General features: G+C 43.4%; 7 protein-coding genes across 18 annotated transcripts in view; 3 read left to right on the top strand and 4 right to left on the bottom strand.

The window, feature by feature from the left end:
- Positions 1 to 23884, bottom strand: part of LOC146358324 (protein mono-ADP-ribosyltransferase PARP14-like) — a 45662-nt gene extending 21778 nt beyond the window's left edge. Inside the window, exons 1-7 of one of the 3 annotated variants that reach the window (XM_084807791.1) lie at positions 23360 to 23884; positions 19733 to 19872; positions 11161 to 11194; positions 8442 to 8639; positions 6045 to 6311; positions 4001 to 4237; positions 1 to 547 (exon numbers count right to left, since the gene is read on the bottom strand). The exon at positions 1 to 547 is cut by the window's left edge and continues 1711 nt beyond it. In XM_084807791.1, coding sequence (XP_084663917.1) covers positions 1 to 547; positions 4001 to 4237; positions 6045 to 6311; positions 8442 to 8639; positions 11161 to 11194; positions 19733 to 19872; positions 23360 to 23867 — 1931 coding nt within the window. In that variant the 5' untranslated portion in view covers positions 23868 to 23884. Of the gene's footprint in view, positions 548 to 4000; positions 4238 to 6044; positions 6312 to 8441; positions 8640 to 10622; positions 10694 to 11160; positions 16394 to 19732; positions 19873 to 23359 lie in introns of those variants that run through there. The other 2 variants (XM_084807795.1, XM_084807803.1) reach the window with 2 other exon arrangements.
- Positions 23885 to 28251: 4367 nt separating this feature from the next.
- On the top strand, positions 28252 to 33233 carry LOC146358323 (uncharacterized). Its single transcript, XM_084807782.1, has 3 exons — positions 28252 to 28771; positions 29538 to 29593; positions 32464 to 33233. The coding sequence occupies exons 1-3, from the start codon at positions 28252 to 28254 to the stop codon at positions 32608 to 32610; spliced, it is 723 nt and encodes a 240-aa protein (XP_084663908.1). The 3' UTR covers positions 32611 to 33233.
- Positions 33234 to 34077: 844 nt separating this feature from the next.
- Positions 34078 to 75138, bottom strand: LOC146358322 (protein mono-ADP-ribosyltransferase PARP14-like). Its single transcript, XM_084807773.1, has 18 exons — positions 74862 to 75138; positions 69825 to 69964; positions 67759 to 67792; positions 65441 to 65629; positions 64097 to 64360; positions 62611 to 62847; positions 54432 to 56689; positions 53000 to 53230; positions 51956 to 52177; positions 51068 to 51164; positions 49583 to 49714; positions 48188 to 48250; positions 46156 to 46323; positions 42463 to 42681; positions 41766 to 42368; positions 40672 to 40799; positions 35481 to 35655; positions 34078 to 34478 (listed from the first exon to the last, which is right to left on the bottom strand). The coding sequence occupies exons 1-18, from the start codon at positions 75052 to 75054 to the stop codon at positions 34189 to 34191; spliced, it is 5643 nt and encodes a 1880-aa protein (XP_084663899.1). The 5' UTR covers positions 75055 to 75138; the 3' UTR covers positions 34078 to 34188.
- Positions 75139 to 78565: 3427 nt separating this feature from the next.
- LMLN (leishmanolysin like peptidase) lies at positions 78566 to 99670 on the top strand. 2 transcript variants are annotated; one of them, XM_084807738.1, is made up of 17 exons: positions 78566 to 78841; positions 80886 to 80983; positions 81275 to 81305; positions 81940 to 82022; positions 82383 to 82500; positions 83914 to 84092; positions 85742 to 85847; positions 86079 to 86173; positions 86468 to 86585; positions 87856 to 87963; positions 88696 to 88772; positions 89686 to 89796; positions 89948 to 90080; positions 91264 to 91423; positions 92926 to 93056; positions 94445 to 94658; positions 95153 to 99670. In XM_084807738.1, the coding sequence occupies exons 1-17, from the start codon at positions 78686 to 78688 to the stop codon at positions 95251 to 95253; spliced, it is 2019 nt and encodes a 672-aa protein (XP_084663864.1). In that variant the 5' UTR covers positions 78566 to 78685; the 3' UTR covers positions 95254 to 99670. The 2 variants fall into 2 exon arrangements, with proteins under 2 accessions (XP_084663864.1, XP_084663871.1); XM_084807745.1 differs by lacking the exons at positions 92926 to 93056; positions 94445 to 94658; positions 95153 to 99670 and adding an exon at positions 91670 to 91810.
- Positions 96570 to 133084, bottom strand: LOC146358320 (glycerol-3-phosphate dehydrogenase 1-like protein). 2 transcript variants are annotated; one of them, XM_084807754.1, is made up of 8 exons: positions 132883 to 133084; positions 114907 to 115084; positions 113560 to 113700; positions 111464 to 111602; positions 108360 to 108472; positions 105703 to 105936; positions 104252 to 104358; positions 96570 to 100686 (listed from the first exon to the last, which is right to left on the bottom strand). In XM_084807754.1, exons 1-8 carry the CDS (start codon positions 132921 to 132923, stop codon positions 100590 to 100592), a joined length of 1050 nt encoding a protein of 349 aa, XP_084663880.1. In that variant the 5' UTR covers positions 132924 to 133084; the 3' UTR covers positions 96570 to 100589. The 2 variants fall into 2 exon arrangements, with proteins under 2 accessions (XP_084663880.1, XP_084663888.1); XM_084807762.1 differs by lacking the exon at positions 132883 to 133084 and adding an exon at positions 116686 to 116831.
- A 21201-nt stretch (positions 133085 to 154285) lies between these two features.
- OSBPL11 (oxysterol binding protein like 11) lies at positions 154286 to 222472 on the top strand. Of its 5 annotated transcripts, none has more exons than XM_084807673.1 (14): positions 154286 to 154564; positions 155137 to 155296; positions 186664 to 186732; positions 189344 to 189519; positions 192150 to 192229; positions 196131 to 196310; positions 200356 to 200557; positions 204080 to 204225; positions 209309 to 209449; positions 213868 to 214366; positions 217099 to 217285; positions 219103 to 219285; positions 220253 to 220406; positions 221745 to 222472. In XM_084807673.1, the coding sequence occupies exons 2-14, from the start codon at positions 155151 to 155153 to the stop codon at positions 221820 to 221822; spliced, it is 2241 nt and encodes a 746-aa protein (XP_084663799.1). In that variant the 5' UTR covers positions 154286 to 154564; positions 155137 to 155150; the 3' UTR covers positions 221823 to 222472. The 5 variants fall into 5 exon arrangements, with proteins under 5 accessions (XP_084663799.1, XP_084663822.1, XP_084663793.1 ...); XM_084807688.1 differs by lacking the exon at positions 154286 to 154564 and adding an exon at positions 168554 to 168619 and having other exon boundaries at positions 155206 to 155296; XM_084807696.1 differs by lacking the exon at positions 155137 to 155296.
- A 1850-nt stretch (positions 222473 to 224322) lies between these two features.
- Positions 224323 to 284210, bottom strand: LOC146358318 (TGF-beta receptor type-2-like). 4 transcript variants are annotated; one of them, XM_084807714.1, is made up of 8 exons: positions 283956 to 284152; positions 282660 to 282814; positions 252786 to 252936; positions 248831 to 249033; positions 242011 to 242822; positions 231341 to 231482; positions 229518 to 229645; positions 224323 to 225146 (listed from the first exon to the last, which is right to left on the bottom strand). In XM_084807714.1, the coding sequence occupies exons 2-8, from the start codon at positions 282664 to 282666 to the stop codon at positions 224934 to 224936; spliced, it is 1656 nt and encodes a 551-aa protein (XP_084663840.1). In that variant the 5' UTR covers positions 282667 to 282814; positions 283956 to 284152; the 3' UTR covers positions 224323 to 224933. The 4 variants fall into 4 exon arrangements, with proteins under 4 accessions (XP_084663840.1, XP_084663832.1, XP_084663846.1 ...); XM_084807706.1 differs by lacking the exon at positions 282660 to 282814 and having other exon boundaries at positions 283956 to 284210; XM_084807720.1 differs by lacking the exons at positions 252786 to 252936; positions 282660 to 282814 and having other exon boundaries at positions 283956 to 284190.
- Between the last annotated feature and the right edge of the window lie 4148 nt (positions 284211 to 288358).

Genomic DNA, 288358 nt, shown 5'->3' with positions numbered 1-288358 from the left:
TTAATAGCATTTTCTATGAGCACCTTCATTTCTTGCTCTGCATGATCTACAGCTTGTGGTTCCCCCGCCAAGACTACTATTCCCTTGGGAATATCCAGTAGGGTGAAAATGTCATCTTTTACCGCTTTGTTTCTTATGGCTTCCCACACCGTGGCATTCACTTCGCACTTGACAACCTTTTGCTTTGATAGGATCTGCATGAGCTGGGTAGAAACATCTTTGTTCCAGGTCTTGGCCAAGGATCTTTTTTGCTTCAACAAAGCACGCAAAGGATGCACCATAATTTCTGAGCATGCTGAGTGTCCAGGGGGCCATTCGATCTCACAGTAGCAGTCTGCCATGCCACGGCTTATTTCCTGAAGGAACGACGGATTCTGCTGTAAAAACTGCCAGTGGTAGGGATCTATGGTTATTCTGCTTGGGTCTGGCAACTGAACTGGTGGTCTGTCTGTCCCGTACAGAGCTGCTCCCAAAGATTCATAGTATGGATAAACAAGAACTGGCACATTGTTAAAAGAATGTTTCCGTTCCAAGATGGTAGTTACTTCTTTAAAGGGAGAGAGAGAGAAAAGGAAAGGACACGGTTAGAAAGGAAAGCATCCTAGAACCCACACTGCAATGTTCACAGTTATGTTAAATAAACAATCTGATAAAAGGTAAGATGTTGCAGCGGGACTTCAGGCTTGGCCATAATTGTCTCAGCTTGGGCTTTCTCTCTTCCCCTCATTTTCATAGATGCATCCAAAGTATTTTACAAGTCTTATCTAACTTAAATACATTATCAGTGTAATCTTGTACCCACTTACCTGGGAATAAGCCCCGTTGAACTCAGTGGGACTTGTGTCGGAGTAGGCATGCATAGGGCTGCACGGTAAGATGAGAAACAATTTATACAAACCCATATGGTGAGCTTTTGGTGGCAAAGGAATTTGAACTACTGTAGTGGGACCCACCGGAAGGCCCTTGTGTGGCACGGAGGTTAGGATTTGATGCATACAATAAGTCTTTTCTATGCCTAAGAACCCAGGACCAGATGCTTTCAGCTAGAAACAATAAGCTACTCTGTGTCAGGTGTGTGTTACCAGCAAGGCCAACTCACCTGATTGATGAATAGGTGATTCACATTGCAGTCAATGGTGGAAGGAATATAAACCCAAATGACTCCCTCCACCATGAACCTCTCCATGGGCTGGGATTGTGATGTGTGCCACAGCATGCTGGCTTAGGAGGTACGTCTGTGCTGAATCAGGGGTTGCTCAGCAACAGAAGGGGTGTGAGTTTGTGTATCTGTTTTCTTTCCTCTTATGGTGTGTGTAATTTCTCTGAATAAACCAGGTTAACAGAGGAACTTTCCAGTGTGTGTTCATTGCCTGATCTGAATCCTTACGAACCTCTGCCTCCCTGCCCAAACAACTACATCTCCCTTCATCCAACCCAGTACTCAGTCCTCTGCAATACGTTGCCCTCTGTTATAACCAAAGATTTGGTCATGATCCGGATGACAGGCAAACCTGCATTCCACACGGCTGAAGATCTCTCTCCCGCCCTTCAGCTGTCAAGATTGCTAGTAGCCACCAGGGGGCGCTAAACCACTGACCCTGAACTTGTGAACAACAACAGAGGACAACCTCCAGCCTCAAGATGAGCAATTATTGTACAATGCTGCAATCCAGCTACCTCTCACTACTATCCAAGCAGTACTACTATAGCTCTGTCTAGCTATCCAAACAGAACTCACTGAACACATCATCATTTCCACTTGCCTTCCCTATTATCAATTCACTTTCTGGATCAGTGCCTGCTTTCTAGAAAGAGAGGCTAACATACCCACACGTCACAATTAAAGCGACCGAGTACGCCCAGACTGAATTCCAGGGATGCGTTGTGTGCTTATTTTATTTATTTCGGATATTTATAAACTTCCCTTTACCAAATTGTATCAGGGCGGCGAACAATAAATATGCGATAAAATACGATCATAAAACAATAAACAGCACAACCAGAAAATAGACCCACTGAAAATGTCCAGGCAAACAAAAAAAATAGTTTTGACCTGGTGCCGAAATGACAGCAACATTGGCACCACTCACACCTGCTTGGAGAGGGTGTTCCACAAAGAGGGCATTGGGATACAGTCAGAAGGCTCTTTCCCTAGTTGTCACATGACGAGTCAAAGGAACCTTCAACAAAGCCTCTCCTCCAAATCTCGAGACATAGGGAGGCTGGTATAGGGAGAGGTGTTCCTTCACGTATTTGGGTCCCAAGCCATTGAGGGCTTTCTAGATAAGCCGTAGCACTTTAAATTGGTCTGGACGTGGATATCCTAGTAACTCAGTGTCACAAGACAATACAATATGGCTGAGGATAAACTGTTACAGTGCAATCCTATCCGTGTTCACTCAGAATCAAGTCGCACCGTGCAGTATCAAATACCGCAGCTGCACTTCTGCTAGTTCCCATGCACTCATGTGACCCACTGCTAGTGCAGTTGGAACTAGTGCTTCCTACGGCAACCCTGGAAATGCTTGTTTGCGGAACAGGACAGGTCAGCAGAGCTCCCTTCTGTGAGATCCACTGATCTGCACCATTCTGCAAACAAGCATTTCCACTCTTTCTGGTAGCTTCTGGAACTGCTAGCTTCCTGTTACACTAGAGCATTTCTACACCAGACTAAAATCCCGCATTTAAAACTGGGCTTTCTGCTTCCATTTTAAATGCAGGATCACGATGGACTCCCTCTACACATACTTCCTTCCCCCCCTTTTCCCCCTCCTATCCCCCCTTATCTGAGTCTTCCATAAGTTTCATTATATGGCCACTAGATGGTGCTGTGGTCTAGCTCCTCCTATTGCGACTTTTCCTTTTTCACAAGGGAACTGAAACGGAATTCAAGCAGGGTAATTTGATAGCTCATTGAGCTTCTTCACATGGAGCTTTTATCCTGCTATTGAGATTGCTCACTCACGGAAGTTTGTAGGCCCTTTAGATGACGTCATTAACTTCCAGGGCATCTCCTGCACTAAATAACCTTTATTCCATTGTTAAAAAGGTCGGAGATGATGAGCTATTAAATTACCCCGCCTGAGTTCCACTCGAATTCCCTCCGTGAAAAAGAAAAAGCCGCTATAAGAGGAGCTAGACCGATGAAATCTACGGAAGACTCAGATAAGGGGGAAAAGGAGGGGGAAAAGCGTGGGGAAGGAAGCATGTGTAAAGGGAATCTGTTGTGATCCTGCATTTAAAACGGAAGCAGAAATCCCGTTTTAAATGCGGAATTTTAGGCTGGTGTAGAGATGCTCATTATCTCTGATCTTTTAAAAATTGGAATAAAGGTGCTTTAGTGTGGGAGACACCCTGGAGATTCATGACGTCATCTAAAAGACCCGCAAACGTCCGTGAGTAACCAATTTCAATAGCAGGATAAAAGCTCTATGTGAATAAGACCCTAGCGCTGGGTCCCGCTAGTGTATGAGCAGCATTGGATACTGCCCACTGTGTTCAATGGGGCATACTCCCAGGGAAGTGGGTTGACAACTGCATCCTTAGTACAGGACAGGACATCTTGCCAAATCTGACTGTACTCAGACACAAAGGCAACTCCTTTGAGTTTTTGTGGAACCACATACATGCACCTATCATGCGACTAACATATTGCTAGCCAGTCAGTGAACTCTCATGGGGAGCTTAAGTGGGATCCCCTTTAGGGGGTGATTTTGGGTTAAAGAGAAGACCCTCCCATCAAGAGAGAACAGTCTGGACACAGAAACAAGATCTGCCTATATTTGCCAACTCCTGTCTTCTTGCCTAACAAGCCTGACAGAGTCTGGAACCCAGACAAACTGATATTTTCTTGTCCTTCCCCCCTGCTCCATTGGTAAACCACCTGAAAAGCACGAAAGACATGGCAATCATTATGAATATATTCCACTTTTTGCAATAATCGGGGTTTTGAGCCAACCCAAGTATAATCCAAAAGGAATGTTTTAACAGCACACATTACCTTTGCCATCCTGGAAGGTAATCACAGCAGAATTCTCTTCAGGACAGTAGTTGGCATCCAATACCGGTCCACCTCCATACTTCTTGCTTTCAAAATAGACTTCAATAAAATCTCTGGAGATGCCAGGTGGAATGTTTTCAACCAGAATGCTCTTAGTCACCTCCAGAGGGCATGCACGAATGTTCAGTTGCTTAACCCTACGGTACTGATTGAATGTCTCAATAAAACGGTCTGTGTCTACAAACAGAATAGTAATAATAATATAAAAGGAGTATAAAGCAAAGCAAGTGACTATGTAGTCTGTGACGTTACACATCTGCATATATATACATATATATTCTGTAAGTATAGTAATGTGTTCCTGTTATAAGTCTATGTTTATGCTGAGTATCTCAAGGGTGAGAGTGGGATGAGTGACAGGAAGAATGGTGGATTTGCATATGTGTGATGACTAGCTAAGTGAATGAAGGGGGAGTGAAGTGTGTGTGCTGTATAAACTGTGGGCTGTGCTGTGTGAGTCAGATAGGGATCAGAGATAGGGAATTCATATGTTAAGATTTTAGAACAGAGAGGGGTCTGTGGAGATTGTGAAGTGTTTGATCTGAGAGTGTGATCTGGTGTATTGTGTATGAGAGAACATACATTAGTAGAACCATGAAGAGTTGCTTATTTACTGTTCAACAACTTATTTGCTGTAATGAATAAAGTTTATTTGTTTACTCAGATCCTGCACCTTCTGCTCTGGGTTACATAAGGGCAAGGTAATAAAGGAAACAATACAGGTGATATTATAAACAAGTGTGTCCTTGCAGATAGAAGACTGAGTGTGGGTTGGATCTGAGCCTTAAAGGTTTTGGTGGCAGCATGATTGTGTGTGGGGAAGGCATTTTCTGCATGGGGTGAAAAAGCTGGAGAGAAGGGGTATTCTCATTGGGAAAGGGGAAGGAATGCCACATGCTCCTATTCAACAAGCTTATCCCAAGGTGCTCCTATCTACTATCTGGGGGGCACTCACATCTTCAATCTTTTCACCTTGTTTACCTTCTGCACAGAATCCCATCTTGCCTCCTGCTCTCTTCTATCCAGTCCCAAAGGCACATTCCCAAAGATCAACTCTGCTGTTTAGTTTCACCATGCCACACCAACTCTGCTGTTTAGTTTCACCATGCCAAGTTGCCACGGTGAAACTTCAATCACCCTTTTGTCCATACAGCTGTGATAGTTTAGACTGAGAAGTGGAAGAAGTGCACCCCTGGCGGGTGCAAGGATAATGATAAGCCCATGGGGATGAGACACATGGCTGCATGTAGGAAGCACGGTATTCTGCCCTGATGCTTCCATCGCCCACATAACGGAATGAAGCAAATCGTTCTTACATCTTTGCTCTTATTTTAGAAGGGATTCTTGAGCTCTACAATCAGAGCCAGGGCTGCCTTAAGGGAAGGGCAAGCTGGCCACTTACCCTGGGCCCTGAGCTAAATGGGGCAATGAGCTGAGCTTGTAATATTTTTTTTTTAGTGTACTGCAACGAGCTAGGTTAACAAAAAGCAGTAAATATCTTTAACCTTTCCTCCCACTCCCATAAGTTCTACAGGTTGTTTGGATACTATCTACAAACATGGACTTCCATCAATTAGCTTTAAAGCATTTTTTTCCTGAATTTCCAGTCTGATGTTGTTCATTCCCAATAAAAATCAACAGAACTTTGAGGCAACATAACCAAGCACTATAAGCACTACAAATACAATAAACACCTTGAGGGAGGGAGGGAGGGAGGGAGGGAGATAAGAAAACTGTAAGTTGATGTAGGGTATTGAATGCACTCCTTGCCCAGGATGCTATTCATCCTAGGGCAGGCCCTGATCTGAGCCTTGCTATTATCAATCACACACAAACGGATAGTGCCATCACGTTACACTAGAAGGCAAGTTGCCACAAGTTCAGAGCCTGGTAACAACACACTTTTCTTTTGTTTTCCAGTTGACTGACTCCTTTAAATGGTGGCAGAGACCCTATTGACTTCCCATAATCAATCCCCCCTTACCAGTTGGTTTGATGCAAGTGATTACAGCAGCATCTTTCTCAGGGACCATTTCCACGCTGAAGTCCTTGTCTTCTTCTGATAAGCCACTGACATTCTCTACCAGCAAAACTAGCATGCACGGCTCTATGGCCTCTTGCACATTCTCAACAAGAACTAGAGAAGCTGACATTTGTGGCTGATCTTGGGTCGTCTCCTGCTCATGCTTTCTGACATCCAGGGCAATTTTCTTCACACTGTGATCCTTTCTTTGCAAAACCTCTTGAGCATCTGGTTGGGGAGAGAGACAGTGCAAATAATGTCACCCAGCCAGCAAAACCTTATTAGCCTGGACAGCTCTGTACGTTTCTGCATACTCCAGAGCTGCACACATTCCCTGCCCCCTCACATCATGCCGCTCCACTCAACATCAAAGGTTAGGCCCAATGTCAAAGTTTCTATAGCCCATATCATTAGGGCAAAGGGCTCCTTAACATGGAGCTTTTATCCTGCTATTGAGATCGCTCAATCATGGAAGTTTGCAGGCTCTTTAGATGATGCTGTGAATCTCCAAGGCGTCTCCTGAACTAAATGCCCTTTGTTCTATTTTTAAATAGATTGCAGATAATGAGCTATCAAATGAGCTATCAAATTACCCCATTGTGTTCCGCTTGTGTTCCTTCTGTGAAAAGAGGAAAAGCAGCAAGAAGAGGAGAGAGAACAATGAAAGATAATGGAAGACTCAGATATGGGGAGAAGGAGGGGGAAAGGGGAGTTCATTATCCTGTGAGTTACAATGGGGGCTGGATTCTGTCTATGTCTTTACTACTCTCTTTCCCACAACAAACCCATTAGTGTATCCTCAGAAGTAACTCCCATTGTGCTGAATGTGGCTTGCCTTTGAATGTCTACATCAGAACTTACAGAGATCCCCCCTCAGTTGAAATGGCACACGTTTAAGCCCAATACCTTAAATGCGATTAAGTGAGATCTTGAGACTTCGGTCCATTGCCTTAGAACGTAACTCCTTCACAGCTTCCAAACAGAGATCCTGTGCATTAAAATGCGGGCTGGTTTTGCTCTCTTTCCCATGACAAACCCATTACTGTCTTGTCAGAAGTAACTCCCATTGTGGTCAATGAGGTCCTCTGGGTTAAAATGGGGGCTAGTTTCCTTCTTTGTGTTCTCCCCCCTCCCTTTCCCAGCACAAGCATATGTCTGTCTACTCAGAAGTAACTCCCATTGTGCTCAATGAGGCTTCCTTCTGAAATGCAGGTGGATCTGGACTTTCAGGGGAAAGAAGAAAGGCAGGGGGGGGGAGAAGGGGAAAGCCTTTTTAAAAACCCCGTACTCCTCCATTAGCTTCTCCTTCTGTTTCCCGGAAACACGGCCGAGGAGGCGGGAACACTGAAGTTGTGTGAAGGAGAGGGGGAGATGATCCTGGATGGAGCAGTCAGGCAGAGATGAAAAGATGCACACATAAGCACCTGTTTTAGGGGCAAGAAAGTTCAAAGGAGTGTGGGATGCTCCAGACACAGGGCTTTGATTTTTTGCTCCTTCTCTAAAGCAAAACAAAAGGGCTGGGAAGGCAAGGAGGAGACTGGCCAGAGCGGGAAACTTCAGGGGGGCACAGGGGGTGAGGGAGGGGAGAATCAGAAACAGGAGGAGGCGGGAAAACAGATGGGGTAAGCAGACCCAACCAACTCCAAAAAGACTTCACCCAGCCATCAAGAGAATAACGCAATTAGGGCTCTGTGGAAACAGTGCAGCCCACCAGGGTACAACGATGATAGACCGGGCCCTTTGGGGCAATGGAAACATGCGCAAGAGAAAATGCGCTTGGGGAAACAGCGCAACAAAGTTGGAAAAGAAGTGAAGGCGATAGTGTGGAAACACACCCCTAGAAAACCATTCACATGGCCGCTTGGTGGTGTTTTAAACTCTGAACACATTGCATGCGATGAGCCATTTGTGTATTGTTGCTTTACCACATAGAATGGATATCCAGATGGCTACCACAGACAGCAGCTCTCACACAACTAAACATAAAGCAGCCATGTGACTGCTCAGGTGTAAGGACCAGCTCTCTCAATGCTCAGGAGGACAGAAAATAGGAAGAAGCATCCTACCCTTTCCAAACAATGGATTAAATCCAGCATCACACTAGCAGAAGAGCCCTAGTGTAACAGGACAATCTCCCTCCCTCTCTGCCCCTACAGCTCTCCACGCCACCTGAAAATCTGCTCTAGGGGGTTTCTCAGCCCTCCAGAGGAGATTTTGAGTGTGCACAGAGAGCTGCAGGAGCGAGAGAGAGCCCCGCTCCCAGTTGTGCTGATGGAACCCCATCGACCAGCAGAATGACAGAGCTGGATACAAACCGCAGAGCCCTCTGCTGATGTGAGAAGCCCTTAAAAAAAATACCTGCTTTATGTTCAAAGGTGATGATAAACCGGTGGCCATCTTCAACACAGGACTTAATGGGGCCCCCACCAGAGCGCTTCTTATTTTCAAAGTACATCTCCAAAATTTCCACCTCAATTTCCTTCCCCGCAGCTGTCTCCACCACCACACTGAAGTCCTCCTGGGTCATCAGCTCCCCTGCCACATTTCCTGGACAGGCTGAAATAAAAAAAGGAAAGGATAACAGGTTTGTCCCATGCTTTTGTATGAGCCCAACCTAAAATTTATTTAAAGCTATTTGCTCTCCAAGCAACAAAATTTGAATCATACATCTGCTATCATATGTCTATCAACCACCATCGCAACAGGGATGGGGATCTAGTTCAGAGAAGAATGTATTGGTCATGGCTTATAATGCCTTTTCCTCACCGACCCTTTATGCTATTTTAAAGGATTTCATAGTTTGCCCTTCAATAAGCTTCTCAGGCAGAGAACTTAGCAAATGTATCATTTGCTAGGAATCTAGACTTACCAGGAAAGGCGTGAAGATACAATCAGACACAGCACCGCCTGGGCGCTTCCCTTCTAATGAACCACAGGCAAGAGAAGGGTTGGGGATCGCAAGGGATGGACGCGCCACCTGTGGTTCACCTTGGATTAGCCTGAAAATAAGCCAGGCCAACTCATGCCAAGGGCAGCTTACCACGAAATGAGGATGTGCATAACGTGGAAGACTGGCCATGCCAGCCTCTCTTCTTCATTCCTGATACATACACGTAAAAGCCAGTCTTCCAAACACGGATTCACGCAATCATCACTATGCTAAGATCATATACAGATCATTTGTTACCTCAACTGAGAATCAAGCCTTGCTTTTGAGCTCCTAGTTTGGCTAAGCATTTTATTAGGTGCTGCAGAGATATTTGTCCAGTTCAGCACAACTGTGCCAAGGCACCTTATGTTGCTCCGTCCCTTTCTGCTGGTGGTTATACAGAGGCGTGCTTGATTTTGGCTCACACTAGATAGTTGTATGCATTTGTTCGATTCAAGCTGTAAGCCTATTCCCACTTACCAGCACATGGGCCCCATTGAACTTAGTGGGACCTATTTCTGAGTAGATATTAGAGGATTATACTGTAAGGGTGCTTCCAGATGGGTGGCTCCTAGCACTACCTAATAAACGCTCTTCTGCTGTAGCTACGAGTGGAACTGTAACTTACTTTTCAACTGTTGGGGTATTTCACTGTTTGCGTGTGTGGATTTAACTGTGTTCCATCCATACAACATAGCCAAGGTAACCTGAGTTACTATTTTTCCCCCCGAAGAATCTTTTTGAAATAGATAATAAGTGCTGATGTGCTAATTGTTTAAGCATGGTTGCCAAATTACTGTACATAAAATGTAACAAGACAACAACATTCATTTTGAATCAAAAGTGTTTAATTTGAAAAACGAACACCCAGACACACACATTGCTGAAATGGTGGTGACAAAGAAGGTGGGGGTCTTTTTAATCCATTACTTAATTAGTACTTGGGGAGAGCAATCCTATGGCCGATAGACAGAGTCTGGAGGCACGATAGGATAGTTCAGATTTCTAGATCAAAGACAGCGCTCTGACTTGGGACCCAGGAGTCTGAGTTCCCTCCCTCCCCCTTGCAGCTGGCATGGAGACAACCGCACTGGCTGCCTCTCTGAGGTTGCAAAAGTGACCTCGGAGATAAGGGGAAGGGGGCATGCTGGTGGGCAGGGAAGGAGGGAACAGCTTATGTTCTATCCCCAGGCCTCCCCAGCCTCTTTCCCTCCTTCTCCCCGACACCAGAACTAGATGGGCAAAAAACACCATCTAGTGAAAATACAGAGCAGGAGGAGTACAGAGGCGAAGACGGCCTCCCACTCTGCTTTGGATGGCCATATGCCTCCGAATGCAGAAGTTAATGGCCATCCCCATAGGACTGTGCCCTAAGACCCTTACATTTAAGTGCTATTGTGCTGATATTTATTTATTTTTAACAGAAAGCATTTTAGTACTACCTAAAAGAGCAATTAAAAATTAATAGGGTGATGAAATAGTACTCGCCGAAAAGTTTATACAGAAAGCATGTCAAGTGGCAGCAAGTGCACCCAGCCAAATACTGGACATGTTAAAACCATGCTTTTTGGCAGGACAGAAAAGTAGCGCTACAAACAACCCACACTTACGGAGATCTCACTTCTGTACTGTTGCTCCCAAAAAGAAGTAGGATTTTCAGCAGTCTAAGATGGAAGAACCACTGCGAGGACAATGATTTGATAACAAGAGTGAGTGGATGCTCCATAAGAAGAGAATGAACCAAGTATAGCAGTTAGTAGTCTAAATGGGAGCACCCTAGGAGTGCAATCTTAAGCATATTTACAAAAGGCAGCTTTGCTGAAATTAGCAGCAGCTACATCCAAGAAAGGTCTTTTGGGACCAGAGCACAAGGCACTTACAGCATGCTCCTAACTACACTAACTCTGAACTAAGCCCCAGAGTTTTCAACATAACTGATTCCTAACTCGCTTAGTTTCATCTATGGCTGCAATTCAAAATTCCATCAAAATTGGCAGGCCCTGCTTCCATATACAATGTGTTTAGGACCAAGTGCAAAGATTTAGCATTTAGAATAATATTCCACATTTCCCAGAAAGAGGCAAACTTGCAACTATTATAAAATACATATTTAATCTTTACTTTTCAGTCTGTTTTAAAGAAACATACCTGGCTGCTGGGGTTCTCTAGCTTCAATGGGCTCCTGAAAGCAAAACAACAGTTAGCCAACATTCTTCCCAGGGGAACAGACTAGCCACATTCAGGCGTCTTGCTAAACCATAGTTTAGCATGATGTTAATGAGCCTAGGTGAGCCTCAGGCTCGCACACTCCTACTTTCCCACTCCTCTGGCCTGAATGTGAAGAGGAGATTGGAAGGTTTTCCTTCCATTTTCCATTAACCACAGTGTAGCATTTTGTCCAAGCCCTAAGCTGCGCTTAATGCTAACTATAACTTTTTTAAACAGCTCAACTTCATAACCTGAAGCTGCATTGTTTCAAACAAATCACAGTTAACAGTTTGTCAGTCCACATGACATGATGAGCTGTGGTTAAGCAAAAATGGAAGCTTCCAATCTTTTCCTCATGGCTGCATCAGAGTGTAGTAAAAATGTAACCTAAAAGCCATTGTATGTGTCTTAAGCAGCACATAGTACTGTAAGAGCTGCGCACGCCTGGAATGAGCAGATAGTAACCCTAAGATAAGGTTGCTAAGCAAACCGCTGGCAACCAATCAAAAGTAACACGCTGGCTAAGGAATGCAAGCTAAGTGATAAAACTGTAGCGCGGAGGTTGCCCAGGGTCGACTCTGCTTTGAGCGTGAGCTCCTTTGTCGAACTGTTTGCAAACAATAAAATCGAGTTGGACCCAGCCTGAAGTTGACTCTCCTCTTTGGGGCAAATTGGACTAGCCTCCAGGGGGCGAAACTAGCATTTTGTGCAACAAACTGGCGAGCCAGCCAGGAGTCCCTTGGACCAACCTGGGGTCAAACGACAGAACCGGCAAAGGTGCCTGTGGGGCGCGCCGGACCGCCTTTGAGGTCTGCCACGGCACCAGAGTACGGGGGTCGGGACACCCAGGAGGTTAAAGGCGTGGACTCCATTGATTGAGTCAACCAGGCTGAACGGGTCTGAAGAGACGGCACTAGGGTGTTGGGCAGAGTAAGTACTTGATTTCCCTTCTGTCTTTCTGTTTGAGTTGCCTTCGGAGCGTCTGAGGTTTGTCAGACTCTGTGTAAACGTCTGAGGTTTGTCAGACTCCGTGTCAGTGTCGGAGGTTTGTCAGGCTCCGTGTATGGTTTCAAATAGAGGTAGGCACAATGGGGGCGGGTAGCTCCCGTTTAGAAAGCTCTGCCACTCCCTTGGGATGCATGCTAAAGAACTTTAGCAAAGTCAAGCGTCTGAGGTTTGTCAGACTCCGTGTACTAAGATGTCGAAAGGCAAGCTGGTTACACTCTGTCAGTTGGAATGGCCAGCATTTGGAATTAGTTGGCCAGACATAGGATCCTTTGGTGTAAATCTTGTAAATGCTGTATATAAAAATGTGGTGAATAATGGGCAATGGGATCAATTCGCTTATATTGATAGTTGGTTAAATTGGTGCGGAAAGAATCCCGCTTAGTTACAGAAGTGTAAATGTGTAAATGTGTTACTGGCAAAGGACCACAGGGGCAAGAGACCCCGGGTGGTGTCTGAATCAAGTAGTAAGAGATAAATTTGCCTCAGGGAAGGTGAGGTTATCAGCATTTGGATGAGTGCCAACCAAAATCCACTGAAGGTGAGAAAAGGTTGAATATAAAGTTCAATATTATAAAGTCATGATGGTATGCTCCGAGGTGAAGCCCAAGGCCCCTGTTCCCCCCGATTCAAGCCCCACGGAAGGAGCTTGAAGACTGGGAGACCCTGCCCAAGGTGCCCTGAGCTCCCCCCCGTCTGATTCGGTCTGTTAGGTTGGGAAGAGAGGTTGTTGGGGGAGGGAGGGGGCCCGCCAGAGACAGTTTGTCTGCCACCGTATCCAAGTTTGTTAGAAGAAGCAAAAGCAGTTGAAAAAGTTGCAACTTCTGAAGAAAGAGATTTGTTTGATGACTTAAAGACTGTGGCAAAATCAAGAAACAAAGACAGAGCAAGTTCTTAAAATATCAGGGTCTGTGTAAGCTTATCTCTGTCAGCCTGCTCAGAGCAGAGCCAAGGGGACTTGCCTAACCCCCCTTCGCCGTGGCTGGTTTAGCCTTAGCAAGCAGAGAGGCTGGAGGTGTCTGTGAGGACCTGACAAAAGAGTGAGATTTGCAAAAAAAAAACAAGAAAAGCATCACAGCTGGAAAGCTGAGCAGCACTGCTCTGTTCTTACCTGTGGAGGAATCTAGAAGAGGTGTAAGGTTACACCTTCCCCATTCGAACTGATGAAGAGACACAGAGCTTTTGTTAAGAACATCCCTTCTTTATGGCCCAAAGCCTTCTTTGTTAGAGGCACTCTGCACATGGACTGGAACTTTGGCCAGTTAAAGACTTGCCATAAAAAGTACTGTGAGGCTTGTCATAGCCTTCAACTCCCGTTGTTGTAGATTGTGTGTTTGTTTGTGATCAGCTCAGTGTACAGTTTGATTTGTGATTTCAACACTCAGATAAAAAGCTGCATTTGACTGAAAGAACTGGGTATATTTAGCCTTGAGAAGAGAAGACTGAGGGGAGATCTGATAGCGCTCTTCAAGGACTTGAAAGGTTGTCCCAGAGAGGAAGGCCAGGATCTCTTCTCAATCATCCCAGAGTGCAGGACACGGAATAATGGGCTCAAGTGACAGGAAGCTGGATTCCAGCTGAACATCAGGAGAAACGTCCTAACTGTTAGAGCAATACGACAATAGAACCAATTACCTGGGGAGGTGGTGGGCTCTCCCACCCTGGAGGCATTCAAGACGAGGCTAGACAGCCATCTGTCAGGGATGCTCTGATTTAGATTCCTGCACTGGACAAGGGGTTGGACTCGATGGCCTTGTAAGCCCCTTCCAACCCTACTATTCTATGATTCTATGATTTCCAAGGCTTTGATTTCATTTACCCTAATGAAGCATACAGATACAAATTGCTAGAGATTCATAGACTACAAAGGAAACAGCCTTCAAAAAGTTCAAAGAGAAACTACGAAAGTTAGTTTCCCTTTAAAAAGGGGGCAGCAAATTCTCTTAACTTAAGAGGTGAGAGAGAGAGAGTCCCCCACTCTCCCGTGATACTTCTAAGCCCAGCTGTGTTTCTGAAGCCTAAGAAAGTTCCTGCCCCATGTGTTCCAGCTCTTTCTCAAAATCTGAACTGTTCTGACGTTCCATTTGCTCAGAGGCAAACCTGACACTCTGCCAAAACTCATGCAGTGTGGAGTTGCCGATGCAAAAATGGTGGCTTGGAACTCTTTCCACATATGAGAACGCCCTTCCCTTAATTTTGATGGGCCCTGACCATGCAGTCAGAGGAGCAGTATAATGGGTAGATCTGCTCCACCATGCCCTACTATACAAAACAAATGTTTTCCAGTCATGGTGTTAGATTTTAATGATATGAAAAAGGTATAAAAGAAGGCAGAAGAAAGTAGCAGACAAAAAGGCTTAAAAAAAAAGAAAAAAAGCTTATCCCAAATGTGTGTCGTTGAAGATCTAAGCAAGCGAGTCTCTGTCGAAGCAATGGCAAACAGCCTAACTTGCAGAGAAAACAAAGAGTTAAAACTGGTGCATGGCACAGAGAATTTGAAACATGATCTGCAGAACAGGCAAGCCAAAAGATAAGTGTGCCTGTTACAAGAGGGAGGCTATAGTAGCCATAAAAAGGGGTGAAGCCCCCGTATGAAGCTTTAACAAAAATATTACCCACTAGAAGTGGACAATTAAAATAAAAAAGGCTTTTCTTAAATTGAAGCAAGCCTTAATATCACCGCCTGCTTTAGCCTTATCAGACCCCAGATCATGAAGTTTTTAGAGCTATGGTGCACATGAGAGCACATAAAAAAGTGCCATTCCTGGAAAAAGGAAAAGGCAATGCTGGCAGCCACCATGGGCGGAGATATAAACAGCAGCTTGAGAGCACAGAAGCGACCAGAGGGGGGGTCAGAAAAGGAAAGGGCCGACCGGGGCTCAATAAATGTGCGTATTGCCGAGAGAAGAGACATTGGAAGAAAGATTGTCCAGAGCTGAAAGAAAAGAGAAAAGAGACTCACCCTGAAGGCTGCCAAATGCTGGCAGGGTCCTCCAGTGGGGGGGAGTCTAGCTGAAGGGCCACCACCCTACGAACAAACGCTCGGGAGAATCCCAAGGTAAAAGTAAAGGTTGGTGGCGAGGACTGTAAAGCCCTAGTAGATACTGGAGCCACATTTTCTATGATCCCTGTGAAGCCCCCCGGCAAGAGAAAGTGGAAAGCATGTAACTATAGAAGAAATTAAAGGGAAAAAAAACAAACTAAATTGCCCATGTGTAAGCCCCTCCTCACGAAGACTGGAAATAACATACTGGAACATGCCTTTGTAGTTTCATCTGCATACCTGGTTGCCCTCTTGGGGCGGGACTTGTTAACAAAACTGCAAGCTAAAATCTTCTTCCGTGATAATCAGATTGTAGTACAGCTGCCAGCAACGCAGGGCTCAAATTATCGAATGGCCCTTCAAGCAATCAAGATTGTGTCAGAGGCCAAAGGGACTGAGATTTTAGAGAATGTTAATCCATGTGTGTGGGCAGACAGAATCCCTGCCCGACCAAATGCATAACACAAATTAAAATCTTCTTTAAAAAGGGAGAGCCCTGTGTGCGTGAGGCAGTATCCTCTGAAAAAAGCCACCTGTGCAGGCTTGAAGCCGCTCATTGAGAAGTTCAAAAATTATGGTTAGCTAATAAAGGGATCATCCCTCTTTAGCACCCCGATTTTGAGTGCGCCCGAGGCAGATAGCACCTCCTTCAGGTTGGACCAAGACCTGAGAACAGTGGCTAACTGCCCTTTGTGCCTCAAAAATGATTCAAAGATGTTTGAGCCCCCAGCTCAAATGAGAAGTCGCCCATGCGCTTACTATCCTTTTCAGAGATTTCAAATTGACTTTTCAGAGTTGCCCCAGCCTCATGGCTATCGGTACCTGCTAGTAATGATAAAAGCAATTGACTGCACCGCTCAGACAGTAGCCAAGATCCTGTTAAAAAGTAATCCCTAAGCTCTTGTTACCTAAAGAGAGTGAATCAAATCAGGGGCCCCATTTTGTTGGACAAGTGACGCAAGTAGTGGCCCAGGCATAACAAACTAACTAGAAGCTACACCCCCCTTAGAAACCTCAATCTACAAGTCAAGTTGAGAAGATGAACCGCACCTTAAAGACAATGCTCATTAAAATTTGTTTAAAGATTAAGTTGAAAGGCCACAGGCCTTGCCAATCACCTTGACTCGAGTATGGTGCACCCCCAAGGGAAGTATTAAATTGACACCTTTTAAACGTTCCATAAGTGCCCACCTCGGATATTACCTATGGCTGATAGCTTAAATGTGAATTTAAAAGTAAAAGTTTTAAGATTCAAGGTTATGTTACTGCTTTGCAGTCTGTTTTGTTTTCACAGGTTTGCGACACCGCACCAATCCTGGCCTTTAGATGCTCCAGTGCATAATCTCAATCCCAGCGATTGGGTGCTAATCCAGTCCTAGAAAGATGAACCACCTACCAAGAAGCAGAAGGGTCTGTTTCAGATCCTACTTACCACTCCCATTGCTATGAAAGTCGCCAAAGAAAAGAAGTGGATTCATCACACTGAATAAAGGCATCACCTGCACCAGAGAGGGTCACACCGGAAGCTGACCCACCTGAAGGTCACCGTTGGAATAATGAACCCCTGAAAGGACTCAAGTAGCTCTACAGAAAGGGGACGCTCTCGTTTCAAGGGTTCCTGATGAACAGAACAAAACTGAGTTCCAAAAGTTCAAAAAAACTGTGTTTTTGTTGTCAACATTCTAGTAGCTAGAACAAGGGCGTCCCAGGCCTCACTTGCTGTTTAGAGAAAACCGTCAATGCCGCAGCGATAATAGTTTGCGCCTTTAAGTGCGTAGTCCACCGCGGGACCAAAGAGAGTATAAATTTGAGAAAAGCCTTTTGAGGGGGGAATTGTAGTAAAAATGTAACCTAAAAGCCATTGTATGTGTCTTAAGCAGCACATAGTACTGTAAGAGCTGCGCACGCCTGGAATGAGCAGATAGTAACCCTAAGATAAGGTTGCTAAGCAAACCGCTGGCAACCAATCAAAAGTAACACGCTGGCTAAGGAATGCAAGCTAAGTGATAAAACTGTAGCGCGGAGGTTGCCCAGGGTCGACTCTGCTTTGAGCGTGAGCTCCTTTGTCGAACTGTTTGCAAACAATAAAATCGAGTTGGACCCAGCCTGAAGTTGACTCTCCTCTTTGGGGCAAATTGGACTAGCCTCCAGGGGGCGAAACTAGCATTTTGTGCAACAAGAGGAGGCGAGCAGAGAGGGAAGTACACAAGCCTGAGGCTTGCTGCCGTTCATTCACATCATCCTAAACTATGGTTTAGCACAACATCCAAATGCGACCTCTATAGCTTAGTTCACACCGTCAAAATCTTCCTCCGTGTTGTCTGTTCCAACTACCCAGGAAACTCATGTGTGCCAAGAACATAGAACTGCAGCCTGAATCACCTGCTATGCTCACTTATCTAGGAGTAAGCCCCAATGAACACAGTGGGATTTACTTCTGGGTAAACATGCATACAATTGTTCTATTAGAACAGTAGTTATCAAACTTCAGGAAGCTCTTTCCCCATCATCTGCTGAGGAATCCTTGACCATCTGCCAGGGATCACCTGAATTCTGCAAAGGGATCACGGGGCATGTTCTAAGGCTCACTGTTCATACAGGACACTATCCAAGTAGCCTGGGTCTCACAGTCACCCCACATCAACTGAGAACACACCCTAGAACAGAGGTCTCCAGCACGGTACCTGTGGGTGCCATGGCACCCATGGGGGCCTCCAACGGCACTCACCCTCTCTACTCCTTGCCCTCTTCAAAAAAGTAAATTTTAACATAAAAACCTTGAAAAAAGGGCACGGGGTTCTCTTTCCTGCTTGTGCACCTGCTTCAGAACAGCTGCTGAGAGGCAAAGAAGGAAAGAGCTGCTTTCTGGCCCTGCCCAATCTTCCCCACACACAGACTTTCTCCTTTGCTTTCTCTCTCTCCCTAGTCCCAGTCTCTATCCTATTTCTGTCCCCACAACCCCTTTCCCTGCTATTTCTCTCTCTTCCCCATCTGCAGCCTTCTTCTTTCTCTCCCTTTCAGGCCTCTAGCCTCACCCTCTCTCCCCACTAGACCCTTTTGCTTTGCTATTTCTCCCGCCCTCCCAGGCTCTAGCCCCGTTTAGACAGGGGCCTTGCTGAATGGCCAAAAGCCCTTGTCCATCAAGGGGTCTGGAGGAGGTGTCTTACAGTCATGCTTTGCCCTTCTAAGCTAACGCAAAGGCGAGGAGCCTTTGCTAGGAACACCTCTGGGCCCCTTGACAGACCACGGCTGCTGGCCCCTGTTTAAACAGGGCGTCACTGCTCAGCCCTTAAGCATTGACACTTCAACCTGGGCGACCCTCCTGCAAACCCCACCCCACCTCTGTCAGGTTCTCACAGACAGCTTCCAGCCCCCCTGCCTGCCAAGGCCAGACCAGCAGGTGGACTCCCCCCGGCTCTGCTCTGAGAACACTGCCAGAGACAAGCTCACACAGATTCTGACATTCCAGAGGCTGAATAGGCCCAGGCCCTTCCAGGCTACTTCTAATCAAACCCTGACTATAGCCGACAAGGCCCACTGCAGTGCTGAAGCTGGGGCCGGACATTCCCTCCCCTCTACCCCTTTGCTTTGCTATTTCCCGCCCCCTCCCAGCCTCTAGCCTCACTATTTCCCTCCCCCCGCCACCACCTAAGCTCACATTTGCCTAGCCAGGCCCCCACGGCAGCCATTATGTGACTACTCATATCCTCCATGGGAGCCATTTTGTAATGGTGCTCACAGCAGTTTCTCAAATTCCCAGATGTGCCCATGGGTTCAAGAAAGGTTGGGGACCCCTGCCTTAGAACATGCCCCTGCACCTGCAAATTGGAGGGGAGGAGCAGTAGTGGGCATGCAAGCAGCTTTCAGGGAAACTTGTCTGCCATTACCAATATTCTCGTTTGGGTAACCCATAATAAGCTTCGAAGGAATCCCAGGGTTCTCGGAAATACAGTTTCAAAACCACATTACCTAGATCGGGGTATTGAATTTGTGGCCCTCCAGATGTGGCTGGACTCAAACTCCTATCATTCTTGACTACTGGCCATGCTGACTGAAGCTGATGGGAGCTGTAGTCCAACAGCATCTGAAGGGCAACAGGTTCCCCATTCCAGCCTTCCCTAACCAGATACCCTCCAGATGTGCTGGACTACAGTGGCTATATTGGCTGGGGATGATGGGAATTACAGTCCAACAAATTTGGAAGGCGCCCAGTTGGGGAAGGTTGACCCGGACCATAGGCAGGTAGAACTGCCTATTCCCAGCAGGGGCATTCTTCACTCACGACAGCACACAATAGCCTCTTTGCTTACAGGAATCGCTTCCGGATACTTGTAGCTATCCACGTGGAAAGCCTGGGAGGACACACCTTCCTCATGCAAATTCATTGTGGTGACAACCCAGATGCCGAGCGCAGACAAAGATTTAGGGTATGCAAATAGGTCCAGACTGGAACGTTTCATTTACCTGACTTGGCTCTGGTTCTCCCAAGGACTCCTTCTCAACAGTTGCTTCTGCCTCTATAGGCAGGGAGACAGTTAGCTTTCGTTTCTTTTTTCCTGGCATATCAAGTTCATGGTTGTTCATGCTAAGAACTCTCTTTCTCGCTAAAATGAAAAACAGGAAAGCCATAATTGAAAAACCAAATCTCATACCTAGATTATCTTAGTACGAACAGAGAAAGCTGCCTTATACCAAGTCAGACCACTGGACCATCTAGCTAACACTGACCAGCAGCGGTTCTCCAAGGTTTGAGACCGGGGCCTTTCTCAGCCCTACATCTATATTAGCAGGTATAATAATAGAGGAGGAATGGAGGGGAGGGTGCAATCCTGGAACAAAGTACATGCTATTCAAGGGCTCCTCACGGAATTCTGGGGATTTTAAATGTGGGTGTGTACATGTATATGTGGGGGGGGGGCAGTTTGAGAACAGGAAAATAAATCCCTCTTTACAGTGTGGTTGGTTTTAAGATTTTCTTTGTAAACTGATCTCAGGATTTTGAGGCACCATACATTTTGAACTGGAATCAGCAACATCAAGATTCTGGGTGAAGAATTATTGGCTGGAAGATTTGGATGGTTAAACTGTTCCAAAGGCCAAGAGTGTTTCCTGCTCCCTTCACTCCAAAGAACGGAAATACACAAACAAGCTACCAAAGAGACTGATGCCTTGCATGGCATCCTAATGTAGCATGCCATTAGCCTTACCCCCAACCCACAAGTTATATGCTTGTGAGGTGAAGTCTGCTGGGGGTGGGCTGTATTACCAGCTAAGATACCTGGTTGAGGCTGTCTCCTTTTGCCCTCCCCTTGCAGGTATTTAAAAGCCGTTCCTGGCCAAGACACAGCCCTTTGGCAGGAGCTGAAGTGCTCTTGGCCTTTGGCTCTAAGCCTGTGGCATCACTGGAGACAGCAGGCTGGGCAGCTGAACACTGCAGGCAGAGAGGCATTCTTCATCTTTTGCCTCCAGAGTCTTGTCTGCCTGCTTGTGGAAAGACACAGATACCAGCAGAGGTGGGCCCCTCACAGCTGTTCAGCTCAATATACCCCAGCAACCGCCAGCACCAGAGGGCAACACCTTGGAGAACAGAGGAGCAATTGCAGACATTCACTGCTCCTTGTTAGGTATTGCATCAAGGGCTTGCTGTTGTTGTTGTTCAGTCATTAAGTCATGTCCGACTCTTCGTGACCCCATGGACCATAGTACGCATCCCACCCCATCCAGTTATGTGTGACTTCTAAATTTGGTTGATTTAGCTTACTTTGAAGTTGGTGTTCCAGACCGTTTTCCAGAATATGGATTATTGCCTGGAACAGCTACCAAAACGTGGTTTCTGTTAAAGTTTTGTGGCTTATTGCAGCCCCCCTCCCCGCCCACTCCATCAAGAGCATCTGGGTTAAAATAAATGGAGCAAAGAATAAAAGGAGCATGATGGTCGGAGTCTACTACCAGCCACCCAATCAAGGAGAAGACGAGGATGAAACTCTTGAAAAGCAAATAGCCAGTGTTTCAAGGAAACATGTTGTTGTTCAGTCGTTAAGTCGTGTCTGACTCTTCCTGACCCTATGGACCATAGCACGCCAGGCCTTCCTGTCCTCCGCTCTCTCCCAGAGCCAGAGTGTGTTCAAGTTCATATTCATTGCATCGGTGATGCTATCTAGCCATCTCATCCTCTGCCGTCCCCTCCTTTTGCGTTCAATCTTTCCCAGCATCAGGGTCTTTTCCAGGGAGTTTTCTCTTCGCATTAGGTGGCCAAAATATTTGAGCTTCAGCTTCAGGATCTGTCCTTCCAATGAGCACTCAGGGTTGATTTCCTTGAGGATTGACTGATGTGACCTCCTTGCAGTCCAGGGGACTCGTAAGAGTCTTCTCCAGCACCACAGTTCGAAAGCATCAATTCTTCGGCGCTCAGCCTTCCTTATAGTCCAGCTCTCACAGCCATACATTACTACTGGGAAAACCATAGCTTTGATTAGACGGACCTTTGTCGGCAAGGTGATGTCTCTGCTTCTTACTATGCTGTCTAGGTTTGCCATAGCTTTCCTCCCAAGGAGCAAGCGTCTTTTAATTTCATGGCTACAGTCACCGTCTGCGGTGATCTTGGAGCCCAAGAAAATAAAACCTGTCACTGCTTCCATTTCTTCCCCTTCTATATGCCAGGAAGTGATGGGGCCAGATGCCATGATCTTAGTTTTTGTAATGTTGAGTTTCAAACCAGCTTTTGCACTCTCCACTTTCACCCTCAACAAGAGGCTCTTTAGATCTTCTTCACTTTCTGCCATTAGGGTGGTATCATCTGCGTATCTGAGGTTGTTGATAATTCTCCTGGCAATCTTAATTCCGACCTGTGATTCATCCAACCCGGCGTTTCTCATGATGTACTCTGCATATAAGTTAAATAAGCAGGGTGACAATATGCAGCCTTGTCGTACTCCTTTCCCAATTTGGAACCACTCGGTTGTTCCATGTCCGGTTCTTACTGTTGCTTCTTGGCCTTCGTACAGCTTTCTCAGGAGACAGGTAAGGTGGTCTGGTACTCCCATCTCCTTAAGAATTTGCCACAGTTTGTTGTGATCCACACAATCAAAGGCTTTAGTGTAGTCAATGAAGCAGAAACAGACGTTTTTATGGAATTCTCTTGCTTTCTCCATGATCCAGCAAATGTTGGCGATTTAATCTCTAGTTCCTCTGCCTCTTCGAAACCCAGCTTGTACTTCCGGTAGTTCTCGGTTCGCATACTGCTCAAGCCTAGCTTGTAGGATTTTGAGCATAACCTTGCTGGCATGTGAAATGAGCGCAATTGTACGGTAGTTTGAACACTCTTTGGCGTTGCCCTTCTTTGGAATTGGAATGTAAGCTGACCTTTTCCAGTCTTGTGGCCACTGTTGAGTATTCCAAATTTGTTGGCATATTGAGTGCAGCACTTTGACAGCATCATCTTTTAGGATTTTAAATAGCTCGGCTGGAATACTGTCATCTCCACTAGCTTTGTTGTTAGTAATGCTTCCTAAGGCCCACTTGACTTCACTCTCTAGGTTGTCCGGCTCAAGTTCAGTGACCGCACTATCATGGCTATCAGGGACATTCAGATCTTTCCTGTATAGTTCTTCTGTGTATTCTTGCCACCTCTTCTTAATCTCATCTGCTTCTGTTAGGTCCCTGCCTTTTTTGACCTTTATCATGCCCGTCTTTGCACAAAACATTCCCTTGAGATCTCCCATTTTCTTGAAGAGATCTCTAGTCTTTCCCATTCTGTTGTTTTTCTCGATTTCTTTGCATTGTTCATTGAAGAAGGCCTTCTTGTCTCTCCTTGCTATTCTCTGGAACTCTGCATTCAGTTGGATATATCATCCCCTTTCTCCCTTGCTTTTCGCTTCCCTTCTTTCCTCAGCTACTTGTAAAGCCTCATCAGACAGCCACTTGGCTTTCTTGCATTTCTTTTTCTTTGGGATGGATTGAGTTGCTGCCTCCTGAACAATGTTACAGACCTCCGTCCATAGTTCCTCAGGCACTCTGTCTATCAGGTCTAATTCCTTAAATCTATTCGTCACCTCCTCTGTATATTCATAAGGGACACGATTTAGGTCATACCTGAATGATTTAGTGGTTTCCCTGTGTTCTTCAATTTAAGCCAAAATTTTGCAAGAAGCAGCTCATGATCTGAGCCACAGTCAGCTCCAGGTCTTGTTTTTACTGACTGTATAGAGCTTCTCCATCTTTGGCTGCAAAGTACATAATCAACCTGATTTCGATATTGACCATCTGGTGATGTCCATGTGTAGAGTCGCCTCTTGTGCTGTTGGAAAAGAGTGTTTGCTATGATCAGCGTGTTCTCTTGGCAAAACTCGATTAGCCTTTGTCCTGCTTCATTTTGTACACTAAGGCCATGCTTGCCTGTTATCCCGGTGATTTCTTGACTTCCTACTTTAGCATTCCAATCCCCTATGATGAAAAGGACATCTTTTTTTGTTAGTTCTAGAAGGTGTTGTACGTCTTCGCAGAACCGATCAACCTCAGCTTCTTTGGCCTCAGTGGTTGGGGCATAGACTTGAATTACTGTAATGTTGAATGGTTTGCCTTGGATTTGTACTGAGATCATTCTGTCGTTTTTGAGACTGTACCCCAGTACTGCTTTTCCCACCCTTTTATTGACTATGAGTGCTACTCCATTTCTTCTAAGGGATTCTTGCCCACAGTAGTAGATATAATGGTCACCTGATTAAATTCGCCCATGCTTGTCCATTTTAGTTCGCTGATTCCCAAGATGTCGATATTCAATCTTGCCATCTCATGTTTGACCACCTCCAGCTTACCTTGATTCATTGATCTTGCATTCCAGGTTCCTAAACAATATTGTTCTTTACAGCATCGGACTTTCTTTTCACCACCAGATACATCCACAGCTGAGTGTCCTTTTGGCTTTGGCCCAGCTGCTTCACTCTTTCTGGCGCTACTTGGAAATTCCCTCTGCTCTTCCCCAGTAGTATATTGGACACCTTCCGACCTGAGGGGCTCATCTTCCGATGTCATCTCTTTTAGCCTTGTGATACGTTCCATGGGGTTTTCTTGGCAAGAATACTGGAGCGGGTTGCCATTTCCTTCTCCAGTGGACCACATTTTGTCAGAACTCTCCACCATGACCTGTCCATCTTGGGTGGCCCTGCATGGCATAGCTTATGGCTTCACTGAGTTACGCAAGCCCCTTCGCCACAACAAGGCAGTCATCCATGAAGGGGGCATCAAGGGCTATGGCTCTCTATTTTATACCGTTAGTTTAACATGTGCCTTGGAAATTCATTGGATAATCTAGGGGGGAAGGGTGTGCCCCTATTAGTGTGGTCATGGGTAGGGGGAAGTACGGCATTGGGGGATTAACAGGCCAGATGGGGAGAAGAGGGGCTCTCCAGTGGACCACATTTTGTCAGAACTGTCCGCCGTGACCTGTCTGTCTTGGGTGGCCCTGCATGGCATAACTTATGGCTTCACTGAGTTATGCAAGCCGCTTCACCACAACAAGGCAGTGATCCATGAAGGGGCAAGGAAGCATGATATAGTAATAATTGGAGACTTCAATTTCCCTGATATTTGTTGGGAGACATATTCTGCAAAACATGGCCCCTCCAGGAAATTCCTGACTTGTGTGGCAGATAACTTCCTCCTGCAGAAAGTAGAGGAAGGAACTGGAGGATTGGCTATTCTTGACTTGATCCTAACCAACAGAGATGACTTAGTGGATAACGTAGCAGTTACAGGAACTCTGGGGGAAAGCAACCATGTTATACTTGAGTTCTTGGTTCTAAAGGAAGCAAAAGCCAAGTGTAGCCAAACACCTACCCTGGATTTTAGGAAAGCTGATTTTAATAAACTCAGAACAATGATCAGTAAGGTCCCATGGCAAGCGACTCTAACAAGAGAAGGAGTCCAAGATGGGTGGGAGTTTTTAAAAAAGGAAATTCTCAAGGAACAATTACAAACAATTCCAACAAGAAAAAAGGTGGAAGACAACAGAAGAAGCCAGTGTGGCTTCACAAAAAGCTTAGAGATGAAAACAAAACAAAAAAGGATACATATAATCGTTTTGTTGAAAACAAAAAAGGATACATATAATCAGTGGAAGGAAGGCCAAGCAACAAAGGAAGAATACAGGCAGGTAGCATAGAATTGCAGGGATGGCGTCAGGAAGGCTAAAGCTGAGAACGAGCTGAAGTTAGAGAGGGATGCTAAAAGCAACAAAAAGGATTTCTTCAGCTACATACATAGTAAAAGGCAGAGGAAAGAAATGGTGGTCCGGAGTCTGCTGGAGCCCCCTCCCCTCTCAGACTCCCATGACATCCCTACTTGCTATGTACTTTCATAATGATGCTATTACAGCAGTGCCATCTAGTGGCTGTAAAATGAAACATACAGAACTCGGCAAGAACTTGCCAAGAAAGGCTAACACCACATGTCAGCCCCTGTAAGGAGCCGCTCTTAATCCCTCAAAGAATCCAGAAGCAGAAGCCCTGGTAAACTGCAGGATAAAAGGCCTGGTGTGGTGAACCACTTTGTGATTCATTCCATTACTCCCATTCAGTATGTGTGGTTAGAGAATCTTGTTGGTTTGGCTTGCTTGGAAGTTGCTGTTCTGGGCCTCCCCCCCCCCCAATATAGACTATTGCCTGGAATGGCTACTGAAACGTGGTTTCTATGGAACATAAGAAGAGCCCTGCTGGATCAGACCAAGGATCCGTCTAGTCCAGCATTCTGCTCACACAGTGGCCAACCAGTTGTTGACCAGCAACCCACAAGCAGGGCATGAGCGCAACAGCACCCTCCCACCCATGTTCCCCAGCAGCTGGTGTACATAGGCTCACTGCCTCTGGTACTGGAGGTAGCATATAGCCATCCAGACTAGTAGCCACTAATAGCCTTTTCCTTCAAGAATTTGTCCAACCCCCTTTTAATGCCATCCAAATTGGTGGCCATCACTACATGCTGTGGTAGCTAATTCCGTAGTTTAACTATGCACTGTGTGAATAAGTACTTCCTTTTATCTGTCCTGAATCTCCCACCAATCAGCTTCATAGGATGACCCCAGGTTCTAGTATTTTGAGAAAGGGAGAAAAATGCCTCCCTATCTGCATTCTCCACACCGTGCATAATTTTGTAGGCCATGTCTCCCTTTACCCTCCTTTTTTCCAAACTAAACAATTCCAGCTGTTGTAGCCTTCTCTCATAGGGGAATTGCTGCAGCCTTTTCTGCACTTTTTCCAGCTGTACAATATCTTTTTTTTAGGTGTAGTGACCGGAATTGCACACAGTATTCTAACTGTGGTTGCACACTGGGTCAACATTTCCATTGAGCTGTCCACCACAATCCCAAGATCTCTTCCTTGGTCAGATACTACTAGCTCAGATCCCATCAGGTTATACTTGAAGTTGGTTTTTTTTGCCCCAATCTTAGGGACATGTTCTTAGGGACATGTTGCATATTCTGATCTTAGGGACATGTTGCATATTTTGGTTAGAAGATCAGCAATTTCATATTTGAGTTTTTGTGAACTGTAGGATGGATACCATCTGGGCCGGTGCTATATATGCTTTCAATTTGTCAATAAGGTTGAGAACTTCAGCTTTTGTCACCACTATTTGCCTCAGTTCCTCAGACTCCCTTCCTGAAAACATCAGTTCAGGCACAAGTATCTGTCCTATACCTTCTGCAGTGAACATAGAGGAAAAGAATTAATTCAGCTTCTCTGCAATTTCATTGTCCTCCTTCAGTATTCCTTTAACTCCATTGTCATCCCTAGCTGGTTTTCTGCTTCTGAGATATTTAAAGAATTCTTTATTGTTGGCCTTCATGTTGTTAGCGATATGCTTTTCAAAACACTTTTTTGCATCTCATATTGTCTGCTTGCATCACCTTTGTGCAAGCTCATGCTCCCTTTTGTTTTCTTCACTTGGGCAAGACTTCAATTTTGTGAAGGAGCTCTCTTTTCTCTAATAGCTCCCTCAACACCGCTCGTTAACCGTGCTGGCAACCTCTTTGTAGCTTATTTTGTTGCGTATTATATCAATCCCATCTGATCATGTGTGACTGGTGAGTTTAGTTGATGCAGCTCAGTTGGAAGTTGGAGTTCTGGGCCATTTTTCAGAATATGGACTATTGCGTAGAATAGGTATCAGAACGTGGCTTCTGTGGAAATTTTATGGCTCATTGCACCACTCCCATGTAGTTATGTGTGACTGATGAATTTGGTTGGCTAGGCTGGCTTGGAAGTTGCAGTTCCAGGCCATTCCATTCTATATGTGTTGTGCATTATGGGGTTAATAATAATGTAATACGGTAAGGGTTTCAGTCCTAAAATATTGTTGTCAAGTGTCTCTAACACATGCCATTGTTTGGGGCATTTTTTTTTGTTTTTGTTTTTAAGGGGCTGGCTGTTCTGGCTTTTACATAGTCCCCAGATTCTCATCATGCTATTCCACTGCTGGATGTTAAGAAGGAAGAAGGAAGCTACAATATTGCTACAGCAAATTACTGGGACATTGCACTCAAGCTGACCTGAGTATAAGAGCATACCACAGCATTTCTCAAGATTAGCTATCCCTCAGTAATTCTGTAGTAATTAACCTGATGATCTCAACCGCAAGATGATTAATCTCCCTTCAGGGCAGACTTGATAGCAAAGCGAAGATTCTGACTCACTTTACCAATGACATATTCAAAAGCACTGTGTGGTCTTTTTTCCAGCTTAAGTACTAAGTAGACTAAGGGAGCAATCCTATGTATGTTTAGAAAGAAAAAATGCCCTACAAGTCCCAGCATGCCTCAGACAGCACGGCTGGCTGGGAAATGCTAGGAGTTGTAGGGCATTTTTTCCGTCTTAACGTGCACAGGATAGCGCGGTAAACGAGCCCCCCCCCGCCCCCGGGGCTCTCCAGTTCAGAGGTTTTGCATTTCAACTCCCATCTGCCCCGGTCAGCAAGGTCAGTGGCCAGGAATGCTGGGACTCGCGGTGCGAAACATCGGGCGAGCCCCTGCCCGGGGAAGGCTGCCAAGTCCTCTTTCGCTCCTGCAGCAACTCCCGCCGCTGCCCGCCCGCCTCCCTGGACCTTCGCCCTACCCACTGCGCGACACCCAATCATGCTCCGCGGCAGGCTCCCCTTCCTCTAAGTGGCTGGCCGAGGGACTCGGCGCGTGGCGTCCCCAGCGCTCCGCCCCGCGGAGGCCGCGCCCCAGCCGGCGCCGGGGGGAGGCGCGCCCAATAGGCGTCTGCCCCCCTCGTTCCGCGCGGCCTCATTGGGTTATAGAAGCGCGGCGCCCGGCAGCCGGGCGGCCGCGGCGGGAGCGGAGGGCCCGGCAAGATGGCGGCGGCGCGGAGGGGCCGGCGGGCTCCCGCTCCTCGCCGGCCGCTCCTTGCTTTCCCCGCCGCCTGCGCCGCGCTGCTTCTGTTGGGTCGCGGCCCAGCCTGCGCCGGCGCTTCCCCTGTCTGCCAGCACCGCGTCCCCAGCGCCAGCGAGGTGAGAGTCCCGGGGAAAGCGGGGGGCAAAGCGGGGGCGCCGAAGCTGCATCCAGCCCTCGGAAGCGGCGGGCTCTTAAGACCTTATTTAATTCTTCTTGTGGGGTTTTCGCTTGCTGGCTCAGATCCTGGCTGCGGAATGCTCGGAGCTGTAGGGCTTTTTTCTGTCTAAACATGCATAGGATTGCACCCTTAGTTATGCAACTGATGCACTTCAAGGAATAAAAGCAGTGATGTTTTTGTAGTGCAAAGTAAACTCTGTTGAGCTCATTGGAAATTGCTGCATGTTGGACTGCGTATGTTCTCTGGCTTAGGACTTAAATGTATTAAACGGAAAATAAGCACCTGTAGCAGTTTGTCAAGTGCACTTATTCTTTATCCAGGTTATCTACAAAGTTTATCTTTAAGGAAAACCATGTTATGAAGAGAAATGTTGATGAACAACTAATTAAGACTGTATATGACAGAAGTGTGAAGGAGTAAATATGACAGCAGCCTTTCAAAATTCTTATTGTGAAAGGGAATTGGCTGACAGCAGGGAAGATCTGCCCCTCTTCTTCTCCTCTCCCTTCTACTTTCCCCTCCAAACAAGTAGCCAAGGAGATGGGGAACAAATAAAGTGTACAGGAGCTGGATATCAGAGATGAATCTGGAGTAACTGGTTTTGTGGGAGGGAAGGGATTGTTTGGAAAATGGACTTGGTGATAGTATTTCATACAAACAGAAGATAAACCATTCCCTTCTCCAGTTGCTTTCTTTTTTCCTAGGTTGCTACCTGAAAAAGCACCTTAGGTATGTCACACTTCCTTCTTGCATGTGTGTGGTGAGTATTGTTCAATGGAATTCTGACTTAATTGTTCCAGTCCAAAGGTCTGAATGATCCATTCTTGCAAGGGGCACTCCTAGCTTTTGTGAATGGCTTGCTCACAAATGAAACTGCTTTTGAAACTTGGTGCTAATTTAACAGTTTGTGGTTAAGAGATTAGGAAGAAGCTACACTCTCTCCTCCTTCCTTCTCTCTGGTGTGAATTCTACTCTTCATTCCATGGCAGCTTTAATGGAAGGTTAAATATGAACATAATAACATTAGAAGAGCCATGCTGGATCAGACTATGGGTCAATCTAGTCTAGTATTCTGTTCACACAGTGGCCAACCAGTTGTTGGCCAGGAACCTACAAGCAAGACATGAGTGCAGTAGCACCATCTCGCCCATGTTCCCTGGCAACTGGTATACACAGGCATACTGCCTCTGATACTGGAGGTAGCACATAGCCATCAGGACTAGTAGCCATTGATAGCTTCTCCTCCTAGAATTTGTCTAACCCCCTTATAAAGCCATCCAAATTGCTGACCTTCACTACATCTGGTGGTAGTGAATTTCATAGTTTAACTATGCGTTGTCTGAAGTACTTCCTTTTATCTGTCCTGAATCTCCCACCAGTCTGTTTTATGGGATGACCATGGGTTCTAGTATTATGAGGAGAAAAATGTCTCCCTGTCTGCATTCTCCACACCATGCATAATTTTGTACAACTCTGTCATGTCTTGTCTTACCCTCCTTTTTCCCCCAAACTAAACAATCCCAGCTGTTGTAACCTTCTCTCATAGTGGAGATGCTATAGCCCCTTGATCATTTTAGTTTGGCTTTACTGCACTTTTTCCAGCTCTACAACATCTTTTTTTAGGTGTAGTGACCAGAACGGTACACAGTATTCCAAGTATGGTCGCACCATAGATTTTGTATAGGGGCTGTATGATATTGGCAGTTTTATTCTCAGTTCCTTTTCTAATTATGCCCAACATGGAATTTGCCTGTTTTACAGCGGCCACACCCTGGCTGGACATCTTAATTGAACTGTCCACCACAACCCCAAGGTCTTTCTTGGTTGGTCACTGCTAGCTCAGATCCCATGAGGTTATACTTGGTTGGGATTTTTTGCCCCAACTTGCATCGCTTTACACTTGCTTACATTGAACTGCATTTGCCATTTGGATGCCCATTCTCCCAGTTTGGAGAGATCCTTTTGGAGCTCTTCACAATCCCTTTTTGTTTTAACCACCCTAAATAATTTGTTGTTATTGGCAAACTTGGCTACTTCACTGCTCACTCCTAATACCAGATCATTTATGAACAGGTTGAAAAGCACTGGTCCCAGTACAGATTCCTGTGGGACCCCACTGTTTACTTCCCTCCATTGGGAATATCATTTATTCCTACTCCCTGCTTTTTGTTCTTTAACAAGTTACTGATGCATAAGAGGACCTGTCCTCTTCTTCCATGACTGCTAAGTCAGTTCAGGAGTCTTTGGTGAGGGACTTCGTTTACTTGGACAAAAGGCTTTTGACAATGTTTGCCGGATCACCCCTGTCTACATGTGCATTGACAAAGAACTCTAAAAGTCTGGTGAGACAGGACTTACCTTTGCGGAAGCCATGTTGATTCTTTTTCAGCAGGCCTTGTCCTTCTATATGCTTACTAATTTTATCTTTAATAATGCTTTCAGTCAATTTACCCAGAACAGATGTTAAGCTAACCAGCCTGTAATCTCCCAGATCCCCCTGGATCCGTTTTTAAAAATTGATGTTACATAGGCCATCTTCCAGTCCTCTGGTACATAGGCTGATCTTAGGGACATGTTGCATATTTTGGTTAGAAGATCAGCAATTTCATATTTGAGTTCTTTAAGAATTCTAGGATGGATATCAACTGGGTCCGGTGATTATTTACTTTCAAGTTGTCAATAAGGTGAGAACTTCATCTTTTGTTACGGCCGTTTGCCTCAGCTCCTCAGACTCCCTTCCTGAAAACATCAGTTCAGGCACAGGTATCTGTTCTACATCTTCTGCAGTGAAGATCAATGAGAAGTCATTCAGCTGCTCTGCAATCTTGTTGTCCTCCTTTAGTATTCCTTTTACTTCATTGTCATCCAATGGTCCAACTGCCTCCCTAGCTGGTTTTCTGCTTCTGAGATATTTAAAGAATTCTTTATTATTGGCCTTTATATTGTTAGCGATATGATCTTCAAAACACTTTTGCATCTCTTGCTGTCTGCTTGTATCGCCTTTGTGCAAGCTTGTGCTCCCTTTTCTTTCCTCAATTTGGCAAGGCTTCCATTTTCTGAAGGAAGCTCTCTTTTTCTAATAGCATCCTTGACACTGCTCGTTAACCATGCCTGTGACCTCTTGGACTTGGTGCTACATTTCCAAACATGTGGTATGCATTTAAGCTGAGCTTCTGTTATTGTGGTTCTGAGTAACCTGTAACCATTTTGAAGGGATTTAACTCTCTTGACTCCCCCTTTCAACTTCCTTTTCATCACTACCCTCATTTTAGAGAAGTTTTCTCTTTTGAACTCAAATGTGACTGTGCTGAGCTTCCTGGGTAATTTTCCACTTAAATATATGAAATCTGATAGCACTGTGGTCAATATTTCCAGTTGGTTCAACAACATTTACATCTCATATTAGGTCCTGGGCGACACCATTTAGGATTAAATCCAGGGTCTCCTCCCCTCCAGTCAGTTCCATGACAAACTATTCTAGGGCACAGTTGTTTAGGGCATCAAGAAATTCAGCATCTTTGTTGTGACTAGAACATGCATTTATCCAGGCAGTGTGAGGAAAATTGAAGTCACCAATTATAACAACACTTCCTCATCTGGAGGTCTCCCTGATTTCATTTTACATTTCAGTTGGTGACAAGATGGAATCTGCAAGACAAAATGGAGGGATGGAGCCAAAATGAGAGTGCGCAGGTAACACCCTCCTGTGCCACCTGTCCACCCGCCAGCACTGGGGGTGGCCAACTGCGACCTTTTCAGCGGTGGTGCCCCCTCTGATGGGACACTCTTCCCAGGCAGGCTGATGTGGCATCCCCATCAATATCCTGTGTGTGTGTCAGCTTGAGGCCTTTTTATTCTCCAGTGCTTTTAACTGACCAGCTTGCAGATTTGTGACTTCTACTGTTGCCATTGAGTTGTGGGTTCTAAGGCACTTTGCATATTTTATTTTTTAATAGAAGGGTGGTATATATGTGTTTAAATACAATTCATCAATATGGTTTTAGAGCTCTTCACAGGTTGCTTGGGTTTTCACCATCCATAATAATTCAGTGTCATCCACAAACTTAGCTACTTCACTGCTTGCCTCAGAGGCCAGCTAATCTTCAAGGGCCACCTCTAATTATTGACCTCCATGATGGTAACTGTCCATTTGTTCCTATCCTCAGCTTCCTGTTCAGTCAGACCCTTCTAGTTATGATCTCTTATCCCATGAGTGCTTAGACGAGGGATTTCTCCAGTGGTGTAGTGGTAAACGTTGAAATGCAGGCACTCATCACGACAGTCCCCATAGCCATGCCCCTAAAGAGAGGGAGGGGATTCCAGCTCAGTGGCAGCACATGCTTTACATGCGGAAAGTCCTATGTTCAATCCCTGGCATCTCCAGGCCAGTTAGGAAAGAATCCTGCCTAAAACCCTAGAGACCCATTGCCAATAAATGTCGCGGATCCTGGGCTAGGTGGCCCATTGCCTGAGTCAGTATTAGGCAGCTTCCTGTGTTCCTGTGGGAGTCCAAAAATGCAGGCAGAAGTGTTGATCAACAAACCAGTTCTAGCAGTTCCCATATTCACCAGGAGCACATCTTTGTAAAGCTAATGGGTCTTAATTGCTCATCCAAGACTAAGCTGCCCCAAAATACTTTGCACTACAACAGAGAACATATTGTTGGGAAAATTCATTCCCACCCCACCCCCAGCTCCTGTAAGCATTGTAGCTAAGCTCAGAAGGAACAGGGAATTTGGGGGTGGGGGGGAGGTGACAGATAACCTCCGGTTAACAAAAAGTGCCAGTGCTGTACTGCTGAGAGCCCTGTCTCCACTATACCATTGGATTTATCAAAAACTTTTTGGGAGGTGAAGTATACAATATTGGCACAAAATTCTGAAAGTCAATAAGATTTAATAATTCTAGGTCTGTGATTTCCAGGAATTTTGCTGGAAGTTAAGCTGATGATGCTGTAATTTCCGGCTTCCCACCCCAGCTCCTTTTTGTTTGCCTATTGTCAACTTAGACTTCTTGTTCCAGCATTTGTGCTCATGTTTAATTTTCTTTATTGGGCAAGCCTTCACTTTGGTTGTTGCTGTTAAATAAAAGAAGCCCCTTGCCTTTTATAGCTTCCTTGCCTCTGCTCATTAGTGACACAGGTATATTTTTGAACTTGTTTTTAAATAGACTCCAAGAAATCCAAAGAGATTTGACCCTCCCAGCTTTCCTTCCAACTTCAAGGAAGAACGTTTATTGCCCAAGTAGTCCAAGCCAACTTTCATTTATTCAATAAGTGTCTGCATGATACAAGATTTCAGAGGAAATGTTTCAGTGGAAGTGGAAGATTTCAGGGGGAAAATACTGAATAAATAATTATTTCTTAAAAGTAATGAGATACTCTGGGTACGCTTGGATATCATTGAAAATGACAAACATGGAGGGCTTTGTCACATTATCAGTCACACTGTCAAACAGAACTGTGGGGTCCGTTGCGTTCTTTGGGGGTGGAACAACTAATCCTGCCAATCCGGCACAATACTCCCCGACGAGTACTCTAGCAAGGTACATGTACTTTGTCCCATTTGCATCCGGTTTTGAATAGGTATCCTGGGCGGAATAGCTGGCACAAACAGCAAAGTAGGTTCCATTTCCAAATGCAGCAGCTATAAAAATATAAACGGTAAATGAAAACTTTAAACAGCTGGCAACTCTGCAGTGCCTTTATCCTTTCACTCTTTAAGGCCACCCCACCCTGCGGTAACGTCTGTATCAGTATCAAGAATTATCATATTGAACTGACAGTTTCACCCACAATTCAGGGTACAGGGAAACCTTCCCAGGTAACAGACAGCACTATCACCTCTAGGGAAGTGCTGTTGCCACCCTGAGGTTCCCAACCTCGTTTCTGCTCCTTTGCCTCCACCTCCTTTCTGTGCCCACTGGCACACAGCTTTACCTTGCTGCCTTTCCTACCAGTTAGGACAAACAAGGAACCTGTGGCCCTCCAGATGATGTTGGATTGCAGCTCCCAGCAGCCCCGCCCGACATGACCAATGGTTGAGGATGGTGGGACTTGGAGTCCAACATCACTGGAAAGCTGCAGGTTGCTCACCCCTGCAGCAATCAGCGAACAGGAACGCTTGCCTATTCTCTCCTCTTTGTAGCACACAAAGCTCAGCAAACACTCCATTATACAAGCTGGAGGTCGAAAAATGGAGTGTTGTAAATGATCCAACTGAAGTAGCAAAGAAGGATCAGAAGTACTCGGGGATGGGCCAAGAGGTGGCCTCACTTTCAGCATTCCTCCAGCTGCCAACGGCATCTTCCAGAGGGAGAGGAGCCTTTAAGACACAGCCTTTCGTACCACATGAACACAGCATGTTGACATATACAGACCTGGCTAGGCCTCTTGCTTCAGCACTCAGGACCCAACCTCAGAAAGGCCTTTTGGTTGTTCTCAGCAAACAAACGTGGCTATTTCACACATTAAGCACTAAATGCCAGGTTTGCCACTGAACATACAGCAAGGCCAGCCAATCCTGGCTCTTCAACGACTACCTGTACAATACATGTGTTTGCAGAACACACACTGTTTTGTTTTTACACACGTGAAAACATCAAAAGGATCTATCCTCTCAAGATATGCGTTTTGATCATCGACTCACCATGCATTCCAGCATAACTCCGATTAAACCCAGAGTCATTTATGAGAGTTAATGATTTACTGGATGTTCCATGAAACAGGAGCCTCTCATTAGTTCTAGTGCCATTTTTGGCATCCATCTCCTGCTTTTTTATTTGGTATGCCTGCCAGTAGTAGGGATTTTGGATCCTCTCAATCTACAAATGAAGAAAAAAGCCAGTAAATTGACAATAACCAATATGCCATATCACCTGCAAAGGAAATTTAAAATAACTTCAACAAAGCAACACATTTGGATCCTTAGGGTGCATCAAACCAAACATGTCTGCTTGTCTCCAATAGCCGCAGTGTTGAACAGGAAGTGGGAACCAACTAATGAAGGGAATTTTGCGCGACCATTTTGCTCTTCGTGCACAACAGTTGCTGCCTCTCATATCTAAACACACATATCTAAACCATTTTAAACAACAATAAGAAGAATCCAGGACCTGATTAAAATCTTATCATATTGTGCCAAATGCCTGCGAGAAGAGGAAGGTCTTAATCTGGCGCTAAAAAGATAACAAAGTTGGTGCCAGGTGGCCCTCATCAAGGATATAGTTCCACAATTTAATTTATTTATTTATTTATTTATTTATTTCTATACCGCCCAATAGCCGAAGCTCTCTGGGCGGTTCACAAAAACTAAAACCAAACAACACACATTAAAACAATTTAAAATAAATAGAACATTAAACCCACAATATAACAATACAACCACAATAAAACCTAGCAGCAGTACAGGAGTTTAAAATACAGATTTAAAACAGCAAAGATAAAAATTTAGAAAGCTAAAATGCCTGGGAAAATAAAAAGGTCTTCACCTGGCGCCAAAAGGAGTACAATGTAGGCGCCAGGCGAACCTCACTAGGGAGCTCATTCCAGAGCCGGGGTGCCACAACAGAAAAAGCCCTCCTCCTAGTAGCCACCCGCCTCACTTCCTTTGGCAGGGGCTCACGGAGAAGGGCCGCTGCTGATGATCTTAAGGTCCGGGCAGGCAAATATGGGAGGAGGTGATCTTTCAGGTAACCTGGCCCCAAGCCGTTAAGGGCTTTGAATGTTAACACCAGCACTTTGAATCGGGCCCGGAAATGGACCGGCAGCCAGTGCAGCTGGAAAAGTACTGGCGTAGTATGAGCTCGCAGGCCAGTCCCTGTTAACAATCTTGCTGCCCTATTTTGGACCAGCTGAAGTTTCCGGACCGTTTTCAAAGGCAGCCCCACGTATAACGCATTGCAGTAATCCAGACGAGAAGTTATCAGAGCATGGATAACTGTAGCTAGGCTATCTCTGTCCAGATAAGGGCGTAGTTGGTATACCAGCCTAAGCTGATAAAAAGTGCTCCGTGCCACTGAGTTCACCTGTGCCTCAAGTGACAGTTCTGGATCCAAGAGCACCCCCAAACTACGAACCTGATCCTTTAGGGGGAGTGCAACCCCCTCCAGAACAGGTTGATTATCACCTAGCCGGGCAGACGAACCACCCACTAACAGTACCTCCGTCTTGTCTGGATTGAGTTTCAGTTTATTGGCCCTCATCCAGGCCATTACCGTGCCCAGGCACTGGTTCAGAACAGCCACTGCCTCACTTGGTTTTGATGAGAAAGAGAGATAGAGCTGGGTGTCATCCGCATATTGATGGCACCTCAGCCCACACCTCCAGATAACCTCCCCCAGCCGTTTCATGTAGATGTTAAACAGCATGGGGGATAGAATAGAGCCCTGCGGAACCCCATGGCACAATTGCCATGGCACAGAGCAATAATCCCCCAGCACCACCTTCTGGAATCGGCCATCCAAGTAGGAGCGGAACCACTGTAGTGCAGTGCCTCCAACTCCCAACCCAGACAACCTATCCAGAAGGATACCATGGTCGATGGTATCGAAAGCCGCTGAGAGGTCCAGGAGAATCAACAGGGTCGCACTCCCCCTGTCCCTCTCCCGACAAAGGTCATCCCACAGGGCGACCAAGGCAGTTTCCGTTCCAAAACCAGGCCTGAAGCCCGATTGAAATGGATCTAGATAATCCGTTTCATTCAACAGTGCCTGGAGCTGTCCTACAACCACCCGCTCAAGCACCTTGCCCAGGAAGGGGATGTTGGCCACTGGCCTATAATTGTTAACATCCTCTGGGTCCAGGTTAGGCTTTTTCAGGAGTGGTCTAATTACTGCCTCTTTTAAAGCGGCAGGCACCACTCCCTCTCTCAAGGAGGAATTTACAACCTCCTGGACCCAGCCGGACAACCCCTCCTTGTTTGATTTAATAAGCCATGAAGGGCAAGGGTCAAGCACACAAGTGGTCGATCGGACTTGGCCAAGCACCTTGTCCGCATCCTCAGGCCTCAGTAACTGAAACTCATCCAATAAAACTGGACCAGACGGTGCTCTGAACGCCTCTACCAATGGAACTGCATTAATCGTGGTGTCCAATTCATGACGAATCTGAGCGACTTTATCCTCAAAGTGCTGCGCAAACCTGTCACAGCGTGCTACCGAGGGTTCCACCGTCTCTCTCCCTGGCCCAGAATGTAACAGGCCGCGAACCACTCGGAAAAGCTCCGCCGGACGACACTGAGAAGATGCAATGCTGGTGGAAAAGAACTGCCTCTTTGCCACCCTCACCGCCACAGAGTAGGCTCGATAGTGGGCTCTTACCTGTGTTCGGTCAGACTCAGCACAAGTTTTCCTCCACCTGCGTTCTAGCCGTCTCCCCTCTTGCTTCATTGCCCTCAGCTCAGGTGTATACCAAGGAGCTGGCCGGGCTCTGCTCAGAATAACTCCTCAAAGATACAAATTCTCAACCAAAAACTCCTGGAGAGCCCCCACTACTCTTGCCGCTAAACCAGCCCAGCCCACCTCTAAACTTGGCCTGTATCTTTATGGGATAGGCAAAAGCCTGGCATAAAGACTGTTATGAGAGCAGATGAAAACAAAATTAACTTGCCACCTTTCAGCCCAAAAAAGCTCCCAAATTTGCTTACATTAATCTGAAAGTCATGGGAGGATTCTCTCTGTTCTGAGCAGTTAACACACATAGACCTGGTTTGCATGGCACAATAGCCCATGCCTTGAACAACCCATGGGCCGTCGTGCACAAATGGGAGAGTACAGGCATGGTGCCTGCTGTGTACTGGTCACTTCCACTTTTAATCAGCAACCCAAAAGCAGCTCCTGTGTACGTTGCTGAGCATGTCACCCGAACCCAGACTGCTGGGTCATTTAGGGACTAAACAACCCAGTGATGCACCATGGTTACTTGCTGGGATTACTGCTGTGTTGTTTAGCCCCTAAACAACCCAGTGCTCCAGGTTCAGATGACATGCTCAGCAACCTACAAAGGAGCTGCTTGTGGGTTGCTGACTAAAAGTGGAACTGGCAGGCACGCAGGAGATGCCCCCTGCCTCCTCCTCGACAGCCCATGGGTTGTTAAACCTATGGGCTGTCGTGCTGTGCGAACTGGTCCACTCAATCAAGGCCCTAGAAAAATGCTCTATCAATCGACTTCTGGATCCCCTCCAAAGGCCCACACATTTTCTACCCTGTCTCCCAGATTTGGGCATGCAACTCCAACAGAAAAGACCTGAGAGTGTGTCCAGTACAGCAACAGCGCACCAGCACTTAGCATTAGAGTTCTTTTTCCACAGAGCTTAAATTCCTTCGTTTCAGTCATTTTAGTACTGTAATAGGGGGCTCCCACTATGGACCTCCAGGCAAAGAGTTCCTGAAAATCACCACAGTGAATGGGGGAGACAGACGTCTCCACAGACCACAGATGTTCCGCAGCATCTGCAGAGGACAGAACTCTGCCAGACTGCCTCTGGTGATGGCTAGTTGTAGGAGCAAGGACTCTCTTAGGCTTAGGGCCCAAGGCTGAAAAGACCCCATACAGCAGCCTTCCCCAACCTGGTGCCCTCCAGATGTGTTGAGATTGCAACTCCCATCATTCCCATTGGCCATACTGTGTGGGAATGATGGGAGTTATAGTCCAACACTTCCAGCAGGCACCAGCTTGGGCAAGGCTGTCAGAGGGTGTAATCATAGAATCATAAAATAGTAGGGTTGAAAGGGGCCTGTAAGGCCATCGAGTACAACCAGCTGAAAGTTCTGCTGAAGGATCTGCATCACTCAAAGCATTGAGCATGTCTCATGCTGGCCAAGTGGGTCCACTTCTGCAGAGTTTTGAGAAGGGACAAAACTTTTGTTACGAAACACAACAAACACCTTCACGTTTTGTTTAACATCCTTCCTATAGCAGCTCTGCCTATGCAGAGGTGTACAAGGGGAGAGAAAGATAGAGGAGTCCTCACACCATGAGTGCTTCCAGACTGAGGGCTCCTCGCCCTCTGAGAGGGCACTGGGGCAGCTATTCTGTCTTTTCCTCAATGGATTTTCTGAGGTGACAGAAAAGATGGAAGAAGCTGTGACAAAACAAAGGAAGGTTACGAGTTGAAGACAATGATGTCTGGAAACCACCACCACCAAAGTAACATTCTGTGAATGACTCAAGGCAATGGCACCATAAAAGCCTCATTTGGGGACACCCCGACTACTGCCTACTTCAATGGTGGGGAACCTCTTTTAGCCCAAGGGCCACATTCAGTTTCAGAGAACCTCTTGGGAGGTGTATTTTGGTGAAGGCAAAAGGGGCAGAGCCCAAGGCAAAAGGGGTGGGGCCAAAAGTACAAAACAATACCAGCATATCGTAGTCTAAGGCTCTTACTGCCAGTAACCAAGCGTTCGGAGAGACGATTCAACCTTTCAGAATGGGGAAAACACCACACAGCAGCTGGGAAGCCACCAATGATTGGTGGTTGGGGGAAGGGGGTGGGGCCAGGGAAAGGCAGCATGGGCCGTTGGCGCCCTAATCTGGGGAACCCCAGAGGGCCAGACTGGGGCCCCAGGAAAGGCTGGATTTGGGGCCCAGGCCTGACGTTCCCCATCCCTGGGTCTACTTCACAGGAACCACCAGCCAGAGCTAGGTGCCTGCCAGTTTCACAGGCTTACATTTGCTACAAGCAACTGCGTGTCCCAAAGTCTGAGAACACACGATGCAGCCACCTCTGGGGGGAGGAGAACCCACACAGAAAAGCAAGCAAAACACGACTCCCTTGTATTGTTGTTTTTACTATTTATCACTGGCCAATCCAGGAAGCCCAGGAAAACCAAAATGGTTACCTTTTCTGCAGTGAATTTGCAACTTTGGGAAAACAACTTCTGGACACGTTGATATTCCCTCATGTCTGGCTTTAGCTCCACCACTTTGATGCGCAGTTGTTCCATGTCTTCCCACTCCTCAGGAAGTGCTGTGAGCAGTTAATGAACATGGCACAATTAAGCTGTGCTAGGAGTAAAACAGGCAAGCCTGTTTCAGGACATCTTCCATCTTGAATATTAACAGCCAAGGTTAAGCCAACGTATGAGGGGCATTTCGGTTTGTTATGAGTGTAACCGGGTGAGCATCCATTTAAAACACTTGTTACCTGCCCCTAAGCCTTTAGGCAAGAGGGAGGTAGAAACAGTAATTTGCATGGGCCTTTACCGAACGAGACAGGACACTGGGTTAATCAAGCACCGGCACAGTTAAAAAAATGCTTCGACTAAAAGCAACCCAGGCTTTCCCTGGGCTGTAACCGCAGTTGGGTTTGGCTCTGCTTTTACATGCTGCTTTTCAACATTTTAGGAACACTTCCAAGTTAAGAGATTCAGCTGCTGCAAGCTATGTGCCAAAACATGTGCCTGTGCAACACATGCTTCCAAATAAGACTCATGCTGTTCCAAGCAATAATAGATACAACTGAACACGGGCATCACTTATGCCCGTCTTGCCCACCCTGGTGCCTCCGGATGTCTTGGGACATCAACTTCATCAGCCTCAGCCAGCATGGCTGATGGTCCAGAATGCTGCTTGGGCGGGGGAAGGCTGTGCCAAGCCATGCCAAATTGTATCTCATGAGAGGGACACATGTCCTTGAATATAACACAGGCAGTGTTACGGAACCACGTAGTGTCTGCCCAGAACAAGAGGAGGGGTAGGGAGGGAAGAGATATCACAACACAGTTGCACAGCTGGCAACGTTGGATGTTCACAAGTGTCCAGTGCATCCAATGGAGAAGAAGTTGGGCTCAGATCAAGGTTCAAGGCGCATATCAGTCATGGCTTTACTTGGGGCGAAACTCTTGATATGCACACATGTTGAAGGGGGCAGACATCCCAGACAAAGGGGCAGACAAGGAGGAATGATGGACAGAGCTGAGTTTTGAAAACGTACCTTCTGCTTTTGAGATACGCCGAAGAGCAATGCTTGCCCCCTGGTCATCCACCGCACAAAGTTTGTCTGGGTCCACTCTGTAGCGTTTGTTTCCTATGGTTACTTCATGCATCCCCTGAGCTTGTGCTGCAGCTTCTATGTGCATACTGGTCAGAGGGTCGAAGGCTTTGTATTCCCCCTTGTCCTCATACCTCCACTCTACTAGGTTGCTGAGAAGCTCTGCCCTGGACTGCTCTTCTCTGCCCTCTCGGACCCTCCTGATCATCCTCTGAATTTCTGCACTGGCATTCAAGACATCTCTGGTTAAACCAAGGACACGGAGTGAAGGAGCAGAGCCTCCAGGCTCAAGTTTAATGACAATATGCAGCTTCGCCTGGAAGTTGCGCAGTTTCTCATACTCGCTTTCTCCGAAGTTTGAGATCCATTCATCTGTGACAGCGATTTCAGTCTGGTCCTTTAAAATCAGATCTTTCATCCAAGATGCTGCATCTTCCACGTTTTTCTGGCTCTCACCGCAAATCTGAAAAATGGCCGGCTCCACAGCTCTCTCCAAAAGGATGGCAGGTTTTAATTCTTCCACAGGCTTCTTGGAGGTAAAGAATTCTGCAACATAACATCAGTTCGGGGACAAGTTACGCTTTTCACTGATGCACCTGCAGTCAAGACGTTACATACAAAAAGGAGCCCGTCTACTCACCTGCTATTTTAGAGAAAATGGTTTTCGATGAGCGTGCACCAGGCTTGCCAGCTGCAGTTTCTTTTCTTTGCATACTTGCATGGAACACACTTAGTAGAGGTGGCTGGAAAATGATGATTTTAATGTCTTTCACCACTGGGGCAGAGGTTTTACTTGCAAAGTCTATGATGGCATCTAGCATGTCATCGGCCACCATAACGGGATCACGCCCTGCCTTACCTGCAATGGTAACAAGACGTCTGTGTTGTAAGTAGCTGAAACAGAGAGGCTCCTTCTGTCTGGCCTGCAACATTACCTGCCACGGAATGAGGAATGTGCCTCATCTCCCAGTACAGAGCCCTACTGCAACATAGACTAGACAGAGCCAGTGAACCTAACTGATAATTTGTTCTTATGATGGTTTTATTTATTAGAAGGTTTATATCCCACCTTTTGATAGAATGATCCCCAAGATGGCTGCAATAGATTATTCTCTCTCTCTCTCTCTCACACACACACACACACACACCCCAGCCCTCTGTCCCCTGGCCAGTGCCTAGGGCCACGGCCTGCTTCCTTTCAGCTCTGCAGCCCCAAGGCAACTGGTGGCTGGAACCAAGTGTTATTTCTGGCGGGAGGGGAGCAAACTCCCTGCAGTGGCTCCTCCTTTGCCTCATGGTTGGGGCCAGGCTGGTCTGCCCCTTGCCACAATGCTCTTCCTGGGGGGACGGGGGCGCAACCTCTCAGTGGCTTCCAGCGGATGGATGGGGGCACTTCCCTTTCACTCTGCAGCCCCAGGGCATTATTTCCATTTGTCTGGTTGATTTATATCACACTTTAATCAATGGGATTAAGAGAGGCTCACAGTCACAAATATCGACACGCAGGGCTGTTGATCCTCTTTCAGACCGAGGGCCAAATTCCATTTCAGAGCAGCTGTCAGGGGCCGGAATCTAGTGGTGGGCAGGGCCAACATACAAAACACATTGGCATATTTTAGCTTGAAGCTCCTGCTGCTGGTAACTATGTCTTGGGAGGAGCATTTCAACCTTTAGAATGGGGAAAACCTGCACAAAAGGCAGGAAACTACCAAATGATTGCTGGGCAGGGCAGGGGAGGGGAGGGGGAGCCACAGGAAGGAGGAGTGGCCACCTGGGGAAACCAGAAGGACCAGACTGGGACCACAGGAGGGCCACATCTGGCCCCCGGGCCTGAGGTTCTTTCTGAACCCCGACGGACAGCCATCAAGAACGCCACAAGACAACTAACACACTGCAACATCAAACACAATTAAAATAAAAAGAAACCCAAAGAAATCCCTTACCTACTTACAGTCTACAATTCATGACATCACCATCAGATTTTAAATATATGAAGCAAGGGAATATAAATGCATAACTATCTTTAAATGATTCCCATCCAAGGAAGAAGTGATGGTCATGACACACAGGCACCATGACCATAAAGCAGGCACCACAGGATACAGGCTGAACCCCAGTGCTTCATTTGCAAAAGGAGAGGCCCTGTGTTTCAAAGCTCTCTTGAAACTATCTACACTGGCTTAGATGGCCTGACTCTAACTAAGAATGCATGGCAGTCCCTAGACTGTGGTAAGGGAAGAATAAGCTGAACCCTGACAAGACTGAGGTACTTCTGGTGGGAGACAACAGTAGGTTGGAGGATGTTGACCTGGTGTTGAATGGGGCATGGCTACCCTTGAAAGACCAGGTCCACAGCCTGGGGGTCATTTTAGACTCCCAGTTGTCCATGGAGGCTCAGGTGTCAGCTGTGAGCTGTACAGCGTTGTACCAACTCCATCTGATACGGCAGCTGCGCCCCTACCTTCCTGACCATCTGCTCCCATCGGTAGTACATGCCCTGGTCTAGACTACTGTAATGCGTTCTACGTGGGGTTACCCTTGAAGACGGTTTGGAAGCTGCAGCTGGTGCAGAACGCAGTGGCTCGCCTGATTAAAGGCAGCCGCCGGCATGATCGCATCACTCTGGTGTTAAAGGAGGTGTTGGTTTTGATCTTTAAAACCATATATGGTTCCGGCCCAGCCTATCTCAAGGAGCACCTCCAGCAACACCAGACAGGCCGTTTAACAAGATCAGTCTCGGATGGCCATTTCTCTGTCCCATCAGCCAGGACAGCTAGGCTGGTGAGGATGAGGGAGAGGGCCTTCTCTGTAGTGGCTCCCACTCTGTGGAACTCCCTCCCTCTGCCATGCCCCCTCTTTAATGAGCTTCCGCCACGCACTGAAAACTTGGTTATTCAGGCAGGCATTTGGGATGGGTTAGGGTATTTTTAAATGTTTTAATGTATAATTTTACTGTTTTAAATTGTACCATTGTACATCGCCGCGAGTGGCTGGGTGACCGGACAGATGGACGATCAAGAAAAAAATAAATAAATGAATGAATGAATGGGAAGTGTGCTCCTTGCCTCCAAGCATCCTGTTTTATTCCGCCAGCCTTCAGGTACAAAGAGAAACATGGCCTGCTAAAGTGTTACAGTTTCCAGCCCCCACCCTCAGATGAGCTTATGAAATGCTAACACTGATAATTTGAACCAGAAGTTGAGCACTGAAGCCCGTTGTCCTTTGTTTAGGAAGCCATAAGCAGCAGCCTGGTGATGTAAAACCAGATGTTGTGGCCTACAAGTTGCCCACCCCTGATCTATGCTGTATCAATGGTGCTATGGACCCACATGGCAAAAGTGAGCAAGTCTTCCTTTTCTGGAAACCTATCACAACCCAGGAAGCAGAAAAAGGACAGATGGTGTCTTATGTAGTCCCATCTAAAAAGCCAAGCAGAGCCAACCCTGGTCAGTATCTAGATGAGAGTGGGCCTAAGAATGCTAGCAATGGTACTCATAGCTTCTTGCAGGAAGGACAAGCAAGATGCGCTGGATTAAAAACGAGTCCATCACAACTCTGAAATTAATCAGGACTTCTGATTTGGGAGTTTATTCTAGTTCTGCTGAATAGCATGAGAAAATTGACATCTACCCCAAATAGGATGTGATAAGCCTATATTGATGGACGTATCCTCTGCTCCCTATTTTTTATATCCTATCAATGGAAGGGTTATCAAGAGGTTGGAAAGGGACCTTTTTTCTACCCAAGACTGGGTAGAAAAGAGGTTCTCTATACGAGGCTGTTAATGGCTGTTAATTCACTGCATCTACTTTCAGTTTCGTCACAGAACTGAAATCCAGTCACTGCACAAGGAGCATTTCCTTTCCTGCTTTTCCACTACGTAACATCTAGATAGCACGGCGCTATAGCGGGACAGCACAAATACAGGATAGGAAATTGCACTTTCACAATTAAATGCTGCATTTCCCCTGCTCTAAAAAACCTCCCCGAAAATGCTGGTTAGACACAAAAGTGAAGCTGGAGGATCAGAACATCATCTAAAGAACCTCTGAACAACTTGTAAACAACCAGAATGACAAGCACACAATAAATGCCTTATGTAGCAAAGCTCTTGCTGGCCAAATATGTCCCCCCTTAACCTCTTCAGAAACCTCAGCAAAGGAGAACCAGCGATGCCAAGATATAATCTTAACCTTCTCCATGCAGTTCATTTTGTATAGCGGTGCAGTACTGGGGCATTCTAGACCACCACCACTAACACCACTGGCAGTTACACTGCGCCCTCTTCTGCTTATTGCTGCACAGTTACTTTCCCCCAAAACTCAATACAGACCTGTCCCAATTGCAGGAAAGGCAACGGAGGTGAATTGTTTTTGTTCGCATTCCATGAGAACTTTGGAGACTTGTGCTTTGGTATCAGGATGGTTCACAAGATGGATGACATTTTTACACCTCAGTTTTCCTCCCTGTGTGCAAATGAGCTTGTTCTGAGCCTGGGGGGCTGAAATGAAAAAGGCAAATGAGATGTGGAACAAACAAGACAGAATCTAACTCAGTAGGAATACAAGCCTTCTATCTTAAGACTTTCCAGACAATGTCTCCCTTTCTTGTGCATGGGATCCACATCTCCTTTCTTAAGGTGACAGCTTTGTTGCAGAGAGAGCCTGTTTTCCCAGCACTGAAACTGCAATATTTTTTCTCTTGGCAAATAATATTTTGCCTTCTACAACATTCTCACTGTGCAGGGGGGTGGGGTGTGTGTGTGTGTGTGTGTGTGTGTGTGTGAGAGAGAGAGAGAGAGAGAGAGAGAGAGAGAGAGAATGAACAACCCGAGTTAACCAACTTGCTGCCCTGGTTTTTGTACCATTGCTACCTTGACAAGCAATACAGTTTTGTTTAGAAGAAAGGCAAATTTGGTTATGTGGTTTTGTAAACGCCACTGTGTGAAACTGTTTAAGGGGACAGTCCTCCTTCGTAATAGCGGCTAACAAGCATTAACAATGCCAATGCTGTCTGGGCATTTCAAAGAGGGAACAGCAAAGAGTTTATAGTACAAGGGCTTAGTTCTGGCAATTAGCCAGAGAAGCCCCTGAATACTCTCCATCATAGCTGTAAGAAGGTTACTGCACTTCATTTTGTTTACACGCTCTCACCAGGGACTGAGGAAAAGGGAGAGTGTGCCCCTTTCAAAAAGGATGCCAATCTGAAGCTTGGTTCATGATACAGGGCCAGTGTCGTAGGCTGGAGGGAAGGAATTGCTAGAAACACACACTCTATACCTGCCACTCCTCCTCAGTAAAATCCCCTTCCCAGGGCACAGGGACAAGAGCGATGTGCTAACTTTGTCAGCGTAAAGCAGGAAGCAGAGTCTCATCGACAACTAGAAATCGTTATCAGCTACCAAGCCCAGCCAAACAGTTAATGACCCTTGAGCATCATGCCCCACAGCGGCACACAAAACAAGGCTCCTGCAAAAGGAGCACAGGAAGCGGCAGTATACCAAGTCAGACCACTGGGCCATCTAGCTCAGTATTGTCGATGCTGATTGGCAGCGGCTCTCCCGGGTTTCAGGCAGGATTCTTTCTCACCCCTACCTGGAAATGCCAGGGATTTTACTTGGGATCTTCTGCATGCAAAGCAGGGGCTCTACCATTGAGCAACAGCCCCTAACTCTAACTTCTGCAGCTTAGATGCCTCTGTACATTCTACAGCTGTGTGCAGATAACCGACAGCGTTAAGCTTTCTCACCAGGTCACGGAGGCCACCTTAGCACTGGCCATGCATATTCAGGATCCAGTAACTGGTCAGATCAGTCAATCCTAAAGGAAATCAACCCTGAGTGCTCATTGGAAGGACAGATGCTGAAGCTCAAATATTTTGGCCACCCAATGTGAAGAGAAAACTCACTGGAAAAGACCCTGATGCTGGGAAAGATTGAAAGCAAAAAGAGAAGGGGATGGCAGAGGATGAGATGGCTAGATAGCATCACCGATGCAATGAATATGAACTTGAGCACGCTCCTGGAGAGAGCGGAGGACAGGAAGGCCTGGCGTGCTATGGTCCATGGGGTCACGAAGAGTCAGACACGACTTAACGACTGAACAACAACAACAACAACAACTCCTTGAGGACGTATGATGGCTATTACCTACCACATCAAGGATTAGATGAGTGAAGAGTGGCAAATGGGCAATAGTCACTCTCATGGTCATCTTTGGACAGGAGTGCTCGTGTCCTCCATTGCTACATGGCCACAGGCTCCCTCCCCCCACGGCCAAGAGGGCTGCTGACATTCACCACCAACCTCCATTTAAATAAGAGCCTCCAGTGCTTCAAGAGATCTGCTCATGAACATTGATTTGTACCTAGCTGAGCACATTCCTTTGCCATTTCTGGTCCGGCTCCATCCAGAATTGCTTTGGAAACACCTTGAAATAAATTTAAAAACACACATTTGTCTGGGAAAACAACATAAAGCGGTCACGTTTAAAACGTCACATAGAGCCGGAACCTCCCTTCCCTCAACACATTAAGGACCATGAGGCAACGTATGAACCACAACTTGCCACATAAAATCAGATCTGTACTTGGGCATCTGACCTCCTTTTAAAGTGGCCAACTCCAGATAGGAGCTACAGATGTCAAGCAGCACAGTCTCACTGCCAGATTTTAAGCAAGAATGGAGATACTTTCCGTGAAGCATGGACATATTCCAAATCCCACAGAAAGTCAGCTGCCATCCATAATACTGAAAGATATTCCCACTCTGGTGCATGATGTAGGAGCACAAGAGCACCTAAGAATGCGGATGTGAACATGCGTGGCTGGAGTCAAGGAGGTGCTCTTATGATGAACACCGATCAGAACTGGGAGAAAATAGAAGTCTCTGCCTTAGAGTCCATCTCCTCCAACTCATATAGAGGAGCAGTTTATCACACATCTGCATCTGGAAGGATGGTAAGATGCTCCTTACTATTTGAGCAGAATGACACAGAGCACCAAACTGCCCACATGCATGGGATCTCTGGGAGGTTATCTGCATGGGGGGCAGTTCCTGAGACTAGAACGTTTGCAGCTTTCCCTTCTCTTCAGAGTAGATGTGCACTTTGCTCTTTTCTCCAATGTTATTTATAGAACTCTTTGCAGAGGTTTAAGAGAAAGACAAAAACAGACTCGAGCTGCTCCATTATGCCCACAGCAAATTCTCCAATATTGCAATCACATGGAGTGGGAAAAGGTGGCAATGCTTATTCAGCAGGTGGCTGTTCTGAATCAGTGCCATGGCACGGTAATGGACTGGATGAGGTAATGAACTGGATGAGGTAATGAACTGGATGAGGTAATGGACTGGATAAACTGAGACTCAATCCAGACAAGATGGAGGTACTGTTGGTGGGTGAGTCATCTGCCCAGCTAGGTGATGTTCAACCTGTTCTTGAGGAGGTTGCACTCCCCCTTAGGGATCAGGTTCATAGCTCTTGGACCCCGAAAGGATGCAGGGGAAGCAGTGGAGGCTGGTGGCTCCAATGTCAGTGAGGCGGTAAATCTGCTCTGGATTTCAGTCTGAACTCTAAAGGAACTATCTAAAGTGCACCTTGGATAGCTCCTTTAGAGTTCTGACTGTTTCTGACAGACCCCAAGCGGATTTACCGCCCCAATGACATTGGAGCCTCCACTGGGGGAAAGTATATACAGGCATACAGTTGCTCCCAGATTATAAACAAATCTTCCAGGGAAACCCTGCAGGTTACAAAACATACCTACGTTAAGGTTAAATGCTTCATTGGATATGTTCACTATAACATCTGTGGTTTCTTGGGTGATATCTCCGCATTGTACCTGCAATGCAATTGGACCAATTTGCATTTTATGGACTCCAGATGTTGTGGAACCTGTAAGGGAAAAAGGAGAGATACAAATCTGTCTATTCTACATCCCTTCTCCCATGTACTTGCAGATATATTACCTTTACATCTTTGCTCTATACTCACACAAACTGGGTTAAATTTGGGTTAAAACCCCAAAATAGGTCATGTTAGTGGCCCATTTTTTACATTACCATAGTCTAGTATTACATGAATGAGCAACAGCAACCCTCAGGTTCATGTGCTTCTCCCTCCCCTCCTCCTCCAGTGTGGAGGAGGAGACTGGAAGCATCAAATTCCAATTTTAAACTAACCAGAGTTTGCTATTATGCCCAGAGTGGGAAAACACTGATCCATTTTAAACTATGGTTTGTTGAAGCAATCCAGGATCAAACTGTGGTTTATGATCGTGGCTTCTTTCAACGAACTATATTTAAAACTAGGGTTTCCCTAGTCTGGGCATAAGAACAAATTCTGGTTACTTTAAACCAGGAAGTGATAGATGCTTCCAGTCTCCCCCCCATAGTAATGCTAGAGCAGAAGACAGAGAACTAGCAAATCCAAGACCCCCGCTTTTTCATAATGCTAAACCACAGTTTAGTGCTATATGTCCAAAATGGGCTACTGTCTCTCAAGCTAAGCTAACCCAGGGTCACTGAGGGGGTTAAAAAAGGGGTTTCAAGAGCTTTGTACATTTGAAGATTACTATCATAATATCCTTTTCCTAATAAGCTTGTCCATACCTTTTTTTTTTTTTTTTTACAATTGCCTAGCAAGACTTGCTTATTCTTTCTAATTCATCACAGATTATTCCCACTTCACACATTACACAAACTGACTTCACTTTATAACCATGCTAACTGGGACTGCCTTAATTGCAGGAGTCCATGGCCAGGATTCCGAAGAGCTGCTTAGGTTCATGCAAGAAGCATGCAGTAGCCCAATGGAATGGCCCACAACAAAAACAATTTTAACCGCTCCCCTTTCAGTTTCAAATGCAGTTTGTCATGTGGCACAGGTGGCTGCTGTCAAGAAAAACAGAAGCATTCAGTTGGGCTCAGAGAACTAGTTCCACTGTTCTTTGGATGTTGGCTTATGTTTTCAGTAATGAACACAGAGTTATACGTGGCAGAGTCAATTTATGCTGATTTAGCTCCTTATTTCCCATAAAAACCTTCATTTTCAAAATGTTCTTCTGTGCAGTGGTTCTCACTATCATCACTCCCCTCCCCACTATTCCACTTTTTATATTTTACACACACACACACACACACACACACCTAACTCTTCCGACTTATCTTCCTCAAAATGAGATTCTAGAATTCCCAAGATTCTGGAAAATATAGCTCCAAACCCTTTCAGGGGAAAAACAGCATTTACCTTGATCTTGCTGCTGGGAACTCTCAGGTACAGTCTTGGACACAGAAGAGGTGTCTTGGTTTAAATTCAGCCTGCTGTTTAATTCATCTGTAAATGCCTGGGAGGAGGGTGAGACAGCCACAGTAAACAGGCTATGCAGGGGCGTATTTTTTGTCTTTTGATCTTTAAGAGTTTCTTCATTATGAACATGCTTTCAGGGGGGAAAGGGGGAGGGTTCTATGCGACATCTCCTTTGGAACATCACTGGCTTTGTGGTCATTATAGTGAAATAATGGGTTGTATCCAATATTGGTCTACTTGAGTAGACCCATTGAAATGACTGGGACATAATTAGACTAACATTGGACACAACGCAACAGCTGTATTTGGATAATAATAAGCCAATATATGAATGAACATTTTGGCCGCACATGGAGCCCCTTTGCGTGAGCCATCAAACAAACCACAAAGTCTCTCATTAACTGTAGTATCCTGTTCCCTAAACTGGGAAACGACAGTTAATGGCTTTGGAACAAGCAAGATAGGAAGCCAACTTCAAATCATAGTTTAGTTGAAAAAAATAGAAGTTGTAGCAGTAGTAGGAGAATGCTGGAGACTAAGATCAAATCTGAAGAAGAAATCTCTTCCAAGCTGTATCCAGAAGTAATTGCACTGAAGCAGTTTCTCCCAGGCCAGCTTTCCTGGCCTGCTATCAAGGTGCCAATGCACAATAGAGAAGCAGGATAATAGCTGACCCTGCAACAGGAAAAAGCTTCATACTTTTAGAGACGTGCTGGATCTGACTTACAGAGAAACAAAGAAAACTGCTTACAGCACACTCCGGATCTTTCAAAGCCACCTTTAATATCAAACACATACCAAAGAAGCTGCTTGCAGAGAAAAAAATACCTTGATTGTGTTTGCGTCACTTGGATGCAGTACAAAGTGAACTTCTTGAAGGGACCTTCGATTTCCTTTCTGACTGAATTTGAATACCTCATCAAACATCAGTTTTGCAACAAGATGCTTGGGATAGCCTAAGTTACCAGTCCCAATTGCTGGGATTGTGATGGAATTCAGAGAGAGTTGTTCAGTGGTTTTCAGACATTCTTCAATAATCTCACCTAAGATCTGGGGACCACAAAATAAAATGGATCTAGAATCAGCAGCTTAAGAATTTGTTAAAAGACATTGCCTTCTATACAGTTAAACCATATAAAACAAGTACAAGTTCTTCCCAAGGCAGCCAGATTTATCTGGATAAAGGACAAGGGAATTGGCTGTGCTGGACTTCCAAAAGCAAAAGTGTGAAGCGCACACCCAAAGCTCGGAAAAGTGAAGTCAGATATCCGAGTGAGATCTGAGCGTAAGCCATCTGCAGCTCTGTGCCTCTCAAGGACAACTGCAGTCGAAATATCATTGCTGATCCAAGGAGTCATGAAACATGAACAGTGGCAGTCTGGGACAGTACACAGAAGGGCTAGGAATGGAGGTGAGAGGCCTACGCTTAAAGCCGCACCCAGTTAGGAAGCTCACCAAGGGGACTTAGGCAAGCCACTGTCTTGTCTAAGCAGCCTCACAGGACTGCTGCACAAAAGCTGTGGACAGCAGCTGGGACACAGAGAAGTGCTACCAAAACCTCTCTCAGTGAGCAGCGATAGCCTCTTCTTGTGGAGGATATAAGGCTGTCAATTGCTGCCAGTCCTGATAGCTGTATATTACCTTCAGTATCCAAAGCAGTACTGCCATCAATATCAGTTGCTGGGGAACACGAACAGGAGGGTGCTATTGCCTCACGTCCTGCTCATGAGCTTCCCATGGGCATCTGGTCGGCCACTATGGGAACAGTATGCTGAACTAGACAGGCCTTTGGTCTGATCCAGCTGGGCTCTTCCTATGTTCGGAAGTCCACCCACTGCGCCTTCAGGATGCATGGGAAAGATCCAACTGTACCTTAGTCCCGGACTGCTGGTTCCAAGCAGGTAAGATGGTGTGCAGCACGTGAGAGCAGCCCAGAGCATGACCGCTGGTTACGAGCACGCAGCCCTCTTCAACGTCTTTCCCTTGGCTTTGTTTGGTTAATTCCACCTGCAGTTCTGCTCCCGCTCTGGCCAGAAGGGCCTTGGAGAGGGGGCCTCTGTCAAGCCGCAGATCTCTGGCAACGCTGTTGACGACGACATCTGTCTACGAAGACAGACAGGAGTAGCTGAGAAACACTCAAACATCTCAGAGGAGCACATACTACACAAGGGCACGTGTGGGCGCGCACACACACACCAGTATGTCTTTCCGAGCACATAACTACAACAAAAATCTAATCAAGATCGCAATATTCCAACTGAGGGCTTTGAAGGTTTAGCAAATATCCCAAAGCACATCTATCACTGAGAACAAAGTGAGCCAGTATCAGCTCGCTCGCTCGCTCTATCTGACATGTATTCAGTGACTCCAAAATCCCTACCCCCACCATGCAGCTCAGGGATCCCGGTGATTCAGTGCTAGTGATCAGCCCCAGCGCCCTCTAATCTCATGCTTTCAGCAGCAGACGCACTTTTGAGCCATTTCGGGGAGTTCACTCCAAATCTCTCATGCACTGAAAAAAATTCCGAGCGGACTGCAAGGTTATGCTGCAGAGCATTTATCTGCATAAATCAGGGGTGAGCAATATGTGGCCCTCGCTGACCCTGCCCAATCGTATTAAAAGGTGTCCAGGAGCAGCCATTTTGACCTCTTTTTGACCCTTTTAGTGCTCCGCAACTACTATGGACCACCCAAAGGGTCAAAGTTGGCCTCTGTTCTGGACACCATTTGGGGGGGGTGACACACGGGGAGGGGGGTATTGGCCTTGGGGAATTCAGGGTGCAAAAATGGCCCCCAGACCTCCCAAAGTTGCCCAGCCCTGGCATAAATGAAGGGTCCTTACATGAAAACAGATGTACATTATGAGGGTTATAGGTTTGTGCTTTACAACTGTACTATTGTATGCAAAGAAAGAATTAAGTCCAATTCATGGTGCAAAGAATTAAGTCCAATTCATTCAATTCCTATTGGGAGGAGATTCATAAAGATTTGCATACTTTTTCTGTTGAGATACCAAAGGTAATTAATGGGTTAAGAGAGCTTGGATTAATTTCATACAAATTGCAGCAGAGAGTTAATGCTACCATGGAAGTCAGTGGGAGCAGAAGAGGTTCAATTCTGCATCTTGTTTCTTTTGGGCCTTTGTGTTTTAAACAACTTTAGCTCTGCACTTCAGGGGTTCAAACCATTAAATCTCAGGTTAAACTCTGACCACTGTTAGTACATTTTGGTGCTAGACAGAGAGGCCAATATAAAAAGCAGCTGCTGACAGTTTTTATGTTTGAAGTTACAGCAGCATACTTACTATCACATCTTCAACTCCCATTTTCTGTACAACTATTTTCAGGCCTTCAGGAGTTGTTAACCCTGGAGGTTCTGATCTACTCTTTGCAGGTTGGTTCATGGTTAAGGAGGCAGAAGTCTGTTTAGATGGTGACGATCCATCTACGAACACTTCATTCAAGGCTTCCGAGAAAGCCTGAACGGTATCGTCTCTAAAGTCCACAAGGCATATCTGCTTCAGGCAGCCATTCTCAGGAGCTTCTTCTAAGGTTTCCTTGATGGCTCTTACAATGGCACGGGCACACTCTTTGAGTGGGAATTCAAAAATACGAGAGCTGATGGCAGGGATGGCTATGGAGCAATGATTATAGGCTTCTGCCAGACATAAACTTTCCCTCACAGCTTTCTTTAAGAGGCGTGTACACTTCTCTTTTTCGGAACTTTTCCACCTCGGCCCAACAGCATGGACCACCTGTTTACACGGCAGCTTCCAAGCACTTGTGATAATCGCACAGCCGGGCTTCAAACGTCCGTGTTTCCTCACTTGCTCATCACACTCTCTTTGCAGCTCTGGGCCGGCTGCTTTTAACAGTGCGTCTGCGAGGCCACCAATGTGCTTCAGTTCTTCATTTGATGCATTCACGACAACGTCAACTGGGAAACGGGTCAGGTCTCCCTTATGAACTGTTACTGCAATGCCATCTCTTAGCTTAACTTCACAGCACAGCTGCCCTTTCTCTTCATAGTCATCCACATTTTCGCCCTCCTCTTCGTCGTCTTCATTCCCTTCTTGAATCCTGATCAAGCAGTTAAACTTTTGTTTTGCCCCTGTGACATACAAGTGTTCTTGTTCTTTGAAGAATGCTTTGGCGCCTGGTCGATCGACTACCAGGTGTGTAGCATGCAGAGAGGACACAATTTTTTGAAAGAGCTCAAGTCCCTTCAGCACTTCTCCTCTGGGTCCTTCAAGGGAAATCAGTTTGCAATTTGTCCATGTGCCAAAATGGATTTTTATGCCTCGCTTGTCCATGTGCAGCCAGCTGTTGCGCTTCTCCTGCTTTACATAAATTGGAACTGCTGCAGACTTAGTCTTGACAGCTTTTTGTATGTATGTGTTGCTATCGACAAAATCGGAGAGCTTCTTATTGGCACTGGCCACCTCTTTGGAACAACCCGCAATGACTATTTCATCCCCCAGTTCAGAAATGATGATGGTTTCGCTGGTACAATTACATGCCTTGTACAAACTGTCAGTCAGCTCCCTCCACTCTCTCTTTCTGATGATCGAATTGTCCTCCAGTGCAATACATTTGTAGGCTAAATCTTTCTTCATTCCTTCCTCAGCTCCTAGAAGATCCGGAAGAACTCCTCCCATCAGCAGAACTGCCTCTCCCTTGAGCTCATAGAAGGCATTAATTTTTCTGGCCCAGAATAAGAGGTGAGACAGATGTTTGTTATCTACGTGTTGAAGGAAAAGAAGAATGTAAGGATGAACGTCAACATTCTTCTGGACCATACTGGATAGCCTTTCAAGGATGTCACTTTTTATTTTAAAAACTTCAGTGGCTACACCACGCAGAGTTATACACTCTTTGGAAGCATCATAGGCAATCTTTAGATCTGGGTACTCCAAGTGGATTCTATCCTGTAGTCCAACGTTACTTAAAAGAGTATACTTCCCAGCAACAACTGACAAGGTTTCCTCTATAGTTTGCCTCTCTCTTTCAAGCTTTTTAATAGCATTTTCTATGAGCACCTTCATTTCTTGCTCTGCATGATCTATAGCTTGTGGTTCCCCCGCCAAGACTACTATTCCCTTGGGAATATCCGGTAGGGTGAAAATGTCATCTTTTACCGCTTTGTTTCTTATGGCTTCCCACACCGTGGCATTCACTTCACACTTGACAACCTTTTGCTTTGATAGGATCTGCATGAGCTGGGTGGAAACATCTTTGTTCCAGGTCTTGGCCAAGGATCTTTTTTGCTTCAACAAAGCACGCAAAGGATGCACCATAATTTCTGGGCATGCTGAGTGTCCAGGGGGCCATTCGATCTCACAGTAGCAGTCTGCCATGCCACGGCTTATTTCCTGAAGGAACGACGGATTCTGCTGTAAAAACTGCCAGTGGTAGGGATCTATGGTTATTCTGCTTGGGTCTGGCAACTGAACTGGTGGTCTGTCCATCCCGTACAGAGCTGCTCCCAAAGATTCATAGTATGGATAAACAAGAACTGGCACATTGTTAAAAGAATGTTTCCGTTCCAAGATGGTAGTTACTTCTTTAACGGGAGAGAAAGAGAAAAGGAAAGGACACCGTTAGAAAGGAAAGCATCCTAGAACCCACATTGCAATGTTCACAGTTATATTAAATAAACAATCTGATAAAAGGTAAGATGTTACAGCAGGACTTCAGGCTTGGCCATAATTGTTTCAGCTTGGGCTTTCTCTCTTCCTCTCATTTTCATAGATGCATCCAAAGTATTTTACAAGTCTTATCTAACTTAAATACATTATCAGTGCAATCCTGTACCCACTTACCTGGGAATAAGCCCCGTTGAACTCAGTGGGACTTGTGTCGGAGTAGGCATGCATGGGGCTGCATGTCTACTCAGGGAGAAACAACTTACCCCAACCTATATGGTGAGCTTTTGATGGAAAGGAATTTGAACTACATCTCCCTTCATCCAACCCAGTCCTCTGTCCTCTGCAATACACTGCCCTCTGTTATAACCAAAGATTTGGTCATGATCCGGATGACAGGCAAACCTGCATTCCACACAGCTGAAGATCTCTCTCCAGCCATTCAGCTGTCAAGATTGCTAGTAGCCACCAGGGGGTGCTAAACCACTGACCCTGAACTTGTGAAACAGAGGACAACCTCCAGCCTCAAGATGAGCAATTATTGTACAATGCTGCAATCCAGCTACCTCTCACTACTATCCAAATTGAACTGGCTGAACACATCATCATTTCCAGTTGCCTTCCCTGTGATCATTTCACTTTCCGGATCAGCACCTGCTTCCTAGAGAGAGAGAGAGAGGCTTACATGTCTGCCAGCTTGCTTCTCTAGCCTCATCTGGCTCTATGTCAATGTACCATCTGGTCATCCCCTCCTTACTCATGCTATCCAGTTTCCCAATTTCCTCCATTTCTCTCTGGATGAAACAATGCAGCTTCCAAAGCAGAGGGCTGGCATTATGTTTGTGCCCACGCATCACAATTAAGGCGACAGAGTATACCCAGACTGAATTCCAGGGATGCATTGTGTGCTTATTTTATTTATTTCGGATATTTATAAACTGCCCTTCACCAAATGGTACCAGGGCAGCAAACAATAAATATACAATAAAATACAATCATCAAACAATCAAATGGCACAACCATAAAACCAGCTGAAAATGCCCAGGCAAACAAAAAAATAGTTTTGACCTGGTGCCGAAATGATAGCAGGGTTGACACTAGTCACACCTGCTGCGGGAGGGTGTTCCACAAAGAGGGCATTGGGGCAGAGAAGGCTCTTTCCCTAGTAGTCACATGACAAGTCAAAGGAACCTTGAGCAGAGCCACTCCTGGAAATCTCAAGACACAGGGAGGCTTTCTAGATGAGCCCTAGCACTTTAAAGTGGGCCTAGAAGTGAATATCCTAGTAATTCAGTTTCAAAAGCTTAGGATAAACTCTTCAGTGCAATCCAATGGGTGTTCACTCAGAATCAAGTTGCACCAGTCAGTATCCAATACTGCAGCTGCACCTTCACTAGTTCCCGTGCACTCATGGGACCCACTGCTAGTGCAATAGGAACTAGTACTTCCTACAGCAACCCCAGAAATGCTTGTTTGCGGAACGGGACAGGTCAGCAGAGCTCCCATCTGTGAGATCCACTGACCTGCGCTGTTCTGCAAACAAGCATTTCCACTCTTTCTGGTAGCTTCTGGAACCGCTAGCTTCCTGTTACATTAGTGGTGGATCCTGCTAGCGGACAGGCAGCACACTGCCCACTGTGTTCAATGGGCTTTACTCAGTTTAAAATGACAGCCTTAGTACAGGACTAGACATCTTGCCAAATCTGACCATATTCATACTGCCTTGGATTTTAGAAAATAGCTGATTTTGCTTTATTGGACTTGCTGGGAAGACAACTGAAAACATGCTAATCCACCTGTCTTAAAACAATATAAGATGTTTTATTATTATGAAATCCAAATGCCAAATGTTTAATGATAAATTAAGAATTTGAAAATGTAAATAAGTAAGAAGTATTGTATTAAATTGTATTAAAGAGAAGACAACACAGAAACACAAGCAAGTTCACAATGAATTCTGGGTAGTTGGCATAAAAATAATGGTCACGTTTACCTGGATGTATCCAAAGAGAAAATACTGATTTAAAGCCCTATCACTTCAGCCAAAACATTATTTGAATAATGAACCGGTGTGAGATAGCATTATTTCAGGTCAAAAGTATACTTAAAGTTTTTGCTCATCCATTAATGAGCGAAAAATATGGTGTAAGGTATACACATGAAATAGTGCTGTGCCAAAATTTTCTATCTATTTTTTTTTACCATTCAAGTGGGGGGGAGGGTTGAAAAGAAATCACATAAGAAAATTGTGGGAAAATGTTAAGAATTTTTGGAGAAATGTTCAGGTGTGGGGCTTTGACGCTTGCATGACTAGTCAGAGCCAGCTGAGGTGCGTGTGTGTTTTTCTTCCTTTTACATTCCACATACGGCATACCCTGTGCTTGTGAAGGCTCTTCTCTCCCCTGTCGGGCAGGGAGGTGACGCTGCCACTTCCCTTCCAAGCAGGAAGAGTACCTTGCAAACACAGGAGGCACTGGCTATTGGCCAGGGCCCCCGTTTGGCAAAGTCTCTTTTCTCCCCCGTCGGGCGGGGAGGTGATTGCTGCTGCTTCCCTCCGAGCAGGAATAGTGCAAAGTGCTTTGGAAGTACAGGGTGCCATCTCTCCCTTCTCAGGCAGGGACATGGCTGCTGCCACCTTCCTCCTGAGTCGGAAGAGTATTTTGCAAGCACAGGGTATGCTGGCTATCAGCCGGTGCCCCTGTGCTTGCAAAGGCTCTTCGCCCCCTGCTTGGGAGGAAAGCGGCTGCAGCCACCTCCCTGCTCCGTTGGGGGGAGCGTTTTGCAAGCTCAAGTCATGTTGGCTATAGGTAGCCAATGCTGCTTGCTTTGCTCTCCCTGCTCTGGCAGGGAAGCAGCTGCTGCCGCCGCTTCCCTCCTGAGCAGGGGGTGTGCTTTGGGTAATTTGTAACTTGAGTTGGGAGGAGGGGGAGTGCAGCGTGCGTGCGTGAAAAGGTCTTCACACAAGGTTCCTGAAATGAGGTATAACACTATTTTATTTTATTTTTTAAACACTCTGTCTTACCCTCTATTAGCAGCCTTGCCTGACAGGCAAAAATAGTGGAAATGGGAACCGGTGGGCTTCTAATGCTGCCAACAAGAGTTCCCAATGTTGCAAGAAGGGAGATTTCTAAAGTTTTAAGAGCTTTCAAATGAGTCCCACCACAAACAAATCCCATTCCTGCTTGTCCCATTCCTTCTTGCAAAGAGCTTTAAAACAAGTCCCATTTCTGCCTGCAGCAACTCGGCGGCGGCAGTTCCTGGAATCGCCGTGTGACATCGACCATTCCAGGAACTGCTGTGAGGTAAAAGTAGATTGTGAAGAGCCGTTATGCTGTGAGTGCAGGGGAGACATTTTAAAAGTAAAAAAGATAGTTAGACGTCTGAACCACCTCGTACACTGAATAAGGTAGATGGAGCCCATGCCTCCCCACTCCCGTTCAAAGATCCTTTGAAATTCTCCCTGCAAAAGAGGCAGAAAAAACAATGCCTCTTCCACACAGAGGGATGAATTTTGCGCAAGTAGGGGGCAGGGTTCAACACAGCACGAACATGAAACAGCTTGATACACAGATGTCTAGAAAAATGTATAGACTTAAGATTAATTGGCAAATTTTGAGTAAAGAGTTTTCTCAAAGGTATAATTCAAAATTGGTTTTATCTAGCCTGAAATGTGGAAATGTAAGCCTTTTTATGTATGTTTAATTTTTTAGGAATGTTTAATAACAATGAAATAATTAAGACTGTGAGCCTTAATTTATGGGACAGTAGCAGTATGCGAACCAAGAACTACCAGAAGTACAAGCTGGGTTTCGAAGAGGCAGAGGAACTAGAGATCAAATCGCCAACATTCGCTGCATCATGGAGAAAGCAAGAGAATTCCAGAAAAAGTCTATTTCTGCTTCATTGACTACGCTAAAGCCTTTGATTGTGTGGATCACAACAAACTGTGGCAAATTCTGAAAGTGATGGGAGTACCAGACCACCTTACCTGTCTCCTGAGAAACCTGTACGAGGGTCAAGAAGCAACAGTAAGAACCGGACCTGGAACAACCGATTGGTTCAAAATTGGGAAAGGAGTACGACAAGGCTGCATATTGTCACCCTGCTTATTTAACTTATATGCAGAGTACATCATGAGAAATGCCGGGTTGAGAGGTCGGAATTAAGATTGCTGGGAGAATTATCAACAACCTCCGATATGCAGACGATACCACCCTAATGGCAGAAAGCGAAGAGGATCTCAAGAGCCTCTTGTTGAGGGTGAAAGAGGAGAGTGCAAAAGCTGGTTTGAAACTCAACATTAAAAAAACGAAGATCATGGCATCTGGCCCCATCACTTCCTTGCATATAGAAGGGGAAGAAATGGAAGCAGTGACAGATTTTACTTTCTTGGGCTCCAAGATCACCGCAGACGGTGACTGTAGCCATGAAATTAAAAGACGCTTGCTCCTTGGGAGGAAAGCTATGGCAAACCTAGACAGCATAGTCAGAAGCAGAGACATCGCCTTGCCGACAAAGGTCCGTCTAATCAAAGCTATGGTTTTCCCAGTAGTAATGTATGGCTGTGAGAGCTGGACTGTAAGGAAGGCTGAGCGCCGAAGAATTGATGCTTTCGAACTGTGGTGCTGGAGAAGACTCTTACGAGTCCCCTGGACTGCAAGGAGGTCAAATCAGTCAATCCTAAAGGAAATCAACCCTGAGTGCTCATTGGAAGGACAGATACTGAAGCTGAAGCTCCAATATTTTGGCCACCTAATGCGAAGAGAAAACGCTCTGGAAAAGACCCTTATGCTGGGAAAGACTGAAGGCAAAAGGAGAAGGGGACGGCAGAGGATGAGATGGCTAGATAGCATCACCGATGCAATGAATATGAACTTGAGCACACTCCGGGAGAGAGCGCAGGACAGGAAGGCCTGGCGTGCTATGGTCCGTGGGGTCATGAAGAGTCGGACATGACTGAACGACTGAACAACAACAACAAGATAATATTAGCCATGAGGTAATTTCTACACAAAAAAATATAAATATGTGCTGATTTTAGAATGCAGGAGCTTCTTATCAGAAACTCACCAGACCTGTCTACCTATTCCGTATTGAATGGAGGAAACATGGTACTTGGAATGAGATCTCTCCTTTTTAAGGTGCTGACTAAAAGCCTAAGAACATGGTTAAGAAATTCTATTTCATGTTAGACTATTAAGATCTAAAGATCTGTAGTAATGCTGTCTTTAACAACAAAAAATGTTTTATATTCAAAGCATTTTGATGTTATCCTATATATTTCTAATAAAAATGATGAATGGATCAAATATATTTTTCTTTACTAGTTCTTGCTAGTACAAAACCTAGATTGCAACCCACCAATCAATCTTAGGTGTACACTTTGTTTAGAAGTATTTTTATCTGCTACGGAGAGTAAACATGTAGCTGAATGCTCCCAAAGTACTGAATTCTAGACGGCTCAAAGTCAAACCGTAGCAATACACAAAGGCAATTCCTTTGGTTTTGTGGAACAACCTCATTCATGCACCTTCCATTCAACCAACATATTGCTATCTAGTCAGTGAACTGATTTTGGCTGCAGGAGAAGACCCTCCCATCAAGGGATGGCAGTCTGGACACAGAAACGAGATCTGCCTATATTTGCCAACTCCTTTCCTCTCACCCAACAAGTCTGAAAGCCTAGGCAATATTTTTTTGTCCTTCCCACCTGCTCCATTGGTAAACCACCTGAAAAGCACCAAAGACATGGTAATCATTATATATCTCACTTTTTGAGATAATCCAGGTTTTAAGCCAACCAAGTATAATTCAGAAGGGATGTTTTAACACGCATTACCTTTGCCATCCTGAAAGGTAATCACGGCAGAATGTTCTTCGGGAACGTAGTTGGCATTCAATACCGGTCCACCTCCGTACTTCTTGCTTTCAAAATAGACATCAATAAAGTCTCTGGAGATGCCAGGTGGAATGTTTTCAACCAGAATGCTTTTAGTCACCTCCAGAGGGCGTGCAGAAATTTTCAGTTGCTTAACCCTATGGTACTGGTTGAATGCTTGGATAAAATGGTTTGTGTCTACAAACAGAATAGTAATAATAATTAAACAAGCGTACATAGCAATGCATTGACTACATAGTCCTTATTCACCAAGCTTATCCCAATGTCCTCCAATCCATGGTCTGACAGGCACACAAACCACAATCTATTCACCTTGTTTACCCCTTCCGCACAGAATCCCATCTTGTCTCCCACATCTTCGCTCCTTCCACCAATCCATCTGGCTACAAAAACAGATTTCCAAAGATCAACTCGTGTTTAGTTTTGCCATCCCATGCTTCAATTGCCCTTTGGTCTATACAGCCATGAAGGTTAAGAATGAGAAATGGTAGAAGTGCATCCCTGGCGGGTGCAAGGATAATAATGAGCCCCTGGGGCCGAAGCTCACTGCAGCATGCAGGAATCACTGTATTCTGCCCTGATGCTTCCATCGCCCACATTATGGAATGAAGCAAAGTGTTACAGGTTCGCTCTTATTTTAGAAGGGATTCAAGAGTTCTGCGATCAGAGCCAGGGCCACCTTTAGGGATTGGACAGCAGGCCACTTGCAAATAGGGCAATGAGCTCAGCTTGGTGATCTTTCTTTTTCATATACAACCTGCAGTGAGTTAACAAAAAGCAGTAGAAGTGCAATCCTATGCATGTTTAGACAGAAAAAAAGTCCTACAACACCCAACATGCTCCAGACAGCAGGGCTGGATGGTGCACATGCGAAAAGCTGTAGGACATTTTTCTGTCCAAACATGCACAGGATTGCACCCTAAATGACTTTAACCGCCCTGCACACCCAGAGTTCTACAAGTTGTTAGGGTACTATCTACAAACGTGGACTTCCATCATTTGGCTTTAAAGTATGTTTTTCCTGAATTTCTGGTCTGAAGTCCATTCTCGATAAAAATCAACAGAACTTTGAGGCAACATAACTAAGCACTATAAGCACTACAAATACAATAAACACCATGAGCACTATATCATTCATACATACATACACACACACACACACACTGTATATGAATAAAAGAAAACTGTAAGTTGATGTGGGGTATTGAATGCACTCCTTGCCCAGGATGCTATTAATCCTAGGGCAGGCCCTGATCTGAGCCTTGCTATTATCACACACAAATGGATAGCACCATCACTTTACACCAGAAGGCAAGTTGCCACAAGTTCAGAGCCTGGTAACAACACACTTTTGTTTTCCAGTTGACTGACTCCTTTAAACGGTGGCAGAGACACCACTGATTTCCCATAACCAGTCCCCTCTTACCAGTAGGTTTGATGAAAGTGATTACAGCAGCATCTTTCTCAGGGACCATTTCCACACTGAATTCCTTGTCCTCTTCTGATAAGCCACTGACATTCTCTGTCAGCAGAATTAGGATGCACAGCTCTATGGCCTCTTGCACATTCTCAACAACTACAGAAGCTGACATTTGTGGCTGATCTTGAGCCGTCTCCTGCTCATGCTTTCTGACATCCAGGGCAATTTTCTTCACACTGTGATTCTTTCTTTGCAAAACCTCTTGAGCATCTGGTTGGGGAGAGAGACAGTGCAAATAACGTCACCCAACCAGCAAAACCTTATTAGCCTGGACCGCTCTGTACGTTTCTGCATACTCCAGAGCTGCACACATTCCCTGCCCCCTCACATCATGCCGCTCCACTCAACATCAAAGGTTAGGCCCAATGTCAAAGTTTCTAGCCCATATCATTAGGGCAAAGTAGTTAAGGTAGCCTTTGTCTTTCTAGCCCTTCCTGTCACAAAAACTCAGGTTAGAAGGCAACGGCTTAAAAAGTAAAGTGCATATTTGGGGGTGGGGGCAGGGATTGGCCTCGCTTGATCCAAAACGATCCACTGCTAAACATGCAAGTGTATGGACTCATTGATTTTGCAGGTCTCATGCTATAGCCTTGTGAGTGCACTTAAGGCACTACCACTACTTGGAACTTTTGATATGGTTCACGTACCAGCCTGACATCCAAAGGCAAGGAAGGATGAAGCATATAGCACATAATTTCCCTGAAATCCTAAGCCTGACTTTGCAGATGAACCCATTCAACAATTTTTGCATTGGGTTCACCTACCGTGTCTAGAAAACCATTCACATGGCCGCTTGGTGGTGTTTTAAACTCTGAACACATTGCATGCGATGAGCCATTTGTGTATTGTTGCTTTACCACGTAGAATGGATATCCAGATGGCTACCACAGACAGCAGCTCTCACACAACTAAACATAAAGCAGCCATGTGACTGCTCAGGTGTAAGGACCAGCTCTCTCAATGCTCAGGAGGACAGAAAATAGGAAGAAGCATCCTACCCTTTCCAAACAATGGATTAAATCCAGCATCACACTAGCAGAAGAGCCCTAGTGTAACAGGACAGTCTCCCTCCCTCTCTGCCCCTACAGCTCTCCACGCCACCTGAAAATCTGCTCTAGGGGGTTTCTCAGCCCTCCAGAGGAGATTTTGAGTGTGCACAGAGAGCTGCGGGAGCGAGAGAGAGCCCCGCTCCCAGTTGTGCTGATGGAACCCCATCGACCAGCAGAATGACAGCGCTGGATACAAACCGCAGAGCCCTCTGCTGATGTGAGAAGCCCTTAAAAAAAATACCTGCTTTATGTTCAAAGGTGATGATAAACTGGTGGCCATCTTCAACACAGGACTTAATGGGGCCCCCACCAGAGCGCTTCTTATTTTCAAAGTACATCTCCAAAATTTCCACCTCAATTTCCTTCCCCACAGCTGTCTCCACCACCACACTGAAGTCCTCCTGGGTCATCAACTCCCCTGCCACATTTCCTGAACAGGTTGAAATAGAAAAAGGAAAGGAAAGGATAAAGGGTTTGTCCCGTGCTTTTGTACGAGCCCAACCTAAAATTTATTTAAAGCTATTTGCTCTCCAAGCAACAAAATTTGAATCATTAGTCTGCTATCGTATGTCCACCAACCACTACCACAACAGGGATGGGGATCTAGTTCAGAGAAGAATGTATTGGTCACAGCTTACGCTGCCTTTCCCTCACCGACCCTTTATGCTATTTTAAAGGACTTCATAGCCTGCCCTTCAATAAGCTTCTCAGGTGGAAAACTTAGCAAATGTATCATTTGCTAGGAATCTAGACTTACCAAGGAAGGCGTGAAGATACAATCAGACACAGCACCGCCTGGGGGCTTCCCTTCTAAAAACCACAGGCGAGAGAAGGGTTGGGGATCACAAGAGATGGACGCGCCACCTGTGGTCCACCTTGGATTAGCCTGAAAATAAGCCAGGCCAACTCGTGCCAAGGGCAGCTTACCACGATATGAGGACGTGCATAACGTGGAAGGCTGGCCATGTCAGCCTCTCTTCTTCATTCCTGATACGTACACGTAAAAGCCAGTCTTCCAAACATGGATTCACGCAATTGTCACTATGCTAAAATCGTATACAGATCATTTGTTACCTCAACTGAGAATCAAGCCTTGCTTTTGAGCTCCTAGTTTGGCTAAACATTTTATTAGCTACTGCAGAGATATTTGTCCAGTTCAACACAACTGTGCCAAGGCACCTTATGTTGCTCTGTCCCTTTCTGCTGGTGGTTATACAGAGGCGTGCTTGATTTTGGCTCACACTAGATAGTTGTATGCATTTGTTCGATTCAAGCTGTAAGCCTATTCCCACTTACCAGCGCATGAGCCCCATTGAACTCAGTGGGACCTATTTCTGAGTAGATATTAGAGGATTATACTGTAAGGGTGCTTCCAGATGGGTGGCTCCTAGCACTACCTAATAAAGGCTCTTCTGCTGTAGCTATGAGTGGAATTGTAACTGACTTTTCAACTGTTGGGGTATTTCACTCTTTGCGTGTGTGGATTTAACTGTGTTCCATCCATACCAGTGGGCACAACACAGCCAAGGTAACCTGAGTGGCTGCTATTCCCCGCCCCCCGAAGAATCTTTTTGAAATAGATTAGTGTTGACGTGCTAATTATTTAACCATGATTGCAAATTACTATACATAAAACTTAACAAAACAACAACCCAGGTGTTCAACATTTATTCTGAATCAGAAGCGTTTAATTTGAAGGGGGGGAAAGCACATTGCGGAAATGGTGGTGACCGAGAAGGTGGGATCTTTTTAATCAGTTACTTAATTAGTACTCTAATGCTCTTACAAATATTTATTTATTTATTTATAATATATAGTTGGAAAAGCATTTTAGCGCTACTGAAAAGAGCAATAAAAAATTAATGGGGTGATAAAATGATGCTTGCCGAAAAGGTTATAGACAATGCGTGCCAAGAGGCGGCAAGTGCACCCAGCCAAATAAGTCACTGGACATGTTGAAACCACGCTTCTTGGCAAGAGAAAAGAGTAGCACTACAAACAGTGCAGCCCTGCAGAGATCACGCTACTGTTCTGTTCCTCCCAAAGAGAAGTAGGATTTTCAGCAGTCTAAGATAGAAGAACCACTGGGAAAACACAGGAGGACAATAAATTGATAACAATAGCGTGTCGATGCTCCATAAAAAGGGAATGAACCAAGTATGGCAATTAGTAGTCTAAACGGGAGCACCCTAGGAGGGCAATTTTAAGCACAGTTATAGAAGGTATCTTTACTGAAATTAGTAGCAGCTACATCCAAGAAATTACTTTCGGGACCAGAGTACAAGGCACTTACAGCATGCTCCTAACTACACTAACTCTGAACTAAGCCCCAGAGTTTTCAACATAACTGATTCCTAACTAGCTTAGTTTCAAGTATGGCTGCGATCCAAAATTCCATCGAAATTGGCAGGCCCTGCTTCCATATACAATGTGTTTAGGACCAAGTGCAAATACTTAGCAATTGGAATAATATTCCAGATTTCCCAGAAAGGGATAAACTTGAAACCCCTTTATTTTTGAAAAAAAAAATACTTCCCAGGGTGTTTTAAAGAAACATACCTGGCTGCTGGGGTTCTCCAGCTTCAACGGGCTCCTGAAAGCAAAACAACAGTTAGCCAGGGGCACAGACTAGCCACATTCAGGCGTCTTGCTAAATCATAGTTTAGCATGATGTTAATGAGCCTACGTGAGCCTCAGGCTCGCTCACTCCTACTTTCCCACTCCTCTGGCCTGAATGTGAAGAGGGGTTTGGAAGGTTTTCCTTCCATTTTCCATTAACCACCGTGTAGTGTTTTGTCCACGCCCTAAGCTGCTGTTAATGCTAACAATGACTGGTTAATTTGAAGCTGCCTTGTTTCAAACAAACCATAGTTAACATTAACCACAGTTTCTCAGTCCACATGACATGACAAGCTGTGGTTACGCAAAAACGGAAGCAAAGCTTCCAATCTTTTCCTCACGGCTGCATCAGAGGAGGAGAGCAGAGAGGGGAGCACACAAGCCTGAGGCTTGCTGCAGGTCGTTCACATCATCCTAAACTATGGTTTAGCACAACATCCAAATGCGACCTCTATAGCTTAGTTCACACTGTCAAAATCTTCCTCCGTGTGGTCTGTTCCAACTACCCAGGAAACTCACGTGTGTCAAGAATACAGGCCTGAAGCCTGAAGCCTGAATCACCTGCTATGCTCACTTATCTAGGAGTAAGCCCCAATGAAATCAACCCTGAGTGCTCATTGGAAGGACAGATACTGAAGCTGAAGCTCAAATATTTTGGCCACCTAATGCGAAGAGAAAACTCTCTGGAAAAGACCCTGATGCTGCGAAAGACTGAAGGCAAAAGGAGAAGGGGACGACAGAGGATGAGATGGCTAGATAGCATCACCGATGCAATGAATGTGAACTTGAGCACACTCCGGGAGAGAGCGCAGGACAGGAAGGCCTGGCGTGCTATGGTCCATGGGGTCACGAAGAGTCGGACACGACTGAACGACTGAACAACAACAACAACAAAACATGCATACAATTGTTCTATTAGAACAGCAGTTATCAAACCTCAGGAAGCTCTTTCCCCAACATCTGCTGAGGAATCCTTGACCATCTGCCAGGGATCACCTGAATTCTGCAAAGGGATCACGGGGCACATTCTAAAGCTCACCGTTCATACAGGGCACTATCCAGGTAGGCTGGGTCTGTCACCCCACATCAACTGAGAACACACCCTAGAATGGGGACCCCAACATGGTGCCCGCGGGTGCCATGGCACCCATGGGGACTTCCAACAGCACTCACCCTCTCCACTCCTTGCCCCCTTCAAAAAAAATGTTTTTAATATAAAAACCTTGAAAAAAGGGTACCAGGTTCTCCCTCCTTTTCCTGCACTTCTGGCAGATCAGCTATTGGCAGGCAGAGAAGGAAAGAGCTGCTTTCTGGCCCTGCCCAATCTTCCCCGCACACAGACCTTTCCCCTTTGCGTGCTCTCTCTCTCTCTCCTGAGAGTCTCAGTCGCTAACCTTACTATTTCTCTCCCCGCAACACCTTTCCCCACTATTTCTCTCTACTCCTTATCTGCAGCCTTCCTCTTTCTCTCACGTTCTAGCCTCTAGCCTTGCTCCTCCCCACCCCTCTACCCCTTTGCTTTGCTATTTCCCGCCCCCTCCCAGCCTCTAGCCTCACTATTTCCCTCCCCCCGCCACCACCTAAGCTCACATTTGCCTAGCCAGGCCCCCACGGCAGCCATTATGTGACTACTCATATCCTCCATGGGAGCCATTTTGTAATGGTGCTCACAGCAGTTTCTCAAATTCCCAGATGTGCCCATGGGTTCAAGGAAGGTTGGGGACCCCTGCCTTAGAACATGCCCCTGCACCCGCAAATTGGAGGGGAGGAGCAGTAGTGGGCATGCAAGCAGCTTTCAGGGAAACATGTCTGCCATTACTAACGTTCTCGTTTGGGTAACCCATAATAAGCTTCCAAGGAATCCCAGGGTTCTCGGAAATACAGTTTGAAAACCACATAACCTAGATAAGGGGTGGCGAATTTGTGGCCCTCCAGATGTGGCTGGACTCAAACTCCTATCATTCCTGACTACTGGCTATAGGTCCAGACTGGAACGTTTCATTTACCTGACTTGGCTCTGGTTCTCCCAAGGACTCCTTCTCAACAGTTGCTTCTGCCTCTATAGGCAGGGAGACAGTTAGCTTTAGTTTCTTTTTTCCTGGCATATCAAGTTCATGGTTGTTCATGCGAAGAACTCTCTGTCTCGCTAAAATGAAAAACAGGAAAGCCATAATTGAAAAACCAAATCTCATACCTAGATTATCTTAGTACGAACAGAGAAAGCTGCCTTATACCAAGTCAGACCACTGGACCATCTAGCTAACACTGACCAGCAGCGGTTCTCCAAGGTTTGAGACCAGGGCCTTTCTCAGCCCTACATCTATATTAGCAGGTATAATAATAGAGGAGGAATGGAGGGGAGGGTGCAATCCTGGAACAAGTACATGCTATTCAAGGGCTCCTCACGGAATTCTGGGGATTTTAAATGTGGGTGTGTACATGTATATGTGGGGGGGGCAGTTTGAGAACAGGAAAATAAATCCCTCTTTACAGTGTGGTTGGTTTTAAGATTTTCTTTGTAAACTGATCTCAGGATTTTGAGGCACCATACATTTTGAACTGGAATCAGCAACATCAAGATTCTGGGTGAAGAATTATTGGCTGGAAGATTTGGATGGTTAAACTGTTCCAAAGGCCAAGAGTGTTTCCTGCTCCCCTCACTCCAAAGAACGGAAATACACAAACAAGCTACCAAAGAGACTGATGCCTTGCATGGCATCCTAATGTAGCATGCCATTAGCCTTACCCCCAAACCACAAGTTATATGCTTGTGAGGTGAAGTCTGCTGAAGGGAGGGCTGTTTTACCAGCTCAGACACCTGACTAAGGCTATCTCTTTCTGCCCTCTCCTTGCAGGTATTTAACACCCACTCCTGGCACAGGCATGACTCTTTGGCAGGAGCTGAAGGGCGGGACCCAAGGGGCTCTTGGCCTTTGGTTCTAAGCCTGTGGCATCACTGGGGAGATCAGGCTAGGCAGCTGGAACATCACAGTCAGAGAGGCATTCTTCATTTTTTGCCCCAGAGCCTTGTCTGCCTGCTTGAGGAAAGACACAGATACCAGCAGAAGTGGGCCCCTCACAGCTGTTCAGCTCAATACACCCCAGCACCAGAGGGAAGCACCTTGGAGAACAGAGGAGCAATTCCGGACATTCACTTGCTCCTTATTAAGTGTTGCACTGAGGGCTAGGGCTCTTTATTTTATATTATTATTATTATTATTTTAGCATGTGCCTGGGAAATGGATTGGATAATCTAGGGGGGCAAGGGGGTGCCCCTATTAATGTGGTCTGGGGTAGGGGGAGGTACGGCATTGGGGGACTAACAGGCCAGTTGGAGAGAAGAGGGGCTAAACATCTTACGCCTATCCCCTCTTCTAGTTCTTCCTCTAACCAGATGGTTCCTAGCTGCCTTACCAGCCTGCTCTCAGGTCTGCTGCTGCTGAATGCCAGGCTGGTCCAAAACAAAATCTTCCTCATCCATGATTTAATTGTGGATGAGAGGGCCAACCTGGTAAGTGTTACTGAGACCTGGGTGGGGGAACTGGGAGGGGTTGGTCTCTCCCAGCTGTGCTCTCCTGGGAACTCGGTGCAGCACCAACACTGACTCAAGGGTCGGAGTGTGTGTGTGTGTGTGTGTGTGTGCTGTGATCTATAGGAATTCTATCTCCCTCTCTGGGCTTCCTGCCCATTCTAGTGCTGATCATGAGTGTCTGTACCTTGTGTTGGGTACCCAGGACAGATTAGGGATTCTGCTGGTGAACCGGCCACCCCACTACCCTTCAGTCTCCCTGCCTGAGCTGATGGAGGTTGGCTCAGACTTGCTGTTGAGGACCCCTAGCATGATGCTTCTGGGGGATCTCAACTTCTGTGCTGAGACTGCTGAATCTGGGTCAGCTCAGGACTTCATGGCTGCCTTGACAACCATGGGGCTGTCTCCACATGTCATCGGCCCAAATATGTAAGAGGACACATGCTTGATTTGGTTTTCTCAACTGGGCAGGAAGATGGTGACCTGAAAGTGAGGGAACTAACATCTATCCCCTTGTCATTGTCAGAGGATGTAGATAAGGTGCCTGGCCTAGTCCGGTCAACCACCTGTGTGGCTGACCCTTGCCCTTCATGGCTTATTACTGTCAAGGGCTCCTTGGAGGGCTCTCTCAGTCTAATCCAGTAGCCAAGTCCAGACGCAGACAAAGGGATTCTTTTCAAAGCTTTATTCTTCTTTTATAACTTACAACTCTACAGGTAGCAACTAGATCTGAGCAGCAGCATCCCTATGCCCTAAGTTGGAACAGTTGGTCCCCGTTGGAAAGGCAATTACTGGCAGACCCCTGAATATAAGGACTAGGGAGAATCCCTCCCCTTTTCCCTTGGATCCTCTGGGCGCAACCATTCTTTGAGCGCCAACCGGGCACTACGCCTCCTTTCCGCGCTCTCCATTTGGCGCCGCTCTCTGCGTCTGCGCCGCGCATCCAACCAGTCTGCTATCGGTGCTGGGTCACTCCCTGGACTGCTTTCTAATCTAGGAATGTGGGTGGGAGGAATCTCTGTCAGCTGCGGGCCCTGGGAAAAAGGGGCGCGCTCCTCTCCCAGGAGCGACTGCTCTTCCTCCGAATCAGAACTACTCTGGGATTTTATGGGCTCAGTGTCCACCCTGACAATTACATCTAATACGGAGGGGATATCAGGCTGGGTCCAGGAGGTTGTAAACTCCTCTTTGAGAGAGGGAGTGGTGCCAGCCTCTTTAAAGGAGGCGGTAATTAGGCCACTCCTGAAAAAGCCAAACCTGGAACCAGATGATGTTGGCTACTGGCCTATAGTTGTTAACATCCCCTTCCTGGACAAAGTGCTTGAGCAGGTGATTGCTAGTCAACTTGAGGCACTCTTGAATGAAACAGACTATCTAGATCCATTTCAGTCAGGCTTCAAGCCTGGTTTGGCACAGAAACTGCCTAGGTTGCCCTGTGGGATGACCTCTGCTGAGAGACGGACAGGGGAGTGCGACCCTATTGATTCTCTTGGATCTCTCAGCTGCTTATGATACCATCAACCATGGTACCCTTCTGGATAGGAGGGAGATGGAGGCACTGCTCTGCAGCTGTTCTGCTCCTAATTGGATGGCCAATTCCAGAAAGTGGTGCTGTGGGATTATTGCTCTGTGCCTTGGCAGCTATGCTATGGGGTTCCACAGAGCTCCATTCTATCCCCCATACTGTTTAACATCTACATGAAGCTGCTGAGGGAAGTTATCTGGAGGTATGGGCTGAGGTGTTATCAATACACAGATGACACCCAGTTCTATCTCTCATTTTCATCAAATCCAGGTGAGGCAGTGGCTATTCTGAATCAGTGCTTGGGCACAGTAATGGACTAGATGAGGGCCAAATAACAGTCAATGCAGACGAGGCAGAGGTACTGATAGTGGGTGGTTTTTCTGCCCAGCTACGTGATGTTCAACCTGTTCTGGATTGCACTCCCCTTAAAGGATCAGGTTTGTTGTTTGGGGATGCTCTTGGATCCAGAACTGTTGAGGCACAAGTGGACTCAGTGGCAGAGAGCACCTTTTATCAGCTTAGGCTGGTATACCAACTACGCCCTTATCTGGACAGAGATAGCCTAGCTACAGTTATCCATGCTCTGGTAACCTCTCATCTGGATTACTGCGACTCATTATATGTAGGGCTGCCTTTGAAAATAGTCTGGAAACTTCAGCTGATCCAAAACAGGGCAGCAAGATTGTTGACGGGGACTGGCCAATATGACCATTATGCCAGTACTTTTCCATCTGCACTGTCTGCCGGTCCACATCTGGGCCTGATTCAAAGTGCTGGTATTAACATTCAAACCCCAAATGGCTTGGGGCTACCAGAAGGATTGACTCCTCCTATATACAGCAGCGTGGGCCCTGAGATTGGCTTCAGTGGTCCTTCTCCTGAAGCCCCTGGCAAAGGAAGTGAGGTGGGTGGCTACTAAGAAGAGGGCCCTTTCTGTTTTGGCACCCCAGCTGTGGAATGTTCTTCCCAGAGAGGCTTGCCTGGGGCCTACACTGTACTCTTTCTGGCGCCAGGTGAAGACCTTATTATTTTCCCAGGCATTTTAGTCTTTCCATTTCTGTTTCAAACCTTTTACTGTATTTTAAATCTTTGTATTGCTCCTAGGTTTTATTTTGGCTTTTACTTCTATTTTATACTGTGGTTTTAAACTTTTATAATGCATCTTATGTTGTATTTTTTGGTTTTAACTGTTGTGGACTGCCCAGAAAGCTTTGGCTAATGGGCGATACAGAATGTAATACAGAAGTATGCATCTCAAATACCAAGGTTAGCCACAGCCCTTAAGAGTGAGACATTATTTCCAGTTTCCAGAGGGTTTGCCATGTTAATCTGTTGCAGCAAAAGCAACCAAGTGTTGTGACATCTTATGCATAACAGCACCAATAGATGCTAGCTGTTATCAAGTTACTAGAAGATAAAGTGACCTCTGAGTAACGTTTGGAAACCTGAAATGAAACTAAAGTTCTATTTCCCAGTTCCTGTAATAGACATTTGGGAAACCCCTGCAGTAAACAAAGTATCCACTAAACGCCTAGATCTTTCTGTATTCCAAACCTACCAATATTTACCTCTCTTACTCCACCATACTCTGGCATTTTTAAAACCTCATTTTTCTTAACCTCACCTATTTTACTGACCAATTGTACTTTAGACTGCAGGCATACTTTCTCTTTCTTGTAAACGGCGCCTACTAAAGTCTGGAGGAGGGGGTGATGTTTTGATTTTTTGGTAACTGATTTGCTACTTACATTTCAAAAAGCAATAAATACTCATAACAAATCCTCAACTTTAAATTAAGCGATCAGATTTTTTTTAGGACTTCCGAGTAGACTTGTATGGGGTTGAACGACACAGCGCCCTCTCTCTCAGATGGATTCTCTACACCTGTAATTCCCACAAGAAGTTCGATTTCCCTAAATACTTTTCCCCATGTATTAAAAGGGGAGAACCAAAGAAGTACGATAAAGACCTCCGCTCGATCGCACCCACCTTCTTCCGTAGCAAAATACACCGTTATCTGCTCCTCTTCGCCGGGTTCCACGTGGATTTTACACTCCCCTCCTCCCGATCTCTTCGGACTCTGGAAGTAGCACAGGAGCTTGTTTTTCAGACTTTTGGAGAAACTGCAGCCCCAGTTCCCCGCTACCACGACTGGGAAACGATAAGCCTCTTCCTCGGCCATCTTGTCCAGGGCAAGAACGGCCGAGCTCAAAAGCCTTTCCCAGCCCAAATGGAAGATGAGAGAGAATTCTTTTACTTTCGATTTCCTTTGCTTGTAGTTGCTCCTCCCTCTAGTTTGTAGTCTTTAAGGCTGCAACAATCCTATATACATGAGACTTCGAATAAGTACCATTGAACTCAACGGCGCTTACACCTGAGTAAACATACTTAAACGCTGTAAACTTTCCTGCTTAAGTTGAGCCAAGAGAGGAAGCAGTTTCCTACGCCAAAAGTGAGCCCTGAAAAAGCAGTGGAAAGGGGGCATCTGAGTATGTGCAGAGTGCCCATAATAAATAATCACATCTAGAACCTACCCGTCGGGGTGAGCTGCTATGGCTGCGGCTTTCATGGGGCCCCGCACCTCTCGTTACAGAAATTAAGCGATATCTAGCTCACTCGCTCAGTTTATTTGCTTTACCCTCCCCCTCTCAAGTACGGAGACACGCTGTTTTCCTTACTTAAATACTCCTATATTTTTCTCTAATCCACAGGAAACAGCAAGATGAATCCGTATCAAGAGAATATCAGAGAATTACAACCTGGGAGAGGTGGAGCTTGATCAAAGTCTAAATTATCCCTTTCAACAGAGCAGCCTTCCCCAGCAAGTGCCCTCCAGATGTATTGGACTATATTTCCCATAACCCACCAGCCACAGCAATCCCCATAATCCCTCATCTGGCTGGGGGATTGTGGGAAATGTAGTCCCATAATACATCTGGATGGCACCAGATTGGGGAATGCTGCTCTGTAAAACTTCTTGGTGGGGGCAGCGAGTACCATAGGATAGAGACAGAAATGGAAGTCTGGGCCAATTCAACACCCACCAGGGTTTCAGGCAAGATTCTTTCCCAGCCCTACCTGGAGATGCCAGGGATGGAACCTGGAATCTTCTCCATACAAAGCAGGGGCTCTACCACTGAGCTACAGCCCCTCCCTAATTATTTAGCAGGGGCCACCCCAGTCCTAACCATTAGCCTTCATGCCTCACCTAGATGAAAGGGGGACATGTTTTGCTACCTTGCAAAAGATTTGACACGTTCTCACATCATAGAATCATAGTAGGGTTGGAAGGGGCCTACAAGGCCATCGAGTCCAACCCCCTGCTCAATGCAGGAACCCAAGTCAGAGCATCCCTGACAGATGGCTGTCCTGCCTCGTCTTGAATGCCTCCAGTGTGGGAGAGCCCACCACCTCCCTAGGGAATTGGTTCCATCATTGTACTGCTCTAACAGTCAGGAAGTTTTTCCTGATGTTCAGCCGGAATCTGGCTTCCTGTAACTTGAGCCCTTTATTCTGTGTCCTGCACTCTGGGATCACTTCACCACTGACACTAATGGAGGGAAGCAGCTAGAAATACACCAGCCTCAAATAGAGGAGAGAATGTCCTTTCCCCACATAGCGCTGGCTTCCAATTTTGGAGGCTCTTGGGCAGGATACGTTCATTGGGTCCCCTCCACTTCCCACAGTGGGCCCATCTCCTCCTTGCCACAACTACTGCTGCCCTCCCAGGGCCGGGCTGCCTACTAGCAGAACAGGGCAGCTATCTCAGGTGGCAGATGCTGGGGCAAGAGGGCAGAAATGTGTGAGGCCTATGCTAGCCTGCTGCCCTTGGGTGCAGTGGCGGATGCTATCCCATCACCAGTGTTGATGTAGATCCAACTGCCCATCTGGCTGGCATGGAATGGGGGAGGGTGCCATCTTGTCCTTCAAATTAGGCAGCAAAATCCTAGGCATGTTTACTCAGAAGTAAATCACACTTTACACAATGAGTTTTACTCTCAGTTAACCAGGGGTAGGTTTGCAGCCTATGCTGTCTGAAAAACACCTCCTCCATTCCATTTTGGGAGAGTTTTACAACAGGAATTTCTGCCACATCCAGAAAAATATTTTGCTCGCCATCCCTGATTTTTTTTTTTCTTAGCAGCCATCCTGAAACAGAGGTCTGGTGCACTTCAATGCTTGCATACCAATTGGTTGGTTCTAATAAAGCATCGCTGTAATCATCAACCCCGACATGCCTTTGGAGATGTGCCAAATGCCTTTCTCTGACAGCAGGAGCAAATACACTTAGGATCTAGTTAGGGAGGCTTAGATGGTGGGTGTCAGGGTTCCCCTGTTGCCTACTGAATACTCTAATAGCCAAAATCAACACTCAGACAAAAGGACTGCTTTCCAAGGCTTTAATTCTATTTATCCTAATGAGGCATACAGATGCTAATTGCTTAAGACTCAGAGGAATTACAAAGGAACAGCCATCTAGGGGTTTCTAAGGGTTAGGACATCAGTTGATCTCTGTTTGGGAAAAACACTGCAATTCTCTGAACTTAAGGAGTGGGAGGGGAAGATCTACCCCTCTCCCATGATGCTTCTGGGCACAGCTGTTGACGTTAAGCCAATCCGGCTAAGCGCCAAAGCTCGGCCCCTCCGATCTCTCGCTTGTGCCTGAGTCTGTGCCTCACATCTAAAAGTTCAGGTTGTCCTTTCCTTTCCACCCCTGGTTCACTGTTGCTCCCAGGGATGTGAGAAGGGGGGGCTCCCCCTCCAGCTGCGCCTCTGAAGTCTGAGAGAGTTCCTCCCCCACGAGTTGTGTCTCCTCCTTAGAATCAGAGCTGCTTTGGGACTCTGTGGGCTCAGATGCAACCTTGACAGCAGGGACTTCCTGCATCTCTCCCCCCTTGTCTTAGAAATAAGAAACTAAAATATCCAGATGGTATAAAATATCTCGGGACGGTGTAAAAGACGGAACTGAATGGGTTACACGGTCACCAGATTCTCATCATGTTATTCCACTGCTGGATGTTGAGGAGGAAGGAGGCTACAATATTGCTACAGCAAACTGAACTACAGGGGCATCGCATTCAAGCTGGTCTGAGTACAAGAGCCACCACAGCATTTCTCAAGATAAGCTGTCCCTCAATAGTTCTGTAATAATTAACCTGATGATCCCAACAGCGAGATGATGAACCTCCCAGCCCCCTTCATCGCAGGCTTGATATTGATAAGCGGAGATTCTAACTCACTTTAGCAATGTCATACTCAAAAGCAGTGGGTGGTCGTTTTTCCAGCCATGCTGGCTGGGAAATGCTAGGAGTTGTAGGGCATTTTTTCCGTCTTAACGTGCACAGGATAGCGCGGTAAACGAGCCCCCCCCCGCCCCCGGGGCTCTCCAGTTCAGAGGTTTTGCATTTCAACTCCCATCTGCCCCGGTCAGCAAGGTCAGTGGCCAGGAATGCTGGGACTCGCGGTGCGAAACATCGGGCGAGCCCCTGCCCGGGGAAGGCTGCCAAGTCCTCTTTCGCTCCTGCAGCAACTCCCGCCGCTGCCCGCCCGCCTCCCTGGACCTTCGCCCTACCCACTGCGCGACACCCAATCATGCTCCGCGGCAGGCTCCCCTTCCTCTAAGTGGCTGGCCGAGGGACTCGGCGCGTGGCGTCCCCAGCGCTCCGCCCCGCGGAGGCCGCGCCCCAGCCGGCGCCGGGGGGAGGCGCGCCCAATAGGCGTCTGCCCCCCTCGTTCCGCGCGGCCTCATTGGGTTATAGAAGCGCGGCGCCCGGCAGCCGGGCGGCCGCGGCGGGAGCGGAGGGCCCGGCAAGATGGCGGCGGCGCGGAGGGGCCGGCGGGCTCCCGCTCCTCGCCGGCCGCTCCTTGCTTTCCCCGCCGCCTGCGCCGCGCTGCTTCTGTTGGGTCGCGGCCCAGCCTGCGCCGGCGCTTCCCCTGTCTGCCAGCACCGCGTCCCCAGCGCCAGCGAGGTGAGAGTCCCGGGGAAAGCGGGGGGCAAAGCGGGGGCGCCGAAGCTGCATCCAGCCCTCGGAAGCGGCGGGCTCTTAAGACCTTATTTAATTCTTCTTGTGGGGTTTTCGCTTGCTGGCTCAGATATAATAATGCTGGTCTCACTGACTTATGTGCAGTACTGCTAGTCTCACTGCCTGTTGGCTTGCATCGCTTTTGTTTTAATAAAGTTCCTCAGCTGACTTACTAATAAATATATATATAAAAAAAATCTGACTGCGTAGTGTGGGCACCACGTTTTAAAGTCTCCTGCACCTTTGTGAGGGCCCCTTTGGAAGTGCTGGTGATGAGTGACCTAGTTTGTGGCCATGATAACCTGTTGGTGTGTTTGATGCTTCCACACATCCTGGCAACTCAGTCTTCACAGAGGACTGTGAAATTGTGACCGATGCCTTTATAAATAGTTTCATGGCCACTTTATAAATAGTGGCCTTTATACATCCTGGCTGGAGAATGCTGGGACTTTTTTTTGGTCTAAACATGCATAGAATTGCACCCTCAGTTATGCAAGTGATGTACTTCAAGAAGTAAAAGCAGTGATTAAGTTATAGTCTGTTTATGTAGTGCAGATTGCCTTGTAATATGTGGTGTTTCAGTTAACTTGAACAACTCAATTTATTCTGCTGCTGGTGCTGGTAGGAAGGCAATATGGTTCAATGGGCAAAATGTTGAGATTAGAGCTAGGCTTGGCCGTGGACCTATTTTTGTTTCTTAGAGAAGGCATCCTCTGTGCTTCATCTGTAAACCACCATTCTACACGGGATTCTCGTAAGAATGCAGGTAGTGTTACGTGCATAAAATACTTCACAGCCCAAATTAAAAATGGTGAGCAGCACATCTCATTCTTATTGATTTATTTAAGAGGCGCTTAGCTTCTAAAATGTTGTATACTTTCAGCGTTCATGGATGTAATAAAGATGTTTGCTCAGAAGTAAATCTTACAGTATTCAGTGGGACTCTTCCCAAATAGGTGCGCATCCTTGGTTGCCTTAGATTACAACTGTAGTTACAATCTTAAGTTACACTGGCCTGGTTTGCATGATCACCGTGGTTTAAACCACAGTGTTTTGTTTAAGCCACGTGGTGTGCCAGGTGGAATTTGAATAATCACTGCCTGGGCACAGCTTGTTATGTCGTTCAAACCTGGGCAGCATGGCTTGTTCGAGGGTTAAACAACCCCCAAATAATGCTACAACAACCCATGGGTTATTTAAGGGTAAACCCTCCAACAAGCCATGCTGCCCAGGTTGGAAGGACATGACAAGCTGTGCCCGGGCAGTGATTATACACTATAAAAATATGAGGAAGTATTATGGGAAGTTTTACAAGGGAAGGTGAAAAAGCGGATCTTATTTACATTAAACAATAATAGGAGAAAAGGATAGCCAGAGGATAGATAGTGCTTCAGAGCACAATCCTATGGGGATAGGCGGCCGCCTCCTGCCCTGTGTTTACGGCTAGACAGCCGATTTCGGCTGTCTCGCCGTGGGAAGGCAGAGCAGGGGAGGAGGCTGTCGGACGACATATAGAATGTGTCATATTGGCATTTCCATCTTCCCCGCCCTGGAACACCCCTTGGAATGCCCTGTTTTAGCCACTCTGCGCTCCTGTTTGGAGCACAGGGCTGTTCTGCACTGCTTGCAAGGCAGCACAGAAGGGGGGAAAGGTCAGTTCTCCAGGAACCAACCTCGGCACCCGGGCTCCAAGGTCGGTTCCTGGAAAACCAGATATCCTATGGCCATCTAGCCGCTGACTAGCGGCCATAGGATTGCTCCCTAAATCAGATAGTATTAAAATTTATTAGTCTTACTTCCAAGTAAGAGTGCAATTCTATAGCACTTACTAAAGAGTAATTTCTATTGAGCTCATTAGGCATTGCTGCGTGTTGGACTACTATGTTCTTTGGGTTAGGATTTAAATGTGTGAAATGGACAGTATGAAATATGCACCTTTTAAACAAATGTTATAAAAGCAGTTTGTCAAGTGCACTTATTCTTTATCCAGGTTATCTACAAAGTTTACCTTAAGGAAAACCATGTTATGAAGAGAAATGTTGATGAACAACTAAGAATTAAGACGGTATATGACAGAAGTGTGGAGGAGTAAGTATAATGGCAGCCTTTCAAAATTCTTATTGTGACTGAGAATTAGCTGACAGCAGGGAAGACCTGTCCCTCTTCTTCTCCTCTCCCTTCTACTTTCCCCTCCAAACAGGTAGCCAAGGAAATGGGGAACAAGTAGCAAAGGGGACAGGGGCTGGATATCAGAGATGAATCTGGAGTAACTGTTTTTGTGGTAGGGAAGAGATTGTTTGGAAAATGGATTTACTGACAGTATTTCATACAAATAGAAAATAAATCATTCCCTTCTCTAATTGCTTTCATTTTTCATAGATTGCTACCTGAAAAAAAGCACCTTATAAAGGTATGTCACACTTCCTTCTTGCATGTGTGTGGTGAGTATTGTTCAATGGAGTTCTGACTTAATTGTTCCAGTCCAAAGGTCTGAATGATCCATGCTTGCAAGGGGCACTCCTAGCTTTTGTAAATCGCTTGCACACAACTAAAACTGATTTGAAACCTGGTGCTGATATACCTTTTTATGTTTTCTTAACCATGGTTAAGAGATTAGGAGCAAGCTGCAGGCTTGCACTCTGTCTTCTCCTTCCTCCTCCCCTCTCTGGTGTGAATTCCACTCTTCATTTTGTGGCAGCTTTAATGAAGATTAAACATTAACATTTGAATATATACTAAATGTGGTTAACACTAAGTAGGGTTCCCATCTGAACCAGGTTTTGAAGTAGGGTTAAAAATATTAATTTGTGTTATACCCTGGTGAAGAATTTGTAAAATTCAAAGAACACACAGGTCCCTATCTATAGTCTGAAAATATAATAAAATCAACATCTATTTAGTAATACACATGCATATCCTTTTCAGTCCAAAGCTGTAAAAAGATGCTTAACAAGTGTCCTGAGCCTTTTAAATTCATTCTTTAGAATTTACTGAGCGGTTTTAATGTAAACGTGGTGTGTGTTTTTATTTTTCTTTACATTTAGAATAAGCTTTTCCCACAAGCTATTTCTTATTTAGAGAAGACATTTCAAGTTCGGAAACCTACTGGTACTGTACTATTAAACAGGTATGTATGCTCTTGAGTATTGTTTAATAATAGAAATCAACAAGAATCAACAAAATCTGTCTTTAGGATTGCAGTCTGCATATAAATCAGTGTTCTTCCCCTGCCTCCCAACTGTAAGGGTAGCTTATGCTACTGACAAGTAAACTGAGAGTGCAGTCCTATTCATGTTTAGACAGAAAAAGTCCCACAATTTCCCGCATGCCCCAGTCAGCAAGGCTGTAGGACATTTTTCTGTCTAAACATGCATAGGATTGAGCTCTAAATTTCTTGCATTGTGATACTTCACATCATTGTTTATTATCCTACCCTGTTTTGTGTACCCATTTTGTTAGTAAATATATAATTATGATTTGCTTAAAGACAGTGTGTAACAAACCAATATTTAAGGAAGAAAGATGACCCTCACAGATATTGCCGAGGAGCCTGTGCAGAATATACAAGATGTGGTCCAGTTATAGTTCCTGAGGAACACCTGCAGGTAATTCAGTCTTCTTCTTAGAGTAGGTAAACAATGTTAGCATTTATAGCTCCTGTCTTACACCATCACATTATTATTCATCCACAATAACCACCCCAGAAAAATATATACCACAACCCTTCCTTATAAGTACCAAGAGTTTGGGGAGAGAAACTCTAAGACAGCTGAACTGATCTTCACTTGCAAGGTATAATTTGAAAGCACACAGCGTACTGTCATAGTGAGGAGGCTTAATTTCACACGAGATTATCCTTCTTTGGCACTTGGCCAGAAAAGGCCAGCCCTGCTGTGACATCAGAAAATCTAAACCAGTGGCAGCTGGAGAAAAGAGCATGACTCGCTATGGTAGATCAGTCAATGGCATCAGGTGACATAGGGTTAGGAAGAGCAAACTGGTAGAAGAAGAGTAAACAGAGATGAGAGGGCCAGGCATTAAAGTGAGCAGATGTGTGAGAGGGCTGGACTTAGCTTGAGTGCAGAGACGTTGGGGGTTTCAGTGATGCTCATAGCATATTATATTGATGGATCATAAGTTCTTACATTGTTTTCAATTTTAATGAATTGTTTTTAAATTGTTTGATATTTTTTGCATTTGTTTTAAATCGTCTTGTGAGGGTTCTTCCTGAAAGGCAGGATGTACAGTTATTAATTAGATAAAATGTCAGATCTATCTGTATTACTCTTCGTGGTGTTTACTGCCCCAGTTTCCTTGAGTTCAGGAATCATATGAAACAGTTGGAAAGACTAGACAAAAGTTTCTTTGTTAAAAACCTTGAACAAAGCACGTGTGTCCAGTGTCAACTTGTCCAATGTCCGTTCTCTGGTACCAGATTTCAGGATCGCAATAGTGCATCTTAAATGTAGTAGACAATCTGTTTGTATACTTCACTATGTACAATAGCCCTGTGATAGCAGAATATAACATGTCAGATCATCTTTAGATGCTCTGCATATATACAGGCCTAATTTTCAAAATCTGGACTTAGGAAGATGGCATTTTCAAGGCTTTTTAAAAGATGATTTAAAATTGGGGTTGGGATTCAAAGTAGTACATATAAGAGCTTTTCAAAAGGAAAACGGGGGCAGGAGGGGGAGTATTGTGCAAGTACTAATGTTTGATTTGATAATCAAACACTCCTTGTTTGATTATCTCTTGCGCCTAATTCCCCAAACTCCTCCCTGAGCTTTGGGTTCTTTGAAAAACACTTTGTGGATTCTGGTGGGAATAGCTCAAGAAAGTTCACAGAAAAATATTCAGGGATGCACATTCCTTTGGTTATTAACCATGATTAGTAGTACCAAGTCTGTATAAATAGAAAATCTTTGCTCAGTCTAAGAATGTAAAACATATCTTCCTACTGTTGCTAAATTACTTCTATTTGAAACTCATTTCTCCTAAATGTAATGTTTTAGCAATGTCGGGTATGTAGTGAAAATGAATGGCTTTGTGGACCTGCTGGTGAAGCAGACCAAGAAGGGGTTCGAGATGCTGACTTTGTGTTGTATGTTAGCGCACTAACTACTGAAAGGTGTGGCCAAGAAAATATTATTGCATATGCAGCATACTGTCAGCTGGAAGCAGATATGGACAGGTAACACTTTCCTCCAAATTAACTTGATAAGTCATCATGAATAATAACCTGAAAAGGCTTGTTTGTGACATTGGGCATTATCCTATTTGGCATGGGCATAAGCTACTTCTAGTGCAATGGCAATCAGGATCACCTTCCCAACTCTTTCTCTCACCGTATACTCATAGTACATAAGAACCACTCACCCCAGTTACTCATCTCCCTCTTACAAATGGCGATCGTGGCCCCGCTGGGCAAAAGTGGTGGGAGTTTCCGCTGCTCTTGCACAGCAGCTTGCTGCTTGATGCCCATGATGGGTTGGCATGTCTGGGTTCAGATGACACACCAACCTATCATGGGTAAAACAACCCCTACTACAGACCCTGGATTCTCAGAGTGGGTTGTTTTGGAAAAACAACCCACCCTGAGAAGAACAGTCCAGGTTCAGACGACACACCAACCGGCGATGGTTTGTTCTGGAAAACAAACCATCATTGGTTGGCATGCCATGCGAACCTATTCCCTCACTCCTCCCATTGCTCCCTGCAGCCCTCCCCACTCTACCCCAGCCTCCTCACTTCCTTCTCTCCCACCCCAGTCTTCTCCCACTCCATTGGGTCACCCCAAGTCCAGACCCAGTCTCCCCACTTATTCCTCCCACTATATTTGGCCTCCCTCGACCCCCTATATTACCAAGCTGTAGTATTGTGGTCCATCCTTTCCTTAATTTTTTCCAAGCAGCTGCGAGCGCTTCAAAGCAAAGTGCTGGCCTTCAACCACCCACTGTCTTCACTTCCTAAGAATGTCCCTGGGAAGAAAGAAAACAGGTGGCTGGAGGCCACCACTTCGTTTTGAGATTCTCCTAGCCGCCCAGAAAAAAATTAAATGTTAAAATAAATCACAGGTATAAGCAATGCACTTTGCAGGCACGGTAGGAGGTGTCTGTGAGTGCAGTGATGCCTGTGGCACCACGTTGACTCCCCACAGCTTATATACTTATAGCTTATGTATAGCTTATATAGCTAACTTATATAGCTTATAACTTATATAGCTTAACTTATTCACCTATATAGCTTATTAGCTTATATACGTACAGCTTATATACTTACAGCTTATATACTCATAGCTTTCCGTCACATGTCCACGTTCTATAATACCACCTTTAATCAAGTTATTAAAGCTTCAAACTGTGGTAAATTAGGATCTGGATAAGGCAATCATAAGCCAAAAAAGGGAAAAATCAAAACAGACTTGACCCACTTCTTGCCACGTGGGTGGGGTGAATTAGCCCTTCCAAAAGCTAAGTAAGGCCTGTGTTCCTGGCTGTTTTTTCCAGAATATTTCAGTGCAGTGGGAAGGAAGTGGATTTATATCTACCTTAACAGCTCAGGAAAAAAGAAATAGTAGATTATTGATTTAAAAATCTATAGATGAGGTCCAACTACCTATATCAACATCTCATGATTTTATAAATAGGGAGGTATGAATTTATCTTTGAATGCTCTCAAGTTCTAATTTCTGAATTAACATTCCAATGGTTTGGTTGTTGAGTGTGAAAAATTACTGTAGTCACTTTGTATTGTTTGCTTGTAGCTTATGACAGTGTGAAGCCTATTCTTAACACTGTGCAATTTTAATTCTACATAAATATTTTTCTCATTGTATCCCAGACCGATTGCAGGGTATGCTAATTTGTGTCCAAATATGATTTCAACACAAGCACAAGAGTTTGTTGGCATGCTGTCTACAGTGAAACATGAAATTATTCATGCATTGGTAAGAGCTGATATTTGATGCATCAGTTTAAAATACTAGTAACGTATTCTTTGTATTGTGCTATGCAAGAATTTTTGTGGCACTCTTTCATTTAAAAAAAAAATTCTATATGTGGTCTTTGTCTAAATGTGCATCTTGCTTTCAGGCGATTTTCTCAGCATGGTGGGTTTTGTTGACTTCTGGGTAAAACATGCTTAAAACATGTAAATTACTTTTTGGATTATGTTTAAGGGTTTCTCTGCTGGGCTATTTGCATTTTATCGTGATGATGATGGAAATCCTTTGACTGCCAGATATGCAAATGGACTGCCGCCATTTAATGAAAGGTATATTCTGAAATCTTTGTAGGATTTACAGAACTGCAGTTCTGTTGAAGTGGTGCCATGGGCATAGTTATAAAATAATTCTTCAGTCAACATGTTAATAACTCTGTGACTCAAATGGTTTGTTTGCTTAGCTAATTTTTTCCCCGTGCCCCTCTTTCATAGAGAGCCAGCTGTCATGAACTGCACAGTTTTACATTAGTAATAATTTTTCAACATTTTCCAGTCAGCCCAGTAGTCAAACTTAGAATTGATCCTGCTTGCCAGTCACGTTAATTCAAAGTGTCTTCCTTTCAGCCTTGGTGTGTATCAGTGGAGCAATAAAGTTGTACGTAATGCAGTACGGTTATGGGATGTACGGGGCAATAGAATACTGCATCACAATATTTTTCTTCTGATAACTCCAAAAGTAATTGTAAGTATTTTCACTTTTTTCACAATAAATATATGTATTTCTCAGATACGTTGTTCCTAGCAACTAGCCATGTCTCCTTAAGGAGGCTTGTCTAATATTTTGAGGACTATAGGAATAGCGCAGTCTGAAGACTTCTGGTAAAGTGCTTATTGGTGAATTAATCCAAGTAAAGTGGGAGAGTTACCTTTAAGGTCATGATCATTTCATCTTATAGGCAACGGGCTAGCCCCTTGCCAACAAGTTGGGCACCAAAATATGGCTACCATAGACATGGGAGTAGAAGGGGTTCTGCATATTCCAGGTGCACAGAAATTATCAGTTCGTGTTTTAAGAGAGAATTAAACGTGAAGGCAAGACCCTTGTGCTGCTAATGGAACTCTGGTAGCATGAGGGCAGAGCACCAACACAAATCCTCAGTATGCTGGGTTGCTGTTAGGCAAGATAGCATGCTGCTCATATCCCTGCAGCCAAGGGCCTAATGCAGCTGCTTAAGGAAAATGGGAGGAAGTCAGCACTTTTTGCTGCTGTTACATGCAAATGAGCCCCTAGGATTAGAAGAGAAGTGCTTCCTTTGATCTTTAAATTTACCCTCCCCCACCAGGTGTTTTAAGCTTTGAAAGGGACTGACCCTTAAGAGATTAAAGGAACCTGGAAAGGACTGGGTTGCATGGATGCATGCCAACATGAGCCCATCTCCCAAGCCCAATGTCTTCAAACTGCCATGGAATACAGGGATAATATTAACTCCTCCCTATGCCATGTGGTGTATCAGAGGGTTCAGGAATGGCTCTCCCAAGCCCAAGGCTGAGTCCTGGGGGGTAGGAGTATATTTCCTTGTTGTTTCTCTTCCCACCCCTACACCACAGTGACCTGTCTCAGATATTTAAGCAAGTTGGATAACTACCTTTTAGCCTATCATTGCTGCTCTGTGTGATTCAAACAGCTTCATAATTCTGAACAAATTAAATTACTGCTTAATGATTCAGGGTAGTGTTTTATGGGGTGAAGGTGTGTGGTATCTGTCGCAGGTAAATTAATTTCAGTTCCTGAATGCTATGAACGTGAAATAATCTCTTGATTTTCCCCCCTTAGTACTGCAAGATATTTTATTCTTTAGACTTATTTGTATTTTAAAGTAAACCTGATATGTAGGATTAAGGATCTTAACTTTTATTTTCAAGTATGAGCTAATCATTTTGAACTAATTATGAGAAAATTAGTATGAGCTATAATTATTTTGACCATTGTCTTCTGTTGTATCTTTCTGAAGGAGGAGGCCCGAAAACATTTTGACTGTCCAATTTTAGAGGGGATGGAACTTGAAAACCAAGGTGGCATGGGCACAGAGCTCAATCATTGGGAAAAGCGTTTGTTGGAGGTTAGTAGAGCTAATTGTGATGTGTTTTTGTACGGGTCATTAGAATCTGAAATGTAGATTGTATGACCTTAGATTAATCTATCTCCAGTATTTAAGGGGGGAGATCTGTAGCGTAATTAATCAAAGCAAGTATTTTACTTTACAGCTCAAGTGCACACCATTAGGATCAAAGTTTGACCAAAGACTAAAAATAGGATATATGACTGGAGAGGTTCCTCTTTCCATCCCTTCTCTCCAGCCCCCTGGTTCCAGACTTCTGTTTAACATATTTTCGCAGCACTTTGATATTGGAGAGCTGCTGCTGTCTAGATAGTACAGAATCTTATAAAGCACTTTTAATAAGAGAAGAGTGATACCGATAACTGTAAGATATCAGGCATTAGAATTTTATATTTTCTGTGTCTTGGATGCTGAAATATGCTTTGCAATGACTACCTTGTCTTCATTTCTTTCAACCTCTCCACTCTACCATTTGCTACTAGAATATTTACAAGAAATACCAGCATGCAATTTAGGGAAGTTCTCCTAGACCACTTGATAATGCCTCAGCATCGCTTGAAACTCTGATCAGTTTACTGATTCTACACACTGAGTGACTTGTTCTAAACATATAAATGGGCTTATGTGCTAAGTGTATATGCCAAAATTGCACATTCATCCCTTCCCAAAAGAGGGCCCCTATTCTATTCAGTCAGTTTTCTGAAGCTAACAGTTGGTGTTGGTTACTTTCAGAATGAAGCAATGACAGGATCACATACACAGAACAGGGTCTTCTCCCGGATCACTTTGGCATTAATGGAAGATACTGGGTAAGAATTTATAGTTAGGTTGGAGAGCCTTCATTTTCTCTTAAATATAAACTGTTTGGGAGAGATCTTAAAAATACATTGAACGTGATAAGGAACCTATGTTGTTTGAAATGTATGCTTTGGTGGTAATAATAATACATGATCTCTATAAACATCATTTTGTCAATATGGCCATACCCCCTTCCTCTTGTAAATATTTGGGGGTTGTGTAAAGTTTTCTCTAAAGAATAATCTTTCCTTCTTCTGTTCACATGGTAGTATATACCTGTCAGTCAGCTATTTTTAATACACATGAAAACCCTATACTTTGGGTTGGATAAATCAAAGTCTAATGTGGATTTGAAAGCAAAACTTCTCAATCTTTGCTCCTTTCCAGCATGTTCTACTTGCAGTTGTGAAAAGTGAAATTATATAGTAAACAAAGTTGAAGATACTTCTTAACTAAGCAGAATTGGCACAGGTTTCCCTGCGCTATTTCAAATATGTAATAGGGGATGGACAAAGCTGGCAGTAGCTAGTCAGGTAGCTAACTGGGTAGACCTTAACTGCCATGGGGTGACCTTAGCGCTAGCTGTTGCAACCCTTCCTCCTCCCCATCCCTGTCAGTGAGTGGCTTACACATTCAGTGAAGGGGCTGAGGGATGATCTTTGTGGGCAGGGGTTTGTCTGTAATAATGTAAATAAATAAGCCAGAATAATTGAGGGGAGAGGAGATTGAGTTTTGGGGACCATAATATAGAGATGTCTATAGAAATATTTTGCATCTCCTTTTAATTGACCTACCTGCAACATTATAAGATACTCAATTCATATTGAGTCATTTCCGTAAGGCATTCCATTCAGGATCTTTGAAATAACTTTTTGTTCAGAAGTGCAAGCTCCATAACATTTCCATTTCAACATATCTTTGCAGCTGGTATAAAGCCAATTACAGCATGGCAGAAAAACTAGACTGGGGCCGAGGTAAAGGCTGTGACTTTGTGATGAAAAGTTGTAAGTTTTGGATTGACCACAGGCGGACAAAGTAAGGATACATTTACCTAGATTACATGCTCTGTCTGGCACCTAAATTGTACTAACATATTAATTCTTGTGTGATTAGTACTGATAAAAGGTCAGTGATGTATATAAGACTTTAACAGCTCTGTGCTGCTGTTTTTTAATCTTACTCAAAGGAAAGAATTGGTAGCCCCATATTGTGACACTCTGCGGAGTAATCCATTGCAACTAACCTGCAGACAGGACCACAGAGCAGTAGCAGTGTGCAATTTACAGAAGTTCCCCCAACAGCTGCCTCAGGAGTATCAGGTATGTTGTGTATGACACATGAAACAAAATGAATTGTTTACACCCTGATCCTATGAGCCACTGACCTCGCCAAACCTTGGACTCATGCGTTCTGCCAATCCTCCACTGTGACCATAAAGAGGACGTCAGTTCTGTTGCTTCCATTCTAGATTAACTGCAGCTTGTCATGTCATCTGAACCCAAACAGACTATGGTTAATCTTAATTATAGCTAGTGGAAACAAGCCAGCCAAATCATGGACTATGAAGTTGGCTTGTTTTCACTAACCATAATTAAAATTAACCACAGTTTACAATTCAGACATGTTAACTGCAGTTCATCTTAAGTGAAAGCAGAAGCTTCCAGTCACAGTTGCACTAGGGGAATGGGAGAGCCTGCAAGCTATAGTTTAGCATTATGTCTGAATGCAGACAGTGTGTCAGATAGATGTACCTTATCTTAAAAAGTTGCTGCTGTATCACCAATCCTGGATGAACTAGTGGCATCATCAGCTTGCCCTGCTCCTCCCAGAACATATATCATTGTTTCAAGCAGCATAGTGCAACCGTTATTTTGCCCTATTCAGAAATGGGCAAAGAGGGGCCATAGTTTAGGCCAGCCTTCCCCAGCCTGGTGCCTTCTAGATGTTTTGGACCACAACTCGTAGATTCCTGACATTGGCCATGCTGGCTGGGGCTGATGGGAGCTGATGTTCAAAATAACTGGTGGACACTAAGTTGAGGAAGGCAGGTGTAGGCAAAATGAAAATGGTCAGTTACGCATCATCATAAAAAAGTATACCACTTGTTGTGGAGTTCCATCTAGAGGTTTAACCCTGAACCTCTGATATTTGTTAGAAACCTTTTTAAATGGAATTGAAAATGAAGTAACAAAAGAGATCTGAGTCACTTGCCAACCACAGTACACTTCATCAGCATAAGGTTGTATGTATAGAGACAGTGCTGGTTAAATTTTTCATACAGCACCTAGCAACATTCTTGGTGTTAAAAAAAAAAAAAGTTAAAATGATACTGGCAATTGTAGCCTAGTGCTCTGGTTGTCCTTAGCTCCAAGATGTTGTATACGAACATGGTTTTCTGCAAATGGTGATAAAGTTTGCTGTTACCACTAGAAGACCATGATGATGATGATATAAATATGCTGTTGCCTTTATAACCACCATTGTAACTTCCTTTTTTTGCAGTACTTTGACAGTCTGTATGGAGTACTGCGAGAAGATTTGCCTTATTATGGTGGGTCGGTTGAAATTGCTGACTACTGTCCTTTCAGTCAGGAATTTAGTTGGCACTTAAGTGGTGAATTTCAGCGCAGTTCAGATTGTAGAATACTGGAAAATCAACCAGGTCAGTTGGGTTTGTATTTGGTTCCTCCTTTAATAGCATACAGAAATTTTGGCTGGATTCAAATGTAACAGAAGACAGTGGCTTGTTAGGTTAAATCAGGGGCTCATATTATGTCTGAATCTGAGCCCGCCCACAATTTGGGTTTGTTTGTGGCTAACAAACTGGGATCTGAAACCACAGTTTGAAACTAGTTCGCAAACCAGGGTTTATGCTAACAGTGGTTTCCCATTACATCTGGATTTACAGAGCCATTGCTCTGCCTCAAGAGCTGCTGCACCATTGATACAGGAGTGAACTTATGAACTTATGAAGCTTAGTGCTGAACAGATGGGAAACAAAAGCAGACAAAGCAGATCCAAACAATAGTTTGCTTGCTTTATGTCTGGAACCGTGGTTTTTGTCTAGACCACACCTGTGTGTGACCCTGACGACGACACCATGTTATCTCTTCTTTCTTTTGAAATCCATGAGCCCCTTCTGCCAGACTTCATAAATGTTTGAATTTATTCTGGAATGCATCAATAAAGGTATGTGGGAAAGGTATATGAACAAGAAAATATGTGATGTTTGACAACATATATTTTTATTATGGCCATACTTTGTTAGTACTAAGTTTTTATAAAATACAGGTGGCATTTAACTGCCACAAGTTTCTTATTTTTTTAATTTTCAAAGGTGTAGCCCTTTTAGTCTGTTGCAGCAAAAGTGACAAGGTCTTGTGGCACCTTAAAGACTAATACGTTTAGGGCACAATCCTATGGCCGCTAGACAGCAGCTAGATGGCCATAGGATTGGTCGGTTCCCAGGAACCGCCTCCCCACTCTCCATGTCGTAGGCAGCGCAGATTGTCCCCATGCTCATAAGAGCAGCATGGAGTGGGGCAAAAGGAGGCGTTCCTGGGGCCCGGGAGTTCATAAGTGCCGGTACAACACTTCCTATGTATTGTCCAGCCTCCCCACCCCGTGCTCTGACGTCCCGCAGCTAGGCAACCGAAAGCAGCCATCTAGCCACGAATGCAGGGCAGCTGGAGCATAGCGGAGATTATCCCCTCTGTGCTTCTCCTGCCATGCATTGGATAGGCGGTCGCCTATCTGCACAGGATTGCTCCCTTATTTTGGCATAAGCTCCGTTTCATGCATCTGATGAAGTAGATAGTATCCATGAAAGCTTATACCAAAATGAATTTGTTAGATCTTAAGGTGCCACAAGACACATTGTTTTTGTTTTTTAAAGTATCCTCTGTCAATATGTGTTGGAAATATGGTGGAGCTGTGGAAAAATTAAATCTTTCTGGCGAGAGGCTATTGTGACAATAAAGGTGGCTACAAGCTATCAACTTCCGTTTCACCCATTGAAGCTACTTTTAGGCTATCTAGAGACAGCAGTCTACCACAGTACCTTTGACATTGATTATGACTTTGAGTTCCAGTAAATTATGATCACTTTGCTGTCTAAGTGACCACACAGTTCTTAGCAGAAAACTATATTTGTTTTTTTTTTAGATCCTTTCAAAAACTATGGTGCAGAGAAATACGGACCAAATTCTGTTTGTCTCATTCAGAAGTCAGCTTTTGTTATGGAACAATGCAGAAAGAAACTCAGTTACCCTGACTGGGGTAGTGGGTGTTATCAGGTAACTGCATGAATTCTTAATTTAACTTTGCTTTTTGTAAGGTTGTGTTGCTTAGAAATTGTTCAGGATTGATTATTTCTCCTCTTGCAGTAGTCATGACATGCTCCTGCATTTGTGGCCAATTATACTTATTACAAAAAAAAATACTAGATTTTTCTCTATATATCCTGGAAGAAAAAGCAATGTAGAACTATAAATCAAACTATTTGCAATGGAACTTGCTACTGCTCAGCCCCCCCACCCCAAAGACTTACCATAACTCATTGGCCCTACAGTCTCCTCTTGAGTCTTCATTTTCCCAAATGCAGCCTGGGAATACCATTTGCTCCGGATCACTGAACTTTACATAAGAACCTAATAGGAATTGGCAGATCTTAGGTAAAAGGATGTACATAGAGCTGTCATTGTTGCTTGGATGTAAACACTTGGAAAACAGTAGGATTAATGTATCCTAGGAGTGATGAATATGCCTTGTTGCCCATGCAAATGTGCTTCCTGGATAGCTTTTTATATATCCGACTTGATTTCCTGGCAGCATTAGGGTAGTGAGGATGCATACATAACCCTTGGCCTTGGAGTTCAAAGTGGCTGCTATCCAACATAACTCTAGTGGGAAAACGTACATGAAGTGGCATTCTGTTAGCAGTTGCATGTTCCACTAATGAATGTGCTACCAGAACTACTAGTGCAATACATAGCATAAGGAAGTAATGAGTTATGAAAGTGCTTGTGCAAGTATTGGATTTGACACTTGCACTAGGATGAAAACGGAGTTTTGGCATGCAGTAGAAGCTTTGTGTTACTGCAGGAGTAGAGAACCTCAGGCCTGGGTTCCCCAGATGACCCCACCATCTTTCCCCCAACCACTAATCGTTTGGTGGTTTTCCTGGCTTGTGTGCAGTTTTCCCTTCATTCTAAAAGGTTAAAATGCCTCTAAGCTACAGGCAGTAAGAGCTTTAAGGTATGATATGCTTGTATTTTGGCTATTATTTGTATTTGGGGCCCCACTCCTTTTCCTTTGGCCGCACCCACTACTTGAATGCAGACCCTGAGCACCTCTCCAACACTGAATTTGGCCCTCAGGCTGAAAGACATCCCCCACCTCTGTGTTAGTGGAATGACCTCATTGGATACAACCCAGCGTCTCCCTTTTCATTGCAGCTGGTCTCCACAGTGAGTAGAGTCCCTCTCCTACCCAGCTTGTCATCTTCCAAATCCACATGCAGACAGCTGAGGTAACGGAGAGATACAGTTGTTCATCTATTCTTTTGCCAGCCAGGTTGCAAAGAAAATTCATCTTAAAAGGCTCTAAAACAGCTCCAATAATTAAATATATATTTTTGTGCAGTCTACTTTGTAAGCATAACAAGTCTTACTTTATTTCAAAGGTTTCTTGTTCTCTCCGTGGGCTGACTGTTTGGGTTAAGGACATGGCATACCTGTGCAGTCACTCAGGTCAAATTGTAACAGTGAATATTCAGATGAATGGATGGGTACATATTGGGAATCTAATTTGCCCAGCATGCTCAGACTTCTGTGATTTCTGTCCGCCTGAGCAGAACCCTCCTCCAGTTGCTAATTTGACAAGAGTTGCATCTATTGGTAAGTGAAACCAAAGTAACACTTCAAAAAATATTGTTAAGTGAAATGGAGAGATCTTGGACTTGTGTTGTAAATAGCTTGAAGTAACTGCAGTTAAATGGACTTTAGTAAATTAGATTAAAAACCTAAACGGGGTTTGTTCTGCTCTAGTCTTTCTAGCATTTTCAAAATCATGTTCTTAGCAATAGGAGAACTAACGTGCTTTTTCTTCACTGCTGTGAAGGTTTTAGAAAAGGAGAACAGAACCAAAAAGCCCAGATTGGCTACATTCACACAAACAGCCTGTTTGTGTACTGAAATGAATGTACCCCAATGAATTTCCCCCACTTCTCTCTAATTTGGTTAAATAGTTAATGAATGTCTCTTGACTCCTTCAGGCCTGTGCTTCTAGTCCTGATTGAGGATTGTTGTGAATATGCTCCTAAATATGTCAACAGTACCTAAAGGAATACCTCAACTATTTTGCCTGTGTTCATGTGATATTTTTTTTTTAGATTTGTGTTCCTGTTCTCCCAGCCTGGTAGTAACCCTATGGCTTTTGATGGCAAACTTGCTTCCACTGCTGGCTGGATTTCTTTTGTGTGCATGGAGTTAAAACATGCTCCCAGGTCTCCTTTACAGCCAAGTCGTATATCTAGAGTGCACTACGTTTGAGTACATCTCAAGGCAGCTATCTGGAAGAGCAATCACATCTCCATCTGCCTTCTGGCAAGTAGCCCAGCTGATCACTTGCTGCACGGTGCTGGACAACAGCTTCTAGACTAAGAGAGGCAAAGTTTACAATGTCATCTCAGTAAGTGCCAGTGTTAAAAGTTTTATTTTCACATTGGTAACAAATTTGTGGAACAAACTTGCCAGTTGTATTATGCTATCCATTGCCACTGGTCTGGAGCATTTTTGTTTTGCACAATTCTGAGACTGGTAACAGGATTTTTGGCATCCTTAGAGATATACCTCAATTTCCTTTAGTCAAAAGCCATGAAAATCGGTTGCCATAGCTGCTAATAACGTAAGTCTGATAAGACTATGGAGTTCAAAAAGGAGTTTTTCTTTTGGTACTGGTTTAGGACGCTACCAGAAGTATTCTATACCATGTACACCCTGATGATTTGAGGTTATTTCTTCTGTGAAGTCTCTGTGCTGCTTAGAATGTGAGGGAATGTTTCAACGGCTGCACATCATGCACTTTTAGTATTTTTAAATAATGAAAATATTTAATTCCCCCTTGTTGTTGAAGAACACTGTTAAACTATTCTGCCATAGCTTTTAATATACTAAAAGTACAATCCTATGCACGTCTATTTAGAAGCAAATCCTACTGAATTCACCTGGGCTTACTCCCAGGTAAGTAGGCACAGGATTGCAGGCTAAGACTAATCCAAAGCATGCTTGCTAGGACACAAGCCCCACTGAATTCAGTTGAACTTATTTCTGAGTAAACATGTTTGTATTGGGCTACAAACGTTTTGTTTCTTACAAGGTAATTTGAAGAAATGGGTAGCCCTCATTCATGAAAGTTTATTTCACTGCACTGGCCTTTTTTAATCCTTCAGTACAACCCATACATTGGTAAGACTCAAGCATCCAGATGATTTTTTTTCACACACTCCTAGGTGAGTAGGCCAAAAGAAGAGTGAAACAAAACAAATCTCATGCTTAGGTTTGAAGAGTGCCTAAGGTTTCGTTAGGCAAAACATTAGTAGTGACAGCAACTGTAAATCTTACTGGTACCATGTTGACTCCTTTGGGGCCAAAATGAAGAATTTCATTACCAAGGAAACTTGTTTGGTTGTTCTTGGATGAAAGTACAGATGACCTCAATTATGCTGGGTATATGAAGATTTAAATATACTTTTTGAAGTACACAGGTTAGTGGCTATGCCACCAAGAAGTTGCTAGACTATATAAAACTTCAGTGGGTAACTTACAGATGAATCAATTCCCTACAAAACCCTCAGGGACCATAGTTGTGATAACTTTCCTTTCTTATAACTGGCACAAATTGGATTTTGTCCTCAGATTGGAGGAGTTGTACCTAATAGTTCTGATTTGTTGAAAGGTGTGGCTGTTGGAGATGCTGAACTAGGCATACTCCTTTTTAAAAAAGCAATTTTTAATCTAAATCTTATAGTTCAGTCCTACCTTTCAAAATGTGTACATTGGAAGTAGCCTACTTGCTGGGACATGCCCTGTATGTGAACTGCCTCCACTTTGCATAAACAACCTATGAATGCCCCGTTTGTAGGTTGCTGTGTGGCATGAGAACCAGGACGCTCTGGGTTGTTTATGGGTTAAGCAACCCAGAGTTAAATGGCTTTGTGCATCCCTGGCTAATCATGGGTTAATAAACCCAAGATATGCCACCATGACATGCAAACTGGGTCAGTGTAGTGAGATCAGAACCTTGAGTAGAATCAGATGAACTCTTCCATTAATTCCAAGCACAGTCCTTTCTGCAATAGTGCCTGCTAGATTATTTTTCTTAAAACTAACTTTATTTTTAGAAAGAGGGTTTCTGCCAAGTGGCCAAAGTCAGTCACCTGCTTCCAATCAGAAGCATGCGAAGGCTGTCTGAAGAATGTGAGGGGATTTGCTCAACTATATGGTATATTATGTATGTATATACTACATAATACACTCTTCATATTGCCCCCTACATTAGCCTTAAATGGGGCAGGGATGGAAGGCATGGAAATAGCAATAAAATGTTAGGATTAAGAAATGTTTTAAGCATGTTCAATTTGAATGCTGAATCGAAATTTTCTAAATAGATGCAGCTCAACAACTAGTGTGACACAGTTCCATGAAATCAAGGAGTAGAAACTGCATTTTTATCTGTGCAATAATAGAACTTCAATAGCATCTTCTAAGGATGCTTTTATATACTTGAACATGTTTTTTTCTTGTTTGTCTTGAAGTAAAACAATTGCACTGTTATCAACTTTTTGGCTAACTTTATATATAAGCATTTATACCAATGTTAATATAACTTTTTGTTGTAAATGTAGAACCTTATCATCCTTGACATTAGTTGGTCCAACTGAGAATTTAGTGAAATGGAGAAATGACTGGAAAGGTCTGTAGTGTAAAAGTCAGTGATCATAGTGCACAGAACTTGAAGAGCATTTGTCTGTTTTACCTTTGTATATAGATGTTAGTTGCTTCAGTGCATCTTGTGAAGTAAAATGCTATTGCTTCAATCTGAGACTCTAGTTATGTCTGAGAATATGCTAGCAGTTGATAATGCAAGCCCTAACCTAAAGAACTGGAATTGACTTCCTGTGTTTTCATAAATCTCCCAAGTTTAAATTTTAAATCATCCACTCTCCTGCATTAGTAAGACAAATTCTGGTAGACCATCCAATAACTCCTTCATACAACACCCTTTTACTGTTGCAGAATTATTCCAGGAGCATGTTGTATGGGACTCAGGACCTACCAATGTTGTTGCTATCTCAGATATCCCAGCTGCTCCTGGGCAATTTTCTGAATAGCTGCCTAGATTCTAGAAGGTTGCCAATCATGGGATCATTTGGGAGCTGATGCTGTGCCTGAGGCATTCATAAAATGCAATAGCTGCTTCTTGTCTTAGGTTACAAAAAGGATTGTTTTGTGTAAATTGAGTGTCTGTCAGTGCATTGGAAGAAATCCTTCCCACAGTGGAACAAACAGTTTAGTAAAACTACATTTCAGGTACACTTTCTTCTTTGGGCTGTTCCAGATGTCAAGATTAACAGTGACACTGAATATTTCATCAAAAACATGTCAGGGGGGGCTCAGAGCAAAATTACCACAGTAGAAAGCTGTAACCCATTTACAAAATGCAGAATATTATTATACATCCCTGACTTTAAATAGAAAAGATCAGGTAGTGGATGTAATTGTGTTATAAACTGTATGTAGAACTCCAGCTCTAGCATACTTAAGTATTCATATTCTTAAATACAAGATAACACTGTCACCAGTTTTCTTCCTTGACATACACATTAATAGAAAAGGTATGGCTATATTTAGCTTGTAGGACTTTTTCCCTGTACCACCCCCTGTGGGAACTCACCAGCAGACCAGTCATTTTAGACATGGGGGAGCCTTTCTTGGTGAAAAATCATGAGACATTACCTATCCCGTTTTACATAATAGTCTCTAGAATGCTTCATATCTGTTATGAGGAAGAAAACCGCCATAGAGCATTTTTTTCCCTATAAAGCTGCTTACGATTAATATATCTTAAAGACTGGGTTGTGTCCCAATGTTATGGTACAGTTTCACTTAGACTAAAATTATTTGGAAGGGATTATTCTTGACTGGACAGTTTCTCCAAGCCTGTGAACTGCTCTCTGTTCCAAATCTGCTGCTTTCTTAACTCCAGGGAGAAATTTGGGCCTAGACTGTCTTGAACATACTTAAGCTTTTACCTTATCCTTATTTCATGTGTTTAAATACTATGTAGATTATCTTTCCGAAGAACAGGGGAAAATCTTACTGTATTTGTTCTCTGCTTATGCGGACCAAAATTAATTTTTGCTCTTTTATATGATGAACACCATGCTTATCTGAATGAAATGTAACATGATGTTCCTATAGTTCTCTAGAGTTTCTGGATATGTTATGCAGATTGTAGCTGGATGATTTAAGATCCAATATCTGTGTGGGTGTCTGATGGGGAAGTGTGTGAATGCACACTTCATAAGAGCTGATCCAAATCATAGTCGGTATATATAAGTTGGTTGCTCTGTAGTACAAATGTCAGCTTTTTAAAAACATGTAAATACTACTTTGTAGATTAATACACTTATTTGAGATTATTGAAACTAGTATGTACAGTATGCTATTGTTACAAAATGTAAATACAGAATTATTTTCCAATTCTCTTTGTGAATGGATTTGAAGGCTGGATTATATATGTGGTGTTTATATATGCAATTAAAATATTTTTTTAAGTATGTGGAAGATTATTCTAGTAAGAACTGTTAGAGCATTTGTTGTGTCATTTAAATTAAACTTTGTTTACAAAAAGTCTTAGTCCTTTACTTTGAAGGAAAGCACACTTTTCTAGATGCAAATGGACTTGTTTATGCATTGTGAAATATGTGGAAAAACACAACACCTGCTTTCAAAATTTGAACTATTCACCTGAGTGATAAACATGCCATTGTTTTAAACGTATTCAATATTACCAAAATAATATATTGTGGAACAATATTTTAAATGACCACATATGTCATAAGTCTTGTTTTCTGTTTGTATTACATAGCTGCATTTTCCTTCATGGGTTTACGTTTTCCCCAGGTTTGAGTAGAGGATTACAGAAAGCATTTGTGTGGGAAACTACCAAGGGCAAGGTGACTGAAAGAAGGAGAATAGGCAATGGATGGAGAGAGAACCTGAGATAAGGTTAGGTGGAAGAGGAAGTTTAAAGAAAAGGACAAAAGAAACAGGGAAGCGATAAGAGTGAAGAACCCTTATAGCATTTTAAATCAGCAAGAATAAAGTATACTGTAGGGGGAAACGGAGACAAGTCCTAGGAGGAGCTGGCCAAAAGACAAAGTGGCTTCCCTTGGCTGCAGGCTTCTAGTGGTATTATACTCCACTTTGATAGACGCCGGTTAAACATTAAGAAATGTTAAGCTTATAAGAGCAGATCAGCAATTAAATATGCTGTCTTGGTAGGTCTGCACCAAAAGGCTAACAGACATCTCTCAGGAGAGCGTTAGATCTATGATGACCTTTCTGTTTTTCCAACTCTGTAATTCTAAGCCTAACTAACTTAATGGAGACAGTTACCCAAAAAGTATATAGTGTTTTCTGTAAAGCCTGCTGTCTGTTAAAATTGGACACATTATCTTGTTTTGCTTGCTTTTTATTCCTTGCGATCAAGTTGACAGAAGCCTTGAGCAGAGGGATGCCTAACTGGTAAGCCACAACACCATCTTAAATATGTTCCGGATGATTCTGCAGGCAAGTGATGAACTCTTTGACAGACTTTCCTTCATAGCAGATCAGGTAGACACTTACAAATAACGGAAACCTAGGATAAATGCAGTTGTTAAAGTAAATAGTCAGTCAAAATACCTATAGCCAGTTGAAATTCTGTAATAACCAATATCCACTGTACAGTGTCAAGGTAACTTTTAACTGACTTTTCAGAACACAGTTGATGTATGGTATTCTGTTAGCCGTAATGTATTTTTTTTCCTGGAGTCACTTTCCTGTATCCTGTCATAAAAAGAATACTGTACTACCTTAAATTAGATTATCTAATTAGATTATCATTGTAGCAAGTCTACCACTTGCGTAACACAAGATTCAATATTGATGAGTTCCTATGGGTAAAAATGCACAGCAGAACTGACCAAAGTAACCAGCAGCAAACACCTAGGTAAATTTTATCCCTAGAACAAGTGCCAGTATTTCCCCTCACGAGCCAGCCTCAGTTTAAATGTAGGTGGATGAGGTAATCTATTGCTAGAATCCAGTACTCAGACCAAACTTAAGACTATTTCAGCCTTCAGAGATTTCTACTAGTAAGTGACTGCCACCAAGCAGCCTGTCTTAAAATTATTTTCATTTGCCAAAAAACTGCTCTTACTGATGTAAAAGGAGTTCCAGAACTGGTTTCATAGTATCTAAAAGCAAGAGGACTAGAGAAGATCGATTTGAGGCAGGGTTGCATGGTTGAACAGCTCATCACTTACATTTGCTGTGCATGTTTTCTACACAACCTTAACTACCTATCCATCACAGCGTGACTAGACCAAATAGAGAACAGGAAGTCTGTTCCTTTAATAGTGGTGCCAAAGAGGGGATTTTGGCCAGTATAGCTTTTTTCTCCTCCCTGCAGTATTCGGACATGGCAGGCTGTACCTGCTGAAATAAATGTTTCCGCCCAGCTATTAAAGGCATGGGAGCCTTGCCATAGATTGCATCTAACCACCTTAACCCATAAACCAATCTGCTCCATCTTGCCTTATTTATTTTGTACACATGAAGTTATTTCATCAAGTAGAGTAGTTATGATGACTTCTATAATTCTTCCCCATAAACATCAGTTTAATTAGAAATGAAAGGTGGAGCAGCTACTTTGCAAGTGGTTTGTTGGCAAACTGATATCAGTGTAAATCATGATTACTGTTCTTCATGATGAATTTGCAAGAATATGGTCTTCTGTTACACTGAAGTGATAGCTGCTTTCTGAGGATGGACTCAGACAATCACTTTCCTTCACTGAAGAGCGACATTTTGTAACTCGTGTGAACTGGAGCTGAGCCAAACCAAACATTTAGAAATGGTACCTCCTTCTGACATAGATTTTTTTTAAAATATGGGGAAGCATTACAACCATGTTTTCACATCACTGGCACTCTGAAGTGCTACAGTCAGGAAAGAGAGCTGGCTATGTCGTTTCACCCTGAGCTACAACGCAATGCGGTGGGGTGGTTTCTGATTACCACTGTTACTCAGGGGTGTCCAAGGGTACTGGGGCGGGGGGGGGGGGGAGGCAAGGCCTTCAGAGCTATGGAATGGAAGAAATCTTTGGTTTGGCTTATAAACAACATGGCTCTCTGTTTCCTGTTGGAAGAGAGGACAGAGATTATCTACGATTGGATTCTGAAATGTGAAAAAAGACGGATAAATGGTTGCTATGGTGATGAGGCCTGGCCAAGCTATGAGATAATGGACAGTATGGAGAAGGTACAAAACTGAATACTTCCAATGGCCCTGTGCCCAAAGTGTACCCTGATAAGTCCCTAGGATCACAACAGTTGCCCTAAGACAAAAGGGAAGCTGTTCCTGTGGAGTGAAGTAGTGTAATTTTTCACCCTGCCATCAACCAATGCAGAACTGATTTTTTAGTAATGAGGGGAGTGATGGGACCCCTCAGAGGACCCCTCTGGGGTGTTAGGGAACAGGGAGAAGATTCAGTTTTACTTCATCCTAGCTTCAGCTCTCTTTCACGTACAACCAGGGTTTGGTTTGTTTTTTGGATGGTTTGTGTGCTGAAACTTCCCTCTTCTCTGGAACACAGAGCACAGGGAACTTTGCTTTTAGGTTAAATTATTTTTGCTTCCAGTAATTTCACAGTGAGTTAGGTTTTTCACTGCTGAGTTTTCCACAGAGTCTAAGCTTTAACTAGGGGCAAATTAGATTAGGGGCAAATGTAGGATTTTATAAAAGGCTAACTGTAGCTAATTTTGCATGTTGTAAGCTTTGTATGCAACAGCCACTTTGCTTTAAGCTTGAATCCAAGTTGTTGCATGTTGTGTATATTCCATGTCAAGCCCCTAGGGGAGGAGAGGGGAACCTCTTCCAGCCAGAGAGCCAAATTAAATTTCAGAGAAGCTCTCTGGGGGGGGGGGGGCACATTCGAGTGGTGGGCAAAAAAGGGTGGTGGTGCAAAAAATAACAGGAGGTATCAGTGCACTGTAGCCTAAGGGAGCAATCCTATGCAGATAGGCGTCTGCCTCCCAACTCAGAGGTGACTGCCTATCCAGTGCACAGTGGGGGGAGCACAGAGGGGATCCTCTCCGTGCCCCAGCCACCTTGCATTCACGGCTAGACAGCTGATTTTGGCTGTCTAGCCGCAGGACATCAGAGTGCAGGATGGGGAGGCCGGACAGTGCATGGGAAGTATCATACCAGCACTTCTGCCCCTCCTGCCCCGCCTCTGGGAATGCCCCCTTTTGCCCTGCTCCATGCTGCTTTTACGAGCATGGGGACGATCCGCACCGCCTACGAGGGGGCAGGGGAGAGGCGGGGAGGTTGTTCTCCAGGAACGGACCTTGGAGCACAGGCTCCGAGGTCAGTTCCCAGAAACCAACCAGTCCTGTGGCGGTCTAGCCGCTGTCCAGTGGCCATACGATTGCGCCCTAAAGGTCCTACTGCCAGTAACTAAGCCTTAGGAGAGGCATTTCAACCTTTTAAATTGGGAAAAAGACTGCACAAAAGCTGTGAAACCACAAAATGATAGGTGGTTGGGGAAAAGGGGGCATGGCTATGTGGGGCCCCAGGAGGGCCAGATTTAGTTCCCAGGCCTGATTTTCCCCAGGCTTCTGCTGTCACTGTGTATAGCAGTGCAGAACAAGGCAAGGAAGCAACACATTTACCTAATACAGGAATTACTGCAGACCTGTGTCCAGGAGTTATCAGTGGGACACACAGACATAACATTGCATGTTGCACTTTTCATTTAATTATTGTACTATGTTCTTTTCTGAAATTCATTTGTTTTCCTCTGATTTCTTGTGTGTTTTTCCTTAATCTCACAAATCTGATTCCCTGTTTACCTGCTATAATTTAAACAAACCTTTCAAATATATTGCACTTGTAAATAGCCTGGAGTATAACATCCCTGGTTATACTCTCTTGCCCACTGGGGCAATAAAAGAACATTTGCAACCACTTTTCCCAACACTCTTTAAAAAAAATCATTGCAAAATCAGTATCAGTTATTAATACAACATTCCATGATGAATGACTATGAAAGCACCCAGAATTTTCCATATCCCGAGAAGCCAGCCAAGCGCAGGCAGAGGGTGTGGGGTCTGACTGCTCAGACTGTGTATTTGTTATCTAAAAAAAATCAAGCTACTTACTTCTCAACCATTTTCTTCTGCTTCAGAATTTTGTAAACTTCAGCTGAGGTTTGAGGTCCTTGTAGCTTTTGTCCATTCAACATTTCTTTTTCTAGCTGTTCAATTGTCTTCAATACACAAAAGAAATAGTGACCATTTGCTTTAGATTAAGAGGTAACTGCATCACTAAACTCTTATTTCAAGCCAACTAACCAATGTGAAAATACTATTCAGAACTCCAGTAATTAAACAGGACCCTTTTCCTGCCTTATGCTCTCACTTGGAAAGGATGGAAGTAAATGACAAGGAATTCTGAACAGACTCCAGTCTTAGCAATTCCCAGTGTACTTATTACAAAACTAATTTTCACAGCTTTTTAAATTATGACATGTATCAGCGGTATACTTTAGAGCCAGACTACATATGTCTTTAGAAAGCCCATCAGTGTTTTGTTTTATTTTTAAATTAACAGCAGATATAGAAAGGGATGGGGCTGATTTTTATTGATAAAAATTGGAGCTTTTTTCTGGGGATAACAGTAGCATGGGCCATGGAAGAGTGATTCTCATCAGACCATGGTGGTGGATCAAAGGGTCATCCTGCCAGCTGTAGTCCTGATGAAAATCAGACTCCGCACCCTATGCCTGCTATTAACTGAAAAACAAACTGACAGGCTTCCTAATGATGCCTTTAGCATCATATCTAGTTTTCCTTTCATCCATTGGTCCTCAGATGGAGTGGCAGGGCTCACTACTGGGTTTCAGACTGACCTAGGATGGGTTGTACCAGCAGCCCTACTTCCATGCATATGGTAAACCATTGAGAAGCAGGGTCCCACATGCCTGCTTGGGCTAACTGTGGATCCCAGGTCTGCCAAGGCTGCTGAAGACTACTGCTTTAGCCCAAGAGCAGATAACATATAGCTCATGGAAGATTTGTATGTGGTCGCTGCAAAATTCTAAGAGCACAATCCTGTACATGTCTGCTCAGAAGTATGCCCCATTAAGTTCAATGCACTGCAACGGCTGCCCCTCTGTCCACTTTCTCCATACCATGAACAATTTTAGAAACCTAGCCTCATGCTGTAGCCACTGCACCACACTGGCTGTTACCAAGGAGTGATAAACACCACCAATTATTTCATTTATGTCACATCACAATTTTATTCCCTAATACACAAATTGGATGTGGTTTTCCATGCGTCATAAGAAGAGCTATGCTGGGTCAGATCAAAAGGCGATCTAGTCCAGTATTCTGTTCCCTCAGTGGCCAATCAGATGTGTGTGGGAAGCTCACAAGTAGAACATGAGTGCAATAGCACTCTTCTGCTTGTGTTCCCAGCAACTGGTTTTCAGAGGCATAAATAAATGCAGAGGGCTTTTGTCACAGAGATCTTAAAATCAACCCTTTTCCAATTACAGGCTGTTTAACCGTTACAAGGACTAGAGTCTCTAAAATAAACATGGTCTTACTTTTCCGCCACGTGCAAAAGCTTCAGCCACCTTCCTGTTACGTCCCCCGTAGCATGTGGTGATCAGATCAGCAACACCACAACTTTCCAGAAATATATTGATGCTTACATTGCCCTTGCAGAAGAGTTTTGCAAAGGCAACCATCTCCATCAGGCCCAGGCGAATCACAGCTGCCTTGGTATTGTCACCAAAGCCCAACCCATCACAAAAGCCAGCTCCAACTGCCACAATGTTCTAAATCCAATTGGAAAATGAAAGGCAGAGAAAAAGAGACAGAGAAGCTGTCAGGCGCATGAGATAAAGGCATCAGATTGTGCTGATCATAAGCACTTAGTGATGTCAGAATGCAGAGATACCCAATAATATGAACATAAGAAGTGCCCTGCTGGATCAGCCCAAGGGTCCATCTAGTCCAGCATTCTGTTCCCAGTGGCCAACCAGCTGTTGACCAGGAACCCACAAGCAGGATGTGAGTGCAACAGCACCCTCCCGCCCATGTTCCCCAGCAACTGGTGTACATAAGCCTACTGCCTCTGATACTGGAGCTAGAATATAGCCATTATGACTAGTAGCCATTGACAGCCTTAGCCGCCATGAATTTGTCTAATCCCCTTTTAAAGCCAACCAAGTTGATGGCCATCCCCACATCTTGCTAATATTCCAATAAGGTCACCTTGGAATATTTCGCAAAAAGTACTGTTCATACATGCATCCTAACAACTACATTTCTCCACTCAATTGATCCTGTATCCCCCCGCCCCCGTTTACAATTGCCTAAAGCAGCCTTCCCCAACCAGCTGCCCTCCAGATATTTTAGACTACATTTCCCAGGATTCCTGAATACTGGCCATGCTGGCTGGGGCTAATGGGAGCTGAAGTCCAAAACATCTGGAGGGCACCAGTTTGGGGAAGGCTGGCATAGAGACATCCCATCTGTTACATGTGATCCAGTTTTATATCAGAGACATGCAGCAAGCAAGGCCTGTAATTGCAGCCATTCCTTGAAGATTTGCTGCAATCACAATGGCTGATCGTATGCTTTGCAGACAGAAGGTCCCAGGTTCAGTTCCCAGCATCTCCGGTTAGAAGCTTCAGATAGCAAGTGATGTAAGGGATTTTCTACATGAGGTATTTATTGTTCGCTTGTCATTCCCTACTCATGGTTGTTTACAGGTTCTTTTGATGGCATTGTGACCCTTCAGTTTTGCTTCTGTGTCTAAAGAACACTTTCAGCTACTTTTTTTTAGAACAGGGAAAGTGTGGTATTTAATTACAGAAGCGAAAGAAGATGCTTTTTCCACCTGTGTTTTCATGCTATTCTACTATACCACAGTGCCACCTAGAGGCTGTGTAGTGGAAAAGCAGAAAAGGAAACACTCCTTGTGGAGTGCTCAGATCTCAATTCTGCAACAAAAGTGAAAGTAGATGCAGCGAATTAACAGACAACTGACAGCCTCCTGTAGAAAAGCTCTAAATGTCCTCTGTCAGTCAGTGTAGAGAATACTGGGCTGATGGACAATAATCTGATCTGGTATAAAACAGCTTCCTGTGTATGACAGAGCTATTTTTGCCCATGGTGTGGACACTTTTCCCCCTTCTCTTTTGCTATCAGAAATATGCAAAATCTGTTTCACACAAAATTATAGGGGGCAAAACGGAAGGCAATGCTGGTCCTATTGTATCATCTTCAATCCTCTTAAAGAAGTATCCTCTGTCTCCAACCTTAGTGACTCTATTACTGAATTGATTGTGTGCTGTGCCCAGAAAATGGAGCGCAATCCTAATTAGATAGGCGGCCACCTCCAAACTTGAAGGCGACCGCTTATCAAAAGCAAGGCAGGAGGTGAAGCATGGGAGGGATCGTTCCCTCCGCGCCTCTCCTGCCTTGGTATTTTTCGCTAGACAGCCGTTTTCGGCTGTCTAGCAGCGGGGGGGCCAACCGGGAGAGGAAGCTGCCGTATGACACATTGGATGTGTTGTATGCGCAGCTCCGCTCTCCCTGCCCCGGAACGCCCCTCTGGAATGCTCCTTTTCAGTCATTCCGCGCTCATCTTCTGAGCACGGAGGACAGGGCTTCTCCGCACTGCCTCAGAGGCAGCGCAAACAAGGGTGGAGATCGGTTTTCTGGGAACTGACCTTGGAGCACAGGCACCAAGCTCGGTTCCCAGAAATGAGCATATCCTATGGCCCTCCAGACAGTGTCTAGTGGCCATAGGATTGCTCCCTAAAGGTGCCCAATGCAACTTAAGCCTAATTTAAGCCTCATATGTGAAAACGTGCCATTTCCTTTCATCATAGGACCTCTTTTGCCACTGCATACACCAAAGCCAGGAAAGGTCATATGAGAATAATATGCCAAAAGGAATACAATGGTGAAAAAGGATCTTTGGAATGGCAACATCATGCAGATTTGATTCCAGGTAGTCTCCATTAACAGAGCTACTGCCCAATTTAAATCACTGGTGCCTCAAAGCCATTTTCTATTTGTCTAACTGTTGGAATGTGAAGAAATACAGTTTGCCCATTTTACAGGTTATAAACTCAAATCAAAGTTAATGAATTCCTAAGCATTCTATGAAACATTTTGGTAGCTATGCTGTCCACATAGACTGCAAAACTGCAATTGGCCTAATGAGATTTGATTTGGAATTACTAACTTTTAAGGCTCCACAGAGCTCCACGGTGTCACAGTCATCCACCACGGTAATTCTGAAATTTGGAGTTTGCAACAATTCTTTAAAGATCTTCCCGTTACTAGCGTTTTTGCAACCTATGAAAAGAAGCACAGTAGATTAGGATTCAGGTGACAATTAAAGAAAGGATTTGGTTTGATGAAGTCACTTCCAAAGACACAGCTATCTGCAGCTATTTGCCAAATGTATACAAACATTACGCAGAAAGGGTCACATGTGCAACCGTTTCACAGTGAAGGTTTGTGTTCAACAAAATTGCCAAAGGTGGTTGGAAGGCAGTGAAACAGAAAGATGTGTAACCCTTCCTATATGACGTTTGCCTGGATCGTTCTGGAGACAAGCGCGCAACAGGCTGGAAACAGTCATTATGGAACGAGAAAGCAAGGATCTAGTGAGGATGGAGGTGTAATGTTGGGTCTGTTTGACTTGGCAATATGAAATTAGGAATTGTTTGTTTTCACCAGTTCCAGTGGGTTATAGTTACAGAAGCCAAAATACTGCCTATGGGCTTTCAAAAGCACCTTAGCAAACGCGCTTACAGCTAAAAAGAAGAGATGTACAGCATGTAGCCCATAGGCCTCCCTTGTCCCCCGAGGCTGCTGCATGTAGAGGGTTGTGCCAGTCCAGCTAGGCTGCGATGCACAATTCCTCAACCTGATCCACTAGGTGTGGCAGCCAGGAGCAGGGGGGCTTCTTTAGTTGCTCCCCACCCCAATTGCCCCTCTTTGCTGAACATCTAATTAGCACTGTTCAAAGCATTTAACTGTCAAGTATTTAGTAGCTTAATGGGAGTATCTTATTTAATGTTTTTTTGAGCAGCATTGAGTGGCAACTTCAGGATTTGGAGGGCCCTTGGGCAGGACACCCTCCATGGGCCCCCTCCCTCAGTGAGCCTGCCTTCCCACCGCCATGGTCACCAGCTGCTCTTGCTCCTCCTCCTCTTTCTCATAACTGCTACCGCTTGCTTGCTTGCTTGATGGGCAGTGAGCAAACAGGCAGTGGCATCTCCTTCTCACCACCACCACCACCACCACCATTGTTTGGGCTGGAGCAAGAGGCAGGTGAGGAAGCAGGTTGCAAAGGTAAAGAGGAGGAGCAACTCCAGAAGGCTCCGATTAGTGGGCCCCTGCTGGGATGCAGGTCCTCAACAGCTGCCCAACCGGGCCGACTCTCGACGCCAGCTCTGCTGTGACGGGTCTCATGCCAGTGGACTGTGGAATCATCAGAAGGCCATCACTGCTAGCTTTTGAGTGATCTGCCAAAACATGGCTGCTCACTGTTTATTTCTTCAGCTGCGTTGGTCTTTACTTTTTATAACCGTTTATAACGTATAACCCACCCTTTTGGTGCTTATGCACCATTCAGGGTGGGTAACTAATCATAAAATACAGTAACATTCCAAAAGGGGGAAATATAATAAAAAACAGATAGATGCAGCAGATAAAACAGACATCAAATCAAACTTGTTGTTTTAATTACAGTATCGTTATTGCCTTTGGAGGACCTTTTAGACAGAGTGAGCAAACCTGGACAAACCTGAGCGACTAAGGTCTAAACTAAACGGGATATGAAGTCATGCATATCCTTCCCCTGATGTTTCCATCTAAAAGCACCCTCGGGGGGCTACAGATCTGAGTGGAAGAATAGTGCGGTGGAGAAGTTACTTAACCCTTTCTCCTTTGGCCATTTTCCCACCCAAAAGCCTCCCCCTGTTTCTTTTCCCATGGAGAAAGATAGGAGTACCACTATGGCAGTGGGGCGGGAGGGGGGAGCTTGAGAAGAAAGGTTTAAATAGTCTCTCCCTCCCTTTGGAAGGAAGATTGCAGTCTTCCTCCCAAGGCCACAAGAAAGGAAGGAAGGAAGGACTGAACTGCATGTCACATGTAATTTGGGCCTGAGCAAAATGGAGTGGGTGAGAGTATTGCTTCTAATCTCAGCTACAATAATGACTCACCCCTGGGAGTGTGCAAGCCCAGCAAGCTTTTTATAGAACAGCCTTCCCCAACCTGGCGCCTTCCAGATGTGTTGGACTGCAACTCCCAGCATGGCTGGTCTTTGGCCAGGCTGGCTGGGGCATGCTCGGAGTTGTAGTCCAACACATCTGGGGGGCACCAGGTTGGGGAAGGCTGGTCTGTAGGGAGGGATTCTCAACAATGATTTGTAAAATATGCTTTAATTATGGTGCCTCTGCTTAAATGCTACAAGAGGACTGGCAATGCAGAAAGTCTGGGTCTGCGATACCCATGACAGCAAGTATGGTTAAGAGTGTCAGACCAGAGTTCAGAAGACCCGGGTTGAAATCTTCACTCAGCCATGAAGCTCACTGGGTGACGTGGGGCCAGTCACTGCCCCTCAGCCTAACCGACCTCACAGGGCTGCTGTGACGATAAACAGAGGGGAGAACTGTGAATGCTGCCTTAGGCGTATTGGAGGAAAAGCAGGGTATAACTGTAATAAATCAATGAAAATGGTGTACAGAATGCTGCAGCAGCATACAAAGAGTGAATAAGGGCACAATCCTATGCATGTTTAGATAGAAAAAAAAATCCTTCAACTCTGGGAGCTGTAGGACTTTTTCCTGTCTAAGCATGCCTAGGATTGCACCCTAAGATTGTGTTTTGAAGTCCCATTGCAGATGGAAATCCATAGATATCATACAAGTTACTACAAGATGGAAAAAGGCTGAGAGCATTTCTACGGCTCCCTTTCATGTGGTTTATCCTTTTTTCTTTCTTTCTGGGCAAGTACTATATGCTTCATTATACAGCCACCAGATGGCGCTGCAATATAGCCCAACTCCAGAATTTCCCCTGAAAGTTAATCATTTTGAAGTCTCTTAGGTGTTTTCCCCATAGATAATTAAGCTGCTGTAATGGCCAGAAGAGCCAGGAGGGGCCCTGGAGGTTGATGACATCATATAAAGGGCCCGCAAAGAAACGTGAGTGACCAATCACGAGTGCACAATAAAAGCCTCATGTAAAAATGCTCTGAATCTATACCAAGTGCATATGGACTGATCTCACCAGTATGAAGAGCTGCTTGTAAAGTTACGGCTATTAGTCAATTACCAATAGTAGTTTCACAGAACATTTCATTTGCCACTTCGTTAGCAATGTTGGCTCCCATGAGCACGCTGACTTCTATATTCAGTTTTTCTCGAATGATGTCCGATATGAGTTTCAGTCCTTCTGGGCCTTCATCTATGCCCTAGTTACCAGAAAGACAGTGATCAAAGCAAAGGTTTTTTAAAAGGTTTTTAAAACAATGTTGCTTGTGCTTCAGTAGATGAACCATAGGTCTAATCCTTCTGTACTATATGAAATCTGAGTCAGCAGAGAAATTTGCACAAGGAGGTATTTGCACAAGAGGCCATTGCAACTGCCAGCAAAGTATCAAACTCATATGAGCCTTGGTTATTTTTATGATGTACCTGTTACATTTCCCTAAAATGTTTTGATATTTCAACTTCGTTATAAATGAGAAGCTAAGGATTAGAAAAGAGGAAAGGAAGATGAGATTAGGATATAATGTGGGGAGATGATTGGAGAATTTTAAACATGGCATCTTTGCTTTCTGGGGCTTGAGGGAGCCATAACTCTTGATATCCAATCCAGAGGCATGTTGCATTAGCGTGCACAGCAAGGGCATGCATAAAAAAGAGAGTCTGCTAACAGAATTATAAACCGGAGATTTGGCAAACTGGGTAACTCTGTCGCTACGTGTGGTATTCTCCAAAATTTGGTTCAGCTGCAACATTTTGATTTTTAAAAAACAAAAATTGTTATTATATTAAATTGGATTGGATCCAGATTTACGCTGGATCAAATGCATTGATTCAAGTGGATTCCCCACCCACACCTTCTCAAAACAGCCCAACCAGCCCCTTGGAAATGCTACACAGAAAGTTTGGAGAACCTGCTGAATGGGATGAGCTGTTGGGGGGAGGGATCCCCAAAAACTGGGCAGTGTGTGGAGCCCTTCCTCTTGTGGAAGGCAGATGCTGGATCCAATCCACTAAATTCATTTTTTCCCCAAAACACAGCCACAACGTAACACTGGACATTAAACACATACACATACGAGATTTTTTTTTTAAAGGTTCTCTCATATAGCAGTGGCTATCCTAAAGATGATCAAGGGTACAATCTTATGCACACTTAGAGAGAGAAAAGTCATACAACTCCCAGCATCCCCCAGCCAACATGCCCTAATCCAAGTGCTAGATCCATCTACAATGGAATATTCCATCTCTATATAACTAATAAATTGGACCCTATATTTCACCCAGTGTTTGCATATCAATATAACATATTTTATATGCTGGTAACCTTTGGGGGATGTTTATGTTTTTGCTGACTAAGGTGAAAGATGCCAAAGGAAAGTAGAAATGTTACATGTGTGCAGAGAATGGGAAAGAACTGTCAACCACCGGAAGAGACATGCCATGCCCTCTGACTTAGAACAGCTCACTCGCTCGAATGTTGTCTGATTTCCAAGTTGTTAAGCCAGGAGTGGGGTCAAGTGTACATCTGGAGGCCAATCTCCCAATTTAATTAAAAAATTCAATATTTGCGCTCTCTCATGTGCACATACACCTAACCGTTGACATTGCACAGGGCAACACAGCCTCAGCCTACAGAGGTAGGTCTGTTGCCTGTGTAAAACTAGAGTGGGGCTAAACTAATGGAAGCCACAGAAGAGTTTCAAGGGGTGACATGGAAAAGAGCAGAAGAAGAGATTTCTCCTATAGGATTCACATTGTGGAATCAGATAACCATTCTGATTTCTCAAAAGATTGTCTCTACAAAGTGGGGGGTGGGGTCAAAACATGATGTGGGGGGGGGGAAGGGGAAGTGAAAATTTCAGGATGTTGCCTATGGCACCAAATCGCATTCTAGACAGTGTGTTATGCAGTTAGGTCAGCGAACTTCTAAAATAGCCTTGCTCCTCTGCCTTTTGCAGCCCAACACACAGAAATATAGCTGGTGATGCTTTTCTTGTCATAGAGATAAACCAATGGAAGAAGCTTCACCTGCTAAATATTTGTTTCTGTTAATGGCACAGGAGCAGGGCTAATAAAAGAGTTGGCAACCCTATATGCAATCATGGCCATGGACATTTGTGATTGTCCCACCTTCACCCTTTAGAAAAGGTAATTAATTACCTTGATTAGTGAAATTCCAATGGCTCCCGCTTTTACATGGCCAGTAAGCTGCTCACAGGTTTTAGGTATGAACTGATGAGGTATAACAAAAATGAGAATATCTGCCCCATCTGCAGCTGCTCCCACATCTGGTACAGCAACCTGAGACAAACATGAAGACAGTTACTACATTCTCCCATTGAATAACAAATGTGGACAATTCTACACTATTGACATCTGCTATGTTTTTAAGGAATTTTATCTTTGTGATATTTTCAGATCTTCTTGTTGTGGTGCCAGTCATTTTAGCCTCTGCTGCATTCTGCATGCCTGATCTAAACTATGGTGATTGGGAATGAACTGTAGTGAGCCTTAGGGGATCTCTATACCTCAAGTTTATTGCACATTCATGGTTGCTCACTCCCTGAATTGTGCGGGTCCATTACATGACGTCGTCGTTGTCCAGTCATTATTCCACTATTTCCTCCCACCTATCCCGTGTTTTCCTCAAACAGAAAAAATTGAGTATTTTTCCAGATATGCGCAAATGGAGCGCCATGTCCTCCCCGTGTATTTCTCCCCTAGCGTGAATAAAGTGCTGAGTGTGGTTGTTGGGGGTGTGGTCATGATGTCATGATGTTGAAGGTGGTGACGAAGGTCTGATGGGTGTTCAGCCTCCCGCTCCTGCATCATTTTGGCTCCTCGCCATTTCAGCCTGCCTATTCGAAACAGAGCGGCGGGGCAGCAGCAAGTGGGGGGGGCGGAGGAGCGGCAGAGGGGCTGAGTGGCAGGGACTGGTCAAAAGCATGGAAGAGGGAGGTGGGGCCCGGGGAGATCGGTGGGGGGACTATCTGCATGTCAGTCCCCATCCACCAGTAATGCGCAAGGGGAGGGAAACGGGCAGAAATCCAGGAGCAAGTATTGCTGAACCTGGAGCGTATGTAATACCTCTTCATGGAAACATAACGCTATGGGAACAGCCATCTACAGAGAAGGAAGCGCGTGTAAAGAGAATCAGTTGTGATCCTGCATTTAAAATGGAAGTAGAAAGCCCCATTTTAAATGCAGGATTTTAGGCTGGTGTAGAAATCCCCTTGGTCTCATGTGCTCCCTCTCCTTCTCCATACACAAGAGGTGGAGAGTGAAAAGCTTCTGCTTTCAGTTTAGAATTTAAAATAAACCCCACTTCGGTGTCATGTACAAACCTGGGGAACTGTAGTTTGTTCTAACCAAAGTTACTTAGGCAATCATTTGAACTGGGCTATTGCCTCAGTTATACAGAATTAAATGCCAACATGGCCCCTGCATGACATGTTTAAAACAGAAACCATACTTAAGAGGTTACTTAAGAGGTTTTATTTCACTTACCACATTTGGAGGTAGCTTATGCCCTGGGAGATACTTCACATTTTCATGGTCTTCGTTAATGATTTCGGTAAGTTTCCGCCCATTGATTAACTCTTCAAATACCCATATCTTTACAGTTGGATCAAATCTGTTGGATTTATGGGTGTTTTGGCCTACGATTTTAGCAATGGCAGATCCCCTTGAAAAAACAAAAGGTGAATAATTGAAGATAAGGCCATTTGCATGACCATTCACCAGAAGGTTTGTGTAAGTATAATATATCTCAAGAGTTGGAACACAAGTTTCTTCAGTTTCACAAACCACAATAGACTTTACCTCCTATTGCAGCCTTCCCCAATCTGGTGTTCTCATGTGTTCGACTACATCTCCCAGAATCCCCCAGCCAGCTATGTTGACTGGGGGATTCTGGGAGATGTATTCCAATGTATCTGGAGGACACTAGGTTGGGGAAGGCTGTCCTATAATTTCATCAAGGGCTGCCTCATCCGACACATTATGTGCTCAGTTACAGCTACTGGAGCACAAATTACATGCATCCTTGCACACTTTTCTCAGTGAAACACACTGAATAGGCAAATAGGAAACAGCTGAGTCTCAACTTCCAGATAGTTTGCTGAGAAATTTGACAATGTAAACATCTGTATACATTTGAAATGGATGAGAGACAATCTTCTGCATTTGAGTTAGGGTGGCCACTTTCGATCACCACAAAAGCGAAAACAAATCACCAAAAAAAAAGAGGATAAAAGATGGCACATATTTGCATAAAATGTGCACATGCCAATGTATAGATGCAAATTCTGAAATATTTACTATCATTTACTTAGAAATACACAGTATAACTTTACTGCAGAAACTCCACCTGGACTAGGGTTTGGCAGTGTGAAACACAATTAGCTTTAAGCAATTTTTTAAAAAAGCTTACGGCCCTATTTGTGCAGATACCTGGATACAAAACACAGCCATACACGTGCCAGATGTAAAGGGTACAAATAGGCAGAAATCACATTTCCCCTTTAAAATGCCAGCAAGCAGTAAATAGGCATGAAATGGGCCATGTAGCCCCCACTTGCATGTCCAACTACCACTGTCCCCTGTATAGGCCTGCTAAATCACTAAGGGTGCACGCCTATGCTTGTTTAGACAGAAAAAGCCCTACAACTCCCAGCATTCCCCAGCCAGTATGGCTGACTGGGGAATGCTGGGAGTTGTAGGATATTTTTCTGTCTAAACAAGCATAGGCGTGCACCCTGACGCCTTTGGAGGCCAGGTTGGTCATGCCGCAAGGTGTAGATGATCATCTAGAGGCAGTGCCGAAATGTGCTTTCTGCACTGGTGGCGCCAACAGTTCAGTGGTTTTGGTGCCTATTAAAAATGTATCTTTTTTCTCATATCCAGTATTTCCCATCCCAATCACTAAATGCTGGACATTGCTGCCTTGGATTTTATGTGGTTGTTGATGTTTAATTTGTATTTATTGTTATATTTTGCTTTTATTTGTTCATAATATTGTTTTTATTTGTTCTTGCTACTATCAAGATCTTGGATAGTCTATAAATAGTACAGTAAATCTTTCTGATTTACACGCCACATACATATTTGTGTATCTGTGCCTGACCACAATTGGTCTAGAAAGAGCCCTCCATGTACTAATATTTCCAATACTCAAAAGGTCAAACAAACTCCACCTCCTTAAATACAGGCGTGCCCCCAAACACATTGTGTCTAGCTAGGCACAATGCCCAGGAAAAGCAAAGTCAACTACACAACACCACTCACTGTCCATCTTGGGTCATGCTAAGAAAGGCAGGAGAATTCTATAAGGAGCTGTTGTTCCAGCAAAGGACCGCAGTCAGTCGACTGAGGCCTGGTCTTTCAGAGGCCCCACCCCTACTAGATGCTGACTGCTGTTCTTAAAGTGTCTCTTTCTGCAGGCTCATGCTTCCTGCATGGCTGAGGGACAGAAGAAACTGCAGGGGAGTCATCCTCAGACTCAGATGATTGGAAAGCTATGTCTGCTGGCCAGAAAGGTATAGAAGGGAGTGTGCAGAGCTTCCCTTGAAGTGAGGTGACCAGTAACCCATCTGATCAGAGTCCTCCTTGAGGTAGTGTGGAGCCTCAGAACAAGGGGGCATGACATATACAATGGAGAATCTAGTTTAAAGACAAAAGGCAGGATCTGGGGTGGTGATGCTGAACTTTCTTCCCACCTATGGCTTACTTGCTGTAGTGGTAAAGTTGGCGTCCAGCCACTCATCATGAGAGTCCCCATAGCCATGCTATCCGCCCCCCCATCCCCGTCCCCCAGGAGAGTCCAAAAATACAGGGAGCTCCAGGGCCAACCCAAAACATTTTGCTACCTGAGCTGAAGGACAGATGGTCCCCGCTCCCATTCCATGTACAAAAGCTGACTGGACTAACAGTTGAATCATACCTCAACACTGACAATGGGACAACAGCCTCTACTGAAGCTGAATGCAACAAGCTACCGTAGGAGGTGCAGAGCAGGCCGTGTGGCACGCAGCTCTCTCCTCCAACATCTGCTGCTGCTTGAAGTGACTGCTTCACTTTGCCTAATAGTAGGGTAGGTCCTAGGCAGCTCTGTTGTTCCATATCAACAAACCAGTTCTAGCAGGTTTCATCTCTGTCATCTTGCATAAAACAAATGAGTTGTAATTGCCTACTCGAGACCAAGCCACCCCAAAATGCTTTGTATGTTGAGGTGTGTGTGTGGTAGATGATACCATCATCGCCACTAATCAACAAATCCCAGTGCTTTGACCCTACAAACCTTAGCTCCTCCACTACACCGCCATTTACCTTCCTACAATCTGTCCCTTGAGGTGATTCATTCCTCCCTCCCACCACTAGCCTCCAATACCTGGGGGGCAGACTGCATGGATATAAATGGGCATGGGGGGCTCAGCACTCCTTTACCCCCTCACAACTTTTGCTCTTTAAATTGGACCTCTGGCACTGCTTAGGCATAGCCTAATTTAAAGAAATATGCCTGATACATCACGTTTAGTTTAGCCTTCAACTGAGGGGCAGCATCCCTAAAGATGAAAGGAAATTAACTGAAAGTGACCCTGGGATTCTGGAGTAATCAGGAAAGACTTTGCAAAGTCAATAAGTGAAAAGAAGACAGCTTATGTACATTTAATTTGTATTTCTGTAAGTATATCTACAGTGTTCATGAATTTGGATGTTAAGGCTTAACAGCGAGGCTGCTAGACCACAGTTTCTTCATCCATTTCTCTCATTGGCCTATTTGTAACTATAACAAAAAGGAATTAATGAAAAAAAATCCTGAAGAAATTATAGAGGAAGCATTACTCCTTAGTATTTTAACTTACATTTCTGGGGCTTATAGCTATAGGTTGGTAAGATTTGGTTGCAGCACTTTTGACCTCAGACTAACTTATCCAACAAAACAGTCACTTATGCCAGGATTTTGAAAACGTTAAAGCACAATTCTTCATTATGTACACTACCCATCTCCAGTTATTGGCTTCTAAGAAGGGCTGTGCTGTCTAAACTGAAACTGGGTTATAGGCTAGCCAAACTACATGGTTTTCCTCACACAAGCTAATTCGTGGTATCATTGGCAAATGTTTTGTATCTATGTATGAAATATATATCCCACCCTCCAAAAAAGATTTTTCCAGGGTGTCTTTACAACACATGAAAATAAACTACAATCAACGGAAATATGTATTTTAATGTGTTCTTGTACTTATCAATATTGTTTGCTTTTTCTTATTTCTTCGTAATTGAGAATGTTGTAATACACAAAACTATCAATAAAAGTACAGCAGTATCAAAACTAACATGATAAAATACATCAAAGCAGCAGGAAATCAACCTCATAATTATTACACATTAAGCAGAGTAAGATCAAGACAACACTGCAGGTGAGTTGGGCACTTGCACAGACCAATGTGAATTGCCAGATCATCCCACCATTTCTGTGAGTGAAAGTATTGTGGCGTGTGTGTGTGCTTGTAACAAATCTCACGTAACAGCTTACATGTAACTTGTGTCATGGTGAACATACTAGTTCTTGAGGTGTACACCTTCTTCTACACTTTATGTAGAAGCTTTCTGGTAGGCTGACAGTGCAATCTGATACATATTTTCTTAAAATGCAAGTCTTGTTAAGTTCTGGGCTTAGTCCCAGAAAACTTGGTGTAGGATTTCTATGATTCCATGATTCCAGCCTAAATATCTGAAAAAGTCCTTAAGAATAAGATCAGTTTCATTAGCTGTTTTTAAATATGTGCATAATAGCCAAGGGAAATTTCTGTTTGCAGCTTGACAATTTCAGGTATGGGAGTTTGATTTGGGTTTAAATTGTTTATTTGTTTAATCACATCTTGGAAAATTAGGAAACCTCCAGTAGTAAAAGATCTCATAATTAACAATCTCTTCAAACATAATTAATGAGCTCTTCAAACAATTTTTGATCTAGTAGCAAGTCAGTAACGTATCACTTGATCAGGAAAGTCCTAACTTTCTGTTCCAAGGTTTTGTAGTCTTAAGAAGCGCAGCACTAATTTCACAGTTGCAGCAAATGTTTCTTTTTCATAATTGACATGAAAAAAGGATTTGCTGCAACTGTGTAAGTAGTGTTGTGCTTCATAGACTACACAACCTTGGAACAGAAAGTTAGGTTATCCAAATACAGGCAAGGCCATTTGCATCTAAACAACACCTTTATCTCATTTGCTTTCCAGAAGCTAACCTCTTAAAGATCCACAGGAAAGTTGTGCATTTCTGGTCTTTTTTTTTAAAAAAAGGGGGACAATGGAACCTGCTCATTTTTTTTTTTAACATAAATGGGAAAAATGTTTTCATATTAATCTTTAATACAATAACATTTAAGATTAGGGCACGTAGCATAGCTCCCCCAGTCTTCACTACAAGGTCAATATGAAACACCAGTTAACACAGATAAAACTACCCATTAAGATTCTTCAAAGTTTTTCACACTTAGCCACACTAATTAAAGCAGGGGTGGGCCACAAGCAGCCCTGGCCCTAATTTCAAAAGCTCTCTGCAGGTGAACAGTTCAGACCTCTGGCAGGAATGATCTGTCCTCCCCTGGGAGCTTGTTGGGTGAAAAGGAAGAAAAAGAGAAGTTGGGTGTTAGAAAGCAAGAGGAAAGGGGGAGACAGGAAGAGAGAGAGAGAAAAGGGAAGCCCAACCCATTTGTGTCTCTGGCTCCACCTACCTTTGGCTTCAGCCTTGCCCACCACTGGCATGGAGCCCTGATAGATTACCCAAGGGAATGTGGCCCTCTACAGAGGAAATACACCCCCTCCTGGATTAAAGAATAATAACCTCTTAGTGTGGGGATTTGGCTCTATGTCAGTGACTGTGAGTGAACAAGGGGATAGTGGTTATTCCTCGCTGGATCATCACTCGCTCGCTGGATCGTCACCTTGTTGTGGTGAGTGGGCTTGTGTGTTCCACTGAACCCTGTGAGCGAAGCCATCGGGAGTCATGTACTCCCAGCAGGGTCACCCATGGCGGTAAGGTCAAGGGGGAGGAACCAGACAAAGAACGATCCAAGAAAGCCCTCAACGGCAGAACAGGTGGAAGATAACAAGGTGTATGTTACAATGGCTGTGAAGGCGGATGAAGGCTGCAGCAGATAAAGGACTACCAATCGTCATGTTGCTCATGCCATTGGGTTAGAGCCTTTTTCTGTGAAGACTGTGTGTTGATCATTGTGCACTGATCTCCACACATAAAACAAATTCACACACAGGTGTCTTCCAATCCAAACAAACTCAAACAACCAAAAGCCCCATGGCGATCGGCGAATGGCAACAGGGGCAGGACTGTGAAATCCGGAAGCCCCTAGTCATGGACTGGCACATGGGTGGTGGATACAGATTCAGTCATCCTGACTCAAGGACCGAGGCAGTTGAGTAGTTCAGCAGCTGTATCCACAACTGAGCAGTCCTATTCAGGATCCACTCTGCTCACCCTGTATGAGGAGGGGGCTAGAAAAGATGCCCTAAACATAATCTGCCTCATCTGCTCCCTGACTGGATTACCGCATCCAGTGGGGTCACCACTTAGCGGTCGCAAAAGACAAATGAACTTTGGAACATGGAATATACGGACACTGCTGGACAATACAGACAGTGAATGCCCTGAATGCAGGACTGCCATCATTGCAAGGGAGCTGAGATGTTTTAACATTGACATAGCAGCACTCCAAGAAACCTGAAGAGCAGGAGAGGGACAACTGAAGGAAGAAAAAGGAGGTTATACCTTCTTCTGGAAAGGACTGCCTGAACAAGAACGATGACTACATGGAGTAGGATTTGCTATTAAAAATGATCTTATGAAGCTCTTGTCAGAAGTTCCTACTGGCATTAACGAACGACTCTCAACCCTTCGAATAAAACTCACCCAAAACCAGCAGGCAACTATTTTAAGTACTTATGCACCAACATTAGATGCTGATGAAGACATCAAAGAAATTTTTTACTCCCAGCTGGACACCATCTTATCAGAGATACCTAAGGAGGACAAAATTATCCTCCTGGGCGATTTTAATGCAAGAGTTGGGCGTGATTTTGATCTGTGACCGGGGACCATTGGGAAAGAAGGAGCCGGCAAGAGCAACCAGAATGGAATTCTACTTCTGACTAAATGTGCAGAGCATAATCTTGTTATTACCAACACACTCTTTCACCAGAAAAATAAATTTAAAACATCATGGAAGCACCCTCGGTTGAAGCACTGGCATCTCCTAGATTATGTAATTGTTTGTGCCAGAGATCACTGCAATGTACTCCTCACCAGAGCCATGACAAATACTGACGACAGCTGGACAGACCACAATTAATTCATTCCACGATGGCCATTAAGATTGTTCCTCACCGTAGGCTCCAAGGAAGAAAACTAAGATGTAAAATCAACACCCAAGCCCTTCAAGATCCTATTAAGCGAGGCTGCTTTCAAACAACTCTCAAGGAACACCTACCTATGGAAACCCCTGAAAATGTTGAGGAACACTGGAATAAACTGAAGACCTCCATTATCGCAGCCTGTGAACAAACTATCAGATACCAAACTAAGAAACATCAGGATTGGTTCGATGAGAATGATAGGGAGATTTAGCATATTATTGATAAGAAAAGGAAAGCCTTCCAAATATGGCAAAAAGACATCAACTGTGCCGCTAAGAAAAAAATCCAAGCCAGTGCAAAGGCTGAGGTCCAAAGAAGAACTAGAGAACTTAAGAACACCTGGTGGATAAAGAAAGCTCAAGAAATCCAGCATTTTGCAGATGCCCATGATGTATGGGGCTTTTTTAATGCCACAACGGCCATCTACGGACCAACAAATCACGGTACAAACCCCCTGCGCTCAATAGATGGTGCCAAACTCCTAATGGTCAAAGAGTCTATTGCACTGCGTTGGAAAAGCATTACCACAATCTCCTTAACCGTAACTCTATTGTGGCTGATGAGGTCTTCTTGCAAATCCCACAAAAACAAACCAGAGATGAGCTTGCAGTATCCCCTAGTTTGGAGGAAGTCAGTAAAGCCATCAACCAAATGAAAAATAACAAAGCTAGTGTACCCGATGGGATCCCTGTTGAAGTCTTTAAAGAAGGTGGGCCTGAAGCTACATGACAGCTTCACAAGCTCATCGGAAAAATCTGGATGAAGGAGGAGATCTCAGCAGACTTCAGGGATGTCATAATTATCACTCTCTTCAAAAAGGGTGATAGAACAGATTGTGGAAACTATCGAGGCATCTCCCTTCTAGCTACGGCAGATAAAATCCTGGCAAGGATCCTCGCAAACTGCCTTCTACCTATCTCAGAAGACATCCTCCCTGAATCCCAAAATGGCTTCCACCCCTCCAGGGAGACAGTGGTTATGATCTTCACCACATGACAGCTCCAAGAAAAACACAGGGAGCAAAACCAACCTCTGTACATGGCGTTTATTGATCTGACTAAGGCCTTCGACATTGTAAACCAAACTGCTCTCTGGGCCATCCTTTTGAAAACCGGATACCCTAATAAATTTGTGAACATCTTGCGGCTCCTCCATGACGACATGATGGCAACAATCTTGGATAACAATGGCTCTCAAAGTGATCCATTCAAAGTGGGATCAGGCATTAAACAGGGATGCGTTATTGCTCCAACTTTATTCGCTATCTTCATCGCTATGATTCTACACCTTGTTGAAGGGAAACTTCCCACTGGTGTAGAAATCATATATCGAACAGATGGAAAACTTTTTAATTTCAGTAGGCTGAAAGTAAAAAGTAAAGTAATTACAACCTCTGTCACAGAACTTCAATATGCTGATAACGTAATCTGCGCACATTCAGAGGAAGCTCTCCAAACTATCCTAAACATCTTTGCAGAAGCATATGAAAACCTCGGCCTCTCGCTTAACATCAAAAAAACCAAAGTGCTTTACCAGCAAGCACAAACCAACCCCTCTGTAGTGCCATCAATCCAGCTTAACGTTGTGATGCTCGAAAATGTTGATCACTTTTCTTATCTTGGCAGCCATCTCTCCACAAAAGCCGACACAATGCTGAAATTCAGCATCGCCTGAGCTCTGCGAGTGTTGCATTCTCCCGAATGAAATGTAGTGTTTGAGGATCGGGACATTCACAGGGAGACCAAAATGCTTGTTTACAAAGCCATTGTACTACCGACCTTACTGTATGCCTGTGAAACATGGACCATCTATAAACGCCACCTCCAACTTCTCGAAAGATTTAATCAACGCTGCCTCCGAAAAATTCTGCGAATTACTTGGGAAGACAGACGGACTAATGTCAGCATACTGGAAGAAGCAAAGACCACCAGCACTGAAACAATGATTCTCCAACATCAACTTCGGTGGACCGGCCATGTTGTTCAAATGCCTGATCGTCGTCTTCCAAAGCATCTATTTTATTCCCAACTTATGAATGGAAAATGGGATATTGGTGGACAGCAAAAGAGATTTAAAGATGTTCTTAAAGCTAATCTACAAAAATATGACATAAGCGTTGAGAACTGGGAAGCTCTAACCCATGAGTGTTCCAACTGGAGGTCAGCTTATATTAAAGGTGCTATGGACTTTGAAGAAGCACGAGTACAGGGCGAAAGGGTGAAACGAGCTCAGCGGAAGGCACGTCAAGCAAATCCTCACTGGAAACCTATGTCCTCACTGTGGGAGGCTGTGTGGATCCAGAACTGGCTTTCACAGCCACCTGCAGACCCGCTGCTAAGACTCTACCCCTGGAAGACAATCTTACTCGGTCACGAGTGATCGCCATGAGTGGTTATTCTTAGCTAACTCATCTGGAATACGGCCTTGAAAACTATTTACCGTGGCCTTCTCTTAATATGATTGCTGTTTTTGCTGTTGTTGTTGAATTTATTGATATTTTATTGTGTTTGTTTTTATCACTTTTAATATTTTAACTGTTTTTATGTATTTTATTGCTGTGAGCTGCCTTGGGAGGGCTTCGGCCCAGAAAGGCGGCCAAGGAAATTTTTAAATTAAAAAATATATAAATAAATAATATGAGGGTGTAGTAAGGTGGGCAAGTATACTACTTCACAGAGGACAGTCCTCTATTTGAAGGCCTCCTCTGTTTGAAGGGCTGTCCAGTCTAAGACTGGTTTAAAGGGTAAAGAACTATCAGAAGGGCGAGCAGGGAGAGGCCTCACAGTTGCGCATCCACAGTTAGCGCCTGGAGAGTAGACTGAGCAGGTGGCACAGGTCACCTGATCACAATCTTTCCCACTATGTAGTGATGCACTGTATTTCCATTTAAATGATAGTAATTATTTCTGAAACTGCATCTATACATATACAGTAGCATATGGACAGTTTATGCAAATCTGTGTCCTCTTTTGTCCCCTTTTTGGTAATGTATTTCCTTTTTTGTGGGGCAGTGTGTAAGTGGTCACCCTGAGGTGTGATCTTGAACTGCCCTAAAATCAGGCCCATACATGAGACATTTAGGGTGCAATCCTATGCATGTTTAGACAGAGAAAAGGCCTACAATTCCCAGCATGCCCCAGCCAGCCATGCTGTAAAATACAGCCATACATCTGTAAAAAGATACATTAAAAAATTGCTAACCGACCAGCTAATAGCTGTACCACAGCTAGTAACAAGAAACAGCAAAACTGTAATCTGAGAGTTAAACCAGACCAGGAGCAAAGTTTCTGAATCTGAAACTAGGAAAAATAAAGGTCACAAGATCTGAATAAGGAAACCCTCCAGCTGAGAAGAGCTATTGAGAAACCGACGTCTCTGTGTGAGAGGTTGTCTTGTTTTGAAAAGATTGCTGAATACTGAACTTTAACATCTGTTTTGGTGGCTTAAAGAATGTGACTCTGACTGCAAGATATGGCAGATACGGCTTGGTGTTTCATGTCAGTACCTCAGCTTCAGAAACATAAACATTCCCTCTCCCTCATTGTACTCTGAGGGACTTGAGCTTGAAGCCATCACGTGAACCATATAGCAGCATTCTCCGGGCAGTGAGGTCAAGCTGCTACTTTTGTGAAGGCTTTCAAAACAATAATTTTGTATGCGTACAATACAATCCACAGTTGTTACCTCTTTCTTGCAGGGGTTGCAGACATCGTTTTCTGAAGGTAGCTCTTCTGTTACAAAGACATCACACACTTTCAGCACCAAAACTATATTTTGTCGCTAAGAAAATGTTTATTCCATGAGATAGCGCCACAGTTGCTACTGTGAGTGCTGTGCGTGTGTGAAGAAAATGGCCATGCAAGTGGCATTAGTGATCAAAATGGTGCAACTCCCTTCTCCCTGCCATTTTGTGACCTTTAAAAAAGTTACATTTTTAAATTACTTCAAAAGGAAGGTGCTTCTCTCTGCTATATCATCTCATGTCACCTATTTATTTGTATACCAGTTTTCCACAAAATTGTGCCCAAAGTGTCTCACAACATAACAGATGAACAGCAGTAAATATAATTTTCAACATAACAACAATAAACATAACCATATAAAAAAATACAATAGTAACAATTACAAACAGCAATAATGTTGGCAGATAAATACAGAACAGACATACCAAGACATACAATATCCAATAAAACAGTGTGAATAAACTAGTCTGATCGAACAGCTGAGCACTAAACGGGAGAGAAGCATAGCACAGAAATATAAGCAAGACTCCCTATGAAGATAAACAGATCTCCATTCCACATGAGCTCTCTACAATTAGCCTACGAACACTGGCTGGCAACCACACCTCCCGCTTGTGGCAGCCCGCCACCCAGCTCTCACCTGGGTCTCCTCTCGCAGTCCCTTCCGCATTTCCCACCTGGAGAGGTAAAGATCGGCAGTCCTCCTTCAAGCCCCACATGCCCACAAAGTTGTATTGATATTACTCAGTCCCTCCCCACTAAATATTACTCCTTCCAACACTAGTCTTCAAGCTGCAAGCTTTATTAGACTCTAAGGTGGGGTGAGGCAGGTGGAAATGCTCAGCCCCACTCCACCAGACACTCCTATCACTGGAATGCATGAACACTCATGTTGCTCTTTAAAGGCAAGAAAGCAAACAGAGTCGTGAACATAAGCAAGGCTTCCCTTTCTTCCCACAGCTGTGCCCTACTTTTAAAAGAGAAGTTGCTTCTTTTGTTTTAAAAGGTTTTTGCAAGTTGTTTACCCTTCTTTAAAGCACACATCTCTTCTGGTTTAAAGCAACCCGCTCCACCTTCCTGATCCAATATCCGTGGGTGAGTGATACCGTTTCTTTACAGCAGGACTGCACAACTTGTGCAGCCCACAAGGCATGTATGGTGGCTTGCCAGGGGCTCTATCGGAGCAGCTGCAGAACAAAAGGCCCAGGCCCCAAATCCAGCATTATGGGGATCCCAATCCAGAGTTCCCCAGAAGACCCCCCGCTGCCCCTCCCCCCCCCAATTGTTTGGTGCTTTCCCGGCTTTTGTGCAGTTTTTTCCCCCATTCTAGAAGATTGAAATGCCTCTCCGAAGGTTTAGTTATTGGCAGCGAGAGCTTTAAGCTACAATATGCTGATATCTTTGGGGTTGGGCCTCATCCCTTTTGCCTTTGGCTGAGCCCACCACTGGAATATAGCCCCTGAGAGCTTCTCCAAAATAGAATGTTGTCCCCAGGCTGAAAGAGGTTCTGCACTGCTGGGCTTGATAAACCTCCTGTCTTTGCCACCTGCCTGGGAATGCAAAAACAAGGAGTTTCCCCAGTGCCTGGCAGGTCACAATGCCTTGTTCCATAGGTGGGTCACGTGTTGTCCAGATCTGCTTTACAGGGGCCTGTGTGGTTATTGCACCAAGGTAGGCATTTGCTTTCTTTATTCATGCAAAAGAAAAAAAAGGGCCAGGTTTGATGGAGTCCTCTACAAGGTGCCTTCTGCCGGCATAGGGTGGCCGCCAGGTGTCTTACTTTACATAGGACAGTCCTCTGTTTTAGAGAGCTGATAGAAAACAGTCCTCTGTTTGAAGATCTGCCCAGGCCAGGTCTGGTTTAAAGGTAAGGATCCATAAGGAGGGAGAGCAGGGGCACTGGCATTGTCCATCAACAGTTAGCATCTGAACAGTAGGCTGAGCAGGCGCAAAGGTCACCTGGTCAGTCTTCTCCACGATGCTGACAAATATTGTATTTCTATTTAAATTATTATTTCTAAATGTGTATCTATGCATATAAATTTGCATATGCAAATATTATGCAAATTGGCACCCTCTTTTGTCCTCTTTTTGGGTGAGGCATTTCCTCTTTTTTGGCGAAGTTGAAGTGGCCACCCTACTCCCTGGTGACCTCCAAAGCTTGCCAGGGAGCAGATGGGCCAGGCAACAGAGGCAACAAGCACAGATGCTCAAAGCAGCACAGTTCAAACTGCAGCTCTATAAACAGATGCACCAAGCCTATCCCCAATGCTCTGGACCCCACTCCAACAGGTACACTGGTGGTAGAGCCCCAAAGCATCGGGGATAAGGAAGATAGCAATAGGTGCACATGTGTGACCCGGTGCTTCTCTTCACAGCACTGGGCCATTAAAAATGTGCTGTGTGAAGAAGTACTTCATTTCGTCTGCGCTGAATCTCCCACCACTCATATTCACTGGGTGATCCCACGTTCTAGTATAATAAAAACATCTCCCTATCCACTTTGTCCACACCGCGCATAATTTTGTACACCTCTATCGTGTCCCCTCTTACTCATCTTTCTTCTAAGCTAAAATTGCCTGTTCTCTGAAGGAACTGTAGCCATGTGCCTGCAACTAGCTGGCAAACCAAGAGAAACAGAAGGTCCATATCGGCTCTTCGGTGTATTGTGGGTTGGAGTCTGCCTGCTTTTCTGATGAGGAGGTCTGTGTGGGTGGGCTTCGTGGGTGCAGCAGACGGACAGATTTTCACGTGAAAATCTGTCCATATGCTCCTTGAATAAGGCGTTGGTGCTGCGCACCCCCGCTGCATCATGTGATCTCCCACCATCTTGCTCCATTTCCTTCTCTCCCTCCTTTTCAGTCATTACAGAGCTACACATTTTGCGCAACTGATCTAAACTGGGGTCTTGTGGTGTCCCTGGCTATCATCCTGCCCCTCATCATCAGCCTTTTCTTCTTTCACTTAAATGTGTTTTAACACTGAACTTGCACCTATGTACCCATTCACCGTGGGTCCATTACAACTCTGCCATGAAAACAGAACAGGAGTTAATAAGGTAAAAACAAAAACACAACACTTCCCAGGTTTCCTTTGCTTAATCCTGACATCAACCCTCAAAATCCAAGCCAGAAAGATTCCCAAACTTCGATTATGGGGCATCTCCAAGGTCAAGTAGTTCTATAAGCTGCATGACAAGTGCACTGAGATGTACAGCCATAATGGAATTTGTGTAGCAGTATAGTATTTTTATTCAAGATTGTTCTTGTCAAAGCAGAACAAAGCACTTTTCACTGATGTAGATCTCTAAGAGAGTGCCCAAACTGGATGTTAAGATAATAGAGATCTCTGTTGGAAGACACTGCTTTTTGAACTTACTTTCGCATTCTTTCAAATCTTTATGTAAACCTGAGCATAGTAAACAGGCAATATGCATGAAAGGAACAGACTAGGGAGGACTGGGAAAAGAATGGTCTGATTAGTATAAACAGTGGGTTGTATCCAATGCTAATCTAACATAAATCCCAATTACTTCAATGGGTCTGCTCTAAGTAGGTGTAACACTGGATACTTTTCCATTGGTTCCAGTAATAGTTTTAGTTGGTCCTAATGACTTTCAGCTGGCCCTATGTAAAGGTCTTATTGTGTGTGTGGGGGGGAGGCTGAGTAATTAATTAATTCTTCCCTTACTGATACCCAGCCACCATCTGATAGACACCTTGACCAACACTTACAGATTTGTACACATTATGAATTAGTTATCAAACCCTCATGCTGGTTTCACTGCAGGACTGATCTCACAGTGTTTAAAAGAACCTAAGAAGAGCCCTGTTGGATCCAACCAAAGGCCTATCTTGTCCACTTTCCTGTTTCTCACAGTGGCCAACCAGATGCCTATGGGCTGTTGTTCCCCAGCAACTGGGTACTGAAAGGCATGCTGCCTCTGATCCTGGAGGTTGTGTGTGTGTGTGTGTGTGTGTGTGTATATATATATATATAATGACTAGTGGCCATTATGACTAATAATTCATGAAGGATAGCCTTATTCTCCATGAATTTGTCTCAACAACTTTTAAAGCCATCCAAGTTCATGGCCATCACTACACCTTCCATAAGTAAATTATGCACTGGGTCAAGAAGTACTTCCTTTTGTCTGCCCTGAATCTCCCACCACTCAGATTCACTGGATGACCCCAAGTTCTAGTATTATGAGAGGCCCATCCACTTTCTCCACACCGTGCATAATTTCATACACCTTTGTCATGCCCCCACTTACTCTCCTTTTTTCTAAACTAAAAAGCCCCAAATATTGTAACGTTTCCTCATAAGGGAGTTGCTCCAGCCCCTCGATCATTTTGGTTGCCCTTTTCTGCACCTTTTCCAGCTGTGCAATATCCTTTCTGAGATGCAGTGACCAGAACGGTACACTATTCAAAGTGTGGTCACACTAGAGTTGCATAAAGGAATTCATCTTTTTCACAGTTGCCGCACACTGGCTCGACTTTTTAATTGAGCAATTCACCACAACCTCAAGATCCCTTTCCTGGTCAGTTGCCCACCAGCTCAGACCCCATCAGCATATATATGAAGTTAGGGTTGTTGTTTTTTTGCCCCAACGTGCATCACTTTACATGTACTAATGATGAATTGCATTTGGTATTTTATTGTCCATTCACCAGTTTGGACAGATCCTTTTGGAGCTGTTTGCCATCCCTTTTTGCTTTTACCACCTTGAATAATTGGCGTCATCCCAAAACTTGGTCACCTCATTGCTCAACCCTGACTCCAGATCATTTGTGAACAAGTTAAAAACACCTGTCCCAATATAAATCCGTGGGGGGACCCCACTTCTTACATGCCTCCATTGCAAGTAGTGTCCCTTTATTCCTGCTCTCTGCTTCCTGATCTTTAACTAATTACTGATCCATATGTACAACAATAACCCCATCCTAAACACAGTTCTGGGAAATTAAGCCCAATTTTATTTCAGAGAAAAAACAATGTGTTCTAATGGATTGCATGTCACAGTACAAGCAGTTCCCCATTTTCCTGAGTACTTTTTTTTCAGGGAGCTCAGTATGTCACTGGATCTATACCTCTTGAGGTCATGCCTCTTGCCAGTTGATGTTCCACTGGGTTTTGGCAGCCTGGTGCCCTCCAGATGTTTTGGACTACAACTCCCATATCCTATACACACACACATACACACACAAAATGAGAAGATCCTCCTCCATAAAGCACTCTGAAGCTGCAGTTCTAAACACTCTGAGCTTTTCTAGCCAAGGCTTTTAATCCACTGTATCTACTTCCAATTTTGTCACAGAATTAAGATCAGTTCTGTAGACAAAGAGCTTTTCCTTTCCTGCCTTTCCACTACATAACCTCTAGGTGTGGTATAGCAGAATAAAACAATTACACTAGTAGGGACTAGTGCACTTTGTTTCAGTATTAAAAAACATACCGCATTTTCCCCATTCCAAAACTGCTGCAAAAGTGCTCTTAAAAAACAGACGTGAAAGCACCAGTAAACAACCATGAGTGATGAACGACAAACAGACAATAAAAGCCTCATATACAAAAGCCCAATATCCCATTGGACACAGTAGGATTTACAGTGAACATATATAGGTTTGCTAGAATCCTTGGGGATTTAAAGCGTTACTCCTCAGATTAAACGTTTATTTTATAGAGAAGCCTTAACCAAATATAAAAAAAGGTAAAGGTGTCCCCAACCAGTCGTGTCCGACTCTAGGGTGCAGTGCTCATCCCCGTTTCTAAGCCGAAGAGCCAGTGCTGTCCGAAGACGCTTCTGTGGTCATGTGGCCAGCATGACTGAAAACCGAGGTGCACGGAACGCTGTTACCTTTCCCGCAGAGGCGGTACCTATTTATCTACTTGCAATTTCTTGCTTTCGAACTGCTAGGTTGGCAGAAGCTGGGACTGAAGACGGGAGCTCACTCCATCACGCAGCACTCGGGTCTCAAACTGCTGACCTGTCGACCTTCCAGTCTGCAGTTCAGCATCTTAACCACTAAGCCACCGCGGCCCTCCAAACGTTTGGGACTACAGCTCCCATCACCCCTGACAATTGGCCATGCTGGCTGGGGCTGATGGGAGTTGAACTCCAAAACATCTGGAGGGCACCAGGTTGGGGAAGGTTGTTATAGACTAACCACTTATTTCAGAAATCTCAGCCCCATAGAACATAATGGATGTCCCATTGTTCACACCCCTTCAGGTCTATGGTGATACTTCATAAAGCAGATTTCATGGTGTCTTATTACAACCCTTTCATTTTATTTCCCCCTTCCCACCTTTTTTTGAGAAATCCTGTATCACTGTGTTTGAGTTGCCCTCCTTTTTTCCAGCCTGTCTCTGGATTTACTGCACTATTAAATCAGAAGAGAAAGCAATATGTTTCTCCCCATCCCATTCAAACCCTTTGGGTTTAGTTTTCCAGGAAACATTACATAAAAATGCTTCCATCAGATTACAGTTTGGATGCCAGTTCCCTGGGGCATCCGGTGCGAACCCTTTTTGGCAGCCTTCTCCAATCTGGTCCCCTCCAGATGCGTTGGACTACAATACCCCCAAACCCAAGCTAGCTATGGGGATTGTAGTCCATTACATCTGGGGGGCACCAACTTGGGGAAAGCTTCTGCAGGATGCACTTCTGCTGATTTCTCATCAAGCCTACAAAATCAGGACCACGTCTATCTACCACCACTCCTTAAATTGGTGAGCTACCATATGGCTGGCTGGGGCTGATGGAAGGGAAGTCCAACATAATTGGAGGGCACCAGGGTGGGAAAGGCTGTTCTATAAAACGGGGCGGGGGGGAGTCCTTCCTCTTTCTTTCTTTCTTTCTTTCTTTGGCTCAGGTGTGTGATGACGGATAGGAAAGAGAAGACGGGGGCTGCCTGCAAGGGGCCCAGGAAAGGAACGGAGCACGTCGGAAAATTCCCCCCAGCCCGATATCCTCGCCCGAGGGGGCAGGAGGGGCTATACGACGAGCGTTCGCCAAGCTGGTGCCCTCCAGATTTGTTGGACTACAACGCCCATAGCCCCCGCTCATTGGCCATGCTGGCTGGGGCTGACGGGACTTGGAGTCCAACACATCTGGAGTGCCCGCCGCATAGCCCCTCCTGCCGCCTCGCTCTTTCTCCCTCTCGCTTCGGGGGAAGAGACGAGAGGCGGCTCGGCGAGCCCCCCCCCCGAGTTCTCGGGAAGCGGCGCCTTCGGAGGGTCTCAACAGGTCCATGTGCCCCCGCCCGCGGGGTGCTCCGGGCTCCGTCGGTCCTCACCAGTTCCCGGAGCCGATGATGCAGGCTCTCATGGGCGGCATGACGGCGGCTCCCGATCCGCGGCTGCACGGGCGGCGGCAGATGCCCCCTGCGGCGTCGCTGGGCGGCGGCGGCGGCGGCGGCACCCCTCCTCGGCTTGGAGCGTCCCGCAGGCTGGGGAAGCGGGTCGACACTCCCCAGCGGACGAGCGCCGCCTGTCTCCGGCGATCCAGCCCGCGGGTGGGAGGGTGGCAGCCCTGAAGGCCAATGAGAGGAGGAGGAGAGTGAGTTCAGCAGAGAGAGCGCCAAGGGGGGGGCTCCGCTCCCCCCGTGGGTAAAGGGGGGCAAGGAGGCCCGTTGGGGTGGGAGGGCAAGACGCGGGGGAGAGCAGAACGTCAGGCGCAAGCAACTGGAGGCAGCGTCTGTTAAAAATCAACCCCCCCCCCGTTTTTTTAATGAATTAATTTTGTTACTGCGTTTACATCCCGCCTTTTTTTCCTTTACAAGGAGCCCAAGGCGACTTCCATGGTCCTTCTCCTTTCCCTTCTTATCCTCACAACAGCCCTGCGAGGTAGGTTAGGCTGAGAGTCAGTGGCTGGACCAAGGCCACCCAGTGAGTTTCACGGATCATAGAATCGCAGAATAGTAGGGCTGGAAGGGGCCCACCAGGCCATCGAGTCCAACCCCCTGCTCAGTGCAGGAATCCAAGTCAGAGCATCCCTGACAGATGGCTGTCCAGCCTCGTCTTCAATGCCTCCAGTGTGGGACAGCCCGCTGCCTCAGTGGGCTCAGTGGGAACTAGAACCCGGATCTCCCGAATTCCAGACCAACACTCTAACCACTACACCACACTAGCGCTGGCTCACTATTATTTTCACTGGCTGTGTGATTCCCCCCCCCCCCATGTGCGGATTCGATTAACCCCAGCAGCCGGGTGTTCTTGGCTTGCCTGAGGAGAGACAGGGCTGTTGAGGAGGAGGCCGGTGCCCGCAGCAAAAGAACAAGAAAAAACTAGGGCCTTCTCTCCTGGGAGGGCGCTGACACTGCTGGCAGGTCTGTTCCGAAGGACTGAGCTCAACGAACTCCCTCTCCTGTAGAGCAGCACACCACACGCTGGTTGGCTTTTTCCCCTCTTCCAGTCCTGCCCAGGGTAGCAGTAGCAGCAGCAGGCAGGAAACATGATCGTATTTGCAGAGGGTATTGAAAAAGAGGGAGCGCTGCCTTGTGATGAACCCGGTCGGCATCCCACTTCGGGCTCTGGGAAACAGATCGTGCAGGGTTGGGGGGTTGCTGCATTTGTGAGGGCAAGCTATTGTTTCAGAAAACTCCCTTTGACCCACAGCAGCAGTGTGGGATGACAAGAAATATGTGTGTACGCACCAACCTTTCCCAACATGCTGCCCTCTAGAAGTTGTGGGCTACAATTCCCATCAGCCCTAGCCATCATGGCTAACGGCCAGGGATGACAGGAGTGTTAATCTGGAGGGCGCCAGGTTGAGGAAGTCTGATGTACAGGATGGGACAGGATGGGACACGATGTTCCTCTCAGACCAGTTTCTTATCCAAAATATTGTCTGTTCCCAGCTGTGGATTTGGTCTATAGCAGATGCTAAAAGATAAGAAGGTTATCCCTTTGACATGGAGCAACCCCTTGTATGCCTCCTTTTGGAGAAAGAACAGGGTGTAAATATGACAGGTAGACAGAAAGAGAGACAGATCACGCATTAGGGCAGCCATTCCCAACCTGGCACCCTCCAGATGTTTTGGACTACAACTTCCAGCATTCTTGACCATTGGCCTTGCTGGCTGGGGCTGATGGGAGTTGAAGTCCAAAGCATCTGAAGGGCACCAGGCTGGGGAAAGCTATATTAGGGTGTTTCTACACATGTCAAACAACCAAACTTACTGAGAGGATTCCGGGTGACTGTGCTCTAGAAAGTACTGAGGTGTTGCAAGTACCGGTGAGAGAGCAAATAGGCTTCAATTAGCTAAATTAATGCTGACTCCATGCAGCTTTTCCACCAAAGCTCTCTGAGCCAATCTAGTATGGTGCAGGTAACCTAGATACTGGGGAGTGCAAGCTGGTGTAGTGGAGCTCAGCTCACCAAGGTAAACTTTCTGCTTACCTAGAAGCTAGGGCTAAAATACCTTCTGAATTGTAATCTTTACATTTCTTTTATTTTCAGCTGCAAAGATTCTCATTCCAAGGATATTAGCAACTCAAGCATAATCCCAGATCCCATAATCCCAGATTTTTGAACACTGACTTCCAAACTTAAATAGGAGGATAGTATATACATTCGAAATCTGTGTTGCTTAGAACTTGAAAAGATCAATATTTCCAGAATATGTTTTGTAAAGTATGGATTCAACTAAAAACATTCTGAATTTCGACAAACTGTCAGATGTGATTTAAAGGAAATACTAATTTTAAGACCTTAATGTAATCTAGGTTATGTGCCCCAGTCACTATTTGGGCCAAAAAATAAACAGGTCTGTTTTATGGCCAGTCTACTGAACTTTGGTTCTTTGATCACTGAAGAATTTCTGCCTGCGACACAGTGGATGTGATGACAGGCAGATTGCACAATGCCTGTACACATAATCCCTGGGTTCAGGGTCCTTCTGGAGCAGAAGGAGTGAGTCACATGGAAGAAGCTGAAAAAAGAGTTAAGTCTCCCCAGTCATTCTTTCCATTCAGGTGAAAATGGTAGGATTAGTTTGAATTATGGAGGATCTGTCTATCAACAATTATTAGCCACAATAGTTCAACCTGGAACCTCCATCTTCAGACAGTTTACTTCTGATTGCCAGATGTATTTTGGAACAAACAACAGGGAATGGCAATTTCCATCACACCCTGATTGTGAACATCTTGTGCTCGTCTGGCTTGCCACTGCTGGAAACAGAAGGAAGGTCAAAAAATGGACCTTTGATCTGAAGCAGCAAGGCCATTTATTGCATTCTTACATGTTTAAACTTGTGAAAATGTGAAGTAACCCAGTCTTCCCTAACACGGTGTCCTCCAGACATTGTGGACTACAACTCCCATCAACTTCATCTAGCACAACCAATAGTCAGGGCTGATGGCAGTTGTAGTCCAAAACATCTGAAGGGCACCATGTTGGGGAAGGCTGAAGTAAGCGGTGTTTCCATGCAGCAATTTGTTGGCAAAGGTCATATGCTGCTGAAGTGACAGCACATTGCCTAGGCCCTATGGGTTGGATCCAGAGTACCTGTGAGCAGAACTCTGCTCATGGGATACCCTGCTGGAAGAAGGGGGGAGGCAATTTTGCCAATCCCCCCTTCCACCCCCAAAAGCTGTTCCATAGGGTTCGGGGGCCCTCCCAAACAGTGTGGGGGGATGGTTCTGAGGACTACAGGGGAAATGGGGAATTGGTTGAAGTGGTCTCCCTGCTCCCCCTCCCACTTTCTCTAGAGGGCAACCTGCACTGGATCTTCATCTGTTCCACAAATGGAAGGAGGCCTTTCATGCGCAGAATGGCAAGTCTGAATCCATCGCTATGTCTTTGGATACCACCATGCATTTTAACAGAAGCTTCCTTTTTATCATTAAAGCCATGCAGTGTCACCTCACCGTTATATATTAAAACTAAATAAAATAAATAAATACAAAAATAAACTGAAATCCTGAATTAATCTTAGGCTAGCAGAAGCAGTACTAACAGCACAATCCTTGCATGTCTACACAGAAGTAAACCTATTGAGCTCAATGCAGCTTACTCCCAGGAAAGAGGGTGTAGGATTACAGCTTAAAAATAGGCAGCTGTTTTAAATACCAAGCATTAAATGCCTGGACAAATGAAAATGTCTCCACTTGCATCCCCCCCCCCTCCAAAAAGACTTGGCGCCTAATGAATGTCTTGGGGGAGGGAATCCCACAGGTATGTGTGTATTGGGAGAGCATGAGCACTACAATGTGAATGATTTTTTGTGAAAACTTTTTTTAAAGTCTCAGACTAATGTGGGAACAGGATGGACTGAATTTAAGATCGGAGAAGTGGAAAAGTGAGTGAAAGCAACATTGACAGATTTCTCTTTCCCAACTAAAAATACAAACGAAAAGGTTTGTACTTGTGGTCAGAACATTTCTAGACAGAATTCAAAGGACTTGTTTTGACTTTGCTAAAGCTCTGAGGGTGCAATCCTATGCATGTTTAGATAGGAAAAAAAAGTCCTACAATTCCCAGCAAACCTCAGTCAGCATGGCTGCTGGAGGGACCTGGAAACTGGAGGAGGAGGAAAGGGGGTGTTCTGGGGTGCACGGAAGGGAGGAGACCAGAGAGGCCAGGATACAAGATATCCTAATCCTTCCCCAGCTTCCTTCTCTCCCCCACAAAGTGTCTTCATTAGGAGGACTGAAAAGCCCCATCTAGCAAAAATCAAGAAAGATGAATGATGGGGAGGCGAAGATCACCTCTGCTGCTCCTCCCACCCTGCTGGCTTCAGCCCAGCAGGGCATAAGAATCTCAGAAGTTTCTGAGTTCAGAGGCTTCCAAACAGCGAGGGGGCAATCAGTAGGATCACACCCTTAATGGTTTAATACCTGAATATCTGAAAGGCAACATACTCTCATATAAACCTGCCTGTTGTCTGAGGTCATCTTCTGAGGCTCTGCTCTGGGTGCCCCCACCTTTTGAGGAGAGGCAGATGGAAACTGAGAACAGGGCTTTTTCTGTAGCTGCACTCTTTTTGTACACAGTTTTTGCCTAATATATACATTCTTGTAAGCAATTTCCTGTAATATAATCCATTTTGAACATTATTTTCATGAATATACATATTTTGTATGTATTTTTTGAGTGGAGAACTCTGTCACAAAATTCAGAGAAGTTGCAAATTTTGAAGAAGAAATGCATTTCACTTCACTCATACATTTGACAGTATGAAATTTCTTCCCTATCCCTACCTTTTAGCTCTAGCAAGGTATGCTCAAGTCTGGCAAGTACCAGTTAACACCCTGGCTGCCATATTTTGAACTAATATGAGTTTCCAAACAGCCTCAAAGAGCACTGTTGCCTGACTTGGATCACAGCTGTCTCCTAGCCTGTCTCCCAGCAAAGGACAGTTGCCTTCTCTGGCATTTCAGATAATAAGCATGCCTTTGTCACGTTTTCATCAGTCTGTGTTTCTGGTTCTGGGCATACAGTGAAGAGGGTTTGTTTAATGAATCATATGGGGTGGACTGAATGCCAACATTAGACTGGCTTGTGGGTGGTATTTGATGTGCTCATATGTTCAGCTGCCCTTTTGTTAATGGGACTAGAGTAAGACAGCTGCGATAAAGAACCTGTATGTGGTTATAAGGATCAGGACAAGAACACTAAGGATTGTAAAAGGACCCTGAAAACAGAAGCTTCCTTGACATGTGGTGTTATCTCGTGTACCTGGGATGCTGAAACCACCAAATAAAAAGGAAACATGCCTTTGTTATGTATCAAATGTTATTTTACCTTTAACATACCTTAAGGTGGAATCTTATGCTTGCATGGCTGGGGAATGCTGGGAGTTCTAGGACTTTTTTCTGTCTAAACATGCCTAGGATTGCACCCTTATTTACTGTACTAGATTATTTAAAGTCCTCAATAAAGAAATCCAAATTCTGTCTGGCAGTGACCAAAACTTCAGATTTTAGAAGAAAGGCTGGCCTGGACCCTGAGAAACCTTCAAGAGCTGCTTAAAAGACTGGGTTCTTCCAGGGGAAGCTGTCCCCATTACCCCACTGCAGAGAATTCCACCAGGTGGGAAAGAAGCCTCACCTGGATTTTTTTCCCTTCTAGAAAAATGTAGGAATCCTCACAATGTCTGGATATGTCAACTCCTGATGAGCTAGATTTCCCACTTGGAGGAGATTTGAATACTGTGATTCTATGGGTGTATCTAAATAGCCAGAATCTGAGTTATCAGCTTCCCTTCAGCTCAGAACCCCTGCAGTGCAGTTCTGCAGTGTGTTTAAGTCCATGCTGATTCTCCACACCTTCATGGCTGACATTCATGAAAGACCAGTGCAGATAGTGCAGTCTGTGAGCTTTTCTACATGAGGCTTTTAACATGCCACTTTATCGAGGCTTCTACTTCCAGATCCTTTGTGGGATTACGATGAGATCCTCTACACATGTTTTTTTCTGGGCCTTTCCCTTCTTTGCCTTTCTATATGTTCCATTACATAACCTCTAGGTGGTGGTGTGGTATAGTGGAATTGCTCAGCTACACCAGAGTTTCATTCCACCTTTTCCAGATATACCAGCCTTTCACCGTTTTGTTTTTTAAACAAAATCCTGCAAAAATGTTGCAAAGAACGGGAGAGGCCCTGGATGATAATGACATCATGGAAAGCATCCACTAACAACCTTGAGTAGGGAATCATAAGTGCACCATAAAAGCCTCGTGTAGAAAGGCTCTGGGAAGCTGGCTTTTTGAGGGTAATATTTAGTTGCTATTTAACTACCTCACTTAGCTAGCAGCATGGCAAGCTCATCTTGAGGTGTGCCCTGTGTTTCTAGAGTCACTGAAGAGCGCTTAATGCTGGTTAGTTACCCCTTAAGCAGGGTCACTAAAGATTGGTCAAATGTTAGTCAGAGGGTACATTCCCCTCCTCCTTCCCAACATACCTAGTGGCGAATGGGACTTCTAATCTATATTAGTGGTAGCAAGTATAAAAAACAAGAAGCTGGCATAGTTACTGTGGATTAATGAAACTGAAACACTAGGGTACATTCTTTGTGTGGCATATGTTTTCAGGAAGAGAGGTGACTGAAGTATAAGGGCATTTCTACATGAGGCTTTTATCCTGCACTTTTACCAGGGCTTTTGCTTGTGGATTCTTTGTGGGATTAAGCTTGGCTCCTTTACATGTGCTTTTTCCTGGGGTTTTCCCTTCTCTGCCTTTCTATATGTTTCATTATACAGCCACTAGATGGTGCTGTGGTATAGTGGAATTGCACAATTACACGGAGAGTTTACTGGCGTTTAATGGTGCCATTCAGGATATGCCAGACTATCTCCGTTAAGAAAAAAATAGTGATAAAGGTCACAAAGCGCAGGAGGAAGATGACATCATATAAAGGACCCACAAACTACTGTGAGTGAGCAATCACAAGTGCACAATAAAAGCCTCATGAAAAAAGGCTGTAACTGACAGACTAAAATTAAGACTATCACTGACAATCTGACCAGCAAATAAAATCATTACTACATCCAGTCATAACTAACATAAATTAAGGTGTAGAGAGGAGAAAGTATGCACCCAGAAGGCAATTAGAAACCTTCAGAAGAGTAAGAATAGGCACAAGTAGCATTTAGCTTTAACATGCAGTGAACAACTAACTTTGCAAGCTTACTTGGAAGCCCCATTGAACTCAATGGAATTTATATCTGAGTAAATGTGCATACTATCAGATTACATATGCCTTAGGGTTGATGTGTGGTTTGTCTGCACTATTGCTTAGTGTAGTTCAAAATACGATTGCTCAAAAGTGTCTTGGAGCTGAATTATCTTTCTCCCACCACATTGATGAAGGGTGGAAGTGGCTTGCCTACCAGTCCGAATTGTCCTTTGTTTCTTCTTCTTTTTAAGTAAAAAAAATCACATAAAATTGCACAAGAAGTATGCAAAACAAATCTCCAGTATAATGGTACACAATCAATTAGTACATGATTACCTTGAGCGTTAGGAGAAATGGACGAAGGCAACAACCACGGCAAGGCCATGGAAGGGTGCCAGTCCATTTTGCAAACCCTGTGGCAATTCACACTGAACAAACTCTGCCCTGGATTCCAAACCAATCTAGCTGTTAGGACAGGGGTGGGCAACTCGTGGCTAGGGGTGCCAGAAAAATCTGCAATGGAATCAAATGCGTTCAGATTTCTATGAATCCAACCCACGGATTCCCCAGTGGACCAGCTTTTCCCAAGTTGCACAGATTCTGTGGACTTGCAGAACATTTTTTTTTTAATGTTCCAGAATTTTACACAAATTTGGTCGTAGAAAGATACATAAAAAATTTTTAAAACTGGCCAAAAATGTGAATTTCCCCCTAGGCTAAAGCACAAAAACACACATTGGGTTTTTTTTTTACAAATTGGGGGGGGGGGGACTTGAGCATTTTTGCAAATGTAAATTTGTGCAAATTCGGGAAATTGGAAAAAATCCAGTTCCATCAATGAGCAGATGATGGAACGAAAGGCACATGACAATCTGCGAAACACAGATGGAACAGATTTTATGAAATCTGTACATCCCTACTTGTGGCCCTCCAGATGTTTTGGTGTACAGCTCCTATCTGCCCTAGCCGGCATAGCCAATGGTGAGCGATTATGGGAGTTGTAGGCCAAAACATCCGGAGGGCCACAAGTTGCCCATCTCTGTGCTAGGATAAACTTTGCTGACAGGGTGTTTCATGTTGCCTAAAGGGTCCTAGATTTGGCACGAGGGAACATCATACACACTTTTGTCAGAGCTGGAACCCACCACAGCATGGCACATTAGTCCAGCTTTACATTTCCACCACTCCCTCACTCCAAAGCAATGCAGCTCTGCCCTGTTTTCTAAGCATAAGGTTGTGTTTCCTCTGCAGTCCTGAGCTAATCCATCAGACTGGAGTATCAGAAACGCAATTAAGTGCTGGGAAACTGAAATTAAGTTAGCGTGGGCGGCATGTGGCAGATATAGCAATTCCAATGTTGCCATAGGAACCGGTGTGCAAAACCCCCCAAACAGGAGTAATGGAAACACAGCTTTTAGGAAGTAAGGGCTCATGACTGAGGAAATGCAGTGAGCTCAGCACATTTGATGTGGCTGTTAATTTTTATTTGCTATTACAAATAGACCAAAGTGGGATCTATCAAAGCTGAAGAAAGCAACAATGGGCATGGTGAAAGAGATAGATGATATATAGATACAGATATAGACATAGGTGAGTGCATGTGTGTGTGTAATCTTCAAACAGGCTTACAAATCATTTGAAACACACTAGCTAACCCTAGTAAAAGCACAGGGTTGACCTCAAATATCACCGTGGGGAGGCCAGCACTGCTGACATTTTATAAATGTTATTCCAAAGCAAGACCATAGGTGGGTCATTGTGAGGTTTATGGTAAGCTTTAGGTGAGCAGGATGACCTCCTTACTTTATGTTTTACTACAGCAGGGGCTGTAGCTGAGTGGCAGAGCCCCTGCACTGCATGCAGGAGGTCCCAGGTTCAGCATCCGGCATCCCCAGGCAGGGCTAGAGAGAATCTTGCCTGAAACCCCAAAGAACTGCTGCCAGTCAGTGCTGACTATACTGGGCTAGATGGACCACTGATCTTACTCAGTATAAGGCAGCTTCCTGCGTTCCATGTTCCTAGCAGCAAATGCCACTGGTAACAGGTCCCTGGCTTCTGTGTCAGAAATTATTCACAGCCCATACATGGACCATCATCTGTGATTTTGCATACACACGTTTTTTGCGTGTATACTTGGTGGATTTCTCTTTGGTCTCTGCTTGTCATGTTGTAATGGATACGTTTCCATTTGTATAGCCTGAGGATGTGGATAGGATCCTTGGATGAGTGAGACCTGCCCTGTGTGTGCTGGACGCTTGCCCTTCCTGGCTTATAAAAGCAGACAGGGAAGGACTGGCTGAGTGGGTAAGGGTAGTGGTGAACACCTCTTTATGAAAGGTGTGATTCCATCTTGCCTAAAAGAGGCAGTGGTGAGAACTTCATTAAAAAAAAAACCCTCCCTAAATCCCACTGTATTGGACAATTTCCAGCCAGTTTCCAATATCCCGTTCTTGGGCAGGGTGCTGGAGCATGTGGTGGCATTGCAGCTCCAAGGGTTTCTGGATGAGGCAAATTATCAAGATTCATTTAAGTTTGGCTTCAGGCCTGGTTATGGGACAGAGTCTACTTTGGCCGCCTTGGTGAAATGTTAGTTCTGCTGGACCTCTTGACAGCTTGCAATACCCTCAACCACGGTATCCTTCTGAACTGTCTCTCTGCTTGGAAGCACTGTTTGGTGGTGGCTTTGGCCCTTCTTGGTAGGATGATTTCAGAAGGCGATGCTGGGGAACCCTTAACACCCTGGCTGTTGGCCTATGCCATTGGTTTTGCCTGTGGTGTCTCTCAGGGTTCCATCTTGTCTTCCATGCTATTTAACATATACATGAAACCTCTGGAAGAGATAATCCATCTTGAGATTCTGTGCCGTCAATATGCTTATAACACTCAACTTTAGCTGTCCTTTCCATCTAAATCCAAGGAAGCTGTTCTAGTCCTAAATCAGTGTCTGAAGCCAGTAATAGACTGGATGAAGGCAAACAAATTGAAGCTTAATTCAGACAAGACAAAGGTTCTCCTGGTTAGTCAAAAGGCAGATCAGGGAACAAGGATTCAACCTGTGCTAGATAGGGTTACATTCTCCTTGAAAACTCAGGCTCACAGTTTGGGTGTACTTCTGTACTTGGCCCTGAACCTGGATGCCCAGCCTTATGCGGTGGCTGTGTTTGCACAGCTGAGGCTAGCGTGCCAAATGTTTTATCTATTTAAAAAAAACATTTAAGCCGCCTTGAGCGCCATTTTTTGGTAGAAAGGCAGGGTATAAATGAAATAAGCAAACAAACAAACTGTGCTATTCCTTGAGATATATGATCTTGCCACCATCACAGATGCCTTAGTTACATCCCGTTTGGACTACTGTAACATGCTCTGTGTGGGGCTGGCTTCGAAAACTGTTCAGAAACTTCAGCTGGTCCAGAATGCTGCAGCTATACCATTGACTGGGGCCAGTTACAGGGAGCACATGACTCCATTGGTACTAGACTATTTCCAGGCATAATTCAAAGTGCAGGTTATCATCAGTGGAGGCTGGTGGCTCTGATGTCAGTGGGGCAGTAAATCCGCCCCAGATTTCAGACAGAACCAGTCAGAAACACCTTGGATGAGTGAGACCTGCCCTGTGTGTGCTGGACGCTTGCCCTTCCTGGCTTCTAAAAGCAGACAGGGAAGGACTGGCTGAGTGGGTAAGGGTAGTGGTGAACACCTCTTTATGAAAGGTGTAATTCCATCTTTTAGAGTTCTGACTGGGTCTGACTGAAACCTGGAGCAGATTCACCGCCCCATTGCAACTGAAGCCACCAGCCTCCACTGTTTATGACTTATAAAACCCTATATGACTTAGGACCAGGCTACCTGAAATTTTGCAGGAAGGCCCTTCTCTCAGTTCCACCATCAGAGGCACATTTTGTGGGGGTGCGAGAGAGGGCCTTCTCAGTGACTGCTCCCAGGCTTCAGAACCCCTGCTGAGGAGCTAGGTTGGCTCCCTTTCTGTTGTCCATCAGCATTGGGATTGGAGAGCTGTGGTAAAACCATTCACTGTGATTAGAAGACAGAGCTGCCAGTCGCAAAACTATCCCCCTCCTCTTCCTCCCCACACCCTGCTGTCTTCCTTCTATAGAGAGCTCTGGGAGAAATATATCAATTTTGGAGACACAGTGTCTGTGTCTCTGTGCCCCTCTGAATCCCATATATTCAGGAGTGTTCAGATTTGGATTCTGTCCAGATGAGTCCCACTTTGATTGGGACATCTCCCAAATCTGTCTATATCAGCCCAAAGTGGTGCAGGATTCAGGATTCTGCTATTTCAGAATTCTGCTATTTCAGGACTCTGCTACACCCCTATTTCCTTGCATATGTACAGGCTGTGAAACACACGCCTGTGAGCATCATCACAACATGCAGATTTTCTATGATTTCCTATACAAATGGGCTTTCCATGTAGGAAAAGCATAAAATATGAGGTGGCCCTTAGGGGATTTCTACATGAGACTTTTATCCCTCACCTTTTCTGGGGCTTCTGCTTCCAGATTGTTTGTGGGATTAAGATTGGCTCTTTTACACGGGCTTTTTCCGGGGGGGGGGGGTCTTTCTCTGCCATCCTATATGTTTCATTATACAGCCACTAGATGGCACTGTGGTATAGCGGAATTGCGCACCTATGTGGAGCGTTTCATAGCGCCATTCAGGATATTCCAGAGTTTCCTTGATCTAAACCCCCCCACAAAGCATGGCGGAGGCCCTGGAGGATGATGTTGTGTTAAGGACCCGCAAACTACCATAAGTGAGCAATCATGAGCGCACAATAAAAGCCTTGTGTAGAAAAGTTTTTAGTGTGAGCAAATCAGACATAGATCGAATTTAAATACTTCCAAGGTCTGTGATCCTCTTCATTTGCTGGAGGAGCACGATGGCTTTCCTCCTCTCCTTCTTCTTCTACCCATCACACATAACATTTGAGTTGGGTGTATTGGAAATTTCTATAGGCAAAGGCCTGATTTGCGTGCTTTTTCCCTGCCTATGGTTTGTTTGATGGGCAAGAACTGCATGAACCAGACCTTCACACAGAGTGCCTGTCCCACATATTACATGTGTGTGGTAGAGAGGAGGAGTGCATGGCTGTTTCTTTGCTGCATGAAGATCACCAGCCTAGCAAGGGTGTGAAGCAAGCCACAGGTGCCATGAATCCATTGCAGATACATGTTTTAAGATCAGTGGAATTTATCATGATTCTCCAGGGTTTGCCTCAGCCCTAAGTCTGAGAGGTTTACTAATCCAAAGATTGCAACAGCCTAAGGAGAATACTGTAAGTACTGCAGACTCTTTTAGAGGCAGAACAATGGGCGGGGGCAGGAATGAGGGAAGCTGTGCTAATTGGGGAGACAGGGCTGCAGTCTGGTGGGCATCAGCTAGTGGTTTATGGGTCAGAGTTTGGGGAAAAGGTTGTAGATCAGTGGTAGAAGGAAGTTTTGCGTGCAAAAGGTCCCAGGTTCAAATCCTGCCGTCTCCAGGGAGGGCTCCCGTCTGAAACCCTGGAGAGCCGCTGCTAGTCACAGTCAACAGTACTGAGCTAAGTGGACCAAGCAGCTTCCTATGTACTGATGCTCCACCCATCCCCAGTGCTTTAATTTGGCCTTGTTCTGAAGGGTTAGTTAGCTTCCCTCTAGTAACATTAATTCTGTCCCCTCATTTTTGTCTGACAGCGTGCCTCTTGCAGAAGTTTGGCTGTTCCCCTGCCCTACCCCCTCATAGGCAAAAGTCATGCATAATTGAGCTGGTGTATTAATAAATATGTGGCTTCACCACTCTGGTCGCTAGGTGGTTGTCAGGGAAACATATTTTAAGCTTCCCTGTAGCATAATAAAGCACAAACAGGTTTTTTGTTATATGTGTTCATGTTAGGCACCTTAGCTATTGACTTATGTGGGTGTGTTAAGTTTGCTCCTTGCAGTTTCAAAACAGCATGTGATTTATTTGCAAGTTTGGGCCATCCAGCTGTTTGCTGTATTTTTAAAGCTACAACCAACTCATTCAAATAAACCTGCATATACCTGAATTAATGATCCGAACCAAGTTAGCAACATATGTGCTAGATGAAGAAATGGCAGAGATATGGGCTGTACATAATCAGGGCCAGTGTATAATTACTCTTCCCTGAATTCAGACAACCAGGAGCTAGGCAGCAGATGCTAAACTGCTTCCCAGGCAGCACCTGTTGTCATGTGGAGAACTGAGTATAGGTGGCCCTAACCAAGGCCAGTGTTTCCAGTAGACCCTTCTGTTCTCTGGGATTATAAACTGCTGTTAAGGGATAATAAGCCTGGGATTAACCATTTCATTGGGCTGGAGGCTCCAGGGTACTGTCTTCTCACATGATGATAGGACCCAATATATCCTGAGGCTACACAACACATTTCATCCAAATTGGCCTCACTTTTTCATCTTGCACATGGTGGAGGCGGAGAGTGAGGGCTTCACTGTCAGCCAAGCTTCTGTACTGGTTGGAACTGGAAGCTTTTCCCTTGTCCTTCCCCAACCTGGTACCCTCCAGATGTTTTGGATTTGGATTCCCATCAGTCCCAGCCAGTATGTCCAAGAGTGTTGGACTGGGAGCTGGGAGATCCGGGTTCTAGTCCCCACTCAGCCATGGAAGCTCACTGGGTGACTTTGGGCCAGTCACACACTCTTGGCCCAACCTACCTCACAGGGTTGTTGTTGTGAGGATAAAATGGAGAGGAGGATGATAATGTAAGCCGCCTTGGGTTCCTTGCAAGAGGAAAAAAGGTGGGATATAAATGCAATAATAAATAATAAATAGTCCAAAATATCTGAAGGGCATTGGGTTGGAAGTATGCATCATACATATTCTTCGAGACATGCTTCCAGTTCTTTGAAAGCAGTTCCTGGGAATGAATCCTAATTTAACTGAGATAAGTGTAACATAGTGGTTAAGGCAAAAGAGCTGAGAACTTCAAATAGGACCTCCGCCATTAACTTAACAAGTGACCAGGACTTAGACAGGCAACTGTCAATCAACTCCCCATCTGTAATAGGATACTGGTCTATCTTACATTATGGATGTAAGGATTACTGAAATAATGTATGTGGTCATGCATTATTACCATTTTGAGCATTTAGGAAAAAGCATGAGATTATTAATACTGCATATTATGATGATGTTGGGTCTTACAGAGCCTAGTGGTGTTTATTTGTACCCTCCACTTGCTCCAAGGAATTCAGAGCAGTATACCTGGGGCAATCCAGGTACAAGCAGCCAGGCCCAGCCTCTTGACCCAGATCATCAGGAAAGCCCATCTATGGCCTATAACATAAAACAGGCATGAGGTTGCCAGTTTTTTTCTTTTTTCTGGCAGGGATCCTGTGACTTTAACAGCATAGCAGACAGATATTCCAAAAGTGCAGCTTTTCCCAGCATGAAGATGAACTGTTGATTTTTTGCCTGTCTCACAGCTGTTGAAAACACAGGAGCCCTGCCAGAAATAAAAAAGTGGCAAAGATAAGCATGAAAAAATGACCAATGTCTATTTCAGACACTGACATTTGTTAAAGTCTACACACCACAGTGTCGATAAACATGTGCAATCAAACATGTAAATATAAGTGCACTATTTGCCTGATCGCTAATTTCCTTAAACTACATTGGATTTATTATTGTTATTGTTATTAATAATAATAAAAAGAAATTATTATCAATAAAGCAATACAACAGAGCAACATGTTACACAGTCAGAACTGGAAATCACATTACAAAATAAAGATGTGATAGTCATTTTTCTATAATATTGTTCTTAGAGAATTCATTTGCTATTGTCTTGTAGTTCTATCTTTTAACTCACAATGCCCTTCCGTAACATTCCATGAGTTTTTGGTGGTTGTAAGTTATGTACTTTTTCTTTTCCATGTATGTTCCTTCCACCACTTTTGAGAAGTGTCAGAATCAAAGCAAACATGACACAGGAGACCTGTGTAACTGAATGTCCTGACCTCCTTTCTCATCCCTCTTAAAAAAAAAAAGCACTGGGAATTTTTATTGGAGCAGCTGCACTAGGGAGGGGAGGGGGATAATTCTTCCTCCCCTACTATTCCCTGATCTAAATCCCCCCTCCTTGAAGCTGCTACTGAATCCACAATGGGGAAAAGGCAGCTACCTGTATTGTGTATTTCTTATGTGAATAGTAGGTGGGAGCATAACGCTATGTAATCATCAATACTTTGTAACCCACTTGCAGTATTTGCTCGAAACATTTAATCCGTCACATCACAGCGCAGAAGTAAGGTGCTGTGTCAAGCTCTTCTTGTGAGAATTTGTGTGATTTTTGCGTTTCTGGTTTGGTAGCATTTAAGATAAGGAAGACCTGCTAACCTTATTAGCACTTTTTAGAAAAAAGAATAAAAATGTGTTTGACATTGTACGCATGTGTAGTATTTAGATTGGTCACTAGAGGGCAACAGTAGCTAAATAAAGTCAAACTTTACGTTTTTCTTTTTCTTTTAAAGTATTCCACGTGTAAAAACATAATTCACTGTATTTCATTTTGCATTTGCCTCAATATCCATGTGGAAAGAACATTAAAGAACAGATCACACATATCACTGAAAGATGTGAAGTTTGCCTATTAGCTAAGACAGATGCTACACCTATGCATTCCTTGTAATAAAGGATCCCTTAATAAGTGATAACCACACTGAGTCAAGAACAACATCTAAAATATAGATAGCCCTTTCCCTTTTTAATGTAAAAGTTCAAGGCCTAGAAATTCCTGGTCAATTTAAAATCAGTGATCCTATACAGGAAGAGATTGTATTTCTTGACAGAAAAGATCATCATAAAGCCTGAATGAAAGCAAAAAACTGTTCATAACTGTCATAAAGAAAGCAGTTCTCAGGGTCATGACTGAAACTACCCTTAACCAATCAGGAGCCTACAGCTCTCTGTCATTACAAAAGGGCATTTATTTCAAATGACTTCTGATCTTTTAAGCCAGGGTGGGCAAAAGGTGGATCTACTGGTAGGCCTCTGGATGATTTTCAGTAGGTCAGCAAAGATTTTTTACTTGCCTTTGTTTTAATAATAATACAGCAATGATATGTCAGTCCCCACCTTACTGCAGTAATAAAGAAAGCTGGCTGGCTGGCAAGTAACCAGAAGTGTGTTTTTGTGTGAAAGGACTCTGAGCTCCAGGACAGGAAGGCCTGGCGTGCTCTGGTCCATGGGGTCACGAAGAGTCGGACAGGAGTTAACGACTGAACAACATTCTGAGCTCCATTCAGTTCAGTACTCACATTCTTGGCTTGAGCTCAGAATTCTTTAATTTGGAGTGTATGTCTTTAGCACAAGGCTCGATCTTGGGATTGTAGTAAAAAAAAAAAAAGTAGGTCCCGTGAGCCTGAAGTTTCCCACCCCTGTTTTAAGCCCCTGTTTTAATTTCAAAAGAGTATACAGTTTCCTGTACAGCAGAAAGAGGAAGGAAAAGCATGATGGCATCATAGAGACTAACAGTACAATCCTCTGCATGTTTACTCGGAAGCAGTGGCGGAGTGGTAAATTTTGAAATCAGGAGTTCATCATGACAGCCCCCATAATCATGTCCCCAGGATATAGATACATACCTACATACTGCTTTTCTATTATTTATATTCAAAGGAGCCAAAACTCTGGTTAGAAACTCCGCCATAAAACATAAGACATCCAAAACAACCCACAAATAAAATCTTGCAACTAAACTGACTTCAGTCCTATGCATAGTTACCTGGGACTAAGCAACATTGAACTCATTGGTGCTTACTTCTGACTAAATAGGTTCAACTTTTTTTAAAAAAGTCAACCCTGAGTTTAAAGAAAAGATCTTCTGTCAGCTGAACTGCAACATGTAGTTTTTAGTTAGAAATGCAAACAATCTTGCAAAGAAGTCTTCCCATTCAAACTGTTTGGGTGAAGCAGAATGCCATCAAAGAGAAGGAAAGAAGTATCCATCCTCTGCTTCATTATTTACCTCATCTGACTTCCTCTGTGCTAATGTGTTATAAAACAATAGTAAAGCTTGAAAGCCTCATTATCACCTCATTCACTTGCCAGAGCAAGAAAAGTCCATCAGTTATTCGAGTGCTCCAGCACACATAGTTTGAAAAATGTCCTAGAGCTTCAGTTCCTTCTCCTGTACCCCCCACCACTACACCACTGCCTGGAACTACATTCCATTGGGTCCAGTGGGGCTTCATCCCTAGTGAATGTGTTTAGCATTGTGGCCTAGCAATGCAATCCTACAATGCAACTGATCCATATTTACGCTGGATCAACTGCACTGCTGGAAGCAGACTTCCCCAACCTCTCCTTCCCACGGTAGTCCCTGCAGCCCCCTGAAAATGCTACACAGGGAGTCAGGAAACCCTGCTGAATGGGGTGAGTTGTGGTGTCTGGGGGATCCCTAAAAATCAAGTGGAGGGACCTTCCAGGAGCAGAAACCTTCCTCTCACGGAAAGTCCCTTCTTCTTGTGGAAGACAGATCCTGGATCCAACCCATTGAGTTCAATGGGACTTAGTCCCCCATACGTGAGTAAAAGACCACAGCTTAAATGGTTTCTTTTGCGTTTTGTAGCCAACAGCCTATTATTTCATTAAGTGCAGAAACATTGTGAGTGATGAGGGCCCATGGCCAATTATTCATGGAGGCATAATGAATGCTTCCCCAGCTGGGGCAGTAGGAGCTACTAGCAACTTAGCAGCATCGGTGCCATCATTAACAAGGGATCTCTGGACAGCGTGATTCATGGCCAAGACTTCACCCTATAGGGTGGCATTTGGACCACTGAAATACTGGGGCAATTCAATAACACACTATATAAAAGCACACTGGTGCAGTATAAAGGTATGGCTTCCTCTCCTTAATACAAATGCATTTACAAATATGCATTTATCAAATTCACTCTTTACATTTTTGATGTATGTATATATCTATTTACCACATTTATATCTCTTCAGTTTTAATGCAGTGAACAAGCATCAGACAGCAGAATCAACGAAACAAAACAAAGTATCTCAAAAGATAAGGCGGCCAGGCATCCATCTGGATAGCAACATACCCATCTATCTTACTCGGGTACTAGCTCTGTCCCAGTTTTGCTAGTGTGTGCTTTACTAATGGAAATCTGAACATTTTTGTATTTTGAGGGAGTGAGAAGAGGCCTGACAATGCGCATGCAGTTTTATCACATCCTTCTTACATGAGAAAATGGCATTTTTGCGTGATAGGGAAATATATATCTTGAAGGTGATGTTTTAAAAAGTATTTGGCAAAGCATGGGCTTTGATCATTATAAGTGCAATCCTGTTGTTGTTGTTGTTCAGTCATTCAGTCGTGTCCAACTCTTCGTGACCCCATGGACCATAGCACACCAGGCCTTCCTGTCCTGCGCTCTCTCCCGGAGTGTGCTCAAGTTCATACGCATTGCATCAGTGATGCTATCTAGCCATCTCATCCTCTGCCGTCCCCTTCTCCTTTTGCCTTCAGTCTTTCCCAGCATCAGGGTCTTTTCCAGGGAGTTTTCTCTTCGCAATAAGTGCAATCCTAACCCCTGCCAAAGGCTATCTGAATGAGGTTACAATGGGGTGGGAGCACTGCTCTGTCAGCGGGGTGGAACATCTTTCGTGGGGGCTACTGGTACACCTAGAGAAAGCTCTGCGAGCATAGGAGCACTGCCAGTGGTGTTGCTGCTAGGAAGGCATATTTGGGATGTTGAGAGAATGTTGTGGGTGTTCTCACAAACTGGCTGCCACGGGGCTTTGTCCATTCACAAAATGACTGTCGCGATGGGTGCGGCCAGTCACAAAACACCCATTTCCCACAAGGCAAACCGGTGAGGCTAAAAAAAAAGTAACTTGCCCAAGAACCTAAGTACAAAGCAGAGGTGGGGGCCAAGCTCAAAAACACAACACCATTCTGTTGAATGCAGTTCTCTGCTCCAGGACCCATATCTCAGAAGACAAATTGTTAAAGCTCCCACCACAACCCCAATTTTTCTTTTATAAGAATGCCCCTGTGGCCCACATGTCGCCTCGTGACATTTTTGGAAATAAAGATGGTGGAGGAGTCTGGCACTATGTCGCATGCTTTCCCGTTTTCTAAAAAAGAGTAATTAAAAATAAATCTAAAAAATAAAACAAAAAGCAGGAGGGCCAGGGGGCCTGGCAGGCATCAAGAGAAATGTCCATGGCATGTTGGTGCCCATGGGCACCACATTGGAGAACCAAGGACTAGGTGTAGACACTGAAACAGGGCATCCTGGGGTGGGTGGGGCCAGCTTTTGGATCCACTAGATCCAAAGTCCCTTTACTCCAACAAGTCCCTGGATCTGACCTAGAACCTATGCCAGCTTAGACCTGGCAAAGGTATTTTCCCTCCAATTGGTTTCAATGGGAGGGAAAATAACAAAATGCATATCCATCCAGGCTGGGCGGCAGAAACAGGATGGGACACAAAATAGCTGCCCCCTCCTCCTGTCCTTGCTGGAACAAGCTGGCAGCACTTTGGAAGTGGCAGAACGTCCACCACATACTTTCTGTGGGAAGAGAATGCTGGACTAGATAGGCCTTTGGTCTGATCCAGCTAAGCCTCTTCTCATGTTCTTGTATACCGGGTAACTCAGGAAACACACTTCACGTACCTGATGAAGTGGACTGTAGCCGAAAAAAGTGTATACTGTAATAAATGTGCTAAGGTGCCAAGACCTTGTGGTTGATGCTATTGTTCATAACACATAGGTATGTTAACATATTGCCACCCTGATTTGTTTTAAATCTACATTTAAGGCGCATTTCTGTGCATGTTTATGCAGAATAAAGGCCTACAACTTCCCAGCATGACCCAGTCAGCAGGTTGGGAGTTGTAGGCCTTCGTTTCTGTCTAAATATGCATAGGATTGCACCCTTATTTGGTATTCTTGTCTGTGTTAAGAGTATACAGTATACCACGCATATGCATGCTTACAGAATTCTATGAAGTATTGTCTTCTATTGTATATAACATGTAAAAACTCAAAAAGTTTAATAATAGAAATTACATTAAGCATGGTTCAAACTCGGATTTTTCTTTAAACGGGATTACAGGGATTAAGTGAGAACCAGTGTGGTGTAGTGGTGAGAGTGTTGGACTGGGAGCCAGGAGATCCACTCAGCCATGGCAGCTCACTGGGTGACTTTGGGCCCGTCACAGACTCTCGGCCCAACCCACCTCACAGGGTTGTTGTTGTGAGGATAAAATGGAGAGGAGGAGGATAATGTAAGCTGCCTCGGGTGCCTTGAAAGAGGAAAAAAGGCGGGATATAAATGCAATAAATAAATAATAAGCAAATTGATAATGGAAATGAGAAGCACTGATAGAATGGGCTCTGGGCCGCGAAAGGCTAGGTCGTAATAAATGGCTTAGTTTTTGAGATGCTACAAGATTCCTTCGTTTTGCCGCAACAGCCTCGGCGGCGGTTACCGCTCTGCAAAACATAAGCCACCCCGCACACCTTTCTCCCCGCTCGGAGGCTGGGGAGGAAGCTGCGGCGCGCGGCTGGCGGGGACGAAAATAACCTGTGCCCCGGCCTCAGCCAGCGAAAGCGCGAGGCGGGAGAGCGGCTGCGAAAGCCGAGCTCCGCCACGCGCCACAGGGCGGGCGCGGGAAGGGAAGGGAAGGGAAGGGAAGGGAGGGGCGGGCTGCTGGGCCGCCTCCGCCAGCCTGGCGCCCTCCAGAACTCTCATCAGGCCACGCCGCCTGGAGATGATGGGAGCTGCGGTCCAACACCTCTGGAGGACGCCAGATGGGGAAAGGCTCATGTGAAGCACCCACAACGGCAGAATCCAGTTTCCTCCATAGAATTTTTTTTTCAAAATGTCCAAGGGAAGTATTTTATGTACTTAAAAGAAGAGAAAATCCACAGAATTCCTTCCCTGCTCCTCGCTTCCTCGCAGTCAGGATATCGCTGCCCTTAGCAAAGATGGCGGCCCCGGCTCCAACTCTCTTTCTTCGGCGGTGGAGGGAGGAGAAAGGCTGCGGCTGAGCCTGACCCGGAAGGGGTGGCGGCGCTGCCGCCGCCGCCCTCGGTTCGTGCGGGGTGGGCGCTGTTGCTGGCCCTGGAAGACGGAGCTTGGCCGAGCAGGGCGGGCTTTCCTCGCGCTCCAGACCCAAACGGAGGGCGTAAGCGGGGCTGAGGGGGCTGCCGGAGGGGGTGCGTGTTCGTGTTTCATGGTGAGACCAGCCCCAGGCAGCCTCTGGATAGGGAGCAGAAGGGAAGAAAGGACGGGCGAGGAGGAGGAGAAGCAGCCTCCCCCTCTCTGTGCCTCTCCAGCGTGAGCATCCTTTTGGGTACGATTGTGAAATCTTCCCACTTATTGCTGCTGCTTCCCCCTGCCTAATCCTTTACATTTGGGATATTGAGGCGAGGCCATCCTTTAATGTGGAGTTACTCATCCACCCCATCCTGTTGACACACACCCACTGGGCTTGGAAATGCCTGAACCCCACATGCCCAGCACAGCTGCCCTCCTCCCATTCGGTCGCTGGGGTTGAGGAGTCTCTGGTGCGAATTCTCCCCATCCCTCCTTAAAAAAACCTCCCCCATTCAGAGCTCTTCCTATTTGTATCAAGGAGACTGTCCCTCACTGCCCTGCCCCCCGTTTTAAGTTCCAATTTTTACCCTCCTCCAAAGTTTCTAATATATTTTTGGCCCCACCTGGCCTTTTTGCCCCTATACCAAAAGTTCCACTTCAGAATCACCCTCGTTTTGTAGAATTAGTGGCAATTTGATAATAATTTTTTTAAGCTTTCCCCGCACCATTGTGATTTTAGTGTTGCTGCTAACTTGCACCCTCCCGCCCTTGTGGGTGGGGGTGGCTTGACATACGCTGCCATGCAAAGTGGGGAACCTGTATCGGCAGCTACAGCAACAGCTATGAAAGTCTCTGAAAGTGAAGGCAAGCTGGAGAACTTGCTCCCAGCCCAGAATTGCACAAGCAAGAGCAGCAGTAGTAGCGGCATCAGCAGTAGTGGGCTCAGCAGTAGCCGAGGAGGAAGCAGTACCAAAAGCTGGCAATACAGGTAAGTTCCTCTGCTGAAGCCTGGTGGGACTAACTTGCATCCCTCCAATGTGGGCTTGTTGTTGTTTTATTACTACATTTATAGCCTACCTTTTTTCCTCTTGCAAGGAACCCAAGGCAGCCTACGTGGTTCTCCTCTATTTTATCCTCACAACAACCCTGAGGTTAGGTTAGGCTGAGAGTCAGTGATGGCCCAGAGTCACCCAGTGAGCTAAATGGCTGCGTGGGGGCTAGAACCCAGATCTCCCAAGTTTCATTTCAACACTCTAACCACTGCACTGCACTGGCTTTCAGTTATGTCATGTTTTATGTTATGTCTTAAGTTATGTCATGGTGGGAAGCAAGAGATGGTAAATGTGCACCTAAAATGCTCATCTGCCTGGCAAACTTTTGACAAAACCCTGCTTTCATGTGGAATGATAGACCAAAGGCCCAACTCTAAAGTTGCAGGTGCTTTATCTTGTCCTATGGAGGTTTTATTTTGAAGGCTTAACTGTTCAAAACAGTTTCCTCAGACCCCAAGAGTTGTGCACTGCCAAAGTTACCTTGTTCTATGTATGTAGGCTAAAAAATGGCATAATTAAGTGGCCCACAAATGGTGAGGGAACTGGTGTGTGTTTTAAAGCAAAAAAGGTCAGAGGTCTTCTGCTTGCTTCCATATGTGTGTCTTCAGAATACATGTGAACAGGGAGGTGTAATGTCAGAACAGCTAGGTGTAAGTGGGAAAACAACCTCTTGGGGTCACTTCACACGTTATGTGAAAATGGGATTTGCGACATGTTCACTGGTGTTTGCAGCAATAACACTGTGAAGATGAGAATGTGTGTTGGTAAACTAGCTGGAATACTCAGTGGACACATGCCATGGAACTGTTCTCTGCCATGTATATACCAATGCACTTCTCCGCGATATGCTGAAAAGTGCTTAAGGCTGCATAAGCGGTAGACATGTGCATCAGTTGGCCCTTGGTGTTCTTCTCGCAAGAGCCACTTCACATCTTACATGTTTAAATGTATACATAAAAATATGAAGGGTGAATGCAATGAAACATTTGTTTGTAAGCACATATGTTATTCAGGCCTGCTTGTCAAGCTTCTTCTTGAGTGTACATTTGGTGACTAACTCAGGTTTCCCTCTGTATAACATGTGAATTAGCCAAATGTGTCAACTTTTCAGCTGTAGCTTATCTTGGCATCTGGGCCCTGAAGTATTTGCACTTTGGGCTATACTGTCATGGAAGAAAGGTTCTTTATATTTTGAATACCGTAGATTCACCCCCAATTGTACTGTACTATATTGTGAATGCCAAATTCTGTTGTGCATCAGTTAAGCAGGTATTCATAGTACAATCATGCTATCATGTACTGCAAATCACTTGGTGTATCTAAAACTATGGATTCAGTAAACACTTTGCAAATATGTACAGTTATTGGCAGCTTCCTGTTAAGTGGCATTTGCCAGGATTTGCTTGGTAATAGCCCTGAGAGCTGTACTAAACAGTTGTTTTGTATGTTTCTAAATATTGGGGGTAGGCCCCTTCCAACCCTACTATTCTATGATTCTATGATCACTCTGTGGCTTCTTCTTTGATATAAGGTAGCCTTTTCCAACCAGTGGTGCCCTCCAGATGTGTTGTACAGCAACTGCCATTGGCCATACGAGCTGGGAATTATGGGAGTTGCAGTCCAAAACATCTGTAAGGGGCCAGGTTGGGGAAGGCTGATGTAAGGAAACAGGAATGAATAAATATCCCAATATAGGCCTTTCACTGCTTCATGTTTATTCAATTTTAACTAATAAAACTAAATTGTTTTGGCTTTAATTAGGTTGTAGATCTGTCTGGCTTACTATGTCACCTAATGCTGTGTATATTAGTCATAACTTCCTAAATCCCACAGGACTGATTACCTAATCACAAGGGTTCTTTATCTCAAGGGCTGCAATCATTCGCAAACTTATTTTGGATTAAGTCCCATTGAATTCAGTGGGATTTAATTTTGAATAAACATGCACAGATGAGGCTGAAAAAGGATAATATCGACACAATACCTCTAATTTCTTCTCATTCACTTACCTGTTCCCTAAATAACTTGTCATTATGTTTATTTTTTCAAGTAGTGGTGGGAAAGTCTGTGTAGGGGATGTTCAAAAAATTCCAGGAGATTGTTATACCCAAACTGAATCTGTCTGCAGCTTGTCCCTTCAAGTATCACTTCTAATGTTATGTTGCACTTCCTGAAATTTAATTTCAATTCATGGTGATCCCTTTATTTGTATAACGCTTTTCCACAAGATTGTGCCAAAGACAGGTCATGACACATCAAATGAACAACAATATAACAATTAAAAAACATAATAGCAGCAATTACAAATAACTATATTGACTATATATATAATTGACTATAGTGTCAATAAATAAATGTATAATAAAAACATCAATCAATCAATCCATACAACATTGAATAAAACAATACAAATAAACTGACCTAATCCAACAGCTTAAAACTAAATAGGAGAGAGCATAAAGCCTAACACAGAAAGAAAAATATACTGTGTACAAGACCAAAATTTCGGCTTAAATTGAAGAATGCAGGGAAAACCACTAAACCATTCAGGTATGACCTAAATCATATCCCTTATGAATCAGTGGAGGTGAGGAATAGATTTCAGGGATTAGACCTGATAGACAGAGTGCCTGAGGAACTCTGGACGGAGGTCCGTAACATTGTTCAGGAGGCAGCAACGAAATCCATCCCAAAGAAAAAGAAATGCAAGAAAGCAAAGTGGCTGTCCGAGGAGGCTTTACAAGTAGCTGAGGAAAGAAGGGAAGAGAAAAGCAAGGGAGAAAGGGGAAGATATATCCAACTGAACGCAGAGTTCCAGAGAATAGCAAGGAGAGACAAGAAGGCCTTCTTAAATGAACAATGCAAAGAAATTGAGGAAAACAACAGAATGGGAAAGACTAGAGATCTCTTCAAGAAAATCGGAGATCTCAAGGGAACGTTTTGTGCAAAGACGGGCATGATAAAGGACAAAGAAGGCAGGGACCTAACAGAAGCAGATGAGATTAAGAAGAGGTGGCAAGAATACACAGAAGAACTATACAGGAAAGATCTGAATGTCCCTGATAGCCATGATAGTGCGGTCACTGAACTTGAGCCGGACATCCTAGAGAGTGAAGTCAAGTGGGCCTTAGGAAGCGTTACTAACAACAAAGCTAGCGAAGCTGACAGTATTCCAGCTGAGCTATTTAAAATCCTAAAAGATGATGCTGTTAAAAGTGCTGCACTCAATATGCCAACAAATTTGAAATACTCAACAGTGGCCACAAGACTGGAAAAGGTCAGTTTACATTCCAGTTCCAAAGAAGGGCAACGCCAAAGAGTGTTCAAACTACCGTACAATTGCGCTCATTTCACATGCCAGCAAGGTTATGCTCAAAATCCTACAAGCTAAGCTTCAGCAGTATGCGAACCGAGAACTACCGGAAGTGCAAGCTGGGTTTCGAAGAGGCAGAGGAACTAGAGATCAAATCGCCAACATTCGCTGCATCATGGAGAAAGCAAGAGAATTCCAGAAAAACGTCTATTTCTGCTTCATTGACTACTCTAAAGCCTTTGATTGTGTGGATCACAACAACCTGTGGCAAATTCTGAAAGAGATGGGGGTACCAGACCACCTTACCTGTCTCCTGAGAAACCTGTACAAGGGTCAAGAAGCAACAGCAAGAACCAGACATGGAACAACCGATTGGTTCAAAATTGGGAAAGGAGTACGACAAGGCTGCATATTGTCGCCCTGCTTATTTAACTTATATGCAGAGTACATCATGAGAAACGCCGGGTTGGATGAATCATAGGTCGGAAATAAGATTGCCGGGAGAATTATCAACAACCTCAGATACGCAGACGATACCAACGTAATGGCAGAAAGCGAAGAGGATCTCAAGAGCCTCTTGTTGAGGGTGAAAGAGGAGAGTGCAAAAGCTGGTTTGAAACTGAACATTAAAAAAACTAAGATCATGGCATCTGTCCCCATCACTTCCTGGCATATGGAAGGGGAAGAAATGGAAGCAGTGACAGATTTTATTTTCTTGGGCTCCAGGATCACCGCAGACGGTGACTGTAGCCATGAAATTAAAAGACGCTTGCTCCTTGGGAGGAAAGCTATGGCACACCTAGACAGCATAGTAAGAAGCAGAGACATCACCTTGCCGACAAAGGTCTGCATAATCAAAGCTATGGTTTTCCCAGTAGCAACGTGTGGCTGTGAGAGCTGGACTATAAGGAAGGCTGAGTGCTGAAGAATTGATGCTTTTGAACTGTGGTACAGGAGAAGACTCTTACGAGTCCCTTGGACTGCAAGGTGGTCAAATCAGTCAATCCTCAAGGAAATCAACCCTGAGTGCTCATTGGAAGGACAGATACTGAAGCTGAAGCTCAAATATTTTGGCCACCTAATGCGAAGAGAAAACTCTCTGGAAAAGACCCTGATGCTGAGAAAGAATGAAGGCAAAAGGAGAAGGGGACGGCAGAGGATGAGATGGCTAGATAGCATCACTGATGCAATGAATATTTATTTATTTATTTTTATTTTTTTATTTATTTATTGCATTTATACCCCGCCTTTTTTCCTCTTGCAAGGAACCCAAGGCGGCTTACGTTATCCTCCTCCTCTCCATTTTATCCTCACAACAACAACCCTGTGAGGTGGGTTGGGCTGGGAGTGTGTGACTGGCCCAAAGTCACCCAGTGAGCTTCCATGGCCGAGTGGGGACTAGAACCCGGATCTCCCAGCTCCTAGTCCAACACTCTTGCCACTACACCACACTGGACTTGAGCACGCTCCGGGAGAGAGCGCAGGACAGGAAGGCCTGGCGTGCTGTGGTCCACGGGGTCACGAAGAGTCGGACACGACTGAACGACTGAACAACAACACAAGACCAAATAGATCTGTGTTCCAGAAAGGCAATATGGTGCTCTCCACAAGTAATCTACACACATTGGTTTGCAGCCACAGCTCTCACTCGCAGCAGCCTTCTGCCCAGAGAGGAGAGGTGGGTCTTTTCTCTCTCAGTCTCTTCTCCATCTATTGCCTGGGGAGGGAGGCCTCATTCAAGCCCCAAATATGCTCACATGTTTTATATTACTCAGTCTCTCTCTCCACCAAAGAGCCCTTCCTGTACTTCTTCAGGCAGCAGACTTTATCAGGCTCCAAGGTGGTACAGTGGGGTGAGATGGGGAAATCTCAGTTCCTTGATGTTAGTCTTTCACTAAGCATGTTTTTTCTTAGAGCTAGTAGTATCTTGTTTGAATGTGGTAAAGGGCCAAATTAAATGTTCTTGTAATCACACATAGCTGATGTAGTGGAGAGGGTGTTGGACTTAGACAGAGGAGGCCAGGATTTATTTCTCCACTCAGCTATGAAGCTCAGTGGTATTATTACCTTGAGCCAATCACTATGTCTCATCCTAATGTACCTCATAGACTTGCTGTGAGGGCAAAAAGGGGGCTGGGGAGACCGTGGATTGAAGTCAGTGTTAGTACTACTTAGAGTAGGCTCATTGAAATGAATGGCGCTTATGTTAAGACTAACTTTGGATACGATCCATTTTGTGCTGCCCTGAGGTCCCTGTAAGAAGGGTGGGATAAGGAATAAACTAACAAGAACATTCTACATTTTTACAACTAGATAAATTTTGCAGTAGTCAATCAACTAAAGTACAGTGGCAGAATTTAGAAGGAAGGATAAATCTCAAAGAGTTTCTCAAAGAAGATATGTTTTAAGTTTTCACGCATTATAAATGAACCATATTGTTTTCTCTAGAAGAATGGTTCATAGTACGACATTATCTACTCTAAATATGCTAGAAGTCAAAAGCCTGATGTAATTTGTAGTTCTTGGACCTTCTGTAAGAGTCCAAGATTATCTATGTTTTACATGTGTGGTATTTGTAAGAGGCGATTCAAGCTTCTTGTCAAATTCTCAAGTCAGTGACATTCTTTTTTTTAAAAGAGCAACAGGTATTTTCACACTTGAATGTTCTAGACAGGAAGTTAGAAAACCTGACACCAAAAAGTCTGACACACAACTGTTCCAAAAATAATAGTCAAATGCTTGTCTTCGATTTGCATTTTAAACAAGCTAAAAATCCCTACTGTGAAACATAGCTAGAGGGAGGAAATGGCAAAAATCTATGATTTGTTTTTCCCCCCCAGTATGACCTGGTTCTCATGTTATGGCAACCCATAGGTTGTCAGGGCTACACATAAATGAGCATGCTGTCGCCCGCCCCCCCCGCCCCCCTGCATCCAGTTTAACAAATGCCCCAGCACTCTGGCTTGTTGAGGGAGAAACAACAGAGTTTCAACCCATGGTTTGTTGTTGAGTTAAAACTCTGGGTTGTTTCTCCTTCAACAACCCTGAGTGCCGGGTTTATGCAAAATGCCAAACAACACAGGAGCATTGTTGGGTTGTTTACTAAATGGTATGCAGAGTGGAAGTGGCAAGGGGGAAGTTCACTCCATGGTTGATGTTACATGTGAACCTGGTCTATAACTGCAGATGGAAATTATGACTGCAATAGCCGTTCTGTAAACTTTAGCCTTTTGGACATAAATTCTGCAAATAGAACATCAGGTGACGTGAGTAGATTTATATTAAAGAAGAAATACATATATACACTAGGAGCTCTGCATATACTTGGTTACATGCCTTGCCGAAACTTGAGCATATTAGAAAAGGAAGCTTGCCCATACCATAATTGTAAATACACATGCACAAAGATGAGCTCAAAACCAATCTTGCAATAAAAAAATAATAATTGTGGACAGCCTAAGCTTTGCCCAGAACTGCCAAAATTTTCACTTTTTGAGTTCTCAAAGTACAAGCAACCTTCTAATGATTTCCAGCACAGTAAACATAGATCATTAATTAACCATAGACATGCTAATTTAAAAAGACTACTGTACAGACTCAATTATATTCAAAACCAGCCTACTTTAGAGTCAGCTGCTCTTAGATTCAGCCCAGGAAGGCTACTTGCAACTCTTCATTATCTTGAGCCCCACCTCAGTTTGTTCCAGTTTTGGAAATTTATACTGTTTTGGAAGTCCATGTTCTCTGACAGGTAATTTATAAGATGTATACCAACTCTGTTATCGATCTAAACATTGGCCTTTAAGGCAAATATTAGTAATAAGAATGTTTCTTTCACTGTCCACTATTGGCTTGGTGCCCTCCAAATGTGTTGGATTACAATTCTCATCATCCCCAGACAGGATGATGGGAATTGTAGTTCATCACATTTGGAGGGCTCCAGGTTGGGAAAGACTGGCTTGGAGCAGCCTAGAGAGGAAGAAAGAGGACATTAACATTTTACACATACATTCCCACTTTTTCTGATGTTCAGGCTGTGAATGCTGGTGCTTATGTAACCAAAACAGCACCAGCCATGCACATGGGGGAGGTATCTTTAGGAGAAACATCCCTGGAGAGATTATAAAACAGACCAATGAGAACTGACTGTGTTCTGTGGCCACAGAATGCTGACTGTTGAGGGGGGTGGGGAGAATGGAAAAACGTAGGAGAGGGGAAATGGAATGGAGTGGTTGGATTCCTCAAGCAATATACCACACCGCAACAATTTGTTGCAGGTTTTACTTGCTTAAACATAAATATGTTGTGATATAATAACCGTGGGAAAAGCAATTACAAAATAAGAAAATATCCAGACAGTTGAAATCACATGGCAGGTAAGAATTCTTAATCACGACTGTACACTGAATGCTCCAAAGCCTTAGGACAAACTAGACTTGCTAAACTTGACAAATGCCCTTACTTGGTATATTTTCTTAGCTGCAGAAGTTTGGTTTCTTTGTAGACTCCGGGATTCTTTTTGTCAGGGATTATAATAGTGGAAGAGAAGAGGGACATTGCACTCATTGGCTGTGTCTGGCTATAACAATAAGCCAGAATTGCTGAGAATTCAACCCCCTTAAGTCTTCCTGTCAGTGGGAGCAACTAAACTAACCAGTAACTAATGAGGAAGTAAAAGCTTCCTACTACATCCAAAACAAGACTTTGGTCTGTCTCTCTCCTAACAAACCAGAATCTGAAGTTAGGGTTTGAAGTTGGTTTCCCATTCCTGGATTGGTAAGGGAGTGACAAGCTGGGGTCTAGCTTTGGATGTAATGGTGAGAGAAACCAAATGGGGGCAATCAGGCAGCATGTACAAGCACACTTTATCATGAATGATAAAGCCATAATTCTCAGCAATTCTGACTTATAGTTACATCCAAATGCATCCATTGAATTAGGGCTGGGAAGTGGTTAATAGGCTTATTACCATTTGACAATATTTGATTACCATCATATATTATATGAAGCCAAGAATGCCCTTCTGTATTTGGTGATCTTTTAAAAATTGTATCTTGGTGTGATCTGATAGCAAAGGGAAGAATGAGATCTCCTTGCTGTCCAACACATTCTTCATTTAGTAATATATCCCTCTGTCCTGCATTTATAACCACAGCCACATTTAAAAGCTGACTACATGTATGCTTATGCAAATATGTACCTATCCTTTTGCTATTAAAAAAATATATCCAGGTCTTAGAAAATAAATTAAAATGATTCCAAAATTGTTCCAGGCATAGTGGGGGTGGAAGGGTGGTGTTTGTCATGGGCATCTGCAGTCATAGTAAAATGTGTACACACATATTACAGTAGTACTGCTGAGAGTTAGGTATAGCTTTTCCCAGGTATCTGCTTGAAGTGCTACAGAAACCTCCAAAATCAGGTTGGCCCCAGATCATGGATGGATGGACAGAAAATATGAGTGTACCGCAGGCAGTGAAAGCTCTACAATACCATTTCCAACTCTCTGAAAAGCCATTGTCTGAGCATAGCCACAAGGAGGGCTATATATTTGCATTACCAGAAAGAATGGACTATGATATTCTGACATACTGTAATTTAGATTTCGAGCTCCTTCTCCCCAGTGGTACTATAGCTGTGTGGCTTATCCTCTTATTTTAATAATGTCTCTGACAGGCAGAGAAAGTGGTAATTCCCAAATTTTAGATTGTTTTTAAGAATCATCTTATTTTAACGTAATTGATTATATGTTGAAAACTGGTTGTACTAACCTTGAGAAAGAGACCCTGCCGAAGTTCTTAAGAAGATGGTGTACTATGTGACTGAAAAGCAAAGCATAACATATTAATTCCTTCATCTTAAAATGCTCCCCCTGTTTTCTTTAGAAAAATGTTATGGAACACAAATTCTAAAGGGACCAGGCAGCAGAGACTTTGGGGAGTGGCCATGGTTCAGTAATACAGCATGTACTTTGCATGCAGGTTCAATCTCTGGCATCACCAGGTAGGCACTGCCAGTCAGTGTAAACAATACCGAACTAGCTGGACCAAAAGTCTAACTCTGCATAAGGCAGTTTCATAGGTTCATATGTCCTAATTAGGAGGCTCCAAAGCTTTGTGCATTATGATCAGAAACTATGGCTGGATTCGCATGATCAGCAGGAGATCATGTGAATCATACACAGTATGGTTAGTTTCCGTCACCCCCAAGTGTGCTGCTCATGTGCCCGTCATTTCCTTAAGTACCCACAGCTTGCTGTGTCATCTGAATCTGGCGTATGGGGGGTGTGTGTGGCCCCTAACCCACCCCAGAACCCCTACTACAAGCCATGGATTGTAGGGTGGGTTAGAAGGCAAGGCTGCCACGCACTGGGTTTGGATGACATGGCAACCTGCAATGCAGTGCAGGTAATTAAGCAAATGGCATGCATGCATGGGGACAGGGGAAACAACCCATACCGTGTCACTTCCCCTGCTGATTGTGTGAACGCAGCCTATATAAGTCACTGGAAGCCTGTATCAGAAATACTGGTTTCAATCACATCAAAAGTGCTGCATGAGAAGATAGTTCGCGTCAGATATGGATGTTTTTCATTTTCATATTTGGCTGGGTTGAAATTCTTGCTATTGAAATGTCAGAGTTAATCTGGGAGTGTGAAATTTAGCATAATTCCTATCCATGTCATATCCATTGCAGAATTCTTACTGAATTATGGCTATGTGGGATTTATAGCTGATGTGACGTGCTGTATGTCAGCTTTGCAGATAAGTCCACAAAAGCTATTAAATTGCATGCCTACACATACCTTTCTTAGTTCAGCTACACTGATAGCCAGAAAGAAAGGACAGAGATTCTTACAGTGCATAAAAGCTTCTGCCATCTTGGAGAGAACAGAATTATTGAATATTACTGATTTCTATCCCAAATATCCTTTACAACCCCCTGGGCTCTTCCATCTCACAGATCTCCCCCCATAAGCTTTTCATATAACTCCATCTCCAAACATACCACAGCAAACACACACGCACACAAACCATTTTCCCAGTCTACCACTGAAATATGAAAGAGCAAAGTGAGCATCTCATTGTTTGTACAGGTAGGTTCACATTAGGATAGTCATTTTTACATGTCCCCAGGGCAGAAATGAGAATGGTCCATAGACATCATGGAGAAATTCAGTTAATTTGGCACCAGCGTGTCCATCCCAAAACAAAATGTAGCAGCAAAGAGAGTCCCTGCTCCTTTACACACAGGTTTTATTTTGTGTGATTTTTGTTTTTGTTTTTCATCTGGAACACTCAACAGTGGCCACAAGACTGGAAAAGGTCAGTTTACATTCCAATTCCAAAGAAGGGCAACGCCAAAGAGTGTTCAAACTACCGCACCATTGCGCTCATTTCACATGCCAGCAAGGTGATGCTCAAAATCCTACAAGCTAGGCTTCAGCAGTATGCGAACCGAGAACTACCGGAAGTACAAGCTGGGTTTAGAAGAGGCAGAGGAACTAGAGATCAAATCGCCAACATTCGCTGCATCATGGAGAAAGCAAGAGAATTCCAGAAAAACGTCTATTTCTGCTTCATTGACTACGCTAAAGCCTTTGATTGTGTGGATCACAACAAACTGTGGCAAATTCTGAAAGTGATGGGAGTACCAGACCACCTTACCCGTCTCCTGAGAAACCTGTACGAGGGTCAAGAAGCAACAGTAAGAACCAGACATGGAACAACCGATTGGTTCAAAATTGGGAAAGGAGTACGACAAGGCTGCATATTGTCACCCTGCTTATTTAACTTATATGCAGAGTACATCATGAGAAATGCTGGGTTGGATGAATCACAGGTCGGAATTAAGATTGCCGGGAGAATTATCAACAACCTCCGATATGCAGACGATACCACCCTAATGGCAGAAAGCGAAGAGGATTTCAAGAGCCTCTTGTTGAGGGTGAAAGAGGAGAGTGCAAAAGCTGGTTTGAAACTCAACATTAAAAAAACTAAGATCATGTCATCTGGCCCTATCACTTCCTGGCATATAGAAGGGGAAGAAATGGAAGCAATGACAGATTTTACTTTCTTGGGCTCCAAGATCACCGCAGACGGTGACTGTAGCCATGAAATTAAAAGACGCTTGCTCCTTGGGAGGAAAGCTATGGCCAACCTAGACAGCATAGTAAGAAGCAGAGACATCACCTTGCCGACAAAGGTCCGTCTAATCAAAGCTATGGTTTTCCCAGTAGTAATGTATGGCTGTGAGAGCTGGACTATAAGGAAGGCTGAGCGCCGAAGAATTGATGCTTTCGAACTGTGGTGCTGGAGAAGACTCTTACGAGTGCCCTGGACTGCAAGGAGGTCAAATCAGTCCATCCTAAAGGAAATCAACCCTGAGTGCTCATTGGAAGGACAGATACTGAAGCTGAAGCTCCAATATTTTGGCCACCTAATGCGAAGAGAAAACTCCCTGGAAAAGACCCTGATGCTGGGAAAGACTGAAGGCAAAAGGAGAAGGGGACAGCAGAGGATGAGATGGCTAGATAGCATCACGGATGCAATGAATATGAACTTGAGCACGCTCCGGGAGAGAGCGCAGGACAGGAAGGCCTGGCGTGCTATGGTCCATGGGGTCACGAAGAGTCGGACACGACTGAACAACAACAACATTTAAAAAAAAGCCCTGCCACTGCACATTTCAGTGCAAATACAATATCCCCATATTTCTGTTTGAGAAGGGACTCTGCCTGAGAGCAGCTTGCAACAGCCCTGCAATGTAGTCCACTGGTAATATTGCAGGTCAGGGGTGGTGCTGAGGCTAGTATGGATTTCCAGCTAAAAATCCTCTTTACAAAAGACTTCTTCCTCAAATCTTTGAATGCATTTAAAGGGACAAGGAAAAACATACTATAAGGGAGCAAAAACAGTTGTGAACAGCAGAACTTTTCTCAAGAAGGGAAATCAGATAAACTGCTGTATCCTGACAATCATTCAATGTATCTGCCTGAAATCTGGACAGATTATGGCAGGCAACATGTTGATATACTCCATGCCAAGTTTCATACAGTTTGGTCAAATGTCTGGATTTTATTAACATTTAGAACATTCAGGTTTTATCATGGTGGAATGCAGTTTGACAGAAGTAGAGAGATACTCTCATGTCTGTAATTTCAGGCAGGCTCAGCTGGGAGAATATAGTACTTCTATAGTGCCCTGGCCCCAAACTGTTTAGGCCTTTAAGGGCACAATCCTATGCATGTTTAGACAGAAAAAGGTCCTTCAACAAGGGAATGCTGAGAGTTGTAAGACATTTTCCTGACTAAATTTGCATAGGATTGTGCCTTAAATGTTAAAACCAGGAACTTTAGTTGAACTTGGAAACACACTTGAAGCCAGAAGACTTTTTAGACCTGGTATTACATGTTCACAATTATATATCTTCCCTATTTAAATCAAGTGCTTGTGGTTCTGTGGGAGGGAGGGCAGGAGGGAGAGAGGGAGGGAGAGAACATATGTGCAGTGTTTTGTTTTGTTTTATGATGACCATTAGCTGATTTAAGATCAGCAATATAACTCCCAGATTAAATTCATTCGTTCTTCATTCCTGATGGTGAGAAATGGTGTTCACAGTGATGTCATATAGCCACTGATACTATAATTCCTTCTTCACACTGTCATTTAATTTCATTAAAATCTGCCCTGGGTTTGTGGTTCACATTATTAAGGAGTATTTTTCTCAAACTGCTTCTGCTTTCTCCAGTCTTGTTGATGGAAGTGTCTACATGTAATTGGGTTTAGAATGAGAATAAAAAAAGATTTTTAATCCATGATCACCAGGGAAAGTAATGGAGCATTTTAATTCTCTACAAGGTGTTCTTTTTTTATTTTAGCATAAAGTATAGACTGGATAATGTATGGCTTGCTGGCTGAATAAGATCCATGGACTCTCGTTAAGGGTGAGTAAATGGGGGTGGGAGGACAGCACAGAAATGACTTGACCCATGGCCATTAATGGTGGTCCTCTTGATGCCTTTGGGCATCAAGTTGGGGCGGGGGGGGGGGAGAGAAGCACATTATATGCCAGCTTGGCTTCTTTGGTGCTGTTATTAACAGTTTCTTAGATTTCTTTTTCATTTTCCAGTACAATACAAATAGCAAACTCTTCCCTCCTGCCCCCATTCTGTCCCCTTTAGGTTTTCCCTTCCTTTCTTATCGTTCTGTATTTAAAGAGTAAACGTTTCATGTTTATATATAAAATAAGTAATCAAAATTGGATAAATTGATAGTTACATAGAAAAATAAAATAAAAATAAAATGAAGGGTTATGTCAAGCATGCCTCTTTGCTGACCTGCACTGGTTTTGTGGTGGATGACATTACTTTACATTCAAGAAAACTTCTCCATGTTAATTGAAATGTATTTTCTTTTAGTAATTTGGTGTAATATACCTTTTCATGGGCAGCTAAGATCAAAAGATCCTGAATTTAACGTGTAAATTTGGAGTTTTATTTGCTTTCCAGTGCTGTAGAGTAATACACTTAGCTGTTAGTGTGGCCTTACCAAACCATGCATCATGCCCCTCTGCCAAGTCCCATTTGCCCAGAATGTATCTCACTAAGGCATGGGCATTTTTTACATTGAGTGAGGTTTCCATGACCATGTTGATCCTAGTTTGGACCTCAAGCCAGAAAGGTTTCACTATTGGGCAACTCTATAACATATGCACTAGATTAGCCTGCAGACTATTACACCTCCAAAACTTACCCTGTGAGATGCCCAGGCATTCGAATTGTTCTGGAATCCAGTGTGCTGTGTAAGTTGCATGTGTGTGTATAATTTTTTGTTCTGGAAACCAATTTGCTGTATAAACTGCAGTTTGTGGTCTATGTTACATGGTTTAGCAGATTTCAATGCAATCGGAAGGCTTCAGTTTAGTTTCTAACTCTGCATTTCATTTAAAACTGAGGGGGTCCAAGTCCGGAACAAAGCTATCTCAAACAAAGCCATTCAGGAATGTGTTGGTCTTAAATTTGGTAAGGCTTGTGCTACTTAAAGTAGCTCTGTGGCATCTGAGGAAGCCATTGCATCTGGGCCAAATTTGTTAGTGAGACTATGTTTAAGTTGTAGATATTGTCAGGCCATGGTGGGAGGTAAGCCAAATTAATCTTGTAATACTCCAAAGGGTTTGAACACATTTTCTTTGATGAGGAACTGTGACAGGAAATAAACACCTTTGTCAGCCCATGTTTTCCATATTACCAATTTGGCTTCTTTTTATCTGACAGCTTGAAATGGCTGGTTGTAGGGAGCTTATTTGGCAAGTGCAGTAGTGATGCCAACAGAGACCGTACAAGGCCATGATCAATTTCTAAATAGTCAGTTGGCTTTCTACCATGGTAAATATCCAGCCAAAGAATGTGACCTTCAACTTTACGAGGTCAGTGTTGTATGTTGTGTAACAACATTTACATTTAAATTTCTGTTTAAAAAATTGCTTAAATACCCTTTATTGGAGGAACTAATGTTCAAAACACTAGAAATTCAAGTGTTCAGTTACAAAGAACCTATCTTCAGACTTGCATCATACTGCATGCTTTCTGTTCTTTTTGTTCTCTGTGACAAAAATGTATACAGAGTCTGATAACCAACTGCAGATAGAGATTGATTTGTGGGAATGTAACATCCTACACATTGGCTTCTATCATGGAGGATTAGGTTATCAATGGCCACTAGTGATGATGGCTATATATTATCTCCAGTATCTGAGGCAGTATGTCTTTGAATGCCAGTTGCTGGGGAACACAAGCGGGAGGGTGCTGTTGCCCTCGTGTCATGCTTGTGGGTTTCTTCTTGGTATCTGGTTAGCTACTGTGGGAACAGGGTGCTGGACTAGATATGCTTTTGGTCTGAACTAGTAGGGTTGATCTTATGTTTTTATGAGTTTACACCTCCTGTATACTTTTATATGCGAAGTACTTTATAATCTGATTTAAATCTTACAATAGTGCTGCTGATTTTATAAAAATAAAGTTTAAAAACCATCAGTCCTCTGAGAGATGTGATGACTAATCCCATTTAGTTGATGGAGAATTGACACTTAGACTCATTTGTTAACACATGGTCTCATCTTTGATCTGAGGTATGAATTGGGTCTCCATAGGTTACCACCATTTTCCAGACAGTTTTTGTTAACCAGATGTCCCCCTTCGCAGGGCAGCCAGATACTGTATTGAGCGAAATAAGATTAGAAGTACGTAGGCCAGGCTGGAAAATATTTCAAAACTCATTATACTAACATAATAATTGTCTTGTGTAGGGCTGAAAAAAGCGAGAGCCTGTTTTAAGAATGTAAATGCTGTCCTGAATCAGACTGCTAGACCAGCCAGATGCTGCCAGGAAGCTCAGAAGCAGGACATGAAGTCAATAACCCTCCTCTGTTTGTCTCCTAGCAACTGGTATTCAGAGCTACATTGTCTCTGAACCTGGAGGTTCAGTTGAGTTTTAAGTAATAGCTGTTAATAGACATCCCCCATGAATTCATCTAATGTCCTTTGAAAACCATCTAAGGCCATGGCCATTACCACAACTTGAGACAGCTAATTCTCATACATTATACACGTTGTATGAAGAAGTACTTTTCATCTGTCCAGAATCTACTGCCTATCAGTTTCATTGAGTGATCATGAGTTCCAGTATTATAAAACATGGAGAAAAAAATCTATCCATTTTCTCCATATCATTACTGATTTGATACATTTCTAACACAGTGCTCCTTGGGTTTTGTCATCCCCCCTGCGGTGCGGCCGCCACCCTTAACTAAAAAGCATAAGTGTGTTAGCCTTTTTTCACAGGGAAGCCATTTTGGTTATCCTTCTCCAATATGGCAGCACCATAGATTTATTTATATTGGAACATTAAGGTACTGGGTGTTTTATTTTCAGTCTCTCTCCTAATAATCCCTAGCATGGAATTTGCCTTTTCCACTGCCCCACAGCTGATATTTTAATTTACCCATCACAACCCCAAGAGAGTCACAAGTTCAGATCCCATCAGTATAAATCTGGAATTGGGATTGTTTGCCCCAGTGTAAATCATCTTCCATTTTAATATTCCCAGGCTCCAGTTACTGGGATTCTTGCAAGCCCTGACACAAATAGCGAGAACAGCGGAATGGGTGTATTAGCATACTATAAAGTCAAGAAGTCTGGGTGAATGGGAACAGACCTGGGGCCAGAGAGGGTTTTTTTTTAAATGTATTTATAATGGATTCTGGGCAGTGTAGCACTGGACAATGTAGCACTTCACAAGTAGGCTGTATTGTATTCTTTGTGAGGTTGCAAATCATAGAAATTGGGATGTTGGTTGCCTCAGCACAGATGGGGTCTTGATCCCTGTGAGCTTTACGATAAGTTGATTCTTCACAATTTTTAACCCTGAGCTTTCTCACATTAGGGAATTGTACAGTGCATTAGAATTCTATAGGTACTAATAATTGGTCTAATGGAGATTGGATGTTTGAGGCTTTGCCAAAGTTTCCATTAAATTGAGAGAGCTCGGTGTTCTGATGAGTAAGGTGGTTTGTGTGCATAATTTTTTGATTGCTAGTTTTCTCTGATGCTTTTAAGAAAATTCCAGAGTCTTGTCTTGTCTTCCTGTACTATTCTATTTTGTACTGATTCCCTCACGTACAGTGTCATGTTCTGACTTTGATTCAGATAAACTTGTCTTGGATCTTTCTTTTGGAAGTCATGTGATTTCCAACTTCTTCTCAGAATCCATCTTGTAACCACCTCAAGTTCCAAATAATAAAGACTAATATTTTTAAAATATGTTCGAGCTATTAGGTCGGTTGAGGCTGGTATAGTGAGGCATAGAGCCTGTGGCACATTGGTTTTGTATGGACAGAACTGCATCCAGTGTTCTTTGACCTCTACAACCTTCAGATCAGCTTCTCATTTACAACTGGGAGCTGCAAAATAATGCTTATTAACTATATCTGTGACCTGAAATTTGATCATGGTGTTTCTTAAGATTATTGCTTTAAGAATCTGATGAAGTGGGCTCTGGCTGATAAACACTTATCCTACAATATAAGTCCTGGAGGGACCAATCCTATGGCCACTAGACACTGTCTAGAGGGCCATAGGATATGCTCTTTTCTGCCTGTGCTCCAAGGTCGGTTCCCGCAAAACTGACCTCCCCCCCTTGTCCGCGCTGCCTTGGAGGCAGCACGGAGAAGCCCCATCCTCCGTGCTCACAAGAGGAGCGTGGAGCAACTGAAAAGGGGCAGGGCTGGGGGCATTCCAGGGTGGGGAGAGTGGAGCTGCATGTATGACACATCCAATGTGTTGTACGGCAGCTTCCTCTCCCAGTCGGGCCCCCTGCAGCTGTCTAGAGAAAAATAGCAAGACAGGAGAGGTGCGTAGGGAATGATCCCCCCGTGCCTCTCCTGCCTTGCTTTGGATACGTGGTCGCTTCCAAGGTCGGAGGTGGCCACCTATCTAGTTAGGATTGCGCTCTAAGGTTCTCTGTTCTTTCTGCTTTAAGAATTCTTACCTGATGATTCTATGTTGAGGCAGGCATGGTTGTTTCCCCTCTGCTCCCCTACTTCTTTCCAGCTCTTCTATTTATTCATTTTTGTACTGCATCCCTGAAAACAGCTCATAGTTGGGTGGTGGGATGGATTGTGACATCAAGAGGTAAGCTGCCAATCAATGGGATACTCCCTCCCTCCTCCTTGTTAGGTTTCTATCCTGTGAATTTATTGGCTGAAATGCTTCTGTAGTGATTTTTAGGTGCCCTACTTAAGATAGCACTGTCTGAACATTAGGTTTCTGTGACCCAGCCGCCTTAGAGAGTAGCTTTCCTTTGAGATGTTTTACAGTGGTACATCTGTAATCAATATTTGCCTTTTAACTAGCTTTTCCAAAGAAAAACCTGATCTGGATGTTAGGTAAATAAGAATAAACCAGCATTCATTTCAAATAGCTGTAATGTAGTGCTTCAGTGTATTGGGTCCAAGTTTTTTATTTGAGTTTTCCAATCCTTCCCCATGCCGCCTTGTGTGCTTTCACATTCTTTAAAATGTCTTTTGTCTCTGTCTTCCATTAAATCCTCTGTTCCATTTTTATGTGTTCTTTGGTTCAGCCTAGTACTTTCAAAGCAGTAAGTGACCTCTCCTCCTTTTTTGCTTCTGAGAATCTACATCTTTATATCACTCCTAACCTCCAAAGATACACAATTGCTCGTTGTATTGTATAAGCTACTGCAAGAACCTTTTTGGTTTAGTGGGGTATAAACACAATTCAATTGTGTGCTTAATAACATGGATACATTTTCTTCTAAGGCTGCACTTCAGCAGCAATGAAACTGGTGACTTCTTTGCAAAATAACAAGAACAATCTGTAAAGCATAATGTGCATGTAAATAATAAATAATGCACACCCTGCACCCTATATGAGGGTCCCCTGACAGTTGTAAGACTCTGTCTGGGAGTTGCTGTGATGACCTTTGGGGCTTGAGAATCTAAACTGAAAGACGAGATCTGTCACACTGGCATCTAGTCAGACAGCCCTGAGCCATGAGAAGAGATTGCTCAATGCTGTTTATTCTTTTGTTAGGGCTTGCCTGCACGGGGAAAACAGCACTGTATTGACATGCTTACCTGGTGACTCCAAACATCTGTTCCAGAAATAAGTAATCCCTGATGTCCTCTCCTCCACCGTGCACTCAGCAACATGTATGTTGAGCTGCTGCTTCCCTGAAACAAGAGGCTGAGGCTGACTAGGACAATATCTTTCAAATTGCTATGGTCCATAGGGTCACGAAGAGTCGGACACGACTGAACGACTGAACAACAACAACTTATGCATGTAGACTTGAAAATGTTCCATTGAATTCATTGCAACTTACTCTGAGTAAGTGCCTCAGATTGTAATACTAGTCTCAGTAGTGACTAGTGAGGCAGGCTCAGCCCCTCAGTGCTGTGATAATGAGGGAATTTCTTCCAGTTATTAATAAATAACTGGAAGAAAGAAATAACTGAACTACCTACCCAACAGCAGGTGGGTGCAGGGTTGGTGCACGACATCCTGCTGCCTGAGGCAGGAGGATGTGTCCTGCCCGCTCTATCACCTCCCCTGCCGCAGCCATGTGCCACTACTCCTTTTCTGCCTCCTCCCAATGCCTTGCTTTGATGGGTCCTTCCTCAGAACGAGGCATTTTGGTGAAGCATTGTGGCCTCATTGGCAAAGACAGTCTCCAGGGCCACCACACGCACAATGCCTTCCTTGAGGAAGGATCCCGTAGAGCAAGGTATTTGCCGCAGCAGGAAAGCAGCCAGTGGGGCTCCTCTGGGAGCCTGCACACCCAGTGCCTCACTCTGAGGACTCCTCAGAGTGAGGCATCAAACCAGTGCTCTGGAGAGCCACTCTGGCCAACTTCCTGCTATGGAATTTGCCACAGCAGGAGAGTAGCAAGTGGGGCTCTCTGGAGCATCCACATTGCTGTTTTGCTCTGAAGAGTCCTCAGGGTGAGGTATCAGCCTAGGTGTGGCAGCAGAGAGTGGGTAGCCCTCTTGACAGTGGTATGAAAACTGCTACTCTTCCGGTATGTAAAAATCATTACAGAAGCACCCTTCCATATCTGCTAAGAGATCTGCCCTAGTTCATAGGAAGGATAACACTTGGTGGGTCATCAGACATCTTGGAATTCTGGTTGAAAGTTACCCTTCAAGTTAATATAGTACCAAACCAGAGTTCTCTTAAAAATTGTACTTGGTATGTAAAAATTTGGCTTGTGGTTGCAGTTGACTTTCTGGGATACCCTGACCATTTGCCTATATGTACTCCCTGCTCAACCTCACCCCCCGCCAGTCAGTGTTGACAGCATGTAATGTTGTGTTCATATTTTCCCCACTTCTTATTTAATTTTCAACCAACAAAAAATAATTGTGCACATTAGTCTAATTTAACTAATATAAAGTTGCATATTGTCATCCATATAATCAGTGTTTCTGTCTACTCCGTTCAGCTTATTTGGTTCAACATTATTATATATTTTGTTTTTATCCTTCCCTTCTTCCTTAATGCTCAGTGTGGTGTACATGCTTCTGCTTCTATCCCCACACAAATTCTGTGAGGTAGAGGCTAGGCTGAGAGTGAGTGACTTGCCCAAGGTCACCCAATATGTTTTATTTATGAGTGGGGATTCGAACCCAGATCTTCTCAGTCAAGTCCAACCACAGAATCCATGCATCCACAGTAGCTTTGATATATGTTGGTATCCATGTTGAATTTTATTTGACAGAGGAATGTAAGCGCTAGTGGGATAGAGACAGAAGGGTTGACTAGAATTTATTGAAGAATAGGAAATACAAGCCTTAGCCTTTCAGTGGAGCTTCCAGGGTAATTTACAAAAACAAGATAAAATACGCAGATAAAATCTAACAACATCATGTTAAGGAAATAATACATTAAATACATTGAAAAACCTGGGAGAATAAAACTATCTTTGTCTGGTACCAAAACAGAATAACTATGTTGGCACCATGCAGGCCTCTCTGGGGAGGGAATTACGTAAACAGTGCTACAGCAGAGAATGTGCTCTCTCTCTCTCTCTCTCTCTCTCTCTCTCATCGCCACCTGCCTTATCTCAAATGGTGGGAAGAGAGCCTCTGAAGATGACCTCAATGAACAGGCAAGTTGGTATGGGAGCAGGTCTTCCTTTAGGTACCTGGGTCTTAAGTCATACAAGACTTTAAAGGCAAGCACCAGCACTTTAAATTGTGTTTAGAAATGGAGTGCAAACCAGTGAAGTTCTTTCAGTGCCAGCTGAATGTGTTCCTGCTAGTCGGCTCCAATCAACTAACTGAACTTTCAAAGAGTCTTCAGAGGCAGGCCTATGTACAATGCATTACAGTAGCTAATGCTAGATGTTATGAGAACATGGATAAATGTGGCCAGACCATCTCTTTCCAAGAGAAGCCGCAATTGGTGCATCAGCCTAAGTTGATGAAAAGCACTCCTTGCCACTGAAGCTACCTGTGACAAATTAGAATCCAGGACTACTCCCAGTCCCAGACTGTGAACTTGATCATTTAGGGGACATGCAACCACATACAGAACAGGTTGAACACCATATCTGTGAACAGGAAAATCACATAAGCACAAAACCACCTCCTTGTCAGGGTTGAATTTAAGTTTATTGGCCCCCATTCAGCCCATTACTTGTTCCAGGAACTGGTTCATTGCTTTTACTGCTTCACCTAGATCTGACTGGAAAAGAGAGAGTAAGAGAGCTGGATGTCCTCAGCATACTGATGGTACCTCACTCCAAATCCCAGAAGGACCTCTCCCAGCTGCTTCATGTAAATGGTAAAAACTATGAGGGGAAAGATAGAACTCTGCAGGACCCCACTGCATAAATGGGATGGGGCAGTAGTACTTCAGCACCACCTTTTGGAATTGGTGCTCCAGGTAAGAGGGAAATCACTGTCATCATGCCTTCTACTCCCAAACTAGAGAGCCTATCCAGAAGGATGCCATGAATGACAGTATTGAAAGCTGCTGAGAGGTCCAGGAGAATTAGCAGGATTGCCTCTCTAGGGCTGGCTTGGACGGGGGCCAGCAGTAGAGAAAGAGCCAGGAGTGCATGGCGGCAGGGTGAGGGGAGAGGGCAGCAGCACATCCTCCTGCCTCAGATGGCAGGACGCCTCATGCTGGCCCTGTGTACCCCCCTGTCCTTCTAGCATAGACCATCTATCAGGGTGACCAAGGCAGTCTGTACCAAAACCAGCCCTGAAACCAGATTGAAGCCGGCTGAGCAGTCTCATCTAAAAGCACCCTGGAGTTGTGAAGCCATCACCTGCTCATGTATCTTGACCAAGGAGGAGATGTTAGCTACTGGCCAGTGATAGTTACAACCCTCCAGGTCCAGGGAGGGTTTCCTTAGGAGCAGCATTGAGGAATGCCTTTTTAACAGTAGCCGGGGGACTCCCCCCCCCCCCAACACAAGAGATGCTAATCTCCTCCTGGACCCAGTGATTGATCTCCTTCTGTTTGCAGTTAGTAGCCATGAAAGGAAAGAGTTAAATGGTAGGCTGCACCCCTTCAAGCACCTTGTCCATATCCTTAGGCCCAGATACTGCTTGCTGCAAGAATCTAATTCTTCCTAACTCTCTTGCTCCGAGTGGAAAACCAGAGGCCTGTGTGTTAAATGCTTAGGCTGACTTTCTTCAGAATGGCTTCATAGGGGAGTAGTGTGTTGACTCGACATCCATATACCTGGAAAATATTATTGGCAAATTGCAAAGTGTTAGTCTCGGTGAGCAGGCCAGGGCATTATGTCTCTTGAAAAAGGAGAACTTTTAGCACCTGAGGGGCTAACAGCAAGCCTCTTAGAGCATTATCATAAAGACTGAATTAGTAACGACAGTTTAACTTTATCAGTAGCTGACATGCTTTCTGGTGTAGAAGGCTGCAGCCAGAATCTCTGTAAGGGTTGCATCTGAATATGTTTTTTTCTGAATGTGACATTTGTTTTCCTAGTGGAAGTTTTGGGCTTTCAACTTTAAAAAAAATGACCAAGGAATGCAAACAGTTCCAGGTAGGTGAAAGGGTTGCTTCTCACATTAACAATGAAATCCTATCCATATTTACTTAGAACTAGATTCAGTGGGGATTCTCCCTAAGTAAGCATACAAAAGGTTGCAGTGTTTTGTACACACACAAATGTAATATGTGCACCTGAAAGCTAAAACTGACTGTTTATGGCTGCTTGTACACATTGTGACAAACCCACAATACCATGTACATTTGCCACCATATTGTAATATGTGAAGTAGCCATTGGAGTTGCAAGCTCTGGTGGAAGACCTAGCAGGAGCTAAGATGTTTCTTTCGATGAACTGGAGATCAGTACAGATGCATGAATATCTGGCGCCATATATTTCAGAACTCTGTTCTGTATGCGAAACGGATTCTGCCAGGGAACCATAGTTCAGATCAAGTCCTGGAACTGCTGCCTCAGACAAGCATTTGAAGTTGTCCTCTGTTTAGGTGAAACTCATGGTCTTCTGTTACTTAGAATCATAGAATAGTAGGGTTGGAAGGGGCCTACAAGGCCATCGAGTCCAACCCCCCCGCTCAATGCAGGAATCCAAGTCAGAGCATCCCTGACAGATGGCTGTCCAGCCTCATCTTGAATGCCTCCAGTGTGGGAGAGCCCACCACCTCCCTAGGTAATTGGTTCCATTGTCATATTGCTCTAACAGTCAGGAAGTTTTTCCTGATGTGCAGCCGGAATCTGGCTTCCTGTAACTTGAGGCCATTATTCCGTGTCCTGCACTCTGGGATGATCAAGAAGAGATCCTGGCCTTCTTCTCTGTGACAACCTTTCAAGTCCTTGAAGAGCACTATCATATCTTCCCTCAGTCTTCTCTTCTCAAGGCTAAACATGCCCAGTTCTTTCAGTCTCTCTTCATAGGGCTTTGTTTCCAGTCCCCTGATCATCTTTGTTGCCCTCCTCTGAACCCTCTCCAGTTTGTCTGCATCCTTCTTAAAGTGTGGTGCCCAGAACTGGACACAGTACTCCAGATGAGGCCTAACCAGTGCTGAGTAGAGAGGAACTAGTACTTCCCGGGATTTGGAAGCCATGCTTCTATTGATGCAGCCCAAAAGAGCATTTGCCTTTTTTGCAGCCACATCACATTGTTGGCTCATATTCAGCTTGTGATCGACGACAATTCCAAGATCCTTGTCGCTTGTCGTGTTCTTGAGCCACGTATCCCCCATCTTGTGGACTTAGAATATACAATTCATACTACTAAGTCCAACATTAAAAATTGCTCTTAGATATCAAGTCAGGTGTGCCAATTGTTCTGCAGAAACAGATACACAGTGTGTACAAGCACTTACTACCTGTTCTTTTGACCCTTTTCCTTCATCTCTCTACACTATTCTTTGTCCTCTTCTTCTGACTTTTTTTGACTCATCTAGTGAATTGCTCTCTCTGCACGAGTAGCTTCCCTGGTTCTCTTAAGCATGCTGTTTTTCATCCCTTGTTGAATAAACCTTCTTTGGACCCTTCTGTTTGTGCGAGTTATTGTCTTGTCTCACTTCTGTCGTTTCTATCTAAAATCCTGGAAGGAGTAGTTCTTTCTCAGTTGGCACCTTATCTAGTTCTTCATGATTTTGTTGCCCCTTTTCAGTCAGGGTTTCGGGTTGGTCACTCAACAGAAATGGCATTATCTTGTGTTTTGAACAATGTCCTTGTGGCCAAGGCCCAGCGCCGTACATCTGTGCTGGTGCTGCTGGATCTTTCAGCAGCATTTGATACTTTGGACCACAGGATATTTTTGGCCCAATTCACATCTCTGGGCATTGGGGGCATCCTGGTTTATTTATTTCCTGGTTTATTTATTTTCTGTGAAATCATTCTTTTTCAGTTTCTTTTTCTGGTATTGTCTCAGACCCCTTTTTGTTCACAGTTGGGGTGCCTCAAGGGTCCATTCTTGGACCTCTCCTTTTTTCTTTCTATACCCTTCCCTTGGGTTCCCTTATTTCTAATTGTGGTTTTCAGCATCATATGTATGCTGATGATACCCAGGTTTATCAGTCTTTTGACCAGCTTGGGTAGAGAGTGGGCATTGGTGGGAGATTGTTTACTAGAGATTACTTCGTGGATGTCTGCCCACTGCCTCAAGTTTAACATGGACAAAACTGAAATTTTGATCTTCCGCTCTAATCATCCTTTTCCTTCCTTACCCCCCGCCCCCTTGCCTTCAAGGTACTCAGCTTGTCCTGGGCCCTGTTGTCAGGGTCCTGGTGGATGATCGTCCCATGCTCTGCTCCTTTACTGAAAGCACAGCAAGGACTTGTCATTTATACTTAATGAATATCCACTGGATCCACAGGTTCCTGTATCAGGCAACTGTGGACATTCTGGTTCGGGCCTTAGTTGTTTCACATCTAGACTATTGTAATAGTCTTTTAGCAGGCCTCCCTCTTTCCTCTCTCCGTCCATTAATCCTGGTTCAGAACAATGCTGTCAGGATTGTCCTGGACCTTCCCCATTTTGTTCATATCAACTGTTATCATAGGGCCTTGCACTAGCTTCCATTGAAGGCCAAGGCCCTTTACAAGATTTTGGTCCTGGCCTTTAAGGCCCTAAGGTTGCATTATCCAGCCTGTCCTCTCTTTTGTCCTGGTATGTCCCAGGTCGGGCCACTAGAGCCATAGGCCAGGCTCTTCTGACCCGCTCTACTTCGCAGATTGTGGTGTCTCGTTATAATGCATTCCAAGACCTTGTTCCACAGCTGTGGAACTCCCTTCCCCTACCATTATGGTTAACAGAGAGTTTAGAGGTGTTTAAGAAAGGTTTGAAAACTTATCTTTTTGAGTAGGAGGGGGAGTGGTTGCTTGTTTTTGAGGTAAAGTATGCTAATTTTATGTTTATCTGGGTTATTAAGGCTGTTGCATTGTAATTTTGAGTTAAGTTTTGTTAGAATTATTGTAATTCTGTATTTTAAATTGTCAAGTTCTTTTATGTAGAGCACTTTGTGACAAAGCACTATATAAATAAATATTATTATTATACAAGGTTCTTAACCATAACTTATAAATATGACAAGTGCTTCTCATCTACCGCCACTGAGTGAGTTAGTTTACATACATATGGTGCTTGAGCTCCAAGTCTCACACTTTCCATTTGAAAGTATGTCTAGCTTTCGAGCTGAGAAGAAATGAATTTTGACCTTCTATTTGCTGGTTTGTTAGCTCTGCTTTTCTACAATTTTTCTACAAGGAACCTTGAAAGGTAGGCTCAGAGAGACTGATGGTAGAGCTACTTACTAAACAGTGCACATCAGCCAGTCATGTAATTGATTTGTTGCAGAACTGCAAATTGATTGTGGGTTGTTTGTTTGTTCTAGACTTTGCAGTGTAGTTCCTCATTTAGACGCTTTAATTTCAGAGAGAATTCTGCTTTGTCTGTTCTGGTTTTGATGTAGACTAAGCAGCAGAGTTGTAACAATGCAAGCTGTCATAAATCTGTAGTTTCATTGCAAACTCATGGTGTTGTGGGTTCAATATTTCCTAATGGTGCTTTGCAGTGGTTTGATATTGCATTTCCTGGTTGTGATATAAATAAGTTGTACTGTTTTAGAACAGAGCTGTTTTGTAAGGTCCATTGCATTAGATCAATGGGTTTCAAAATGTGAAGTATGGACAGTTGCCAAGGGACTCATGGAAGTCTGTGCCTCTCAGGACGAACGAGTTGTCAGCCCTCCCCCTCTTCTACCCCATTAAGATGCCAGGCTGGAAGAAATGTGCCACAGCCCTTGTGCTGATCTTTGTTTCCTCAGAGCTAGGGTATCAGTGCCGAAAAACAGCTGTTTGTTCCATGAACAGTTTGACACCTGCAGAGACATTAAAGCAGAGGCTGGGCTAGTGTGCCAGGCTCCTTTCCTCTCCTCTCCTTTTTGATCCACTTCCTCTGAGCCTAAAGGAAACCAATTATCTTACATTTTTGTCAGTTACCTTTGGGAATGCTTGAAAGACAGTTTTCCAGCTTTGAGATTTTTCTTGCAACTGGTTTTGAAAGCTTCTGTTTTAGTCTGGTGTAATCCTCTTTACTGTGATTACTGCCTGCTTTGAGCTCCCCGCCCCTGTAACTTTCAGTTGTACTGCCTTTGACAGGTTAAGGGAAAAAGGGCAGGATGAGAATCTACGAGTGCAGGAAGTACCCCTTTATCACTGCATTCTTGTCTCCTTGGCAAATGTATCTTCGGGAATACGCATTTGCTGAAGTAATGTGTGAATTTGTCTTTAGATCTTGTATTTGCAGTACAAGGTACTCTATTACACCTAACCAGAAGTTGTCGTGTGTCCCAGCGTTTCAGTAAGGCAGCAGTGTATTAACTCTTAAACAGCGCTTCAGTTAAATTTTTTCTCCTGTAGTTGCTGAATATAAATGGTTTTCTTTTCCTCAGATACTGGATCATTATCTAAGTCGTGCCCTTGAGCAGTAGCACACAGCATTAGGCTCCACACAGTTTCATTTGTATTGTGATCTTCAAACAGGATGGTGTTTCTTCTTGCTTGTCTTGAAAATTAAAACTTGGAACCAACATTTCTGCAGATGGCTTCCATAATGAATACATTTTCTTCCTGAACATACTGCTCTTGCTTAATTTGCTGATGAGTACTACAGTAAATTAACACAAGCGTTGGCAAAAAGAATGAGTTTGTTAAACCAGAGCAAGCCAAAAAATAATATGGTCTATTTCTTTTGGACTGATTGCTGAGAGAAAGAAACTGTTACGACTTGAGCTGTCTTGTTTATGATGGCTGGGTGGTTAATGTTCTTTATTAAAATGTTTCTTAATGGCTGGAAATCTCCACATCCCCTGATTTTTGGAAAACTACACTCTTTAGCTCAGCCTTCCCCAACCAGCTGCCCTCCCAATGTTTTAGACTACAACACCCATCACCCGACCATTGGCCATTCTGTCTGGGGTGATGGGAGTTGTAGTCTGGAGGACACCAGATTAGGGAAGTCTGCTTTAGTGAGTAAGTAGAGAAACACATTTCATTTTTCATTATACTGTGATACAGGCAAGAATGCAAATGGTGAAGAACACCATAGACAACAAAAGAATGAAGTATTTTTGTAATATACATTGCCCAATGGACAAGAATAAATCTAATATGAAGTCACGAAAAGTTTATATTTAATTGGTCAATTTTATTCCTACCAAATAACAAATCTGACTAGTCCACAAAATTCACTGAAGACGAAAGTCCTGAGATTCAGCTGACAGGTCACTAAAACTGTTTCTTCAAAATCTTCATCAGGAGCGAAATTATAAATGAACCTCAGCAATCTATGAGAGTCCTCCACTGATTGCTATGTGATTAATGAATGCAATAACAAATTCAAAAACAGTTTTCCAGTCCTGATATCAGTATGAGGGGTCTATGCCTGTGAGAAACGTTAACCTTTGAGCCACAGTTTGTGAATTTCAGCCCTAGCAGTTTCCATAACCGCAGAAACTTTAAAACACACCTTTCAGATTGCGTTTTATGCTGCTCACATAATTAGAACATGTAAAGAGGCAATCCTTATTGTGTTGGGATGGCGGAAATTGAAACGGGGAAATTGTCTTTATTGTAACGTTCAGACACACTTTTCTAAATCGTGACAAGGTAGCTCCATGTTGATTCATTGGGGGAAAGTACTAGCACTGGGTTCTGTGATATCCAGCACTTGAGAAATGTCAGTGGGTTTCTCCACTACTAGATGACTTACTCGGTGTTGTACTTAAGATGAATAACGTTTCTGGTTCCTTTATGCCTTTTCAGTAATTCACATACCCTGTGAATGCAGTTCTAAATGACAGCACTTTGGTGTAGGCTTCTAAGTGAAAAATAGGTCATATTTATATTTAGTAAAAAGCTTCAATTAAGATTGCATATGGGGCAGGTTCTGTATTTTGGACACAAAATAAGCAAAGCTCCAGCAACACTGACTTGCTTGGTTAAGGCAGCATTTGTAGAGTGTCGGGGTGCCCTTATCACCGTGGGGTATGTTCACTTTGGGTTTTTATTGGACTTTATAAAGACTTTATAAAGAGTTTACTCCTGGTGTTTAGGTGTAGAGTGATGTTCTTTAAGTGGCCACAGAACAGAATTGCTTGGATGGTAAGTCTTCCAGTTTCACCATTTAATATACTTTAAGTGGAGCTGGAAATATTATTTCAGACTTGCAGGTGCCAACTTTCCTGGGCCAATTGTAGGATCTAATAACATCCCCTTCAGTGGAGGCTCTGCTTGAGGTGCTAGCCCTCTGTGAAGTAACCAGGACCGGGGATAAGGCCTTTTCAGTTATGGTTATGGTCCTTTGGAATTTCCTGTCTATGCAGGTTCATAGATTCTAGCTTTGTAAACCTTACAGAAATCAGACCAAAACAGTTCTCATTAGCCAAGTCTTTGGCCTTGTGTAGAACTATAATTTTCAATTGTTTATTCCATAAATTGATTTTGTAATGTTGGTTTTTATATCTATCCTCTGAATGTCGAAAGCTGGGCTGATATTATTATGAAAGGTGGGACATGATTCTTTTTAGTCTGTTGGGCAAAATTGCATTGTGTGTGTCTAAAATCCTTTCAGGGTTCACATGTGTTGTGTTGCATCACTGAATTGCATCAGCCTAGTTGTATTGCATCACCTCATTGTGCTGTAGCAATGTCATCCATTTTATTAATTGCTGAGGTGTTCTTTCAGGTCAATGGTGGTAACTACTGGCTGGATGTCAAAATCCTTTGACTTATGTGAACTGTAATGCTCATATGCAAGGTGGGTGGTGTGGATTAGCCATATCTGAATGCACAGCTAAAATGGAATTGGCATGTTGTCTGCACGCACTCTCTTCAGTTGTTTTCCTTATGAAGCAGGCACCAAGCCCCATATGTATTGTACATGTGTGGTTCCAATTGTTACTCCTTTTCTTTTCAAACGCCAGATTTATTTGAACACATTTAGCATCCAAGGAATTACAAAACTTAAATTGGGGTCTTCCCGAAACATGCAGACTGTTAGGCTGCAATCCTATGCACACTTACCTGGGAGTGAGTCCCATTGGAATTAGTAAGACTCGCTTCTGAATAAGTTTGCATAGGATTGCACTGCACATTGCAGTTCTGTATGCAGCATAAGTGGTAGTGAGATGATGGAATGAACAATGGAGAGCTGCAGGTATTTCTTCAGGGTCCGTAACCCAAAGGAGTAATGCTGCTGATACAGAAATTCTATTTACATTGCTGGTAATCATGAGCTGGCTTCTTAACCCATCCAAAGTGTTGAGCACACCTTTCAAAATCAGCTGTGCCAAGTAGCAACAAACAAGGTGGATATCATATTAAAGTTCTATTTTTTCCTTAATTTGGTTATTGAGACTGCACGTGGACACAGTGGCCGCATTTGGATGATCAGCTTAATCAGTTAAGATATGACCATTGTGCATGCACACAGGAAAGCCTTCTCCCTTTCTGGTGTGAATAATCAAATCAGGAACCACTAAATAACCATGATTTCCGGTTTGACTGAACTAGGAAACTATGGTTAACAGCTTCAGAACAAGGCAAGCTGTTAAACCATAGTTGGAGGTTGGTTTAATATCTTGGCTTGTTCCAGAGCTGGTCACAATAGTTTTTTGGTTAAGATGAAACAGGAAAGAATGGCTAACGAGAGGCTTCCTGGTTTGATTGCTCGCATCATGAAGGAGGGGTGTATGTGCGCAAAAGCCTTGCTCAAATCGCAGCTTATTAACCCAAGATGTGAAGTGGGCCAGTGATTTGGAGTTTTCTTTCAGACTTTGTGGTTAAGCCAAATATCAGTTTTCAGTATCAATTTTATAAGGTATAAGGTCTACCCACTGGTTCCCAGAACTCTGTTTGGAAATGAAAATATTTTTCCTTAATTATTAGTGTCCAGTGATTGATTTTCATAACTCCATTCTTTTTAAGTCTATTATTTAAACCTTAGTTAAGAAAACTTTTTATAGTGAAAAGTTGTCCAAGAGCCCCAAAGTAAACCTTAGGGGAAACTGGAAATCTTAAGTGTATTGAGTAATTTAATCTTAATATTGAAGCTTTATAAATGAGCCAAGACGTGCCCAGTGATTGTATTGCAGCTTCAAAGTGGTTTCTGCGTCAGTAATGCTGGAAATGGCTCCCCTTAATCTGCAGTCTAGTAGGTGTATTTAAAGCGTCTCTATTCTGAATCAACACTGCAAAGACAAATGGAGAGAGCGAGCACTTGCAGCAATCTTTGTTTAAGAGTCGTTTGACATTTGTGCTGAGTTATAAAGTCAGCTTCTAAAAATAAAATTACTGAAGTACAATTTAGGCTGCAAATATGAAATTGCAGAGCATCTACGTGAAATGTTTGCATTGCCATTATTTGCCTTTCGCTGATGGGCTTTGTTCTTATCTTTGTCACAGTGATCACATGGAAAATATTTCTGGCTATTTAATGAAATACACAAACCTTGTCACAGGCTGGCAGTATCGGTAAGTCTGATTTCTTAAAATTTCACTATTTCCTGATCAAACTTGGATGAAATGAAGTTGCTTCAGGCAGAGACTTGTTTTAAAATGCTAGAAATACAGGAGGGATGAATTGTTTATGTTCAGTTTTAGAAATGGAAAAGTAAGCTACAGGTAAGAGCAGAAGCGTTGCAGCAATAAATCTCTTTAGTACAAGGCCTTGATTTCTTGAGCTGTAAATTTTGTACTTAACCAGCAGGTTTTTATGTATTTTACCTTTCAAGGGATAGAGCAGAGGAAAACACAGCTATGAAACACACTTGAAAAACCAGAACACAGCACAGTTAGTATTGGAAGCAAAGTGCAGATATGAGGCATGTTTTGAATTCAGTCTTAATATTGTGTATTTTATAAATTATTGAGTAGCAGTGTTGTCAGTGGAGCTTACTCCCAGCTAAGTATGTGTAGGATTGCAGCCACAATGTATCACTAGAGAAACTACCTTTTGCAAATGAACATTTGGGAGAATTTGAAAACAAGACTTGAAATTTTTATTTTTCACACATCTAAAGGTGCTTGGAGAAAGTCCAGTTTTGTCACACTTAGACATATCACCATCCCATCTTTCTCCCTACCCCAAAAGCTCAATAATATACAGGTATGATGAGACTTGGGGATGCCCTCTGTCTAGTTTTATAGGTGCTTTGAAGTACACACTTAAACAGAAATGCCTCACGTTTTGTTTCAAGGTAGCCATTTCACCTCCCATTTCTCTCTCAATGCTTTAAGAATATTGGGTTGTGTTTGCTGAGCCTTAGAGAACAGTGTACCACATATTCATAAATATTTGCTAATGATTGCATCTTTATGGTCAATTGCATCTTTATTGTCCAGTAAAGAAGTGCCTCTAAATAGAGTGATAACTGCCTTGGTTTTTAGTGGCACTACTGCTGATAGTGCAGTAACACTATTACCTTTATTTTTTTTTAATGGAAACAATATTTATTTACCACTGATGGTATTTGATTGTGTGTATGAGCCACAATAGTGCCACAGATGTTAGTTTACTTTATAAGCAGCCTTTTATTTGCCCAGCCCTGATGTCTAGGAACATTTGAAATGTTTTTAAAATATTTTATTGTATATTTTCATGGTAGCTATACTTGATAAACACAGGAACAGTACCTAGAAATAAATATCTTTCCTTAGGACCAAACCGCACATGATGTGGGAGATTCATGATTGGATTTCCCAAACTTTAAAAAATATTATTTTAAAACATACATGGGACTCTGAATTTGATCAGATCATCAGTGCTGGTGGAAAGATGTTTAACCCTTCTCTCCACCGCATTTCCCTAGTGTACATTGCCCCAGCCTGAACCTGCTATTAGGCCTGCAGGGGAGAAAATGCAAGTACAGAACTGATCATTGATCACCACATCATGTGGTTTGGCAGTGAATGAAGTAAGGAATGAAATTATGCTAAAATGTAAAATACATCTCAAGCAACAGGCTTAATCTTATCGGCTACTGGAAGCTAGGTCAAAATAGCGGAGTGGGGGGGGAGGAACAGTAATTTTGGAAAGATGCTCAGTTACTCCTGTGTATTAGAGTCTCTGGCTGTTTGGTCTCTTAAAAGCCTGACTTCTTCACATCAGGAACAGAGGCCTCAGTAGTATTCCTGGCGTCTGAGCTCTTGTAAGCTATGTGGGGTTGTCAAGTTTTTGTTTACAATAATTCTGGCACCCTATTTGTGAGTGCCTATGAGCATGTGCAGAGTTCCATTCCAAGGGGAGAAAGGTATTTCAAAAGAGGATAAAGTGCCCTTGAGCATGTGCACAGTTTCTTTGTGGCAGGAAAGCTTCCTTGTCTGTCTGGAGATTTGATCTGGGTTTCCTGTGCATCAGCCTGTGCGCTCGGGGTGTCAGTGCCCCCAGGGACACTCGTTGCCTGAGGGAGAGAACAATAATTGAATGGACAGGAAGGCATTCTGGCTGTACTGTGAGCTGGCTGACTTATCTGTGTGGCAGGCAAGAACTGTTCTTGGCTTGATGGAATATTTGAACCATCAGCTGACAGGCACTGCAATGCTAATTAAAACTCATAAGCTGAAACTGCTCCCATTATTTGCCACAAGCCAGTTCTGTGTATTCCAAACATTTCTGTAAGTGTGTCCATCTTTTAAGAGTAAATAGCTTAACCTATTGTCTAAATTTACTCTTAAGTCAGACCACAGTCCCACCATTTATTTTAAGAATTATAGTCGGAACTTATGCAAAATGTTGTGGACAATGAAAATATCGTATCTTCAGCCTGCTAAACAGAAAGGGCTGGGTCTAGACTTCACTGTCCATGAATGAAAGGGAGGAATCTGGCTGGCAGAAGGGCAGGAAGCAACTTTTGCTGATTTCCACCCCCTAAACCTGCAGGATCTCCCAGCCCTGCGCAGCAGGGTTCCAGAGGGTGTAAGGGGCTGCAGGGGGAGGAAGGCATTGGCAAAAGTTACCTTTCCCCCCATCAGTTTGCGCTGGCAGGAGCAAAGTCCAGATCCAAGCCATATTATTTTGAAATTTTATTTAGCATCTTGCAAAAGCTTGGTGATGTTTGAAATTACATTTTCCTTACAATTACAGGTATTTTGTCTTAAACAATGAAGCTGGCCTCTTGGAGTATTTTGTGAACGAACAGTCCAGAAACCAGAAGCCCAGAGGTACCTTACAACTGGCTGGAGCTGTGATATCCCCTAGTGATGAAGATTCCCATACTTTTACGGTGAATGCCGCTAGTGGAGAGCAGTATAAGCTGAGAGGTAGGACTTCATAGTTCCTGGCCTGCGGTATGTTGTTTTCCCACTAGGGAGCGATCTTGTCTCTTCTTTGCTTGTCTTTGGTTAGCTGACTTTTGTGTCAACTTTTGCTTGTTTTGTCTGAATTTGGGCAAGATGCTTTTTGCAAATTAATGTGTTGGAATTATGTCGCACTTTCTTAAAAACAAATAGAAAAGACATTTTCAATAACTATTGAAACAACCTACATATGAGAGATTATATTAGTCATTCCAGTTTGATGGTTATCAAAATACACAATTACTTATGCAATTTATAGAGAGTGATACCTTTAGTCATCTTACATTCAGTGCACTGTGAAACTCACAAGATCTTTCCCAAAGAGCATAGCAGAAAAATATGATTGCTGAGAAAGGATAGATCTTGATCTTTTTACCGGGTTGACTAACCCACCTGCTTGGACAAATGGTACAGACAGTTCATAGAACAGTAAGAGACCTTTCTGTGGAAATGCACGCTGTGGTCCTCTCAGAGTATATTCATAGAAAAATTGTTGTCAAGAGCTCATTAAATTAAAAAAAAGTGTCTCTGGGACATTTCTAAGTCTTAGCTTTATACATTCTCCTAGGAGTAATTTTTTTCAGAAACAGAATTGAGATTGGAAAGTTTATTTTGACTAAAATAATTCCGTGTGGGAGTCTTGTAGTAATCAGATAGTAAGTAACTTGCTCCACTGAATAAATGGGAGAACGCAGCGTATTCACATTTGTTCTGGACTAATCTGAATTGCGAAAAGGGTTGGGTGGGTTGAGGTTTGCCTGCCTGTTAAGGTGCGGAGGATTGTTTAGCACAAGAGGCTAAAAGGTGTTTTTGCTTTTTTCTTAGTAAGGCTGTTCTGGCCATGTGTGCAGATGTGTAATCATCCACTCTCCTGATCTGCATACAAGTACAGTTTGATTTATACTGCTTAAAAATGTCCCATTCTCTGAGACTTGATTATAGTGCTGATATTTACATAATTACTATGCAAAGTCCCAGGGAAGATATGTGTAGATGAATTTGCTCCCCATGGCTCTGCCAGAATTGGCTTCATTTTTTCCAGCTATGTTAGCATGAGTGTAGTGCCAGGGCATACAAGGTGTAGCTTGGCCTCTCCTAAGCAGGGAGTTCTCCCCCCAGCATCTCTCTCTCCTTTTTTGGAGGAAGAGACAAACGAGGTAGGTCTGCTGGTGGAATCCAGGAATGAACTAAGATAGGGATCTAAGAGATGCCTACACCAAGTTGCTCACTTGCACTCTACTTCTGAAAGTGTGAGGACCTGTTGTAGTCTCCATCTCAAACTTAATCCCTAGATTGTTGTTGATAGACACATCACTTCTTGGTTTCATCATGTGAAACTTAGTATCCTGTTAAAGAGAGAGTACCTTTCCTGTTACAGTTGGTACTTTTGTTTGGACAAATATGTCATATCTCACTACAGCCATTGGATTGGATTCAGCATTTCATTCTGTCCATGGCAGCGCCCCTGGACAGATTTTCACTCACAACACTCCCCCTGGTGGAAACTGGGGGATGTGATTTTCACTGAACAGAGTTCAGTCTCCACCTGCAGGCTCCAGTGCCACTTCACTCACTATTCTGGAGAGACCTCCAGCCCTTCAGAGCAGTTGGGGCGGGGGAGGGGGGAGGAAAACTGCAAGGGATGGGAGGAATCAACAAAAATTGCTGCTGCCCCCATCCACCAGTAGAAATGCTCTGCTAGATCAGAAACCTTCCGCAGATGGAAGGAGGCCTTCTGTCCATAAGAGGCAAATATTGGATCCAGTCCATTATCCCAAACCACCTCCATAGGCATCAGAAACCTTTCCTTCATTAAGATTAAAGCTAAGTGGTTCAGTCACATCCACACATTCAGCCACATCTTTCATTACTGGAACCAACTAATAAGCAGGATTTGCACATTAAACATACACATTTCACAATTTTTTCTATTGCTTTCTCATGGGAGGTTAGTGGATATGAACTTGTTCAGCCCTGGCTATTTTGCAGTCCTGAGGAGATGTTACAAGGTTTCTTACCTAGGTCCTTCGGTCTTTCAGAAATATGGATGCAAATATACACTCAGAATGATGTATATTTTAAAAATGTGTATAGGCATCAGTATGTACATATATATGTGTGTACAAGAACAGTATAAAGAACCTTTACCCTATGTCATTTCTGAAAAAGACACACATATAGGGCCTTAAGTCACATGGTATCTATTTCTTTCACTCCTTTTATTCAATACAGCTTCATTAGAGTGCAGAAGATGTTGCGTTTTAATTCAGCGTTTGTTGCTGTGCTAGAAAAAAATACTCTCAACATTTTCCTTTTTTCTGTTGTGGGCTCTGGCACCACCTAAAAGCATACCATAGACAACCAGTGCTCTCTAGATCACAGGATCATTACAATGGGGGTTGAGTTGTGATATGCCTCAGGACAAGATCCAGTGATCCAAACAGAGAGAGGCCTTAGGTTGTGGCCATCCACATTTTGCACACCCTCTTTTTCAGCTTTGCTGGAAGCAACGCTTCCTAAACAAAACTTGAAAGAAATACCTGTATGTTTGCCTTGCCTACCTCTGAATTGTCTTTTCCTTTTTTTTTATCCAGCTACTGATGCCAAAGAGCGGCAGCATTGGGTCAGCAGGCTTCAGATATGTACCCAACACCATACTGAAGCAATTGGAAAGGTACTGTCTGTAACACATACTGTGAGTCAAGGATGAGGAATGTGTGGCCTTCCAGATGTTGTTGGTCTGTAACTCCTATAAGCCCTAGCCCATGGTCAGGAATCCTGGAAATTGTAGTCCAAAACATCTGGAGGGCACGAGGTTGGGGATGGCTGATGTATGGGATCAGGCTATGAATCTGTTTACTCATAGATATGAAAAAGCGATGAATTAGATTTGTAATGAGTGTGATTTGTATTGACCCCCCGCCCCTGGCTTACAGAGCACAGTGATTAACAGTTGGGAGGGTGGAGCAGATGAATCTCCTCATACATTTAATGCATACATGAGGGGGCCACCTGTACATCCGGCAGTCAAGTGAAGGGGTCATGCATGCACGCAGCTCCTCCACGTGAGGGTGAAGGCTGGGCCAGTCAGGATTCACCCTCATGTGGAGGAGCTATGTGCACACATGTCGGCACGTGCATATGGTCTATTCACATAGCTGCTGAATGTGCAGCCAGCAAATGCAAAGCTAGAGCTAGCCTGTGTGGCGCTGTGATCCCCTCATGTATGGTATTAACGCATGCAGGGTTTTGTCTGAACCCCCTCATGTAGTGTGTAGTACAATAAAATATGAAGTCAGCCACATAAGTATAAAGTCCAGTGTCCAGGACTTAGGCCATTGACTTTGCACTAGCAAAAGCAACCTGTAGTATTGTATGAAGCAATAGCGTAAGCTGGTATGAGGGGTTTTCCATGGAAACATGTTGCGCCAGCTTCCGCTATTAATATAGCACTGGAGGTTGCTTATGCTAGCACTATGTCAATGGGGTAAGCAGAGCTGCAGTATAGGATACTGCCCAAAGTAGGCATGTGTTTCCTCAGCCATATCACGGCAGCATGGTTAGTAGATCAGATTTCATAATTGGAAAAAGTGGCTCACTGCATTCTATTTCATCTACTTGCAAGCAAGCATTAGCCAGCCTTCAGGGTGAAATGGAGGCTGTAACCTGCTACTAAACTTTTTGCCAAAATAATTGAGAAAATACTAAAGCTTTGTAGTATTTTTTTAAGTCCAATCTTTGGAAACTCCTTGGGTGTGCTCTAGGCCCCACTGTCCCCCCGCCCAATCTTTTATTGTGAATTTTTACAAAACAAACTGAAAACATAACAAAACGTTTAAAAAAGAACAAAATAAAAATACAACAACATGTTCAAAAATCTTCAGTTTCAAATATTACAATATTCAAAAAAGAAAAAAAATAGGTTACACATACACTTCAGTAAAAGCAGACCAAAGATCCACATATAAGTCCATCTGCAAGTTATGCCTATATACCACTCTTTCAAATTGCTAGTGTTGTTAAGTCTTCGGTCCTTTCAGTATCATAATATCAGTCTTTTAGCAATGAAAAGGGTGCGAAAAATCAATTTACGCTAACCATGTGTTACATTCCAAGAAGCAGGTAAATAATTTAAGAGAACATTTACATCAGTAAATATTAAAGAGCTTTCCAATACAAAATTTATCCATACAATAATTTCCTCCCAAAAGGAGGCAACCATTGGGAATTTCCAAAAATATGAATAAGAGAAGCACTGACTGTATCACATCTCCAACAATTAGCTGAATTAGCAAACCTTTACTAAAAAGACGTTGTGGCATCCAGTAGACCCGAAACAAAAGTTTTTGCTGAATAAGGTGTAACTGAAGATCCATTGGAATGTGCAATACAAACACCAAAACAGCAGTCCATTGATTAAGCAAAAGAAGACGTTCCAATTCCCTGTTCCATTCTGCTGTAAACCACTTGTATCATATTTATTCATTGATAATAACATTGTAAACATGAATCATAGGTCGATATATCTGATCAGCTTCAATAAGTATTTCCAATAGCGAGGAGACTCCGAGGCAGTAAAAGCAGCAGGACCGAATCTAGATAGTAACAAATGTTTCATTGCAAGTACTGCCATTCCGCTGTAGCAGGCAAATCAAATTGATCTCGCAAAGGTGAAAATAACAAAAGCTCATCATCAACCCCCACTAATAGATCTAGAGTAAAGATCATTTTATCTGTCCAGGTCCACCATAAAAAAACATTTTCTTGCCAATTCTTAAATCTGGATTTCTCCATAAAGTCAATTTAGCATGGGAAAATGGATCAAACTGTAATTGTCATGACGTTATACGCCAAACTTCCCTAACTGCCAAAATTGTGGGAGGAGCTCTGTCTACCTTAATATGCCAGGAACCTAATGCCATCCATTTAAAGAGAGGCTCCAGACAAGAAGATTCCAGTACTGACCACAGAGGAAAATCTAATTTGAGTGGAAAAGACCAAAATTTAGTAGAGGTCAGCAGATAGGCCCAATAGTACATAGCTAGATCCGGAAAACCAAACCCACCTTCATTAATTGGAAGCTGCATCCTTTTTAAAGATATTCTTGGTGGAGAGGAACTCCAAAAGAATTTAGGAAACAAAACATTACGTTTTTGGAAATATTTGCCAGGTATAAGTATAGGGATCCCACGTACAACATAAATAATTCGAGGTATGGTATTCACCTTGCGTATATTCATCTTGAGTGTATTCACCTTACCCCATAAACTCAACTCTAAAGATGGCCATCTATATCTCGTGAAATATTATTAATCAACTTGTTTAAATTTAAACTAATCATTTGAGATATATCTCTAGGAATAATTATTCCCAAATAAGTAATGAACTTTGGGCACTGTCGAAATTGCCAGTTGGCTAATACACTAGAGTATATCCTATCTCCAATTGGCATTATTTCCGACTTTGACCAAGTAATTGAATAGCTGGACAATTCACCAAAGGTATTAATCAATTTCATCAAAGCTGGAACTGATGACTGGAGTCTCAAGATAAACAACAAAAGATCATCAGCATAAAGACTAATTTTAAATTCTAAGCCAAAATGGACAAATCCATGAATTGCTATTATTATGTCTAATAGCACACGCTAGGGGTTCCAAACATAAATTGAATATCAATGGGGAAAGTGGGCAACCTTGTCTGGTACCCCGCCCAAGTAAAAAAAAAAAAACAGCTGAGAATAAACCGTTAGTCGTGACTCTCGTTCTAGGAGCCGAGTATAAAATTTTAACCCATTTCAAAAATTCTGTAGGAAAACCAAAATTAGTCAGTGTAGTAAAAAAAAATGCATTTCCAATTAATGTTGTCAAAGCCTTTTCTGCAGCCAAGGAAATGATGGCCGCCTGATCAGTTCTTTCAGAGTTTAAAGCAGCTAGATCAACAACTAATCTAAGATTATCAGCCCCCTGTCTATTTTTAATAAATCCCACCTGGTCTGGTCTAACCACTACGGCCATGACATGTTGGCCAAGATTGCTGTTAATATTTTGATATCTGTGTTAATTAATGATATAGGTCAATAGTTTGTGCAGTAGGTATGGTCCTTGCCTGGCTTAGGAATCACAGTAATGTAAGGATCATTTAACGATGAAGAAAGGGAGCCCACTTTGAAGATATGGTTACAGAGGCGATATAACTTTGGGGCTAAAAAACTAGAGAATGTTTTATACCGTTCAGTTGAGAATCTAGGCCCTACTGTTGTCAGTGGAGCTATTCTGGAGCCAGCCAACGTTCATTGCAATGAAGGTAAACAAAATAGAGAAGAGTTGTGGTCTCTTTTATACAATGAGGGAGGGGGAGCAGCTCTGATGGATGCCAGTTGTGGTGTTTGAAGAATATTTAATGTTTGGTCAAGGCCTGAGTATATTTAAAACTTAGCTAATCCTCAGGGTTTTCTAAATTCTTGAGTGCATATTCTAATAGTATATCTGTACTTAATAACATGTGGAGGTTCGAAGGGTGGAAACTTAAGAATTAATTCTCAAATCTTCCTAATATGTATGTTCCTTCACCAGAACAATCCTCCTCTGAAATCTCGCAGCTTCTCTCTTGCATCTCAAGGAAGTGGCTCTCCTGGCGTGCAGAGAAGACCCAGCCAAAATGCAGCTTCCTTTTTTAATGTTGGCCATCACAGGTTGCCACCTGGGAAGAGAATTCCCATTCTTCAGCCAGATCATTTAATTGATGTACGAGAGGTTAGTATAAATCAAATCTTTTACTTCTTTCTTTGGAAGAACGGTTTACAGTTGGAAGCTAATGCTCCCTGTACCATCTGAAAATCAATACAGTCATTTCTGTGGAAACCTATAGTTAAAGCCACTCATAGCTAAAGGGACCCATACTTACCCACTCTTTAGCATTCATTGGTGGTTCCATGCTTCTTTATTTAATCTGCATTGATATAGCGAAGAAAAACACCCTGCCACGTTTCCACAGAGAACAGAGTAACTTCCTGTGGCCACAAGCATAACAATGTTGCCTCTTGTTTCCTTGTTCTATAGTTATTTCTTTCTTTCCTTATTTCATTTCTATACCACCTAACAGCCAAAGCTCTCTGAGTGGTTCACAAAAATTAAAACCACAGCATAAAACAATACAAAATATAAAAGCATTAAAACTACAGTATAAAGTACAACCAGCATAAAAACTAGCAGCAACGCAGAGATTAAAAATACAGTAACAAATTTAAAACAGCAGAGCTAAAAGACCAGAATGTAAAATTCCTGGGAAAATAAAAGAAGTCTTCACCTGGTGCCAGAAAGAGTACAACGTAGGAGCCAGGTGAAACTCTCCTGGGGGCTCATCCCACATCCAGGCGCCACAGCAGAAAAGGCCTTCTCCCTGGTTGTCACCCACCTCACTTCCTTTGACAGGGGCTCCCAGAGAAGGACCCCTGATGATGATCTTAGGGTCCAGGCAGGTACATATGGGAGGAGACGATCCTTCAGGTAACTTCACTATAGAGTGAAGGTTCTCACCCTATTTGCATGCTGGGATTGCAGCTTGAAAGTTGTCTGTGTGGCTCTCAGTGATATTCGTTTCTTGTAGCATACACATGTTGAGGAATTCAGAGCAGTGTCTTGAATATGAGTTGCCGACTGGTAAACCGTCAATTTCCACAGTGATCTATGTATTAACAGCATTTAGGGCTTATTTAGAAGTTACTTTGCCCATAATCTCCACCCAAGATGAAATCGGCACTGGGCTCATTGGCTTCCTCCTCAGTGGGCTGGTTCGCATGATCACTGGAGCCCACTGTGGCTTAAACCACAGTGGGTTGTGGCACATGGTGGCAGGCTAGAATATTTGAGCTGCAGCAGGTGGGTGCTGTGGTGGGCAGACTAGAAAATGGGTTGTGAGTGGTTAAGCACACCAACAATCCACCCTCACCGGGTTCAGCTGACACAATAAGCCATGGCGGCTGCCCACCGCAGCTTGAATATTCAAAATGGCCACCGGTACACCCCACAACCCACTGTGGCATAAGCTGCAGAGATCATGTGAATTGGATCATTCACCTCCTACACTGCCCTCATGGGTAGAAAGTCAGTAATGAACCACTAAACTAATACTGTAGTAGTAACACCTTAAGTATTTTTCTGTCTTTGTCTAAGCTTTTGGATAGATAAACCCTTGAGAAGTAGCAACTAATTTTCCTTTGCATTTTATTGTACCAGCTCTCTTTCCCTGTGTTAATGTTTGCAGTGGTTTTGAATTGTAGTTTGTCATAGTATTGCAAGAAATGCAGATGCCACAATGTACTTTTCTTCCTTTCCTCCCCCAAAGCCTATTATAAGGGATTTTCTTATGATGGGGAAAAGAAATCTGACTTGCTTCAGGAATATGACAAAACTCTGTGTAGGCCAACCCTCAGATGACTTGAACCTTTTTTTCATCTTTTAGTATCGACTTACGCTAGATAAGTGTCGCTTTGCAGTATACCTTGAGTGACTAATTCAGAAATTAGGGCAGACTGTGGAAGAGCCTTTATAATGGTTACCTCAGTCCTTGTAGCTTTTTTGAACATCAGCTGTTAAGGCTGTTGTGAGAGCCTTAACAGATAGCCATAAAGTAAAACATACAATTTTACATAGGACAGTGGGTTTGCAAGAGTTCTACCAGCCTTCATACAGTAATACTTCTTCATTTTAGCTGTCAGGCAACAATATGTAATGCTAAGACTGAGTGCAGGCATAATGTTTCCTGATTTCTTCTTAAGAGATAAAGAGTGCCCCAGACAGTCTCATGTAGACTTCTCTCTCCCTTCGCCTCTTCCTCCTTGTGCTCAGAGGCTCCTCCTCATTCTTCTCAAATTACTCCCCCCCCCCCCGAAACATACTTTTTCAGCACCAACTATGGCTAGCATTATACTGTATCTGCATCCCATTGAAGACTAACATAATTTGAAAAGATTGTTAAGAGCAGGTTCCAAACACTGGCTTAAAGCTAACTCTGGTATGCATTCAGCTTGGTGCAGATGTAACCCTACCATAATTCGTGCTGGAAAGGAGTTGAGAATTCGAATGGGAGAGATAATGAAGGAGCGGGGGAAAGAGCATGCAAACCTGAGGGAGGTTCCAATTTCTTAACTGGGGTTAAAAGAAAACGTTACGTTTGCACCAAATCTAAGACCCTGAGCATCTTCTAGTACCCAGGAGTTTTCACTCTGGTTAATCCTGTGATTAAACGTTTCTCAAAACTGACAAAAACTTCAGTTAATTTAAACAGATGGTGTTTGAGCACATGTATAGGAGGTTACCAAATCAGCTGACAGAGCATTATTTGTTTCATATGCTTTTAAATACATTTGACAGCTCTGGAACTAAGGCAGCCTTTAAGAATCAGGGTTGAGAACTTAGAACATTTGGGGGAAGTCATCTGAAAGAAAGTGCTTAGCTTTAAGCGGGGCCCAAGGAACTTTAAACTAATTGACCTCACTTGAATCCCAGGGAAATTGCTTTAATCAAAAGACAATGTTGTCCTGTCCTTTTAAAGAGTTATTTTTTAAAAAAGTAGTCGCGATTGTTTTTAAGATTGTTTGATTTAGATTGTTGGCCACCATGGACACTTTTTTTTAGCAGAAAATTGGAATAAATATTTGGTAAATTATTTTTAGATTTCTGAGTCTTTTCTGATTCCTGCCACCCACTGTTACAAAGTTTTTCTTCATTAATATGGTGGCTTGAAAATAAGCTGTGGGGTCAGGCATATGTCACCAGATTTCTTTGCCAGCAAGCTCAGTTCCATGCTGTGTAGCCCCTGAAAGTAAGATGTACCATATAAAAAGAGGGAAAGGGGTTGGGGGAATTGCTTAAATTATTACTCTTCTGAAGGGATGGTTCGGCACCTTTATGGCACTGCCATCACACACTGAACAGTATTCAGTTTGCTTTCGATGGACTTGGTGATCAGTTCCTTCCTGTTACTTTGTAGCATGCATGTACTCTTCCTTGGTGATTGCTGAGGAACAAGTTGTTTTGAAGGGGTCCTGTGCCTGCTGACCTCAAGGCTTTGGGCAAGTTAAAATGAAAATGTGTTTTAAATATTTTATGGAGTGGAGGCTTGGACACTTAAGAAGACCAATCTGAGGAAAATCAAATCCTTCAAAATGTGGATAAACCAACGCGTGTTGAATATACATGGACTGATCAAGTAACAAATGAGAATGTACTATGTAGACTAAGCAAATAAACAGAACTAATAAATACCATCAAGAGAAGAAAATTACAGTTACTTGGTCATATTATCCTAGGTGAAAAATACACTGTACTCCAACTTATTATGCAAGGGGAAATTGAAGGAAGAAGTTCAATGAGAAGAAGATAAACATCATGGTTAAATAATTTGAGGGAATGGTTTAGCTGTACTTCCGTACAATTACTCAGAGCAGCAGCATCAAAAATGAAAATAGCTGCAATGATAGCTAACTTCCAATAGGAGATGGCACCTTAAGAAGAAGAAAATGAAAATTTAGCTTATTGAAAGCAGAATGCCCCACCCAAATGATGTGAGTCATGCTGTAATGTAATATATAATGCATTTTCATTTAACTTTCTGTATAGCTTGGTTGCTTGAGGAGTTTAGATTGTCACAAGTTTGGATAATCAACAAGGAATGCTCTTTCTGCAGGGTTACATTGACACGCTGAATTTGACTGACGATGGGTTTTAGGTAACTGAGGGTTCAGCTAAAGTTTCACATGACCAAAATCTCAGTCTTTTGTGTCTTGTTTGTCTGTAGAAGATGTCTCAAGCTGAGGGACAGCAGAGAGACTTGATAAGAAGCATAGAATGCCTTCCTGCCTCTGGTCATCTTTCTTCTTTGGACCAAGACCTGTTGATGCTCAAGGCAACCTCCATGGCAACAATGAATTGCTTAAATGACTGTTTCCACATTCTCCAGCTACAGCATGCATCACAACAGAAGGGATCCTTATCTACAGGTGAGTTACGTTTGCTCTGTTTTGTTCTCATTTAACACAGGAACAAAATCAAAGCCATGCATTTTATTTTCGTTGATGACTCTAAGGTCAGTGTCCAATAGGGTTGCTCCTCCTCCGCTAGTTCTGTTGTTCTTGCAGGACCCACTGCTCTGAAATGAGCCAAAGCACAGAGGGGAGCTCTGCTTACCTCCATTGTGGAAATGAGGTTTCCACTCGTTTCAGATTATTTTTAGAAGTGCCAAAGCCCCGTTGCATGAGCAGTGGGTCCCGCAAACGCACAGGTGCTATGCAATCATTAACAGTCTCAGGTGTACCATTCTTCATAAAGCAGGTTTCTTTATGGTAATTACTCTGCATTTAAGATTATGCTTGGTTTAGGCAGCAGTCAGTGCTGTTTGGCCTTTATTTTAGGATGGTGCTTTTTTCACAGGGAGTGCAATATTGATACCTACCTTAAAAACCTGTTCTTCCTAACTTCCCAACTTAAAACTGATAATCATTTGCTAAGACAGGGCATTCTCATTTTGTAGTTGAAGTTTTCCCAGTATCTACAATACTTAACCCTATAGACATTTATTCCAAAGGATGTCACATCACATGAGAAACTACCATCCTTTTAAAAGGATTATGAATGGATGAGAAAATATTACATTAGGGTTGAATCAGAATTTTGAAATAAATGAAAGAATTTTAGCCAGTTAAAGACGTTGACTACATATGAAAAACACTGTAGGGAGCTTGTTTTGTCTAACTGTGACATGTTAGACTCCAGATGTTCCTCGAGATCTGGTTCATCACCTAATAAGCAACTTAATATAAAATGGTTACTTTGGGTGTTGATTTGCTCAAATGGAATTAGACTGCCAAGCATAAATGAGACAAAGCAGTTATTTCACTAGTATTTAATGACTTAAGTGGCACTTCTTTTTCTGGTAGGCTTGTGTGATGGAGTTGGGAGTGAGATATACTGCAAAATTGTAAAGAAAAGTGCTCATGATTCAGTTGCAAAACTGAGTCTGAGAAGTGTGTGAGAATTTTGATCAATTAATCATTTTTTGATTCTGGATTCAGCTTTATATGGGTGGAGTCCTACTACGTATCTTTGAGCTGCATAGATGACAAGGGCCTTGTGGCAGGCAATATGGGATAGGCCATGCAATTCCTGTTTCAAAACTGGGATAGTAGAGTGCTTCCTAACTCATGATTTTAGGGGGCTACTGAAGAGCTCATCTGAAGATGCCAGACAGCGCTCTGGTTATGGCCTTGCTCACACTGCAGTATTGATCGGCATCTCACTGGCCCGGTTTGAACAATCACAACTGGGGAAATAAGCCATAGTGGCTTATTTCTCCCGCTGCATGTAACCACCCTGCATATGCCAGGAGGATTAGCATAATTACCCTTGGCGGCACAGCTTGTCGTGTCGTGCGAACCCAGCCATGGTGACTTGTTGCCATGGTTAACAAGCCACCCTAGAACCCTACAATAGTGTATGCATTGTGGGTGGCTTGTTAACCATGGCAAGAAGCCACCCTGGCTGGGTTCCCGTGAAACAACAAGCTGCACTGAGGGTAATTATGCTAACCCTCCAGCACGTGACTGGCACGCAGAGGATGGTTAATAAGCCACCATGGCTTACTAACCACCCCGCAGTTGTGCAAACCAGGTGTGGATGGAGCTTGTGACCAAGGTCCTGTTTTACATCCTTTTGTGGTGGATGGGGGAAACTGCATTTTTTAAGTCTTTTTATGACAATTATAAAGCAGACTTTTAAAGATCTTCATCTGCAACAAGTTGGTAGCACTAAGTACTGCCCATACATTCTGCTCCTTGCTTAGGCTAGAACAGAAAACCTTGAATAACTCTTCTATACCTGTCTTCTCCCATATGTTCCTGCCTGATTGCCAAACTAATCTTCGGAAATTCTTCTTTGGGTGCCACCGCCCCTAATGGTGCCATGGATGGCTAACACAGAAAGAGCCTTTTCTGTGGAGGCTCTCCTGTCCATAGAATGCTCCTCCCAGGCGGATCTGTCTGGCGTCTTCACTGTATACACTTAGAGTTAAGACCCTCCTGTTCCAGGAGGCATTCAATCTTTAATCTGTTGATCTGGTTATTAATTCTACTGCTGGCTTAATTTGTATTATTTTAAAGTTTTAATATTTTGATATTTTATTGTTTCGGTTGTGTATTTTCGTTTGTTTGTCTTTTGTATGTTTGTAAACCACCCCAAGGGCATTTGCCAGTTGGGTGGTATAAATTTAATAAATAAAATCGCTTTAGTCCTAAGTGAAGAGGGACACCAACCCACCCCCATAATGTATAAGACCTCCTAGAAAGATATGCTCAGCATCAGCACAGCAAGGTTCTCCTGTTCATAGCTCTCTACTATTGATCATTTTTATATAAATTGTTTTTACAGGTATAGTTTCACTTAATTTGTATTTATTGTGCACCCTTGAATTTGTGTCTGTTCTCTGTGTACTAAGAGGTTCTTCATGTGCTTGGTTTTTGTGCAAGTAAAATAATTTAAACCAGTGCCTGGCTCTTACTGAAATAGAGCAGTGATTTTTATGCAATAATATGAACCCCCATTTAAATGCCTTCAGTACTTCAGGCTTCTGATATTCCCCCTTTGGTGCAATTGGTCTGAATTTTAGTGATGGGGTATATTAAGTCAATCGAGATAGCTACTGTTACTCCCCAAGGTTCTTGTATGGCCTAATAGCCAAGCTCAGAATCCAGCACTGTAGGCAGAAGATGTCAAGTTATCAGTAATGTTTATGTCCCACCCTGATGGTTCCTTTATTCAAGGTTATGTATGTGTTGCTTTTAATAGGGCTTTATTAGAGTGTACACACACTAGCCTTTGAGAACAGAATGGAACATTTTCATTATTGATGAGGAATTGTATCCATTCCGATAGACTAGCTGGGGGGTAATTGGAGAAACCAGAATCATTAAACAAATGGGTGACAGTTTTCAAATGCTGCAGCTCTTATTTTCAAGCAACTGTTATTTAACAAACCACACCGCTGCTTCAGCTGTGCAGAAGAAAGGGTGGCTTTTCCTCCCAAAAAACAAAACCACTGGCAGAACATATGATCTTTAGTTTTAGCCTTACTTCCTAGAAGTAAATATCAGTTTGCAGTTGTTTTTCCTTAATGGTATTGCTAGAATGTTGATGCAGCAGCCTGTCCAAAGGGATTATGTAACAATCCAGTCTTATTGGGTTCTTTATCTGGTGTCTGATTACACCTTTCATAACACCATCTCCTTCTATTCCAGAGCAAGTTGTGTATGTCGTCATTGCCCAATCACAGGCATCATTCTAATGATCAGAGAAGGTGGTGTCTCCACACCTTTTTTTTTGTTGTGGCTGAGCGAGTTTAGTTGCTTTTAATCTTTTTTGTGGGGGGAGGAGGGGGGGTAAAGCTGTCTAATGACAATTACCTTAAAAAAAAAAAAAACTAAACTCCTAGAATATGAGCAAGTTTCAGCGTAAACACTCTTTTGCTTCAGGAACAACTATCAGTTGGCTGGAACCAAAGATCTCCCTGCCAAACCACTTCAAAAATGGAGCAGATCAGAATTTCTCAGCAGATCAAAACAAGCCATCATCTGTCATAGAGGAGCAGTCCATTTCGGATTCCAGTCAGCTAACCAGGGTAAGGTAATGTGAAAGCCCCAGCCCTGTGTTTTGGTTCAGTTTGCCTTCTCTTCATTTAAGGGACTTCTCAGACTTATAATAGGCGACTATTTTTGGATCATTAAGAAAATCATAATGCCTGTGTTTGACTTGAATACAGAAGAAGCAACACGGTACCATTGTAGGTTACATTTTCTATCTTGTAGCAGATTTTGTTTGATTATTAACAAGTGTAGGAGGAAGCATGGAAAATCAGGCATTAATAAAAGTAATAATTAAATAAATTAATTTATCAGCACAGTTAAATATGTCTACAAAGTAATATGCAGGTTAAACTGGAAAAACCTTCCAGACATGAATCAAAATCTATCAGGATAAAATAAGAGAGTGAAATTGGATATTTTTAACAAGAATTTGTTTAACCTAATCTAGATATAGAAATAATTCTTAAAACTTAACAGCATGTTAGACTATTAAAGGGGTGGCATGGTGAGAGATCCCATTGCATAACTATACTTTTAATATAAAATATATTTGAAAGGGTATTCTAAAAAGCGTGAGAAGCCCAAATTATGAAGATTATAAATAGAGAATTTGGTATAGATTTTTTTGTTGTAACAATTTTTATCATAGGAGTGATTTTCAGGAGCCCCCTCTTGCATGAAAAATTGTAACAGGGGAGGCCGTCATTACTTTCCTCCTCACTTGCTAAAAATGAGAATTTAGTAACTTCTTACTAGCTTGGTTAAAGTGTGTGTGTGTGTGTGTGTGTGTGTGTTTTAATTTGGAAGCTAAAGCTGGAATTTCAAGGTAGTTTCTTCTTGAATCAGATTGTTCCAAACAAGAAACTATGTCTATGTATGTGGTGTCCACAGTGGAATAATGGGGATGAGGAGTGTTGATGAACTTGCTGAAAACTCAGCAGCTATTAGCAACTGGAAGAGATGCAGCAAAGGGAGAGGCTCCCCACCCCCCATTGCTTGCTGTTCCCATTCTGATGATTGGTGTTCATAGCTTTTCTTTGCTTCTTACTGGTTACTGCCATGCTATATGCTAGGAAATGGTTGTTCCTCACTACACCCAGTTGCTCACTACACCCAGTTGCTCACAGCACTTGACAGCTTTATTGCTACCTGGAAAAGTTACCAAATTGTACTTGCAGAGACCAGATGCCCAACCCCTCTTTCAGTGAAGCAGGGATCCTCCACACCCAAGCATTCCTAATGTATGACCATCAGTAACAGGGGAGAATACAGCCTAGGATCAGTATAGTGTGCCATAAACAGAGAGCTTCATGGAATAGGTAGGAATAAAAATACAAGGAAATAAACAGAAGAACTGTTTTAGTAAGATGAAACTAGGGGCACATCCTATGATTGTTTAGACAGGAAAAAAACTCCTATGCTGGCTAGGAAATGCTGAGAGTTGCAGGACTTTTTCAGTCTACATAAGCATAGGATTTCACCCTAGATTACTTAAAGTGAAACAGTCAGCCTTATCATCCATAGTCAGTTTCATAGTCCTGGCTCTGCTACCCTTGCTCCCTGCCACCCTATTCGATTCCTGTGCCACATGCCAGTTGCTGGAACAAGCAACAGTGGTAGCAAAGCAGAGCATGAGTGTGGCTGTTCTTGCAGCTCCCTCTTTGTCCTCATCCCTTAAAGCATCGAAGAGCATTCTGGGATGGACAGTCCAGCATAGTCCTGTGCCACAGAAACACAGCTAGCCACTGTGGTGCCTCTACGTGTGTGTTGCCCTCAAAGGCAAAAGCCAAGTGAGAGAGCTATGAACGCAGAACTGTGGTGGCTGCTAGTCCTGGCGTCAGATGGCTAAGTTGGCAGTTGTAGATACTAAATTTATTTATTTCCTTTAAAATATCTCTAGGCCACCTTCCCCAGCAGCAGCCCTCCAGTCCCAGTGTAGTTTATAGCAGTAAAATTCATATAAAACTTGATATGGTAATCAAACAGCAAACATTCATAAAAACAAGCTGCAGCAGTAGTCAGCTGGAGGGAAGGGCAGTTTGCCACTCAGTTGCTTGATCATGGGCATTTGCTCTTTGACTACAGCCTTAGGAGTCTTCAGACTGCACAGTTCAGACTACAGTGTGACATGGGGAGAGCCAGTGTAGCGAAGCCAGTGCTTGCTGGCCAAATAGGGCTACTTGACACAAGCAGCTAAGCCAAGCTAGATGTTCAGCCAAACAGGAAGTGTAATAGACAAATAAATAGCATCCAGGATGACTAGCGAATCAGAGTTGTGGGGGAAATTCCTCATAGCCTAATGTAGTAATAAGGTAAAGTCATAAGTGTGCAAGTGCTAATTGGAGGCTGTAGAGGAAGCAGGGAACCGAAATGGGAAGTTCTTGCATGTTTTCCAGGGCCTAGCAGAGCGGGGTGTCTGTCAGCATATAGGTTTGAGAGGAACTTCAATAGGACATGTGGACAAAGAGTAAATACTTAAATGCCGGTCTTTATGAATACCTCAAACAAAGTATTGTGGAATTAGGAGGGAAACCGAATTGTATGTTTGAATAATCTTTTTAAACTGTGTTGCTTCTCCGGTCAAAATAATATTGCAAAAAGTTTGTTTTCACTGAACTGCCAAATTACTCTTTAGGAAAGGTCATAATCGCCAAGTGGTTAGGACTCTTCTCTGTGAAATTTGTTGTCTCGTCTTGTCTGTCTTTGTCTTTAGCCTGCCTCTTCCAAGTCCAGATTAAGGGAGGTGAGATGTGATACTGAATATATCATTCCCTGTTTGCCATAGAAGCTAATAGACCTTTCAGTCTGCCAAGCCAGGTTGTCTTACTAAACTGTCCTGTTATGCCTTGCCTATCACATTTTTATAGTTACTTGGCCCACTTAGGACAACTAGCAGTTCCTTCCGGGAGAGTAGGTTTCCAGCCCTACTGCTCAGGTACCCTGTGATACATAGATTGTTGTTGTTGTTCAGTCGTTCAGTCGTGTCCGACTCTTCGTGACCCCATGGACCATAGCACGCCAGGCCTTCCTGTCCTGCGCTCTCTCCCGGAGCGTGCTCAAGTTCATATTCAGTGATACATAGATACTTGCAGGCTATTTTTGTGTGTGTGTGTGTGTGTGTGTGTGTGTGGATTTGTAACTCTTATCTGCAGAGCAAGTCTATTCATGAACTGTCTCTCAACAAGGAACACTTCTTGTGGCATTTTAACTAATGCCCAATAACTCTAGAAGAAGCTGGTTAATACCAGAGCTGTGCTGTCTTCTACTGTGTTGCATTATTGGTATGAGAAGCATGAAACCAATGCAGAAGTTGAGAGTAGTCTATGAAGTCAGCTGTAGGCATGCATACGACTTAAGATAAGCAAAAGAACAAGAGGTGCAAACAGAACCTGGAGGGCTACTTCTGACACATTGCTTATTCACCTGTGAAACTGTCAGGTTGGAGAACCTTCCTTTTCCCCAGTTTTTCCAACCTGTAAAATTGGAAACTGTCCTCCTACATAGTAGAACAATAATTTAATATTCAAGGTAACCTATGCTGCTACCTTTTTGCAGTTTACATTTCACTTTAATAAAAAAACAAAGTGAGTCTTATGATTTCTCCCCTGAAAGGGGAGATGCATGTCATCCTGAATGTATCTCACACTAATTTTAGGAAATTAGTGACTCAGCAAATATTGTAAATATATAATTCCTGTCCTATGATTGTATTTGCCTATTAAGCAGTTATGTCCACTAATATTAAAGTTGATTAATAATCTGTTTTTAATTAACAGATCAAATAAGAGAGCAATCCTATGGCCACTAGACATTGTCTAGAGGGCAATAGGATTTTTTGGTTTACTGGCTCCGAACTTACAGACAGCACTCCGAGCTTGGAGCCAGGAAACCGCACTCCCCTCCCCCTCGTAGCCTGCGCATGGAGAACTGCAGCAGCTGCCTCTCCGTGCTCGTAAAATGGAGTACAGAGAGGGTGAAAAGGGGACGTTCCCGGGGGCGGGGAGTAGACCGTGGAAGCCCCTTTATGTTGCTTCCTATGGGATCTCCAGGCCTGTTCCCTCCCCCTCTCCGCAGCCCTGGCTAGATACACACAATTGCGTGTCTAGCCAAGAATGCAGGGTGGGCAGAGCACAGAGGAGAAGATCCCCTCCATGCTCCACCCAACCTGCATTGGATAGGCATCAGCCTCCGAGTGCAAAGGCTGACGCCTGTCTCGATAGGATTGCACCCTTAATGTGTCTATTACCAAAACCTGCGTATATATGGGGCCTGTCTGAGGTTATTGAAGGAAGATCATAGATACTATATGTAAAAAAATTAGAATTTTTAATATGTAAATGTTGCAATCCTATGCAGGTTTAGACAGAAAAAAGTCCTCCAGCATGGCTGACTGGGGAAAGCTGGGAATTGTAGGACTTTTTCTATCTAAACCAGCATAGAATTGCGCCTAAAAGCTACTATTTGTTGCTAAAGGAGAAGTCATCTTTAATTTTTTTCATCATTGTGAAAGCCAGCATATAAAATATTTCCTTTTACAGTAGCACCCTAAATACATAAAAATATACATGTTGAAATCCCACCAGTATTGTAGAAGACTCAGATTTAAGAGATACCATGACATTGATTTAAACTGAGCACTGCCAGCTTATAGCTAGAAGTGAAGTGCTAAATATCTTCTAACTTTGTTCAGAGACTAGACATAAAATCCATAATTTAAAGTTCATTTTTCATCACAACTTCCATAGCAAGGAGAGAGGAAACGTATTTGTGTAGGCTGAATAGTCTCAGCCCTACAAATTAGTTAGGGTGCTGGTTTTAATGAAAATTAAAGCTTTAGCTGATTAAGTCTACATATTTGCATGAAGTCTCATTGAACTCTTTGGGACTTAAACTTCTGATTATACATACATAGGGGCAGTTAATCAATTAAAGCTTGGTGACTTGCTTGTTATCACTCCAACAAATAATATTCCTTGAGAAATGATATATCATCTGTAGGGTTCGGGAGGATGGTTGAACTGTCATGTTTTGGAGAAAGAGGGATTAGAGTTATAAAGCCAAGATACTTTTGAATGATAAATTATTTGAAGTGTCATTTGTTTTTGGAATTTTCACTAGGAACCAGAGGAAATAAACCCAGATGAGGAGCTAGAGGATGTATGTGATAATAAAGAGGATGACCTTGGAGCCGTGGAAGAACAGCGTAGTGTTATCTTGCATCTCCTGTCTCAACTTAAACTTGGCATGGACTTAACAAGAGTAAGTGATTAAAACATTAATCATTCTGAAATCAAGAGGGAAGTACTTCTGTAAACTGGAGGATGACCCAGCCACATCTGGATTTGTCCAAAGAGCTTAATTAACTTGGATTTTATCCATCACACCATAAGAAGAGCAAAAAAACAAAACAAAAAAACCAACCCCCCCCCAACCTCCAACTTCTTATTAAAGACATGCCTACTAATTGAGTTGAAATTAGCTTCTTGGTTTACACTCAGAATCTCCACATTTTAAGTGTGTGCATGTAAATATATACAAGAGAGAGTGTGTGTATTGCATTTTCATGGTGTATTTGTACATAAAGAGTAGTATCCTGCAGGGGCCATGTGCCCAGGTCCATGTGTGGCTGCGATATCACACTTCCAGGGGCAAGCCCTGATACACATGAAAACATGCGTTTCTGGAAGGGGCAGGTCTTACTCTTTCTGGAAACATGCATTTTTGCTCGTCAGTGCTGGAGTCAGTGCTTGCCCCCAGAAATGCAATATCATGGCCGCACGCAGTAGGACCTGCACTGGTGGAGCTGTGCGTGCATGGAGCGGGGCCAGCGGGGCTGGCCATGTGCGTATGGCCTCTATAAGATACTACCCATAGTCTGAATACATAGCATTTTCAGAATACAAAATACAACATGTCTCTTGGTTTAATAATACCTCTTCTCCTTTTATACTTGTATTTATTTTGTATTTAAATTGTTCACATTAGGCCAATTTCATGCTACTTCAGTAGTAGCAGTAGAAGCTGACAATAATAGTCTGTACTGACTAATTGGAAAAGTGTAGGTAGATGTACATGCTTTATAATGGTGAAATTGGAGGCAGCGTATTTAACACTAGTCTTGGGCTGCATCTGATTTAGGTAATTATCTTTTAAAGTGGGAGCTAATATGGTAGTAATCCTCAGTCTTTCCAGACCTAGAATTACTTCTAATTTTTTAAAACTTTAAAAATATGTGTTTACTCAATATGTGTATGGCGCACGGCATGGCATATGTGTCCTCTGTGACACATCATCCTGTCTTACCACGATAATGTATGTGAAGCACTAAGGACACTTGCCATCCTAAGTAGTAGTAGTAGTATTACTGCTGGCACACATGGTTTCTGTGCCCTTGTATTTATAACATCCCTTTTCTCATCTACTCCACTTTCCTAACCTCTCAGCATTACCTCTTTGAAGGTGAAGGAATCTAATCCACGACCTTGAACGTAGTCATCTCTTTCGGCCTTAGTTTCCAAACTATGAAGCGTAACATGCTTAATAAATGGCAGGAGGTGGTGATAATTCAGTAGCTTCATACAGTCCTTTTGGTGGCACTTGTTTACAGGCTGCATTCAGATGTAACAACAAACCCATTTATCATTATGAGAACATGCTACAGCAAGCCTCAGTGCTCCACCTCCCCTTCCCCCTGCCTTTGCACACAAGTAGACACTTCTCTTTATGGTTTGTGACGAATTGCCATTTCCCATATCATTCTAATATGGGAAACTGTAGTTTGTACAAACTATCGTTAAACTAGGACAAGGTCCTGGTAGGTCAAACTATGGATTGTGGAAACCGTGGTTCCTAGATTTGGACATAATAGGAAACTGCAGTTTGTTACAAACTGTAACTAGAAGATATGCAAAGGAAGGAAGAATGTTAAAGGGAGAGCCTATGGCTAACTGTAGCGTATTTTCATAACAAACCATGGTTTCTTCTTGCACCTGAATGCTGCTAAACTCATCTGGCAGTTTTCAGTTTTCAAACCATTGATTCGACTAGTCTTTTTTTCCCTTCTGGAATTTGTGAAGAATAATTTCAAAGGGTGGACAGGAGTGCAGTAATCGTAAACTGAAGTAGTAACTTGAGAAAATGTTTTATTGGCACCTTAGAAAATTTTCTGCAGCACTATCTTATTTAGGTCCTGAATTCCACTGGACATTCAAGAGTGTGTGTGTGTGTGTCTTCCTTTTCTATTTGCTTATAACATTGTCAACTTTTCATATTTCCCTTCCTCATGTAGCATATTCCTTTTAAGGGTTCTCTCCTTTTGACCCTAAAGATTTGGTACTGAGATGAGTCACTTCTCGCTCCATCCAACTAGCTTGTTTCCAAAACTTAAATGGGTGTATCTTAGATTCACCAGATCAAGAGAAAACACAACGGCTTTAAGGACAGACCCCACTCAGTGAGAGATTTACAAATCTTTACCAAGCGTTTTGTGCTTCAAGAATTAATATATGGGTAGTGGTCCCTGAAACTTCTCTCAAGCCAGACAAAACAAATTTGGTGGTAAAGAATATATATTTGTTGCTCAAAAAGACTAAGAGAATAACATGTTTTTGCTATGATAAGGCCAATTACAAACATCCCTAAATACACACAAGTTATAATCACTAAAAGTGTAATGAAAATAGTAGCAAGCACGTTGTTAACATAGTAAATTATAAGTTCCTCTCAATCTAACAGTCAACATCAAAATTGCATATTTACCTAAGTGGAAGGCATGGTGGGTAAAGCCAGCCTAAGCACGTTTCGCGGGTTTCTCGTTCTCCCAGGATCTCTCTCTTAAACAAATCAGACCCTTGTCTTTTATAACCCCCATGATGTCAGTGATCCGTCCTCCGTTTCAGCCCTGGGCATACCACTATTCCCATTTTTCCCAGTGTAGCCAAGTTTGCCATCAACACTGGTAACACCTAGATGAAGGTTTCCCTGCTAAGCGAAGCAGCTTGCTGCTTCCGATATTTGACCAACCCACTTGTGGCAGCCTTCCTCCATTTAAAAGAATACATTCCATTACTCACACTTACCTCACAACACATACAAAACTAATCACATCTACACAATACAATAAATTCTTACCAATTTCACACACTATAGTGCATATTCCACAGTACTTCTAGTGCTTGGCACTGCTGTAGAGTGTGCAAGTATGTTACCTATTACTGTAGAGTGCACATCTATATTATCTATTCTTTGTATGAAACAGAAGCATTAAAGTTTATCGGGTAGCTACTCTACATTAACCAATCGTCAAAGTTAAATCAAACCCATTATATGTATGCACCTAGCAGGACACACCTGAGTGTTTCACTTTATACATTTGTATTCTGCTGAGGGGCCCTCATAGCTAGCTCCTGCCATAATGGCTATAGGAAACATTTATTTATTTATTTATTATTAAATTTATTAATCGCCCATCTGGCTGGTCACCCAGCCACTCTGGGCGATGTACAGCATACAATAAAACAGTTTAAAACAATAAAATTCTACAATAAAAACATTTTCTAAAATACCCTAACCCACCCCAAATGCCTGCCTGAACCACGTTTTTAATGCACGACGGAAGCTCATTAAGAAGGGGGCATGACAGAGTTCCCTAGGGAGGGAGTTCCACAGAGTGGGGGCCACCACAGAAAAGGCCCTCTGCCTTGTCCCCACCAGTCTAGCTGTCCTGGCTGATGGGACAGAGAGAAGGCCATCCGAGGCTGATCTTGTTAAGCGGCCTGTCTGGTGCTGCTGGAGGCGCTCCTTAAGATAGGCTGGGCCAGAACCATATAGGGTTTTAAAGGTCAAAACCAACACCTTGAATTTGGCCCGGAAAACAACTGGTAACCAGTGCAACTCCTTCAGCACTGGAGTGATGTGATCTCACCAGTGGCTGCCTTTAATCAGGCGAGCCGCCGCGTTCTGTACCAGTTGCAGCTTCCGAACCGTCTTCAAGGGTAACCCTGCGTAGAGCGCATTACAGTAGTCTAAACAAGAGGAGACCAGGGCATATACTACCAATGGGACCAGATGGTCGGGAAGGAAGGGGCACAGCCGCCGTATCAGATGGAGGTGATACAGTGCTAAGATGGAGGTGATACAGTGCTACTTTGAGAGCTGCTAAGTTTCTAGCTCCTTCTCTTGCTGATTGCTTCTCTGCAACAGCCTTCCCAATGTGGCATCCTCCAGATGTTTTGGTCTATACCTCCCAGCATTCCTGACCATTGGTTATGCTGGTTAGGACTAATGGGGGTCGAAGACCAAAACAAATGGAGGGTGTCAGGTTGGGGAACTCTGCTCTATAAGGTTTTCAGTTCAAGTGAATCTAATATGGGAACAGAAGTACCAGAGCCCCACTGCTTCATTTTAGACGACCTGTTCTGCAGTTGCATTTGTTATCTTCTGGGTGTGCACAAGCATTACGAAGGAGGTAATATAAAAAATTGAAAGCAGCAAATCTGCCACTGTCATCTGTACTATGACTGCATTCTACAAAGCCTTTCTCCTGTTGTTACTAGTGCTGTGCCCTTTGGTTACAAAAAGTATTATGCGCCTCCTTCCCCATCATCTATTTGCTTTATAGCTGAAGTTTTATGTATATTTGGTGTTTGAATCAATATAGCTTTCTCTCTTTATTTCAGGTGGTTCTTCCCACTTTTATTTTAGAGAAACGCTCTTTGTTGGAAATGTATGCCGACTTCATGTCCCATCCAGATCTCTTCATTGCTATTTCAAATGGCACTAGCCCCGAAGAGAGGATGATCCGCTTTGTTGAGTATTACCTCACTTCTTTTCACGAAGGTCGCAAAGGGGCGATTGCAAAAAAACCATACAATCCAATCATCGGGGAAACGTTTCACTGCTCATGGAAGATAGTGAAAAGCCATGTGCCATCTGAGACAAATAGTAACTCTTCATCCCATTCCCTCTCTGAGCAAGTGACTGTCCCAGAAGAGTCACAGGACCAAGCAGAGTTGGACAGTTACACAGTCAGATTTGTAGCAGAACAAGTTTCTCATCATCCTCCAGTCTCAGGGTTTTATGCAGAATGTGTAGAGAGGAAGATGTGTGTTAATGCTCATGTCTGGACAAAAAGTAAATTCCTAGGCATGTCAATAGGAGTGACTATGGTTGGAGAAGGTGAGTGGAAATGTTGCCATTAACCACCTCCCATTTCTGTAATGAATCCGTTGGAAATACAAGGTTGATTGCTAGAAAAGCCACTTCATATAAAACGACTTCAGTGTCTTGAGGATTGTCTACCACATTCATCTTAATCCTAGGGGTGGGCAAGCCTGTCAAATACCATGGACTGCCTTGGAGATCATGAGCTGGCGACTCTAGATCAGGTGTGGCCAGCATATGGCCCTCCAGATGTTTTGGCCAACATCTCCCCTCATCTAGCCAGCATAGCCAGTGATAAAGAGTCATGGGAGCTGTAGGCAAAAACATCTGGAGGTCCACAAGTTGCCCACACGTCCTCTAGATAAAGCTACTTCTGGTTTGGGATCATGAGAGAGAAACTCCTCTACAATCTAATTATTACCTTTCTCGAGTACTATTTGAATATTAGAAGCAGAGAGTCTGGAGACAGCGCTTTGTGTTGTCTGCCTCTGAGCTAATCCAGAGACTTGATAAATGGGAGTATTTTTTGTAAAGACTCATGTTGATGCTGGGGTTGCAGGATGGGGTTTGACAATATGAGTTTAGCTGAACAGGAATTTCTAGTTGGCTTGAGGGGTAGAATAATGAGTTGTTTTTTTTCATGGACACTGCACTTTGGGACACTTTAGAGAAGACTTCTCCAACCTAGTAGCTGCCAGATACGTTGGACTAAAACTCCCATCATCCCCAGTCAGCACTGGACATGCTTGCTGGGAGTGATGAGAGCTTTAGCCCAATACATCTGGATGGCACCAGGTTGGAGAAGGCCATTCTAGAGCTTGGGAGAGTGTTCTAGCCCTTGCCCTTGAGCGGGGAAACTCCATGCTCTATGTATGCCTTGAAACTAAACAAACGCCTTTCCCCTCAATTCTTTTTCAACTGCTCTTCAAGAGCACAATAGGGAACTATCACTAGAGTTGGAAATATTTTTTTCCCTTCAGCATCACTTTAAAAATACATATTTTTCCTATTCCTGCTTTGAACGCAATGATAACCCACGGGTTATTGAAGCCGCATGGTAGCAAGCAAGCACGCCGCCTCTAGCCCACCTGCTTCCAGTGTTGGGGGAGAAACAGTCTAGAGTTTTGAACCAACAACATGTCATGGGTTAACATTCTGGGTTGTTTCTCTCTCAGCAACAGAGTGCTCACATCACGGAGCCCAACCCAGGAACAGGGTGGTCCTGGATTGTTTTGGAATCTGGAAACAAAGTGGAAGTGGTGAGCAGGAGGAAGGTAGCACAGCCGCCCACTCCCATGTGACCCCAGCTAGCCTGGGTTGTTTAACCCATGGTTGGTCCTTAAGTGTCAACCAGGTCATTGTCTTTGGCATGTAAAAAAAGGTTCTTTCACCATTGTTATCTAGCTTATGGTGCAGTGCAGATCCTTTAAGAGGTGCCGTGTCAGTTTCAGGCAAAGTCCCAAGCCAAGTTCACTGAAAGCTTCTGTGGGTCATGAAGAAATAAGCAGAAACTTCTTGGTAGTTTCAGCTAACTTTCTAACACAGCCAGCCTCTTATACTTCCTTCAAAATCCTGACAGCATAAGTGTTCATTTTAGACAATAGCTGGCTTCTTGCTTTCAGGATTCCGGAGATAACTGAAATGGTTAAGTAGTCTAATAAGTCTTATATTTGAAAAGCCCTGTGGTTTTAGTCTCCAGAGGGTGTTTCCTTTTATGCTCCCCACTTCCTGCCCCTTAAGCACTTACTGATCCTAGAATCCATTGCATTCTATCCCAACCGTTTCTTCTCCACTTTTCCTTTTGCCGTTCACATTTCTATTAATTTCAAACCTAGCGCACAGAACTTCAGACACATATCCCCTGCTCTGATTGTCTGTACTTGTAACTTTGGGATGGTTCACATGTAACAGCATCCCAGAAGTTTTTTAAACCCTGGGTTAGCATGAGCAAGCCAGCGTGCTAGTGGACCTGACCTGATGGCTCTTGCTTGGCTCCTCCTGCCAGTGGGAACAGCTAAACAATACAGGAGATCTCTGTCCCTGGCTTGGTTAGACTTGCATCCGAACTGGGAACTTTGGCTTGTTTCTCTCCTGATAAGCCAGAGTTATAACCCAAGAACAAACCCTGGGTTATGACTCTGGCTTACTGGGGAAGCTGCCTCTGAGAGGTGATGCATACACAGCACAGGATTAGCAGCATCAAAAACTAGTCTTGCTTAACATCTTGTGCAGAGGATGTATTTTGTAATAAAAGATTGTGTGGTTGCACTTATCTGAGTTGGACAGGTAATATGTCGGCATGGCAAAGTACAATGGGACATAGCTACCAAAAAGGTAGAGAATTGGGACCGGGGAGAACTTCCATAGAGGTAACTACTCTAAACTAATTTAGCCTCCTGAGTGGAAAAAGTGGGTGGAGGTAAATCAGTGGTTTTTCCCTGATGGGAATTCTGTTTACAGTTAATGGTGGTAATGATGATCTTTACAGGAACACTGTTCACCCAAGTAGAGTTCCTCTGCCAGTTCAAAGAAGGGGTAGCTGTTGTCACCTTTTAGATACCATATTTCTTGTTGGGAATGCAGAATGGGGATGGTGGCCCTCAAAGGCCTTAAATATCACCACTTCATGAGGCTAAAAGGTACAGTGGAGTTCATTCAAATTTTTCTTGGTCCTTTGAATTCTGTAATTTCGGGAAGTGTGAATTGTTTCCATTCCTGTGCGTTTAACATTTTTCTCTGTCTCACAGGTATGTTAAGTCTTCTGGAACATGGGGAAGAATACACATTTTCTCTGCCTTGCGCGTATGCTCGGTCGATTTTGACTGTCCCTTGGGTAGAACTGGGAGGAAAAGTCAGTGTTAATTGTGCAAAAACAGGATATTCTGCTAGTATTACTTTTCATACCAAGCCATTCTATGGTGGCAAACTTCACCGGTAAATATTTCTTTTTGCAAGTGTTTTATGTAGTGTAGTGCAAAATCTACTGTAAATAACTTCCTTATGGGAATTATGCATTTTTCTTTACCCCTATTGAGTGGGATGCTAGGAACAAAAGTGCATCTTGTATCTCTACTGGTTGTGTTACTAATCTCAGCAGGTCACTTCACCTCTTTGTTTCTCCTGAAACCTTGGGAATTACATGCAGAAAGAAGTTAACACACTTTGTAAAATGCTTTGATTCTGGTTGAGAAGTAATATCAAGTAAAACCTGTTAACAAGAAAATACCCCACTTTTAGTCAAAAGCAAATTCCAGTTACAAGGACGGAGAGAGCAAAACGGCATTCAGTAACTTGCCTCTCAGAACATAATAGTATCAAAATATTACTCCACAGTGTGTGATTTTTATTTTTATTTTTACATTTTTATTCCATCCTTCCTCCAAGGATCTCAGGGAGGCATAAGGGTCTCCCCAACCCCATCTTAACCTAACAAACAACTCTCTGAGGTAGGTTGGGCTGAGAGAGTGAGTGGCCACAAATTGCCAAATGAGCTTTTTGACTAAGTGGAAATTCAGACTTGGGGCTCCCCAGCCCTAGTCTGACACTGCTGCAGATGTTCAGAACTCTATTTCTCAGTTTTTCAGAATCTAAAACTACTTTGACTTGCTAGTTTAGAAATTTAGCAAAAGTTTATTGAACTCTGATCCCCTTGGCAGAGGAGTAGTGGGAAGAGGGATCAAAGCTGTACTGTGGCTACGCACTTGCACAGCACCTTACTGATATAGCGGTAGTTTAAATTTCCAGTGAGGCTTTGGATTAGTACTTGTCAGAGCCTTCGTGTGGCCTTAAGTACAAGAGAGAGAAGTGTTGTCATAGTGATTCTGCTGCTAGTTGATATTGCTACAACAAGTAGTGGTGTTACGGATTTTTGAGAGATACTTACTGTTAAACATCTACTCTGTACTGAGCAGAATTGTTGTCCGCAGGTGAAATGCTGAGGCAAAAGTTGTCCTTTGATTTGAATAGTATGTTTCTAATTTGCACTTAGGTTTAAAATCCCTTAGAAGGGTGTGTGATTTCAGGGAGTTTTCCCTAAAACAGTGTACAATATCGACCCTATTCATTCATTCATTCATTCATTCATTCATTCATTCAGATAGATAGATAGATAGATAGATAGATAATGTATTTTAAACCAATGTGTCAGAAAAGTCTGCAGTACTTCTGTTCAATCCATATTTTCACAACGTAGAGGAGTGTTTATCCAGTCCAATGTATCCTCTCTTGGAAAGCCTAAACAAGAGAACTGAATTTCAGTTAGCATAGAAATGTAAGCAAAAATGCTGCTTTATTGACATGTTAGATGTGGCAGACAACCACTACCAGTTAAACTTCCTTGCTCATCATATTTTAAACATTAATTGGTGAACCACATGCTTAAACTGAGAGAGCCTCTTTATGATCTCCCTACATAGGATCGAGCAGTAATTTTTAAAATGTAAATTGGCTGCAATATATAAAAGCCACAAGAGGCACGAATGCAAAGATAATCTGTGGGCTCTTAGGTTATTATTTTCATTGCTTTTGAAAGTCTTTTTAAGCTAGCTGAACAGTAAAACATTAGAAATTATTTTTTAAAACAGCTTTGCAAATAAAATCCCAAGACGTGGTCACCCAAATCCTGCTGTACTAGGACTTTCATGTATTTTTCTGCTTTAAACATGAATAACATGAAAAGTGATCTTGTATGAATGCACAGAGTGCACTAAGCTACCTATTACCACATTGTACTTTTAACTGCTGTTTTTTAGTGTCACCGGTGAGGTGAAGCAGAATGCTACCAACACTGTGGTCTGTAGGGTGCAAGGTGAATGGAATAGTATCCTTGAATTCACTTATAACAATGGAGAGACAAAATGCATGGACTTATCAAAACTCTCTGTGACAAGGAAACAAGTACGGCCCATTGAAAAACAAGGGCCATTTGAATCCAGGTAAGAGAAGCTGTGTTATGTTCTCATAATAACCTCTTATTGGATATCTACAGAGAGAGAACGTGTCTCAAGATACTGGAAAATATAACTTTATTTTCAATAAAGCCCAACGTGTTTCAACCCTGATATCTTTACAGGTCTTCTTCAGGGACTACAAATAAAGTTATGTTTTCTAGCATTTTCTGTTTCTAGATCTGTGGTGGATGCTTTCCAGTTTGTGCTCATGATTTCCTCTTATTGGATTCACTTTCAAATGGCTTCAGGTTTTCATTTGTAGGTACCAACATATTATTTTAATGAGAGGGAAAACCTTTCGGCAAGAAGAAATGGTTGTAGGTGGATCTTTTAGTAAATGTATTTGGAATTGGAAGATTTCTTAACTTTAACAGAAGTGAAATAGTTCTGGCATAGACTATCAACACATAGTTAAACTGTGGAATTCACTACCACAAGATATAGTGATGGCCACCAATTTGGATGACTTTGAAAGGGGGTTAGATAAATTCATGGAGGAGAAGGCTATCAGTGGCTACTAGTCGTGATGGCTATATGCTACCTCCAATACCAGAGGCAGTATGCATATGTATACCAGTTGCTGGGGAACATGAGCAGGAGGGTGCTATTGCACGCATGTCCTTCTTGTGGGTTCCCACAGGCAATCACTATGTGAACAGAATGCAGGACTAGATAGGCCCAGGGTCTGATCCAGCTTCTGTTCTTATGACATGGTGGGGGCAAAAATACCATGCATTCTAAATGGCATTGAAAATGCTTCAGCCTTTGGCTGGACTTGGAAAAGCCCTTCTGGGATGTGGCACTTTCTTGTGCCTTTCAGTCCCCTTTTTGTTGATCTGAGAAGTGAGAAGGTTATAGCTGTGAATTATCCTCATATGTGAAGTAGCCACAAGTCCAGGCGTTTCACTGATCTGCTGAGAGACTTGAAATCAGTTGCATCTTTTTGATTCAGGAAACTGTGGCAGCATGTGACAGAGTCCCTGAGGGAAGGGGACATTGATAAGGCAACGGAACATAAGAAAGCACTTGAAGAACGGCAGAGAAATGAGGAGCGGCTCCGGGCTGAGACAGGCACGCCGTGGCATACTAAGTACTTCGTTAAAGATGTAAGTAACTCAGCACAAGCTGAATGCTTAAAACGCTGGCCTGCTAACCCCTAATGGGGTTGCTGCTCTGTGCTTCCCCTAGAGTAGGCTTACTCTCAATTACCCAACTCGCGTATTGAGGACTGCAGTAAGGTATTTGGGTGGGAGGGGGATGTCTTCTAGTAGCCCATCTATACATGTAAAATTATTATATACCTCTTTGTATTGCTTCAAATTGTTTTGTACAGTTTGTACATAGACTGTGTGTGTGTGTGTGTGTGTGTGTGTGTGTGTATGTATACATACGTTCAAGAGAGGTAGAGATGTGGTGAGGTTGGGTGGCAGAGAGGGAGTGCTTTATGTAATCACATGATATTGCAAACTCTGCCCACTTTTGGCTCTGGTTTTGCTCCTTACTGAGTTTTCCGGTGGGTCAACAGCCCTCAGAGGGGAAAAACCATTCCTCACCCATGCTATAAATGTAATGTCTCACTCATTGAGCTGGTTCTCACGATCACAGCATGCTTAACAAGCCATGGTGAGTTGCTAACCCCACCATGTGTGCCGGCTGGATTTTCCTAATTACCCTCACTGGCGCAGCATGGCCTGTTCGAGGGGGCAGCAACCCGTTGCTTATTTCCCCCACTGCCATCGTTTGAACTGGCCCACTCTTTCCCTTAACACACAGAGGACTTCACAAGCTACCTCAGATTGCCTTCTTTGTGGAAAGGCTTGAACATGTAGCTTTGATTTGGTTCCTTCTTTATAGTAATAAAAGTGCAGTAATATTTTGAAATAGTCCCATATGAATGCCCTCACTGTGTTCGTGGCTGAGATGGGATTTGAACTAGGGACTTCCTGGATTGAGCCCTGGCTGCTATGCAACATAAGCTCTATCGCCATAGGTGAAGGTCCAAAACAGGCACAGAAATTAGGCTTTCTTGCTATGAATGATGATGAGTAAAATAAATCTCAAAGGTTCAGACTACACACTGGCTTAGTTCAAATGTAATGGGAAGCCATAGTTTCCTGCTCTCTCATAGCAGCTATGAGAACGAACCATGGTGAAGCTTAAGCTTTCACAACCTCCTTCCCCTCTCCTCTTTTGCACCCACAAGGAGGAGATCTTAGCTTTGCTTTTAAACTAACCACAGGTCCCAATGACATCCAGTCTCTGGCAGCTGTGGTTTATTGAAGCTTCAAATTGTAGTTTGAGATCCTGTGGTTATGTTTACTGTCTTAGCAGCGATATACAGAGCTATATACAACTTGGTGCTTAAGATAACTAGCATTTGCCATTAAATGTACATGGAAAATTATTCCTCAGCTATGTAAACTTGTTTTCTATTTGAATTTCAGGGAGATGGCTGGGTTTATTATAATCCCCTTTGGAAAAGGATGCCTGCCATACAAAATCAAGAAGTGGACACAAACTAAATGGCATTTCTTCAGAATTATTCATCTCTTTTGTCTAATCCCTCCAACTTCCAAAATGCTGTATCTCACTAAGAGTCCTTTGGGATTTTTTTATACAATTGCACAAAATTAAATAAGCATAAAGGAATAAAACTACTAGGGCACTTTAAAGTTGCAGAAAATCAAAAGGTAGAGAGAGAACCTTGCCAGTTACATCTCCCCCCATCCCCCCCAAACGTTTTATATGGCGCTCAAGATTTTATCCAGACTGTACATTGTGTCCTTTCTAAGCACACTCTACTACTGCAAAAGCTGCCTAAGATGTTTTTTTTTTTAAACCCTCTATCTATAGAAGCAGTGGCATTCAGAGCTGCTATGCTGTTTTGCCCAAGTGGATTTACTTCTGAAGTAATACCTGAACAGTGTTTCAGAATCTGTGCTTCAGTTTCCACTCATTTCTGAATTACTCAGTCCCCACATAGAGAGAAAAAACACCTTTTGCTGCTCTGAACTAAGTTTGCTGAAGATCTTGAAGAAGAAGCTTTTCATAAATTTGACCTTGGAATCAGTGTTATGAACTGTCTGGATTAGGACTTGACACTACTTTTTAAAATTATTCTTCAAAAGCAGTGAGTGTATGGCTGTGGAAGAATGAGTGACTCATGTAAGCCACACCTTTTAAAAAACCTTGTAAAATAGATTAGAACTGTAATTATATGTCAGTCAGTCTCATATATATATATATATATATATATATATATATATATATAAAAAAATATGAAATAGTTGAGTGGAGAGCAATATGGGGGCAGTGGGTAAAAATCAGAACAATTTTCAGCTACAGGTTCCCCCCACCCTGCACTCAGCGTCATTTCTTTGTGAACTGCTCATAATTGCTTCATGCTGTAAATACCATGAAGATGTTCCATCTCTTTAAAGACCAATTCCTAGATGATGCATCATTTAAGAAAAAAGTATTAACTTCCTTAAACTCTCTGCCCCCCACTCTCCCTTCTCTTTGGATTATCTCTGAGACAGAGTCCGTGCTATAGACTCTCCAGGCAAGTAATTTCATTTGTCTTCTCTGTATGTTCAAAGTCAAACATCTGTATGTTCCCACTGAGTACAAAGACTGTCACTTTGTTTTTTCTATAGTACCTGAAAAGGCTTGTTTTTTGCTATGGGACTGCATTCATAACCAAATGCAATCTGATATCAGGAAACCATGTTCAGGTAAAATGTCCCTTGTTTTTTATGATACAGATATTTTATCGAAATCTAAGAATTGCTGGCAATTAAGAATAGTACTGATTTATGGCTTTCATTCTTGTTGTTACTACAAGCTACCTTAATTTTTCTAAGAGTGGTGCCTTACTCTGTTTCTTCTGATGTAGTCTTCCAATCAGTGTATATACCATGATCTTGGTTCTTGTCAACAGTTGGGGCTTCTCCCTACCATCATGAAAACTTAGGAACTGTGTGTGTGCTGGTCAAGTGTTTTTATTTTTTCTTCCATATTAAGGGAAATATCAACACATCCAAGAGTGGTTAAATAACCATACTAATTTTCCACAAAGGCTGAAAAGCGGGCAGAGAAAGAAGTTTGGGGGTTTTATGCACACGTGTTGAGATTCCCTTGTACATTTTTTTTTTGCTGTGAAATGCACTGAAATCTTAATGCGAGCAGTGTACAATTCCATGTGTAAGAAATGGCGAGGGAAGGAAATAAAGCTACCAAAAGGAACTATTTGTTTTGTGTGCTTTCATAGTAATGAGATGATCAATGCTGACTTCATATTGGGGCTCATTTTATTAAAAACAACTTTCCAGTTCAGAATCTAGTGGCATTTAAGAATCCTGAAAATCCTTGCTCCCTCCCCTCTCTTAACAAACACACACACATGAAATAGAAATTTGTCAGCTCCGCCATCCCATAACTGCTGCTACAGAACGCCAGATTTCTATAACAGTGTCTTTCATGTGTACAAACATATGTACCTCAAGTAAGTCGTATTGGTTTCAATAGAACTTAAGTTCAAGGTATGCTAAGGGTTGCAATCTTAAGCCAGGTTCCAAAGAGTCTTATGCCTGGGCCTAAACCACAGAAATCTTCCGGATGTGATTCCTGTTGCAACCCCTTGGCACTGTCTCCGATGCCAAAGTGCCTTGACATTCATGAGTGACTTTTAGGGAGGCATAAGGGACTTATATGGAACTGGGGAGGGGGGTTGCTGAAAGATCCTGGCCCTGTGCATCCATTTGGAGCCCAACCTTGGTGTATGCTCTACACCAAGTGTAGAGAGAACTGCTTAAACAACAAGCAAATTATTATCCCCTTGGTTAGGTAAAATGCAGGTTCTGGCTGAGATGGAAAAAACATCTTCCCTAGCTGAAATTAGGGAAGGAAGATTGCAGATGACACTTCAAGAGTTGGGTGGCAGACCTTGCTTTTGGACCCAATGTGGTATTGATAATGGTTTCTTTAACACTTTGAATGATGTAACAAAATTGTTCAAACATTGTGGGTGTATTAGAAAATTTAATTGTAAAGAAGAACAAGCAAGTTCAGTTTCTGCCTGATTAACAGCTAATACTTCCCTCGATTTCGTGTGTTATTCAGTGATAGGCTAGGGTCTCTATGCCTTACCTCTCATAAAAATGAATGTTGAAGAAAAATCTTTAAAATGTTTATTAATCTTTTTCGAGGAAAAAAAAATCAAAATGCTGTGTATTAATGCGTTACATCCAACATTGCCTGAGCAGACCTCCACTTGCACAATAGAACTTTACCTTTTCCTTCCCACTGCAGACCCTTAGGCCTCCCCCCAAATTTTCTCTGGGGCATCTCCCAACCTTCTGGAGTAGATTGGGGACCACAAAGGGGACGGGGAATCACCCCCTCTCCATTCTGCTGACAGCTGAGGGACACTCAGATTTCACCCAATAACTTTACATTTAAAATAAGTATAAAATGATTTATATATTGTACTGGACATAACATTAATAGAGTGGATCTGCCTTTTGTTCAGTAAATAAAAAGAACTTATAAATATCTTATTCATTCATGAATCTAATTGGTGGGGGTATTTGGTATATTTTTGTTGGTGCTTCTGTCCTGCTATTTTCCTCGAGTCACTGGATGTCTCTGTGACTATCTTGATCCTCATCTGTTGGACAGCCCATTTTGTCTGCCTCATTGTCAATGCTGCTGTTGTTGTTGAGGATGTCATCACAATCCGTTTGTGCCATGAGGTTAAACCGCTCTGCCACGCAGTGGGCTGTGAGTCTAGCTTCAGGGTCATGATCCCAGCATTCTGTGATGGTGTCACACAGAAAATGCATTCCCTGAAATTGAACAGGGGACATGGGAGATTAGCAACCTGAAGCTAGGGGGAAAGGAAAGGATTAGGCATCAAAATACAGAAGATGTAAGATTACCATACGTCCAGCTTAATTCTGCCTCACAGTTATTGTCTACTTTTCAAGGAAATGTAAAATAATTAATATTTAGAAACTTCAATGTATTACTGATCCAGTAGTACAGCTTTTGGTCTAGTGTGAGATTTCCTTTTGAAGGTGCACCACGTGCTATTCTCCACCAAGAAATGAACTGCATTACACATGGTGCTGTTGCTTGTATAAATATATTTCTAATTTACTGGAAAACTGTAATGAACCTTAATTTCTTGAGGCATATTTCCAAAATTGTGGGATTAAGGATGTATTAGAGTGATTTAAAATATCCATTAGACTTCATAACTGATAGGATATATTTGAAGCTTCATAGTAAATAGTAATATAGGATTTACCAAGGCCCACTTTCTAGGCAGATGAGAGGTCAGTGCAAATGTAATAGGTTCCATGTCTAACTATGATCAGCATAAAGTGGATCTCTCACTTCCTCCCCACCAGCCCACTCTCTTCTGCAAAGTCCCTTGCTTGCCTTAACTATGGTTGAGCGACCAGATTCACACAGTCACCGTAGCCCACCATTGCTTATTTAAACTACGGTGGGTTGTGGTGTGGCCGACACTGCAAGAATGGTGGGCTGCTTGATAGTGCGAACTGGCCAATTGTAAAACTCAGCCATTGATACAACCATAGCCAAGTTGAAGCTATAACAAAGTTCCCAATTTAACCAGAGTTTAAAGTTGCAGTCCGCTTCTCCTTCCTTAGCTGCAGTAAAAGGACTCCATCAGTCCTTAGAGAAAGGGGTTGTGGAAGGGAGGATAATCATAGTTGAGAAAGAATAAAAGAAGTGAAGAGTAAACAGCTGGCCATAGTCCACAGGGTCCTACGTTCAAGTTTACAAAGCATTAGAATTTACATTTTTATTACCTTTAGATGTAATTTTAGGATGTGCTTTTCTGGAGATTCAGCCAAGATGCTGTTTCTAGACATTTAAAATCTTTGTCGTTTGTGTTCAAGCATTATACAACATTTAGCTCTGTCTCCTGACTGCAATAATCTTTAATTGTAACCAAATAGAGAGCTTTCCATTCTCCCCTTTTTCAAAATGCAGTTTCTTTTCTGCTTGACCTTTTAGTCTTACTTACTGAATATTTGCTTGATACCCAAAGTACTCAAATGCATGGCTGCTGGCAAAAACATCAGCTGCTTGTTCGACCCCCTTGCCCAATGTCCTCCTGACATCAAAACATGGTGTGATTCCTATCCAAGTTCTACTAGACATTACCCAGGGATTGGGGGAAGCTTAACATGTGGCTGCCATTTTTGTTAACAGTCACACATTTAAATAATGAAGGGGCACAGAAGTGCCCCTATAGTTAAGGAGAGTTGCAAAAAAGGGTTCTGCGATTATAAGTCTCAATTCTACTGCTTATAAAAATGACACCTGTAGAGCTAATAACTTGAAACTTGGCATCCTAATCTACCTGATTTGATCTACTATCATGCAAAATTTAAAACAGATCCAATACAAATTGCCACAGATACAGCAAGTTAAAAAGTGCTGAAAATTGACACATGTACTTTTACTCAAGCTGTGGCTTGGCATATCATATTTCCTTCAAATTCTGGGGGAAACTACTGATGTACTTTATTCAGGCTTATTGAGGAGGTGTGCCTTTCACTGGTTTGGTGAAATTCTGAGCAGCGGTTTAAAAATCGTTAAGGCTTTTCTGTCTCATGAAAGTCTAGGGCAGCAGCTGCTAGCAAAGTTATGTCAGGCATGCTGTTTCACTCTGAAGCTAGAATGCTGCCAGTACACTCTGGTGTTTTGAATTCCACTATTCCTGTCAGCATTCTGACCTTAGGGGAGGGGTAACAGGGAACTGCCTACTGAGATAAGACTAAGAGTGAGGTAATTTTGAAACCTGAGGGAGTCATTCTGATGATGAAAAGAGGGAGGAAAAACAAAAAGCCATGCTGGAATCCTGTGCATGCTTACTCAGAAGTAAGCTATTCTGAACATACAGGGACATACTTATTTGTATAATTACTTGTTTGTGTTTTGTTTCTTAGTGTATTTGTGTGTTTTTCAGAACACTGAAACAATTTCCTTTAAAAAACAACAGGGAAATGCGATTATTAAAAACTCTGCTGGTTTAAAAGGTCAAAGTTAAGGTTATCTCATATCGGCTCAAGCTCCACAGAGCCAGGAAATGGGAAGCTTAGGCTGATGCCTTAAAGATGTGCCCCATGGTCAGTAATGATGCTGTACAATGTCACAAATTGTGCTTGCCGACAAGCAACAGGCTTGGGTCAGCTCACAGGAAGATTCTTCTAGCAATACAGTAAGGTGCAGATGCTTCATAAAGCAAACCAGGACAACATGGGGCAACTCTGCTGGTCCCAGACACTCCATCATCTCCATCTGGATTTGGGGCTGAATGGCCCAGGAAAAGTCCATGGGTCCATGGAGGGTAAGTTGTAAGCAAACACAATTTGTGACATTGTACAGCATCATTACTGACCATGGGGAACGTCTGTTAAGGCATCAGCCTTAGCTTCCGGTTTCCTGGCTTTGTGGAACTTGAGCCAACATAAGATAGCTTTATCTCTGGTCTTAAACCTCAGGGCTTTTGATAACTGAATATAGAAGTGTCTCAGACGACAGGTTCTGGACAATAGTTAAATTTTAAAAAGAGCAGTGTCTGCTTGCAAACTTATAATCTCCCTTTAACATACACACCCCAAACATCTCTGGCTTGGGGGCCAGGGTATCTGAAACACCATCTCCTATACGAGTCTGCCCAAAACTTGTGTTCATCGTCTGAAGAGGTGAGGTTGGTGGGTTCTTGTAACAGGGCCTTTTGTGTAACAGTTCCCCAGATGTAGAAAAACCCTCATCAGGGATGTTATGCTAGCTTCATCCTTAATGCCTTTTAGTCACCTGGTGAAGATTACAGTGTTCCAAGCTTTCTCTGTTATTATTAATCCCTGGTTTAAAAATACGCTTTAGTTTTTTGTATTTTTATGTGTTACAATCTTTGTATTTTTCTTGTACGTTACCTCCAGCACTCACTGAGTGGAGGGGTGATCCAAAAACATTCTAAATGAATAAATAAAGAACTGTGAACTCTCAGGAATTGTGAATAAAAATCTAAAATTTTAAGAATATTAATATTTATTAAAGTATATTCTTGCAATGCCCAGAATCAACTGTATTATTCATCTCACAATTTTTGTGCTAAATGATATCGTTCTCAGAAGAGGAGTCATCTGCAGTACTAGTCTGCCCTGTGCACAGTCTTTTATTCAGTTTGATCCTCCATTGACAAAATGTTGCTAATTTTTGCCTTCGATAGCTATTCCTGACAGTGTAACTTCCGAGTAAGCTAATTACTTTTCATTTTGTTACAATCTGAAATCCGTCTACCTACCCGAAAAGTACAACCTCTTAGGCTTGCTCTACATATGCTACAGAAAGAGGAAGTGGAATGGAATGCACCACTTCAGACTGCCGGGGGGGGGGGGGACACATTTCTGAATGCTGTTAAAATTTGCACCTGGAGCCCACCCCCCTGCAAAAGCGGCAGTCTTGTTGCCCCTTACAGCCTATCAAATGTGTTACAGCATAAGCTTTCGTGGACTAGAGCAAGAGCAGGCAAATGTCAGGCTTACAGGACCTGCTTCACTTTTCACTAGAATCCCGAGGTCTGCCAGCCAGAGCCAGGTGCAACATTGTGGCCTTATTGGCACATCACGACAACCAAGGGTTGTCGTTACGTTGAATTGAGGGTTGTCGTTATGTCTGAATCTGGGACTATGAGTTAAATTGCTCTTCAGCCAAAAAGGGTTCCAGAATAGCTTAAATTTTATCAGTAATAAACAAGGCACTCCCTGCCCTCAGGCTTAACATTAAAAAAATTACACAAAAGGGAAAAATTGATGAGGGAAGAGAAAACTGAGCAAACTCAGGCACCAGTTCTGAAAGTTACAAAGTTCTTATAACACCCGACCTGAATGGAAACAGTTCAAGGAGAAGAGGAGCCAAATGGAGCTGGTCTCTCAGCAAAGCCAATGGAATGGGCCTGCAAGCAGAGGGTGCAGGAGGAGGCAAGTGGGGGATGGGCAGCAGTGAAAGTAGGGAAGAGGGGGAGGGGGCCTTTGGCGGCCCCATGCCTAAGGGCATTCAGACGTGCCGCATCAGCCCTGACAGCAAGGCTGTTCTTACCTTCATACCACCCCAAATAGTTTTATAACCTGCAATGCAGATATGCCTTTCATCTCTTAATTGCTTCCATGGCTTACCTGATGCACCAGCCAGTTACTTGGTATCTCTGGACGTCCTCGACCGTGCAGTACAATGTCTCTCATAACCTCCATGCAGGGTTGCTCCCGGACCTTTGATCCAAATGGTAGCTCATAACTCTTAACCTCTGCAGGGAAGCATTGTTGGTGTAGATCAGATATGGAAGCAACTTAGATGTATGTATTATTTCCCATGTACGTGTTGAGGCACTGCTGAGATGCCACCAAGTGCATTCACAGGAAGCAGTTAATAAAACTACCTCCAGTGGAGGCTAGCTGTGAAATGAGTGGAAGATGAACACACATGAACAAAAGCAGCAGTATCGGAAGGATGGATAATGGACCATGTTATAGAACACAGCAGAGATTGCTAATGTTTCTCACAATGCTTGTGCTTCCATCTGGATTAATCCTTTGTAATCTAAGTCTACTTATACTAATGCTGCATAGCTCCACCCCCACCTGTTGTACCATTGGTGTACTTGCACATAAATTTTGCATCCATTGCTCTCCTAGGCTGCTGCACATGTTAGGAACACAGGAAGCTGCCTTATACCACATCAGACTAGTGGTCCATCTAGCTTAACATTGCCTACCCCAGGAGTGGGGAAACTGTGGCCCTCCAAATGTTGTTGGACAATTCCCATAATCCTTGACCAATGGCCATTGTGGCTGGGGCAGATGGAGTCCAACAACACCCCTGGTCAGCACTGACTGGCAGCAGCTCTCCAGGATTTCAGACAGGAGTTTTTTTTCAGCTGTACCTGGAGATACCAGAGATTGAACCTAGGACCTTTGGCGTGCGAAGCAGGTTGACTACTGCTGAGCTACACCCCTTGCCACTTTTCTAGGCCTATGTCTAACATGAATTAGAATCAGCACCAACCAACAGCACTTTGGATTAGCAGGAGAGGTGGGTATTACTGCTACAGTTTTAAAGCCTGGTTGTGTGAAGACAAATATGTTTAAGCAACTAAGTAATCTTCATTAACTCATTTGGAGTCCAGTGACATTCCAGCTACTTCCTCCAAGTGTCTTGGTCCTTTTGACTTTTTAGCATCATTTAAAACAGCGTTCTTCCCTGCAAGGCCCAAGGGTCACTGGCGGCTCCCAATCACCTCAAGTGTGGCTCTCTGCCTCTCTCTCCCTCACCCTCTCCCTCTTTTTGCAGTAGCTCAGCAGGGGCTCTCTAACTAAACCTTGTTATTTGCTTTAGTGGTAGGCTGGCTGCTATTATCTGGGCTACTGGAGGAGGCTTCAGGGGTTGGGGGTTAGGAGACCTCTGGCTCCTCAGCTATAAAATGGCTGGTGGAGGGGACAGGCAAATGCAGGAAGTCAGCAGATTAGCTGTGGTGGGGGAGGAAACCAAGAAGCAAAGAGCAACGTGATTAGCTAGCTGGAGGGGAATCGAATGTGTGAACAACAGAGCAAGCAACACAGACTTGTGCTAGGAGATTTTGCAGCACTGTGTAGAGCAGAGCACTCTCGGTAATGAAAAAAAGATCTGTCCCAATTCAACCCCCAAGTGAGTTTGTGGGAATTTGCCAACTGACTGACTAAGGCTGTGCTCAGATGATGTGAAGGACTGGGATTGTTGGAACAGCCAGGCTTACATTGCCCATAGGGCAGTGGTGGAGAACCTGCAGCCATCCAGATGTTGTTGGACACCAGTTTCCATCAACCCGAGCCAGCATGTCCAATGGTCAGGGGTGGTGGGAATCGTAGTCCAACAACATCTGGAGAACCACAGGCTCCCCACCTCTGTCCCACGGGTCCACAAAGGAGGAGAACTTGAAAGACAGATGCTGATGATGCATTCTTACCTCCTATAGCGTCACACCTGGAGGCTATCTCCCATAAAACCAGAGCCATGGAATAGACATCCATTTGTTTGAAGGACTCCAGATCTTCAAGATTCACTCTGGATTCCAAAACTTCAGGAGCCATATATCTGGCCGTCCCCACCTGACCATAAATTGAGTAGATGTTAGAAGGTGTGTTTGAGAAAGAAGCCCATGTTGCTTCCAAGTTAAAATGAGGTTGCAGTGCTCATTATAAAATCTGTGATACAGATAGGAATCTCTAAGTATAAAATGTCCCATCAAAGGCTTTGGACATAGGGTAAAAAATGTTTTTTAAAACCTATTCATAAAATATGGAACTGCTCCATCCTTTTTTCTCCAGGTTTTTGTCCAAGTATATGATGGCCAGGACTGTTTTTAATGTAGACTTTATACTGAGAGTTGAATAGTTGCTATAAAAACTTTTCCACAAAGAATTTCCTACTGTCAGCTTCATGCTGAAGAATGGTACTTCAGAGTGTGGATGAAGGAAACGAAGGACCAGATCAGATGTGACACCAAAGTGGATGCATCTTTCCTTGTTTGTTATTTTTGTTTTGTTTTAACTAAAGGGGCCTTGGGCAGCTGTGAGTGTGAATGGAAAGAATCAGCAAGCAGAGACAAGGGACTGTTCAAATCTACCATGGGCAGTTTTCCACTCAGATCAGTCCTCCACCACCACCACCACCACCACACACACACGCACACACCGCTGCTGTTATTCCACCATAACAGAAAAGGGTGTGTCTTGGGGAGAGAGGACTGAAAGCAAAAAGGGCTAGAGAGGGAAGGATTACTTAGACCTTTGAACCACTCAAACTCTCAACTTCTTATTAAAAAAAATAAAGTCAGAGGAAAGAGACACATGTCATGTCACATGGGTGACCAGCCAGATGGGCGATTAATAAATTTAATAATAAATAATGTAATAATAAATAAATGTCTGCGTATTCTCTCTAGAGCAGGGGTGCGAAACCTAGGGCCCTCCAAATATTTGTTTGCTTCTTCAGCTAAATTTATATACTGTGCAGATTACAATGAAAAAGCCCAAATTAACAATACAATTTAACCAAAACAATAAATTTGATAAAAATACCAAAATATTAAAACATTAAAATATTAAAGAGCCAGCAGTAAAGTTAATAATCAGAACATCAGATTCAAAATTAAATGCCTGTTGGAAGAGGAAGCTCTTCACCTGGCATCTAAATGTATACAGTGAAGACATCAGGTGGATCTCTCTGGGAATGGTGTTCTGCAGACGGGGGGGCTACTACAGAAAAGGCTCTTTCCTGGGTAGCCACCCATTGTACCACTGTTGCTGGCAGCACCCAGAAAAGAGTCTCCAGATGTGATCTTAGCAATCAGGCAGGAACATATGGGAGATGTTGTTGGACTAAAAATCCCATCATCCCTGACCAGTGGCAGTTACAGGAACTCTGGGGGAAAGCAACCATGTTATACTTGAGTTCTTGGTTCTAAAGGAAGCAAAAGCTGAGTGTAGCCAAACATGTACCCTGGATTTTAGGAAAGCTGATTTTAATAAACTCAGAACAATGATCAGTAAGGTCCCATGGCAAGCGACTCTAACGAGAAAAGGGGTCCAAGATGGGTGGGGGCTTTTAAACAAGGAAATTCTCAAGGCACAATTACAAACAATTCCAACAAGAAGAAAAGGTGGAAGACAACAGAAGAAGCCAATGTGACTTCACAAAAAGCTTAGAGATGACCTGAAAACAAAAAAGGACACATACAGGAAGTGGAGAGAAGGCCAAGCAACAAAGGAAGAGTACAGGCAGGTAGCACAGAATTCCAAGGATGGCGTCAGGAAGGCTAAAGCTGAGAACGAGCTGAGGTTAGCGAGGGATGCTAAAAGCAACGAAAAAGCTTTCTTCAGCTACGTGCATAGTAAAAGACAGGAAAGAAATGGTGGTTCAGCTATTAAAAAAGGATGGCAAAATGATAACAGATGACAAAGAAAAGGCAGAGGTGCTCAGTTCCTACTTTGGCTCAGTCTTCTCCCAAAAGAGGGTCTATGACAAAGGCGAAATACAGGCTGAAGGGGCAGGATTGCAGCTTGAGATCGATAAGCATATGGTCAAGGAACACCTAATTACTTTGAATGAGTTCAATCTCCAGGGCCAGAGGAACTGCACCCTAGAGTAATAAAGGAACTGGCAGAAGAACTCTTAGAGCCACTGTCTTATTATCTTTGAGAAAACATGGAGGATGGGTGAAGTGCCAGGTGACTGGAGGAGGGCTAATGTTGTCCCTATCTTCAAAAAGAGTAAAAAGGAGGAACCTGGGAACTACAGACCAGTCAGTCTGACATCAATCCCTGGGAAAATTCTGGAGCAGATGATAAAGCAATCCATCTGGAAGCCCCTTGAAAACAATGCAATGATTACTCAAAGCCAACATGGATTTGTCAAGAACAAATCCTGCCAGACGAATCTGATCTCATTTTTTGATCAAGTAACCTCCCTTGTCCCCTTCATGGATCACTGCCTTGTTGTGGCGAAGGGGCTTGCGTAACTCAGTGAAGCCATAAGCTATGCCGTGCAGGGCCACCCAAGACGGACAGGTCATGGCAGAGAGTTCTGACAAAATGTGGTCCACTGGAGAAGGAAATGGCAACCCACTCCAGTATTCTTGCCAAGAAAACCCCATGGAACGTATCACAAGGCTAAAAGATATGACGCCGGAAGATGAGCCCCTCAGGTTGGAAGGTGTCCAATATGCTACTGGGGAAGAGCAGAGGGAATTTCCAAGTAGCGCCAGAAAGAGTGAAGCGGCTGGGCCAAACCCGAAAGGACACTCAGCTGTGGATGTGTCTGGTGGTGAAAAGAAAATCCGATGCTGTAAAGAACAATATTGTTTAGGAACCTGGAATGTCAGATCAATGAATCAAGGTAAGCTGGAGGTGGTCAAACATGAGATGGCAAGATTGAACATCGACATCTTGGGAATCAGCGAACTAAAATGGACAGGCATGGGTGAATTTAATTCAGGTGACCATCATATCTACTATTGTGGGCAAGAATCCCTTAGAAGAAATGGAGTAGCACTCATAGTCAACAAAAGGGAGGAAAAAGCAGTACTGGGGTACAATCTTAAAAATGATAGAATGATCTCAGTACGAATCCAAGGCAAACCATTCAACATCACAGTAATTCAAGTCTATGCCCCAAACCACTGAGGCCGAAGAAGCTGAGGTTGATCGGTTCTATGAAGACCTACAACACCTTCTAGAACTAACACCAAAAAAAGATGTCCTCTTCATCATAGGGGATTGGAATGCTAAAGTAGGAAGTCAAGAAATCACCAGGATAACAGGCAGGCATGGCCTTGGTGTACAAAATGAAGCAGGACAAAAGCTAATAGAGTTTTGCCAAGAGAACATGCTGATCATAGCAAACACTCTTTTCCAACAGCACAAGAGGCGACTCTACACATGGACGTCACCAGATGGTCAATATCGAAATCAGATTGATTATGTCCTTTGCAGCCAAAGATGGAGAAGCTCCATACAGTCAGTAAAAACAAGACCTGGAGCTGACTGTGGCTCAGATCATGAGCTGCTTCTTGCAAAATTTCGGCTTAAATTGAAGAACGTCGGGAAAACCACTAAACCGTTCAGGTATGACCTAAATCATATCCCTGATGAATATACAGTGGAGGTGAGGAATAGATTTCAGGGATTAGACCTGATAGACAGAGTGCCTGAGGAACTATGGATGGAGGTCCGTAACATTGTTCAGGAGGCAGCAACGAAATCCATCCCAAAGAAAAAGAAATGCAAGAAAGCCAAGTGGCTGTCTGATGAGGCTTTACAAGTAGCTCACGAAAGAAGGGAAGCGAAAAGCAAGGGAGAAAGGGGAAGATATACCCAACTGAATGCAGAGTTCCAGAGAATAGCAAGGAGAGACAAGAAGGCCTTCTTAAATGAACAATGCAAAGAAATCGAGGAAAACAACAGAATGGGAAAGACTAGAGATCTCTTCAAGAAAATTGGAGATCTCAAGGGAACGTTTTGTGCAAAGACGGGCATGATAAAGGACAAGGAAGGCAGGGACCTAACAGAAGCAGATGAGATTAAGAAGAGGTGGCAAGAATACACAGAAGAACTATACAGGAAAGATCTGAATGTCCCTGATAGCCATGATAGTGCGGTCACTGAACTTGAGCCGGACATCCTAGAGAGTGAAGTCAAGTGGGCCTTAGGAAGCATTAGTAACAACAAAGCTAGCGGAGATGACAGTATTCCAGCCGAGCTATTTAAAATCCTAAAAGATGATGCTGTTAAAGTGCTGCATTCAATATGCCAACAAATCTGGAACACTCAACAGTGGCCACAAGACTGGAAAAGGTCAGTTTACATTCCAATTCCAAAGAAGGGCAACGCCAAAGAGTGTTCAAACTACCGCACAATTGCGCTCATTTCACATGCCAGCAAGGTGATGCTCAAAATCCTACAAGCTAGGCTTCAGCAGTATGCGAACCGAGAACTACCGGAAGTACAAGCTGGGTTTAGAAGAGGCAGAGGAACTAGAGATCAAATCGCCAACATTCGCTGCATCATGGAGAAAGCAAGAGAATTCCAGAAAAAGTCTATTTCTGCTTCATTGACTACGCTAAAGCCTTTGATTGTGTGGATCACAACAAACTATGGCAAATTCTTAAAGTGATGGGAGTACCAGACCACCTTACCTGTCTCCTGAGAAACCTGTACGAGGGTCAAGAAGCAACAGTAAGAACCAGACATGGAACAACCGATTGGTTCAAAATTGGGAAAGGAGTACGACAAGGCTGCATATTGTCACCCTGCTTATTTAACTTAAATGCAGAGTACATCATGAGAAATGCCGGGTTGGATGAATCAGAGGTCGGAATTAAGATTGCTGGGAGAATTATCAATAACCTCCGATATGCAGACGATACCACCCTAATGGCAGAAAGCGAAGAGGATCTAAAGAGCCTCTTGTTGAGGGTGAAAGAGGAGAGTTTAAAAGCTGGTTTGAAACTCAACATTAAAAAAACTAAGATCATGGCATCTGGCCCCATCACTTCCTGGCATATAGAAGGGGAAGAAATGGAAGCAGTGACAGATTTTACTTTCTTGGGCTCCAAGATCACCGCAGACGGTGACTGTAGCCATGAAATTAAAAGACGCTTGCTCCTTGGGAGGAAAGCTATGGCACACCTAGACAGCATAGTAAGAAGCAGAGACATCACCTTGCCGACAAAGGTCCGTCTAATCAAAGCTATGGTTTTCCCAGTAGTAATGTATGGCTGTGAGAGCTGGACTATAAGGAAGGCTGAGCGCCGAAGAATTGATGCTTTCAAACTGTGGTGCTGGAGAAGACTCTTACGAGTCCCCTGGACTGCAAGGAGGTCAAATCAGTCCATCCTAAAGGAAATCAACCCTGAGTGCTCATTGGAAGGACAGATAATGAAGCTGAAGCTCCAATATTTTGGCCACCTAATGCGAAGAGAAAACTCCCTGGAAAAGACCCTGATGCTGGGAAAGACTGAAGGCCAAAGGAGAAGGGGACGGCAGAGGATGAGATGACTAGATAGCATCACGGATGCAATGAATATGAACTTGAGCACGCTCCGGGAGAGAGCGCAGGACAGGAAGGCCTGGCGTGCTATGGTCCATGGGGTCACGAAGAGTCGGACACGACTGAACGACTGAACAACAACAACCTCCCTTGTGGACTGTGGAAATGCTGTGGACATAATATACCTCGACTTCAGTAAAGCTTTCAACAAAGTGCCCCATGATCTCCTGATGAGCAAACTAGCTCAATGTGGGCTAGATGAAACAATGTTCTGGTGGATCCACAGTTGGCTACAGAATTGGACTCAAGGCGTGCCTATCAATGGGATCTTCTCAAACTGGGGAGAGGTAATGAGCAGGGTGCTGCAGGGCTCAGTCCTGGGCCCAGTGCTCTTCAACATTTTGGAGGAGGTGCAGGGAATGCTGATCAAATCTACAGATGACAAAAAACTGGGCAGGATAGCTAATACTTTAGAAGACAGAAACAAAATTCAAAGTGATCTTGATAGACTGGAATGCTGGGCAGAAAACAACAGAATGAAATTTAATAGGGATAATGCCAAGTTCTGCACCTAGAAAAAAGAAACCAAATGCACAGTTACAAGATGGGGGATACGTGGCTCAACAACACTACAAGCGACAAGGATCTTGGAATTGTTGTAGATCACAAGCTGAATATGAGCCAACAATGTGATATGGCTGCAAAAAAGGCAATGCTCTTTTGGGCTGCATTAATAGAAACATAGCTTCCAAATCCCAGAAAGTACTAGTTCCCCTCTACTCAGCACTGGTTAGGCCTCATCAGGAGTACTGTGTCCAGTTCTGGGCACCACATTTTAAGAAGGATGCAGACAAACTGGAGAGGGTTCAGAGGAGGGCAACAAAGATGATCAGGGGACTGGAAACAAAGCCCTATGAAGAGAAACTGAAAGAATTGGGCATGTTTAGCCTTGAGAAGAGAAGACTGAGGGGAGATATGATAGCACTCTTCAAGTACTTGAAAGGTTGTTACAGAGAGGAAGGCCAGGATCTCTTCTCAATCATCCCAGAATGCAGGACATGGAATAATGGGCTCAAGTTACAGGAAGCCAGATTCCGGCTGAACATCAGGAAAAACTTCCTGACTGTTAGAGCAATATGATAATGGAACCAGTTACCTAGGGAGGTGGTGGGCTCTCCCTCGCTGGAGGCATTCAAGACAAGGCTGGACAGCCACCTGTCAGGGAACCTCTGACTTGGATTCCTGCATTGAGCAGGGGGTTGGACTCGATGGTCTTTTAGGCCCCTTCCAACCCTACTATTCTATGATTCTATGATAATTGGGTAATCTGTCTGGGGCTGATGGGAACTGGAGTCTAGCCATATCTGAGGTTCCCTAGGTTCCCCACCTCTGCTCTAGAGGCTGAGCAACGCATCCACATGTCATTCAAAAACAAAATGAGCAACAACGGTGATCCTAAGCCAGTATTGGAGCAGCAAAAGCAAAGATCGCTTAAATAATGTATGAAGATGCCATTTAAGATGCAAAAATTGATACAATACAATTTGCAGTCCTTGGGGCCATACTGTTTGCTGTGCCTTGGAAGGGTTCAGCACATTCCTTTGCCATCAGAACTGCCAGCCCTGGAGTAGCAGGGCCTGCCAGACAGGCTGTATTGCCTGGTCGGATCTGCCTAAGGGAGGGGACAGGCCAAGGCCACTAACGGTAGGATAAGGTGGGTGTGCAGTTAGCCAAGCTTAGCCAATGTCAGTTCCAACCAAGGTAGCAAGTGCAGGCAGGAAGCAGTGGGTTATGGATCATGAAGCCAAGGAACAGCCAGTGGGCGTGTTTAGGTGTTCATTACATTTATAGCCAACCTTTCCTCGAGCAGCTGAAGTCAGCATACATGGCTATTTCCCCCACCATTTTATCCTCACAACAATCCTTTGAGGTGGGAATGGGGCAGGAACATAGGCAGGTATGGTGTGTGAGCTGTACACAGCTTGACCCTTGGTACAGAGGTCATAATCCAAGAGCAGGCAAAGTAGTGCCCATGGGCACCAATGTGCCCCTGGAGACATTTCTGGGCACTCACCAAGGTGCCCTACCCCTCCCATTGTTTTAAATTATCCCATTTTCTTACTGGCAGCTGAGATTGCTGTGAATTAATTTTATTTATTCATTCATTCATTCATTCATCTCATTCCTATACCACCCAGTAGCCGAAGCTCTCTTAGCCAAATTCAGTTTCTGTTTGGGCTAAAAACTGTCGGTTCAAAGGACTGGTTTAGTGTGTCTGGGCTCAGCTCCCATCCCTGCGTTATACTCAGTCTTATGGGCAGGTTACTTGTCATTTGCCACACCACCCATGACAGCCATTTTGTGCTGGTGCCCAGGACAGCTTTTCAAATTGCAAAATGTGCCCACAGCCCAAAAAGCTTGTCTACCCCTACCACAGGCCCTTCACAACCATTCAGGCACGTTGAACCAACGTGCATACAGCAGGCTTGGCCACCAGCATACATGTGTTCCATCCCAAGTCTGCAATGTGCATACGTGCCAATCTACATGATTTGGAACATGATGAGGGCACAGATCTGCTGGCAGGAAGAGGACATTTCAAGAGAAACAGGGAGGAGCAGTGACCCAGCAAGTAGGCCAGGCAACACTGGAGCAAGGCAGAGATGTTGGCGAAGCCGCTTGGAGCCCAGAAAACATGGGCCTTTTCAAGGGAGAGGAGATTGCTTCAGTGAACAAGGCTGCAGCTCAGCTCCAACAGAAACCCCAACCCCCCAGTTTGAGACCCCCCTGCTGGTGGTACTGACATGTGAAGTACAGGGTTTGTTAAATCCGTTTCACCTGTGCTTCGTGGATTATCAGGCATCTTTTGTTCTGTCATCTCCTCATTGACAGAATTGTATTTTTTTATAGGAGAGTTTTGTTCAACTTGCCATAATTTGCATCTGTGCTAATGAGCACTCACACACGTGTGCAAATGCGTTAATCTGCATTAACGGGGAGAGCAATCCTATTGTCGGGGGCGCCCTAGCTGCCTCTTGCAGTCCCCTCCAATAGCCAACTGAGGACACAGACGACGAGGATTCTTTCCAAGGCTTTATTCCTTTATTCCTTTATGATTCTTTCAGATACTAATCACTAGCAACTAAGCAAGGAACAGCACTGGGGAAAGATAGCAGAATAGCCTAAGCTCCAGGTAAGGCAGTTGGTCCCCGTTGGAAGGAGAACCACGGGAAGACCCTGAACTTATGGGCTATGGGGAGATCCTCCCTCTTTCCCTTGGGTCCTCGGGACGTGACTGTTGTTTGAGCGCCAAACAAACGGAGCGCCTCCTTTTGGCGCCCTCCATCTGTCGCCGCTCCCTGCATCTGTGCCGAGCGTCCAGCAAGCTCTCTCACTGCCAGGGTCGCTATCTCTCCCAGGAATGCTGGCAGGAGGAATCTCTGCCAGCTGCTGTGCTTGTGAGAGATGAATGAGCTCCTCTCCCACGGATTGCTGTTCTTCCTCAGAATCAGAACCGCTCTGGGACTCTATGGGCTCAGTTTCCACCCTGACACCTATGGCCACTAGACACTGTCCAGAGGGCCATAGGATTTATCAGTTTACTGGTTCCAAGCTTATAGACAGAACTCCGAGCTCAAAGCTAGGAAACCATGTTCCCTCCCCCTCATAGCCTGTGCAGGGAGAACCGCAGCAGCTGCCTTTCCATACTCATTAAATGGAGTGCAGAGAGGGTAAAAAGGGGACGTTCCCGGGGTCAGGGAGGGGAGGAGACTGTGGAAGCCCCTTTATATTGCTTCCTATGGGGTCCCCAGGCCCGTTCCCAACCCCTCTCCAAAGCTCCGGCTAGATGTGCGAAATCGCTAATGTGGATTAGCTAATGTGGATTTGTGCAGATTTTTCCAAAAGTGAGGGTGGGGATTAGAAAATACACACATCCCCCCCAAATCAACATTTTCATGCTTTAGCCTATTGGGGGGGGGGGTGCACAGTTTTGATAGGTGTTCCTTTTCTTTGTATTTTTATACGACTAAGTTTGTGTACAATTCCCAGAAAGTTAAAAAAAAGTTTGCCAGTCCACAGAATCTACATGACTCAAAAGAGTTGGCGCGCTGCAGAATCCATGGCTCAGATTCATAGAAACCCAAATTCCTTTGAATCCATTGTGGATTTCTCCAACATCCCCACTGAAACGCAACACCCTATGTAAGACCAGTACTGATAATACCAGATCTGTTCTTGACAGCAAGCCAGATTATTTCCCCATTTTAAGCAACAGAAACAATGCTGTGTGATCAACAAAAACTACCTCTGTTGTAGAAAGCGGAAGCGGTAGCATTTGCCAACCACCTACCCCAGTTGAACCAGTGATTTCTGCATTCACTGTGATTTGCCTCTAAAGATAACAGTCACTAGTGGAAGCCATAATGGGAACTGGCTGCATGTATGTACATGAAGCATGTAAAAGGCCCACTGAAATGGAATGATAAGAGAACAGGCCTTAAATGTTGATTGTGTCAAGATTTGAAGTACACAATCGCTTACAAGCCTCCTTGGGTATTCTATGTAGAAAAGGTGGGATATAAAATGACTCATATAAATAAGGAAGTGGTATCTTCTCTCATTTTTCATTAACTGCTACCAAGTACTGTGAATTGGATTTAGCATTCTGAGGAGCCCCCTTCATGCATTATCCACATAGAAGGGGCTTCCACAGATAGAAAGGGCAATAGGCTGGTCCCATTCCCTATGTCACATGGTTTCCACCACCACTACCCAACATCTGCATCTTGAGTGTAAACATCTGCATAGAGGAAGGCTATGCACAGAGAGCTCTATATATTTAGGCTTCTAGGCAATCTGGACCCCTGATTGTGCAGGATTCCGGATGATGTGGAAAACTACACGTGTAGGATTCCCTTTTCCAGATGGGGAGGCTCGGTCAGAGGGTGTAGGGAGTGGGGCCAGTGGTGTGGCCCCACAGCCCCTTGTACGCATGAATCCATCTTCATGTGGATTATGTCAAGGCTCCCTTCTACTTTCCATCACGCAGAACAACCTGCTTTGCTGGTTTTGTTCTAGAGCACTCACCTGTCCACTGTTAGCAAAATCTTCCACGGTTAGGGATGGATCTAGCCTCAAGGCAATTCCAAAATCACACAGCACACATTCCTGTCCGTTCTTCATTAGGATGTTTGTGCTTTTGATATCTCGATGGGCGATGGGAATCTTTGGACTGCCACAGGCAGTGTAGTCGCTGTGCAAGTGAGCCACACCACTCACTAGGGACCCAGCTGTCTTTTGCAAGTCCCTCCAGCTCAGAACATTCCTGGACAAATAATCCTTGAGGTTTCCCTGGCTGTGGAAAGCTGTGATGAGCCAGTATTCTTTCTGGAGTCCAGAGTGTCTCTCCTCCGCTGTGAGGAACTGAAGGATGCTCTCATGCTTAAGGTTGGCATTGGTGAAGATCTGGCTTTCATTTTTCCAGGAAGCATAATCCTCGCAAGGGAAAATCTTGACTGCCACTGTCTCATACTGGCCCGAGGAGGCGTGCTTCAGTTTTGCTCTCCAGACTTCAGCAAACTGCCCTTTCCCCACTCTCTGGTCTATCTCAATGGGCAAAAGTTCAGTGTTATGGTTGATGTTGTTGGCACGGGCTGAGCTCATAGTGGAGTGGTTGTCTATCTTGACAGACAGGATCTCATCATAGCTGGTGGCTCTGCTTGGTTTGGACAGTGTGTGACGCTGGCTTTGTTTCTGGGCCCATTCCTTGGATCTCCTCCTCTGCCTATGGGTTCGGCAGAGGTAGAAAATCACCGTTATCATGATGGCAACTAGCAGTGGTGGCAACAGGCTGATGGCTGCCACAGGAATTATTTCCTTGCTTTGTAACATAGAATATCCTATAGTGGAGAAAAAGGGGGGAAATATGTAACTGCACAACCAAACTTGTTAATACAAACAACTGTTCTCAGCGACAAATGGTTAAGTATAACTCATCTTCTCCTGTACTTGCCCTAGACAGTTGACCAACTTTTCTAAGTTGTTGTATATTTTTCTACCCTGGTTTTGCTTAGTTTGCTTTCATTCGTATATAGTGTGATTTTATTTTGTCTGACATGCATTGTAATGTGTGGTAATGGGACCTTATCAAGTGCCGAGGCTTCCTCACATTAACCAATTGTGAAGTTGGTTGTCCAAATTAGAAACGAGTGGCAGGTGACATTGAATGGGGAAGATATTAACCAAAGCTATGAAGTTTGATGGTTAGAGCAGTCTTTTAAGAAACAGCTTTATCTTCCTTGCTTTTTTCTCTGTGATATTCAAATGTCACATTTCTTTTTCAGGTGTTATATATTTTTAAAGATTTAAAAATATCTGCAGTTATCTGAGGTATATTTAACATTCAGTTTGGTATGTTTTGAACTAGTACACTTTTAATTATGTAAATAAAATTCCCACTTACTTTATTTGCAGACTAAGAGAATGAGCTCTTGCTTTTTAAAACTCAGGTCTTATTTCATGTAAATTTGTAAAAATTAAATTAAAAAGCATTTAAGGGCACAATCCTATGCATGTTTAGACAGAAAAAAAAGCCTACAACTCCCAACATGCACTGGCCAGCTATGCTGGCTGGGGCATGCTGGGAGTTGTAGGCCTTTTTTCTATCTAAACAAATTGCACCTTAAGCATTTAAAAAATAGCCCTGCCAAAGCAAATGCCATGCGAATAAGTCAATTAGCCCCTTTTGCAAGTGGAGAGGTAGGAGCTGTGGCTGAGAGAGAGTGGCTTACCACAGCCCTGCAAAGTAGTCCCACCATTAGTATGGGGGGGGGGGGGGCCCTCTGAGGCTGGTTTAATTTTCCAGCCAAAAATCCACCATTGGGGAACACCCTTGAGGTTGCAGCAAAGGTCAGTCTAGTAACATAGACCTCTGAGACCCCCTCCCAACTGAAATCCAACACTAAATTGCATGCAGGAGCCTTGTGTAATTTGCATGCAAATCTGTTATGCTTTTAAATGTCTAAAAACTCTCCCCAAAGTACCCCTCCCCCCCACACACACACCACACACACGTACATATGAAATAAAACCTGAGTTAGAAAGCACATGGACTTCTGCCTTGGCTGCTACCTTTTGGGGGTGGGGGTGAGAGGTGGCAGCTAGTGCAGAATCAAAGCTACCATAAAACCCTGGATTTCTCCAGGATTGTTAACTATGGACAGCTCTCTCTTTCTCACCTTCACGCTGGAATATACTGAAATGAGAAGTTCATGTTTGTGTGTCATTCCACCTCTTTTCCTATCTCTATGATCTTCCTAAACAAAAACCAGGAAGTAGTGGCAGAGCATGGAAGGGCTGCATCAGGAGCCAAGGGCAGGGCAAGAGCAACGACACAATAATACAAAGCCGGCCACTTGTCGGTGTGGCTGTAGTTGAGGACAAAGTTAAGGATCAGGCAAACTTCCCCCACTTTTCCCATTTGGTAAGTTGGCTGTGTGTATTTACTCCGAGTCAAACATAAGACCATAAGAAGCACCATACTGGATCAGACTAAAGGCCTGTCTAGTCCGGCATTCTGTTTGCATAGTGGCCAATCACATGCCAATGGGAAGCAGGACACGAGCAAAATAGCACCCTTCCAACCATGTTCCCCAGCAACTGGCATTGAGAGGCATACTGCCCTTATTACCGGAGATAATATACAGCCATCGGGACTAATATCCATTGATGGGCTTATCCTCCATGAATTTGTCTAATCCAGCCTTCCCCAACCTCAACATGTCTTTAGGCTACAACTCCCAGCATTCCTGACCATGGACCATGCTGGCTGGGACTGAAGGGCATTAAAGCCCAAAGCATCTGGAGGCCTCCAGGTCGGGGAAAGCTGGTCTAATCCCTGTTTAGAGCCATCAGAATCAGTAGCTGTCATTACACCTTCCAGTAGCGAATTCCATGGTTTATCTGTGCGCTGTGTGAAGAAGTACTTCCTATTATCCGTCCTGAGTCTCCCACCAATCAGCATCATGGGATGATCCCATGGGTTCTAGAATTATGAGAGGGAGGCAAACCTCTCCCTATTTACTTTCTCCACACCATTTTGAGGGTATATCTCAGAAGTATATTGCTAGATTTCTTGTGTCAACTGACCTTGGTTTTTACAGAACCGATTCATTTCTGGCAGAGATAGCACTTGGAATTATACAGAAATAGGAGGCAATGGTTTCCTTTTCTTTACATTTCAGCATTTGTTTTCATAGAAAACAACTGCCTGCCATTCCTTCTTCAGGCTCATTGAATGATCACTGCTACAAACTGATGACTTTGCAACACGGGGGGCGGTGTATGTGCGTGGGGGAAACATACTTAAGCAACTCATGGGAGTTATGTACACAGTCATTACTTCAGTGCTCACTCACAGCACTCCTCGAAAATGCTCTGAAAACATTCTGCTTTCCATTGAGTTTCACAGCTTCAGTGATGTTGTCATACCCATCAGGTAAATCCATTAGAGAAGTAGTAGGAGATAGCCAGGCCTCACACTTTCCAAAACAAACTTAAATTATATCATTTGAGGCTGATCTTGCGGTTTGAACTCAGTGCCTATTTTAGAAACATTGACAGCTTAGCAGAAGTTAGCTGGGGCAGACGTTTTTTGGAAACTGCCAAGGAAAATAGCCAAGTGCTTTGGGTTTCTTTTTCCAGTATCTGAATTGTAGACTGCACCCACTGAGGTCATTCAGCAAAGGCTTTTGCTTGGGGGATGGTTCTTGAACTTCTCTTCTTCAGCTGTTATATTTGGCCAAGAACCCTCTCAATAATGGTTTTTATTTGAATTTCATGACGAGCAGTAAGGAACTGCACATATCTCTTCGCAGTGGGACAAAAAGATCATATCTCACTTCTATTGAAACAACTCCACTGGCTCCCAGTAAGTTTCTGAGCTCAATTCAAAATGCTGGTCCTTTAAAGCCCTACATGACTCAGGATCCAAATACCTACTGGACTGCCGTCTCCCATATCAATTTGCCTATCCACTGAGATAATCATTGGAGGGTTTTCACTAAAGATTATGAAGTATGGTGGGTGGCGACCGGACACAGCCTTTATAGTGGTGGCTCCTTGCCTTTGGAATGCCCTGCCCAGCGATGTTTGCCTGGTGCCCTCATCACTAGTGTTTAGGTACCAGGAAATAAATAAATAAAAAACAGTTTTTCCAGGCTTTTAAGAACTGCTAACATTAGCATTTTTAACTTCAGACAGTTAATTCTACTATCAATTTGAATGGGCTGTTGCTGTTTTAGTTTCCATGCCTTATTTTATTGTTTTCTATATTATTTAGTACTCTTCCCTTAGAATAATCTGATAATTAATATCAAGGCCATTTATATTTTCAGAAGGCCTGGAACAAATGTGTTATCATCATTTTCCATCCCTGTTCTCTTGGGTTTCCATATTCAAGATCTAGGAGCAGAGTTCTTATAAAGATGATTAATTTCCATCAGCAAAAAGATTTGGCTCTGTCATCTGAAGTTCATAGGAAGCTACTTTATGCTGAATCAGACTGTGATCTACTTTCTATAATATTCTGACTCAGTGCAGCTTTCAAAGGTCTCAGAGAGCCATCCCTGCTGCTACTTTGTGCATAATCATAGTTCATTTATTTGTATACTGCATTTACAACAAATACCTTGGGATGGATCCAGATTTAATAATACTTTGGGTAGACCCATTGAAGTCAATAGAACAAGTTACTCATGACTAAAGGGCAAGAGTTCTAACCTGAATATTTATCTGTAGTATTACATCAGAGTTGTTTGGATTAAAAGGAACAGTCTTTCAATCATGCCAGTAGACTTCTCTGAAGCACCCATTACAATTCAGCCATAGATTCTGAAAGTGATAATGAGATTAATGGAGGCAATTTTATTTTTAAAGGAGACCATGTTGTTAGAAGATATGAACCCAGACTGGATAACTGTGCTGCTTCTGCTATGTCTTCTTATCTACATTGTGATGAAATGTAGATTCCATCAGGTTGTAGCAGAGGAAGAGGAGGTCTATTCCATTACCTCTACTGAGAAACCAACTACATTTGGATCTCCTTCAACAGTCACCCAGCAGTAGCCATTCCATCAGGCTACCTGAACTGTTTCCATCCCAGCTGGTTGTTATAAGAACAGCCACTTTAAGAACTGGTGCCTGAGTTCACATTTTTCCTCCTCCCTCCATTTCCATTTTCCTGGTTCACATGTAACAACAACCCAGAGTTTGGGTTGTTGCCTTACCCAGAGTTTACCTGTGATTTGTCTGCCAGACAATTGCACAAAGTGCATGTTGTTTTTTCAATTCCTGGGTTCTTTGATTCCCTCCTTCTTTGCCCACTCCCTCCCTATATCCCAAATGCCTTTATAACTGCAGTACTGGCGTGTAGAGCAGCTGTGTTTGGGTTTTTTTTTTACCACTCTTGCCTCCCACCTCTATAGCCTAGCAAAATAACCCATGAACAATGCATGGTTCTGAGTTCACATGTAATGACAACTCATAATAAAAACAATCCAGAGTTCACAACCCAACAACGAACCATGAGTTTTCTTCCTGGGTTGTTAATGGTTAACAACCTATAGTTAACCCATAGTTCCATGTTCTCATGTAACAGCAACCCAGTATTGAACAACTCATACTCATCCCATACTCTGGGTTATCACTGCATGCAAACCAGCGTTGTGTCTTTAGACTGTAAGCCTGAGGGCAGGGACTTAAAAAAAATAATCTGTAAGCTGCTCAGAGAGCTTTCAGACCTTTCAGACTGAGGTGCTGCAAAAGTTTGCAAGCCTCTAATTTCAATTTCATCCTTGAAGCACAAAATCTGCTTGAAACTCTACAGCAGTCTTTTAGTCTAAACTGAGCAGACCCTCAATCAGGGAGCAGGGATGGAGAGAGGCATCTCGTTCCGGCATGTTGTTTCTTCCCACACATGACCCAGCCTGGTGTTTTATTGATTTTATGTTTTTGCCTGGCAGGCAGACTTCCAGTGGAATGTTCTAGGAGGTGGGGTGGGAGTTTGCCATCCCTGTTTTTAAACTATAACAGGAAACAGATCCCATTCCTTGCAAAACTAGCATCTGATAAGGTCAACACAGAAAGCTATGGCTGCTTGCAAGTGTAAGAAGGGTGAATAATCATGAATAAGAATCATGTTTGTTTGAACATAAACATACAACGTCACGCCATCAGTCCATCAAGCCTAGGACTGTCTACAGCCTGGGTGGGAAGACTTCAGGCTTGTGGGATCTACTTCATTTTTTTTACTAGAATCCTGAGCTCCACCAACCAGAGCCAGAAGCAAAAGACATACCCTTTGAATAAAAAAAATCTGAGCCCAGGAATTTGTTTGGAGTACTAGAAGTGAACTCACTGTCCTTTCACACAATATTCCACTCCTGATCACACATAATTGGGAATCAGAAATCCTAACTGATCTACTTCAGATCGCCCAGAGAACTGCAATTAAATCTCGATCAATCTACCCCCTGCCCACCCCTGGTCTACTCTAACTGCCAGTTCTCTGCAATGTCTCAAACAGATAAGAGGTCTTTCCCAATCTTTCAATTTGATATCTTTTTCTCTGGAGGTACCAGGAATTAAACCTGGGGCCTTATTTTGGGGACTTAAGAATCTGTAAAATAACTGAGGGAAAGGGGGGAGGCAATTTTCTTAAAACCAGCCGTTTTTTGTTTTGCTAGATACCCACATTTACTATTCTCTCCAGCAAGGGTAGGGGGCAGGGAGTGAGAGTTTGTGTGAGTGTAAAAAGTCTTTCCAAAGTAAGGTATACATCTCTGGGCACTGAAGGCTGCAAACTTTAATGTTCTACATCTGCATGCCACCAACCAGTAAGTAGACTCACCATTGGTATGGTTTTCAAAGATAAGTTTGTCGTTGCATTCCTGTTCATTCCCACAGCCGCAGATGTAAAATATCCCATCCTCATTGCGCTGACGGACCATAACACACTGTGATGTGTTATACTTGGGGACCATGACATTTTCCACAGGAAGTTGTGGGTTGTGACAGAGAGTGCTCACCCGAATGGTCTCGTTGTCTTGTTTCCTGAAATGCGCAACACAGAAAACATTGGCCATTGCGAAGGCAGAGTAATGCAAGTTCAACATGACCTACTGCAGCCTTCCCCAACTGGGTGTCCTCCAGATGTCTTGGGCTAGAACTCCCACAATCCGACTAGTGGGTTGCTGGCTGGGGATAATGGGAGTTGTAGTCCAATACATCTGGAAGGCGCTGGGTTGGGGAAGACTGACCTGTTGTATATGGCAGCTGCACTTTTAATATCACTCGATATGGCGATAGACCAACCTTCCCCAACCTGGTGCCTTCCAGATGTGTTGGACTACAGTTCCCATAATCCCCCAGCCAGCTACGGGCACCAGGACAGAGAAGATCGCAATAGACATAAGACTTTTTAAATCTCTTCTCATAACATTCTCTGATTTACTTAGTCCTCTTGTCAGCTTCCCCAACCTGAATTCACTAGTCTTGAACATGGAAGACTAAAACTGAGCATACTATAATTGTTGTTGTTGTTGTTGTTAATTTCTTTTCTATACTGTCCAATAGCCAAAGCTCTCTGGGCAGTTCGCAAAAATTACAAACCATAAAATATAAGATAATAAAAACATAGTATAAACATTTTAACATACAAAATGTAAAGCAATTTAAAATATTTCAATAAAATACTAGATCTGATAAAGACAGCTGACATAAATGCCCCATCATATGCCATTAATGCCTGGGAGTAGAGGACAGTCTTAACTTGGCACTGAAAAGATGACAGTGTTGATGTCAGGAAGGCCTCAGTGGGGAGATCAATCAGGGGGCCACCACTGAGAAGGCCCTCTACCTTGTTGCCTCCTTTCGAGCCTCCCTCAGAGGAGGCACTCAGAGGGAAACTTCTGATGTTGATCGTAGTGTCTGCGTAGCTTCATGACAGGAGAGGCACTCTGTCAGGTATTGTGGTCCTGAGCCATAGAAAGCTTTATAGTTTAAAACCAGCACCTTGAACTGGGCTCAGAAACGTTCAGGCAGCCAGTGCAAGCAGGCCAGAAGTTGTGTTATATGCTCAGACCTTCTGGTCCCAGTTACTAATCTGGCTGCCACATTTTGCACAAGCTGCAGCTTTTGAACAGTATTCAAGGACAGCCCCATGCAGAGTGCATTGCAGTAATCTAACTTGGAGGTCACCAGAGCATAGATTACTGAAGCCAGGTTATCCCTGTCCAGATAGGGGCATAGCTGGGCCACTAGCCAAAGCTGGTAGAAGGCACTTCACACCACTGAGTCTACCTGAGTCTGAAGTGACAGAGATGGCTCCAGGAGAACCCCAAGCTATGAATCTGCTCCTTCAAGAGAAGTGCAACCCCATCCAGAACAAGTTGAACACCCTCCATCTGGGCAGAACAACCACCCACTAACAGCATCTCTGTCTTGTCTGGACTGAGCTTTAGTTTATTAGCTCTCATCCAGTCCATTGTCACAGCCAGGCACTGATTTAGCACATCCACAGCCTCACCTGATGAGGATGAAAAAGAGAAGTAGAGCTGCATGTCATCAGCATATTGATGGCAACGCACTCCAAAAGTCTAGATGACCCCACTCAGCGGTTTCATGTAGATGTCAAATAGCACGGGGAACAAAACTGACCCCCAAGGAACCCAACGCTGGAGAATACACAAGGCCAAGCAATATTCCCTAAGCACCACCTTCTGGAGCCATCCATCCAAGTAGGAGCAGAGCTACTGAAGTGCGGTGCCTCCCACTCCCAACTCAGACAATCGTCCCAGAAGGATACCATGGTCGATGTTATCAAAAGCTGCTGAGAAAACAAGGAGTATCAACAGGGTCACACTCCCCATGACTCTCTCCCAACATAGGTCATCATACAGGGCAACGAGGGCTGTTTCCATGTGAAAACCAGGTCTGAATCCTCACTGAAATGGATCCAGATGATTGGTCTCACCCAAGAGTGGCTGGAGCTGGTTGGCTGAAAGACCTTGCCCAGGAAAGGAACATTTGCCAACAACATGAAGTTGTTCCAGGTCCAGAGAAGATTTCTTCAGGAATGGTCTCACCACTGCCTCTTTTACTGCCCAGGACCACTCCCTCTCGCAAGGAGCCATTAATCACCTCCCTGCCCCAGCTGACTGTTCCCTCCCTGCCAGTTTTTATAAGCCAAGAGGGGCAAGGATCTAAAATGGAAGTGGTTGCATGAACCAGTCCATGCACCTTGTCAACGTCCTTGGGATGAACCAACTGAAATTCCAAGAAAACTGGACAAGCCTATGCTCTGGATACCTCACCTGATTCACCTGGTAACTCACTGGCATCTTAAGTCCTGGTGGATACAAGAGATTTTATCCTGGAAGTGCCTAACAAGTATGTTACAGTGGGCCTCAGAAGGATCTACGGTGTCCTTAGGGCCAGCATGTAATAAGCCTCAGACAACCCTGAAAAGCTCTGCTTGGTGGCACATAGAAGATTCAGTAGAGGCAGTGATGTGTTGTTTCTTTGCCACCCTCTCATATACCCGACCATAGGCACACACCAGTGTTCAATTACATCCACCAGGAGTTTTTCTCCATCTGCACTCAAGCCGTCTCCTATTTTGTTTCATCGCTCTCAGCTCCAGGATATACCATGGAGCTGTATGAACTCTACTGCAGAGAGGGCGCCTACTGTCACAGCTCTGGCCTCATATACCCCGTTCTGTTATTGTTGATAGAGCCTTACCAAGTATTTATAATCTGCATATATATTTACTGTTACCACATTCTGTTTTTATTTGTGTGTAGCTCCAGCTTTTGTGCTTGCTAGAACAGACGCAGGAGGGAACTTAACACATACACACAAGAGAACTCTTTTGAGGGCAACCAATTGGAGAGGAGAGAGAAGAACACTCTAGTCGGTTTGACTGTTGTGGGAAGTGGGAAAGAGAGAAGCAGATGAGAAGATGAGCAGTTGTTTGGGGATTTCAATGCTTTGGGCAGCCAAATAATCTGAGTCATTGGAGAGACAAGATCAAGAGTATACAGCCAGAGGAAGCTGACAGAGAAAAGAGACAAGAAGAAGAAGAGGCAGCCACTGATCTCTTGCACCAGAATTCTTCTATGGAGAGCCCTATTCAATGGGTTTCTCTGGTTTCCTGATTCCACATGGGATTGCACCTTGATTTAATACATGTGGCTGAATGATCAGCAGTGACAGAAGGGCGGAGATTGGAATTTACAGCTAATGATGACACATCTTAGTATTGGATTTGGTTATCTATATCTATTCATATCTAATATTGTGTGTGTTATAAATAAGAATTGGTGCCTGAGTTCTCTCATTTTCCTTTTCCATCCCCATTCCTTTTTCCTTTTGTGTCATGTCTTTTTAGATTGCAAAGTCTGAGGGCAAGGGCTGACTGATTTTTATTTATCTGTAAACTGTCTTGGGAGCCTTTCAAGCTGAAGAGCAGGTGATAAAGGATAAATGCTAATAATAATAATAGTAATAATAATGACGACGACGATGATGATGATGTATTGTTTATCTCTTTTAATAAATTACCTGTTTCATTATTTGGAGTTTGATCGTGCCGTCCTTCTGTGGCTATGGGACCAGCTATGCAATTTTGTTTCTTTTCCTTTTCCTTTGCAAAGAAACATTTGCTGGTGAACAGCTAATTTGGGGAAATTACTACTGGCCCAGGCTGCAGTGAAGAAGAAGTTACATGTATATTGGATTTCACTGACAATGTATTATTTTATCAACCATTAGGGGGTGCTCTTAATTTTTCTTCTGCTTACCATATAGACACACAGATTTCCTCTGGCTTTTCACAATAGGAGCTTAAATCACAGTTGCTGTAGCACACCTGATCTTCACAGACTGGGTACGTGTTATCACACCACTTACATACATTGCTCTTCACGTTCCGTCCAGCTTGGCTATCACATGCTGTGAGTGCAAAATCAAACAAACAAAAAAGCATCTTTAAATGTTTCAGTTAATGGTTTTGTGTGCCTTATCCATTGATTTGAGTTCACACATTCATTTTAAGTGATAGCCCACACATTATTGCATGGGGTATTGATGGACATGCTACGAGGCAGAAACCCATGATGAGCAAACACACAATGAGTTTCATGTATTGTTACAAAGAGATAACTGCAAGCACTATGAATAATTTTATATGGCTAGATAGCATCACCGATGCAATGAATATGGACTTGAGCACACTCCGGGAGAGAGCGGAGGACAGGAAGGCCTGGCGTGCTATAGTCCATGGGGTCATGAAGAGTCGGACACGACTTAACGACTGAACAACAACGTGTGTGTGTGTGTATATATATAATCAGACAAGGGGAAACTCTTTTGGTTTTGGAGGTGGCACACTGAAAATACTCATTTTGTCAGTAGGTCTCATTGAAAGTCAGCTCATTCATTCTGTGTCTTGCCCCCTCATGCCAACAGGCAAAGATATGCTCATGTGCACATGCAATCATAAGCTCCCGGGGTGTTTCTGCACACTTTTGTTTTAATCAACGAGTACATGTTTGTAGCACACAATCTATGACTCTACATCGTCTCTCCAGCTTGCCCTTCTATTTGTCATGAGTCTCTGATATAGACTTCTCAGACCCAGAAGAGGATGTGGCCGTGGAAGCACCCCTCAACACTCCTCTTTCCTCAGGTCCCTCAGTCCTGGGACCTGCCCCCTACTTCCAAAGGAAGGTCACATTGCCATTCTCAAATTCTGGTTCTGAAGCCGCCTCCACCACATCCCAGTCACTTCCATGGTGTCACAGCCAAAGTCTTCAAAAGCAAGCATGGTCCCTTTAAGGGAGAACGCCTCACACAGTGCGTGGGAGGAGCTAGAAGAGAACTCCACCCCCTCTGTTGCTGTTCTCATCCCCCTGTATGCATGGAGGGTAATAGTCTGAAGCAGAGAGCCTCCTCTATTCGTGGTGGCTTTCCGCACAATTAAGAACCTTAATTTGCCAGGGTTCTTAATTGCATGGAGAGTCCCCATGGATAGAGGAGGCGCTCTGCTTCAGGGTGTCGCCATCCACACATACAGGGGGATGAGAATGACAACGAGGGGGGGGGGCAGAGCTGGAGGTCTCCTCTCCTCACACATTCTTTCAGCATAGTACAAAGAATGCCTGAAGAGGGCTTCTGAGTCTCCCAGTTGCAGGGGCAACATACAGACTAACTTGTCTGTCTTCCAGCCCCAGCACCACTCCAAGGCTGCTGTCCTACTCCCATTCCTGCCTCCCTGAGAAAACTGGCATGCCTGGTAAATACGTGATCCATAGTTCCATAGTAGAACCCTGTAACCCAGGCCTCACAAGCACCCAGTGATGCCAAGTCCTCACCATGACAGAGACAGAACAAAACATCAGCAGGACTCATGGCCTGAAATGGTACACCATTGCAGGAATATTGCATTTTCTGAGCCCTGAAAGTGAAATATGTTGCTATCAGTTTTACTATCAGATTTCCGTGAATAGAACTATCACTGTGGGTTGCTGTAAGGCAATACCTGGCCAGATGATTCTTGGACTTTACAGAGGATGTGTTTCCATAGGAGCTAAGGGCTATTTGAATGATCTTTGTTAAGTCTTCTGAATGGGGTAAAAGCAGACCTCCTCCCTCCTCGCCACCCCTTGCTAAGGTGATGTCACCTAGGTGACTGTGTGTGAAGAGAAACAATAGGAACTGTAGTGTGGGTCTGTGACTGGCTGAGTCCAAGAGAACTGAGTTTGGGGGCTCTGTAAACTAACAGCATGTTGGGATGCTACTGACTGTCTCTCTATGGAGGTCTGATGTTGGGCAGTGAATACAGCTTGCCTGTTGGACTGTTAAGCTATGTCTCCAGCTCTGTTCAGCCTGTATATCTGCAAATGAACTAAAATATTACCAAATGTCAATAAGGCTCCAGTGACTTCCTTCCAAAAGAAATCAAACTTGCTACACCCCTAGAATGTCTCAGTGCTCGGAGAAGTGGGGAGGGTGTAACAACATTCATTCATTCATTCATTCATTTGCAATATTTCTATGGAACTCCACCTCAGAAGATTTCAGAGCAGTGAACAACAAGGTAAAAGAATAAAACACCAGGTTAAAAGAGTTAAAACATTTTTTAAAGTCATATATTGTCTAAAATATTGTCTATGATGTTGTGGTCCAGAAACTGCTCTGGGTGATTTCACATGCTTGTCACTCTTAGAGCCACTCTGCCATGACTTTTTAACATGAGCCAGAATAGGGAGCATCAAGCAAAGGCTAAAATGTGGTTGGGCCATATTTTGGCAGATTATGCAGAAAGGCTGAACACTCTCACACACATATTTGTGTTGACTCCTCTCCTTTCTGGCACAGCTCCCAGAGCGGGAGGAGATCAAAAGCAGCAGAGTAACAAATTAAGGCAACATGGTTGCTTCAAAGATCAAGGCAGAATTGGTGACGGGATGGGCCGAGACTCCCAATTTTGGATGAAAACTCTCATAGATTTCCTTGATAGGAATAAAAAGGCATTTTGGGTAAGACTCACAGATTAAGGAGCGACTTTACGGTCGCTTAACTATCTCCTATTTCTTTTCATTCATTTTTTTTAAGCTCCAGATATTTTTAATGAATGCCTGAAGTATAGAGAACAGATATGGTCACAGAGGCAAGTCCAAGCAATAAGATCTCTGTCTCTGTCTCTGTCTCTCTCTCATTGTTGAACCTCGAAATGGAATAATATATTGTTTCTGTATCTTTCTGTAGCAAAGTTCACAAATACTACTAGCCAATTACCTGGTCACCTCTGGTGAGTCAAAATTACTTCTAAATGACCAGGCAGGAAAGCGGCTACAAACTGGAGGAGATTTGGTGCTTTTCTGTCAGGATAACCAACAGGGGTATGTGTGGGCAGATGGCCTAGTCAAATTTTTGTAGAGTACTAAATTCTGTGGACGTATTTTGTTACCACATACTTCCCTGCCATTCGCCATCTATTTGAGACTCTTTGGATTTGGTGTCATTAATTGGTCCTCTCTGAAGAATAATGGCTTGGACTGAAAGAACCACGTATGGAAGGAGAAAGTGTGTTAGTACTGCTCTGTGACCTCTTGTGCAAACGAGAGCAGAGGTCTTCTCACAGTGCAGTGTCACTGTGTTTTCAGGGGTTGTATTACCCCTGCAGTGTTTTCAGGGGTTGTATTAGAGTCATTATGTATTATGTGCCATTTCAAACCATGTTGGGGGGTGCAATTTGGGAGGGGTGCTCCCAAATTCCATTGCTGCTGGAATCCTGGGGGCCCAATGGCAGGCTCCAAGATTTGAGAATAATCGAAATGAGTCAGCATCAATAGCACTGTAGTGAACGAGAAGCATGAGTAATAATATGTGGGCTTTCACGTCTTTCCACCCAGAGAAACAAGTAGCAGAGAGTTAGTGGGTGCCTTTTCAGAAGCTGGAAACCAGACCCAAAGTTTAGTCAAGACTGTGGTGGATAAAGAAAGTGTTAAACCTCCCCTCCCCACACACTGCATTCCCCACAAAAGAAGAACAAGGAGAAGTAGTATCCTTAACAAGGAGTGTACTTGGAAAACAAGGTGTCCAGGGCCGGCATCAAGGGCTGTCATGGCTGGGCACCTGCCAAGGGCCCACACCCCAGCAGGAAGCCTACTGACAATAGCCCCTTGGATCTGCTCCTCCTTTTCACTATCGCAACCTGCTTGTTCACCCTCCTCTCATTCTGACCCAAACAACTGTGGTGCTGTGAAGGAAGAGCAATAGGTGTCACACCCTATTTGCTCAATGGCCTGGCAAGCAAGCAAGCAGATAGTAACAATGCTGAGTAAGAAGAGGATCTGGCAACAATGCGGGTAAGCAGGTAGACTCACTGACAGAGGGGGGCCACTGAGGGTGACTTGACCAAGCACCCACAAACACTTGAAACCGGCACTGAATGTGTTTGTCCCTCAAGATAATTAGATGTGTGTTTGCTGGACATCCCATTAAACCTAAGGGTAGAATGTGCTAAAAGTTATAGAGGAAGGAGATTAGGTACATGCTGTCCAAGGAGTGAGAATGTTACAAATTTCTGTTGAGGATGAAGTGGGATTAGTAAAGCAATATATAGCAGCGCAAAGCACCCAATGCAGTTCTCCCTTCCAGCTGAGGAGAAGAACCTCCCAAACATTTTTTTAAGTGTTAATAAGAAATTTATGGAGATAAGGTACCTACAGTAGTATAGCTTGGGACAGGTGAAGTTCCTACATTTTGTTGATTAGATATAGGTTTTGAAGTTACTACTATATTTAGGCAACCAAAAGGGTCTGGAGCAACTCCTATATGAGGAAAGGTTAGCTTAAAAAAGCAAGGATGGGGGTTATGATAGAGGTGTATACAATTATGCATGGTGTAGAGAAAGTGCAGTTGAGTTTTTGTCTCTCATAATACTAGAACCTGGGGTCATCCCATTAAGGTGAATGGTGGGAGATTCAGGACAGACAAAAGTAAATATTTCTTCACAAAACCTCATAGTTCAACTATGGAATTTAAAAAGGTAAAAGGTAAAGGTGTCCCCAACCAGTCGTGTCCGACTCTAGGGTGCGGTGCTCATCCCCGTTTCTAAGCTGAAGAGCCAGCGCTGTCCAAAGACGCTTCCGTGGTCATGTGGCCGGCATGACTGAACACCGAGGTGCACGGAACGCTGTTACCTTTCCCGCCGAGGCGGTACCTATTTATCTACTTGCAATTTCTTGCTTTCGAACTGCTAGGTTGGCAGAAGCTGGGACTGAAGACGGGAGCTCACTCCATCACGCAGCACTCGGGTCTCGAACTGCTGACCTGCCGACCTTCCAGTCTGCAGTTCAGCGTCTTAACCACTTAGCCACTGCGGCCCCTAGTATGGAATTTACCACCATACTATTATTATAATCAGTGTGGAATCTGATACCACAAGATGTACTGAGAGCCACAAACCTGGATGGCTTTAAAGGGAGATTAGACAAATTCATGGAGGATAACGCTATCAAAGGCTACTCATCGTGATAGCTATCAGAGGCTATATGCTTCTTCTCAATACCAGTTGTTGGGGAACACAAGCAGGAAGGCACTATTGCACTCATGCCCTCTTTGTGGACTTCCCATGGGTATCTGGTGGGCCACTCTGGGAAGAGAATGCTGGACTACATATGCACTAGGTCTGTTTGGAGTTCTAGGGCTTCTTCACACAGAGCTTTTATTCTGCTATTGAGATTGGTTTCTCAGGGAATTTTGTGGGTCCTTTAGATGATGTCATTAACCTCCAGGGTGTCTCCCGCACTAAATGACCTGTATTCCATTTTTTAAAAGATCAGAGATAATGAGCTATCAAATTACAGCGCTTGAGTTCTGCTTGAGTTCCCTTGTAAAAAGAGGAAAACCTGCAATAAGAGGAGGTGGACCAGTGAAGCATATGGAAGACTCAGATCTGGGGGAAAGAGCTGGGGGGGGGAACGTGAGTAAAGGGAGTCTGTTGTGATCCTGCATTTAAAACGGAAGCAGAAAGCCCCGTTTTAAATGTGGGATTTTAGGCTGGTATAGAGCACTATTCTTGTATGGAATCGTGAGATGTAAAGTTCTAAAAAGCCAATGTAAAGTGTGGGCTGGTGAAACTCTTCCGGAATGAATGCATGAACACAAAAAGTGCGTTCATGAGTTCCTGGCTGCTGTGGACCCAGTTATCTGAGACAGGAGATGAAGTGTGTGTGGGCTGTATAGAGACTGGGAGATGATATAGGTACATGTAGGAGCTGGGAAAGTACTCCCATAACCACCGAGATTAGTTTTTAGATTGAGTGAAGCACATGCAACCTATCCTGCATATAGAAGGGGTGATATTTTATAATGTCTGGTGATCTCCAAATTTAGTTTGGATTTGACAATCCTCTGATCCAGAAGAGAAATCCTGTGACCATCCAGGTGCCTAGCACTTGCTACTGGAATCCTGTGGGCCCAATGGCAGGCTCCAAGATTTGAGAATAATCGAAATGAGTCAGCATCAATAGCACTGTAGTGAATGAGAAGCATGAGTAATAATATGTGGGCTTTCACTTCTTTCCACCCAGAGAAACAAGTAGCAGAGAGTTAGTGGGTGCCTTTTCAGAAGCTGGAAACCAGACCCAAATCCCTGGTTCTGATTATCAGACTCCAGCTGTTCTTCCAAACAATATTTTATTCCAGTTTTCAGATTTGACTCTTTGTTGTTCTGAGAATCCCTCTGTTTCTGGCAACCAGCAGTAAAGCTCCCATCCCATTTCCTGATGCATAAGAATGATATTGTGCATTACAAAAGAGACAGTGTTTGAAATAATGCTATGATGGGTGAATTTAGTGTGTGTGTGTGTGCGTGTGTGTGTGTGTGTGTATGTGAGAGACTTTGCAATAATGTTGACTTGTGGTATCATCAAACCCTTATGTCTTCAATTTATTCTTGGAAAACTCATCCTCATATTTAATTAGTTTATAGTTTGTTCCAAGTTTTGCTTTTCCAAACTTTTTTTTTTTTAAGTTTTTATTTTGATGTTTTGCATTTTCCTCAGCAACATCTGGAATGCTTTTTGTAGAAGCTTGTTGTTAATTTAATAAAGCTGCACAAGCAGTTAAAGTATCTGGGTATTAACATTGAAAGCATTCATCTGGGTTTAATTAGGGGTAAGATGAGTGATGTGGCAGTTAAACTACAAGTTAATGGTTCAGGGACACAAAGTTCTAATAGGAGTTTTAGCAAGTTTCTTGCCCTGATTTTCACTAATTAAGAAACTATGCTTCTATGCAAAAACGTGCCTTCCAAAAAAGATAGTGGGATTACATGATAAATCTAGTTTATTGAAATAATCTCCTACTGAAGGATATTTTTTGGTATGTTAAGTGGTAGTGTTATAGCTGGCTACTCCCCCCCCCCAGCCCCTTGTAAAATTGAGATTCCAATCCTAAGCATATTTGGAAGTCCAAAAATTTTAGGATTTGCCTTTGCAATGAAGATATGTTAAATAATTATTTATTACATTTATATCCCACATTTTTTCCATGCTGGAACTCAAGATAGCATACATAGGGTTGAAAGGGAGTCTTTCGTTCAGGCAGTGATCAAACCAAGACCCACTGAAGTTTACCAAATTTGTTGTTGCATCGTGTATCTTCAGACCGTGCCCTTGACTAACATTCAGCAGCCCAAGTCATCAGCACCACAGTGCTACAAAATGGGAAGTCAGGTTTTACAGGCAGAGTGATGTCCTTTCAGATCCTTTTCACTGTGCTGCCCTATGCATCACCTGGACTGAAAAGCATCTGTTGGAGCCCCCAAATGCAATTGAAAAGAGTGTGAGGCAAAGCATCAAATTTTTGATGGCATCCCGCCACATAATGCACATGTTACACTTAGCCAAATCTACCTTGCCTGTCATGTTACATTAAGGATGTACAGATTTTGTTAAATCTGTTCTATCTGTGTTTCAGGGATTGTCAATCACCTTTTGTTCCATCATCCGCTCACTGTCGGAATCGCAATTTTTTTAGGAATTTGTGAGAATTTTGTTCCTGTTTGCAAATGTGCATTTGCACTAATGTGCATTAGCACAAATGTGCATTAGCGCTAATGCAGGTGCACGCTTGTGCAAATGCATATTTGTGCAAATCCCTCAAAAAAGTAAAAAACCAGTCTGCATGACTCAGAAAGAACTGGTCGACTGTAGAATCCGCAGGTCAGATTCATAAAAATCCGAAATCATTTGAATCTGTTGTGAATTTCTCAGACATCCCTATGTCATGTTAGAATTCCTCTATCTAGCCCTAGTCTCGCCATGTGTAAAGCTCCCCATGTGTAGATTGTCCATGCACATCATGAGCCTTTCTTTGTCATGACCCAAGCATCATCTCAAATATACACAGACTGTCTGGCAGGAAAGGGAGAAGGATGTCTGCCCTCTGCTTCACAGCTTTTAAAACAACTTCCGTGAGCTGCAGGGGTAGGCAACCTGGTGCCTTCCAGATGTTTTGGACTACAACTGCCATAATCTCTTACCTTTGACCATGCCAGTTGGGCCTTATTTCTTTTACTTATTTATTACATTTCGATCCCACCCATTAGCCAAAGTTCTCTGGGTAGTTCACAAAACAAACGTAAAACCATAAAATACATTAACATAGTAAAACATATTATAAAAAACATACATTTCAAACAGAATAAAACCACAGTAAAACCAAGATAAAAACCAGCAGCAATGCAAAGATCTAAAAAAGCATGAACACATTTTTTAAAAAATGAAGGGCTAAAAAGCCTGGGAAAATAAAAAAGCTCTTCACCTGATGCCCAAAAGACCACACTGTAGGTGCCAGGTGAGTCTCTCTGGGGAAAGTATTCCACAACTGGGATGCCACCATTGAAAAGGCCCTCTCCTTAGTAGCCATCTGGCTCACCTCATTCAGTGGAGCCACCCAGAGAAGGTCCTCTGAGAATGATTATAGAGTATATATGGAAGGTGACAGTCCTTCAGGTAACCTGGCCCCAAGCCATGTAGGCCTTTGTAGGTTAATACCAGCACTTTGAATTGTGCTCAGAAATAGACTGGCAGCCAGTTCAGATCATAAAGCATAAAGCTCAGTGGTAGAGCATCAGCTTTGCATGTAGAAGGTCCGAGGTTAAATCCCTGGTATGTCCAGGTAGGGTTGGAGAAACTCTTGCCTGGAACCCTGGAGAGCCGCTGCCAGTCAATGTTGACAGTACTGAGCTAGCTGGACCAAGGCTGTGACTTGGTATAAGGCAGTTTCCTATGTTTCACATGGAGAAAGGCTAGTGTGGAGTAGGCTGTATACACAGGAAGATGGTAGATGCTGCTGAGAAAAATGCTGTTGTGACCACGTCAAGTAGCTGCTGGCGGCCTGCCTGTTGCTCAACACTAGACATTCTCCACAAGGGTGTGTATCCATAGACACCCATGATTGTATGGAGGAGTTTGATAGTGTCACCTGGCACTAAGAAAGAAGACATAATTGAGAATAGCAGCTAAGGGTAAGACTTTTGGTTTTTTTGAATTGGTTTTTATGAATTCCAAATTCTCCAAAGATGTTTCTAATCCTTGCGTTATCCCTGCTTTCACATTTCTCTGTCTTCAGTTTATTTGATAGCTGTGTCTAATGACACATAGGCGAGGCATCTTCCTTGAAGGAATATGCTTCTGGGATGGCTCAAGCAGTGTGTTGTTGATTCTTCCATGTGTATCCAATAATTTCCAGTCAGCATATTCCTTCTCAATGTTCCTCTTTGAGAAACTAAAAGCTGCCATGTGAAATCTTCCCACTGGAATACCAAACACACAACGTTGAGATGGTGGCCCTACAGAAGCCTTCCCCAACCCCAGATGCTTGCAGATTTTTTGGACTTCAACTCTTATCAGCCCCAGCCAGTATGGCCAAAGATCAAGAATTCTGGGAGTTGTAGTTCAAAACATCTTGAGGGAACCAGGTTGTGGACATCCTACATCCTAATGCTGAATGAGCTGATATGTCCATAAGAGCCCATGACTCAAGGGATGAGTTCCTTTCAGCCTAACCTCTTTGGGTGAAAACCTGGGAATTTATAACGCAGCAGGTGTTCTAAAGTTTGTCATAGGGAGCTTGTTTAAGGCAAATGGGGAGACGCTCTGTTTTAGCCTCAGTGCTGTTTCTGGCTTTTAAATCCTTAAAAGGTTTGGGATCAAGCTACTTGAAGGACCTCCTTCACCCATATCAGCCTGCCTGCACTTTAAGATCAGAAAGAGAGGCCCTTCTCATTTGCCCACCTGTGAGAGCAGTCAAGTGGGTGACCACATGTGAGAGGGCTTTTCTGCAGTGGCCCCACATCTTTGGAACAAATTGCCATTGGAGGTCCACCATGCTCCACAATTGCAGGTTTTTAAGAAGGCCTTGAAAACATATTATTTTACCATGGCCTTCTTTTGATATGACTGCTATTGCTGTTGTTACTGCCGTTATCATTGTTGCTGGTTTTATTGTTGGTTTTTACTGTTTTTATGTTTTTATCGCTTTTAATATTTTAACTATTTTAATGTATTTTATTGCTGTAAGCCACCTTGGGAGGGTGGCTGCCCTGAAAGGCGGCCAAGAAATGTTTTAAATAAATAAATAAATAATGTAACTGTACTTCTGTACACCTTTCTTGTAGCTTGTACTAAGGGCCTGTTCTGAAAGGTGAAAAGCATCTCATCAGATGAATCTACACATTAAACAAAATGAGATGGAAGAGACCTGAGTTGGTGGAGAGGACTGGATGACTTCAGACTGTAAGTTTTCAAATGCTAGGTATCAGCAAGGATCAAGGGCAGTCTAAAAACATTTTAATAAATAAATACAAAATAAATAAAATGCTTCCCCTGGTAAAGAATGCTCTGCAAGTACAAAACTGGCACATATATTTGCCAGGAACTGGCAAATCAGGAACATGTTTCTAGCCCAGCACTCTCCCTGTTGTACAATGTTCTTTTTTATTTTGTTTTTTACACAAAATACTATATTCTCCCCCTGCAGTCTGAAGTGGTACAGTCCATTGTCCCAGCTAATTATTCGACCACTTCATTCTACTTCAGCCTTCCCCAACCCGGGGCCCTCCAGCTGTGTTGGGCTACAACTTCCATCATTGCCACTGGCCATGCTGGCTGGAATGATGGGAACTGTAGTCTAACACATCTGGATGGCCTCAGGTTGGGAAAGGCTGTTCTACTGTGTGTGAAGCACAAGCCTGAGAGAAGTCTAAGCATGTGGAACTCAACAGGGTCAGTGAAGCTTGATATGGAAGGAACAGGAGCTTGGAGAGTCTAGCTGGCTGTTTCTAATAAACTAGAACTCTATTTTAAAGTTATGATCTGATTGGTAGAGAGAGGGGTCCTATTCAGGTTCTACAAGATCTTCCACACTGCATCCCCACTGAGGAATCAAAGTCCCAGCACAGCCCAGTACAACCATGCTGAAAGCTGAACAGCATGAGCATATGGGTTAAAAAGAAAAGGGTCTTCATCGTGTGGATTTCCACCAGAAGAGGTGGCTGTCAACTAGGGATGTGGATGTCAGAGAATTCTGCCACGGATCTCAGTGTGGCCGAATGCCAGTGCATTCGGCCCCCCGAAATCTGTGGCGGAATGAAGCCGCTAGCCCCCCCACCCTGCGAAAGGCGCGCGAAACGGAGCACTTACCTGCTGTCGTTCGCACTGCTTTGCGAATGGCGGCCGCATCTGCAGCTGCCATTCGTTTCTTCATTATAGCTGTGATAGGCTACGTAAGTATTTACATAGCCTATCATGGCAAAAAAAAAAAAAGGGGGAACGCAAATGGCGGCAGTGACGGCAGCCGCCATTTGCATCCCTGTGTTTTGCCATGATAGGCTACGTAAATATTTACTTAGCCTATCACGGCAAAAAAAAAAAGGAACGCAAATGGTGGCCGCCATAGCCACCGCCATTTGCGTTCCCATTTTTTTTTGCCGTCCAGGTGTTAACTGTCCAGGTGTTAACTGCTGATGGGCAACAGGTCTTTATCTTTAAATCAGAACTGGACAGGACACCCTTTCAAATATTCATGGCCATCCTAGAACACATGACCACCCTTGCAGGACTCTAGACACGAAGAATTCCACCACGTCCCTCACATAGGCTAAAGTTATCTGAATAAGACTGCCTGCACAATACCAGCACAAGCCGAACTTCTGCCAAGATCAGGCAGATACTATATTGCTTGTATTGCCTCCCCCCCACAAGACTCCATACAGAATAAATTTTAATGTATTGGGGTACATACTTAAGGTCAGTTAAATGCAGATTAATAACCCGCAAATATTTTATCTGCCATTTTGTAATCTCAAGGGTACCTAAAGTGGGATAAAGGAATGGATTTCTCCCCATTTTCAGTGTATATTTGTGTTTGAAGTATGTGTTCTTAGCACTGCTTCTCTCGCTACCCTCCCCCCTCCCGGTGACATGAGTTCTTACGGTTCTTTGGTTGCGCAAGCTTCCTGTTGAGTGTCTGTTTGTGCTGATCAAGTTTTGTCTGGAGAGAACTCCACCCCTCTCTACAGGCCATAAATAAGGCTGAAATGAAATTCAATTAAGGCAGTTATCCAAGTATCCATTCAAGTATCTATACCAGTAATTCATAAACTATGTGCCAGGGCATATTAGTGTTCAGTGAGAAGATGGCCAGTGTGCCTCAAGAGATAAATTAAATTCCTATGAGCCTGAAGTATCCACCCAGAAAAGAGGGTGCATGAGGGTTTTCTGGCCAGGGACTCATACAGGGCATTTCTACATGAGGTTTTTAGCCCGCCACTTTACCAAGACTTCTACTTCCAGATTCTTTGTGGGATTAAGCTCAGATCCTCGATGCATGGTTTTTTCCGGGGGGGTTTCCTTCTCTGCCTTCCTATATGTTCCATTTAGGGATGTATAGATTTTGTAAAATCTGCTCCATCCTCCACACTAGCCTTTTGCAGATGGTCAGGTGCCTTTCATTCTATCATCCGCTCGTTGACAGTACTGGATTTTTTCAAATTTCCTGACTTTGCCTGAAAATCACACTTGTGAAAATGCACAAATCCCTCCCAAATGCTCAAATCCCCTCAAAATGTGCAATTTCAGCCAGTGTTGTTTTACATAATTTTCTATGACTAAATTTGTGTAAAATTCTGGAAAGTAGAAAAACCAAGTAGCAAGTCTCTGTGACTAGAAAAGCTGGTCCACTGTGGAATCCGTGGGTCAGATTCATAGACATCCAAACATATTTCATTCTGTTGCGGATTTCTCTGGCATCCCTAGTTCCATTACATAACCTCTAGGTGACACTGTTTATAGTGGAATTGCGCAACTACAGTAGGGTAGCATTTCATTCCGCCATTCTCCAATATACTGGACTTTCCCTGATAAAAATCCCCCTGCTAAAATGGTTGCAAATAATGGGAGAGGGCCTGGAGGAGGATGATGTTGTGTAAAGTACCTGCAAACTACCATGAGTGAGGAATTAGACGCACACAATAAATACCTCATGTAGAAAGGCCCACAGAAACACAGATGAGTGCATTCTTCACAACATTATGTCTGAACAGGCCCATATGGGGACACAGCCAAGCCTGCTTGGCTGAAAATGGGCAGCAGTATTGGTTCCTCTACACTAGCCTTCCCAACCTGATGCCCTCCAGATGTTTTGGACTTCAGCTTCCATCAGCCCCAGCCAGCATGGCCAATGGTTAGGAATGCTGGGAGTTGTAGTCCAAAACATCTGGACAGCACCAGGTTGGGAAAGGCTGCTGTTCACTGTAAACATACATCACAGTACATCAAATACAATTTTAGATCTGTTATCTGAATAGTTTCATGGTTATCCAAGACATCTGCATAAATTCATTTATTTATTTAGTATCTATTTATTTATGAATGTGTATTTATAAACGGCTTACATCTACAGATTTCAAAGTGGATGTAAACAGGAGTGTTGTTTTACATACAGTTCCAGTCATACAAATGAATTGGGGTTAAGTATTTTTATGGGTGTGGGCCTTTTACACCCGCGTAGTTAATCTCTGAAGCACTACGTAATTTCCTTCTGCAGCAATTTAGGGCTACGTTCCTACAGCCATTTAAGAGAACCCTATGGAACTGACTTCTCAGTAGACATATATAGGATTGTACTGTAAGACTGCAGACCTTAGTCATGACTGGAGACAATGCCACTGAACCCAACAGGAATTCTGAATAAAAACATCTGGGATTGTGATTTCAGAAAAACCTGCATATGATCAGAAAAGGTTATGGGGTAAATGATCTGGAATCTATACATGTGGATGAAGTGACTTCTATATGTGTGATATAATACAGGCAGGTCTGGAGCATAAAGGGCGGGGAGGTTGGTTGTTTTTATTGGGTGTGAGTTTCCCATGTGCCAAATATTTATCCATGAGCAAAGCACTCAAGATCATGACAGGTCTTACAGTTCAGAATTGGATTTAGCTCCAGATTGAATTCATATAAATAATTACTCCTCTTTTCCTGAAGTATTGGAGACTTAATACCAAGGACACTGGGCTATGGCAGAAGTGATATATTAAATCTAAAACTAATGTTAATTGTTAGTGTAACAGTCTCTTTCTAAAGTTGTTTAGAGAGGGAAACTATACATGCCCTTATTTCTCCTTGAAATGGTTCGATAGCTGATAAAGTGACTGGCAACACCATGCTATGCATGTTCACTCAAGAGGTAAGTCCCACTGTGTTCACTGGGACTTCCTCCCTAGTAAGTGTGCTTAGGATTGCAACCTAAAGGTTTAGAGATTGTTTATGGTGACCTCATGCATTTAAATGTTTTTTAAATTTTTGTTTGATTAAAAATTAAGTGGTGATAAGCATTCCAAGGCTTAAAATAGGCTCAAATGTAAATTTGCATCATGCAAAATTGTGTAAATTAAAAATAAGAAGTTACATATTGAATTCAAAGTTGCAGAAATCCAAGTGATCCTGAGTTTTTGGAATTTCAATCTCAGCAAAACTGGCTGTTGTGCTGTTGTTTAGATTTCTTAGACCCCTTTCTCAAGGGAGACTCAGAACGACTTACAACAAAATTAAAACATACAAAATTTAAAACAGCTAAAAGAATTATCCACTAAAATACAACCGTCCCATGAAACAACTAAAACATCAGTAACAACAGCCATAAAAAATTCAACTGATGCATTAAGCAGCTGATCATATGCCATCAAATGTCTGGAAATTGGTTCACACAATATGGGGTGGCAAATGTATTTTTGCTTCTATGTGTCAATACAATGGTTCGTCATGGCCAGTGCTGACCTGGTTCTCATGTCATGGCAGCAAATCATGGGTTGTAGGGATGTTTCCAGTTTATGTAAATTACCTCCAATTGAACAGAGGTTGTGAGTGTGATGTGTGAACCCAGAAGAAGGGGTTGCTTAGGGGCTAAACAAACCAGCGGTTAACCCATGATTTGTTGTTAGATTAACCACTGGGTTGTTTAGGGTGGTTTGTTGTTGGGTTAACCGCTGCACATCACACTCACAACCTCTGATCAGGCTGATTGGAGGTTGTTTACAGAAAATGGAAGTTGCTTGCACACAATGCACAACCCAGCAAATTGTGGATTCATTAATTAACCAAGGATTTGCTGCCATGACATGCAAATTGGCCCACTGGCTCCCTGGTGAATATACCTGCATGCACATGTGTGGTTGACAAATATTTTTTGCCTGCACCTTTTTACTTTTTATTTTCAAAAATCTTTTCCTCTTCACAAGTAGGCCCTTAGAAAGAAGGTAATGGAAGGGCTGCATGCCATTTTAAACAGTAAAGTTAGGAAATATTCTCAGTTTACTCTGGGATCAGATTAACAGTGCAATTCTTTGTATATGTATTCAGAAGTAAGTCCCATGGAGTTGAATGGGGCTTACTCCCAGGTTAGTGTGTATAATATTGCAGACTAAGTAATAAATATATACTGCAATAAAAGCCATTTCTACTCTTTGGTACAATAAAGTAGTTTTCTGTGTGATTGTATGATCAAGATTTTACTGAAGCAAGCAAATTATTCAGATCAGTGAACAAAGAAAATCCCTCAAGAAAAGAGGAGGGCAGAAATCACATGCTAAAGTGATGAAATCAAGGAGCAGTTCACACATGGCATCCTCTAAAACCCATTGACATGGACAGAAACATTCCCACTCTCTTTGTGGGTTTGGGCTCAAGTCTAGAATATATTTCAAGATATACAACATCAAACCCACATATTTATCTGGGCACCATTCAAATGAAAACAATTTACATCAAGCTGTTCCAGACTGATATTTGCCACAGCAAGTGCCAAAAAGACAGAGAGAGAGAGAGAGAGAGAGAGAGATAAACATTTTAAGCCGCCCAGCCCAAAGTACTCCTTCCAAATATCTCGGATTTTAAATAAAACAATGTAAATTGAGTGACAAGTTTTTATATTTAAATCTTAGCTGAGCTATATAAAAACATTTCAAAATCACAAAAAAATTGAACTAAGTTCTGGGTAACATCAAAGCACAGGATCCAATCTATCTCAGTTAATAAGGTGAGTTGGTGCAGGATGGATGGGGCAAAAGCTGGATCATCATATCTATTATATACTATTTTCTGCCATTTTTGTGTGAATGCATTTGCGCTAATTTAACAAGTATTTTAACAACACACAACAAACTGCTCTACTGTTGAATTCAGAAGGGACGACAGGATTTGCTCCCCCTTTCTGAGTTTGTTAGTAATCTAAGTATTGTGGTAATTGAATTTAGAGAGTCATTCACTTAAAACATTGCCTTATGCTAGGGAGATACGAATTACAGGCTTCACTCTTACTGGCCACTGAAAATAGCTTAGCAAACTGAAAGGGTGGAACAGCTTCATTCTTTTTATTCAAATTATTCTTTTCACATTCATGCATTTGATTTATTGAAACCCACAATCATAACACTAACTATTAAAGCTATACCCAGTTTTAGCTGCCATTCAGGGCTTAGTTTCCTTTGGTTGAGAGAGCACTTGGGACTCATGGTGTCTCTGTAATATTTGTTTTATTTACAGCTATATAAGCAGAGCACACTGGAAGTTAACAGCCACCCCTGCACCAGGCAGCAGATCTGCTAACCCCACATTAGTTCCCAGAAATATCCCATATATTCCTAAGGTCCTTCTGCCAACTCACATTCAGATGGCTGTTGGCCAAACACTACCCTGCCAGCAACCAAATGCATCAGGGTTTTGTAAGCTTGCTTTTTGGCCACCCACAAAAACTCAGCGGGGGTTGTGGGTGTTCAACAGGACTAAACTAAGTCCAGTGATATTTAGATAATATATATCCTTATTATGGGAAAGGATTAAAAGGGCCATCTTAGAACTGAGATGTCTTAGACCATTTAGAAAAATCTGAACTGAGGGTATGCGGGGATTCTTTAAACATTCAGTTTAAAGAATTGTGCATATTAACACCTTGTGCATATTATATTATATAATATATATTATAATATAATGTTTAGCGTTTTATGGAAAGGCATGATGTAATTAAATAAATAAATAAATATGCCACCTCAGTTGTAAAAGGTGCATTTGCCATTTATCTCTTTAAAATAAACAGAAGCAGGGACCTGATTCTTTCCCAGTCGCTGTTTCTGTATATTTAAAAATGATAAGCAAATAATACAGGCATGCCCCCTCACAATGAGCTTTTCTACATGAGGCATTTGCTATGTGCTTGTCATTCCCTACTCACAGTTGTTTACAGGTTCTATAGACAACATGACCCTCCAGTTTTGGTTCTGCTTGTAAACAGCACTTTCAGTGAGTTTTTCTAGAGCAGGGAAAATGGGGTATTATTTCTGATGGCAAAAGAAAGTGCAATTTCCTCTTGTGCATTTGCGCTTTTCCACTATACCACAGTGCCGCCTAAAGGTTATATAGCAGAAAAGCAGGAAAGGAAATGCCCCTAATGTAGTGCTCAGATCTCAATTCTGTTATGAAACCGAAAGTAAATGCAGCAGATTAACAGCCTTATGTAGAAAAGCCCAATATCTGTACCAGAGTACAAATCGTTGATGAGAAGCTGCTATTAATGTCTTTCTCTCATATTCACTCTACCCACATTACAATAACCTAGCTCCCCTGTCTTGTGGAAAATGCAGTACAGAAGGCAGCCCTTGGTGCATTTCCAAATACTGAATGTTAAAACAAGGAATCTAGAATGCTTTTGTTTAAAAAGACAACACCAAAATGCTTTTATCTGAATAAAATATGGTAATTGGAAGATATGTGTAATTTATTTGCTTGTCAGCCTTCCTAATCTGGTGCCCTCCAAATGTTTGAGACCGTAACTCCCATCATTCCTAGCCATTGACCACGCTTTCTGAGCCTGATGGGAAACATCTGGAGGGCACCAGGTTGGGGAAGCCTGGATCAACATATTCTGAACAGCAATTGAGTATGTTATGCATAATTTGAATGGGTGGGGCCAGTGGAGGCAGGTGGCTCCGATTTCAGTGGGGCTCTGAATGCATTTTGGGTTTCAGTCAAAACCAGCCAGAACTCCAAAGGAGCTATCCAAAGTGCCGAACCTATTATGAGGATAGGGTTCAGCATCTTGGATAGGTCCGTTAGAGTTCTGGCTGGTTCTGAGTAAAACCCAGAATGGAATCACAGCCCCGCTGAAATCGAACCCACCAGCCTCCACTGGAATCTGCTGTATCAGACAAAGGCCATATCTAGCCCAACATCCCTGTCAAGAATGGGTTAATAATAGTGGGAACCATGAGGGCCTCTGGGGTGGTCATGTAGGAAGCAGCCACCTGGAGGTTGATCATTTTTAGCTGTTTCTCAGCCCTGCAGCTCAAGGCCAGGGTTTGCTCCTACTAACTGGGAAAATGATAACAGCCATGCCTGGTGGGAAGATGCAACCTCTTTGGAGGGTGGAGTGGGGTGTCCTGGGCTTGGGTTTGGATTGGGTACTTCAAATCTGCCTGGAGTTGCTAGGGCTGGGCAATAAAAGGAGGGCTAAAGAAGGGGTGGGTATCTCTTCTTGGCCCTGATGGCACTAGGATGTGCTGCTGGTAGATGGCTATTCTGGGAGGCCCATACTTTGGTATGTATAGGATAGACTAGCTAGCTTTATTATTTTGCTCTTGGGAGTGTGTGCCTTGGTGATTGGCGTTTCTGGTTTTGCTTAGAGTTTTAACTTTTATCCAACTTTCAGTTGGTGTGGTGTGTCCTGAATAACTTCAGTGCTAAACATAGTGCCTACTGGCCTGGAAGGGAGCTACTGGGTTAATTTTGGAAGAACTTGTGGCCAAGTTGGGCTGGTCTACCTTGCAGGGTTGTTGGGGGTGAAACCAGCAATCCTTCACAATCCCCAAAGTGACCAGAAGTTTCTGGGAAACCCCCACAAGTAGGTTATGAGTGCAACAGTGCCCCCTGTTGCTTTTCCCCACAGAATCTGGTATTCTTAGATATATTGCCTCTGAATATTCCATGGCAACAGGGTGTAAATCCAAAGTATGAAGCAGAGTATGAAAGCTGGATGTTATGGAAGGAATAGAAAGCTTGTGTAATTCTGGGCTCTGGTCATGGCAACCCCAATTCCAACCCTGGCTTTCTCTGGCGATCAACTTGTACTTCTAATGTCACGTGGAGAGGCTACGGTTGCAAATAGGAGGCTAGCAAGGTGACACGGGAGAAGAAAATCTAAACTAGAGCAAGAGCCATGTCATTTTGGTCTAGTGACAATACCTCTTGCTGTGGTTCAGCCTCCAATAGATTGCAGCTGAGACTGTGTGTATCCTGGAATTCCACACAAGTGCAAAAGCGGAGACATTCAGCATCCTATGCCTGCAATCCTGAGCATGCTCATATTTGGGAGTAAGTCCCATTGAACTCAGTGGGACATAGTCTGAGTAGACATGCGTAGGAATGCACTGCTAGTACCTCAACTTTCATGCGACAGTTCTGTCCTGGAGATTCACATCGCCTATACTTTCTTTTCCCTGTAGGAGTTGTAGATCCATCCAAGTGGATGGGAAGGAACTGAAAAGGACAGTGCAAAGACATCTATTATTATCCTTGGAACGGTAAACATGTCATAAATGTTATCTGTGTCACATTTGAGCAGTGGGGGTTTGTGCTCTGTTTTAAGTGCAAATGGTTTACTGGTGATTTAGATGGAACTTCCTGGGGAGTGCTTGAAAATTTCTGGCAGGCTTTCTATTTACCATCTGGCAGAAGGACTTTGATGAGCCAACAAAGAGATGTCAGAGCAAAGAAACTGCCATAACTCAGTGATAGAGTTCTGTGGCCCACTAAGCTAGGCATTTTTCAGCTTTTTTTTTTTTGTTATTCTATTGCAGTGATGAATCCGCTGCTTATAAAAGGCTATAAATAACAATAAATGAGGGGAAGGGTGCAATGTTTAATGTCTCTTTTTTCTTAATCTGACAGTTCCAGCAGCAACCATCTCCTTTCATCTCACAAAGTTGCCAACTGATACCATTTTAATCTCTGTAAAAACTTAATTTTTTTAAAAGTGCTTTGCAATCAATGAATTCACTGAGATTTTTTTGCCTCACATTTAAATTTTTTTTAAAAAATAAATAAAAGTACTCCAAAAAGCTTCCTTAATTATTACAATTGGACTTGCAAAACTTTTGGCTTCTATCATTCCATGCTTTATAACTGTGTAAGTGTAACATATGAACAGCAGAAAGAAACTTCTTTATTTTGCTCATACTTATAATCTGACCAATCCCATAGACCTTGCAAGGGTTTCCATCTATATTGCATTCTGCTTGTAGTGACAAAACCTTTGACATCAATTTGTTGAACAGGGGATAGCATGGAATGCTCATAAACATTCCAACTTCTCAGAGGGGGGAAAGCTGCAAGAATGCTTGCAGTCCAGATGTCAGGTAGGCTAGGATTAAAACTCACAAAAGTCATACTGACAAGGGTAGCTTCATGGGTCAGCATGTGGGCTGCGAAGAGGTCCTGGAGAAAGGAAAGTTAATGGCACAGAGCCCAGAGGCAAAGTGGCTGAAGGACTGGGTAGAAAGCAAGCCATGAAGAAATAAACAGGAAACTGAGGGTAGGGTAGGCAGAGGCAAAGGCAAAGGCATGGTGAAATGGGCAGAGGAGACAGAGAAGTGAGACAAGATGGAATTAGTGCAGAGGGACTGAGGGATAGAGTTATTAGGCGTATAGAAGAAGCCTAATAACTCTCAAACAGTCAATAATATATCTGTATTTGGCCCTGCGCATATTTTTTCCAATGATGGAGATCAATGTCATTTTAAGCACGGCATCTACCTTTGCAAGATGGGATTTTCATCACTTGTCACCAATACAGAGGCAGGATGAATGCTGATCCTAAACCCAAAGCTGACAACATCACACTTGACTTCACAGAACTTTGCTCACAAAGGCACATCCACCGCAAATCTATGCTTATTAAAATATGAATCATTTTTAACCAAAAAAAGTTTAATTGGTCTGCCAACACCCACAGCACTTTTCAAGTGGTCTGTGTGGGTGGCAGGGGTGGGTGGGTTGAGAACTGCTTGCGTACAGCAGGTGTGGGCAGAAGATAGATTACAATCTCCTGGAATATCTCTCCGTGATCTGCAGTATATCACCAAAGATTTTTTTACTCAAAATTGTTTAACAATAGCAGCAATAAAATGACTTTCCTCCCACCCTAAATTATACTGCTGAAATGAAGAAAGCTTGTCGTTTTCTCCCTCTTTCATAATATTAGAACCCAGGGTCATCCCATGAAGCTGATTGGTGGGAAATTCAGGACAGATAAAAGGAAGTACTTCTTCACACAGCGCATCGTTAAACTATGGAATTCACTACAAAACATAGTGATGGCCACCACGATGGAACTGCCTCCTGTTAAAAAAAGAAGTTAGCAGATAAAAAGCAAAAGGCAGAACAGAATGTGCGTTTACCAGTCCTACATGCACACAAGGCTAAAAAAGAAAAGAAAAAGGAGACCACACTCTTCTTTGGTGAAGGAAAGAAAAATGGGTTACTCATAACTCAAAATATTGTGCATACAACGCAGGCACAGCACAGAATTTCAAAAGGGAGTTTGTTCAATCCTTTTCTTTGTGTTCTACAACACCAGCAGGAGAGAGAGAGCAAGCCATGTGCTCCCAGCAATGGAGGAGGACAGAGAGAGGGGGGATGGAGGGAGGGGAGGAGCAAGTAACCACATTGTAGGCTATAAAGATCCTAAGGCTAGCTGTGCCCGAAATTTCCATGCTTTAACTAGCTAATTGCAACATCACCCCTTTCTTATAACTTGCAGATGAGGTTGCAATATTCCCAATATACACTAGTTTCTGGGGAATGTGGGTGCTGTTGCACTCATGTCCTGCTTGTGGGTCTCCTGTGGGCAGCTGGTTGGCCACTGTGTGAACAGAATGCTGGACTAGATGGACCTTTGGTCTGATCCAGCAGGGCTCTGCTTATGTTCTTAATGAGGAATGGATTATTGTGTGGAAGGCCTATGAGCTCAGCTCAATTCTGGTAGTCAGAACAAATTCCTGGGCTTAGAATTCTTTAATTCTATGTCTTTGAGCTCCTATTAAAAAAACAAAAGTAGATCCCGCAAGCCTGATGTTTTCCTACCCATGGCCTAGAGTATCAGCACTGACAGGACTGCTGCATTATGACCTTGAAAACCTAAGTGGGGCTGGTAAAGCCCCACTACTTTACCACGACACTTGGTAAAGGCCAAGTGTAGTGGGGAGCTGGGGGCACAATGATACAGACTGATTTATAATTAATCAGCCAACTTCTGGCTGTACACAGACTTCTAATTTTAAAGTATAGCTACAAAACACTGGAAGCTGCCTTTTACCAGTCAGATCATTGAATGATTTGGCATTTTCTAATCTGACTGGGAGTGGTTCTCCAAGGTTTCAAGCAGAACTTCTGAATCATTTAACTGGAGTTGTCAGAGCCTGAACCTGGGGCCTTCAGTATACAAACCTGTGGTCTTTCCCTATTGACCCATTTCATGCAAATCCTACCATTACCACCCACCCCTAAACCTCCTTAAACTTTTAGATATATACTAGTTACTTTTTTTAAAGCGAAACCACCCAAAATTCCAACCAAATATCTTTTCATATCCTTAAGCTGCAAAGGTTCATATAAATTGAGATCAACATAGTATTTCTTTCACTGTGTCCTGCCCCCTTAATTTCAAAGGGATTTTAGGAGGACCAGCACTTCTGAGAGTCATCATTTGTCCAGAACAGGTAGGAATATTTAAGAAATCACTCCACATGAAACAAAAAATGCAACAATGAGTGAAAGAGTTAAGGAAACGTAATTTTAAAACAATCAAATATTAAATGGTGATTTGACCCATTAACAGCGCAATCTTATACATGTCTACCCATATGCAAGTCCCACTGAGTTCAAAGAGGCCTACCCCCAGGTAAGTGGATATAGGCTGGCAGCCTTAGAGGACATCAGGAACATCAGTTCCTGAACAACAGGAAACACTTCCTGACTGTTAGAACAATACGACAATGGAACGAATTACCTAGGGAGGTGGTGGGCTCTCCCACACTGGAGGCATTCAAGATGAGGCTGGACAGCCATCTGTCAGGGATGCTCTGACTGGGATTCCTGCATTGAGCAGAGGGTTGGACTCGAGGGTCTTATAGGCTCCTTCCAACCTTACTATTCTATGACAGTCAATGTGTTACCAAAATCTTCAAATTGTGTTATTTCTTAAAAATAAGTGAATACTATGTTATTCCAACAGTAAAGACCAAAAGATTTGTGAATATAAAGCTACATTTAAAGACTAAAATAAAACCCAAACATTTGACAATACCCAAGCAAGCAGCCACATTCTGGGCCAGTTGAGACTAGAAAATGTAGTGTCTGGATGAGTTGTCCACCCAACTCATTTGTAAAAGGAATCCTGTGATCTGCAGCTACCCCAGACTCACTACACATAATCATACACAAAGCAGTCGCATGGAATTTGTTTGTGTTTATATACCCAGAGAAATTATGTCAGGAAACATCTTTTGGATGTCAAAAGTTATGGTGTAAACATTAATAGGTTTAAACCATGTAGAGATCTGCAAATACAAAGAAACAGGGAATGTCAATGTATAATTCAAAATTTACAATTTCCAATATATGAACTAAAAAGAAATGGGGATTTTTCCATTTTTGAATAATCACATTTTCATGCTTTCAGCTATTATTACTTAGCTCAGAAACATTTATTTTGTCTCACTTGCCTTGGTTTGTTTCATAACGAAGTGTGCTGTCAGACCACACATCTTGTTTATGTGACAATATACGCCAATCAAAATCAATGTTCCATTTTATCTTCCACTTCAGTCAATATTAGAGCCTGTTTTACAGGTTTTATAGTTGACTTGATGCGTTTGACTTTTAACTCATGAGTGAATTACATTTTGTGTCATTTATATATTGTAAAACCTCAATAAGATGACTCTTTTTAAATCTTAATGAACAAAAGGGAAGCTGATCTTCAATGTAAGATAATTTAGAATGTAATAAGCAGTGAGCCTTCTAATCATTACTGCTCAACATTTTGTTCTCCTATATCTGAATATGGGTGTCAGCAAAACAAGACCCAGCAGTTGATGGTAACCAAGTCAGTCGATGACAGTCTCGGCATTTATTTATACATCTGATGTATTTTGAGTCTCTAGGGTTCTTTATCAAGGGTCATGACTCTTGAGAATTTGTTTGGTATTATCTTAGTAATTCCAAATGGAATAGTCAAGAATTATACATTTACGGGATTACATTGTCATGAATACTGAATATAAAATCTGCTTACTTAATAGTCATGACCACATAGACTCCAAAGGCATCTGGTGAACAAATAACCATCAAGACTATCCACAGACTTGGTTATCAGTTGTTGTTTTGCTGATGCTGGGATACAGCTCTATGATCTTCTTTTTGTTATCTGTGAAGAATATGAAATACTATGGCAATACTTCAGAGAAAAAAGAAAATACTTCAGAAATAACTTCAAAGCTCATCAGTACTATTGTAAACAATTCCAAACTTAAAATGCATATTGATATTTATCTCAACTGCCCACTGTTTGTCAGGTTCAGTAACCTGTGGTCCCAGTGGATAGATGGAGAGTCATACACATTCCACCCTGAAAGGCAAACCATGTGTTGGCTTTGGACAAACCTAGAAGAAAGGAGAAGCCATCCTTAAATTTATTTTTCATCAAACTCTGAAGGGAGGGAGGGTCTGGCATGCTTTTTATTGGAATTAGCCATTACTTGAAAGGGGTGTTTCAGCTGCAAAATTAGGCTGGAAGTGCAATCCTAAATCCACTTACCAGGGAGTAAGTACCATTGAACATAATAATGGGACTTTTTTCTGAGTAGACATGTTTAGGATTGTGCTGTTAATCTGCAATTAAAGCTTCACAGTGCACTGATATACATGTCTACTCAGAAGTAAGCCCCATTATGTCCAAGGAGACTGGAGACATAGGGCTTCTTCACACGGAGCTTTTACCCTGCTATACAGCAGATTGCTCACTCATGGAAGTTTGAGCTTCGTGACCTTCTAAAAGGCCCTTTAGAAGACGTCGTCAACCTCCAGGGCATCTCCCACACTAAATGACCTTTATTCCATTGTTAAAAAGATGGTAGATAATGAGCTATCAAATTACCCTGCTTGTGTTCCATTTAAGTTCCCTCCATGAAAAAGGAAGAGCTGCAAGAAGAAGAGCTAAACCGATGAATCATACAGAAGACTCGGATAAGGAGGAGAAGGGGGGAAAGTGTGGGGGGGGAGGAAGCATGTGTAAAGGGAGTCTGTTGTGATCCTGCATTTAAAACAGAAGCAGAAAGCCCCATTTTAAATGCAGGATTTTAGACTGGTGTAGAGATGCTCATAATCCCAGGTAAGTGTCTATAGGATTGTAGCCTTAGTTGGTTGATTGCACCAATTGATTCAAATATATATATAATCTTAGTAAATATGGAAAACTCAAGAAATTCTCAACTGGGCCATTTGACTTACCCAAACCTGGCATATGAAAAATTGGTAGAAAAATACTACATCCAGTTTTGTTATGCAGCATTAAAATAAAACTATTTTAAGACCACTTCTAGCAGTTGCTATTGTAATGTTATGGGAAATGATTGAATCTTTGATTCAGCAAGACATTCCCTGTATGTTTTGCCAACATAACACAAACAAGATGTATGTAAAATATAGCAAGATACTTCTGAGAGGACTGAAAGCCAATATGAAAAGCACTGTATAGTGCCCAAGAGTACTGTTGATTTTTATGTCATGTATTCTTAAGCAAATTCTGAAGATCAGCAAACATTACCTTATTTTTGCAGAAAGCAAGATTCAAAGATCTATCTATTCTCTCTTCCCATTGTTAAATAGTAACAACAAAAGATAGAAATAACTGTTGCCTAATTTAAAAACACACACAAAAACAGTTTTCCTTCCTTTAAAAGTGGGATGAAGAACAGCAGCTATTTACAGTTGCCTAGCAATCAGAGACAGAAACACATGATGGTAGGCGAGAAAAGGAGAGATAGAAAGAGAATGAGCTTTTCTACATGAGGCTGTTAATCCACTGTATCTGCTTTCAGTTTTGTCGCAGAATTGAGATCCAGAGCTTTTCTACACAAGGCATTTATTTGCACTCATCATTCCTTACTCACAGTTGTTTATGGGTTCTTTAGACAACATCGTGACCCTCCAGTTTTGCTTCTGTTTTTTAAGAGCACTTTCTTGGGGGGGTTTAGAGCAGGGAAAATGGAGTATTATTGGTGACAGCAAAAGGAAATGTATTTTCCTACTTGCACTATTCCACTATAGCACAATGCCATCTAGCGGTTATGTAGTGGAAAAGCTGGAAAGGAAAAGCGCTTTGTGCAGAGCTCAGGAGCTTTTCTACACAAGGTGTTAATCCACTGTATCTGCTTTTGGTTTCCTCACAGAACTGAACTCACAGAGGTCTGTGAGTAGAGAATGACAAGCGCACTATAAATGCCTCATGTAGAAAAGCCCAGGGGCTCACCATCAAGTTTCTACCCTGCAACTGCTGAGACATCTGTCCTGTTCCAACAAGTCCATTTGGATCAGTAGCGATCCATACAGAGGTCTGCACAGTCACTGTATAGGTTGTGCATTTCAAGCACACTGGTTCAGTGTGCCTAACCCTCTCAGACCCCTCCTTCTGGAATCGCCTTTAATCTTTCCCTAAGTCATACATGCCATTTTTTAAAAGAAAGACTAGATCACCCACTTTGAGAATGATATCCTCAAAGAGAGAGGAGATGATGATGATGATGATGAATAGAAGAAGCACATGTGCTGGACAGAAAGCAACCCAAAAAAACTATCTTCCTGTACATCTGGTGAGAATATCCTTCAGTATTTTCCAGTGAACCTGGAAAGATGCCTATTTGCAAATTAAAGACAGAAATTAAAGTTCTGAAGGCTATGCTGGTCTAATTCATGTGACTGCTGGTACCATGTGTCTGGTTTGAAGAAAACCTGCTGGATGGATACATATCCTACCATGAAATAGTTTACCTAAATTAGGGTGCAATCCTATGCATGTTTAGACAGAAAAAAAGTACTACAACTCCCAGCATGCCTCAGCTACCATGGCTGGGTGGGGAATGCTGGGAGTTGTAGGACTTTTTTTTTTTTTTTGTCTAAACATGCACAGAAGTGCACCCTTAAAGATATGTCAGACATGAGGGGAAATTACTATGTATTTTGTTAGCTTGTAGCTAACATGCTGAACTGGGACCTCAAAGACATGGGTTCAAATCCCTGCTCTAGATTCCCTGGGAGCCTTAGGCAAGTCACTTTTTCTCCGCATCAGTTCTCCATTTGAGAATTAGGACTCACAGTGTCCTACACATTGTTGGGAGTATGAACAAGATAATGGGTTAGCTTGAGACTAAGTTTGTTGAACTTAGTTCCCACTGAAATCAATAGGTCTTATATCATGACTAACTGGTGCCACTGAAATCTATGGGGCCTAAGTTCAACTAGCATAGTCTGGATCCAACCCAATGATTGCAAAATACTTTGAAAAGTGCCATAGAAATTATTAATAATACTTCTGCTAACTCACTAGCTATGATTTATGTTACAATGTATATTTAAAGTGTCTATCTTTCATATAATATATCCTATATCTTACAATTCCAATTTTCCAAAGATTGTAGAGCCACTGAAACAAGAACATTCTATTGATAATAAAACAGAACTCCCAGATAGCGTCAGTAAATAAAGCAAATATAATATGTAACATGTCCCTTTCTCTGTAGATAGTAACATGTACTGAAAATAGACTTACAGTGCAATTCTATATATGTTTCCTCAGAAGCAAGTTCCATTGAATTTAATGGTGCTTAAACCCAGTGGGTGGGTAAATGGAAACAGGAGTGCAGTTTTAGCCATGTTAACTGATTGAGGGAATGATCCCACTGAAGTGAAGCACTTTGAAGTCTCATTGCTTTTAGGGAGAGAGATTAAGGCTACAGTCCTATGCACACATGCTTGGGAGTAAATCCCATTGAACTCATTGTGACCTACTTCTGAGCAGACATGCTTTTAAGCAGTTCCTTCCATTGAAATCGATGAGACTTTGAGGTACTTCACTTTGGCTATTTCATGACCAGGGTTTTAATCTGAACTCAAATTCTGAGATTTGCAGCATCCAACCTTCACTAATTACATGGGAACTGCACTGGGCTATTGAACTCTTACAATAGCCCAGAAGAATTAAGAACTTAGCAGAGGTGGTGCAGTCCATACTGGGGAATATTGCCCAGCAGATATACTGGACTGCGGGCGTCTCTACATTAAGGAAAAAACCCACATCCTTACCAAGCTTTCTTCTTCTGGGGATGCTATAGAGGGAGACCAATGACGACCACATGATTTGTAATTGAAAATTTCCCCTCTTGGCAATGGCATTTGGCAACGCTCCATAAGGTTCAATGAAACAGTGCCATGTAGTGGCTGTATTATAGCACAATGCCGACTTTACATACTGGGGATATCCTGCAATATTCCACACTAATGTTAAATGGTGCATTATATCCGATCTTTTTTAAAGTGAGATTACTGGGGGAAGGAGCGGGAGACATCCTGGAAGTTGATGATGTCATGTAAAGGGCCCGCAAACTTCCATGAGTGGCCAGTCACAAGCGTGCAATAAATTGCTCATGTGGAGAAGCCCTACAACTCCCACCATCCTCAGCCACATGCTAATTGGGGATGATGTGTGTTGTAGTTCAACACATCTGGCAGGCACAAGATTAGGGGAGGCTGGCATAAGGTTTCTGACACTTCTGGTTTAGGGCTAAACTGACAATAAGGAAGTGTCCATCCAGGCATTCCCTTAAAGGAATTAGGAATAAAGGAAACTCTTGTGTCTCCATGGGTCTAAGGCAGGGCAACTCACTGCCTGCAGACCACCTCTGGCTCCCCATCCTCTTATGTGCCCCCCCTACCTGTGCTGCTGAATTTGGCAGCATGGCAATGGCAAAAAATGAGTGGATTTCCACTAAAATTCAATGGCAAACCACTACAAAGCCTTAGAAAGGCCAAATTTAGCTTGTTATCAAGCTAAATTTTGCCTTTCTAAGACTGCAGTGGTTTCAACAGTAAATTGCCTTTTTCCTGCTGGCAGAAGAGTGTGGACAACCAGGGAGGTCACACAGAAGGTGGAAAGTGGCCCTCAGACCCCTCAAAGTTGCCCATCTCTGGTTTAAGGCCACTTCCAGTCCCCATCCTTTAGCACAGGAATGGGCAACTTGCAGCCCTCCATATGTTTTGACCTACAATTCCCATCAGCCCTAGCCAGCATAGCCAGTTGTGAGGAATCATGGGAGTTGCAGGCCAAAACAACTGGAGAGCTTCAAGTTGTCTACCTCCGTGAGTTTACCATAATAGTATGGGCATGGGGCAGGATCTTTTTTCCAGCAAGGAAGAGCCATTGCTCACTTGTAGAGCATAGACGTTGTGTGCACAAGTTTCAGCCCCTGCCTTCTCAAATTAAAAATGTCTCACTTGACATATCCGCTTGAGACTTTGCAGATCCAGTGCCAACTGCATTAGACACGACCGCACCAGATGGATTGATGGTCTGATGCTGTATAAGATGGCTTCATGTATAAGTTCATACATCTAATAGCTTGCCACCGTTCTGGTCACCCAGTTCAGCACTAAAGGAAAAGTGTGAGAAAAGGCACCACAAAGAAGAGGTCAGGGTTGCATTGGATTTGGCACAACAATTCTGCTCAGATATGTCATTTAAAGAGTGCCACCCGGGTTGACCCTCGCTCTGTTGTTTGGACTAGCAGGAATCAGCAGCGCAGAGACTGACAGAAGGTTCTTGCAATGTTTGCAGGTTCTTAGGTCACAGGATTGGCATATCTGACACCCAGGAAATCCTCCGTTTAGAGGTGCCCCTACAGTTTCATGGAACCGTGCAGAATCCTGTTTTTAGTGGAAATGGTGTGTATCAGTAAAATAAACAAATTCCATATAAAGGCATATTTGTACATGTTACATCCTGTATGCTACATATATATATGAGAAGTGTATATACTTATTTTGACTTGCATATGGCATCTATATGCATGTGCTTTCCTGTGATAAAATGAAGATGAAGATTTAAAGAAGAGCCTTTACAGCATGCTGAGACATATTTTCAAACCCTGGCATGATAGTTGTATCTTCGGGATTAGCAAACCATTACAGAAACATAAACAGAGCGTGTGTAACAAAGAATGCTCTGCTAATATGCTGGCTGGACTGCCTTGCCAAATAGCTAGATGCAGAGATCCTTTTTTCCCTCCTTACCATGCTTAATTGGTGTAAGCTGAATTAGTTCTGCACTTAAATCTATGTGCATGTACTGTATGTGTGTATGTGAAAGAAAATGGCAAGAGTGACATTGCAACCATCTCAGCATCCAAACATGCCGAAATCACACCATTCAACCATGTACCTTAACTGATGTTAATAATACGCTTAAATATAATGAAAAAACAACAAATGCAATTTTTCAAAGCCGTTCTCGTACAGCATTAACTTCTACACCAATTGGGTTCCAGCAAATACTGTAATGTCTGTATGCAGCTTCGAGAAGCCGACTAGAGCAGCTAAACATCTAGCGTTTGTTAGAAAGAAGCACAGACTGGATTTTCAAGCAAGTACTGCAGCTAGACTTTTATCCCAAATTCTCAAACATTTCCTATCCTCCAGCTAGTCACCCGCAGAGGAGAACGGAGCTGGGAAGAGGGAAAATAAACAGCCTCCCTTGCGTTACAGAGCCAAAGCTGAAGCCTTTTCTTTACTCACAGAGCAACAGCAGCAGTAGCAGAAGCAAAGTCCGGCTCTTCCAGCCACCCATTCTCTGGAACTTGCCAGCAACCGAATCCCAGCTCCACAGTGTTGATCAGTTCATCCTCCACCAACCAGTCTAGAGCTTGTGGGGCTCCTGGCTAAAATTGAAGGGGAGGCAGATCCAGCTGTTTCAAATCCAGCTGTGTGTGTGTGTGGGGTCCGCCCAGGAACTGAAGTTTATGAGCAGACTAAGCCTGACTCTGAACACACACGCAAATATGGGAGGGGGAGGAGGGGGGAGAGAAAGTTGGCACTGAGAGCAGGACTTGATATAACAATGACAATGCTAAGCTGTTTCAGAAAACCCCATCCTGGCCAACACTCTTTGAAGAGCACCTAATTTTGGCCTCTAATTTTAACAGGTCTGCTAGATTAGATGTGCAAATCCTTTTCTTGGAAAGAGAATAATAAAATACTCAATGAAGGAGTACAGTAGCGAGCAACTATTTCCCCCATTTTATCACTTGCCTTTTGAAAACATCACTGTAATGTGATGTTAAGCTTTGAAAAATATCAAAACATGAAATTCAGGAAAATATTAGCACATTCATTGCTTTAAGCCAATTGTCATGATCTTCGTCACTTTTTTTTAAAGCCAAAATATTGAAAAAGGAAACAAAAACACCTGATAATTCACATTCTGTTGACATAATAAAGCTGCCCTGTGTATAACGACACTGCGCAGTACAGGAACACTGGAAGAAGCTACTGTGTTCCAGTGAATAGACTGTTTGACTTAGGTGTGGGTGAACCTCTGCAGTGAACACACTGACTGGGTTCACACAACACACTAATCCACACTCAGTGGATGAGTGTGGGTTGTTGTTGAACCATGGGTTAGTGTGTTGTCTGAACCCAGGACATTTTCCACAGGGTGACCTGTTAACCATGCAGTGTGGCTTATTTTTCTGGAACAAGCCACCTTGAGAACCCATGGTTTGTTGTTGGGTTGTTCAGGGTGGTTAACAAGCCACGCTGTGGAAAATGTCCTGGGTTCAGACAATACACTAACCTACAGTTCAACAGATAACCCACGATCCAACAACAATCCACACTCAACCACTGAGTGTGGGTTAGCATGTTGTGTGAACAGCCCCATTGTATGACCACAGGAAAGCCACTATTTCTCAGCTGTGGCGCTCTCTCTCTAAAAAGTGAATAACAAATAGCTGTCTTGTTAGAGTGGTTCACATCAACCCCTGATGTGTTGAAAACAAGCATGAGGGGATAACAAAGGGTAGTGCCCAGGCATGGATGCACACACTGGCCATGGCCTCTGTTGTCCTCACGTTCGGTAGCCAATGGGGGGCATTGGGGGCAGGGCAAGTCAGCATGCTCTAGGACATCTTCATATGTGTTTTCAACATGTGATTGAATAGTGGTGTGTGATCCCCCCTATAGTGAGAGGACATGAGGGAAAAGTGGTCTGAAGATATGTGCACATGATACAGCAACTTTGCTGAAGCTAAGCTGGTCAGGGTACGATCAGTGCCTGGATGGGAGACCTCCTAGAAACCCCATATATAGTCACCTTAGTTCCACCATGGAAGAAAGGCCATATACAAATGTCATAGATAAATACCCTAAGGATTTGAAAATGCTTTGCAATTTAAAATAAAACACATGCTATATAAATCTGTACCCTATGTTTGAACTCCCGGTTTCTGTGCAGAAGCCATTTTAGGGAATTCGCCATCGTTTTAGAGATATGAATGAAACATAACAACATGTCAATTTGCCAAAAATAGCGGTTGTACCAACCTTAAAAAAAAACAACTCACAGGAACTTTTTTTAAAAGGACAAATTTTGAGGTAAACCCAATTCACAGGAATCATTTGCATGCGACAAAAACTGACCTAGCCGAATTCTAGGAAGCATCCAGTTCCGCACTGGAGAAAGCCAAGGAAGCAAAGACAGTTACAAATAGAAAAGAGTAAAGGCTTGATGGCTCAGCTTTAGTTTATTCAGGAGATTTTATATTACTGTTTCAATGATAAATCACAATAAGCTTTGCAGCAAGACATTTGGGAGGCGGAACAGAAGAAACAATTGGATTTTATTGGATTTTAAATATTATATGTATTTATTGGATTTTAAATATTATTAGTATTGGATTTTAAATATTATATGGTGTAAGAAGATTCTAGCATTGATGTTGGGATAAACTCAATCCATAGAAAAGAGGCTCCTAAAAGCCTTTCAGTGAAAGGTAATGTTAAATTTAATTCTAAGGTGCTAGTTTGGTGCTAGTGGGAGGGTCTTATATATAGGCCAAACTGAAATGGAATGGGTATATGTTCACAGTTCTGAGGTGCAGCCAAGTTAAGTTGCAACACAACATAAGAGATACTGTTTCAATTGCAAGGGGACCTTTTTAGTGATGGTCCCGCATCTCTAGAATCAACTTTCATTAGGGATTCGTCACGCCCTTTTCCACAGGTCTTCAGGAAAGCTCTGAAGACTTGCTGTTTTTGCTGGCTTTTCCATATGCCTAGACTGTTGGTTTTTATTGGTAAGTTTTGAATTCATTGATTTGTAATTGGTAATCTGTTTGTAAGGATTTTTTTATGGAATATGTTTTTACTGGTTTTTATTGTATCCACTTTGTGTGGTGCTTATCTTGTACACTGCCTTGAGAGAGTTCCACGCTTAAAGTTGGCCTAGAAATAATGATAGATAGATAGATAGATAGATAGATAGATAGATGGACGGACGGACGGACGGACGGACAGAGATGCACTATTCTGCCCATGAGGTCAGCACCTTACTTTTGCTGACACAAAAGGCACTCCAATTCCATAGAGATTAAAGCAATGGCACAGTGCAAGGAAGGGCTGTTGTTTCATGGAGCACTCACAGAGGCCATTCCATCCAACTGCCCTGTGAAAAACCTTATGTAGTATTTTGAAAGTTGATTGGGGAAGTGGGGGTATTCTCCCTATTTTTCACTGAAGATGTTGCAGTTATCAATTAAAGAGGGAGGATTCAATTTTCAAGATCTTTGTTTATATCACAAAGCTTATTTGTTAACCCATATGAATAATTGGAAAACAACTTTTTCCTTTCATACCCTTCCACAGCCTGTTTTGGAGTCATATTATTTGGTATCCCTTTCTGGCTGGCTGGTGTTAGGGTCTAGATATTAAAAAGAAAGGAATGGCTCCAACAACAATCTTAGCAGCGAGAGAGACATGAAATGCAATGGATCACCAGCTGCAGTTTGATCCATATTCTCATGCTAAACTAATCTTATGGGAGAATCCAGTTTTGAAAGTAGAGAGGCGACCTTTTATGTGGAGGAGTTGGGCTGACAATGGAATTTATACTTTAGATCAGCTAATCATTTTGGATGATGAATTCCTACCATTTTCAGTATTGCAGAGTAGATATCATTTATCATCTAGTACTAGCTGGCAGTATATTCAGCTTCAGCATTTGTTGGAGTCTGTATACGGCCCATCAGCAGCAAGTGCTTCAGCGCTTCCTCCACTGTTGGAGAAACTCAGTGGTTCCTTACAGAAAGTGAAGCCTGAAGTAGCTATCTATAAAAGTCTTTTGGAATGTAGTACAGTAGATGTTCAGAAGGTCAGAGATGAGTGGAATAAGGAATTGGAATTCTCTGTACAGTTTATGTATGGAAAGTTGCCTTATCTTCCATATGTACTATTTCTGTAGATTTACAATTGAGATTGATTCAACAAAATTGATGTTTCATGTATATTGGACACCACAGAGGCTTGCTGAGAAGGTGGCTAGCTCCGCTAGATGCTGGCCATGTAATGAGAACAATGCCTCATTGAGGCATATGATGTGGGCATGTCCTGTGATGCCTTCTTTTTGGTTGGAAGTCATTACTCATATAAATTTTGTTCTTGAAAAACCTGTCATAATACTGGATATACATGCACTTTTAAACTACAACCCTGTGATATAGGGATTAACAGATGGACAGCAAAAGTGGACACTGAGAGTTTTTACAGTCGCAAAGAGACTTATACTCCAAACTTGGAAGGAAAAACACCCACCACCAAACAATGGACTGAAGATCTTACTGCTCTTGCTATGTCTGAGTGTATCTCCTACTACTGTCAAAGTCATATGGATGCTTATTTAGTTATCTGGGGTAGTATCCAATAGGGGCTGTGTGTGCACGTGCACCCAACCCTGCCAGCCCAGGTCCGCCTGTGGCCCCTACCGCACATGGCTGCGCTATAGTTTTTCTGGGTTCACATGACACAATAAGCCCCGGTAGGCTGTGAGCCTTGTTTGTATCAGCATGGCTTATCGTGATGTCTGTGCCCAGTGCAGAGGCTTTAGTGTGGTTTGTTAGCCATGCACAAGCCACCCTGATAACCCA

This window comes from Heloderma suspectum, chromosome 1 (assembly GCF_057233095.1).
Source record: "Heloderma suspectum isolate Gila_16-S chromosome 1, 16-S_ref, whole genome shotgun sequence".
Taxonomy (NCBI): domain Eukaryota; kingdom Metazoa; phylum Chordata; class Lepidosauria; order Squamata; family Helodermatidae; genus Heloderma; species Heloderma suspectum.
This window is presented reverse-complemented; position numbering and strand designations above follow the sequence as displayed.

What these genes read in the sequence shown, in the direction of transcription:
- LOC146358323 (XM_084807782.1), top strand. Translation starts at nt 28,252, where the DNA reads ATGCTGGGACTCGCGGTGCGAAACATCGGGCGAGCCCCTGCCCGGGGA. An exon ending in GCGTCCCCAGCGCCAGCGAG is followed by an intron (nt 28,772 to 29,537) that starts GTGAGAGTCCCG and finishes CTTTTTTCCTAG; the next exon opens with GTTGCTACCTGAAAAAGCAC. An exon ending in TTCCTTCTTGCATGTGTGTG is followed by an intron (nt 29,594 to 32,463) that starts GTGAGTATTGTT and finishes TTTACATTTCAG; the next exon opens with TTGGTGACAAGATGGAATCT.
- LMLN (XM_084807738.1), top strand. Translation starts at nt 78,686, where the DNA reads ATGGCGGCGGCGCGGAGGGGCCGGCGGGCTCCCGCTCCTCGCCGGCCG. An exon ending in TATGACAGAAGTGTGGAGGA is followed by an intron (nt 80,984 to 81,274) that starts GTAAGTATAATG and finishes CATTTTTCATAG; the next exon opens with ATTGCTACCTGAAAAAAAGC. An exon ending in AGCTGCCTCAGGAGTATCAG is followed by an intron (nt 90,081 to 91,263) that starts GTATGTTGTGTA and finishes CTTTTTTTGCAG; the next exon opens with TACTTTGACAGTCTGTATGG.
- LOC146358322 (XM_084807773.1), bottom strand. Translation starts at nt 75,054, where the DNA reads ATGGCCGAGGAAGAGGCTTATCGTTTCCCAGTCGTGGTAGCGGGGAAC. An exon ending in ACCAGCAGTCCGGGACTAAG is followed by an intron (nt 52,178 to 52,999) that starts GTACAGTTGGAT and finishes TGTGGTCCCCAG; the next exon opens with ATCTTAGGTGAGATTATTGA. An exon ending in GTGACGCAAACACAATCAAG is followed by an intron (nt 51,165 to 51,955) that starts GTATTTTTTTCT and finishes CCCTCCTCCCAG; the next exon opens with GCATTTACAGATGAATTAAA.
- OSBPL11 (XM_084807667.1), top strand. Translation starts at nt 155,109, where the DNA reads ATGCAAAGTGGGGAACCTGTATCGGCAGCTACAGCAACAGCTATGAAA. An exon ending in ACCAAAAGCTGGCAATACAG is followed by an intron (nt 155,297 to 186,663) that starts GTAAGTTCCTCT and finishes TCTTTGTCACAG; the next exon opens with TGATCACATGGAAAATATTT. An exon ending in AGTGACTATGGTTGGAGAAG is followed by an intron (nt 214,367 to 217,098) that starts GTGAGTGGAAAT and finishes TCTGTCTCACAG; the next exon opens with GTATGTTAAGTCTTCTGGAA.
- LOC146358320 (XM_084807754.1), bottom strand. Translation starts at nt 132,923, where the DNA reads ATGCCGCCCATGAGAGCCTGCATCATCGGCTCCGGGAACTG. An exon ending in ATCATCGGCTCCGGGAACTG is followed by an intron (nt 115,085 to 132,882) that starts GTGAGGACCGAC and finishes TGTTTTTTCAAG; the next exon opens with GGGATCTGCCATTGCTAAAA. An exon ending in ATAAGCTACCTCCAAATGTG is followed by an intron (nt 113,701 to 114,906) that starts GTAAGTGAAATA and finishes TGTTTGTCTCAG; the next exon opens with GTTGCTGTACCAGATGTGGG.
- LOC146358318 (XM_084807706.1), bottom strand. Translation starts at nt 284,007, where the DNA reads ATGGGTGGCTGGAAGAGCCGGACTTTGCTTCTGCTACTGCTGCTGTTG. An exon ending in GCTACTGCTGCTGTTGCTCT is followed by an intron (nt 252,937 to 283,955) that starts GTGAGTAAAGAA and finishes TTGCACTCACAG; the next exon opens with CATGTGATAGCCAAGCTGGA. An exon ending in GAAATCTGTGTGTCTATATG is followed by an intron (nt 249,034 to 252,785) that starts GTAAGCAGAAGA and finishes TGCGCATTTCAG; the next exon opens with GAAACAAGACAACGAGACCA.